The 224,587-nt window shown below is 40.6% G+C and overlaps 2 protein-coding genes across 6 annotated transcripts; both read right to left on the bottom strand.

The window, feature by feature from the left end:
• Positions 1-577: 577 nt before the first annotated feature.
• TRPM6 (transient receptor potential cation channel subfamily M member 6) lies at positions 578-203,472 on the bottom strand. 5 transcript variants are annotated; one of them, XM_058695681.1, is made up of 41 exons: positions 202,156-203,472; positions 197,834-197,978; positions 171,920-172,085; positions 122,538-122,617; positions 118,946-118,984; positions 112,643-112,820; positions 109,297-109,510; positions 105,858-105,982; positions 101,690-101,861; positions 95,903-96,071; positions 94,655-94,778; positions 91,971-92,043; positions 91,750-91,850; positions 88,137-88,271; positions 86,753-86,806; positions 83,296-83,448; positions 81,022-81,156; positions 79,251-79,531; positions 77,568-77,796; positions 72,589-72,741; positions 67,538-67,684; positions 64,457-64,585; positions 62,856-63,107; positions 61,069-61,243; positions 60,750-60,864; positions 56,707-56,900; positions 53,417-53,549; positions 35,979-37,114; positions 35,683-35,795; positions 30,893-31,016; positions 27,745-27,836; positions 26,191-26,249; positions 24,401-24,426; positions 20,547-20,597; positions 19,009-19,074; positions 16,784-17,070; positions 16,414-16,496; positions 15,446-15,651; positions 8,595-8,646; positions 4,042-4,148; positions 578-1,437 (listed from the first exon to the last, which is right to left on the bottom strand). In XM_058695681.1, the coding sequence occupies exons 3-41, from the start codon at positions 171,926-171,928 to the stop codon at positions 1,304-1,306; spliced, it is 6,105 nt and encodes a 2,034-aa protein (XP_058551664.1). In that variant the 5' UTR covers positions 171,929-172,085; positions 197,834-197,978; positions 202,156-203,472; the 3' UTR covers positions 578-1,303. The 5 variants fall into 5 exon arrangements, with proteins under 5 accessions (XP_058551664.1, XP_058551665.1, XP_058551661.1 ...); XM_058695682.1 differs by lacking the exons at positions 197,834-197,978; positions 202,156-203,472 and having other exon boundaries at positions 171,920-172,426; XM_058695678.1 differs by lacking the exons at positions 171,920-172,085; positions 197,834-197,978; positions 202,156-203,472 and adding an exon at positions 147,422-148,359.
• Positions 203,473-204,285: 813 nt separating this feature from the next.
• C12H9orf40 (chromosome 12 C9orf40 homolog) lies at positions 204,286-210,631 on the bottom strand. Its single transcript, XM_058695684.1, has 2 exons — positions 209,982-210,631; positions 204,286-204,870 (listed from the first exon to the last, which is right to left on the bottom strand). The coding sequence occupies exons 1-2, from the start codon at positions 210,402-210,404 to the stop codon at positions 204,712-204,714; spliced, it is 582 nt and encodes a 193-aa protein (XP_058551667.1). The 5' UTR covers positions 210,405-210,631; the 3' UTR covers positions 204,286-204,711.
• Between the last annotated feature and the right edge of the window lie 13,956 nt (positions 210,632-224,587).

Below are 224,587 nucleotides of genomic sequence, written 5' to 3'. Positions count from 1 at the left end.
ACTTTTCCCCTGAAGCATAACCTAGAAATGCAGGCATGTCACTTAAAAAGCAAACCAGCTAATGTAAGGGCTAGAGATAAAGAGGAGTTGACATTTTCCAAACTCTCCATTCCCTCCTTGTGTAAAAAGCTCATGCTAGTTCTGAGGTGGGGTGACCCCGATCAGTACAACAGAGTGATGGCTGATCCCCCAAAGGTTCTGTGCAGTGCAGTGCCCTGGCAGCCTTCCTTTGAGCCTCTGAAACTGATACCACGTTCTCGGGCCGTACTTGAAATGTACACTATGGCCCTCTATAAGCCACCAGCACTCTGCACTGGGACGAAGCAAACACTTTTGAAATGCGTTTTCAGTCAGAAACATCATCTTTCCCCCGAGGACCTGACAGAGTAACTTAGCCCGTAATATTATATACGAAGCTTTGGAAAAGGGAGTCATGTTTTAGAGGTTGGCTTAGCCAACTCTAACTGACGGTACTCCTGAGCTTAAGGGAAGGGAAAATATTTCTTGGCAATTTCTACTTCTACATATCCCTGTTCCCCTTTAAAAAAAAAAAAAAAATGAAGAAGGATGCAGGAGCATTTGTTTTAGATTTCCCTTTTCCTTTCTTTCAGAGGAAACTGAAGTGTCCAGGCATCGTGTGATTCACTGACAAAACCTCAGCCCCATCTAGATTTCACCAGGATCCTAACTTTTTTAACCGGTGAGACTGCGCGGGAGTGTGCTCCAGTCTATGCAAATACACCCATTCCACCGTTTTCCTTGTGGTTGCTCTTTAAAGCCCTACGCTTCAGGAAAGGAGAGAGGAGAAGTCAAATGCCTTTTTAACGTGCGTGTCCCTACAGAAACACAACGTGTGGGTGAGGTAATGAATCGCGGTGGGGGCTAGAGTCGGCATACACAGTGAAGCGAGGAAATAAATTAAATTCATCTCCCTGGTCCTTCAGTGCCCACCGTCCTGCTCCAAGGGTTCTAAGCAACCGGCTAAAGCAATGAGGTATGAAGGAGCAGCATCCCCAGGGGCTCGTCCGAGTGTCTTCCTTCCCAACTACAGGAGGATGAACACGTGCAAAGCACTGCACACACAGGGCAGCATCCGGGGGAGCCCAGCCATCTACACCAATGAGGTCTTGAGGCAGGACAACACTTGAGGCTCGGAAGGCACGTCTCAAGGAGGGCCGCGGGGTAAGGCCGTCCTGACAGAGGCTCCGGTGTCATGGATGTTACTCCGGTCGGTCTTTGTTCCCACAGAGTCCACCGAAGGGAGGGCAAGTACTGGTGTCCTCTTGCCTCTCCTTGCCCTTTTTCACAGTCGTGTGAGGTCTTCTGGAGAATTCCCACCCCCTTCCCTCGCCGGAGGCCCCTCGGCTGGTTCTATTTTGGTATCCAGTCCAAAAGTGGAATTTAGCCTTCCAGGGGAATAGTCATTTCTTTTTAAATCTGCAAGGAAAGCAATTAAGACAGTTATAGGGGGACCCTCGAGAAGGTAGTGTTCACACGGATGAATTGAACTTCAGGTCTGGCCACGTGCTCAGAAAGGACCCTGCCTCCTCAGGTCACAGATACGTGAAACTCACCCTCCACCATGTCCAAACCACCACCCCTGCCCCCCGCCGTGTCCACGTGTCAGTCTAACTCCCCAGTGCTGTCGTAGGTTTGTGTTCACTGGGGCAAGTGAAGAAAGATTTGGTTGCTGGATTCAATATGCAGCACCCTAGAAGGCACGGCCTGGATGGAGTTAAGCGAGGCCAACCTGGAAACAGGGCATTTTCGCTGCTGAATGGTGTGTAGGACCAGGGAGCTCAGCCAAAAAGGTAGACTCGAGATTTCAGTGCTCAGTGTTCTACGACAAAGCTGTCTGTAGGTTTGATGCTGCCTGGGAAGGCTTCATCCAGTTACTGGATCCTATGCTCCTTAGAGCCTCCTTCTTCCATTTGAAAAAGAAATTATTGGGGCGCCTGGGTGGCTCAGTCGGTAAAGCATCCGACTTCGGCTCAGGTCATGATCTCACGGTGTGTGTTTGAGCCCCGCGTCGAGCTCTGTGCTGACAGCTCGGAGGAGCCTGGAGCCTGCTTCCGATTCTGGGTCTCCCTCTCTCTCTGCCCCTCCCCCACTCGTGCTCTGTCTCAAAAATAAACATTAAAAAAAAAAAAAAAAGAAAAGGAAATTATCAAAAGAAAGCACTGATAGGAGTGTAATCTCTAGGGAGAAGCTTATGGAGGAGGGTGGGCTTTTGGTGTTTATGTAGCATTTACTGCTGTATTGATTAAGATTAACCTTAAATATGTACTCCTTACTTTCCTTTTTAATGTTATATGGGGATTATCTGGACATAAAATGAATACGTATTTTAGTTTATTGATAACCAGCACTTATGGAACATATGCGTATATTACTTCGATCCTCACATCAATTTTATGAGCTATGTGCTATTATACTCAGTTTGTGGATGAGAAAATCAAGGCCCAAGGTCACATAGTTAGTAAAAAGCATTACTGGGATATGAGCTCAACCTATCTGGCTCTGAATTCTATGCTCTTACATACTATCTTAAATTACTTTTCCTTTAAAAAAAAAAAAAAAGTAAATCATAATCAAGGCCAAAGAAAAATCCACCTGTAATTCTATTTTCCTAACTAAGACTTTTTTATACTCATATTACCAAATGTCTGAATACATGAGGGTACTCCTTATTTCCACTGAAATGTGTTAACTAAGGTTTTGAAAGAAAACAAATATTAAGCCTAGAATTGGAAGAATTACTGAATGACTCAAAACCCACCATGGTGGGTTTAAAAAAAAAACAATCTCAACCTTAATCTTGCAGAAGAGCTAACTGGACTCAAGGACAGAAGCAGTGAGTTATGTCTCTGGTCTCCTGTTCTCTTAGCCGATCAGATGCAGTCCCTGTGTCTGCCAGAGAGAGGAGGCCACTGGGGAGCGTGGCCACCATGCCGTGAACTGATCTCTTTGCTCAAGTCTGCCGTGTGGCCGTGAGACAGAATCCCGAGCAGCTACAAGATGAGAGTGAGAGCCCCCCTCTCTGCTGTTCCAGTCTGATCTCTCCCCCAACCCAACCATCCATCACCCCTGGCTGCCAGGCTATTTCCCACTGGAACTAGAAGCCTGATCCCAATCCCAGTCTTCTGCCATGCCATGCCATGCCTACACAAGCTTCTCAACCTCCTACCTCTATCTCCAAAGAGATTACAAGTTGCCCTTCTTTGTTGTAAACTGACACCTACTCCACCCTAAGCTACGACGGATGATGATGATCTTTTACCAATTTCCAATTCAGGGCATGCTCACTTATTCTAAGGCAGGAAGGACCACTCTGCTTAAAATATGTGAGATGCCAGTCTAAGGACAAGTTTGGTATGACCTAAGGAAAAGAGGGAACACGCTGAGACAGACATGAAGCATCCCTTCTGAGATCAAAGAAAAGAATTTGACAGAGTAGGACTGCCAGTCTGGAGGACACAGACCTCCTGCTGCTTGCTTTTCTGTTAAGAATATTTTTCTATGGAGACTATGTCAGTTTTGGACAAAGTGTGCCATATTATCAAATCAAATTTTTAAAAATACACATTGCAATATATGTTTAATGTGGCCGGTTTTTGTAGTGAAAAGCACTATTTTAATTGACAGCTGTTGTTTCCCTAGATACTCCACGGTCCCGAGCGTCCAATGGGTAAATAAGGATTGAAATCCTGTGGACACCACACGGGACTCAAAGAGGGAGGGGTCGGGGGAGACCTGCCTCAGTTCAATTTTACCCCAATTAAGTTGGTAAACCTTTCCCCTTGGAGAGACTGTGACAAGTATTGGGCCCAATGTTGTTTTATCACATTTTGGCAGAACCTGAAGTAAATCCCTGTCCTTTTAATCCCTTCAGAGACTTGAAAAATTTGCAGTCAGAAAGTCAGGACTCGACTGTGAATGAGATAAAAATGTGATTGAGATTTTCGACTCCATCCCAGGTTACAAAGGATGTTGTTCTAGGAGAGATTTACTAAGAGAGAAATAGAATTGTTCGGAGCGTACCCGGGAGTTTGAGCTTCCGGCAGCAGGAGTTGCAACGATGTTTTGCAATGAAGTTTCTAATTGCATCTTCCCCTAAATTGGCTGGTCCAAACACCATTCCTCTTGATCTAGAGGAAATATCAGAATATCAATGAGATCACAGTGAAGGAAAAGGGCTCAGCTAGGATTCTCTGAGATACCGAACAGTATCCCGTAGTAACCCAGTAAACTTGAAGGAGCCAACAAAGAATAGAGCACTTTGGGGAAAGCAACAATGTTAGGTTTGCGAATTTAAAATTCAAATGCACTTAAATCTTTGTACCCAACTCCAAGACCTACTGTGAAACTCATTTCAACGCTAATCTGATAGAAGAAGAGTGAATTTTCTATGTACCGCATTAAAACAAAATACAGTGAGACCCTTTTTTAATGCCTATGGGGTGAGAGTGAGTGACATTTGTGACCAAATGTTCTACTCAAATACTCGAAAGGTGAGGTACAAAGTAAAATAAACGTACTATGGGAACACACCTTCTGAAAAGATCCAAAGACATTGTTTCAAACCCAAATCCTTTTCTGAAAATAGTTGGTATCCTCAAAAATAAGTGCCTGACAAGACCCTACTTCCAGCACTCACGGCACTTCGGACAGATGGATTTTATCTTGCAAACTGCTATAGCTGGGCTCTTTGCGGGAAGACAAGACTACGGGCGGCATTGACTTTGTGGAAGTGAACTATGTACCCTAATTGTAGGTGACAAAATTACAGACAGAACCAGCGTAGATGAGGCACCTTCTGAGTACTCCATAAAGCAGATCCCTGGCAGATTCCAGCCTCAAAGTTTGTCCATGATAAGGTCACAGACAACGATTTCTTTAGGCGGATGCTCTGCACACCGTGAAACAGAGTACACCAGGAGCACATCCAAAGCAACTTTAGGGAAGCTGACACTTTAATGACATGCAGAGTGGAAACGGCACATTTTAAAATCTGAACTCAATTACCACTCTTAAATGCCACGTCTTAAGGAAAAAAGAAAAGCAAACTATCACAAAAGGAAACAATAAACTCCGCTTCTAAGGAATGTGGTTTTTCAAAAAGGGACGTGGTGTAAAAAAACTTTTTTTCCATCTGAGTATTGAAACATTTATCTCAATTTCCACTTCCTTTTGGCAGAACAACAGTAGCTGCTCTGAAGATGTGCCAAGCTCAGAATGAGGGTTGATGTCAGTTTGATCTCAGATTGCCTCGTTGCTCTGAGGCTGGGAGGTGGAGGAAATCTCTTGGGAAGACAACGTGAACAGACACCCAGGATTAACTTTCCTGGTCACTCGATCGCCCTCACAAAGTGCAGCTCTGGTGGTATTTACCCGGCTGCGTAAGCTACCTCTAGTTAACTATTCCTCTTTTTCAGTACATCTGGTGAAATCAAATGTGGGAGAAAAAAAAAAAGAAAAAGTAGAATCGCTCGATATTTTGTACCAAATCTCTTACGATGCCAATAGAGTGAAAAATGAAAGTGTTATTTCAGTCATTCCTCGTATATTCTGTCAAGCGGGACCCTGTTGGGAATACTTCATTCTTGGATTCCTTACTGCCATTCCTTTCCTCCCAGTAAAGCAGAACGCACCCCCGCCCACTTAGGGATGTCACATTGATTCTCAGATAAAAGCTTTAAGCTAAACAATTTCCCTCGATGAGCTTTGTGAAAGTTAATGCAAAAGAATCAAAGTTACTCTAAAATGCCTGTATGAGGGGTCTGGCCACTCCCTGTACAGAGGAGAGGGGAAGGGGGTCGTAGAAACATTCACATGCATCTATTGCATGTACGATCCTACCGCATGCCGACAGCCTTGAGGTCTTGGCAAAGTTTAAAAACAGCAACAACAACAACAACAACAAGCTGTGTTCCAGATCTTTCACAGCCCAGCAAAAGCAAGTGGTAGTTTGGTTCCACAAGTGAGAGAATGCCAATTAGCACCATGTACACACAGATTTAGTAAAGAACATCTAATGACCACCGTCATCATTTCGGACTTGCCAAATGCCCCAAGCCATCAAGGCAGTGAGTGGAAAACAATCCCTAACTGCCAATGACTGAGGCAGCCTCCAGAGAGGCTTGGTGACCCCCAGGAAGCACACCAAGTGGCCAGACAGGCTTCGGGGGAGAAGCCCCCTGACGGTGCCCTCACGTGCACAAGTCTGGCGAGAGAGCAGAGATGAGAGGCACTATAGATTAGAGTAGAAGCCGTACCACAAAAAATCTTCTCCTTTGGTAGAGGGTTTTTCCCTTTCATTGGCCCCTCATCCTCGTAGGCAAGTTAAGCGTCTTCACCAGGCTTTAGCTTTCTCATTTGGGAACGGGAAGGAGGACGCCTACTTCCAAGGTTGTTGTGAAGGGCAAAGCAAGCGTCACGTGAAGGCACTTGCTTCAACAGGCACTTCTCAAACTTCCAGTTACCCCAAATCGCCTGCAGATCTTGTCAAAGTTCAGACTCTGATTCAGTACCTCTAGGGAGGGTCGTGAGGGTTTGCATGTCTGACCACCTCCCAGGTGCTGCTGTCACTGGTCTGTGGCAGGTTGGTCACACAAGGCTCTCAAAAACGTGTGCCTCGTTGAACCAATTACACGCGACCTGCCACCACTGGGAGAAAATAGTTATCTTCACCAGAAAAACCCACTGTGCCCAGAATGAAGTAACCCCACCAAACCAGGCAGGCTACAGTGACACCATCCGATCAGTTTCCAAAGTTCCTACCTTCAAGTCATAAACAATAGAGTCTGCCGTAAGACAAGAGGTCCCTACCCTTGGTTGCCCAGCAGAATCACATAGGTGACTTCTCAAAAAATACAAACATCAGGACTCCATCCCCATAAATTTTGATTTGATACTCATTCTGAGAAGCTTTTTTTTTTTTTTTTTTTTTTTTTAGTTTCCTAGGTGACCTTAATAGAAACCGAGACCCCCTGGCCTACAGAATGCAATTAAATACTCAACTGTCAAGTGGGATAATATAAGCTTCTTAAATTCTAGAAGCTGGAAATATTCAGGTCACTTTAAATGACATACATATCAAGGTCAAAAATGTAATAGATGATGAAGTATACATAAACTTGGTTCATTCTTTATGCAAAAAGTTTTTCACTGCAAACTTATAAAGGAAGTACTATGTATAGTACAAGGTCCGTACTCTAAACCCTTGGGCACATGGTGCTATGGAAGAAATAATATCCTAAAATAATATCTGCTAAAATAAAAAATAATAAAGCCTTTATCTGTACCCTAAAGGTTACAATATGCATTCTATGCTCAAATATCATAGGAACTGTATGCATAGGAGCATTATGGATGACCTTTATCTTCTCTAACTCACCTAGTCCAAAGAAATAGCTAAAACACTTTTAGATGAACCTCTTGGCATAGATGCCTACACATGAGAATATATTTAGAGTAAATAGTTGAGGGGGAAAAAATAGCGCATTAAAGCAACGAATGTTTACAATATGAGTGTTATGGGAGAGAGGTAAAAATTTCAGGTGTTATTGTATGAAGACTGACCGCATAGATCATTTCATATCTATTTTCTACAACCCAGGGGCCAAGTACAGACACTTAGGACAACTGAGAGGTCAAGCTATCATATGCTAGCAGTTCTCAAAGTGTCGTCTCCAGGCCAGTAGCATCAGAACCGTCTGGAAACTTGTTACCTTATTTGACCTCACCCCAAACCCACTGAATCACAACCAGCTCTCCTGGTGATTGATTGTGAGGGAAGCTCATGTTTGGGAAGCACTGTTGTCGGCCATTTTGATCAGTCCTTAACCATTTTGATCAAAGTCCCTTTGATCACCTTTAACAGAAGAATAAAACCTCAGACCCTCCGCTGCCAAACTTTCCCCAAAGCCTACTTCCGGGATCAAATGCCCATGGGAATTCAAAGGACAGGCAGATGACTCATTCTTCTGTGGAATTTAAACTGCATCCCTGAATTTAGTCAGACAGTCTGATGCTTCATATTTAGGCCCTGTTTTCTTGGCCTCTTGTAGATTTGCTGTGACTGAATAGCACACTCGATGCCTTTCAATTTATAGGCATGTGATCGAAGACGTGAGATGCAGTGACTCCAATGAGAAGACAACAACGAAATCTTTGCTTCTCCTATGACACTAACTGTTTTCGTGTCAAAGCCTATAGAAGTTGAACCTACCCATATTTCTCTTTTGTTTGGGCCACCAGAAAACTCAGAGTTAAATTTGCATTGGTTACGGCATTGGTCTTTATATTTTCCATTTATGTGTATTAACTCCAAATTTCATCTTATTTCCATATGTTCTTTTTGTTCCCATTTCCTAAGTTCTGCATTAAAAACAAATCTTATGGTATTAGACAGAGGTAGATATAGATAGATATATATCCAATACAGATATCCAGCTTCTATGAAAACATAAGCTGCCTCAAAATCTTTCTAGGAGCTAGGCAAGAAATATAAATGTTTAAAAATTATTTTGATAAAACCATGTACAACGTGTTAAGTGCGATTTTCAAAATGAGAACATCATAAATTAACTTACTGTTTGTCTTCAGGTTTTATAACAGATGGATCAGTCAAATTTTCCCCAACACCTCCAAAGAAAAAAGAAAATGCATTTAGCAAATGGGGATTTCACTTCCTCAGAAACTCAAGAAAACAATAACCAGAATCTTAATTTCTTTCTTTAAACTTGCATTCACCCTGTAGTAAGTTCGACATTATGTGAATTAAATGTACCATAAAAACTGTCCAGGTGGGCTTGAAAATTTTAGTAAATTCACTGTCTCCCGCAACACCCTCTGTTATGCTATTATAAACTTTGAGGCCACAAATGAATGTCTCGGCGATGTATTCACAGTTACTGACGGTGGTATCCATCACTCATTTACCATTTGTCTATACTAGACATTCTAATTATATTTTCTCTAATTCTCAGCTACCATAAAGGGAAAGCATGAGCATCCTCACAGCCTCATTTTGCCAATAAATACATTGATGTTCGAAGACGATGAAGCAATTTGTCAGAGTCTGCACAGTTCACGAGTGATGATGACAGGATTCGAATTGAGCTAAAGCCTGTGTCCCTCACATGAGGCCACGGTCTCTGTAGGTGGAGTCCGTCAGTGCTCGGCAGGGCACCAGGTGCTGTGTGGTTCTGCAGATACAACCACTGCACCATCAAAGGCACCCATTAAATGCTATATACGCAGCATTTATATCCAGGAGAATATACATGCTCCCAAATTCTTGATCTGGATGCTGGTTACACATATGTCTCGGTTGTGAAAATTCCTTGAAAGATATGCTTATGTCGTGTGCACTTTTCTGAAATGGTTTTCTTCAGTAAAATTTACTTTTTAATTACTTTTTAAAAAATTGACACCAAAGCATAAAAGGATAGCGTAAGTGTAATTCCGTGCTAACACTGATCAAAATGGCAATTGACACTCAGAGTGACTCTGTTACAAAATGGGTGAGGGGGTGCCTGGGTGGCTCAGATGGTTAAGTGTCCAACTTCGGCTCAGGTCGTGATCTCGTGGTTCGTGGGTTCAAGCCCCATGTCGGGATCTGTGCTGACAGCCCGGAGCCTGGAACCTGCTTCAGATTCTGTGCCTCCCTCTCTCTCTACCCCTCCCCCGCTCACACTCTGTCTCTCTCTCTCTCTCTCTCTCTCAAAATAATAAACTTAAAAAAAAATTTTTTTAAGTGTGAGGGAGATGTTTCTGATGGTAGTAATATCTGCCATGCTGGGTATGTTTTACCATATGTTAAATCTTTCACAAGAAAATGTAACCCTTATAGTTTATAGCTCTTTCCTCCAAGAAACTGACTTCCTTAGGAAAATAACCTGTTTTTGGAGTTTCCAAGCATTTTTGTGTCAGGACCCTCTTTGCCAGACTGGGGAAACAAAACGGATCCCCTTCTCAGAATAACGTTTTAAAATGCATAATTTAAATACATAAGATTGCAGAGGAAACCAATGATACTGAAATAGTCATCAAAATATGTTTAAATTATACTGCAATACATGTGCTTCTTTATTAACACATTAAATAACAGAATCTAGTGCAAGTCTATAACTACCGTAACATCAAGTAATACATAGTATAACAGTGTTTTGAGATATCTGCCAACATCATAAAGTGCTATGTTAATATCGGTAATTGCGATTGCAAACAGTCATGGGTACTCCTAATACCACTGTGGTTTGTGGTCTCCATTATAATCAAAGGAAATGATGAATTTCAGTTGTAGGTTAGTGAAAATAATAGTGTAATTTGTTGTCTCATCAAAGTTCACAGACCCTCTGAATTTTCTTTAAGAGCCTCTGGCTTAGAATCTCTTTGTACACTGGTTTTGTACAGGGAAAGTAACAGTAAGGCTGAAACTCAGGCTCAAGGGGAAGTGTGTAAAATGTGATTTGCTCGGTCTTTGTTCTTTTTAAAGAAAAAGTCACAGGAAGCTCTTTATACCTTTTCTTATTATAGATACAAGAACGAACAGCCTAGAGAGGCCCTGCTTTTCTAATGATGTAGTACATCAACAGAACAACAGACAGAAAGTGCGAATACCATCAACAGAGACTAAAGGCTACAGATCCTTTTCATGTTTAAGCTCAGACCTAACTTTAAGCCGGAAACTTTCTAGCAATGACGAAAGCTTTAGGCTGATGGCTGAGGAAACTGTAAATTTAAGCTGGGAATATGCAGAGTACTTAAAGAGGTCATGTAGATGGGAGAAAAGGAGGTTTATAGGGGAGAAAACGTCTTATCAAAATCACATCAGGAGTCAAAGGGATTGGGTCCCACTCATGGGCTCTGTTGTCTTCTAGTTATGTGACCTGAACACCTTCTCTAATCTCTCTGAATCTCAATGTTCTCATCTGAAAGTGTGCGGAATAATGGGCCTCATCTTATACACTTACTGAGGATTCAGTAAACTATTGTATACAAGCTGCTTAGCAAAGTGACCCAGAGAAAGCTAAAACATGCCAACTGCTATTTTTATTATCTTTTTTCTATCAAGAGCTCTTGTGAGGTAAAACTGTATTTTCTTACCACTGGTAAAATCATGTTCTGATGATCTCATTTACCTAATGAGTAAATCCCACAAGGAGAATGAGAGTGGAATTTCCACAAACCTTTACATCCCTAAATCCAGTCTGATGATTCAAAGTGTAACTACTAAATACATACTTTGGGGCCTTCCAATGGCAGAAGGAACGTTCTAGTGAGTGAGAAAATATGGAAGAAAACTAGCCATTTCAACGTCCAAAAATCCCAATCGCACGTGTTTACCGAACTTCAATAGGGTAAATGCCCATGTGCACGTAGTACGCAGCATGGCCTTGTGAGAAACCCAGACACGTACATTCTGATCCCAACCACGTTGGGATACATTGGTGAGCTTCTACATCTTGGAAATAAGTTACCTTCTTTGTAACAGCAGGATTCACTATGACAGTGTTAATGCAAATGCTTACTCTGGAAAGTGCTTTGCTGAATATAAAAACCTATACTTCCAAAGTTCTTTGAAAAATATAATGAGTTTTTAAAAAAAGAATGCTCTAGACCACTGTAATTTGAAGTATCATTGTTTTTCATTGCTATTGCTGGGGATTAAATGTTGGATTTTACATCTAATGATGATGAGGCAGGCCTTCATATGTAGGATTTTTAAATGGAAAGAAACTGGAAAACTACAATATAATTGCAAGTGATCAGAAATTGGTCAAGCCTTGGGCCACCTGGGTGGCTCAGTCGGCTGGCCGTCTGACTTTGGCTCAGGACATGATCTCACGGTTCATGAGTTTGAGCTCCACATTGGGCTCACTGCTATCAAACCTATCGGCACAGAGCCAGCTTCAGATCCTCTGTCTCCCTCTCTCTTTACCTCCTCTGCTTGCACTCTCCCAAAAATAAATAAATATTAGAAAGAAAGAAAGAAAGAAAGAAAGAAAGAAAGAAAGAAAGAAAGAAAGAAAAAGAAATTGGTCAAGCCTTTCCTTAGAGTTCAGCATCCAAGCCCAGTGTGGCAACTCCTGGGTTAGTGATTGGCACTCCTTTGGAAGAAAGTAGAAAAGAGAAGAGAAAAAGAAAAAGAAAAACTGCCAGAGTGTTCCTCATTCCTTCTTTCTCCCAAAGCAATAGGGAGCCACAGCAAGCTGATGACAATTCACTTCCATTTAAAAAAATGTTTTTATGTTTATTTATTTTTGAAACAGAGAAACAGAGCATGAGTGGGGAAGGGGCAGAGAGAGAGGGAGACACAGAACCCGAAGCAGACTCCAGGCTCTGAGCTGTCAGCTCGAGCCCACCAATCATGAGATCATGACCTGAGCCGAAGTCAGACACTTAACCAGCTGAGCCACCCAGACGCCCTGATTCGCTTCCATTTTAAAAACCCAAACAGAGGTTTGGAGTGCCTGGGTAGCTCAGTCAGTTAAGCTTCTGAATCTTGATTTTCGGCTCAGGTCATGATCTCACGGCTGGTGAGTCACTGGGCTCCATGCTAACAGCATAGAGCCTGCTTGGGATTCTCTGTCTCTGCACACACACTCATGCATACACTCTCTATCAAAAAAAAAAAAAACCAAACAAAAAAAAAAAACACATAAGTAAGAAATAAATAAATAAATAAATAAATAAATAAATATAAAGAGTCACACAAAGATTACTACTAACAACAATAAATGACATTACTGAGGACTCACTATGTGTCAAGAACTTGCCTCATTTCAGCTCCTTAACATAAGGGGTTAACAATGAGTTAAGTGCATAATATCATCTCTCCCACTACAAATGAGGAAAGTGGGACTCAAGGTGGCTGCCCCCTGGTCACACAGCTAATTCATGGTGAAGCCAGGAGTCAGACCCTAACACTGTCGACCTAGGGCTCTTTCTCCAAACTGCTGCCAGTAGGTCTCTCAATCTCTGCCCACTCTGAACCCATCTGAACAAGGTACCATCGTCTCTCCAAAGACTACAATACTAACCAATCAAATACGAAACTGAACCAAAAACCATTAAGGTATTCTAAGAATACATATATTCTCCCCATTTCTCCTTTCCAACTTGGTGTGGATTAAATATCGTAATGCATGAAGTCTTCACCCAAGTGCCTGACGGAAAATAAATACTTGGTAGATGTCTGCTGCTGGTGGTAGTACTGTAACTGCTTATAGTTACTATTATAGGACTCATATTCTTCCATAAATTCAGGCCTCCCCAACTGACCAAAACTCTCCAATAAGTATCTCAATTTCTTCATGCTTGTTCTATGATGTCCACTCTCCTCTTCTTTGAAGGTCAGTGTTTTGACATCGTTTATTTGGAGTGGCCTAGTTCTGCAATTCACATAATTGCCCAGTAAAAGAATAAAGTTAATTCCATTTCCCCCCCAAGACTATCAACGCAGCATTTGTTCTGTTTAATGTCACTTTGGATTACTTAGAGACATAAAAATCCCCAAACATAAACATCATTAAAGAAAAACCTATTCAAGTGGAATACAAAACACACTAAAGAGTCATCATTAATTCCTTAAAGTTTTTCTTTGGTTGTTTTTTTTTTTTTGTTGTTTGTTTGTTTTTGTTTTTTCTTTTTAAACAACTCCACCCAAAACTCAAAGCAGAGACACTCAAATACAGATGAAAACAATCAACCTCTCTCCAACATGAGCTACAAAAGCAGATGCCTTGGGCACCAGCATGCTGAGTTTACATGGATCACGTACTTGCTGGTTTAAAAGCTGAATCATGTTGACTGTTTTAACTTTTGTTTATATTGCTTCCTAAAATATTGTGTTTGAGGGTTAGAAATATAACTCAACTCTGCAAACAGTACAGATCTGAAAAGACAGCAGGACTTATGTGTACTTTAAAAAGTCTATACACATCCTTGAGCACATGGTACAAATTTCAATCAAAATGTATTGGATGTTGCTCACGATGCCCCAGGATTATTTATCTTGACTGTGCCCAGCCTCCAAGCCTGGCTTCCGGTGCAGAATCCCAGGATTGGAGAGGTGGGGAAGTCAGAGAGCACAAGGGATAAGCCCAATCTGTTTAAATGAACCATAACATGGTTATGTCCTCTGAAACTCGTAAAGAAACAAAAGACAGTACCATGAGAAGAAAAGAACATAGATGGTCAAAACAGCTTCAGTCTGCATCCTGGCTCCCTCTTTAGGAGCTGTGCAACTTTGCGCAAGTTATTTAAACTTTTTGGGCCTATCAGGTCATGATCTCACGGTTCGTGAGTTCAAGCCCCACGTCAGGCTCTGCGATGGCAGCACAGAGCCTGCTTGGGATTCTCTCTCCCTCTCTCTGCCCTTCCCCACTCAGGCTGTCTCTAACTCTCTCAAAATAAATAAGTAAAAACTTAACATTTATAAACCTCCTGGGCCTAAATTCCCCATAATATCTACCTTGAGGTGCTGCTTCTAGGATTAAGTCCGATAACTTCTATGAAATTTCCTGGACTAAATCCCCTATTTAAAACCAAAGCCCCAGTGAGTGAGCCCAAGGACTAAACTTTGACCTTAATACATATTTTGTTCTGTGTCTGCAAGGAAAGCCTGCTGGAAACACTCAGTTTTGTGCTGCAGGATTTTAAGTCACACGGGAGGTTGACAGTGGAGAGACTCGCTGATCAGAGGCTTCCATTAAATATGAGTGTACTGTGTCGCCCCTCTCAGACTGAGTTTGCATGTTCATGAACTGTCATATCAAGGTACACAGCAAAGAGAGCAAGGGAAACTATAAACTACTAAAGCATTGAGCTCAAAATCATGAAAAATGCCCCCAGAAATGACTTTCCTGTGTGTATGAACACGTGTCTAAGTGCTGTTATGAATGTTAAGTCCCAGCCATAAAGCCATAAAACTAGAAAATTTGGTATAAAATTCATTCCCCGTTGAGATCAAAGTTTCAGGCGTACTTAAATTTTAGGCAGCTAATCATCAGCCTATATTTTTCTCTGGAGCTAAATGGGAAGCAACATAGTAGGGGCTCATGATCACCACTGTCCAAAGTCTCTGAAATAAATGGTCCTACCTCCCTTCAAAGCCAGGTAGGGCAACTCAATACATTGTCCATCCTGGTTCTTGCAAGATTTCTTGGGACACCCGCCTGTTTTCTCACCCTGTGCACAGTCTCACAAATAATAAATACACTCGGAAAATTGATATCATCTTTCAGTGTTCAAATCAAGGGGAAGAAAGCATACACTATCAGGGAATGTCTCCACTGAAAGACCTTAACTGTGGCTTTGAGCAAAGAAAGAGCCAGGGTCAAATGTAGCTGACAACGACATGCAGAAAGGATCCCTGGTCAGTGGTTCCTGAACTGTGCCTCATGCTTGTTTTATCAAGTCCTCGGCGATCAATCACCTTGCAGATCTAAAACCAGCAGCTCTCCCCGGGTATACTCATAGGTCCAGTGAGAGAAGGCCAACAACAGCTCCTCCAACGTGTTGCTGGGGGCAATTTCATCACCATTGTTATTGTTGTACTTCCGGAACTCTCCCGTCATATACTTCTCAATGGTCAACCACTGGTTAGCCGAATGGCAGTAGATTAAGAAAACTTCCAGAAACCTGTGAGGGTGAAAAGGAGGCCAGTGAGTCCCCACAAGGCAGCAAAGGTGAAACTCACGTTACCAGACAGTCAGCAGCAGGGAAGATTATCTAACTCTCGCTCGAGGCAGCCTCAATGAACATGCCCTTGCCTTTCTGTGGCAGGGACAGAATGCAAAGATTGAGAGATTTTCCCATGCCGACCGACCTCCCTTCTCTTTGAGGAAACCTTCCAAATCCCTTATGAGTACTGGACTCAACTTTGTTTCCTGCCATGCTCTATAGAGTTCCTTAAAAACGAAACAATAAAACTTGACCATAATCCCCAGCACCGAATTATGATCCATCTCACTAATGCAAGCATCTTGAGACACTCAAGCAAAAGTAACAAGAGTTCATTCTCAAAAAGTTCCCTAATTTCTCTAAGGTATTAGGGGAAGAAACTGCTTAAAATAGAAAGGTTTTTCTTCCATAATGTTCCCGGACCTTAGTAACGACATCTAGGGTCTCCCTGTCTCATGTAACTGAGAAGTTAGTCATGGTCTCTGCCTGAACTTCTCTCTTCCACTCACATAACTTCAGTGTTTAAGCCAAGATATTCCTGGGACACCTAACTTTCTTGTTACCAGTCTCTGGGACTGTGGAAGGAATAACCCAAAAAGAAGATTGTGGAGAACTACCCTGTGGGTCTGGCATTTCTCATGACTAACAGGGCTCAGAAGAAATTGAGAGAAGTTCCTATTCAAAATGAAGGACTGGGGTGCCCTTATTCCCTATACTCACCTTGGCGTGTAGGGAATGGTTTGTGGTTTCACTTGGTTGAAAGTATAGATAAGCTTTTGAGCAGCTCTTTGTTGTTGAATTTCCTACAAAATTGGGAGCATTGACAAAAGTATTAGTTGGCTATCATATGCATGCTGATCAATGATCACAGAAACACTCAAGGCCTCCCCAGTGTGATTTTTAGCCTCATTCAGCTCCGACCGCACTCTATTCCAAAAGGAAAAGCTCTACAAAACAAAAATAATGAAATGCCACCACTTCCAGAACAGAACAGGCTATCCTCTGGGTTGAGGATAATGGTCTCCAATCAGGATGTAGCCAGAACGCCACTCTTTGACCTATCCAGCTGGGCTCTGGCTCTCGGACTTACCCTGAGGCAAAGATGAAGCACAGTACTCTCCTGGAAGATTCTGTGCCATGACTGCACAACCTCAGGTAGAAAGGACTTCACGATGAAAACCTGCCCTGGCCGGAGAACATCATCCTCGGACCAGGTGCTGACGACCCTCATGGCTTTGCGGAGCCCGCCGCCCATCTCCTCTCGGGACAGCACCTGGATCATTGCGGCTCTCCCTCGCTGGGACCAAGAAGACATGCTTTTCCCAAGATTCAAAGGGGAACTCTCCTCCAGCCTGTAGACAGTTACCTCTTCTCCTGCTACAAAAAGAAGTACAGGTGAGAAGTTCAATGGTAGCTCATGTCTGACAGGGACGGCGTCCCAAATAACAGCTCAGAATTCATTCCGTTTCCCAATGAACAGAAGAGAATGGGAATTTCACCTCTGCAGGAACAAGTACAGAACAGAAGCATGGATTTTGGCCACATTATTGTCTCATAAAGGGCAGGGGTAGAGAGAGGGAGGGAGGAGGAAGGGACAAAGCATCAGCTGATATATAAGAATTAAATTGTTCTTATTATAAACTATAACCAGACAAAATGAAAATCAAAGTAGCAGAGCTATGCTTCTTTTGTTAAATACAAATACGTCCAAAGAGATAGTTTAATCCTGTGTTTTCATTACCATCCCCTTTAAAGCCTTATTAGATTTTTCCCTAATTCCCCCTTCCATGACATTTTAATACTAAAAATACACTGTGTGTATGTACATGCACTGATACATGCATGTACTGTACGTGTGTGTGTGTGTATAATGACATGTACATACAATATATACATAGAAATATACATACTTATATACAGACATATACAGATATATACAGATATAGAGATAGAGATACCTGTGCTTTATACATAAAAAGAAGTTTCTGCTCCCTTAGGGGTGATATTACCCCTACTGAGAACTCATGGTTTAAACACAGCTAGAGTTAGCACCAAGGTCATATCCCAGAGCCTCCCCCTCCTTCCTTTATGCCCTTAGACAAGTTCCTGAAAGCCTCACTTTCCTCAGCAGTAAAATGAAGGTGAAAATAATGCTCACCTCACTGGGTGGCTGTAAAAATTAAATATGTTAACTTCACTAACGTGAACTAGAACCTCAGATACCAACTCAAGCCCACTTAATAGATTTTAGACACAAAATGCTCTTTATAACTGCTAGATAACTTCCACTTTTAATGGAACCTAATACAGTGTTCCTGTATTAGGAGTCTTAGACTCCACCTAATACAGTGTTTAAAGCTTCATAACAGAAGGAACGTATTCTAGACACAGTTTCTGCCCAACCTGTGTTTGATTTTCTCCTTATACCTCTGCTTTAAATGCCCATTTTGTTTTGTTTTGTTTCTAACACGATACTGATTTACCAAGAAAGGAATCTATTTACTCACTCTTGCATTGAATTGCTTACCAAAAAAACGTGTCTAGGTAATTCTTATTCAATACTCAATAAATAATTCGAATACTTATTGTTGGTACCCAGATAAATGCCACTGACGGTCTCTTTAGACTTCTAAATACTTAAATACTTAGAGGATTTAGAGCAGAGCTCCTAAGTTGCAGAACTAGCCATGGAGTCATGAGGAAGGAGAAGGCTTTTGCGTCCCTGATCAGAAGCCACCTGATCTGTCCCCATATGAAGAGAACTAAGATCTAGGACAGAGTTGTTACATTGTCAGCTGGCTGGACAGCAAGACTCGTGGTAGTCTTGGCTTAATGCGAGCTTGTTTTTCCTTACTACTTCACCCTTTAAAAGTGGCATTTACTCTCTGAGCTAAGAGCAATTAGTTTACATGAAACAAAACAAACAAAAAAACAATACACAAAGCATTTCCCTTCAGATGCCTGTTAGTTTTTACCGTATTGACATTTATCTCTTTCTTCTGTGTTTATTACACATGGTTGGACGGTTCTTTTCTCTCCTACTTCCAGCCTTACATCAGTGAATGCCAGGTGCAACATTATTGCTTTTTTCCCAACTGCTGTTCATTATCGGTCCCATCCCTACAGCATTAGATTTTGACCCTAGATGCTGGCTAGGCAGTTAACAAGAATTTCCACTTTAGGAAATTCGTCTCACTAAACCGCAACCACTAGCAAAGCAAAATCTTCAGCTAAAACGATGCAAAGTGGTTTCTGCTTCTCAGATGTTATGCCTCTGCCCTGGCACGGCCTCAAGAAGGTAGAAATGGCACTCACCAAACAGTTGGATTGGTGTAAATGGTATAGTCTGAGAAAGCCTCATTAAATTATTCCTTTCAATGGCTGCAAACAAAAAGAGATTTACTATTTTAAGTATGCGTCAGTGGATTGAATGCACAGCAAGCCTCCCCCACATCAATCTACTCATACAACACAGAAAATGTTCATTTCAAAGACCCCTCACTTTTGCTTTCATCAAAAATATTATCCACAACCCAGTTTTAAAAAGAAACTATGCCTTCAACAGGAAGTATACCCCAGTCTTACGAACTATATGAGATTACATAACATCGTCCGAGGTAGGGCTGTCACTTCCACTCTCCCGAACATCACATCAGAGACTAATCCATACATATGTGGAACTTTCCTTTAGAGAGCATTCTGTGGTCTTCCTTCTCTGGTCGGTCTTTTCCAGAGCAAATCTAATGCACAGTGGACTGTGGGGACATCTACTGTTGACTTTGCACAGTTCACCTTCTTTTCCCAGAGAGAACCGAAGACCAGTTTTAATTAGAAGCAAGTGATCTGCATTTTCCTGTTAAGAGCCGTATCCTAACAGATCAGAGTCAATATGAGTTCCAGTATTCTTCACCAGACTTTCTAGAGTTGACAGCTGGAGTCAAAATATTGGATTATTACTGCTGAGCTGAAAGACCCAGTTATAAGAGCCTAGAATGTGGAGTCTGGAATCCACTGAAACACTATTCACTACGGAGGAGAATTTAGGAAAAGGCAGTCTATTAGTGGACCTTGAACACATGACCTTGATATGATAGTAACGGTAACTGTCACACCAATAAACTCTCACTCATGTGCTGAGCTGTGTAAAAAAGACCGTGTAAAAGGCTTGGCTGTGTATCATCTCATCCAATGCTGACAGCAATGACACGCAGAAGACCAATCAATGGCACAAGTCCAGTTGGTTGTTACATCGCTTTGCATTTCAAAGTGTTTCCCTCTTAATTCTTACTAGCCCTTTGGCAGATTGTTCCTCAGGAAGGGCAAGTACAATTACTCCCACTCTGAAAGAAAGACAACTGAAGCACTGTGAAGCAATGTTGCTTATGAGAGTCAAGACCCTTGACATCTTGTTTAATGACATCCTTGTAAGGTGTCTTTGTTGAACTTACTCAGTGGGGTTGGCATTCATTCGGTGGTTATGTTCACTTGAGAGCCAGGGAGGGTATAAAATCCTCCTTCAAAGAGCTAGTTTTAGGCCCCATCCAAAATATGGAGATCTCTGGCTTCGGACTTGTAAGGACTTTTTAAATCTCAAGGTCACCCTTCTCCTTCACCATTTGGAACTTGCAAATACAGACAAAAAATGCTTTTTAATTCCATATTCTCTTAAATCCTAACAATTTGTTTTCCCAAGTAAATGGCAAGATAAGAAATCTGAATGCTCTTCTCATGAGAGTGAATAACATCTTGTTGGGAGTCGTATCAATACTTCAAAATTCATCAATACTCCTGTTCACAAGTGCAGAATCACAGACTTTTAGCTCAGTTGACATGTCTAGGTGCATGTGTCCTACCTGAATAATGATGGTGAGGCTCTTGAGGGCTTTTTAAGGAGGCTGAGATTTCTGAAATTGTAGAGAAGATTGGCATTTTAATTACGTGGCTGGTGATAAATACATGCTTATGAATATATTGCCTTCAGAGTTATTATTGAACAGGTTAATCACAATGGCTTCTCAGTCTTTGAGAAAGATTGCCTAATATCCTTTAACCACGTTATTGGGCATGGTATCCTGACAGCTTCCAATCATCAATGTAATATCTCCAAACATGTTTATATAGGGAATTGGAGAAAGACAGGTAATATTAGCCTCAAAGATGTATTTCCTCTGAACCAATTACACCTCTGGGTTGTGGAAGACACTCGGCTGCCCATCACACTTCATGACATCCCCAGAGCACAATTCTCTGAGCTCCCACCAAGACGCAGTGCCCATATAAAGACATTATTAATACCAAGTTATTAGCAGTCCACTTCACTGACCTAAAATGACAACAAACTGATGAAAACAAATTAAGAGGCATACACCAGAAACAAAGAAGTGGGTGGGGAACATGATGCCAAGGGACTTCTTTGTTGGGAACACCTCCCGCAAGTTTAACTGGTTCCCTTCTACCTTCTCAAGTCCTAAATTACAAGGCTCTAGAGAAATCCTTTGCAACAGTTTTGCCATTTCATAAAATTAAAATTAAAGTGGAGAACTTTAGTCTCACGGTGGCAACTTCTTTATACCTAGTAGAGTAAGCAGCATAATGAGCCCAATTTCACAGATCTCTCTGGCTTCTTGTTGCTGGATAAGGAAAGGAACAAAAATCCCTTCCTCTGGGGGTGCTTGGTAAAAAGTAACATCAGCAAAGAAAAGACTTTCTTTCTTTCTCAGTTCACTCAATAATAAAAATTAAAAAGTGTTCAGCTGCCACTATAGGTCATGCTGGGCAAGACAGATGTGAATAAGTTATGGCTTCTGCCCTTGAAAAAAGAAACTGTGAAATACTGAGAGCAAAAGACATGTAAACTATGGTCACAGCACGGTTGGCTAAGTAATGTAATAGAGGTGTATACAGAGACTTATGGAACCTTCATAGACAAGCAATGTGATACTCTTTTTTTTTTTTTGAGAGAGAGAGAGAGAGAGAGAGAGAGGGAATGCAAGTGGGGGCGAGGGGCAGAGGGAGAGAGAGAGCAAATCACGCTCAGCACGGAGCCTGATACGGGCTTGACCCCACAACCCTGAGACCATGACCTGAGCCAAAATCAGAAGTCAGACACTCAAGCGACTGAGCCACCCAGGAGCTCCTCGACGTGATATTCTTTTTTTGATTTAATTTTTAAATTTATTTTGAGAGGGAGAGAGCACACATGAGTGAGAGAGGGACAGAGAGAGAGAGAGAGAGAGAGAGAGAGAGAGAGAGAATCCCAAGCAGGCTCCACACTATCAGCACGGGGCCCTTTGCAGGGCTCGAACTCACAAACCATAAGGCAATGACCTGGGCTGAAACAAAGTCAGACACTTAACCGACTGAGCCACCCTGGCATGCCAATGTGATATTCTTCAAGAGTATGGACATCTGAATCTGAGAAAGCTGAGTTTCAGTTCCGGCTCCACCATTTAAGGAACTGTGGGAAGGAACTGTTCACATTCATTCAAAACATATTTATTCCACACCTACCAGGTGCTTGAGAGAGGAGCAGTAAAAACAAAACAAAACAAACAAAAAAAAAACACAAAAGAAAAAGAAAAAACAGGTAAAATCTCTGGCTACATTCTAGTAAAAGGAAAATAAATAAACAAGTAAATACATAGTGCATACAGTATTACATATATTCAAGCTACAGGGTTAGAAAGTGTGGGAGACAGGGAGGCTATTATTTTAAGGGTGGCAAAGGCAAGGCCTCTGTGATAAGGTAAAATGTGAGCAGAGATGTGAAGGAAGAGAGGGATAGTCATATGGCAAAACGAAAAATATTCCAGGTAGAGGCGACAGCAAGTGCAAATGCCCAAAGGCAGGACCATAGAGAGTGTGGCCAGAGTGGACTGTGCCGAGAGGAAACGGGTTTGGAGAGTGGGAGGAGGGGCAGCAGATCAGTAGGGCCTTGTAGAGCCTGTTTGGACTTCGAGTTTACAGAGTGTGATGAGATGCCATTGGAGCAGAAGAGTGACTTGATTAGAATCTCAGTTTAAAAGGGTTACTCTGGCTACACTCTGGAAATTGACCGTCAGAGAGCAATAGTTTGGAGGCCATCCTGTAACCCAGGATCAAGATGAAGAGTGGTACATGGGGGTAGCAAAGTGGTCAGATTCTTGATATATTTTGAGGGATGGGTTGGAAGCGGGGATGTGGGAAAACAGGAGTGAAATATGATGGCGAGACTTTGACCTCAGCAACTGGAAGGATGGAGTTGTCATTTCCAGAGATGAGTGGGGAAGAAGAGGGTGCATTTTGCCTGAGATGTCTTCTAGGCACTCAAGTGGAGGGGTGCGTAGGAAGGTGGTCATATTCTATGTGGCAGAAATGTTGACCTAAAGAATGAACTTGAGCCTGGAAATTTGGATGAGGGCCAGGCTGTCGAAAGCACGGAGAAGAACTAAGGAATTTGCAGCCAATCCTGTAGGTAACGGGAAGCCCCTGGAAGCTTCGACATAAGTGACGGTTCATCTTTCAGAAGGTAATTCCAGGGTGAACGCGGGAAAGTGCAAAGGGAGAGAAACCACCAGAAATGCTAACATGAAACAAAGGGCAAAACTTTTTTACTTAGGAAAATAAATGTTGGAGGCTGTAAGGCAGAAGCAGTGGGGTAGGGCAAAACAGACACCTTGTAAGGATGGGGGGCGGGAGGTGGGGGTAGTACGGAGTTAGAAAACGAAGTTGATGGCTAAGAGGAGTGGGCTGGGAAAGGCAGTATACATGAGTAAGAGGCCCAGTTTGGGCAAAGGAAGAGTGAGTGATGGGAAACGCCAGGCAACAAAGTAATACAATTAATAGCCCAGGAAGAACAGCCTCCAAGAAACTTTGAAAATGGACAAAATGGTCAACAGCAGATGCTACAAGTTCCGTGAAGACTAAAAAAAAAAAAAAAAAAAAAAAGGTTGTGTGATTTGGCATGTAGAACGCAGCTTCAGTAGAGTGGTGGGGACAGGCACTATGCAGAGCAAATGCTAATGCTTTCTCATTAATTTCGAGGTGGATAGAAGTGGCAGTTTGGAAGCTCGGTAACATCGAGAAAACAGTTATTGCTTCTTTGGTACAGAAAATGACTTAAATATGTACGCAGTTGAAGGAGAAGGAAGCCATTGCAAGAGCTACTGAAAACCAGAGAAAGTGGGATGGAACAAGGCCGTGGAAGAGAAGGAACCCCATCTGCATCAAGAGGTCAAGAACATGGAAAGGAGCTTGTAGGCTGTGGTGAAGTTTGAGAACAGCCTTGAGAGTGGTTTTGCTAGGGAGTTGTCTCCCATGACCTAGCCCTACGCAGCCACTTGGGGCACAGAGGCCTACAGGAACCATACGGAAAGGGTATCCACATATAAGATGAATAGCTCTTAATGAACTATATGTAAAAGCTCATTAATTGACAGGAAGAGTGGTCGAACAGTTGAAATGAGCTCAGTGGAAACATTCTCACTCACAGAGGAAATTGGAAAATCACTGTCAAAAATAGGCAGTTCAAAAGAAAACTTTAAACCATACATCAATCCTGATTTATGTGGAGAAAGACAATCAACTTTCTACTTGTCTACTGAACTTTCTACTTCGTATAATAGGCAAAATCATAAATAGAACTTCAGGAACTACAAAAATCTCAGCAGGGCAGTGAACTTTACCATGAGTAAAATGAAAAATAACATGTTTAAATACAAAAACTTACTGTCAACTCCATTTGAACTTCTCAACCTGTTTGAAAAACGAAAATTGTTTAGATAATTCTTTAAATCTGTCAATGACCAGAAAAAGGAAAAGTATGTGCAATAGTAACAATACAGAGTCTATATGTCTATATTATATGTATGTGTGTGTGTGTGTGTGTATTTTCTTTGAAAGAAGTGTCGTTTGACACCTATCTCTATCAATAGAGAAATGGTTTGCAACCCTGCGATTATTTTCATACAAAAATGAATACCACATATGTGTGTGATTCATTTACTGCACACGCTCTAAGCTAACCAATATAAGACTTCACTGTGTTTGTGTTGTTCTGGATCAATTAAACTAAAGGTTCCTGAACTATGCAAAGCAGATGCCTACAAATGAGTCTGTGAATGTCTCCGGACAAGCCTACAAATCAGTTTCATTAGCCCACGTGGCCCCTAAATGTTCATGGACTGAAATTAACTCTCTGTAAATTGTTACTTGCCCTGCTCAAGTGCACAAGTGGCCACAGGCAAGTCTGAATAGACGCATTCAAAGAATATCTCCAGTATTGAAGGTCCTTAGGGAAGAAAGTACAATTACAATTATTGTTTAATTTCATGCTGCAATAACCCAGTACTCTGCATGAGCACAAACTACTGAACCTCTGGGAGGAGAAAGTCATGTGCACTTGGGAGTCTAGAGGCAGGCTTGCACACAGAGACCTTGATGGCAGTTCCAGAAAAAAAGGCCATCTCAAATAGCGCTGGCTGAAAACTGCAAGTCACATTCCAGTGCTTAGGATCAACTGGCCTTCACACGTTAGATGGTTTAGAATTCTGTTCCCCCAGCTGTACAGACAGTTTGATGATGTAACTAGAGAAGTCCAGAAAACACTACAAATGAAATACAATAATTTTGCTTGGCTGGTTTTCAAACTTTATTTCTCGGAATAAATAAAATTCCAGGAAAATACTCAAGCCTACACCCATGTGACTTCTCTATCTCCTCTCTCTCTCTCTCTCTCTCTCTCTCTCTCTCCCAACCCCTATCTTCCCTTTGCTACGTCTCCATCCTTCTCAAAGAGTTACTGCTTTGATAGACACTTAGGATGTTCATGAGAAACCAAAAATAAAAATGATAAACCTCATAAACTAAAATTAACGATCTGAAAAAAAATCTAAAGAGAAAACTACCAGGTTTTCAGTCTTTTTCTTTAGGCCAGACAGATTTGTCCTTACTCTTGAACGCAAATTTCACAATCTTATCTGTCAGAGAAGTTGGGATACTCATTATTCTGCATGTGCTTTTTTTGACACTGAAAAGGCAAATGTTTAATCTGCTGTGGTAATATGTGTTTCATTATATTCTTAAGAGGCACTGAGGTGAGATCTTAGTGCCAGAAATGGGAAAACTTGGAGAATAAGTGATTTTCCTTCTTGCTACCAAGAGAAAAATACTATCACTGCAAACACGTTTTTCCCCCTCTTTTCCTGACCCCATGAAACCTTTGTTCCCAATCATGTTAAAGAAAAAAGAAGCCAAAGATGCTTTAAAAACGTACATTTAGAAATACTCACAGGGAGGGGCGCCTGGGTGGCGCCGTCGGTTAAGCGTCCGACTTCAGCCAGGTCACGATCTCACGGTCCGTGAGTTCGAGCCCCGCGTCGGGCTCTGGGCTGACGGCTCGGAGCCTGGAGCCTGTTTCCGATTCTGTGTCTCCCTCTCTCTCTGCCCCTCCCCCGTTCGTGCTCTGTCTCTCTCTGTCCCAAAAATAAAAAAAAAAAAAAAAAAAAAAGAAATACTCACAGGGAGTTCCTCTTGAAGCTGGTGCTCCTGGAGCTCCACAAGGACTTTTTGCTCAGATCCTGAGTGGAAGGGAAAGGTCATTGCACATCCACCCAGCGTTCTCCTACCCCCAGCTTCTGGTAATACATTTGCAATACACATGCCTTGGAGGGCATAGTTCTTTACCCACCCCCCCATTCTCTAGCTCGATACTTCCCTTTTACTGGGTGCACTAAATTCAAGTTAGAAAGATGCATAACGTTAGCACAATATCTGAATAACTCAATGTGTTGACTGACTTAAGCAGAATGAAATTATTTTTGTGGGGACGTCGTAGAGAGAATGGAATGTATTAAAGGTTTGCACAGAAATGAGAGTGAATAGTCAATGACATGGAAGAAGGAACGAAGGTTGAAGTTGACAAGAAACGTCAATCATTACATCATTATGACTTCTATCAGGATATTATTGTTTCGGCTGATGATTATTTAGAATAACATTACCTTGAACTTATCATTCTATTTTCTACTTAGATTCATCTATTACTTCTTGAAACCTGGTACGCTCCAGGCATTACTCTAGGTGTTTCCACTGGTGTTATTTTTGTTATCCACTGCCAATAATCTCATAAGAATGGCATTAGCCCCATTTTAGAGACATAGCTAACAGAGCTCAGAGGTTAATTAATATACGTAGCTCTGAAACCCAGGAAGTAGCAAAGTAGGATTTGATATGGCAGACATGTTCTTGCCTCCAATCACCTACCTCCAAGCAGTCTTACATTTTATTTTCAAAACCTTCTACGAATTACATTCATGAGCTCATTAGCATACATTCCTACAGGTATTGTGGATACGGTTCCCAAGTTCATAGAAATAACATGCAAACCAAGAGCAAAATTAGATTTCTTGCATTAGTCTAACGAGATCACACTTCCCACATGGTGGATGGTAGTAAAACAGAAACATATCTGCAGATGTGAGAAACACAAGACCACAATCAGAGAACCTCAGTGTTGGAGAAAGACAAAGGGCCCTTTACCCCTCAACGCCCCGCCCCAACACATCTGCAAAAATGTTTGCTCAGCCTGGTTGACTAACCACACTCAGTAAGGAACTTACTGCTTCCAGAAATAAACCATTCCATCCTTAGAAAGCTCCAATTGCTAAAAATTCCCCCTCAGAGTGGGCTGAAATCTGCCTCCCGGTACCTTCTATATGTTGAATCTAGCTCCACCTTTTAAAGCGTATTGAAAATACCTTATTTTTCTTCCACGTGGCAACATTCATGTATTTCAAAACAATTACAAAAATTCCTGAATTATTTATCTTTCCTGTTAAAAACGCCCAGGATAAATTACTGGATGGACAGATATATTGAATGGAGAAGAAGGAAAGAATGGCAGGCGTTGGGGGCAGAGTGAACAACCTGAGCATATATTCAAAGCAAAGATTTAAATGTAATACCAATAAAAAGAGGAAGCCAATTATGGGGCATAAAGGTAAAACAGACACAGTCAAGGAGTTAGAGTGCGTGTGCACACATTTTTTTAAATATCAAATAAGATGTTTTTACCTCTTGAGACTGCTTTAGATAATCACTGACTTGTACAGCATGCCGTTCAATTTCTTTAGTTTTCATTTTCTGATATATAGGGGGTTCTAGACCTTGTTAAAAGGAAGGAAAAAAATAGAGAATACATCAAAATGTGTTACATTCAAATTACATCCCTAAATAGAAAGATCTGAACATAGTACGTTCATCTAAATTTGAACATGTTTTTTTTTTCTCTATTTAGCAAGTGTTACCAAGATTCTTTTGTCCCTTTTTTCTCAAATGGTTGAAAGCTATATATTCTACAGTATTTCTATTTGTCAGTAGTTTCTTTTACATTTATAATAATGTATGCTCTCTATCAAAGTCAAGAATTAAATGATCCATGACTTGTCCTCCTACAAAATAAAACCTTTAGCAATTTTTTTTAAAACTCACCTTCTCCTGTACCCTATTGTCCATGCTTTATTTAAAACACATGGAATTTTCATTCCAAATTGTTAGGAATCCTTCCTTAACAACTGCATCAAGCATCATAGTAGGCTACTTAAAAAAATAAAATAAAACAGAAACAAAAGATAGAAAAGAATGCCAGCAGACAGGTTTAATTATCATCTCTCTCTTAAAAACACATTACAAGGATCATTATTGTCATTATGTTTTACACTGATACCTGCAGAGTCACTGGCATATAGTAGGTATCCAATAATAATTTAATTATTGGATTGGATTAATTCTGAGAATAATGCTTGGGAGTCCCTCGCTAAATGTAGGAGAAAACAGTTGTAATTTTCTCCCCTAATGATTTTATGCTGAAAATACGCACACACACACACACACACACACACACACACACACAAAGTGCAAAAAACCCATTGGAAAAAAATCATAAAATGTCATACGTGATATTTTTGTAATAGCATAAAATTATGATCAATATGGTTTCAATGTATTAAAATACATTAAAATTAAAATACCTATAGGAAAAGTTAAAAATAGACTTTTCATTTTCATAACTAAATTCCTCAGAACTTTTCTTTTTGTATTTAACGAGAGCTTGTATTTAAAGAGAGCTGACAGGGTATCACCCAACCCTCAAATTTTTTTTTAATTCTTTTTCAATTAATGCTTAACACGGACACATTTCAAAAAAACAAAAAAAAAAAAAAAGAAAAGATTCTTAATTCAGATTAACCAAATCTCAGTAAATGTCAGATTAACTAGACACACGGACTCAGCCTATTTCCCTACATCTTGTCTTCCTCTCTGATCACTGGACTCGAGATTCTTTTCCAGAACCCTCCTGCTACCTGCATCTTTCTCTAGTTGAAATTCAATGGAAATAACTTAAATAACTTGGGGAGGGGAGTGAGTGGAATGGGTGGGGGCGGGGGGTGATCCCAAGGTTCAGACTTCCGGCTGTAATAAAAGTAAGCCCTGGGGAGGTAGTATGTAGTGTGGTGACTGTAGTTAACAACACTGTATTGTGTATTTGAAAGTTGCTGAGAGAAGAGATCTTAAAAAGTTCTCATTACAAGGAAAACAAGTGTAACTATGTCAAGTGATGAATGTTAATTCAACTTGTTGTAGTAAACATTTCACAGTATATATGTACGCCAAATCATTACATTGTACACATAAAACTAATACAATGTTACATGGGTCAATTACATCTCAATGAAAAAAGAACTTGAATAATTTAAGAAAGATATATAATAATTTAAATATCGGTTAGACTATTTATAAAAAGTATAATATAGGGGCGCCTGGGTGGCGCAGTCGGTTAAGCGTCCAACTTCAGCCAGGTCACGATCTCGCGGTCTGTGAGTTCGAGCCCCGCGTCAGGCTCTGGGCTGATGGCTCGGAGCCTGGAGCCTGTTTCCGATTCTGTGTCTCCCTCTCTCTCTGCCCCTCCCCCGTTCATGCTCTGTCTCTCTCTGTCCCAAAAATAAATAAAAAACGTTGAAAAAAAAAACTTAAAAAAAAAATAAATAAAAAGTATAATATATAATAAATATAAAATATTTTATTTTGCATACTACATATATAATATCAAATAAGATATATATATATAATATCAAATATATATATTTTTTGAGTCATATCTGTAGATGAAGGGAGTTCTGAATAATTTCTAATATCTCTTTCAGCTGGAGTCCACTTGATTCTCAGTGAGTTAGTAGACAATTGAGTATTTTAAAATATAAACCAAGCTTTCTCACCCACCAGTATTTGGGGCTGGATGATTCCTTGTCAGGAGCAGAGAGACTGTCCCATGCGTTGTAGGATTTTTAGCAGCATCCCTGGCCTCTACCCACCAGATGTCAAGAGTACCTGCACCTTCCTTACTGGTGACAACCAAAAATATCCTTAGACATTGTCAAATGGATGGCATTTCATCTTGCCATGGTAGCCATGGAGGTGCCCCACAGAGATCTTGGGAGCCCTGTGTTGAACATGACCGAGCTACAACATGGTGGAACCCGGGTCCCTGCATCCCTACACGGAGGGCTGCCTGTCAAACATTAGCACCGGGCTTTGCTTAGAAAAGAATAAAGCTCAAATGTGTGAAAGAATTAATAAGGGTCTCTTATTGTGTAATGCAGGACGTTCCAAGCTCTGATCATTGCTACCAATTCTGTTCATAATCTGCCCTCATTTTACCTGTCCAGCCTTATTTCACATTCTCTGCCTGCCTCATAGTTTTCATTTGTAGCCTGTTGATTCATCTTTTCTCCTCTGCAAACACCATTAAGAGACACTTGCCCATGGATTAAATGCTGTATGACAGCGGTAATAAGAAGTCATCCCACTGAGTTCTGTGCAAGGGTCCGTATCAACCTCTCATGAACCTGAAGAATTTATAACATTAGACAACCCCCCACTCCATACAGCAGACTGAAGTACAGTCTCTGAGCCAGGTTTAACAGCTCTGAGTATGAGACTATCTACTCCTTAATTTTTCTTTTCTGGATCGCAACAACTATTCCATTAAATGAATGGAAATTTTGTCCTTTTCATCAAAGTTAAAAATCGAAAAGAGATATTCTCCTCAATGGGTGTTGCCACCCTCTCATTCTCTCATCTCCACTTAGAAGAACATTAGGGACCACCATTGGTCTGCGGGTAGTGTGAGGAAACTCCTACTAGAGTCAAGACTGTTACATACTTATCTGACTATATTTGGACACCGTAAGCCAGTTCTTGCTGCACTCCTCTTCTTCTGAGATGTTACTTTCTCCTGGCTCGGAATTGAACTGGTCGTTTGGGGAGCAGGTATCAACCATTATGACCTGGAGGGAAAGACACTTGTTGGAACATAGTGACATTAATCTGAAAACATTTTGAGCCATTAATGTGACTCAGAGAGGTACTATGGTGAGCAGCAGTGGTTGTTAACATTGGCTTCACATTTTAGAATCACCTGGAAATCTTTGAAAACTCCTATCAGCCATGCAGGCAGGACATAAGCACCCATGTAATTACTATATGTGGCCATGACAGAGAATGGGGGGGGGGGGAGGGGAGGGAGGGGAGGGCAGCAGTTGTCAAACTTGAATGTAAATCAGAATCACTCAAGCCTATCTTGATCACTGGGTCCTACCTCCAAGATCTGTGACGCAGTAGGTCTAGAGGGAGAAAGAATTTGAATGTCTGATAAGTTTCCAGGTAACGCTAATACTGCTCATAGGAGACCACAATTTGAGAACCACTGGCACAGAGCAAAAAAATAATAAATAAAATAAAATAATAAAATAAAATAAGGCTTGGATCTAAAAAGAGCTTGTGTTGGAACACTAGATTTGTCACTTAGCAGTTTTGTGAACCTGAAGGGTGCCTGGCTGGCTAGTCAGTAGAGAGTCCATTACATGAACTTGGACAAATGTCTGTGAGTCCCATTCCCTTTGTCATTAAAATAACAGGTAGCCAAGAGGCGCCTGGGTGGCTCAGTCGGTTAAGCATCTGACTTCGGCTCAGGTCATGATCTGATGGTTCATGGTTTCGAGCCCCACATCAGGCTCTGTGCTGACAGCTCAGAACCTGGAGCCTGCTTCAGTTTCTATGTCTCCCTCTCTCTCTGCCCCTCCCCTGCTCATGCTCTGTCTCATTCTCTCTCTCCCTCTCCCTCTCTCTCTCTCTGTCAAAAATAAATAAAACATTTAAAATAAATTTAAAAAAAATAACAGGTAGCCAACAATAGTGGCTGCCTTATGTACTAACCAGAGACAGAGAAGAAATGAGGTATATTGACAAAATACAAAGAAATAAACAAATGCAAGTTATTAGTACCTAAGCCCAGTTGCAATTTCTAGTTAAATTCTGGTCATTTTAATCATTGTAAAAAATAAATCTACCAAATTCATATTTCATAAGATTCCAGCAACTCATAGCATTTTCCCTGAAAGAAGAGTCATCTTTACCAAGCTAAGTCTCTTCCTGCAAAAGGTAATTTTACATAATTGTCTTTATACTTATCTCTTTGCTTTAGCTTCTCATTCTAAATTTTTTTTTTTTTCAACGTTTATTTTATTTTTTGGGACAGAGAGAGACAGAGCATGAACGGGGGAGGGACAGAGAGAGAGGGAGACACAGAATCGGAAACAGGCTCCAGGCTCCGAGCCATCAGCCTAGAGCCTGACGCGGGGCTCGAACTCACGGACCGTGAGATCGTGACCTGGCTGAAGTCGGACGCTCAACCGACTGCGCCACCCAGGCGCCCCGCTTTAGCTTCTCATTCTAAAAAGAGCTGAGGTGCTTTTAAAAATGCATCCAGGTTATTATACGGAAAAATGAGGCAGAACATTAAGATCAGGAAAGGTGAAGTCCTATGGAATGCTAACTCAGAAGTAAGACTTCCTAATAATAAAAAGATTCACTAATAAAATGTGAAAATGTGAACATAACATATTGGAATTTGTGGGATATAGTTAAAACAATGGTTAAAGGGGATTTTATACCACTAAGTACCTGTATTAAAAGACAGTCTCAAATCAATGACCAAAGCTTCTTTCTTAACAAACTGGGGGGGGGGGGGGGGGAAGCAAATTACACCCAAAGTAAACAGAACAAAAAAAATAATAAAGAGCAGAAATCAATGGAATAGTAGTCAGAGACAATCAATGAAAACAAGAACTGGTTCTTTGAAAAGATCAATAAAGCAGATAAACCAGTAGCCAGACTGATCATGAAATGAAAAAACACAAATTTCAAATATGACAAATGAGAGAAGCGATGTCACTACGGACCTCCTAGACAATAAAGGGATAATAAAAGAATATTATAATACTATAACGCCAATAAATTCAACAACTTAGATGAAATGGACAAATTCCTTGAAAGAGACAAACAAATAAAGCAAACTCCAGATGAATCAGATAGCCTGAATAGCCCTCTATTACAGAAATTGAATTTGTAGCTAAAATCTTTCCCACAAAGATGGTTTCATTGGTTAATTCTACCAAATAATAAAAGTTGAAATAGTATCAACTCTATACAAACTCACCAAGAAAACTGAAGAGAGAATACTTCCCAACTCAGTCAGTAAGCCCAGCTTCACCCTGATACCAAAACCAAAGACATTACAAGAAAAGGGACCTAGAGACAAATATTCTTCAAGAATACAGATGCAAGAAAATCTTATTAAGATTTTAGCAAAATATAGCATACAAAAAAGATAATACATCATGATCAAGCAGGGTTCATCGCAGCCAGGTTGATTTAATATTCTAAATAGCAATTCTATGTTATAAAACTAATCAATATAATTAATTATATTAACATAATAAGAAGGAAAAACCATCTGTTTAAATAAATAGGTGCAGAAAAAGCACTTGACGAACGCTGAGATCTACTAACATAAAAATTCTCAGAAAACAAGGTGCAGAAGGGAATTCTTTAACTTGATAAAGGGCATCTACATAAAAAGCTACAGCTAACACTGTATGTACTAATAAAAGCCAAATGTTTTCCCCCTAAGAGCAGAGACAAGGAATGGACTCTGCTTTTACCACTTTTATTCAGTCTACCACTAGAGATTCTAGCCAGTGTAATAAGGCACGAAAAATAAATAAAACACATCCTGATTTGAAAGAAAAGTAAAACAATCTTCATTTGTACATAACGTGATCATTTATATAGAGAAGTCTGCAGAAGCAACAAATCTACTCAAATTAATAAGCTTAGCAAGACTGTAAGATAAAATAAATATTTTAAAAGTATATTTGTATATACCACCACCAAATAATCAGAAATTATTTTTTTATAATTTCATTAATAATAAAGTAAAAAATATTAAGTACTAATGGATACATTTTTTTTAAATATGTGGAAGAACTGTACACCCAAAACTACAAAATGCTGCTGAGAGAGATTAAGGAATATCTAAATAAATAGACATATCATGCTCATAGATCAGAAAAGTCATTACTGTTAAGATGCCAATTCTCCCCAAGATGATTCACAGAATTCTACTCTCCCCAACAAGTTTCTCTGTAAAAATTGTCAAGCTGATTCTAAGTATATGTGGAAATACAAAGAAACTAGAATAGCCAACAAACAAACAAACAAAACCTTTGAAAAGGAAGAAAAACTTCAGCAGACCTATACTATGTGATTTCAATATTTAATATAAAATTATAGTATTCAATATACTGTAATATTATCATAAAGATAGACATATAGGTAAATGGAACAGAATATATCCAGAAATAGATCTACACATATTATGAACACACATGGCCAATTAATTTTTGACAAAGGTGTCAAGGCAACCCAATAGGAAAAATATAATCTTTTTACCCGAAAATACTAGAAAAAATTGATATTCGTATTCAAGGAAGGAAGGGAAGAAAGAAGAGACAAAGAAAGAAAGGGGGGAGAAAAAAGAAAAAAGGGAGGAACCTCAATCCTAACATATCACCATATACAAAAATTAACTCAAAGTGGGCTAGAACTTAATATAAGAGGAAAAACTATGAAACTTCTAGAAGAAAACATGAGAGAAAATCTTAGTGACCTTGGGTTTTGCAAATTTTCTTAAACATGATGCAAAAAGTATAGACTGAAAAAAACAAGCAAGAGACTTCATTAAAATAAAAAATGTATGCACTTCAAAGTACATTTATGAAAAAGCAAAAGGCAAGCCACCAAGAGAAAATATTTATAAAACATATATCCAACAACGGGCTTATATCTAGAAAAAAACTCTGACAACTTAATAATAAGACAACCCAATTTTTTTTCAGTGAACTCTACGCCCAAGGTGGGGCTTGAACTCATGACCCCCCAACATCAAGAGTTGCATGCTCTGCTGACTGAGCCAGCCAGGTGCCCCTCAACAATCCAATTTTTTAAGTAGCATATTTAAACAGACAGGTGACCAAAAAAGACATATGGATGTCAAATAAGCATGTGGAAAGATACTTTGCGGCACTGGTCGCCACAGAAATGCAAATGAAATCACTGTGAGATACCATTACACAGCCACCACGACGGCTAAAACTAAAAAGACAGAGCATACTAAGGATTGGTGAGAATGTGCCCCACCGAAACACTCATAAACTACTCCTCAGAAACTGGTGGGAATGTAAAATGGCACAGCCACTTGGAAAAGCAGTTTGGAAGTTTCTTCTAAAATTAAACAAATACTCACCATATGACTCTGACATTCCACTCCTAAATATTTACCAAAGAGAAACTGAGACATATGTCCACACAAAGACTTGTGCACAAATGTTCATAACAGCTTTGTTTGGAATAGCCAAAAACTGAAAATAACACAAGTGTCCTTCAGCATGTGAGCTGATAAATGAGCTGTGGCATTTCCACTCTGATGACTCTTAAATCTTCACTCCTTCCAGTACAGTGCTATTTTCTCGCGTGCCTGGCACTTTACAATAAAGAGAAACCAAAAAAAGATAGGCTACTACCTCTACTGCCAATAACGTGAAAGACACTTACTGGCACCTGTAGCCCTTGTGTTTTCTTCTTTTTCTTTGACAACCTCCTATCCTTGATTAGCATTTTTGTCCTGATCCATGCTGACTGCCTGATCTCTGAGGATCTTGAAAGATCTGTAAAGGAAAGCATTTGCATGAAAAAGTTTACGAAGATTGTACAGGGAGCCATTTGGTTTTACAGACAGCTGAGAATGGGGAGAATGAGAATGTAGTTAAAGATCATCGACCTTTAAAACATAATAGCCATGCAGAGAATTTAATAGTTTATTTTTTAACAAAAATAAAATCACTTCTTACTTTTAATCCTACAGATCTTCAGTTTCTCCTCCTTGTGGAATCTCAAACTATGACTCCGAGTGAAGGGCCTATCTCTGCGGAAAGGATTGATCCAAAAGGATGTGTTTGGCAGCAGCCATGGTCCCACTTCTGAGCAATCGCTACTCTGGGCCAAGCTTGATGAGTTATCAGACAGGGATCTGGCCCGGATCTGCTTCTGGCACTGGTCATTCTCCTCACCGCTACAAGTGGAGGCCAAGCAGGTTTGCCATTTTTTCTTGATGCTAAACACACCAGTTTCATCACCTTCTGAAAATGCCCAGTTCACATATCCACCTCCAACTGGCACGCTCTCGGCTTGAGAAGGGAGGGAGGTCACTTGCGTGGGTGCTGGTGTGCAAATCAAAGTGGGTGGAACTTGCTCCCCCTTGTCTTCTCTGGCTGGTGTGTGAGCAATTGACTCGTACTGTTTCTTGGGTTCAGCCACTGAGCCCGGAGCTGAGATACCTGGGGTCTGCCAAGTCAGATGAACAGGGACCTCATTCTGGGCGACCTGTTCAGTTGCCATCACATCTATACCTGCTTCCATAGATGGTCTGAACAGGGGCAAGTCAATTTCCTCAGAAAAAGGAACTTGCTTTAGATAAGAGGGGACCAGAAGAAACTGGCCATGCTTTGGGTGTGTTTGTGTGTAAAGGGACACTCCAGAAGCAACTACACTAGTTTCTGTGTCTTGCTTTTCCTGCTCATCTCTTACATTTGAAGCCTTTCTCTGAATGTCTGTAATCTCAAGAAGGGGTCCCCTCTGTACTCTTAGGGTATGCTGACCTCTGGCCAGGCTCCGCAGCAAAGAAGGAGGCATGCTATAATACTGATATTTCTTCTCCCCAGAGATCTCCATGCTGCCTAGAACCCCTGCACAGATGACATTGCTCCAGCTGTGGGGAAGTTTTCTGCAAGTAGAATGCTTTCTGTTGGCCAGGAGAGCCTCATCCTCTTGTAAGGTGTCAACAGCAGAAAGGACTTTTAGGGTATCCACCGTTAGGGCAGAGAGGTCCTGCAGGTGCCCCACTTGGCTGTCCAAGGACAGTAAGGAGTCCTTTATAAAAGACACTTTTTCGTTCATTTCTTTCAGCTGGAAGTACATCTCTGTAACCCTGATGGTAAAGGGACGGAGAAAACCAATAAATGCATTAAGCTAAGAAGAACTTTCCTTGTTCTTCTCCCATCCTACTTCCAGCCTTAGGAGGCTCCTCAGCCTAAGCTGCTTCCCCAAGTTAGGTGAGTCTTCTGCCTTCTCATCCCAGGTGATCTCCCCCCCTCCTATAATTCCCACTATCTCCCCAATGAGGAAACACTACAAATCTGTATTTCTACCCTTATTTCTAACATTTCAGAACCACATTTCCAGCTAGTTATCCCTCCAATTGTTCTATCCATCAGCCCTATTGTATTCATTAATATATTCATTAATTTGCATGACAAACACCTGAATATCTCCTACTGACAAGCCCTATGTTACTTCGGATACAGAAAAAAGATCCTGAGGAAGAAGCCAGAATGAGAGGAACAGAATAATCAAGTATGTAATTAGAAAAAAAAAAATTATAGATCTTAAACAACAACAACAACGAAAATCCAAGTCTAGAGTTCAAATAGGCTTCCCAAGCTGCAAGCAAAACCCATTCTAAGAGACCTACATTCAGAGAAAGCCTCAGCCAAATTTTTAAAATTATTTTGAAAACGTTAACCCAACATTATGATGTCTAGCCGTGGATTCATGTAAAAGCAGCACAAGACATTTTCAGCTGGAAGAGTCAAAAGTAAATTGCAAATCGAATCTAATTAAATGTATTAATTGACTTAGAGACAGAACGAATGAAGGAAATGTTGGTTAATATTATCTGTATATTTATAAATACCTCCAAATGGGGATGGGTTTTACTCTGTGCCCCCAGAAAGAGATATGTTGATGTCCTAATGTCCCAGTAACTTGTAGGTTGGGACTTCATTTGGAAACATGGTCTTTACAGAGATAATCAAGTTGAATTGAGGTCATTACGGTAGGCCCTAAGCCACTATGGCTGGTATCCGTATAAAAGGGAAATCTGGACACAGTGAGAAGATGATGTGAATATACACAGGGAGAAAGCCACCCTAGGACTTCAGTGATGCATCTACAAGCCCAGGAACACCAAGGATTGACAGTAAACACCAGAAGCCAGAAGAGGCAAGGAAGGATTCTCCACTAGAGGCATCAGAGCAAGCATGGCCCTACCCCTACCAACTTCTTGATTTTGGACTTGTAACCTCCAGAATGGTGAGACAACAAATTTCTGCTGTTATAAGACACCCAATTTTTGGTACTTCATTATGGCAGCTTAGGAAACTACTTCCATCTTTCTAAGCTTAACAATTAATACAATAAATTACAAAATGTATCAGACTTGGTTACAAAAAATAAACTCCTCCACATAAAAATATAACACTTCAAAATAAATGGTAAGTTGGAGATTATTCTAACAAATATGATGAGGTGTTTGTACCCTTCGATAAATCAAAACTTTTATGAATTGTTATGGAGAAAAAATTAAGAAGAACCCAAAGGATGTGAACAGACAATTCACAAAAGACAAAATATAAAAGATAAGGAAATATGGTAAAATATTCACACTCATTAGGTATGCAGAGAAATGGAAATGAAAACAACGATGAGCTCATCTACACTGTAACAACATTTTTTTAGCCTTGCAAATGATTAAAATAACTCTATGGGGACAAGGATGCCACACTGGGCCGTTCAATTAGGCAATGTACATAAAGAGGCTATAATTTCACTATGCTAAATGTGATAGAGATATTCTCTACATTACGAGATAGAATATCATGCAGCCGTTAAAATCATGTTTACATTGTTAATAGTAATTTCCTTTGGCTATTTCTGATGGTAGGCATGGGGATAGGATGTTGTTATGTTCTGTTGTACACTTTTAAATTTGATATAAACACTTTGTAAGTCAAGCAAAAGTAAATGTAAAATTATGTTTATACATAACGTTTTTACTTATTGAAGAAACGTTTTGGATGTGTAAGGAGGGAAGGGAGTAAAATACAAACTTGTATGATTTTATTTTTTTATTTATTTACTTACTTATTTACTTATTTATTTTAAGTTTCTTTGTTTTTGAGAGACAGAGTGCAAGTGGGGGAGGGGCAGAGAGAGAGGGAGACCCAGAATCGGAAGCAGGCTCCGGGCTCCGAGCTGTCAGCACAGAGCCCGATGTGAGGCTCCCTCGAATTGCAAGATCATGACCTGAGCCGAAGTCGGTCACTTAACTGACTGAGCCACCCAGGTGCCCCCAAACTTGTATAATTTTAACTAAAAAAAAAAAAAAAAAAAAAGTACATATACACATACATACATACATACATATATGACAAAACGGAAAAAAGAACAACATTTTCAGAGTGGGCTCTGGCTTATGACATATTTTCTTTCTTTTCTTTCCCTGTTTTATTCTTTTATTTGGATAAGCGAATATTCTGAGCAAATTCTCTATAAGGAAAATCTTTGATAAACAGAAATAAAATAGTGGTGCCTGAGTGGCTCAGTTGGCTAAGTGTCTGACCCCTGATATTGGCTTAGGTCATGATCTCATGGTCATGAGATCGAGTCCCATGTCAGCCTCCATACTGGGCATGGAGCCTGCTTAAGATTCTCTCTCTCCCTCTGCCCTTCCCTGACTCACTCATAATCAATCTCTCTCTCTCTCAATCTCATTCAGTCAATAAAGTTAAAGAAAAAAAACCCAGCAAGGGAGGGAATCTTATCCAATTTCGTGGCTGACACGACCATATGCATGAATTAAAAATGATCCCCAGGAGGGACACCTGGGTGGCTCAGCCAGTTAAGCATCTGACTCTTGATCTCAGCTCAGGTCATGATCTCATGATTCATGAGATCAATCCCTGCACCTGCTATCAGCACAGAGCCTGCCTGGGATTCTGTCTCTCTCTCTCTCTTTCTCTCTCTCTCTCTCTCTCTCTCTCTCTCTCTCTCTCTCTCTCTCTCTCCCTGCATCTTTCTCTCTCTCCTTCTCAAAATAAATAAATAAACTTAAAAAAAAAAAATGATCCCCAGTCTTATGTGGGGACTGGAAGAAGCAGTGATTATACTATGGAGAATTTAGCATTCGGGTGCAACAAGCACTTGCCAAAATAGTGTGAGACTTTCCCTCTCTAGAATATACCTCAAGTCACATGGATCGAGACATCCTCCACTTCTTTCTGGGAGCTTAGCAGATAGGAATTAAACAATAAAGAGGGTGGTATTTTCTGTGTTTATTACATGTGGGTGGACCCCTCTCTTTCTTACTTCTGCTATAGAATTCAACTTCTGTAACTCAATAGAGGCTTAATAAATGCTTCCTGACCCTCTGGAGCCTGCAAAACTAGAATTGGCAGGGATGATGACGGAAAGAGCACAAAATATATGTATATCCCTTTCCAAATATGCTTAATTAGAGCCTCTCCATCTAGTGCACTGTTTCATCTAATTCAAAAACAGTACAGTCTGAACAGCAGTAATGGAGGCTCATTAAGTTCCATTAGCAGCAGTCCCATCGAATGGATACAATAGAAGCCAGCAACTATTCACAGCAACAGGTAACATGCTACAATAGAGACCTGTTAGACAAATAACCTGGTCACCCTCACGTCGGGTCCTCTTGCTTTTATGGGCACTGTTTATTTCAAAGCATTATGTCCTGCACAGCAAGACCCCCCCCCATTATCAAAATAGTATAATCAAAATATATTCCTCAGCCACCAACTGCATTAACTTAATCTAAACTTTCAGTCGTTCTTACATGTAACATAAATTCTTACAAGTTTAGTTTCCCCTGTGCAAGGTTTTTTTTTTAATATAAAATTCATTGCCAAACTTTTTCCCATACAACACCCAGTGCTCATCTCAACAGGTGCCCTCCTCAGTGCCCATCACCCACCCTCCCCTGCCTCCCACCCCCCATCAACCCTCAGTTTATTCTCAGTTTTCAAAAGTCTCTTATGGTTTGGCTCTCTCCCTCTCTAACTTTTTCTTTTTTTCCTTCCCCAAGGGAAGGCCGGTATGGTTACTGTTTAACTGTGGGTCTTTGAACAAGATGTTTTAATAAAATAAGGTTATAAGAAGTATAATTATAACCATCATGACAATCGTAATATTCACCGAGTGCTCACTATGTGCCAGGCACTTTACAAAGACTCTACATAATTATTTTATTTAATCTGCATAACAACCCTATAATGTAGGCATTACTTTTATCCTTTTCATAAAAGAGGTGGAACCGGTCAAATGGTTGGGGATAGAGGGAGGCTTCAAACCCAGACGGTCTGACTCCACATCCAGTGGCATTAACCCCTGCACTCTGGCACCTCTGGGCAACTCATCGGGGATCTAGACAAAGTTCTCACGGGGGCCTTTGAGGCCTAGGAAGGGTTAAACAAATTACACCAAAGTTTCCCACGCTGGGAGGTATTCACAAATGTTCCTCAGTAAGGTTTCACAGCACAGTACTGACAGGACCTGCTTAAGTGGTAACTCTGCTGAGTCGCCACGTGGCTTGTTTTAAAATGCAGCCCTTCCAGGTAAGATGGTGGCAACGTAGGAAGGACCCTGTGCTTGCCTTGTCCCTCAAATGCAGCTAGCTAAATATCAAACCATTCTGAACACCCAGGAAATCTATCTGAGGAACAAAAGAGGCCACACCATGGAAGGCAGGAGGTACAGAGACACGATTTGGGGGAGAGAAGAATTGCCAGCGCTGCAGAGGGAAGGGAGCTGCGGTCAGGGACAGGAGATAGAAAGAGAGAGAAAGAGACTAGGACACAGGGCATTGCACCAGAAAAACACGTCCCCGTAACCACTGACGGGGAAAGCAAGAGAGGCTGATTATCACAAGTTTTTACAAGGCAGTGGAGCTCAGTCTGAAGTTTGAGAAGTCTGTGGCATGGCCAGGGTGGAGCCTGGCAGGCACAGAGGTGCTCCTGTGGAGGAGGGCAGAGGCCCGAAGCAGACAGTGGTTTCTGAGTATCCCCTGGGTCACCCTGGGAGAGAAAGTCCCCCTTCGTCGAGTGCATTTGGGAGAGGCAGCACTGCCTCTCTGGGAACGAAGGAGCCAGAAGGCACCACCGAGCCGCCCTGCTCATCGGCATACGAGCAGAGATGCCTGCCTGACCCGGATGCCGCCTTTTTGCTGCACTTTACCACAGACCCCAAGCCCCTGCATGTTCAAAGAACTGCCCTTCTGGGACAAACCGGCACCTGCCAGGGCACAGCAAGACCCCCCCCCCCCCCCCATTATCAAGGTGGGTCCCTGCCGTGCCGGGTCTCTAACAGTTGGATTTCTGAAACCCAAGCAGCAAGCTTGAATTAAACACAGGAGCACTGTGCTGCCACATGGGCAGATGGGCTCGGACACAGACAGGGTGAAGGCAGGGATCTGACAGAAGCCTGGGATAAAAGAGGGGAGATGGTTAAGTCTTCTGGGAGGGATTCCTGAACAGCAGCAGGCACGAACTCCCCTCTGGGGTGAAAGCAGGCTGATGCCACTGTTCACTCCTCCCATCAGCGTGGACAGACTTCGGAGACGCAAAACCCACGGTGGAGGCTTGAGCCTTGCTTACGTGAAGCCCTGCCCCCTGCACTCTGCAGGTGCTTCCGAGCTAGGGCAAGTGTGCCCGAGAGGCAGAGCTGCAGCGGGCCCCTCCCCCAGAAGACCAGCACAAACCTCCCACATGCACCAAGTCTACTTGCCAGAAAGTGCTGCAAAGTTTCAGCAACAGGGGAAATAGGATCCAGCTTCTTTTAACAAGAACACCAAAACACACCTAGTTAAAACCTGGAGCACAATGGACAAGGTGGTAATACTTCCTACTGCAGACAAGAAGAAACTCTGCAGAAGACTGACCTGAGGGAAAGAGCAGCCAAAACACAACAGCAGAGTGCACACAGCATACGCCAAAAACACTTCCTAACGCCCCAGGCCCTGGGCAGTACATGACCTCTCCTTAATATAGCCATTATTTTCGGGAGCAGGAAACATAACAGGCTTTCCTAACACACAGAAGACAGAGGCCTAGACAAAAATGCCAAGATGGAGGAATTCATCCCAAAAGAAAGAACAAGAAGAGGTCATGGCCAGGGATCTAATCAAAACAGATGTAAGGAATATGCTTGAGCCAGAATTTAAAACAACAATCATAAGGATACTAGCCAGCCTTGAGAAAAGCATGGAGAACACCAGGGAGTCCCTTACCACAGAGATAAAAGACCTAAACACTAGTCAGACTGACTGGATGTACTGACCCTAAGAATGGAAGAAGCAGAGGAACGAATACATGATAGAGAAGATACAATTATGGAAAATAATGAAGCTGAAAAGAAGAGGGAAAAAACAATACTGAATCACAAATGTAGATCTAGGGAACTCAGTGACTCCATTAAGCATAACTGCATTTGTATCACAGCAGTCCCAGAAAAAGAGAGGGAAAAAAAAATCAGGGAGGGAAACAGACATCCAAATCTAGGAGGCAAAAAGAACTCCCATCAAAATCAACAAAAGCAGGTCAACACCAAGATATTTCATAGGAAAATTTGTAAAACACAGAGATAAGGAAAGAATCCTGAAAGCAGCAAAGGAAAAGAAGTCCCTAACCTACATGGGAAGACAAACCAGGCTTGTAACAGATCTCACCACAGAAACTTGGTAAGCTAGAACGCAGTGGCAAGATATATTCAATGTGCTGAATGGAAAAATATACAGCCAAGAATACTTTATCCAGCAAGGCTGTCATTCAGAATAGAAGGAGACATAAAAAGAGTTTCCCAGAAAAACAAAAAGTTTGTGACTACTAAACCAGCCCTGCAAGAAATAAAAGTGGGGGGTGGGGAGGGGATGCCAGGATGACTGTTGGTTAAACCTCCAACTCTTGATCTCGGCTCAGGTCATGATCTCACGATTCGTGAGATCGAGCCCCATGTCGGGCTCTACACTGACGGCATGGAGCCTGCGTGGGATTCCCTCTGTGTCTCTTTCCCTGCCCCTACCCTGCTCATGCCTTCTCTCTCTCTCTCTCTCTCTCTCTCTCTCAAAACAAAAAAATAAACTTCAAAGAAATATTAAAGAGGACTCTAAGTGGGAAAGAAAGACAAAAAACAACAAAGACTAGAAAGGAACAGAGAACATCTCCAGAAACGCCAACTTTACAGGTAATACAACGGCACCAAATTCATATCTATTAATAATCACTCTGAATGTAAATGCGCTAAGCGCTCCAATCAAAAGAGACAGAGTATCAGAATGGATTTTTAAAAAAGTGCCTACAAAAGACTCATTTTAGACCTAAAGGCGCCTGCAGATTAAAAGTGAGGGGATGGAGAACCAATTTATCACGCTAATCGACGTCAAAAGAAAACTAGAGTAGTGATACTTCTATCCGATGAACTAGATTTTAAACCAAAGACTGGACAAAAGATATGGAAGGACACTATATCATAATAAAGGGGTCTATCCAACAAGAAGATCTAACCATTGTAAATATTTATGCCCCAACTTGGAAGAACCCAAATACATAAATCAATTAGTAACAAACATAAAGAAACTCATTGATAATAATACAAGAAAATTTGTAAAATACAGAGATAAGGAAAGAATCCTGAGAGCAGCAAGGGAAAAGAAGTCCCTAACCTACAAGGGAAGACAAATCAGGCTTGCAGCAGATCTCACCACAGAAACTTGGTAGGAAAATTTGGGACTTAAGGGAAAATTAGGGACTTTAACACCCCACTTACAGCAATGGACAGATCATCTAGCAGAAAATCAGCTAGGAAACAATGGCTTTGAATGACACACTGGACCAGATGGACTTAACAGATATATTCAGAACATTTCATTCCAAGTGTCCATGGAACATTCTCCAGAATAGATCACATACTGACTCACAAATAAGGCTTCAACAAGTAGAAAAAGACTGAAATCATACCTTGCATATTTTCAGACCACAATGCTATGAAACTTAACATGAACCACAAGAAAAAATTTGGAAAGACCAAAAATACATAGAAGTTAAAGAACTTCCTACTAAAGAATGAATGGGTTAACCAGGAAAGTAAAGAAGAAAAAAAAAAAAAAAATACATGGAAGCAAACGAAAATGAAAGCACAACACTCCAAATCCTTTGGGATGCAGCAAAAATGGTCATAAGAGGGAATTATACAGCAATACAGGTCCTCCTCAAGAATAAAGAAAAGTCTTAAATTTTAATACTCAACATAACCTTACATGTAAAGGAGCCAGAAAAGGAATAGCAAATAAAGTCTAAAACCACCAGAAGAAGGAAAATATAAATATTTGAGCAGAAATAAATTATATAGAAACTTACAAACAAACAAAATAACCAGTAGAACAGATGGATAAAACTAGGAGCTGGTGGTTCTTTGAAGGAATTAATAAAATTGATAAACCCCTAGCAAGATTTATCACAAGAAAAGAGAAAGGACCCAAATAAACAAAATCACGAATGAAAGAGGAGAGATCACAACCAACACCACAGAAATACAAAGAGTTATAGGAGAATACTATGAACCAACAAATTGGGCAATCTAAATTCCTAGAAATATATAAACTATCAAAACTGAAACAGGAAAAAATAGAACATTTGAACAGACCCAAAACCAGCAAAGAAATTGAATCGACAATCAAAAATCTCCCAACAAACAAAAGTCCAAGGCCACATGGCTTCCCGGAGGAATTCTACCAAACATTTGAAGAAGAGTTAATACCTATTCTTCTCAAATTGTTCCAAAAAATAGAAATAGAAGCAAAACTTCCAAAATCATTCTATGAGGCCAGCATTACGTTGATTCCAAAACCAGACAAAGTTCCCACTAAAAAAGGAGAATTACAGAACAAAGAGGTGAAGATTCTCAACAAGACACTAGCAAATTGAATCCAACAGTACATTAAAAGAATTATTCACCACAATTAAGTGGCATTTATTCCTGGACCACAAGGGGTGGTTCAACATTCATAAGTCAGTCAACAGGATACACCACATTAATATTCTGTAAATAGATGCAGAAAATGCATTTGACAAAATACAGCATCCATTCTTGATAAAAACCCTCAGCAAAGTAGGGATAGAGGCAACATACCTCCGCATCATAAAGGGCATATACAAAGACCCACAGCTAATAATATCCTCAGTGGGGAAAAACCGAGATCTTTTCCTCTATGGTCAGGAACAAGACAGAGATGTCCACTCTCACCATTGTTATTTAACACAGTAGTGGAAGTCCTAACTTCAGCAATCAGACAACAAAAAGAAATAAAAGGCACCTAAATTGGCAAGGAAGAAGTCAAACTCTCACTCTTCACAGATGACATGATACTCTATGTAGACACCTGAAAGACTCCACCAAAAAAAACCTGCTAGAACTGATACATGAATTCAGCAGACACACAGGATATGAAATCAACATACGGAAGTCTGTTGCATTTCTATACACCAATAATGAAGCAACAGAAAGAAAAATCAAGGAATGGATCCCATTTACAATTACACCAAAAATCATAAGATACCTAGGAAGAAACCTAACCACAGAGGTAAAAGATCTGTACTCTGAAAACCATACAATACTTATGAAAGAAGCTGAAGAACACACAAACAACTGGAAAAATGTTCCATGCTCATAGGTTGGAAGAACAAACATAGCTAAAATGTCTATACTACCCAAAGCAATCTACACATTGAATACAATTCCTATCAAACATCACTGGCATTTCTCACAGAGCTAAAGCATACAATCCTAAAATTTGTATGGAACCACAAAAGACCCTGAATAGTCAAAGCAATCCTGAAAAAGAAAGCCAAGCTGGAGGCATCATAATTCCAGATTTCAAGCTACATTACAAAGCTGTAGTGATCAAGACAGGATGGCACTGGCACGACAACAGACACATAGATCAATGGAACAGAATAGAAAACCCAGAATGGACTCACAGCTACAAAGTCATCTAATCTTTGACAAAGCAGGAAAGACTATCCAATGGAAAAAAAGAGAGTCTCTTCAACGAATGGCACCGGGAAGACTGGGGCAACAAGCAGAAGAATGAAATTGGAACACTTTCTTACACCACACACAAAAATGAATTCAAAATGGATGAAAGATGTAAATATGAGACAGGAAACCATCAAAATCCTAGAGGAGAAAACAGACAGCAACCTCTTTGACATCAACCGTATCAACTTCGTATTAGACACATCTCCTGAGGTAACGGAAGCAAAAGCAAAAACAAACTGTTGGGACTTCAAGATAAAAGGCTTCTGCACAGCGAAGGAAACAATCAATAAAATTAAAAGGCAACCTACAGAATGGAGAAGATATTTGCAAATGATATGTCTGACAAAGGGTTAATATCCAAAAATCTACAAAGAACTTATCAAACTTAACACCCAAAAAACAAATAATCCAATTAAGAAATGGCCAGAAGACATGAATAGACATTTTTCTAAAGAAGACATCCAGATGGCTAACAGACACATGAAAAGATGCTCAACATCACTCATCATCAGGGAAATACAAGTCAAAACTACAATGAGCTACCACCTCACACCTGCCAGAATTGCTAAAGTTAACAACACAGGAAATAACAGACGTTGGCAAGGATGTGGAGAAAATGGAACCCTCTCACACTGTTGGTGGGAATGCAAACTGGTGCAGCCACTCTGAAAAATAGTATGAATGTACCTCAAAGAGTTAAAAATAGAACTACCCTATGACCCAGCAATTGCACTACTAGGTATTCACCCTAAGGATACAAAAATACTGATTTGAAGGGGCTGTGCCCCGATGTTTACAACAGCATTATCAACAATAGCCAAACTATGGAAGGAGCCCAAATGTGCATCAAACGATGATAGATAATGAAGACGTGGAATATATATACAATGAAATATTACTCAGCCATCAAAAAGAATGAAATTTTGCCATTTGCCATGATGTGGATGGCAAATAAATCAGAGAAAGATAAATACCATACGATTTCACTCATATGTGAAATTTAAGAATCAAAGCAAATGAACATAGAAAAAAAGGAAGGCACACCATAAGAGACTTTTAACTGTAGAGAACTACTGAGGGTTACTGGAAGGGAGGTGGGCAGGGGATGGGCTAAATGGGTGACAGGCATTAAAGGAGGGCACTTGTGATGAGCACTGGGTATTATACGTAAGTGATGAATCACTGATTTCTACTCCTGAAACCAATATTACCTTATATGTTAACTTTAAACAAAATCTAAACAAAAACTTAAAAAATAAATAAATAAATAAAATGTAGTATTTCCCAAATATAACATGCTTAATATGGAAAAATACCCAATTAACTAGTACCCCATAGAACAGAGAGACGGAAGTGCTGGTTTATAGCACTAGGGTCAAAAATAACCAGTTTTCCAGTAAAGGAAGACATAAAACAGCCCTTAATACTTCTCTTTTTCTAGTATCACAACTCACTGAATTCTGTAAGTAGATAGATAGGTGATCTCTTCTTTACGGGTAAGGGCCCATGCAAATCCCCTCCTAATCTCATTTCCCTCCCTCTTCAAACTATTGGCTCGGCTACCTTGGGAAAGTATTCTTCCCTCCCTCCCATACCTCTGTGGCAAGCTCCCCAGGGGCTACCGCAACAAGGCCAGCTGTGTAAACAAGGGCTGTTGAGGCAGCTCTGTCAACAGGGAAAATCGGTGGATGATGTTCTGAAAAACCGGGCCTCCATAATCGAATTCTAGAGCCCATGGAAGCCTCTGGAATAGTTTTCAGAAGCCACATACCCATCTAGCTTCTAATCCTTCTCTACGCAAATCTCAAGGGAAACAACCAAGAAGCATATAATGGTACATGATGACTAATGGTGTTAGGCTTACTTCCACCACCACCACCACCACCACCATCATTGAATTACTTGTTCATAAGTGTCCGCTTCTCAGGTTTTCACGCCATATTCATTTGGCTCACAACACTACCATTTCCTAGTTGTCCCTATTCTCCTCTGATAGATTCTGGCTCGTTTTCTCCATGAGCTCCTATTCCTTGGTCCATTATACAGCTGTCAGGGCCCCCCTCATGGAACCACCCTCACCCCCCTGAGTTTCCTTACTCTTCTTGCTTCCTGGGCATACTCACTTCCTAGGTCATCGTTTTATTTTCTCACAAGGGGCAAGTGACTCCCAAATCTCCCTGTCCAGTTCAATCTTTACCCCAGGACTTCCTACCCTCACATCTAAAACCTCCCAGAAATCTCTGGCTAAATGTGCCATAAGAATCCACAAAACTAAAACTTGACAAAGCTAAAGCTAAAACTCAACAAAGCTAAAACTCATCACTTGCCCCCCTCCCCGTGTCTTTTGCACATTTTTTTTTTTCAATCATGGTGGTGCCACCTTTCACCTAATTACCCCCACTACAGATCTGAGAGTCATCCTCGACTCCACCCTCTCCCTCGGCTGCATGTCCAATCCCTAACTCCCCTCATCAACTGCCCTTTCTAAACGTGTCTTCGTTCATCCCTTCTGCTACAGTCTGAATGTTTGTGTGTCCCTGAGATTCAGGTTGACATTCTAACCCCCCAAAGTGATGATATTAGTAGGTAGGGCCTTTGGGAGGTGATTAGGTCAGGAAGGTGGAACCCTCATGAATGGAATTCGTGGCTTTATAAAAGAGAACCCACAGAGCTCCCTCACCCCCGCCACCATGTGAGGATACAACATGGAGTCTACAACCCAGAAGGGGACTGTCACCCATACCGTGCTGGCACGCAGATCTTGGACAGCCTCCAGAACTGTAAGCAGTAACTTTCTGCTGCTTACAAGCCACCCAGCCTATAGAACTTCACTATACAGTCTGAACAGACTAAGACACCTCCTTTCAACCCCATCATGGCTACTTTGGCTAGCCCTTGGGGCTCATCCTCCTGCTGCATCAGTCTCTCAAATGGCCTCCATATTTCCAATTCTGACACCTTAAATCCACACTGTAACTGAGGGAATCTGCCTAGAAAGTAAATCTGCCCATATCCGACCACCTAAAAATCCTTCCTTAGTTTATAGTATAAAGTAAGGGACTCTCCATGACCTTGTCCTCATTCATAGCCTAGGGCAGTGAGGTCATCTTATCTATTTATTCCTTCCTTTGAAGGTTTAAAAGAAAAGATGTATTTTTTAATATGAAATTTATTGTCAGATTGGTTTCCATACAACACCCAGTGCTCATCCCAACAGGTGCCCTCCTCAATGCCCATCACCCACTTTTCCCTCCCACCTACGCCCCCATCGACCCTCAGTTTGTTCTCAGTTTTTAAGAGTCTCTTATGGTTTGGCTCCCTCCCTCTCTAACTTTTTTGTTCTTCCCCTCCCCCATGGTCTTCTGTTAAGATGTATTTTTTTTAATTTTTTTTTTTTTTTTACATTTATTTATTTTTGAGAAACAAAGTGAGACAAAGCATGAGCGGGGCAAGGGCGGAGAGAGAAGGAGACACAGAATCTGAAGCAGGCTCCAGGCTCTGAGCAAGAGGTCAGCACAGAGCCCGACGCAGGACTCAAACCCACAAACTGAGATCATGACCTGAGCCGAAGTCGGACGCTCAACTGACTGAGCCACCCAGGTGCCCCTGTTAAGATGTATTTAAAAGGAAATCACATTCATAGCTTTTTAGAGCCTTTCTAAAAATGTTTATTTATTTTTGAGATGGAGAGAGACAGAGTGTGAGCAGGGCAGGGGCAGAGAGAGAGGGAGACACAGAATCTGAAGCAGGCTCCAAGGCCCGAGCTGTCAGCATCGATGCTGACACGGGGCTTGAACCCACAAACTGTGAGATCATGACCTGAGCTGAAGTCAGATGCTTGACCAAACTGAGCCATCTGAGCACCCCAGAGCCTATTTTTACTTGCATCATATCCTTACTATTGACCAGCACTCTGCCACACAATCCATCTGTGTTACCTCATGTAATCCTCAACACCTCTAAGGGGTATATCTATTTTTGTGTACATCTTGCAAATAAGAAAACAAAGACCCAGAGTAAATTGGTCCAATTTACATAGAGCTAGCAAATGGCAGACGCAGGCCTTCATCCTGGCTCTATAAACTCCTATCTGGGTATGTGTCTTCTGGAAGACTGAGAGCCAGAATGGCCCATGGAATTCAGTGAGCATATCGATAACGGAGGCAGAATGTGAAGAAGAGGAACAAGGTAAGAGAAGGTCATCAAGCTCTGGCCTAAAGATATTATTTAAGGAAAATAAAATTTTGTGGGCTCAAAAACCAATTCTATTTGATATTTTGTTCTCAATATAAAATTTGGTCTGAAATTCAACCAGCCACCTAAGTACATATCTACATAATATGGTATCATTTGAAAAGTGCAGAAAAGGGCACCTGGGTGGCTCAGTTGATTGAGCATCTGACTTCAGCTCATGACATCAGGTCATGATCTCATGGTTTGTGAGTTCTAGCCCCACGCTGGGCTCTGTGCTGACAGCTTGGGGCCTGGGGCCTGCTTCATATTCTATGTCTCCCTCTCTCTGCCCCTCCCCAGCTCACTCTCTGTCTCTATCTCTCAAAAAATTAATAAACATTAAAAAAAAAAGTGCAGAAATACCCATAGTGAACCATTTACAGAGTTCTTTGTGTAATTCAATTAAGGATTCACTTTCTATCCATTTGGATATCAGAAAAAAATATATGCATTATTAGGTATAACACTTTATTTTGGGGCATCTGGGTGGCTCAGTTGGTTGAGCGTCTGACTTCAGTTCAGGTCATGATCTCTCGGTTCGTGAGTCTGAGCCCCACATCGGGCTCTGTGCTGACTGCTAACAGCCTGAAGCTTGCTTCGGATTCTGTGTCCCCCTCTCTCTGCCCCTTCACCGCTCATGTTCTGTCTCTCTCTGTCTCTCAATAAACATTAAAAAAATATTTTTCAAACATTTTATTTTTTAGCTGTTAATTTATTTTTTGAGAGAGGGAGAGAGAGAATGAGCAGGGAGGGGCAGACAGAGAGGGAGAGAGAATCCCAAGCAGGCTTCATGCTGTCAGCGCAGAGCTCAACACGGGGCTTAAACCCACAAACCGTGAGATCGTGACCTGGACCAAAATCAAAAGTCAGATGCTTAACTGACTGAGTCACCCAGGTGCCCCAGGTATAACATTTTATAGCCAGGTCTGTGTATATTTGAAAATGAAGGAACGCCTTTAACTTCTGTCAATTTGCTTTGGTTACAAAAACAATTCTGTGTTGTTGTTGTTTTTTTAAAAAAATGCATATAACAATGCAGTCTTCCATATTTTAACACAATGCCATGTATGCACAATTATCAGTACAGCCATGATGGCTTTGATCCCACAGTTTCTGAGTATGTTCACTTTCTCCAATACATTTTCTCTTTCCTCATTTCTCTCAGTGGCCTCCCTGCACGGACCCCCCCAAATCACACATACCCACAGGCACCATCAGATGGTCCCCTGGCCTCGACAGCTGTGTGCCCGCATCCTCCTGAACACTGGCCGTACTCTCTCCGGGCGCCCTGTTTGAGGGAGATGCCCAGGTTCCACAGTAAACCGTTCCTCGGGGACTGCACTTCAGCAAATCACCTCCTCCCTCCTGTTTCTGCAGCTTCTCCCTTGCTGGTGAATCATTTCCAGGACCACACGCGTTTATTTTGTTATCTCCATACGAAAGCAAAACAAGAGAACCTCACCTGTCCTCATCTCCCCAGTGCAACCAGGACGCAGCCCTCGACCTTCTCCAGTCCTACCTGCTGCTCATGGACGCACCTTGCTGCCTCAGGCACCTGCATTTGCTGTTCCTTCGATCAGGTGTGCCATCCCCCTGGGTGTCTCTGCCTGGCCCTCCCCTCTCAGGTCCCCCCTCTGCGACTCCGCAGTGACCTCCCTGCCCCAGACTACCCCAAGGAGTCCAACCCAACCCCCAACTCTGGCAGACCCCTCCCCAACATCATTTTCTATTCCCTTACGCAACTTTATTTTTCTTCATCTCTATTTAACTGTCTGACATCGAATTACATATTTGTATTTGTTTCTTATGTGTTCTTCACCCCCGCCCTCTTACTGGTCTGCCTGCACACACCAGAACACAAGTCCTACAAAGGCAGGGACTCTTGTCTCTTCTTCATCATTTATCACTGGTGGATGGAAGAGCGTCTGGAACACACATAGTAGGTCCTCAAGGAATACACATCAATTCCATAAATATTACACACTGACAAAAAAAAATGTTTAGAGAATCTAAACTTCTGGGTTTTAAAAATACATCTTTCTACTTCTTTGGACATTTTAGTAGAATCAGGTTTGGGGAGCTGGAAAAAACATGTATCTTTTACCTTTCTGAGGTGACTCGGATTCGTTCCTCACAGCTGTAATTCAGTCTTTCCATCTTCTCGTGGAAGTATATTTCCACACACTGTTCTTCAAAGTCATGAAGTCTCTTCAGATCCTCCTCACTCAGGTAGAGTTCTGTGTAAATAAGTATGGCACATTAAAAAAAAAAATCATAATTTGCCTTTAACAGGAAGCTGATACTGACTAGGTGGGGCTTTTCTTCCATTTGTGTTGAAAACTCTATGAACTGGAGCTCGCGTGATAAAACTTTGCTGCTCTATCACACCAAATTCTTAATATTAATGGAGAGGCAGTGTGTAGAAACAAATAGAAACACCAGATTGGATCTTGCCTATTTGTTGTATAAACAGGCATGGGAATTTGAACAGGACTCATGTGGAACAGACACTCTGTTCAATATGCTCCTAGGTTAGAATGTCTCTACCCATTTACAAAAATCTGCTACATTTATATGCATATGGGTAAAGAATCTGGTTGTCTCCCCCTCCTCTGCCAACTGTTTTGTCTATCAAAATGACAATAAGTAACCCGTAGGTTAAAATCAAGGTTAGATGAAGTCCAAGACTGTTAAATTAATCCAGCAAGTGTAAGAAAGTTTCATGTTGTTACACTGAGTTTGTACAACATGGTTTGAACTGCATAAGTTCACTTACACGTGGGTTTTTTTTTCTCAGTAAAGAGTAAATACTATTTTTTGGTAAATACTGTAAATGTTTCTCTCCCGTAAGATTTTCTTAATAACCTTTTCCTTTCTCCAGCTTGCTTTATTATAAGTCTCAGTATATAGCACATATAATATCCACGGTATGTGTTAATTAACTATGTTATAAGGCTTCTGGTCAACAAAAGGCTATCAGTAAAGTTTGGGGGGATTCAAAAGTTATATACTGATTTTTGACCATGCAGGGGGCTGACATCCCAACCCCAATGTTGTTCACGGGTAAATGGGACTAAGTTACTCTACTAGAAACAGAAACATTATTGCCAGTCAGTGGCTGAGGCTGTCCACCTTCCTTGACATAATTATAATTAACTCACAAAAAGACACATCACTTCATGATATTATGAAACAATTCTGTGTCAGACTTTGATGATCACTTTCCATCTACCACCTTGGCTCTCACTCTGATCTAACAGAAAAATACATTAGCTCTTGAGCAGGTTTCTAATACTTGGAAAATATATAAATGGTTTTGCAAAAAGGGTAAAAAATGGTTTTGCAAAAAAAATTTGCATTCTCTTCCTTCAGTGGTATCACTTAACTTAGGGAAAAAAATAGAGTTCCCTCAAACTTATTAGAAATGCAAACATTCCATTATTTTCCAATAAAATAGGCAAAAATATTGATTTTATGGCATGAAAGAATCTCTCAGAACTAAAAAAAAAAAAAAAAATACAGTATCCTCACTCACAAACTCTAAATGCCTGTCTGCATCAAAGAATCTCTTAAGAATGAGGAACTTTACAGCTGTTATGATTTAATCTTTCTGTGGATTCCTAAGAGCAAACAACCCAAGGACCAATCCCAGTGACAGGTGCAGCCTGCATGTGTGGAGCGTTCTTGTCACTCTCCGCCAGGTGGCACTGCAGCCCCAAATGCAAACGATCTTCAAAACAGGATGGGAAGAAGTTTCAGAAAAATTCAAGAATTTTCCGGAAGTCAGAATGAACACACCTCCATGCTTCGGCAAATTTACTTTCGTTATATACCGGAATCACCCTATAAGCCCAGATGAAGGCAAGCCCCAAATGTGGCCGAACCCCAGCCAATTCCAGGATCTCTCAGGTGGTCCACATTCTACTGTTAACTTGTAGCAGGTTCACGGACAGGCCTGGGACGGCTCTCTGTTAGAAGCCTAAAATTTAGAGTATCATTATAAACCTTTAAATTAACTTCATTTGTGCTTTGGCTTCCTTATAAAGGCTGAATCTCTTGGGGGGCAGCGGATGGAAAAGAAAAATAAATCTCCGAAGTGACTCAAGAGGAGAAAAAGACTTCACTGAGCCAATTACCAGCAAGAAGAAAAGCATATCATCCTATCAACCTTGTAATGACACCTGTCCCCCTAAAAGCCCATAGAAATGTATAAATAGTGTGCAATCCATTATCTGAAACTCCTGGAGCCAAGTGTGTTTTAGAATTCAGAATTTTCCTTTTCTCAATTTAGAAAGGTAATACAGTACATATACCATAAATGCAGTAAAATACCTAACTGAGGCTAGGGCAGTACCCGAAAATCCAACACATTATTTCTGCAGCAAAATCAATGAATATTCACACTACAAGGGATAAAGACAATAAATGGCTTCACATTAGTTCCATCAGCCTCTTTTATCCCAATGAGTCTCTAACGTAAGAAGGGGGAAAAAAAAGCTTTCCATTTTCAGGCATATTTTGGATTTAGGGATTGATATAAAGGATTGTGGATTTATGCCACCCATTTCCTTTATATTCAGGGACTATCTAAAAATGGGCATGGCACCAATTGTGAAATTGCTTGAAAGGAACTACCAAAAGATCTGCAAAACCACAAAAGAAATGTTCTATTATCACAGTTAGTGTGACAGTCATATCGTGCAGGTTAAGATACGAATCAGCAAAATTAACTAGGAGATTCTCAAAATATGTAGACTTAAGCACTGCAAAATAAATAAATACATAAATACATGAGAAAAGTAAAGAAAAATATAAAAATGAGAATCCACATTTCCGCATCCTGAATTGTTCTTGAAAAATGAAACATTCATACAGAATCACCTCCATTCTCAGTAGATTAGAGAACCAGAGAATCAGGACTCTGGTTAACAAGTGAAGCTGTCTTATCTCTTCCCCTTACTCCACAAGACCTTTTGTAATCCCTTTCCATGTCAATCCTGTCTTCCACAACAGGGAAATGAGTCTGGGTCACTGTGACTACTCCCTAGGAGTTATTCTAATGCCTTTCCAAGTAAGCAGAGAAAACAAGGTTTTCTAGGCGACAGAAAGCCTTTGCACACTTACGGGGAAATTTTGTCCCTACCCATTTCTTTCTTTCGAAGTATCGGTTAATCTTGGCAAACGTACTACAACCACATGATGGAATCAATGTATTTACTCAGATGCAGGTCCTCTATTTACTTAGACCCAAGTCCTTAGCAGACACTCGATCATCAGTGAAGTCCTAGAGCCTTGCATCCTGTGCCCCGAATTTAACTGACAATGTTCCAGCGTGTCTTCACGTTGGATCTCCACTCTTACTCTCATCCCAGTGCCCCACCGATGAAAACTTACTTAATCCAACATCACCCTCGTCTTGGTCGTTTGGAGCTCGATGATGGCAAAGACGGCGAAGGAGGAGTCCCACATGGCTCAGCAGGATGAAAGGTGGTGGCAGCCAAGGCTTCTTGTGATAAGTCATGATGTAGCGATAGCGATTGTACTTCCATAGTTTATTGGAAATGGATTTCATATCCACGTAAACGTTACTGCAAGTTGTAGTTAAGACAGGGATAACTTGTTAATATGGCATCCCGAAACATCACAGATCCTTTCTCTACTTTCCAACTTTTTGATTGGTTCACCTGACCTTCCCAGCCTTAGCCAATAAAAATCATATCCATTGCCTTTGTGATTCTTCTCCTACCCAAAAAGATACATTAATCACCTTCTACAGTAAAATATGCTAATCAGAATAAACAAAAAATAGGAATAACAATCAGAGAGAAAATGCTAATGTTTTAAATGCAATGAACAGAAACTGAAACTTTACACTATTCTTGGTACACCATCTCTTCTCACATAAGAAGTTCTTTTCAGTCCATAATTCACCATTCACAGTAACTACTGTTAATGTTTCTCTCTATTATCAGCCTTATGAAGAGATTCTCCTCATGTCAAACATGAGAACTGATAGAATAATCCTAGTTAAAACACACCCAGAGGAAAGAACGGTAATGAAGAAGCGACAGGGAAGAAAAATGAATTCACCCTAAAATAATCAATAAGGGCACCTTCTATGTAGAAACTAAACAAAATTACTTAGATTAACTTTACAATGAAGATAATCCCTTATCAATAGGCTACCTTAGATGATCCCTTTAATTACATTAGTTTTAATATGTAGATACTAGGGTAAACACTGATATTATGGAACTGTCCATGAAGTTGTGGTAGGTGGTACACTTACTCCAAAACACCATATCATCCCTAATTACTTAACTTTCAGTCTATAACACGATAGGTACGGGGAGAGGACACAATGGAATGTCTACCTTAACATTCCGCTCAGGCTAATATAAAGTTTGGCTTTTATAGAGAAAGATGGCAAAGTGGCACTTGAGTAGGACAGGAGAAATTAGCCAATAAAAAGACAGGCAGCCCTAAATGTGAGCGATCATAAAAAGAAGGAACCAGAACTATCCTGGAGAAAGCCAGCTCAGAATAAGAGGGAGGGGGAAGTTTCACAGAATCCATAAAGTAGATGATGGAAAGATAGAAAACTGGGTTTGGCAGAAGAGACTCATAAATATGGAGAACAAACTGAGGGTTGCTGGAGGGGCTGTGGGAGGGGGGATGGGCTAAATGGGTAAGGGGCATTAAGGAATCTACTCCTGAAATCATTGTTTCACTATATGCTAACTAAATTGGATGTAAATTTTTAAAAATAAAAAATAAAATTAAAAAAAGAAAGAAAGAAAGAAAACTGGGTTTGCTTTGGTTTTGTGAGAAGGGGGTGGGTACAGAGAGAATCCCAAGCAGACTCTGTTCTATCGGTGCGGAACCCGATGTGGGGCTCAATCTCACGACCATGAGATCATGGCCTGAACTGAAATCAAGAGTCGGACACTTAACTAATTGAGCCATCCAGGTGCCCCAAAAGATAGAAAACTGGGTTTTAACATAGTTCTCAAAGTGTGGTCTGAACCACAGCATTAGCATCACCTGAGGACATGTCAAAAATGTAAATTCATGGGCCCTAGCCCAGAACTACTGAATCAGAAACTCTAGCAGAGACGTAACATCAATCTGTGTCTCAGCAAGCCCTCCAGGTGATTCTCCTGCACCATCAGGTTTGAGAACCACCAGGATTAAATGCCAGTCACTCCAAGTGTAACTACAGCCTGTCCACCAGCAGGTGGGAATCTTCACAGTGTATTTCAGGGTGGTGGGGGGGGGGGGGGGGGAGGGGTTGTTTGTGTTTTTGTTTTTTTGTTTTTTGTTTTTGTTTTAGTTTTTTGTAATTCTTACTATGAAGAATTTAGAATGGGCACCTGGACAAGTAGTCATATCTGGAGTTTCTCAGCTCATTGGTCCTCAGGCTGTCCATCTCTAGAGAGAGATAACTGTCTATGTGAGGATTTCTCAACCTCTCTTTTGACACCTGCCATTTTTGAGAAGCAAAAATCTCATACCCACTCTAAATATTATTTGAAATGTCATAAATAATAGCTATACTAACTAAACACCAGGATATGTTAGACATTTATAAAATGGTGGGACTAAAAGAGATGACAGTTACATAAGCTTGTAACAAACAGAAAGGTACATCTTCCCATATATTTGCAACAATAGTCATTTTTTTAGTATTCTGATTTATTTTGCTCCCCTCCAGCCCTTTGCTTCCCTATTTTCTTTACTTATATTCCACTGCATTGGTTTCTCTTCTTTTATATTGCCCTCTTCAGTGGGGTAATCAATGAATAAAATACTAAGCACACTGCCTGGCATAAACGAGGCATTCAAAAAATACTAGTTTCCTCCCATCACTTCACTTGATTTCTTTTAACCATTGAACAAATATATTTATGCACTCTTTTTGGTACTTGGGAAAATTTTTTCAGCAAAAAAGACAATACGATATCTTGTCCTTGAGGCACTTATATTCCAGTAGACAAAAAAGACAAACAGGAAAAAAAAAACATATAAAATATAAAACTTGTATATACACAAGTGGGTACAAAGAAAGAAGAATAAGGGGAACCAGGTAAAGAGATGGCTGAAGGAAAGGGCGGTGTGCTTTCAAATGCCATCCTTAAGTTAGGTCTAATTAAAAAGGGAACATTTGAGGACAGGCTTGAAGGGGGTGAGGGAATGGGTCCCACTGATACCTGAAGAGCACTCCAGGCAGAGGGAACGGCAACTGCAAACACACTTGTGCTGGTTGAAAACCTATGGGTGTGTGTTGGGGGGGGGGGGGGGACAGTGTGGTTGGAGGGGAAAGGGTTAAGGGAAGAGTAGTGTGATGTGTGATTTTAAAAGCAGCAGGAAAACCAACTCACCAGGGCTCTCTAGGTCATGGTAGGAATTGTGAAATGGGGAACCATTGAGGGTTTGGAGCAGAGTGGTGACACCATCTGACATATGTCTTTAAAGAGTCATTAGGGACAACTCTTGATAAGAGTATATAGGAGCCAAAGACAGAAGCAGAGAAATAAGTAGGAGGCTCTCCGGTAGCAGTGGGGTGGTAAGAGGTGGTTGGATTGATGATCTATTTGAAGGCAGAGTCAACAGGAGTCCCTGGCAGTTTAGAGGTAGAGACATAAGTAGCATTAAGAATGACTCCAAGGCTTTTGATCTGAACAACTGGGGAAATGGAGATTTGATGGAAAACTTGTGGTCTTCTCCCTAGATTTGAGAAAGATGACAAGTAGAGTAAGTACATGCTGGCAAAGAGAGGAGATCAGGTGGACATTTAGAATTTTTAGAATTCTATTATACACCCAACCGGTAGCAGATAAGGGGGCAGTTGGAGCTGTAAGACTGCAGTTCAAGGGAGAGATTCGGGCTGGAAATACAAACTGGAGTTTGTCAGCATTACAGGAAGCTGACCAAGATCACCAAACGAAATGTAAATAAAAGATGAGCAAGGTCTGGGCTCAGGGAAGTTCCAAGGTTAAAAGGTTGAGGAGAAGGAGATGATCCAGAAAAGTAGACCGAGAAGAAATGAAAAGGGAAAAAGAGGAAGCAAAGAGGAAGACATACCGGAGCCAAGTAATGAAAAGTCATCAAGAAGCCCTCAGTCAGCTTTTAATCTCAGCAACAGTTACTCTTCCGCGATTCCAACTTAATACTTTGCTACAATGCATGATCTCCTTTCATTCTGCTTTTATTACTCTCTCCATTTATTGGGTTTTGTTTTTTTTTTCCTTTTCTTGTGCTCTCTTCCCTTCCTACCAGTAGTTTCATGCCCATGTTTTGAAACCATAATGAAAAGGGGGGGAAAATGGCACACACAAAAACCGAAGGTTACATACCCAAAATATGAGAATCTACTCAAAACAACTGCCCCCATTTTGATTTAAATAAAATAACCATATTTAACTAAAATAACCTACTTGAAAAAAGCAATCAACAGGTTCACCATGATGATATACTGCACGAAGAGGTAGACAGCTTGGAGGAACGGAGTAAGAAAAGAACCAGGAGGGCAAGACGGATGGCTTGCACAAACTACAAATAAAGAATTTAACAGAATGAGAGATAAGATGAATCACAGTCCTATGGTTCTACACAAATATTTATCACATTAACTTAGCAGAATACCATAAATTTTTGACATCTTTAAGATCCAGATGAATATTTTCCAGATTGTTTTTTTACTCTGAGTATCTACAAGGGCTTGATTTCTGAACGATGCCAAAATCCCCAACACACCATCTATATCTGAAGCATAGACTTCTCCATATATCATCCAGTATGGCTCAAATACAATATCTCGAGCAAGGCTCCAAGATGGCGGTTGCTTTGGTGAAAGAATGGCCTTGCGTGCCACTCCAAAGCTCAGCAGGACGATGGCCATCATGATCACAATGTAGAACATGTTTGCGGTCTGCAAAATAACACAGCACAACCAGAACTTTACCTCTGATTTTAAATTTAGAACAAATCAAACACCAGCAGCATTCACAATCACACCTCCCAGTATTAAGACTGTCTAGTCATTGACCAAAATGCCGTAGTCCATGACTAGCTGGGTTTCCTTTGGCTAAACCATTTCCTTCTCTCTGCCATAGCATGTTTCATGTCAATGTCTGTCTGAAAACATAGATGTGTTGAGGGTGAAGAATCTGTGCTTAAACAAAAAATAGGGAGTATTCAAATTGGTCAAAGGAGCCCTTATCCCTAAGGTTATCTTCGGGAATCGATTAGAGACTGAGAAATGGATCAGGTCATGTTCATTTCACTTACTAAATGTACATCAATTCAACCCTTTTGTTCACTTATTTCATGAGTATTCCATGAGCTCCTCTGAATTTCTTAGCCTCCCTTCCACAAAGCTGGTACCATATGACCTATTCTAACCGATAGCCTGTGGAGTGGCGGTGAGTTATTTTAATTCCTGCCCAGAACAGTTAAAAGCTGTTAAACTTTCTCCATCCCTCTCATTCCCCACCACAGGAGACCTTGGAATCCATGTTATGTTGACATGGCACCGTCACAAGATAAAAGGATTCTGGATCCCTGACTTATAGGGTAGAGCTCAGCCCCCATGAACACCCATTAAACTTTGCATTAGGGAGAAATAACTTGTGCTAAGTCACCGAGATGTATCAGTTACCTCAGCACAACCTATCTGATAAATACCAATGCCACCAAGACCAGAGAACATTTCTGGTTTAAAAATATAAAGAAAAAAAAAATTTAAATAAAAGTGTAAAGAAAGAAAAATCTGTCTTTGGAGTCCTAGAGGTTCTCCCTCTTCTGTTCTCCTTTGTTCAAGCACTACCCTTCTCTCTCCAGAACTTGCCCCTTCCCTGCCAGTGAGTATTCCAGAAGGAAAAGCCAAAGATGATCTGGAGAGTACTTCCTAGAGGGTGGGTCTCAGGTCCCTAAGCCAGCTGGAGAAGGCTAACCCAACTGCACAGCAGGCTCAGATGACAGAGCCGGATGGTCCAGCTTTGAAACCTGACTTCCCTACTTATGCCCTGGGGAAATTTACTTAACCTCCATTTCCGTGTATGAAAAATGTGGACAACAGTAAGAGTGCCTATCTTATAACGTTGTTTTGAAGATTAAATGAGTTAATAGGTACAAATACTTAGAACATAGTGTAGCCCATAACACGTACTGCTTAAGAGTTGGCTGGGGGTGAGGAGATAAAAAGATGCATTGAAAGTGTTAGCAGAAAATATTGCTGGTGGTAGCCTCACACAAATCTGACCTTCGAGAATCACTGTGCTCGGAGACACATTTGATTCAATCATATCTTCTGGCCGTAACCAAAAGGCTAATGAGTGGAGTCTCCTAAGCAACCACCCAATATACTCTGCAAGGACATTTGTTAAATAGGAGGTTGTGGTTATAAAGAAAGCAGAGACGACATGAGCTCGATGTCTGTGCTTCTATAAACAATTCTAAAGGTTAAACTACTGGATGTGAACCATGAAAGTAGGTAAAGTCATTAAAAAGGACCCCAGAACACACAAACAGATCGTACTCACCATTTTTGCAATCATGGTCACATATGGACCTACGTGTTGATTCACGGCAAAGAAGTCCAGGAGCCGTGAGAACCAGAATATGATGTCTATGCAGTAGATTAGTCTTCCCGCTGTGTGCAAAGGAGGGTCGCCCCACCGAAGGCCAAAACCAACTGAAAACAGGCCAATAGCCACAGTTTCTATTAGGTTCCAGTACTCACTAATCCATACCTTCACCTTTTGAGTAAACTTCCCAGGTTCGGAAATACAGACCTAAAAGAAGAAAGAAAGAGGGAAATTTAAAGAATGGAGTGTGACCCAAGGGGCTCATAATACTGTTCTTTGGTACATCAATTGCTGGCTTAGAGAATAATTTGAACCCCACCAAACCTTAGATCACAAGGGTATTTTAGAGCCTCCAGTTATCCTTGGCCAATGAATTATTAAAACGATTCTATAAATGTGTTTTAATGTCACCAGCTATTTGAAAAACAAACCAGAAAAAAACAAAAAAGAATACGTTTTCTTAGCTTTCATTAATCCTAAGCGAACACAGGGGGCCACCAAGACATTTAAAAACTCAGTATTACAGTGGATCTATTACAGCTACCTTTCTGTTTTCATGAGGGAGAGCCAGTACAGAGGAAACTGGTTTGAAACCAAGGAATCCTGTAATAGAGTCCTGCTACCACTACTTAGTGAGTCGTTGCCAAATCACTAAGAATGCCACATTAGAAGTCACTAGTGTAAGAAATGACCCCTGCAAAAGAATATCAGACAAATTCAAACGTAAAGTCATAAACTTATTTTTCCTGAAGCATAAAAAATGGTGGCATTCAGAGGTTTTTCTCCTGAATTGTTTTCTATAAACTCCACGGTACTGACTAGCAGGCAATACAGGTATAATTACTAAGAATACATTCACTTAGTATACAGTGTTCATCATATTAGCTCCAGGACAAAATGAATGTATGTGAATGCATATACATAGAGACACATATACACTGACATGTAAAACAAAGTTATAGCTGCATATGATTATAGTTAAAACTGCGTGAATGTTACCTCTGGGTTTTTTTTAAGCGACTCGCTTGCAAAACCAAAAGTGAAAGTTTTGTTTTGTCTTTTGGACTACTTGCCTCAGGGATTTTCAGTTTCAATTTTCAAAGGTGTTTAGGAAAATAACTCAAAAGCCATCAATGAATTCTTTCCTTATTGCACAACTCTGGCCACTTATTTGCCTACTGTAAAGTGAGGCTGACAAGGTACAGTAATGGTAGGCTATAAAAATCAATCTAATTAAAAAGAAAAAAACCTTCTGGGAAATCAAACAGTTGGAGGGTCTAACAACAATCAGATAGCCTCACTCTAAGACGGATAAACACACTTGGACGTCTTTAAAAATAACTGCTTTCAAAGAGCAGCAACCAGCAGAAAGTCTTTGGCAAGGATTAAGGGTTGAGATCAGAGATCTTCCCCTAAATACCCTTTCTATCCCAAGCAAATCAGGATCAGCATTGCCTGTCTCGCCCCCACCCTTGCTGTATCTGTCCGTTTTCATCACGAGCCCAAAACACCTCTTCCTAGAGGTGGAGAAGACAAAGGTAGAAGGGACGACTCACCTCCCTGACCTTCTCAATGGCATTGGTGAAGATATAAATGATAACAAGCCACTCTTGCACGCTGGGCTGGGGCTGCATCTCCACCAACACAGTGTAAGTGAACAGCATGAGGAATGCCAAATATGCCATCTATGAGGGGGACACACATTCCCTGGACATGAGTGAGAGTCGTAATGGAGAATGCCAAGTAGACACAAACCGAGCCAAGCAGAGACACAAAGGAACTTCAACATGATAACATGGAAATATAACTTCCGTTTACGCAGAACCTGATTTCAAGGAAAGTACAAGAATGTACAGTTTTCTATGCCAGAATTTAATGAAAGCAATGAAGACGGCTGTTCCCAAATGCATGGAAGGGGGCACTGTCTCATCTTGTTGGCTCCTGACCAGAATTTCTGGAACCCGGCCCATGCCGACATGGACACCGTCAGGCTAACGACAAACCAAGAGAGAATCATACACTTTCCCCTCCCTGTAAGCATAGAAAACACGTGCCCCAACTACACCAAGGAGCAGTATCAGTAGCTGTCCATTTTCGAATGCAATAAAATGTGACATTAGCTTCTGCTGGGAGTTTTATTTTATGTTGATAAAAACATCCTGGTTAGCGGGAAAGTATCGTCCAACTGTGAGTCCTTGTAGTGAAAGACTGTTCACATTTTTATCTTCAGCACTCAAACTAACACATGGTAGACATTCAAGAAATGCATGTTTCATTTTTAACTATATATATTAAACCTAGATTTCCAATATCTTCAAAAAATTAAGACACACTAAGCACACACATATATAGACACATAGGGATTAATAGCTTTGTAATCTTTTCCAACGTTCTTATTATCTTAAGATATATTCCCAGAAGTAGAATCACTGGGCATACACATTTAAACCCGTGACAATGCGGGGCGCCTGGGTGGCGCAGTCGGTTAAGCGTCCGACTTCAGCCAGGTCATGATCTCGCGGTCCGTGAGTTCGAGCCCCGCGTCAGGCTCTGGGCTGATGGCTCGGAGCCTGGAGCCTGTTTCCGGTTCTGTGTCTCCCTCTCTCTCTGCCCCTCCCCCGTTCATGCTATGTCTCTCTCTGTCCCAAAAATAAATAAAAAACGTTGAAAAAAAAATTAAAAAAAAAAAAAAAAAAAAAATAAACCCGTGACAATGCTACTAAATTGCCCATCAGAAAGGCATTAGCAGTTTCCATAATCACCAACAATGCATGAGACTGTGCAGTTCTTTTAATGGCTTCAGTGACAATATGTAGTGCTAGCTGATCGACAGATGTATTAAAGCCCCAGATCAATAGCGAGGGACGTGTGTGTGTGTGTGCGTGTGTGCGTGTGTGTGCGTGTGTGTGTGTGCGCTCATTTTCATTCTCAAGGAAGTGAATCATATTACTTTAACCTGAATCTCTATTTTCAGATCTTTCTGAGCTCTACCTAAGCTTGGTACATTACCCTCCCAGTAGAGTTCTATGCAGAGAATGGCCAAAACCCCTTCTAACTACACAGTAGTCATTGTATATACAATGGGTGGTATTTGGGGAAGGCACGGTGGGTACTGCTGCCTATGAGATAAAGAGTTTAGAAAAGCAAGCACATAAGAAAGTTAAGGTAAATTCTGTTAATTCTATATTTCTTGAAGTTTATTCCTCAAAGTCTAAGCATGTTTGACGACCACTTAGACACATAATTTAAATAAATTTGTTCTATCAAGTAATCTTTTTTTTCCTTTTTGTCATTGGCTTCATGATGACCAAACACTAAATCACCATAGATATTGGTAATATTGCCCCCTGATACTTTCTTTCTTTGCAACTCTTAAAAGATCCAAAAATGTTACATTTTTTTCTTCTTCATCATCACATTTATAACAAGACACTGCTTCAGTAAAACACGCACATCATAACCGAGCCATGTGACGTCAAGTCAAGAACGCCTGTGTTCACTTCTAACACTGTCCATTATGGGGGGGCAGACCCAGGTGGCTAATTTGTTCCATTTGTCTGTTAACTATGTGTTGTTGCTGTTCTGTTTGCTTAGCTTTACTCCTGTCCCTAAGAGTTCATCGGCTGGAGATTTCCAAGAACAGAAATATTGAATATTTTTTTCTCAATGATATGACTATGGCTAAAAGTCTCTCAAAGCGACTATCAGAGACTTTGGGATATTCTGTTACACCTTCACAAAAAATGGTGAAACCTCATCATTTGAAGGAAGATTTGATTTTTGAAAGCGGAACTATGTACATATTTAATAAGTATATGAAATACATGTTTGGATGGGCAAGTAAATATTTTGCAATGTAACACATTTAGATAAGTGTCCTTTTATAATCGCACTTCAAATGTTTCAGAAATACACAGTCTTGGCCAGGAGCAATTTAAAGTATAAGTAAGCATTAGAAAAATAAATGTTATTAAATAAATGTGAAAAGCACTCATTACATTTAAAGTGCAGTTAATGATTTCTCTGTATCACTACTATCAACATTAAATGTATTATTTATTTATAAAATTAACTTCTGCAATGTCATTGTCCTCCAAGGCGGAGGGGGGGTGTCAGAAGAGGAAAGTGAAATGAAATGAAATAAAATAAAATAAAGTTTTATTATTCTCTCTATATTTATAATCATACGTGATTGAAGACAAAAAGCAAACACTTTGCATTTTTTGTTCATATTACACATTACACCTACAAATAAAAAAATCAACTCAACTGCTTGATTGCTTTGCCCAAGATGAGAAAAGGATCCACAGCCATCACTTAATTCTACAACCACTACTGTTAATTGGCTGTTCCACAAAGTTTCACAAGCTCAGTCCCAGCAGAGCTAATAGGAAGCGCTCAGGAAAGAAGAAAATTCTTGTTCTTTTACTCCCATAGTAAGAGAGATTTGCTACAACCTGTCCTCACCTCCCTCCAATCTTCTCTCCTACCTCCTCTGTGATTCCCCTCATTTTTTTTTTTCTTATCGCACTTCTACATTGTATCACAAGTTGGCAAACCAGGCATATCATTATCAAAATCATCATTAACTATTGACCATCATGAAGCCTATTTTTAATTGCTGCAATGAGACCAACCGTATAAAACCAAAACTTGACAATTGGAGCATTGTAGAACTCATAGATTTTCCTGGTCCATGGGAGGCTTTGGGGACCACTCTTTAAATCAAGGTGCTGATTTTCATCTAGTTTCTCATCAGGGCCTCTCTCCAAATCACGGTCTTTCTGCAAAATAAATAATCATTTATTGTCAGAGCCTTAACTAAAATACTGATATTTGCAAACATCCAAAATATATAACTATTTATGAATATAATACATTAGAAATTAATTGGGCACCCACCTGCCAAATTATAATCTTAGTCTTGCGAGGAAAGAAAACTACATGTATTGCATAAATCTCTGACTTTTGGGGAAGGAGCCCAAGAGATCTCTGAAATGCAAGCCAAGTATCCAATAATGAAACCTAGTCAGACCAAGAGTAGTTCCAAGGGTTTAAAAGTGGTCGCTGCTCCTATTCTGCTTAACCTCCTTTGTCAGTATTTTGAAACCTAAAGATATCGTAACATTCCCCTGAAATCATTAACAGATAATACAACTATCTCCATAATAGAGGAAGACAAAATAGACACCCATCGATGATGTATTTCCCAAGTCCTAGGAAAGCTGGGCACAGCATGAGTTTTAGAATTTTGGCTTTGATAGCAGACATGTAGCCCTCATTGATGGCAGGGGTGCTGTGCCTAAAGTCCATGGACTCTCTGAGCTTCCAGGGTTCCTTGAATCCTCCTGCAACTATACGCCAGCATTTGTGTTGTACGTGCAAATATTTCCAAGGAAAGCATCAAATCTTTCACCAGTTTCTTACAACATATGTGTCAGTCCAAAGGGGTTAACCCCTGTAGGTGATAAGCAATAAGCATCTGTGTGGCAGACAAGGGGATGTATGACCGTGACTACACAGGTGTGCACACAGGATAAAAGCCTTGTAAAAAGCGGGGGGAAAGAACTGAAAAGAAAAGAAAGCATTACTTGTAGCCTGGTTGTTTTGGGGAAGAGGGAACTTAGGAATGGTAAAAGAGAAGCAAAGAGATGTCACCCTACTCTATAAAGGTCTGTGTGGTCCTAATTTTTAAACAGGAAATGCATTCCTTTTGTGACTTTAAAAAGTATTAAATGAAAAGAAAGCCATGTTCTCTGATGCTTCTTTGACAAGTACGTTTCTCATCCTATCCACCAAAGATCTCTCTCTAGTTGTCACACCTGCAAGACTGGTATGATTTTACAAGACAAGGAATAAATGAAGTGTTGCTTGAAATGTCCATAAAATTGAGAAAATGTAATTTTTGAGGCTTCTGGCTTCTAGACGGGTTATCTCAGTGTCTGATTGATGGCTGTCATTCACATCACTTTGGGCAATGAAATTGGGGTTGTGACTTAAACGTATAGGAAATGATCTGGTTCCTAACAGGTTCGGACCAGCCCAGAGTTAAAATAGCTTAGAACCAATAAGAAAAGTCATCATTTACTGTGATTTTAATGACATCAGTACCACTTTAAGAAGACCCCAGAAAGCAATTTAAGTAATGACTTTGTGAGTAAATAATCTCTCTTATTATTTTTTTCTAGGAATTTCTCATTAGGTCTTACTTACTCTTGACAATTTGGTATGCGTTATAAAGCCCCAATTGGGCCTCTCTCTAAGTTGAATTCAAAGACACCCAACTACCATGAGGAAGACAATGTGAGAATATAAATTCAGATTCAGGACTTTCCTTCCTGTACCCTTACAAGAAGGTAAACCTAAAAATGTTTCACTTAGCTAACTTTTTTTCTATTCAAATCTCAATATCATCAATCAAATGGTCTCTCTCTCCCCCTTCCTCTCCCCCTTTCCTCTCCCCTCTCCCCTGTCCTCTCTCCCTCCTCTTTCTCTTTCTCTCAAAGGAATCTGCTATCAGCAGGCACACAGGATAAAATTATAACTACAACAATCAACTCTACTAAAATTCATACCTATTTTCCATTGTACTACTATCATCTTCCCCACTTAATGATGGTCTGATCAAACTCATTATTGTTCAACTTTCGAAAACATTTTTTCATTGTAGTTTATCAACATGTCTAAGAACTAAACTCCTCTTTCTCCTTCCAAACCTGCTCCTTTTCCAAATATTCCCATATCCTTTCAAGATGCCCTCATTTTAACCATCAACTTCTTGGTCGTATTTGCTACCTCCCTTTCATTCATGCCCCATGTTCAAACTCTATTTGATTCTTCACTTAAGATTTCTCTTTTCCTCTCTATGCCCATTGCTACTAACTCTGGCCAAAGCCCGTAATCCTCCTCATCTGGACGGTTACACCAGGCTATGTTCTCCCTGTTTTCGCCCTATCTTCTTGCCACGTCATCCTCTACGCTGGAGGCAGAATAATTTTCCTAATGGTCAGAGCATCTTGCTACTGTATCACATACATCCACGGGGTCTCCATTACCTACAGAAAAAATACCACATTCCCTCATAGGATATACAAGGGTCTCCATGATCTAGCCTCAATCTACTTTCCCAGCCATACCCACAAATATTTCCTCCTTGTCCCATATCCACTATAACCTGGACTCTAGCCAAGCCAAGGAACATACGATGTTTGACATATGCCTTGCAATTCCCGCCTCTGGGCCCCTACCTACTATCTGTCCTTCCACAGAAATGCTATTTCCACATAAGTCCATCTTAACCACTACCTCATTCACGAAGCCGCCACCAATCTCCAATCCTCACTGACTGACACCAGGTGAGAAGAATCTTCTTCTTCCAGTTAAGGCATTCTGCCATCTTGCTATAATTTGTTCCTAAGAAAGCTCCTGTCATCAAAAGTCATGCTTTCAAAGGGCTAGCAGCTAGATAGATTAAACTTCTGATGGAAAGTTATTTTACCTGTAGAGACTTCAGTAAGGACTTTTACAAAACCTCATGAAGCAGTTGCAGTGGGTGAATCTACACAGCTTCAGAATGACGGCCTTCCTTTTCCTATTACCGGTGGTACTTTCGTTATATTCATCATCACCCACTATTACCACAAGGACAAACTACAAAGTCCTGCTAAAAGAGCAGCTACCTGTCTTCACTTTTCTCCCAAAATATAGAACACAAATTGTGTTCTTCCACTTATCAAGCATATTATAGTTAATCAGCAGTGTGAAATCTTACCGTCTCATCAAATGCTGACTCTCTGCCTAGCAAAATTCCAAACGCAAAGCAGGTAATCAAAAACTATTGCTCTAGTTAAATTCATAGACAAGAGAACATTGTTACTATGATTATAATCCATTCAGAACAGGGCAAACTTGAAGCATTTTTTAATAAATGCTTTAAATTGAATAATGCTGAGGTATCGCGGGTACTCTGCCTGATTATAAGCCCCATGGTGGCAGAAGCCACCATGCAGTGTCCCCAGAACATTGTATCTTATCTGGCACATGGTAGGTGGCCATTAAATATTAATTTAGTTGATAAATTGATATGGCCATGTCCAAAGCATCCAGGTGGGCAATTGTTATAAACAGAACCACTACAGTACAGCCAAAGTTTAATTTTTCAGGGAATTGTGAGAAGGTACCATATTTTTCAATGTTAAGAGCACAGTTAATTGCCACTTAAGGAAGGACTTCCTACTCTAAGAGTTCCCCTTTGAGAATGACTACTTAGTGGAATGCTCCAGCTATCTACAATGCCTTAAGTGTTTGTGGGAGCTTAGCTTTCCATGAAACCTGTAAAAGCCAAAAGTGAAGTTACATCCGCTTGCAAAGGACTATTTGCTACCAACTGCCAACATATTTATACACTTGTTTATAGATTAGTAGGTGGGTGAATGGATGGATGGATAGATAGATAGATAGATAGACAGGTAGGTAGATAAGCAGCTTTCTCCATTGTTCACTTCAGTAAACTAACTCAGTGTGAACATATAAATGAGCAAATTCAAACAAAATATCTCACATATGAAGACTTCATTCTATTTCTAAAGGTGTTAAGCCAACACTGCATTTCTTATCTTCCCTTAAAAAAACACTTGAAATGGTCTGTGCTTAGTAACCATATCATCTAGCCAGCACAGTCACAATTGCGACAACTTGATTAGCCCAGCTTGGCAAGATAATTGCTCACGCATTCCACAGAGGTTAGAATGCACCTGTCATCTTATACTCTGAGAACCCCAGATAAAACATCAGCCTTAGCAAAGTGAGGATGGAAGGAAGGGAGAGAGGGTAGAGGAGAGGAATACATATATACCCAAGCAGGCATGAGAGTCAAAATATTTAACAACTGATCTGATAGGGGCATTAACCAATCAGAATGGATGCTCACCCAATCAAAACAGACGTCAGCCATATCCACTAATGATAATTATTTTGAATTTAATACTTATTGAATACATTTTTAGATACTATAACAAATACTTCACAAGTACAAAAGCATATCCAAAAAAGACGCTAACTAAAGATGCCTCATTAAAATATTAAGTACAACAGAAGACGGTCACTGCACTCAGTAATAAGTTTATAAGTAATGATCCAAGCTGAGACAAAAAAGCAAAAAATACATGCACAGACAGAATACTGGGGACTTTCCAATGAAGACAGGTTGCAAGAGCAGTAGCTCAAGTCACTCAGGAAAGCATATACAGCTGGGAACTCAAGTAAAATTAGTGGGTCACTGGATATAACGAATGTAAAAAAAATTGTGCAGTGAAACAGTAAAGATAATGCAAATTCTAAACCTGCATCTTTACAAATAAAGATTTTTAAGGATATGAGGCATTCCTCATTGTAACTTTAGAGAAACAGTAACTCTATTCTACTTGTCACAAGGGAAAATGAAAAGTGAAGCAGCCATCAAGGCAGAATAAAGACTTTATTTCCCAAAGAAATGGGATATTTTGCTTAATCATATATGGGGGTTAATTAGACATATCATACATGCTATGCCTGATCATAGATAATATGACTAAGATTGTTAAATAAGTTGTTTCCTAAACAAATTTTGGGAATGTGTACATTTGTGCAGGTGTATGAAAATGTGTACGAACGCATATGAAAACTTAGTTCCTGGGGATATGGTACTAACCGTATAAGCACTTTCTTTGGCATTGCTGGCATTCTGGTCACCATAATACCACGCAAACTGGAAGTCCTGGGATTGGGGAACATGTGACATCTCTGCTTTGCTTTTAAATTCCAATGACAAAATGGTGGGTGGAAAAAGAATACTTATGATGATCTTGGAAAGAAAATAAAGCAAAATAAACAGTAAGAGTTACACAAGTCACAAGTATTAGCCAAGTAACAAAATGAAGATTTTCACGTACATAAAGTGTCAGACCTATCCCCCATTCAGTTGATAACCTGATTCGACATGTACTTGTTGACTCAATTCCAATTCTAGAAGTGTCTCTCTCAGAAATACTCATAAATACAAGTGCATGTGTATAGGGATGATTGTTGCAGGGTTATGTGTAATAGCAAAAAACCTATGTCAACCTGGGGTACCTGGGTGGCTCCGTCAGTTGAGCGTCCAACTCTTGATTTTGGCTCAGGTCATGATTTCACGATTCGTGGGATCGAGCCCCGTGTCGAGCTCTACACTGACAGTACAGTTTTCTTGGGATTCTCTCTCTCCCTACCTCGCTCTGCCCCCTCTCCCCTGTCAAGTAAATAAATAAACTTAAAAAAAAGTCTATGTCAACCTAAATATCCATCTCCAAAGGGATAGCTGGTGTAGGACAACCTAAGAGTGGAATATTATGCAATCATTAAAAAGATAAAGGCAATTTTTAATATAATGAAAAGATATCCAAGTTATATTGTTATGTGAATAAAAGCAAACTATATAATAACATATATAGTGTGCTCCCATTGCTGTGCAAAAAGAAAATTAAAAATTAAAGAAGATATGTACATACACATATATGCATTTAAAGGCTTAAAAATATGTATACTACACTGTAATTATTTATCCGTAGGAGCAGGCAGTAAGAAGTATTATTTTTCAGTAAGCATGAGCATATTGCTTTCATAACCTTTTAATGCCATTAAGTAGTTATCCCGTAAAACACATTAAAATGTATTCATATTATGAAATCAAGAATATAAAAACATGCCAAGTGCCACCTTCTGGTGGATTCACCTCACATCCTACACAAATATTTTCTTTGCCAGTAAATCCCAAGGAAGGTATACATCCAGATATCCATAGTTCCTTCATCATTATTGCTATTATTCATGTATTTATGGGCTATTCAAAAGATTTTTTTAATTCAAAAGATTATTTTACGTTCAATTTATATGGCTTTTAAGAATAAATAGTGTAGGAGATTTACTAAACGTTGTACAACTCAACTTCTTGAGCACTACTTTTCTTTCAAGCTAAAATCAGGCCTTAGTTCTCTGGGATTCGGTGAACAAAAATACAATTAACCCTGACTGCACACCATTCATGATTAAATAAACTGAAGTCATATCCTGGTCAACTTTCACTGCCTAAATGACTTTTTGTTGTATTTTAAAACCTGATCTCCTATAAGAAGTTTTTCAGGACTGTCCCAGTTTTGACAGGGTTTTGTTTGTGTGAACAGTATATGCTTTCTCTTCAGATGTGGAACCCAGAATACACACGGTCTTCTAGGTCTGGAAACATCATAGTTACCAGGCACAATGATGACATTACACTAATTAATTCCTAACCCACTTCCCGAAAAGACTCCACATTCTGTTGCCCTTGGCCCTTGCAGGACAACTGCCTCATGAAACACTACTCAAGGATAGCGATATCCCATTCCCAAGGGATCAGTTGGAGCCTATCACCCTATAAGTATTTAAATGAGTTTTCTCTTCCACCAGACCCTATAAGGTCTTCCTCCAGTCTTCATGCACTTGGAATTAGTCTAACCAGGACACCTTACAATCATTTGCAAATGTGTTCTCAAAACTCACAAGCCAAACACTGAGGAATCAGGATCTACACAGGGAGAGCGATTTCTTGCAGCTCAGAGATTTTAAGTAGCTAATTCAGACTTCTTTCTCGACTCACTGTGTTTTGGGGCAAAACATTCAGTCTTGTTTCACTTAGGTCTCTTTGTTGATACAAGGTATATGAGGAGCAAAATGTTATTAAGTTCTCAGTAAAAAGGATTTCTAGCAAACTAAACTATGTACAGGACACAGCCATGGGGAAAATTACTGCTCAAACTTGCAGCCAACTTACCCCATCTCATTCTCTACACATTTAAAAACAGTTATTGCCAGAGATTGCGTAGCTAGAGGTGGACCCATTCATGTCTCTGCTTCATCATTTCCAAAGTTGAAATCAAAACAGATCAAAGGAGAACTTCTAGAAACAGCTGTTATTTATCCAATATTTTTAAAAGAGGAATCTATGTGAAATAAGTTTTGATTCAATTTCTCTTATTTTTGCAATCTCATTGGTGGAATTGAAATGTGCAAGTTCTTTTATTTATTTTATATATTATGCCTTTTATTTCTTTGTGTTTTCTATAGTGTGTCCAACAAAAACATATTTTTAAGAAAGTCGTCCTATTTGGGACACCAATTTTTAAGAACTGCAGGAAAAATAAAATAATACACAGTCTTAATGTATCTCTTAATTCTCATGCTTTATTCCTTTTAATTCAGTTTTTATAAGCATAAGGACTTTATAAGCTTGACCATAACCAAAAGCTTTAGATTTGATGTCAAAAGTCTAATGTTTTTAGTAGTTAACTAAATTACTCTTGATAATTCAAGATGAGAGGTGAGGCCAAACTGTAATGGGTAGAAGAATCTGGAAATGGGTGAACAAATGTGTTTGAGGGCAGCTTTATAAAATAAGCATTTAAGGGACACCTGGGTGGCTCAGTCAGTTAAGTGTCCTACTCTTGAATCTCGGCTCAGGTCATGAACTCCCAGTTGGTGAGACAGAGCCCCACGTCAGGCTCTGCACTGACAGTGTGGAGCCTGCCTGGGTTCCCTCTGTCCCTCTCTCTCTGCTCCTCCCCCATTCATGCTCCTTCTCTCCGTCTCTCAAAATAAATAAACTTTAAAAAAAATAAAATAAAATAAGCATTATTCCCTAAAACATCACATTGGATGAAGAGAACAGAAATTGTTGATTTTATTTAGTTTATTGTTGGTTAATATTCTTAAGATGAAAACAATTTCACTAAAAAGGCTCATTTAGTTCTGTTATAATTATCAGAGGTAATGGAGTTTACTAAGAATGAAATCTTGTATGGGAATGCAAGCTGGTGCAGCCACTCTGGAAAAAAGTATGGAGGTTCCTCAAAAAACTAAAAATAGAACTACCCTACGACCCAGCAATTGCACTACTAGGCATTTATCCACGGGATACAGGTGTGGTGTTTCAAAGGGACACATGCACCCCCATGTTTGTAGCAGCACAATCAACAATAGCCAAAGTATGGAAAGAGCCCAAATGTCCATCGATGGATGAACGGATAAAGAAGATATGGTGTATATATATATATATATATATACGTATATATATATACACATATGTATATATATACATACGTATATTATATATAATATACGTATATTATATATATACGTGTATATATAATATACGTATATATATATACGATAAAGTATTACTCTGCGATCAAAAAGAATGAAATCTTGCCATTTGCAACTACATGGATGGAACTGGAGGGTATTATGCTAAGTGAAATTAGTCAGAGAAAGACAAAAATCATATGACTTCACTCATATGAGGACTTTAAGAGACAAACCAGATGAACATAAGGGAAGGGAAGCAAAAATAATATAAAAACAGGGAGGGGGGCAAAACAGAAGAGACTCATAAATCTGGAGAACAAACTGAGGGTTACTGGAGGGGTTGTGGGAGAGAGGATGGGCTAAATGGGTAAAGGGCGCTAAGGAATCTACTCCTGAAATCATTGTCGCACTATATGCTAACTAATTTGGATGTAAATTTTAAAAAAATAAAAAAATAAAAATAAAAAAAAAAAGGGAATGAAATCTTGTATATGTTTGTATATGCTTCCAACTTCTAACCACCTTCACAAGAGAATGCCTTTTGATGGACAGAGTTGGTACAATCATCCCCATTTTTATTTTTTTTTTATTTAAAAAAAAAAATTTTTTTTTAACGTTTATTTATTTTTGTGACAGAGAGAGACAGAGCATGAATGGGGGAGGGTCAGAGAGAGAGGGAGACACAGAATCTGAAACAGGCTCCAGGCTCTGAGCTGTCAGCACAGAGCCCGACGCGGGGCTCGAACTCACGGACCGCGAGATCATGACCTGAGCCGAAGTCGGACGCTTAACCGACTGAGCCACCCAGGCGCCCCTCATCCCCATTTTTAAAAAAAGAAACCGGGAGATAAAGTAGTGTCAGAGGCTCCCCTGGGAAGACCCCGGCTCATCTGTGAGAGCCAAAGATACTAACTGGCTTTCCTGAATATACTCTTCCACAACAAGGGAAAAATGAAGTCCAGAATACAGACCTTCAGAGTAAACCAATATTAAATTCTATACAGCAAGTAAATACATCTTTTTTTTTTTTAAGTATACTTATTTATTTGGTGAGAGAGAGAATGAATGAGCAGGGGAGGGGCAAGAAGAGAGGGAGAGAGAGAAACCCAAGCACTGACAGCGCAGAGCCCATCGTGGGGCTCCATCCCACGAACTATGAGACCATGACCTGAGCCAAAATCAAGAGTTGGATGCTTAACCAACTGGGCCACCCAGGCGCCCCAAATACACCTTTTTCTTTCAATTCAAGTACAGCTGACCCACAAGGTTACATTAGTTTCGGGTGTACAGAACAGAGACTTGAGACCTCCATGCTTGCACTGTGCTCCCCACAAGTGTAGCTACCGTCTGTCTCCACACAACACGACCACAGCACCACCGACCACCTTCCTTGCGCTGTGCCGTTCATCCCTGTGGCTTACTCATTCCATAACTAGAAGCCTGTGCCTGCCTCTCCCCTTCACCCATTTTGCCCATCCCCCCAGCCTCCTCCCCTTTGGCAACCACCAGTGCGTTCTCTGTGAGTCAATGTACCTTTAGCCAAGCATGTTTCCTCATTTTCAGACGCCCAGTCCACATGTCTGTCAGCAGCATCTGGGTGCAAGTATGTGAAACGAAGGGCCGCAACCTTCCAGACACGGCCAGTTTCAGACAGGTGGAATCGCTCCAGTTCTTGAGTTCGTAGGTCAGCAGTTTCATGGCCATTCTTTCATTCTGCTTGAATGCCTTCTCCAACACATCCAGGGCAAGCTGGCCAAACTGTCTGTAATGACACACAGTCAGTGGCAAAAAAAAAAAAAAAAAATGCAGGTGAGAGTCCCAGTAACATTCAAAACGATGAGAGAGGAGACTCAGGAAAGACCGATGCAAAAGAATGAACAGCAACAAAATAACCTCAGATTGCAGAAGCTATTTGAAAGTGATTGCTGCTCAGATGAACGGTTCTCCCTTTCCAGAATTTGGTTTACACCAGGCATGGCTGAGCTATCTATCCATGGGGAGAAGCCTGTCTACACTACAAACCAGGCTATATATAGCTTGGTTTGGGGCTCTCTGACAAGACCTAATAAAGAATTTTTCTTACAGAAAAGACTGTTCAATACTGAACTAGCGATTAAGGAAAATCATGGGGTCACCCTTTTTTTCCTTAACATTTTAGAAAATACATAGATGACTTGAGTAAGAAGCTAGACTTGGAGACATTTTTGGGGAGGTTGTTTACTCTAAAAAGCAGACCCTGCTATTCTCTCGGAATCTTTTTTTTTTTTTTTTTAAACTGTGTATATATTTTGAGAGAGAGAACAGGGAATGGGCGGAGAGAGAGGGAAAGAGAGAGAATCCCAAGCAGGCTCCGAGCTGTCAGAACAGAGCTTGACTCAGGGCTCAAATTGAGCCTTCTGGGTGCCCCTCTCTGGAACTTTTATTTTATTTTATTTTATTTTATTTTATTTTAAGTTTATTTATTTATCTTGAGAGAGAAAGAGAAAGAGCGAGCAGGAGAGGGGGCAGAAAGACAGGGAGAGAGAGAATCCCAAGCAGGCTCCATGCTGTCAGCACAGAGCCCAATGTGGGACTCAAACCCACAAACTGTGAGATCATGACCTGAGCCAAAATCAAAAGTCTGACACTTAATCGACTGAGCTATCCAGGCACTCCTCTCTGAAACTTAAAAGTCACAATTACACATTAGTTTCCATTAGCTCTAGCCCCTCTTCTTTCCTCACTATTATAATGCTTCAGTAGTAAAATAAAAAAAAAAATCAAAACTATTTCTAACTTTTCTGTCTTTTGCCATCATGCTCTGGTTCTTTGACACATAATACATTTATTTGTTTTCCTGCCTGAAAGGTACTACAGTAAACAACAAGTTTTCACTTAACTTAGTATCAAAGAGTTTGAGAGTTCAAAATCATTAACTGAACATTCTATGTGAGGAAACCAGAGTCCTGAAATCTGGCCAACTAATCACCCAATTAGTAAACAGCTGGACTAAGACCAAAACGCAGCTCTCCTAATTTGAGGACCAACCCTCGACTCTCTTCTGCTTGTTCCACAAAGCACCCTGAAATACCTAAAGACCCTTATTTACAGGAGAGCCCAGGAAATGCACGGCAACAAGTCCATGCGTCTTACAAGTTCTAAGGTGAGGGAGATAAAAGTGTCTAACCATTCTAAGAACTGTCGATGTTTAGTATGAAGTGAAGAGAGAACTCCTACTTTGAGTAATTTTCCAACTCTTCTGAGGCATCATCCACCATGTTGCTCTCCTTAGCTTCATGGGCCATGGCTCGGTAGAGTTTACAAGCAATCACTGCCTTGACCGTGGCCTCCTCTCCATGCTGCCAGAAGAACATGGCCATCTTCTGTCTTTTCATTAGCACAGCCCAAACCAATAGGTCATTGTAAGGGTAAATAAAGCCAGTAGACTCAGGGTCATCGGATATATTTTGCTCTTCTTTTGACTTCTTCCTTGATTTATGAAGGACTACAGACTTTTCCTGTTGGAAAATAAAATATAAATGGAGTCCCAAATACTCAGATGCATGATATTTGACCTAATGAAACATATCAGGTATCCTAAGAATATTTTTTAAATCATTGACAAGAGATGGAAATAACAATGGAACTTTATAAACCAGAAATCAAAATTTTGGTCTTTTAGGTGATCTATTTCTCATTGTGTCTGACAGATCCAGGGTCTAGAAGCTGAGATACCTTGTGTTTCTTTAGCACAACTTAAAACACTACGCCTTTGGGATAGACCCAATAACTATATGACAATTTTTAATTTCCCCAGGAAATAGGTCAAAATAACATACTGGATAAATGAGAACTATTCAATTACTCTAACCTTACTTTATAAATCAATTCATTATCTTTCCCTTAGAACAATGTCACTAGTATTGACAACATGTATCCAAACTGATCGGTTTTAAGTTTCCTTTCCTTTATTCTGATTATATTCCTCTAGTAATAGTAATATGTAATAATGAAATACTATTCTCTACCTGGTAAGCTAACACTTTACAGCCCATCAGAAATGCCACTCCTTAACTCCCCCATGGGCTTCTATATCACTATGTGCGTATTTCTATTTCAATATTTATCATGCTGCAATACTATATTACTTCGGGGAGAGTGGGATCATTTCTCAGTCATCTTTATATCTTCTCCACCCATCTGCATCCCAAATTCCACCAAGCACCCAACGTAATGCCTGCTAAATAACAAGATTCAATGATCATTCTTTTTGATAAAAGGGGATAAGAGAGAAAATTATAAGCTTCCTCTATTTCTATAAATAAAAGGAATTTGTATTCATTGATGGTGATCAAGGGTAATTTTATAAACTATCCATTCATCCTAGGAGCTATGGAAAGCAAACCTCTTTGAGCCAACATAGGAATCGTGTATACAGAAACTTGAGCAAAAGCATGTAGCCCCGAGGAAAGTGAACTAAGGGAATGCGAGGAGCGGTGGAATAGCAACTTTGCTCACAGCGCTCAGTTGTTGGAAGACGGCAGTGGCACCCACCTTCCTATGGTGCTTGCAGATGGTCTATTGGTGCCTCCCCGTCTCCAACTTTAAATGAAGAAATGGTCTAATCTGCAGGAACAATTTTATTTTCAAGTCTAAAAGTAAATAAGTAGTGGGGCACCTGGCTGATCTCAGGGTTGTGAGTTCAAACCTCACATTGGGCAGAGAGATTACTTTAAAAAAAAAGTTTCAGGGGCGTCTGGGTGGCTCAGTTGGTTGAGTGTCCAACTCTTGATCTCAGCTCAGGTCGTGATTCCAGGGTCATGGGATCCAGCCCCGTGTCAGGCTCTGTGCTGAGTGTGGAGTCTGCTTGGGATTCTTTCTTTCTTTTTCTCTTTCTTTCTCTTTCTCTTTCTCTTTCTCTTTCTCTTTCTCTTTCTCTCTCTCTCCCTCTCTCTCTAAAAAATAAGAAAAAAAATTTTTTTAATTTCTAAAACTAAATAAGTGGTACCTTGAATTTGTAAGGCTGGGCGGTTCTAATGAACTGGGAGTGCAGAGTGCTTTCTGCGGATTCCTTTCTATTTCCTGAGGGACGTCTTCGGTGCAGAGGGGGCTGGGAACGGCTTTCAGCAAAACTGGTCACTTGCTGGCATACGTTATTTTGTTTTTCAAACAAAACAAAAAGGGAAATGAATATTAGTATGGTGACAATTAACATCTCATTTCTAGACAGTAATGAAAACAAAACATTATATTGTATCAGGTATCCTACCAAGTATCCAATGGTTCTGTCTCTAGCCCATAATTAGAATTAATTACTCACCCCACAAAAGCCTCTCATGATCACCTCCTTATTAAGCACAGTTATTTCCTAACGTCTGAGAGAACATGTTCTTTTGTTCCCTATTATATATCTGCATTCCTTCTCTATGTGGAAATTCCATTAAAAATCAATGGATGTTCTATATCTGGAATGAGTTCAGAAGAGGCAATAAAGATTCACAGTTCTGATAAGAGAAAGTTGCCACTCACAAACAACTCCAAGGTTAAGTTAGAAAGTTATGGAACTTCTCCAGATATTATGAATCACCACTGCAATTCCAGTGATTAGACCCAATAACAACATAATTTGTTTCTTATCAGCATGAAGCTTTCATCAATGAGAAACCAAAAGAAGCATTCTTAAAAGGGCTGATACAAACTATGGCCTTTGAGCTACTTTATTTATTTATTTATTTATTTATCTATCTATCTATTTAAGTTTACATTCTACAGATATAAATTAGAGAAATGATGGGATCTGGACTTCTAAAAAAATACTCAAATTATTATCATTATCATTGTGATACAGAATTAATAGCATTGTCAGTAGTAATCATAATGACTATTATTATTCATACTCTATACCCTCCATATACTAGGAATATGTGCTTTCGGGTGTTACTTTATTTAATCCTTTTGATGAATTTATGAAAGAGATGTTCTATTGTTATTCCCATTTTATAGATAAGGAAAATGACACACAGAAAGGTTAAGTTTCTCATTCAAGATTTCACATTGAGCAAAACTAATCCTCTGTCCCAAATCTCTCTGACTCCAAACCATGTGTTTATAAGTGCTACAATCTAACTTACCATCAGAATTTACTAATAACTCTACTCCTTCACCAGAAAACAGTCAGAGAAATGGGTAGTAATTTCATACCATTTCAAAAGAAAAAACCACTAGGGGTACTCGCCTAGCGAGTTCCCTGCTGGGTGGGCTACAGCGAGGCCACAGTCAGTCCTCATACCTGTCCTAGGGAACCTCACAGCAAGGAATACTTAGTTCAAGTGAAGGAGCTCATATGTCAAGTGCATCCCTATGCCTTTGAAATATCAGGGAAGATTATTTTCTCTGTGAGATTTAAGTTTCTTTTTGTTTTGCTCTTTTATTTCTTACAGACAAGTTGGGCTTTCACTTTACCTGATTCTTTATAAATAAAGGTGGCCTCATATTCTGGACTCTTCCTGTGAGCCCACCCCAAACCTCCTTTCTAGTCTCATCCTGCACAACCTGTCAGCACGACACCAGCAGCAAAGGTCTCCTTGCCACTGCAGAAACATATCCTCATGTCCACAACACTGTGCCTGTCACTGCCCCAGAATGCCCTGAACCACCTTTTCTAACACTTCCGTTAACCTCTAAGAAGAAAGGCTCTCTTCTACCGGTTAATAACAGCGATTTTAAGAAACCAGCAATGTTTTCTCTGCTAATCAACCAGGCAGCAACTCTAACTTTGCATTCCCAGACTTCTGAAAACATGATGGAAAATAAAGTATGTACAGTGTGTGTTTTTACCTAGTACACTCTGCATGCATTTTCCAATATAACCCTTACACACCTGTGCCAAGATTGTGGTTTCCAGACTACGGACTATTAGGAGTTCACAGATGTAAGCCCAGTAAGCCTTTCCCCTCTATACTTTCAAAAGGAGAGAAAAGAACTGGTCATCCTCCCCTCAAATCTTTCTCAACACATTGCTTCTATGGCAGTACATCACCTATTGTATCCTGTTCCATATTATGGCTAGTTATTCATAAATCTGTTTCCTCTGAGAGTTTCTAAACTCCTGATCTTTATGTCCAACCTAGACCAGCACTGTCATTGACACGTAGCAGAGACTCAGTGAATGTCGATAAACACAGATGTCCGTTTTAGAAGCTATTCCCATCTGAACTTCCGAAGCCATTTTTCGAAACGCGTAACTCCTAGTTATCATCCCCAATTTTACTCAGGTACTTACCAATTGTGGCACCTTACGTTTTCTGTAGAGGTTGTTGTAGAGGGCTCTGAAACTTTTTCTAGTGTAGCTGCTGCGATAAGCTCCACCAATGAGGTATTCAATGACCAATCCAATGTCGATCAGTGTTATTCTGTAGCCTGAGAGAAGGGCATGCTGAAACAAAACCATGTAATGGACTGTAACTTTCAGTGCCTTTTTTTGGTCTGGTTTGCCATCTGTTAGAACATAACCCAGTCAACTGCAAAGAGGCAGACTCACGCTTTTCAATCATCTTTACACATTGATCGATTAATGTGACCAACTATTGATACAGTCTGCTTGTTCAGATGGAAAAACGAATTTGGCCTTAATGTGTTTTTAGTTTCACAGACATCAAATGTGTGCTTATATTTGCTCATTCAACTCTCTTTTTTTTTCTTTCTCTCATGCATACACATACTTTATAATAAAATACACTTAGATAAAGTATAAAAGATTGTTTTTAACGGGAAATTATGGATCTACTATAGCAGAAGTAAAATCGCTGGAGGATATCACCAAAATGTGCCATTTTGACATATTATTTTGAATAAAAGTTACTTAAGAGACAGCCTGTCCCAGAAAACACTCAGACTGACTCCGTCCCCTTGAAAGCAGAAAATAACTCTCCCTGTAAAAGGTACCCTCCCTGTACCACGAGATAAAGAGACATCCTTTTCACCAGAGATGAGAAATTGAGAGTGGAGAAGGCTGCATAAACAACCTTGTTACTTTTTACTAATTTACTCCCCCTGCCAAGTTCTGTTTAGAACTCCTTACTAACCGAAGCTCCCAAAGTTAACTTCTCTTTGTCCTGTCAATTCCTCACAGATGTATTGTCTCTTTGTCCGAAAAGTATAAAAACTGCCTGCCTTGGTCATTTCTTGAGGTCTCAATTTCATTATTGGGTCTCTGTGTGCACACAATAAAACTTTGGGTGTTTTTTTTCCTGCTAATCTGTCGCATGTAAAATGTAATTCTTAGTCCAGCTGGAAGAACCTTGGACTGAGGAAAATTTCTTCCTCCCCCTCAATATACTGAATGTAGGTGATCCAAAATCTTTCACCTCTCCATTGAAATGGACTATATCGCACACAACACGAGAATATGGAAGGAAGGAGAGCAAATAGAAATAAGGAACATGGAATGACAGAACAAAGTAAGATATCAAAACATGAAGCTACCAAAACACATGTAATGGTGAGCAGGAGGGCTAAGCAGCAGATTTCCATGTACATGGGTCTTGGTCTAAATGAAGATTACTTTGACCACTTAAAACCCACCTTACTACCTCTTCATAACTGTTACTCTCAACTACCATTCACAGTACATTTTTTAATTTTTTTTTTCAACGTTTTTTATTTATTTTTGGGACAGAGAGAGACAGAGTATGAACAGGGGAGGGGCAGAGAGAGAGGGAGACACAGAATCGGAAACAGGCTCCAGGCTCCGAGCCATCAGCCCAGAGCCCGACGCGGGGCTCGAACTCACGGACCGCGAGATCGTGACCTGGCTGAAGTCGGACGCTTAACCGACTGCGCCACCCAGGCGCCCCCACGGTACATTTTTTAAATTAAAGTATAATTGACAAACACTATCCTATTTGTTTCAGGTACATATCAAAGTGATTTCATATTTTTACACATTATGAAATGGTCCCCATGATAAGTCTAGTTATCACCTGTTGCCATAAAAAGTTAGTACCGTACCGTTGACTATATTCCCTATGCTGTACATTACATCCCCAGGACGTATTTATTGTATAATCTCCTTCACCTATTGAGCCCACCATCCAACTCTGGCCCTCTCCAGGAATCAACAATTTGATCTCTGAATCTGCGAGTCTGTTTCTGTTTGATTACTAGAGTCCACATCTAAGTGAAATCACACAGCATTTGTCTTTCTCTATCCAACTTATTTCAACATTTTTAAGGCACACACGGTGCTGAACAAGATCTTTGAAACAAACAGATTATGAACAACATTCACAAAGCTTTGAACAAGAAATAAGGCTTTATATACATATGTATATTTGCTTATTTATAAATAAATGCAATAAATAATATAAATATGTATTTACATATTTCACATATGAATAAATGTAAATAATTTCTTTTTCATATCCATAATTTACTTTTTGCAAGGAATACCAAAACTAATGCTCTTAGTTGCTCCCAGTTAAAAGCATATTTAACTTATTCCATTCCTTTTTCTTTCACTTACTGTAATAGAATCAAAGTTCAAGGAAATAATCTACGGAGAATTATTTTGATCTAGCAGAAATCACGCAAACTAAATTTATATCACCACGGACTCTTTTGCTTACGTCTAACTTTGCCAACTACACGTCTTCCTCCGCCAAGGCTCTCCCACCAAGTCAACATAGCCAGAAAGCCTGGACGCTCTCCATCAAGAAAACCAGACTTCAGAGAAATGAGGGAAGTACTTTTAAAGTGTGCCAGGGATGGATTTTAATCATGGGGACAAAAAAAAGTCTCTCCTAATTTTCTGCAGATGTGAATAAAAGTTCTTGGTGATTAAAAGAGAAGGAATTAAGGCATAAAAGTCTGTTAAAGTGGGAAGGTTTGGGGGCTCCTGGGTGGCTCAGTCAGTTAAGCATCCAACTTTGGCTCAGGTCATGATCTCGCGGTTCATGAGTTTGGCCCTGCCTGGGCTCTGTGCTGACAGCTCGGAGGCTGGAGTCTGCTTCGGATTCTGTGTCTCCCTCTCTCTCTGCCCCTCCCCTGCTTGTACTCTGTCTCTCTCTCTCTCTCTCTCTCTCTCTCTCTCTCTCTCTTCAAAAATAAATAAAACATTAAAAAACAAAAAAAGTTGGGAAGGTTTGGTAACTAATAGATGATTTTATTTGAAGTCTGACGTAAGTCAGAGTTCAGTGAGAACACTATAAGCAGAATATCAGCAAGGGTATAGAGCAGTGTGATTCCTCCTGGCTCCCTAGAACAATGTGTAGGCTTACAAAAGAAGATAGGGACCCCAAGCTATCGCTTATAGTCAAAACAATAACAAAACAATGCAAAGCACATATTAGTCCTCCGATAAAGACAACCGGACAAGGACAAAATTTCTTTATTTTCAGCAAATATTATCATCATTGGCAATACTGTTGTATCATGTTGAGCTAATGTTCTGATTGAAAGTTTTATATGTCTCCGGTTCATATTTTATCAGAGAAAATAATTATTAGTTAGTGCCACTTACTTGGTAGATCAAATCCTTAAAAACATAAAATAAATTATAAGGAAAAAAAACCTTCCTAGTATTGTTTGGTGATGAAATTATTCAGAGTCGGAGGCAAAGAGGGTAGGAAATTCACTGGAAAATCCAAATGTACATTTTACAGGGCAAAATCTGGCAATACCTCAATCACAAAGCTAAGGCAATACACAAAGAAATCTGTCCGCATTCGTAACTAGGTTACCTGCTTTACATCTCGGACAAGATGATGCAAGAGCATATTGGTGGGTCCTTGTTTCTGTCATAAAGAAGAAAAGAAAAAAATGATTCCTTTTAATCACCACGTGCAAGGGGAAAAAATATTTTATTTCAGAATGTACAAATAACCCAGAATACTGAAAATTTTCTTCAACCTCTTTAGTAATGAAGCTCACCCCAATTAATTATTAGAAGGGTACTCTCTAAGAGAAGACATAATTAGATTGAAATACTTTTCAAAGCAAGATGTATTTTTTTAAATGTTTTTAATGTTTGTTTATTTTGAGAGAGAGAGAGAGAGAAAGAGACAGAGACAGAGTGTGAGCAGGGAAGGGGCAGAGACAGAGGGAGACACAGAATCCGAAGCAGGTTGCAGGCTCTGGGCAGTCAGCACAGAGCCCGACGCGGGGCTCCAACCCACTAACCGTTGAGATCGTGACCTGAACTGAAGTCAGGGGCTTCACAGACTGGGCCACCCAGGTGCCCCCAAGATGTATTTTAAAAAGATATATACGTAGACAGTAAAAACGTAATTAACTTTATTTTTTTCAAGAGATAAAAATAAATTTTAAATAGTTTATAGCTATCCTTTATCATATATAAACTACACAATTACAAACCCCATCCATCACACAATTACATTCCATCAACAAATACTTATTGAATGCTTACCACACTCAGGCAAGTTTTGAGGGAGTCAGTGAAGAATAGAAGTACTTTCTTCATAGTGTTTACAGTCTAATTGAAGAGAGTAGGGACTTACATGAGAAAATAACCTAAACTATCAAGACTGTGTGTGTTCAAAAAGAGTTGCAAAAAATATGTACCATAAGATCAGATTTACTGTGAACTGGAATATTCAAAAAGGCAGGCCTTGAATAGGGCTTTGAAGAAAGGGTGAGATTCAAAGGCCAAGAAAGGACATTTCAAGAAGGGTGCTTGGCTTGAGCAAATGGTGTTTTTACAGTGAGTAAGCTGGTCTATATTCAATAAAGGGTTTGCATAGGAAAGTTGCAGGAACAGACTTTTAACGGTGGCCTTAGGTTGAGATGCCTCCAACAACTCAATAAAAGCAATTTGTCCTTATTCACATTATTGGCTTTAATTATGGTCTTACTGTGGTATTTTCTTAGATGAGTTTATATTTCTATTCTGTGTAATTAATTAAAATAAAAAACACAGAAATGACTATAGGATAAAATAGATTTGGTAAGAATGTTTGCCCTTTGGTTGAGAAATCTCTGATTTATCTTTGTACATGAATATTCAAGGAGACGAACATTTAATATTCATTTAGCTTAAGCTAAAGCTTAAGCTAATTAATAAATAAAGCCTAAGGGAGGTGGTTGATGGGATGTTCCGATACTCACTGTATTATAGAGCTCTTCCAGTCGGGGGATGGTAAGAAAGCGATGGAGGTTCACTCCATATTCTATTAGGAGCTTCACAAAATCCACTCGATCCATCACCAAAGCATCTAACATTGCTTGCTCCAGTGTGCCAGGCTTCGGAAGGTAGAAATACATAAGAGACATAGAGATAATTAAGAAAGCGGAAACTTGAAAAAGTAGAAATAACTAAAGAATTACATATATTTGATCTCAATACAGACACAACAATCATAAAATACAATCGTAGTAGAAATGTTCAGGACCTGAGTGAAGAAATAATAAAAAGTGAACTTGAAGGCACAAAAGACACCTTAAATAAATCTGTTCTGGTTCCAGAAGACTGATAATTGTAAACATCCCAAATTAATGTGTAGGTTTAATGCAATTCTAATAAAACAAAAATCAAGGTTATTTTTTTGTTGTTGTGTTCACTTGGCATGTTTTCATTTAAACTACACTGGTATCTGAATACAAATGGCAAATTAAAAACACTCATTTAATTTTATTCTGACCTAAAACTTTACTAAAATTATAGCAAAATAATTTTTTTTAAAGAAATGAATCCACAAGAACACAGAGGTCCAGAGAGTAACATTTTAGAAGTCGGAAAGGAGATGGTCAAGTGGTCATTGACTTAGTAGTCCCCAGAATCCCCCAAGGTAGAAGTCCCCAGAAATCGAAACTGGGAAAAGCCAAGAACCAAACAGATCTCTGCCACAAAATCCTGGCAGCTCCAGGATGACATCGATGTACAAATACTGAATTCCTAATGTCGAGACCTTCCCAATCCTCTTCCCCCGTCTGACTTCCATTAACACTAGCAACAAGGCTTTTACCTTATCCAGGCATGGGTCTGGAGGATTCTTTTCTGGTAAAGGAACTAAGAGAAAAGGCGGGAATATGCTGTCATCTCAGGTCCCCCAACAAACGGCGTCCAGATCACTCCACCGTGAAGCTCAAAACTACAGCTAAGCTTCACCTAGATGCTCAGAATTTCTAAAGAGCTTTCTCTCCTCCACTCTTAAATAAAAAGCCCAGAAAAGACACACCACAAAACATCAATCAGTAAGAATCAGACAATTCAGGAAGAAGAAAACCTCAAACAAAAACAAAAACAAAAACAAAAACAAAAAAAACCTATCAATATCCTCTGGGAAATAAGATACTACATTCAGGATGCTTTAAAAAAAAAAAAGGCAAAGAACAAATTTGCTCCTAGAAATTAATAGTATGCTACCAGAAACAAAAAGCTCCACATAAGGCATGAAAAGGAAAGTTGAGGAAATCTAGCAAAGGAAAGATACAGAAGATAAAAGGGAAAAGATAAGATTAGAGGAGCAGTCCATAGGTCCAACATTTTTTTTTCTTAATTTTTTTATTTATTTCTGAGACAGAGAGAGACAGAGCATGAACGGGGGAGGGTCAGAGAGAGAGGGAGACACAGAATCGGAAGCAGGCTCCAGGCTCCGAGCTGTCAGCACAGAGCCCGACGTGGGGCTCGAACTCACAGACCGTGAGATCATGACCTGAGCTGAAGTCGGCCGCTTAACTGACTGAGCCACCCAGGCGCCCCATATAGGTCCAACATTTAAATGCTATGAATTCCATGGGGGCGCCTGGGTGGCGCAGTCGGTTAAGCGTCCGACTTCAGCCAGGTCACGATCTCGCGGTCCGGTCCGTGAGTTCGAGCCCCGCGTCAGGCTCTGGGCTGATGGCTCGGAGCCTGGAGCCTGTTTCCGATTCTGTGTCTCCCTCTCTCTGCTGCCCACCCCCACCTTCTCTCTCTCTCTCTCTCAAAAATAAAAATAAACATTAAAAAAAAAAAAAATGCTATGAATTCCAGAAAGAGAACCCAGAATAAACAGGAAGCAAATTCCCCAGCATGGAAACATGTGATTGCTAAGTTGAAAGCATCTGCCCAGCATTATGGATACCCAGACTCACAGCAGCACGCATCATTGTGAAATCGGAAAACACTAGAAAGATATTTTTTTGAACTTCCAGAGAGGAAAAGAAATGGTGACAAAGGAGCAGAAAACAGAAAGATTTTTATTCTCAATAGCAATGTTGAATGCTGGAAGCTAAGCATTCAAAATGAGTTCTGGTCTTTAATTAAAATGTCTCCAAACATGTGAGTTCTCAAAATGCTTCTCTCCCATGTTCCCTTTCTCAGAAAGCTACTGAAGGATGCACCCCATTAAAATAAAGCAGCAAGCCCAACAAGAGGAAGGCACGGGATACAGAGAACAGGTGCTCCACTACAGGAGAGAGGCAAAGGGAATCTCCACTATGATGAAGGTAGATTCCAGCACGATAGCCCAGAACCGGGAACAGCAGGCAACCAGTCCAGATTGTAGCAGTGAGGACAGCACCACAGACAGAAATGTTGAGAGGTCTCTAAAATAGATGAATCAGAAAAGAGCAATATGATTTGTTATTTAGAAATATGGAGATTTTGAAATATCAGTACAATCAAAAAACGTCAAAAATACTTGGGTCTCCTGGTCAGCAGGCCAAAGAACTACTGTGTTTCTTGTTGTTGTTGTTGTTGTTGTTGTTGTGTGTTGTTGTTATTGTTTTAGTGCCTTTTAGTACCATTAGATGTTTTAAAAATGGGGCACCCGGGTGGCTCAGGTAGTTATGCGTCTGACTCTTGATTTTGGCTCAGGTCATGATCTCACTGTTGGCAGGATCAAGCCCCGCATTGGGCTTTGTGCCGACAGTGTAGAGCCTGCTTGGGGTTCTCTCTCTCTCCTTCTCTTTCTGACCCTCCCCTGCTCACGTGTGCACATTCTCCCTCCTCCCTCTCTCTCTCTCAAAAAAAAAAAAAGTTGTTTTTTTTTTAAATTTTTTTTTTTAACGTTTATTTATTTTTGAGACAGAGAGACAGAGCATGAACGGGGGAGGAGCAAAGAGAGAGGGAGACACAGAATCAGAAGCAGGCTCCAGGCTCTGAGCCATCAGCCCAGAGCCCGACGCAGGGCTCGAACTCACCAACCCCGAGATCGCGAGATCGTGACCTGAGCTGAAGTCGGACGCCCAACCGACTGAGCCACCCAGGCGCCCCCCCAAAAAAAAGTTTTAAATAATGTGCATGTATTAGTTTGACTGAAGGATAATATACCGGTGGTATGGTCACAACTGCAGTTCTTAAAAACGAAATGTTAATAGTGATTATCATTAGCACGATGGATAATCTTTCTTCTTTCACTTTTTCGCCGTTTTCACTTATTTCTATTGTGAGTACATTTTAATTCAAAAATAAGGAAAACTTCAAGTTTGAAATCACAATATAAATATCTGGCCATAGAAAAAATAAATAAAATATGCTTCCATTCTTTCTTTCTCCCAACTTTGTTTGCCAGTTTCAATCAGGCTGCAGAGCCTGAGGGGGAAAAAGACATGTTTTTAGGGAGACAAAGTTGATGAGAAAAATGTCTCCGGTATCCTGGGGACCCAGCTATTGCAATGCTACCTCCACACCCCTCCCAAACCAATCTATCTCTCCTCCATTTTCTTTTTTTTTTTTTTTTTTTTTGGCCCTCCCTTACAAGCCAAATATTTTTCCAAAGTAACTTCATTCTCACTATACCTTCCAATGTTGTCCATAAGTTAGGATATGTTTCTTGGCAATGTCCATTCTGTCCCAAGCCATTGCCAGATTTAATTGTTCTGATGCTGCTAAATTTGTGCCTAGGGTAAAGAAGGGAACAAGCATAGATCCTATTTTAAATATCCACATAAAAAACACTGAGTTCCACGGAACGAGAGAAGAGGAAACGAGGAAGACATGTAACCTCGTCAGACACTCACCTTTTAGCAGAGCCGTTAGGATTACTAAATCAAGGTCTGGTGACTCCTCAGAATCAGCATCAAATATGGTCATCTATAGCAGTTGAAACACAGAAAGCCATACATTTTGGGAGCTCATAAAGAAACGGTTTCAAAAAGTACCCACAAAATGCATTCTAGAGCTAATGAGTTAAGCAAAACATTAATGTAAAAAACCACATAGAGTTAATCTCCTTGATTTGTTACTTTCCCTTTTTACTCATAGAAAACTTTTTAAATAGGGTAATAGAGAATTGTGGAAGCTCAAGGGAAAAAAAAACGTAAAAATTCCATGTATCCTACAGGAAACACATGAAAAAACATGACTACACTAAATTTACTATGGATACACTATAATGAAAAGAAACTCAGTGTCAATTCCTTTTTAAAAAAATTTTTTTAAATATTTATTTATTTTTGAGAGAGAGAGAAAGACAGAGTGCAAGCAGGGGAGGGGCAGAGACAGAAGGAGAGACAGAATCTGAAGCAGAGTCCAGGCTCTGAGCCATCAACACAGAGCCCAATGTGGGGCTCAAACCCATGAACTGTGAGATCATGACCTGAGCCAAAGTCAGACACTTAACCAACCGAGCCACCCAGGAGCCCCTCGGTGTCAATTCCTAATGAGGGGAAAAAAAAAAAAAAAAATCATTCCTTTTGAAGCGATACCATATGACATCCTTCTGTTCACGTAGCCTGAGAAACTAAAATTTTTGCTTGTTTCATGAGAAGTGAATCCTCAAGGATTTTTCATAAAATAAGTGAGGCAATTACAATGCACCCAGTGAGTAACTACAATGGATGGGCACAGCCGGTCTTCACAATGTCAATGTCCAATGCATCCGGGCATGAGACTGATTTTTTTAAGCCAAATAAGGATTTTATTTATGATTATAAAAGGCTGGTTGCTGTTAAGGAATGTATCTCAAGCTTTCTAAATGCAAATATATTTTATATAGTAAAGGGAACTGTTTGGAAAAAAAAGAGCCAAGTCTGGCAAGCCCAGAAATGCCACCAACTAGTGAGTTTGAGGGAAATATCTACAGGCCACTGAACCTCAGGTTTCTCATCTACAAGGTGAGAGGAACCCACTAAATAATCTCTAAGGTCCTGTAAAGATAGAATAACAATGCTTCCACAATTCAGATGCTTCCACAATTCCCTCCAACTAACAGCCCCTTTATGTGCATGAATAAAATCAACTCTCAATTATGCAGGGGTCGAGGACCTAATTCCTAAGATGCGCAAACCCATCGCTGACTACTCTTGCCTCCTCTTTGATCGTTACACTGTTTGTTACTCTATTTGATGACAGGAAGACACACATAGAAGGGTGATCTCTTTAAGGTGTCCTTTCCTTACTGAGTACTGTGGGAGATATCAAATGTAGTAGGCCACACACAAAATTTCAACTCTGAGCCCCATGTCAGTTCTATCATTTTATAACTGCTGACTCTGGGCAAATCACCTAAATTCTCTAGGTTTTAGCTTTGGCATCTCTGAAATTGGAATAAACAGTCACTGCCATATTGCACTCACTCATGGTTGTTATGTTTGTGGTGATTAGGTCAACTGACACCTTTAAAAGTGTTTTTCACATATGTTTATCCATGCTTTGTCCAGCCTGAATTTGTTCAACTTGTTTGTCTGAGGCCAGGTGCTTAAATATTACTAAAATCTTGTATGATTTGGCCTAGCTTTTGAATTCTGGAAAGATCACTGTGAATCATGACATATTTGCATGTTTACTATACCTGTTGGCTTTATATCGTCTAAGTCATTGATAAAAATCTTGATCAAAGTACCCTAAAACACGAAAATCTTTTCACGAGTCTATATTGTGTTTACAGTCCATAGTTTGTGGTCTCCATTTTCTGGCCCAGAGTAAATTCCCACATTTCCCATTGTTCAGTACATCCCCAAAGATCTCCTACATGATTTACTAGGATGTTATGATGCAGTCACCTAAGCCAAGAGAGAACACATGGAGCTATGCTTTTACCCTCTGAAAATATTTATGTGTGATCATCACTAAATGTGCTCACTCTTCCGTAATACTGACATGTTGGTTTTTCTCCTAAGTGCAGTCTGAAATGTGAAGCATTGTAGGAAGGTGGGGAGGGAAGGGAATAAAAAGCCAAGTTGACTCAAATAAGGGTGAAGTTCTCCAGATCTATATACAATCAAAGTAGAATTAAAAACTCCTTATTTTGGGGGCACTTTGCTGGCTCAGTTGGAAGAGCATGTGACTCTTGATTTTGGGGCCATGAGTTTGAACCCCACACTAAGTGTAGAGATTACTTAAAAAAATAAATATTAAAATAAAATCTTAAAAAAAGAAAAAAACCCTTAGTTTTAAACGTTGCGGAGGGGTGCCTGGGTGGCTCGATCAGATGAGCATCCGACTTCAGCTCAGGTCATGAGCTCACGGTTTGTGGGATCGAGCCCCGAGTCAGGCTGTGCGCTGACAGCACGGAACCTGCTTCAAATTCTTTCTGCCTCTCTCTCTCTGCCCCTCCCCAACCTGCTCACTCACGTACACACATGCACGCTGTCTCAAAAATAAATAAACAATAAAAAAACATAAAAGTTTTGGAAACAAATATTACAAATGATGCAAATTATCAGTTTTAAAGTTGGTCAAGTTATCAACTCATCATACTCACAGAATCCCTGTGCACCATACACTCCATGAGAATTTGAAAAAGGTGCTTGGACTGCTTAAGACTAAAGTTGAAAGTGTTCTGAATCATGCAGATGATCTCCTCCTTCACCTGAGGACGTAGGGTCCTGAGAAGAGAGAGAAATGATAGTGCCTTGGCACAACACAGAGAAGAGGACGAGCCAAACACTTCAGTGCAGGAACCCTTGTCTGTCCCATCCGACTGAAAAGATTTCTGTAGATGCTTCTGCTGTGAGAGCAAATGAGGAGGAAGCAAAAGGAAGCAGGGCACCTGGAGAGGCTGAATTTGAAAGTGAGCGTGAACAGATCCGCCATGATCGTGGAAAGAATGTACTCCAGGACAAGGTTCTTGAGCTGACAGATTTCCAGGGGACTGTGCATCGCCAGAAACTGCAGGCATCATATCTCAAAGAATCCGACACTCCAGAAGGTTTAAGAAGCACACATTTAGGGTAACTTTAGGAAAGAGACACACGGGAAAGAATAAGAACAGGGTCAAAGCATAGAAGTAGAGGCTAGGGGCTGAGGGGAGAGAGGGAGTGTAAGGAAAGGGTCGTCAGAGCATTTATACCATAAGCAGTGAATACACATTTACTGTGTAAACAGGTGGGGCCAACATTTAGTTCATAGGCATTATATTTACTTACACAGAAGAAATATTATGCTTTTGAAATTGGAAAAATCACACTGGATATAGGCATGGCTAGAGAAAAACTACCTCTTTATTTGAAAAGGCTAAAGAGTTAAAGCCTCAAATAAATATAACATATGTTATATAAATGCCAGGATGCCGATTTCCCCCAATTCCTGCTATTTTTACTAATGGCAAACGAATCTGAAGGTGACGGGGGGGGGGGGTGGTGGGGCAGCACTGGTCTCCTCAGTCACCACAGGGTTTTCTCAGATATCAAGGCCAACTGCAGGAGCGTCTCCTCTTTCAACAACACCCCCCACCCCCACCCCCGCCGGGATGCTTTTTCCCTTGAAGCTCAGACAGGTTCAAGAGCCCCTGATAGAGGCAGGACCATTCTTCAGCTAAAAAAAGAGCAACTTGCATCAGGGGAGAGCATTTTGGCATTAATTAATACACATAAAAATCACTGGAAAGTTAATTCCAGTCTCAGCCTCTGCCCCCAAGGATATCTGGCCCACACAAAAGCAGAGCTTAAAGAACTAAAACGGAGGAATAAACAGTCACCGTGGCTTAAAAACTGAGGAGTCAGCAACTCACCCTTCGTCTGCTAAATGTTTGTGGGTGAAGGCCAGGAGGTCGGCCGCCCTGCCTGTGCCTTCACACACCACCACCGGGTCTTTGTCTTTCACAGTCTCCCACACGGCGAGGATGACATTGGGACCTCCTTCTACCACCAGCCCCACCACGGGCACGCCTTGTCTTGAACCTATTTCAGATGACAAGCAACACCAAACTGTTACAAAGAACTCCTATCTTGGCCAGGCATCCATTTCGCTTTCCCCAACACAAGTCTTTCAATTACCACATAAACCTTTTACTTACACTCACCCCTCTTTCTTCCTGGGCTCACCCAGGCTTGCTTAGTTCAAGACCAAGCCAGAAGCTTGGACTGTCAATAAAGTCACTTAAATGTGGTGAGAGCATCTTCAAGCTTTCCCCCGTTAAAAAGGTACCTAAAGGTTTTCACTAATTACAAAAAAAAAAAAAAAACCAACAAAAAACAAAAAACAACTTTTTAAGTTTTTTTTATTTTAAGAGACATAGAGAGCAAGGGAGGGGCAGAGAGAGAAAATCCCAATCAGGTTCCTCACTGTCGGCAACAAGCCCGATGCGGGGCTCGAGCTCACAAACCATGAGATCATGACCTGAACTGAAGTCAGACGCTTAACCAACTGAGCCACCCAGGCGCCCCTAATTTAAAAAATAATTTTTTTTAAGTAGTCTTCAAGAAATTTCAACTTCTCATTGTGGAAACTTCAAACATATCTTGAAAAAAAACCCAGAAATATAATGGATCCCAATGTATCTATCACTCACCTCCAAAAATGATCAAAATTTGCCAGGTCAATCAACTTCTAAGGATGATTATTTCTAAGTACAAGATGGGATGGGTAACTCTCAAAGACTTTTATATTTCAACATATTCTATTTTTTAAATGTATTCCACTGTTAAAATTTCTTATCACCAGGATATATTATTTTATGTTTTATTAAAGGAAGGAAGACCAAAAAAAAAAAAAAAAAAAAAAGAAACAAAGACGGTGGCGTCATTCTTTCTGAGAAGATATTAAGTGAAAAAGTTACAGAATGACGTATAGAGTACAATCCTTTTTATAGTTTTAAAACCACATACACGAATATATATTTTATATATGTTTGCATTATATATATGCTTGTATACTATGTGTCTAAGTATATATCCATATATCTCTACATATATATATGACCAGAAACTCTGGAAGGGTACACATCAAACTATTATTAATGAAGAAGGGAGGAGAGGATTTGGGGAAATGTTGAAAAAGAACCATTAATCATGGGGGCGCCTGGGTGGCTCAGTCCGTTGAGCGTCTGACTTTGGCTCAGGTCATGATCTCACAGTTCATGAGTTTGAGCCCCACGCCAGGCTCTGTGCTGACATCTCAGAGCCTGGAGCCTGCTTCAGAGTCTGTGTCTCCCTCTCTCTCTGCCTCTCCCCCACTCATACTCTCTCTCTCTCTCTCTCTCTCTCTCTCTCTCTCTCTCTCTCTCTCCCTCTCTCTCCAAAATAAATAAACATGAGTAAAATTAAAAAAATAAAGAACCATTAATCATGAATTATTGAAATCTATGGAAAAAACTTTTGTGAGAGCATCTCTTATATCCTATATAATGAAACACGATGCAGCCATTAAAGATGTGCTAAGCTATTCTAATTTCTTTTAATGTTTATTTTTGAGAGAGACAGAGAGACAGAGCACGAGCAGGGGAGGGGCAGAGAAAGAGGGTGACACAGAACCCGAAGCAGGGTCCAGGTTCCGAGCTGTCTGCACAGAGCCCAATGTGGAGCTCGAACTCACAGACAGTGAGATCATGACCTGAGCCGAAGTCAGATGCTTAACCAACTGAGCCACCCAGGTGCCCCTAAGCTATCCTTATTGATGTAGAAATGCATCCAAGTTGCAAAGCATGTATATTATATGAATCTAGTGTTTGTTTAAAAAATGTTGCTCTGGGTGTGTGTGTAGAATATTTCTAAAAGTATATATATGATAAAGTAGACAATGGCGAGGTTTTTATTGTGAGAATATGGAAAACCTTTCCTTTTCTCATGTGCTATCTTTGCTTTATCTGAATATGAGAATATATAGTACTTTTATCATCAGGAAAAAAAATCAACAAGGGGAAAGAGGGAATTCAATTTCTACTGGGTATATCTTTCTTGAAGCAATAACTATTTCCCACAAAAATAAAAATATTTATGATTGCTTCCTACCAAAAGGATCTCACTGATGCTAATTAAACTTGTTAAAAAAAGAAAAAAATTGTCATGTTCTTGCTGAGAAATCTCACTAGAGAGCTGCCTCTATTCTTGGATCCCAGAGTTAGGCAAGAATACAATAACATGCCTCCAAATTAAAAGCTCCTGGAATGGACATTCCAGGAAAGCATGCTATTCCATTGAGAGTTGGACTATGAAGAGACACAAAGGCATCTGATCCTATGCTTTCTATCCTCGGAGGCTTAGGAACTGACACTGGCCACGTTTCAAATGGCTGAATCCAGGAATTCCTAGAGCAACTTTATGATGTCAGGTTTTTTTGGTTTTTTGTTTTTTATTTTTTGGATTTTTTGTAAGTACTCTTGGCCAGGATCAAGGGTTTGCCGGGGACTCTAAGAAGTCCAGCTGAAAAGAAATGAAAGAAATCAACAAAATATGTAAGTACTATTCCATCCAAATAAATCTCTTTTTAAGCAATACAAATATGGTAGGAAGTAGTGAACATGATGGGTATGAAAATCAGCTTTGATACATAAGAATTTTGGGTCTGTTGGAGACTTTGATTTTTTGTCTTCCTCCCTCCCTCCCTCCCTTCCTTCATTAATCCTTTTTCTTCCCCTTCTTCTCTCTTCTTCCTTCCTTCTCTCCTTCCTTCCTTTCCTGTGAGTGTGTGTGTGTGTGTGTGTGTGCGCGCGCGTGTGTGTATGTGTGTGTGTGTGTAGGTGGCTTACTGTTTTTGCTCCTTCATATTGGTTTCCCTTAGAATAATAAATGTTACCAATCCACTGAAATGGACTCCACATTCTTTCTCTATACGCAGTGAAACTCTCCAAATAAATCCTAAGTTTCAAGACCTTTGAAAACAGAAATGTTCCTTGATCCCATATGTAAGCTTCAGGTTGTATGCATTCATCCACAAATGGATCAGAATAAGAAAGACAAGACTTTGCTCTCCTGGGGCACACATTATGATGCTGTAGGAACCCCCTGGGCAATTTCTATGGTGAGCATAGATCAAGAGAGGCAACAGGACATTTCAGGGAATTGATATTTGTGACCCCAAAAGGAACCCTCCCTGCAGGAACTCTTCTTCAGGGCCAGTCTCTGACCTGTCGTCTCCTCTATGGGTCTTCTTTCCCCCCACCCACATCTACTCTGCAGAGGACCTGACCCTCTCTCCCCACTTCCTGACTTAAATGAGCCTCCAAGTTTCATTCACACTAAGCACAAAGTGACTGGCAACAGTTCCCAGCGTCCCTCCCACACAGAACCCCACCCCAACAAGGAGATTACCTGTATCAAAGAGGAATAAAAGGAAAGGAAGAAACAGACATTTATTAAGGGCATACTATACAGCCAACACTATTCTAGGCACATCAAACATACATTATCTCAATTCTCACGACAAAAGGTAGAGGTAGACAGTTCCTTCCTTTTTATATTAAGAAAACAGTTTAGGGGCACCTGGGTGGCTCAAATGGCTAAGTATCCAACTCATGATTTCAGCTCCGGTCATGAGCTCAGGGTTGTGAGATTAAGCCCTGCGTCAGGTTCCGCAAGACAGCACGGAGCCTGCTTGGTATTCTCGCTCTCCCTCTCTCTGCCCCTCCCCTACTCATGCTCGCTCTCTCTTTCTCTCTCTCTCTAAATAAATTAACTAAAAAAAAAAAGAAAAGAAAACAGTTTAACAGCTGTAAACTCCATCAGCCAAGGTCACAGACAGTAGATGACAGAACTTTGGAAGGACATTTAGCGTTTCCAGCCAAAAGTCGAAGGTTGAAGAGGACTTGAGCCTCCCAAGGGCCTGGTCTTCTTCCTCAAGGGTGAGAGTATTTTGTGAAAGATTCAACTCATGGAAAGAGACAGAGGCTCACTTTCTGCTGCCTTTGATGAAAAGTCTCCATTTCTCCAGGCAGCACCTACCTTTCAACCTCTCCACCAAGGATGTTTGCTGATTCTGACCCTTTCCTTTCTTCTCCTTCCTATAGATACTATTAAAAAAGAGACAACAGGCCCAAAATGGAGTCCCTTGTGCTAAGCTCCAAATCAACAAATGAAGATTTAATACCTAATTGCAGTTGCAGCCTCTCCCAGGAATGTAACCTTTAACCAGTCATTCTGGAATTACATAGTTGGCACTAGGGAGGTAATTGGCCTGGTAGGACCCCCACGCCCACCCCACCTTCCCCCAAAAGGAAAGTGACCTTGCCCAGAACAAGTTGTTAGAATAACTCCCTTGCCACACCAACTTCTGCCTATAAAAGTCTTCCATTCTGTCCAGCTCCTTGGAATTCCTTTTTACCTGCTAGATGGGATTGCTGTCCAACCGATGAATCACTGAATAAGGCCAATAAGATCTTTAAATTTACTCAGTTGAATTTTGTTTTTAAACACTACCAAAATGGCCATCTCAAAGCATTCCTGGAAGCATGACACGACACTGATACCTTCAAAGGTCCCTATCGTTGTTTACTTGTTACACCCATTTTTAAAAATTTTATTTAAATCCAAGTTAGTTAACATATCGTATAATTATGGTTTCAGGAGTAGAACTCAGGGCTTCATAACTTCCATATATCGCCCAGTGTTCATCCCAACAAGTGCCCTCCTTAATCCCCATTTAGCCCAACCCCCCATCCAACACCCTACCACAACCCTCAGTTTGTTCTGTGTATTTAAGAATCTCTTTTGGCTTGCCTCCCTCTCTGTTTGTATCTTATTTTTCCTTCCCTTTCCCTATATTCATCTGTTTAGTTTCTTAAATTCCACATATGAGTGAAATCATATGGTATTTATTTATCTTTCTCTGACCGACTTGCTTCACTTAGCATAATACACTCTAGTTCCATCCACGTTGTCGTTGCAAATGGCAAGATTCCATGCTTTTGATCACTGAGTAATATCCCATTGTGTGTGTGTGTGTGTGTGTGTGTGTGTGTGTGTGTGTGTGTATACCACATCTTCTTTATCCATTCATCAGTCAATGGACATTTGGGATCTACTCAGTATTTATCCAAAGGATACAAAAATGCTGATTCGAAGGGGCACATGCACCCCCATGTTTATAGCAGCACTATCGACAATAGCCAAAGTATGCAAAGGTCCCTATTTCTAAAAGCTCTGTTTGCTTTTAACCCTTCCCCTGTCTAGGGGACATCACCACATATGAAATGCCATCCTCCCTGATGATCGAATTCATACCCCCACTCTTCGCAGTCCAGCCTAGTTACTGCTCTTCAGTCATTCCCATTCTGGTAACAATACTCCCACTATCCAACCATCCTCCACCTACCCAACCCTACAGTATGCTGGAGGCTCTGCTAAAGTCTCCACTGTTCCAGTCCTCTCCTGACTATGCTGTCTCCAAGACTTCTTCCCCTCTCCTGCCATCCACAAGTCCGCACCACCTCACATCCTGCTTTCTTCTGGCTGTGGGTTCACTCGTGTTAATTGAGGCGGAGACCAGCTTGGACCTCTCCGCTCCATATGGGTGACAAAGGAGTGCCTTTCTCCAGAGCAGCGCCCCAGCCAGGCTCTGGTGGTGGAGCCTCTGTGGTACTCACGGCTATGTATTTTCTGTAGAGAGAGGTACTTTTCCAGGTTCCTCCTGAGATTCATCTCATTTCCATACTTGCCCACCGTCCCGTCATCGGACAAGATGAAGTGGGAGTGCATGCTGTTGAGTGTGGTCAGCTTGCTGAGGGGGTTGCCCAGAGTCTGGTACAGGCACACCACCTGGAAGACAAGAGAGGGTTAGAGTCCGAGGTCCTTCCCCGGGCTCAACCGCTCCAAAGGGCTGCCCATGCACCATGGAGTTCCTGCCAAAGCTAATAAGTGCCACTTGCCACCTAGAGAGGTGTATCTCAGGCTATCCGCAGTGAAGAACCAACTTTTTTTTTAATCTCCCATTTTTTATGGATCACTATGCGGTCCTACTATGCGCAACCAGTATGCGGCTCATACTGCATGAGACTCAACGCAAGGACACAAGTTCAACAACCCTTGCACGCACTGTGCTCAGAAAGATAAGTCCACCGGCCATATACTTAGGTGTCACAGCACTACCACATTGCTAAAAATGGTTCTACATATTTATTTTTAATTTCTGTACTTACCTTGTCTCAGATTGTAATAAAAGAGTTCAAGGACATACAGTAATATACAGACTACACTGCTATCCAGAAAATATGCCTTTCAATAGATCTATTCCAAAATAATATTTTGACACTGCTTTTTTTTTTCTAGTATTGAAATGAAGAGTGACAGCCAACCAACCAAATGGAGATCCATCCACTCAATATAAAACATCCCGATCTTTATCAATATTTGTGGATTCTTCCTTAAGCCACTCCAATTCTCATTTGTTTTTAGAGACGAAAAGCACACTATTTGGAGTAAGAGGGCCCAGACTCCTCTACTTCCTAACTTTAACTCTGGGTAACTCCTGCCTCCTTTCTCAGGCTTACTTGCCTCACGTCTAAGGGAGAATGATAATTCTTACACCAGAGGGTTGCTGTGAGGCTTAAAAGAAATAATGAGGTAAAAAAACACTATAAATTTTACCAACATTAGTCTTTAAAAGTTACCTAAAGAACAATACACATTTTACCAACATTAGTCTTTAAAAGTTACCTTTATAATTCCTAACAGTGATACAGATGACAGAAATCAAGAAGAAAATAACTAATAGATTTAATACATCTAAAGTATCTTATCATAACATTAATATCATTTTTTATAAAAGCAAAAAAAATGGATAATAGAAGAATGGTTAAATTATAGTACTATTAAAGTACTACAGTACAGTAGAGCATTATTAGGCATGAAAAATCAGAATGCACCTTTTACCCCTAGAATGAAGTCTTTTACTATAATTTCCCACTAAAAGCAACCAGCCATTTCTCTAGGAGCAAAACAATATACACAATTAGCCTGGAACAGTTTTGTTTTGTTTTGTTTTGTTTTCAGAGTAAAACACAAGGAAGCAAGGAAAAACAACTAGAATTGTGTTAAAAGGACTCAAGAGATAACGTGAAAAGTTTCCACTGGCCAAAACGGGATGAGTTGAGCATAATTAAGAGTAATAACTAGATGGAATAATGACTTGAAACATATTTGATATGTTTCAAAAAAAAATCTCATTGTTCACCTTGGAGAATGGTAGATAACCAATTCATTGCTTTGAAAGCTGGAAAATAAAGAGAGAATCAAACACTGTGTCCTTTCCCATACAACACTACCACAAAGTAAACCAAATGGCTGATGAGAAAATGTTTCCTTTATAGAGTGTTTAAGCTAATAAATAAAGAACACAATAATTTCATATCAGTATTTGCAACTCTGTTGAGGTCATGAATCTAGTCAATGACATTATAAAAAGAAAAACAATCATGTTATGAGGGGGAAGGACAGACACATCTCTTATGGCATAAACTTGCACAAAAAGAACTTGTATCTAATCATACCTTTGGATCAAACTACCAACTGAAAGAAGAGACGAGACAGAGAAATAGGCTAAACCCTACTATAACAGGCTAAATTTGCAAAATCCAAACTATGGGCAACTCTTTAGGACAAATGACCTAGTTTCTTTTTTTATTTTTAAGTTTATATTTATTTTGAGAGACAGAGCATGCATGGGAGGGGCAGAGACAGAGAGAGACAGAGAGACAGAGAGAGAGAGAGAGAGAGAGAGAGAGAGAGAGAGAGAGAATCCCAAGCAGGCTCCACACTTTCAGCACAGGGCCCAACTCAGGGCCTGATTTCACGAACTGTGAGATCATAACCTAAGATGAAGCCAAGAGTCGGATGCTTACCCAACTGAGCCACCCAGGCGTCCCGTGACCCAGTTTCTTTAACAAACAAATTGCACCCCCCCCCCCCAAAAAAAAAGAGATGGAGGGAAAATCCATAGATTAAAAACGACTGAAAATAAGTGACTCAGGAGACATATCAACCCATCACATTGTAGGGAACTTTTCTGGATGATGAAATCAAACAACTAAAAAATATGACACAATCAGAATGTTGAACGTGGACTGGCTAGTTGTTGATATTCAGAAATTAACTATTAATTTTTTTAGGTATGAAAATGGTAATGTGGTTATATATATTTTTAATTGTCCATATATTTTAGAATGCCTACTTTTTGGTACTTAGAAATACCAAATTATTGGTAAATTAATTGGTTAATTAGAAATACTGGTAAAATATTTACCAATGATGTTATTTGATATCTGGAATTTGCTTTAAAATATTGGAGTGGGGAATGGATAAGGAATAGATGAAACAAAATTGGCTCTGGGCTCATAACTGTTGAAGCTGGGAGATAGGGACATAGGAGTTCATTATTTTCACAAGTCTACTCCTTAGTATGTTTGACATTTTCCAAAATGAAAGTTAAGATAAACCATATACATGTCTATATTAATTTACATGGAGAAGTAACTATGTTAAATAATTAAGTTAAATACCAGATTCATATCAGTGGGTTTCTGTTACTACTTATTTTCATACAAACTGTTTCTTATTATGCATATGTACACATACGTAGTAAACATTCTGGAATGATACACCCCAAAATGTTAATAGCGGTTATCTTTCCTTTTCATATCTTTTGTAATACCTGAGACTTTTATCAGAAATATACACTACTCATAAACAGACTTAGACAAGTTCCTTCCCTTTAGAAAAACAGATGGGATCAAAGAACCAATACATAGGATAAAGCAGAGAGTAGTACAAGATAAGGAAAGAGCAGGTTCACGTCATGAATGTTATCACACGCACGCCTGTGCAAGAAACTCGGCTATTACTCTGAACCAGATAGGAGTCACTGAAGTGTTTTTCACAGAGAAGTGGCACGATCTGATTTGTATTTTGGAAGCATCATCCTGGCTACTGTGTTGAGATTAGATTGCAGTGAGAGACAAGGATGAGAGAAGGGAAAGCTATTACTACAGTCATCCAGGAGACAGGAAAGGGGGCTGCTCGGTAACAGTGGAGGTAACAGAAGAGGTCAGATTCTGGATATATTTCTATATTTAACTAAAGCTAAAAAAGGGGGGTGGGTGCCTGGGTGGCTCATTCAGTTGAGTGTCTGACTTGATTTGAGCTCAGGTCATGATCCCAGGGTTCTGAGATCAAGCCCCGTTTCTGGCTCTGCGCTGAGCACAGAGCCTGCTTAAGATTCTCTCTGCCTTTCCCTCTGCCCCTCCCCTGCTCACATGCACAGGCACTCTCTCTCTCTTTCTGTAGAAAGAAAGAAAGAAAGAGAGAGAGAGAGAGAGAGAGAGAGAGAGAGAGAGAGAGAGAAAGAAAGGGAGAAAGAAAGGGAGAAAGAAAGGGAGAAAAAAAGAAAGAAAGAGAGAGAGAGAGAGAGAAAGAAAGAAAGAAAGAAAGAAAGAAAGAAAGAAAGAAAGAAAGAAAGAAAGAAAGGGAGAAAGAAAGGGAGAAATAAAGAAAGAAGGAAGGAAAAAGTGAAGCTGAGATAATTTACTGATGGATTAGGTTGAGTTGTGAGACAGAGATCATTCTAGGATTAGTCTAAGGCTTTTGGCTTGAACAAGTGTAAGGATGGGATCATTACTTTCTAAGATGGGGCAAGTAGGAAGACCAAAGTTGGTTTGAGGTATATTACATTTGAGATGGCTTTTAGATATCCAGGTGGTGATAAGTTGGCAATTGGATACACGTTCATCCGCTTCTGTTGTGAATGGGTTGTCTACTTACATCTTTTCCAATAAGATCTCTCTGGTTCTCAATGACACCCCAAGGAGGGATTCCAACTGTCCAGATTTTTCTCAAGGACCGGAAGGAATGGGCTTTCAGGGCATCCCCAACATGTTTGGACACACCTATGAACAATCAGTTTAAAAGTCAAACTTTTATGCACAAATCATGCAAAACACTGTGACTGCAAGAAAGAGACAAATGGCAGATATACGCAAAAGGACATTCGTAGGGAAAGTTGTGGCGCAGTGGAATTAATTTCTGATATCTTGGCTTCCTCTACTCTCTCTTAACACCTCTTTCTCCTATCACTGACCTCTTTACCTGAATAATTCTCCTCTCCCTTTGGGTAAGTTTTGCTTACAACCTCAGTTCTTCCCCTATTTTTGATTGACCAGAAAGTCTTATGAGACCATCATGAATGTTCTAAATGGTTTTTTTTTTTTTCTGTAACCTTCTCAACTGTCCCAGCAAAACATCCTGCAGATGTGTCCCTTGCTTCACTGAAGCAAATTAATTTAATAGCTTATATATATAAGTATGCCAGCACGAATGCATTCATACTTGCCCTTCTGGAATTAATAATAACAATAACTATAAGAGCCAACACTTACTGAACTCTTACAATGCACCAGGTACTTTTGAAGTGTTTTCCATGCATTCACACTTTAAGTAGAAACTTCAGTCTATTTCATAGGCAAGAATTGAATCATAAAGAAGTTAAATAATTTGCCCAAGGTTATAGAGCTGGTGATTTGTAGAGCTAGGATTCCCACCCAAAATATCGGACTTTTCTTTTTTAAACAGACTTTGTTTCTTAAAGCAGTTTTAGGTTCACAGCAAAATTGAGCCAGTGGTACAGATTTCCCATGTACCCCCCACCCCTACACACCCACAACCCCTGACCACTATCAACATTGCCCATCAGAGTGGTACATTTGTACCACTGATGAACCTACACTGACACGTGATTATCACTCAAAGACCACAGTTTACATCAGGGATTGGTGCTGTAGATTCCATAGGTTTGAACAAATACACAATGATAATATTTCCATCATTATAGTATCAGACAGAACAGCATCACTGCCCTAAAATCGTCTGCATTCCACTTATTCATTCCCCCCGCCATAACCCCTTGCAACCACCGATCTTTATACTGTCTGTAGTTTTGCCTTTTGCAGAATGTCTTAAAGTGAGAATCACGTGGTATGTAGCCTTTGACATTGACTTAACCTGCCTTTTAATTACAACGCTGTGCCACTTTTCCTATATATATAGTTTTGACCCTATCTGTGTCATTAGCACAGAAACAAACAAACAAACACTCTACATATGCACACATCTGATGCACAGTACCTAACCATTTCTCCCTCTCTCTCTCTCTGGCATCTTCCCCTCCAACCTCTTTTACTTCTCCCAGAGTCATTTTCTAGAATCCAGGTTCTAGATGTATATCACCATCAACTGTGCAGTCAACTCTGCAGTAGGGTTTTGGATCCCATAGGTTTGGCATGGGTTATCAGCATTGTGGTGCTGCTGGTTGTATTTCCACATCCCACAGGTGGTTCTAGTACAGATTGTCTATTGAGACTCTCTGTAAAAGCCAGACCCGACTATATTATTTCCTATTCATTCTCCTGTTCAAATTCCTTTGAGAGCCCTCTGCTCTCAGCCCATCAGCATGGCATCTAGTATGGCTCCAGTCTCCCTGGTTGTCCCTGTCCTCTGCCGCAAGGCATACCCAGCCTGTAGCCTTATCACCTCTTTCTGCATGTGCCTGAAACTCCAGCTGTGTGCCTGGCCCTGAACGGCCACCTCTGCCTGGGATGCTCCTTCCTACTCTTCCCTCAAGGTCAATACCAAGTGCTATATCCTTGTCTATGTCTTCTCAGGTGCCCTCAGTTGGAACTGGAATGCGTCTTCCTCTTCCCTGTACTCCCAGATACTTGCTTTGCATTTCAACCAAGACCCAGTCAGTGTCGATTTTTAGTTAGTTGCTTATGGTCTGTCATAGTCTGCCCTATCACTAACCCCCGGGCCCATATCTTACTCATCTTTCATCCACAGCATCTACCCAAATGCTTTATATGTAGGAGATTCTTGTAGCCTGTGGCCTTCAACTGAATGCCAAAATTCAATTAAATGTCAAATGTCAAAAATTCACGCCAGATAACGTTCGACTACAGTAGAAGCAGCTCGAGAATAGGCAGAAGTTGGAAGGAAACCTTCTCAAATTTGAATGTACGTAAGAATCATCTGAGGATATTGTCAAAATGGACAGTGGCAGTCCTGCGGGTCTGGGGAGGTATCTGAGATCTGCGTTCCCAACAAGCTCCCCGGTGGTCCTGATGCTGCTCGTTCATGGATCCTTCCCTGAGCAGTCAGGCCTTAAGGAGCTGTGGTTGAATTGGGGCCGACCCTGATTATTGCGTAAGAAAGCTCCAAGCGTGTCTCCTTTCTCAGCTCTTTTGTTCATCTGAACGAATTCAATAGTCTTCACATTATCATATTTGTGTTCCTTAACTGGCCCTAACCTGAAATGTTTTAAAAAAAACAAACCAAAAAAGCAGTAAGTAAAATAAAGCACATGTTGTTAAAAAGGGAAACCACAGGCCCAAAATGGAATCACTTAGGCCAAGTTATCACACTGGGGCTTAGTACCTAACTGTAGTGCCAACCTCTCCCACCCCCGAAATGTAGTCTTAACTACTCAGTAAGAAAGTTTCTGATCAGCACCAATGAGGTAATGTCACAAGGACTCTCCCCCTCCCCTTCCCCGCCAAAGGAAGATGAGGTAATCTGCATGAAAGGACCCCCTCCCTTGCCCCCTGAGGGAAGGGGACCTAGCTTGCCACAGTCCTTTCTTTACTTTTGTTAATAACTTCCTTGCCCCACCCTCCTTCCTATAAAAACCTTCCACTTCATACATAGTCTCTGAGCAACTCTTTACTTGTGAAATGGGATGCTGCCCAATTCGTGAGCTGCTTAAGAAACACAATTCGATCTTCAAATTTATGCAGTTGTATTTTTGTTGTCAAACTTGACCATGGGGAGTTTAGCTCTTGCCCATGGCCGCACACTACATACTTGCATGGATTCCGTGTCCTTTCAAACCTCACCATAGCCTCAAGTTCACGAAAAGACTATTTTGTTGAAGTTTACCCAAAGTTGTGGTAAAATGGCAGATGTTAACAATGGTGAAAACACATACTAGGAAAGGTCTATGATTCTTCTGGGGCTTTTTTTTGTTTTTGTTTTTGTTTTCCGGTCACCATGCTTTTTGTCTGACTCGTGCTACCATATCCGCTGGGAGCACTGCAGAGCACAGATTGGGTGCCATGCTGCCTGATTCAGTTAGAAAGAGGTATTTAAAAAAAAAAGAAGAAGAAGAAAGAAGAAGAAGAAGATGAAAAGAAAGAGAAACAGTGCACTTTACCAGTATTAATGCCTTCAGTTATTATCCATGCTCCCGTTGTCTCCGCAGCTTTGACCAAACCTTGGCTGAAGATCTCTTTAAGCTTAGACGGCATCCTGAAGTTCTGGACGCCCCCGTGGACAGAGATCACCAGTTTGGGCAGTTCCATCTTCCACTCTTTCAACATTAAATGTAACAGATGATCTGCCTTTGTATCATAAGATGTTCTAATATACTGGAAGATATGCATAGACACATGTACATAAAACAGTGAAAACTACATGCTGGGCAACAATAAGCACACAGCAGGGCGACTGGAATGGCCCAAACTTAAAAGGAAGTGTCTGGGATTTCTTTAAAAGTTCATCTTTGTGCAATGTAAACATTTACTTTGAAAGGATCCCACACCCCGCTTTAAGTTCCTTCTGGGAATTACAAGTCACGGTAGGAAGGCTTCCTCTGGTTTTCAGGGTTGACCCACCAATGTCCTCTAGAAGATCTGGGATGAGGCAGAAATACTTCAAACTGGCAAAAACCACTACTCCAGGAAACCCATTTAAAAAAAAAGCACTTACACAGAGGTGAAATGGGGTTTTTCATACATGGTATGGCCTTTGATTTACTTGACTATTTCATAAATTTGCATAATTTAAATTAAATTCTGGTCTGGGAGCATGTACATTTAATTTATTGTAAATTTTATATTCTAAACATTTCCTTTATATATAATTACCTCTCTGAAAATGCCTTTTTCCAAAATAAATACTTTTCACAAAAGAATCACATCTTTGACTAGTCAATGTAACCAAAAGAAGAGAGAATCTGAGTCAGCGGGTAGGACCAGAATCATTTTGTGCTTTGCCTGAGATCATAGTGTATAACTGGTTCTCTTTTTCCGGCAGATGCAGCCGCACACAGACTGTGAAAATCATATTGAGAGGAGTTTGCCATCCTCGAGCATAAGCCAGCCAACAGCAAGAATAAGATTCATAGGAACGAGGGCACTAAGAAACCATGAATTAGAAAACTACACCAAAAAGAACCACAGGTGGAGATCTTCATCCATATGAAATAGAATTCTCACATTATCTTCCAGGATGTGATAGTGACTTAAAACAACTGTCCATTCACCTTTGAAATTCTTAAAACATAATCTCTTTATTAAAATGTTAGAATTTCTGAACATCGAGTTGGTACAGCCCATCACAGAATGTAATAGAACCTAAGGATAATCAGGATTCAATTTACAGGTGAGGGAAATGAGTTGCCATGGCTTCTTACATATTCACATAGTAGGAAAAAATACAAGTTGACCTTTGTGAAAGGGTTTGTGTTGCTCCAAAACATGAATAAAGGCAGAGGAGGAGGCTCTAATGTGGTTCACCTTTTCTCTACCTCAACTCTCCTGGGTGCCTCTCTCTTTCATCTAGAAGTCCTTTTAGTCCTAGCAGATATTTCTCCTAGAGATTTCAGATAAACAACCTTGATTAACTAAATTATCAGCACTGGAGTCTTTTCTTCCAAAGGCCAACCGAAGATGATGCCAAAGGTTAATGACTTACTTCCCCCCCCCCCCTCCTTTATAACTAACTGGGCAGATTCTTACTGGCATAGATTCTTCTCAAATCCTCTGTGGAATGAGGTGGGCGGGATAAACTGGGAAGGGGAATGCAGTGGAGGGAGAAGAATAACCAGCTCTCACTGCTTTCCCGCCTCTCGCTGTAAACACGAAGTGCAGTTCTGGTATTAAATATGAAAGGTAGATTCTTCTCTTCTGAGAGATCACATAAAATGCATTCCAGGTACTTAGGATGTAATGAAGTCTAACGCTAAGCCTAAAATCTGTTAGTGATCAGGAGATCTGTTGAACCATATTTTCAGTTCTCCTAAATGTACCATACTCTCCCTTGGCCTTCCCACCAGCCCAGAGTGGTCTTACCCCTCTGCCTCACCAGACACCAAACACCTCACTCACCTTTCTGATATCAGCTTAGCTGTCCCTACTTCCAGATGGCTTCCTTCACACACACACACACACACACACACACACACACACACACACACAGAAAAACAAGAGTTACCCTTTTCATTCTCTAGAAGAACCCTGGTATTCCCATCCAGAGCATCCCTGCGCCACCCCCCTCCCATGGAACAGATGCTCCCTGGGGCTTAGCAAAGTGGGAGCACCAATGAATATCTCCCAAATGGATGGAAAAAAATGAGTAAATCAAGGTGATTTGATTATGAATGAACATAAAAGCAAAAGGAGGTAGATTAAACTTAAGGGGGCATTTATATACGGGGTTCTATAAGAGTCAGCTTCCAGAAAGGACTGTAGAGGGGGATGAGTGCAGTTTTCCTACCAACTAAAGAAAACTTCAACATACAACACCAAACACAAGAGGATTAATAACTGGAAAAGTAGATGACTGTAAAACTCTATTATGAAACTTGATTATGACTGCATCATTAAGAACTGTTGTTTCAAATTCATTCAACTGAAGGTCACACTCCAGGATACAGTTGATTCTAAGCTTTCCTGAGGTGGAAGCCCCTGCAGGTTCCCAAGGGAAATCTGCCTCTAATAAAACAGGTGATTACCAAGCACAAGGAAAAACACCTGAGAGATGCCTGACCTGTCAGAACTATGCAAATTACATGCAAACTCCATATTAGAACAGGAGGAAAACTGGCCCGGAAAGCCCAAGGACTATCATTCAGGGGGTACAGAGAAAAATTCCCCCACTTCCTCTCATGAGGACTTGGCAGGCATGAACAGCCCCAAGTTACTGGTAATTGCTATGGTCATGCTTTAGCTAAAGCCTGCTCTTTGGCAGTGACTTTTCTCCATTCCTTAAAAATGGGGCAGTCCTTTCTCAAGAGCAATAAGCCATTCTCCTATGGGGAAGGCATAACCACGCTGAAAGAGGTCAAATAAAGACCTGGCCATACCACACCCTGGAAAGGTATAATGCCCTCAGACGTAAAGGAAAGAGAAGAGTCAGGTCATTTTTGGGAAGAGGTCAATACCATGGAACACTTTTGCAATAAAACCTGGTCATCTGATCACCTACACTTGGAGATACAATTGGAAGAAACATTTGGTGGTTACTTTCTGTTAAAAACTAGCAAAACGGGGTGCCTGGTGGCTGAGTCAGTTGAGCGTCTGACTTTGATTTTGGCTCAGGTCATGATCCCAGGGTCATGGGATCGAGCCCTATGTCAGGCTTCAGGCTAACTGTGCAGCCTGCTTAAGATTCTCTATCCCTCTCCCTCTGCCCCTCTCTCCCCTATTGCACTCTCTCTCTCTTAAACAACAACAACAACAAAAAAAAAGCTAGCAAAATAATGTGAGCTATTAGCAAACCTTGGAGTGGTGGGTATGCTCTCCGTCTTGAAAATTAATAGTGCCAAACGTATCTGTAGGGCTTTTCCTTGTGTGCTTTTCAACAGACCATTGCTCATTTTCATTACCATTGGCAGCTGAGATGGTCCAGGAATAATCTATCCCATGATGGTCTCCAATTAATCGCCCACAGTAACACCTTAAATATGGGATAAAAACCAGTTTCAGAATAGAAAACTACACAATATCAAAATAGAAAATAGATGTAATGTTTCTACATTTTTCTAGGTAATATATAGATGATACAAATGAACAATTTTTGAAACTCCACATTAATATTTTATATTAGATTTATATCACTAGATTGTCTTCTGAGTTTAGAAATACCCTCAGTGGTTCTCTCCCTTGGCTGCACATTAAAATCATTTGGGGAATGTTTTAAAAAAACACCAAAAATCTTGTGCACACCCATGTTCATTTAAGTATTCCAAATCATTATTCATAATCGCCAAGTGCCCACTGACAGATGAATAGCCAAACCAATGTGGCATATACATACAATGGAATATTATCTAGCCTTAAAAAGGGAAGAATCCTGGATATGCTTCAATATGGTTAAAATTTGAGGATATTATGCTAAGTGAAATAAGCCAGTCATAACACAACTGCTGTATGACTCCACTTATACGAGGTATGCAGAGTAGTCAAATCCACAGTGACAGAAAATAGAATGAATGGTGGTTGCCAGGGGCTGGGAGGAGTGGCCAATGGGGAATTATTGTTTAGTGGACACAGAGTTTCAGTTTTACAAGATGAAAAAGTTCTGAAGATCTGTTGTACAACATAAATATAATTAACACTACTGAAATTGTTAGGATGGTAAAAAAAAATCATATTGTACACTTCAAATATGTGTGGTTTATGTTAATTATATCTCAACAAAGCTGTTAAGAAAAAAATGAGAGTGGAGGGGATAGCTAAATTGGCAAGGGGCATTAAGGAAGACACTTCTTGGGATGAGCACTGGGTGTCACAGGTAAGGGATGAAATCACTGGACTCTACTCCTGAAATCATTACTGCACTATATGCTAACTAACTTGGATGTAAATTAAAAAAAAAAAAACAACGCTATCCTAAAAATAAAAAAAAAGAAAGAAACGAGGGGTGCCAGGGTGGCTCAGTCGGTTAAGTATCTGACTTGATTTTGGCTCAGGTCATGATCTCAGGGTTGTGAGATCGAGTCCCATGCCGGGCTCCTTTCTGGGCGTGGAGCTTGCTTAAGACTCTCTCTTTCTCTCCTTCTGCCCTTCCCCCATTTGCGTACGTGTGCGCTCTCTCTCAAAAAAAAAAAAAAAAGAAAAAAACCCTAAAAATCTCTAATATGCAATACTTAAGGAGAGTCAGAAGATGTCTTCATGTAAAACATAATATGCATATTGAAAGGAATATTAATCAATGCAAAAAAAGATTCAACTTCAGAGAAACATGTAAACATAGAGCTGCCACAAGAAAAGAGCCATGAATGAGCCTTGACTATAAATATAAATAATAAATTAATACTTGTAATATAAGGAAGGAAAAGTCAATAAATGTTCTTGCCAATAATTAGAAGGTGTGAAAACTATTTCAGATACATAGCCATAATTTCTACAATGTAACAAAATAAGCAAATTAAAAGGTTAAATCTTTTTGAAACTAGAACTACATAAAAACTAACAAAATATAATAATAGTCATATTGGCGAAAGGATGATAACCTTCTTGTGTTTCCCGAATTAGAAAGCACCAGAAGGAAAATTTACAATTTGAGCACACAGAACCTTAAAACCTGAGGCAATGAAAAATCATATGTCTGCCGACCAAGAAAGTTATTTGCATCAAATATGTCAGATCATATACCCATTGTATACAAAGAGGTTACTCAACTTTATAAGTGATTCTGGCTTTTCATGTGTGTGTGTGAAAAGCAACATAAAAATGTGTACAAGTTATAGGTCTCTGCTAAGCAAGAAAACAGGATGATAAGGAGAAGTCAGAACAAGAAGTCAGAGGACCATTTTGGAGTTCTGCATGGAGGGGCTCTTGACTCAAAGGGTGGAGAAATAATCTCAAATGTATAAAATATACATAATAAGAATCTATCAAAGAGAAATGTATCACCTGGTCATCTTTTAGAACCAGGGTTAGTCTTCAAAATGAAAAAGGATTTTATTCATAAGCTGAATGATTCATTTCACTGTGGCTTTTTCAAACCGGACATGAGTGAAGGCAAACCATCATTCACACCTGGAAAGATAAATCACTAACTTTTCATAGGACTATTCTTCAGTTTGAACCCACTTTGCTCTAAGTATTTTTCTAGTCTAACCCATTTGATTGGGTCAATGTAGTTTTATTCTAGTTTTCACCAGGTCATTAAATTATGGCAAGATGTTCTCATAGAAGAAACCAATTACCCCCAAATTTAAAAAAAAAGCTTCCATAATCATCCTTTTAGTTAAAACTTTTAGAAGTCTTAAATTACATATCACTAACTAAAGACTCACCTTGAGAATCACCTTTGTAAAGGTGCTAAATGCCAGTTCCTTCCCAAATTGCTTTTATACATTCTATAAAATACCCATCAAAATACTAAAAGAATTTTTCAGGGAATTTGACAAAGCAATTCTAACATTCATACGGATATGTAAATTGTTTAAAAGAGTAAAATGACTTAAAAAAATAAAAAGAATAAAGCATAGCGGACTTGCCCTATCAGATATCAAGATATATTACAAAACTATAATAATGAAGCAGAGTGGCATTTACCAGGAACAGGAGAAGTAGGTCAATGACATTAAAAAAAATAAAATAAAATAAAATAAAATAAAATAAAATAAAATAAAATAAAATAAAATAAAATAAAATAAGATAAAATAGCTTAGAAACACAGCCATAGACATATGGGAATCTGTTATGTAACAGAGAAGATACCAGCAATGGCTAGGATAGACTGCTCAGTAACTGACATTGAGACATTTCATTCTCTTTATGAAAAAAATCAAACTAGGTCCTAGTTAGGTGCAAAAATTACAAGTTTCAACCATTTTTAATTTCTGGATAGTGTGAAATAGATGTTTTTCCAGTATCATCCACATTAGTTATCTCTAAAGATTGTGAGGTTGGGAAAATATTGCCAGGGAGAGGTTCTGGAGAATAAAGTAGGAAACAGAAGGAATAAATGAAGCCATCCACTTCTTTTCAATATAGTCTTGGGTTTTCCTTTCAGTGTCAGCAAATTTGAAATAATTACTAAAAAGTAAAAATAATTTGAGGAAAGATAAAAGAGGTTAGCCAAATGGAAACTCTTCATCAGTGTTATGAACTGAACTGTGTCCCCCAAAATTCAGAGGTTGAAGCCCTAATCCCCAATGTGACTGTATTTGGAGATAGGGCCTATAAGACAGTACTAGTTTAAATGATGCCATAAGATAAATGTGAGACAGAAAACTGTCAAAACCTAGAGGTGAAAACAGGTAACAATCTCTTTGACCTCAGCCACAGCAATTTCCTGCTCGACATGTCTCTAAAGGCAAGGGAAATAAAAGCAAAAATGAAGTACTGGGACCTCATCAAGATAAAAAAACTTCTACACTGTAAAGGAAAAAAAAAAAATCAACAAAACAGAAAGGCAACTGATGGAATGGGAGAAGATATCTGCAAATGACACATCGAATAAAGGGCCAGTATGCAAAATCTATAAAATACCTACCAAACTCAACACTTGAAAAACGAATAATCCAGTGAAGAAAAGGGCAGAAAACATGAATAGGCACTTTTCCAAAGAAGACATCCAGATGGCCAACAGACACATGAAAAGATGTTCAACATCACTCATCATCGGGGAAATACAAATCAAAACCACAATGAGATGCCACCCCACAACTGTCAGAATGGCTAACATTAACAACTCAGGAAACAACAGATGCTGGCATGGATGTGAAGAAACGGGAACCCTCTTGCACTGTTGGTGGGAATACAAACTGGTGCAGCTGCTTTGGAAAACAGTGTGGAGGTTCCTCAAAAAATTAAAAATAGAATTACCCTATGACCCAGCAATAGCATTACTAGATATTTATCCAAAGGATACAGGAGTGCTGTTTCGAGAGGGCACATGCACCTCAATGTTTATAGCAGCACTGTCAACAATAGCGAAATTATGGAAAGAGCCCAAATATCCATCAACTGATGAATGGATAAAGAAGATGAGGTTTATATATACAGTGAAATACTACTTGGCAACGAGAAAGAATGAAATCCTGACATTTGCAGCGACATGGATGGAACTGGAGGGTATTATGCTAAGTGACATAAGTCAGAGAAAGACAGATATCCTATGTTTTCACTCCTATGTGAAACTTGAGAAGCTTAACAGAAGACCATGGGGAAGAGAAGGAGGAAAAATAGTTTCAAACAGAGAGGGAGGCAAACCATAAGAGACGGTTGAATAGAACAAACTGAGAGTTGATGGCGGGGAGGGGAGTAGAGAGGGGGAAATGGGTGATGGGCATTGAGGAGGGCACTTGTTGGAATGAGCACTGGGGGTTGTATGCATGCGATGAACATGGGAATCTACCCCCAAACCAAGAGCACACTGTATACACTGTATGTTAGCTAACTTGACAATAAATTATATAAAGAATAAATAAATGAATGAATGAATGAATGAATGAATAAATAAATAAATAATTCAGCAGCAAAAAAATAAGTAAATAATAAGTGAGGTCATAAGAGTGGGACTCTAATCTGATAGGGATGGTGTCTTTGTAAGAAAACAAAGAGACACAAAAGCTCTCTTCTCTGTCAGCGCACAGAGGAAGGGCCATGTGAAGACACAGCGGGAAGGTAGCTGCCTGCAGAACAAGAAGAGACACCTCATCAGAAACCAGCTCTAATGGCACCTTGATCTTGGACTCGCATGGCTCTGAAATAATAGATTTTTATTGTTTAAACCACCCAATGTGTAGTACGCTGTTAGGGCAGCTTGAACAGACCAACACACCCAGCAAGCTTATACTTCCTCTCCTCCTACAGCCGTGGACTGTGTTTTCCTTTCCCCATAATTTGCTAAACTTGGGATTCTGGATTTTTTTCTTTGACAAAAATGAGTTTAACTCTGGGTCAATCCGTAATGTGAACTATGCTCAAAATTCAGGAAATTACATTTTCCTCCACTTACAAAGAGAAGGGTAACACCTGTTATTAACAGATAGTTTAAAATGCAAATCACTGTTAACATTTGTATTCTGCTGAAGAGTTCATTTTGCCCATAAGCTTGGGTAATATTGTGATTTATAATAAATATATATTTGGTCTTTGTTCCCATTTATGGCACAGAGTCCCTAAAACCCTTGAAATTCCCTATGTGATAAGAAAGATAAGGATGCTGATAAGAAAGATAAAGATAAGCCACCAATGGCCAATGATTCAACCAATCAAGCTTATGTAATAAAGCCTCTATAAAAACCGAAAAGGATGGCATTCAGAGAACTTCAGGTTGGTGATCATATGCAGGTGTTAGAAGACTGATTTGCTCAGAAAGAACATTGAAGCTCCGTGCCCCTTCCCAAATACCTGGCCCTATGCACCTCTTCTATCTAGCTGTTTATCCTTCCTAATATCCTTTATAATAAACTGGTAAACATAAGCCAATGTTTCTCTGAGTCTGGGAGCCTTGCTAGCAAATTAAATGACCCCGTGGAGATATCCTTGGGAATCTCTCATCTATAGCCTACCACTCAGAACCACAGGTGACAACTTGGACTTGGGGTTGGCACCCAAAGTGCGGGGAAGAAGAGCAGTCTTGTAGGACTGAGCTGTTCACCTACAGGATGTGACACTATCTCCAGAATTTAATTTCCTGGTGCTGTTGGAAAAAAACATACACATCAAAACCGGTGTCAGAATCAGAGCTTGGTCTGAGCACACATCACTTGAAAGTCATAGATCAAACACAGTGCACAAAGCATCTTCATTATCCAAGTAAAATATAACATAGTCAAATGAAAAGGTAATGCTTTACAAGTATTTCAACTGCTAGAAGCTCTTGCCGAACGCCCTTGCCATTTACATGTCTCAGTAATTCAAGTAATCTATTACAATCAAAAACTCGCTCTCCTTCAAAAACATCCCACATTTGTTTTTAAAACTTCCCTTGGAGAGGTAAACAGGATCCACCAATAAAGTCCTTTCATTGAGTCCATTCAAGATGTGAGAAAACTACCCCAATAAGTTTTACACAGAGTGCCTAAATATTAAAATAAATCTTATTTCTCTAAGTCTTACCTGATTAAATTCTGGCAGACCTGGCATCCTGCGGTGCATCTAAATTAAAAAAAAACAACACAACCTCTGTTAGTTTAGTGATACATTTTGAAAGCACACTTCATGCACATACCGTAAATATCTATTATTTTCCAAGGTCTAGCAAAATCAGCACGTGTTAGTACTCATGTATCATTTCCCAAATATTCCCATTTGTCATTTACCAAATATAATTAGACTGCAGCAACCATGACCTAATGAACAGAACGCTGAATTTGAAACCTAAATACCTGGATTTAAATCTCATTGATTCAATGATTCCTCCAAGCCCCAGTGTTCACATCTGAAAATAACATCTGCCCCATAAGGTTATTAAGAGGATGACCTGAGATAATATATGTAATGTGTCTTAGAGTGGTGGCATTGCAGTATATATAATAATGGTAGCTATTATTATTATTATTACACTATGAAGATAAGAGCATTCTTGAGAATTCTGAGAATTAAGAAAATGTATTTACATAGTATAAATATGTAAACATATATTTATAAATTATATATAATAATTATATATTACTTATATGCTGTATATTATATGATTTAGTAATATAATTATATATAAATTTATATATAAACAACTTTAAAACCATAAAACACTGTCAAATCAAAAGACGGTTGGTGTGATTATAAGTATTACCTTTATTAATCTTTCTTTTTATAATTCAAAAAAGAACCTTCTGATGTTGGGGGATCATGGTGATCATCACTGATCATATTTTAGGTATAAAGAAGTTTCAATTAGAAGAGAATATTAGTTAAAACAATGGAAGAAAATATAGTACTCATAGAATCAGGATCATTCTAAATTATTCGGAAACAAATATTTAGGCCCTGTCACTTCTTCCTGTCCTAGCCTTTTGGGACTGTCTTTTCTCAGAAGCTTCACTTCACCAGCAAATTAAAAATAAGAAGGAAAAAGACATTGTCATCAAGTCTATCAGATCTGTTTCTTATTAGGAATTACAAAAATAACAAACAAAAGATAAATTTTCATCTAAATTTAAAATCATGAACTATCACCTTTTTCTTGTTCACAGTCAGGAAGAAAACCTCATGAAAGATACAATTTTGAGATTCTTACTAGGATCTAAGAAAAAGGCTGGCAAACGAAGAACCATAATCATCCATTAATTTTTTTCATAATTACACAAAATAGAGACTGCTTGTGGTAGATCTTGGACCATTCCATAATATGGAGCTATGATCATTGCTATTCTTCTTGAATCTATGGGCTAATGGCCTATAGTTTATCACATTTCATTAACATGATGATTATGAAAATGATTTTCTATTTACAGAAGCAGAAGGAGTTGCCTGAGCTCAGTCTGCCTTCCATTGCGACCACCATCACATCACAAGATGTCATAAAAGATGAAGGGAAAAAACAAGGTTACCCTGGCATTCTGTAAAACATTTTATAAGCAGGTAAAATGAGAACTTCCAATCACAAGGCTTACAGACCACAGGTAATTCAATGAGGGTGGGGCTAGTAAATATTTAACAAAGGCAAGGATCACTGTTTTAGTTGTCCCCAAAGATCAAGAATTTCATGCTACCCTACATAAGCATACAACTGTGGTTTCTAAACTTTAAATGAACATAAGGCCAAATGCTAAAAAGGATCTAAAAATAGAGTGCCCCCCCAATTAAAATATGGCTCTTCTATTTTCCTTTTCCTTTTAATTTCTACTCCCCAAGGGCAATGCCATCCAATCTTAATTTCATGAACCCAATTACCCTGGGGAATTTTCCATAGCCCTTTATTCTCCTATCTTTCACTGGCCGCTGTTTTGAACTTTGTTCTAAAAGTAGAGCTTCCAAAGGGTTCTCAAGAGCTCAGCAAACTCAAGTCATTCCATTCTGCCATCCACTACCCGCTCAAACAAAAAGTATATGGGTAAAACAGGGAACTGTGCATAATCTGAACACGGCGTCTTGAAATATCCTAAACTGTCACGATTTTCCATAAATGCTTGAGATGGGGATAAGGAACATTCACAATATTTTCAATATTCAGTATTCAGAAGCTGTAAATTGTTCATCCAAACCAGGTAGAATGGACACAGCACCAGATATTTTCCTCATTTCTTTTTTTTAATTCAAGTTTTTAAATTATTTTTTTTTAATTTTTATTTATTTTGAGAGAGAGAGAGAGAGAGAGAGGCAGAAAACTAACAAGTGGGGAAGGGGCAGAGACAAAGGGGGACAGAGTATCCCAAGCAGGTTCCATGCAGACAGCAGAGAGCCTGATGTGGGGCTTGAACCCACGAACCGTGAGATCATGACCTGAGCCAAAGGCAGTCACTTAACCAACTGAGCCACCCCCTTAGGTTTTGAATTTTAATTTCAGTATAGTTAACATCCAGTATTCTGTTAGTTTCAGGTGTACAATAGAGTGATTCAACAATGCTCTACAGCACTCAGTGTTCATCCTAAATGCGCCCTTAATCCCCTTCACCATTTCACCCACCTCCTTCCAGTAACCTTCAGATTATCCTCTGCAGTAAAGAGTCTATTTCTCGGGGCACCTGGGTGGCGCAGTCGGTTAAGCGTCCGACTTCAGCCAGGTCACGATCTCGCGGTCCGTGAGTTCGAGCCCCGCGTCAGGCTCTGGGCTGATGGCTCGGAGCCTGGAGCCTGTTTCCGATTCTGTGTCTCCCTCTCTCTCTGCCCCTCCCCCGTTCATGCTATGTCTCTCTCTGTCCCAAAAATAAATAAATAAACATTAAAAAAAATTAAAAAAAAAAAAAAAAAAGAGTCTATTTCTCAGTTTGTCTCCCTCTCCTTTTTTGTCTTCCCCTTTGCTCATTTGTTTTGTTTCTTAAATTCCACAAATGAGTTAAATCATATGGTCTCTGTCTTTCCCTGACTTATTTTGCTTAGCATGATGATCTCTAGCGCCATCATGTTTGTTGCAGGGGTTCCCCTGATTGCCATTATTTCACTAAGAGAAATAGAAGCATCAAAGAAATGACAACCGCCACGATAGTAACAGTGGCTCCATCAGGGTGATGTCATTACGATAAACTTTTTCTTCTTTATACTTCCCTCGGTCATTAAACAGATGTTAATCAGGAGCGTACCAAGCAGCAGGCACGGTCAGAAGCAACTGGGGTTGGAGTAAAGTATGAAATCAACAAGGTCCCTGAGTTCCGCAGGTTGCCTACAATAATCGTGTATTATTTTTATAAAGACAACGAAACAGGGGCGCCTGGGTAGCTCAATCAGTTAAGCATCTGACTTCAGCTCAGGTCATGATCTCACAGTTCATGCCGACGGCTCAGAGCCTGGAACCTGTTTCAGATTCTGCGCCTCCCTTGCTCTCTCTGCCCCTCCCCCACTTGTGCTCTGTCTATCTCTCTCTCTCTCTCAAAAAGAAATAAACATTGAAATAAATAAATATATAAAAAGAAACATTGATTAAAAATAAAGAAACACTCACTTTACAGATATATATTATTGAATCCTCTAGACAAATCATATCTCTAAGTTTCCACAAACAGTCCTCAAAGTAGTGTTGCTTTAAAATGGAAAATAGAATTAAAAATTGTACCTGTGAGGGTCTTTTGAGCTAGGTATGATTTTGCTACATTCTCTCTTGTTGAACACTCCTTCAATCCAGGATTTCTGGGACTGAAGAGAAAGTGTCGTTATTTTTCATATTATAATTATGTAAGAAAGCAGTGTAAATACAGTAGTTCCGGTAGGCAAGATATATTTAAGTATCATGGAGACGAATCAAAATGTCAAGACCAACCCCAAACAGACTAAGCATTTACTGGCTTCTATCACACACAACACAGACACAAATAAACCAAATGTGAACACAAAAATAATCACAAATAGATCCATAATCTCATTTTCAGCAAAATGTCCATAAATGCACAAAACTCTAGGAAGAGAGTAATGTTATAAGTAAAGCATCATTTTAATTCTGTTACAAGTCACTTTTAAATCTTGTACCATAGTTCTATAGAGTGAATTTCAAGTTCTCAAACTTCAAAATTCTCACTCATAAAGTCCCACTTTGGTGAAGATTTCACAGGAAGCTGGAATCTCAGCAGGATTTTGTGAAAGGGCTTTAATCTCAAATGGGACTGGAGGATATGAATTGAGGAATCTCATGCACATGACCTCAGAAGAACAGAGCTTAAAAACTGAGACACTGACTCCCAGTAAATGCCTCACATACAGAAGACTGAGACTTATCTCCTGACCAATGAACATCTGCCAAGAATCTCTCCTCATCCTCAAGCCAATGAACTTAATGACTTGGAGTCTGGCTGGACTTCTTCCTGTTTGCACTCCTTGCCCATAAATACAGACCACCCCAAGCCTTCCATGGACTCAGGTATAGCTTGCTACAGCGTGCTTCCTGAACGGCAATTCTCTTGCTCCTCCTGAATCAACTCAATTTCTGGTCATTAGGGCTTGCCTCAGTTTACCTCTCTATTTAGGTAGACAATTTGATTCACATTCTATAAGCCTGGATTACCCCTGACTGTGCCGCTTCATGTTGCACAGCCTACAACCGTCCTTAAATCCTGATGGGACATAGGTACTCGCTCAACCTCGTAATAAAATCTCTCCCATTCTACAAAACTCAACTCACAGCCATGCTCTCCCATGGGCCATATTATAAATCCAGAAGCAGAGGACACTGGAGCCACAATAGACCCCAGCCAATTGATGAGCTTGGCCTTCTCTTATTTGAAAATATTTTAGCTCATATAAACATATAAGTACATTACATAAAAATATAAACACATGCATTACCGCAGTGACAAAAGGGCAGTGGACGGGAATCTGCAAGGGGGCTTTTCAAACTCCATGTTACTGCCGCCCCCACCTCACTCTGACATCTGTTCTCATCCTACAGTTGCAGGAAATGCACAGCACTAGACAACAGGTGACAAATCCAGCTGTGCAACCTCATTCTCTGGGACTTTGTCCTCACGACCCAGATGCTCAGGACATGGCCACCCTAAAACATGCTGCCTTGGTGTATAGGTTCTTTTGAGCTGTAGGCACTTGGAAAACGGCAAGTACAGTGAGAGGCTTTCGCTGAACTCTCCCTATCTGCCTAAAGATGGATCTTCCACAGGAACTCAATTGTCATAAAGCCCTGGGAGTTTCATCAACCAGGAAGGATTGACTCTTATCTCAAGACAAGGGAGTAGAAGTCAACATCACACCCAGACAAACCTGGTCACAAACTATCATATCTCCCATCTATTCTTCTAAGGGCCCATTCATCTTTTCTACAAATCATTAACTCTCTCCTAAATTGCCTACACCCCCAACCCTTCCCCTATTGGGACAGTATATCAATTCTCAAATATCACCCTTTTTGGGGCATTTACTTTCGTTTTCCTGTTATGTTCCCATGCACCTATCAAAAATTAATAAATGTGTCTATCTTTTCTTCTGTCAGTTTATTACAGAGCCAGCCATCAAACCTAAGAGAGCAGGGGAAAAGTTTTCCTTCCCCCACAATTACAAATGAGGCATTTATGGATTCCCCTGTATACTTCAATATTAAACTCATGGATTTTGTTCAATATGCACCAACCCTAAACACAACTGCTGACTACTGAATGGAACTGTATATAAGCAGAATCCAGATCTTGTTAAGCAAAAAGGAGGGGGGTGGGCATTGACTGACTGGTTCCTGCACATTTTAAACATATCTATAAACAAGGAAAACTTCCCAGATCAAGCCCAGGTCATCTTAAAATCATTCTACCCTCTTTTTTTAATTTTTAGACAGAGAGAGCATGAGGGCAGGGGAGAGGGACACAAGGAGAGACATAATCTTAAGCAGGCTGTACACTCAGTGCAGAGCCTGACACAGGACTCGATCCAACAACCCTGGATTCATAACCTGAGCCAAAATCAAGAGTCAGACACTCAAGTGACTGAGCCACCCAGGTGCCCCCAAAATCATTCTACCTTCTTATCCCTTTTGCATAGTCAGCAGCTTTTTAAAAGCCATCTGCTAAATTGGTAGAGCACTAAAAACATAGAAACTTGGAAAAATTCAGAGTCACAGACCATGGAGTGAACTCAACAAAGTAATCTCAAAATCTACTTACTATAACAAGAAATGACACAATCTTTTGGAATTGGTAAGTCCTATTTCCACTACAAAAACTAACATTTTCGTTTATTCATTCTGCAAGCATTTAAGTACCTAACTTTTGCAAAGTACTGAAAAGAGTGCTATAGGGAAGTCAGTATGTTCTCAAAGAGCTCTTCATTCCAAATTGATTCAACCAATATATCGGATAGGCCTCCAGGCCGCATGCTGTCAACTCTATGACAGGTAAGACAAGCTTTTTGCTCTGATGTAGCTTGGAATAAAAAGGAGGAAACATAATAAACTGGTATTGTTAAACTGCACGTTCACCAGTTAACTATTAAAAAGCGCTCCAAAAAGGGTCATCAATATAGGAAACTAGATATACAAATTAAGCAGGCTATGTTGTCATCTTTTTAAGAGACTAGATTAGGTATCTGACTGGTAGGCCTATCTGAGCAAATTAATTTCTTCATGCCTGTTTGGTCATATATTGAAAATGGAGATAATAATAATACCTCATAGCACTGTTGAAAGGAATAAATTAAAGCTTTAGAATTTTCCCTGGGACTTATTAAGGGTCTATTAAAGCTTAGCTATTATTATTGATATATAAAAAAAAAAATTAGCTTTTGGTTGGTAGCCAGGGAACTTAAATTTGATTTTTTTTTTTCTTCCATAGGAAAATACTTCCTGACCTCCAAATCTTCCTCCTGGGACATCTCATACTTAAAAGAAATGACTTCTCTGGGTCCACCTTCCCCACTAGACTCTTGCTCTCATAGGCCCCACTGACAGTCATTTCTGTTACCCCCGGGGCCCAACCCAGTGATTACTGGAATGAACAACACAACGAACACGCATAAGCTAGAACTTCAGGAATCCATGAACATAATTTTCCCTTCAAAGGTGTAAACAGGAGACCTGTGCCACACCAAGAACATGGAAACTTTGTTCCTGCAATTCTCACGTCTAATCTCAAAACTATGGGAAAAGAAAATCAGGCCTAATTTGCAAGAGTTTCAAGCAATTCCCAGTTTCAAACTTTACTTTATCTTGTAATGATAGCCTTTTTAATACACTATGCAGCGCATACAGAAGAGGCTCTCACATTCAGATCAACAGAGAGTGGTTAGAAACCAAATGTTTGTTCGTTCTAATTCAATAGCCCAGATCCATTGAGGACAAATGTCCAGCGTGGTGGCTTCTGCCACTTGGAGCAGCAAACTGTCGTGGGCAGTAGTTGGGGGTGGAGACTATGCCATTTCTGCAGCTATCATGGCAGCCTACAGAGCTGGGTGTTTTTCTGAGATGACAGATAGACAGACAGACAGGCAGACAGATAGATACTGAGGTGGGGGGCGGGGGTGTGTTTGTTGACTGACATTACTATCCAGAGGAGGGAAAGGCAGAGGACAAAAAAGGGAAACTGTTGGTCTCGGGTTCTGTGTTTGCCTCACTCTAAAACATAATCAGATTGTACATACAATGCCAGGCCTGAGGGGAGGGTGGCCAATAGCAAACAAAGGTCTAAAAACGAATCTCCCAACAGAAGCTATACAAACTAACTAATAATAAGCTTATCAATCAATAAGGTATATGAATTCATCCCTGTCCTCACTGAAACTATTTCTACACTGGGGCTTTTCAGGCTCCCAGAGAATAAACAGATCCTCTCTCAGGGGAATCTCTGAGAGGGCATCATTTTAAAGATTGTATTTTTAAAGTGATCTCTGCATCCAACATGGGGCTTAGACTCACAATTTTGAGATCAAAAGTTGTATGCTCCACCGACTGAGCCAGCCAGGCACCCCTGAGAAGGCACAGTTTTAGACACATTCCTTAATTAAAAAAAAAAAAACAAAACTCTGCAAATGATTGTTCTTTAAAATCCAGAGGGCTGTGCGATTGGGAGTGAAGGGGTACACAGATTACAGGTCATTTCTTTTCAAAAACTCGGTTGTACTTACAAAAAAATCTAATGTCTAACAAATGTTTCCCCAGGTGAAACTACAGGTTCCCGTTTTTATGCTTCCCACACTATCTTTTTGTTTTTCTAATTCAAGTTAGTTAACATATACTGTAGTATTGGTTTCAGGAGTTGAATTTAGTGATTCATCACTTACAGAGAACACCCAGTGCTCATCCCAAGTGTCCTCCTTAATGCCCATGACCCATTTAGTCTATCCCCCCACCCACCTCACCTCCAGCAACCCTCAGTTTGTTCTCTGTATTTAAGCATCTCTTATGGTTTGCCTCCCTCTGTTTTTATCTTATTTTTCCTTCCCTTTCCCTGTGTTCATCTGTCTAGTTTCTTAAATTCCACATGAGTGAAATCATGATATTTGTCTTTCTCCGGCTTATTTCCCTTAGCATAACACACTCTAGTTCCATCCATGTTGTTGCAAATGGAAAGATTTCACTCTTTTCGATCGCAGAGTAATATTGCATTACACACACACACACACACACACACACACACACACACACCACGTCTTCTTTATCTGTTCATCAATCAATTTTTGCCCACACTATCTTATACATCTCACAGCATGAACAATGCTTAATTAATTGCTCTTACTCGAGTCGTTTTTCTCTTAACATTATCGTAATCTACTTTAAGATAGAGTGTTAGCTTATTTATCTTGGAATCGACGACACACAGGAGGCACCAGAATGGACCAGAGAAATACTATTTTCAGACTCAAGATGGACATTTGATATTTCTTCTACATGGCCTCTCCTCTGGAGCAAGGGCCTCTTCAAGCCGAGGGACAGGCAGGTGGACTTCCACAGCACACAATCTGTTGGCCCAGAGAAACTGCTTCACTGCAAAGCAAACCCATTCACTCGGAAGAGTCAGCTCAGGGCCTTCCACAGGGTTCTGTCCTCGTTCTACAGGGATGCTTCACAGGACTCACTTGATTGAAGATTAACAATCTTAGGCAAAGGGTGTGCAAACCTAAAAGAACCAAAACCCAAGGAGCTGGTTCGTCTACACTGCCACAAGTTGATCTCACTGGTTTCCAAGTAAATAATCTGTCCAGCAGGCAGCATTTAGGCATACTTCGTAAAAGATAATCTTGCATGTTTTTTCTTTTGGGGTAGGAGAAAGTGAGTGCTACTTTTGTTGGTAATGATTTTTTTGGTTAACATCATTAAAAATGGAATGTCAACCGAATAACTCACAATTCCCTAGAATGCCAGTTCTCCTGTTTAGGTGAGAAATTTTGCCAACATTTTCATTTCCTGCCTTGTAGGGCAAAGGCATTTAGAACTTCAGAATGAACGTCTACATTATATAAACTCTTAAGTACATGAGTACAACATTTATGATTTCTCCACAGAGCCTAATGGGGCATTGGAAGAACTCAACAGTCACCGGCCAGGCAGAGCGTATCATAAATGTTCAAACTAAAATGATGTCTTACCCCAACCCTCTCCTTCCCAAATTGGTGAAAGTCCTCATTATGTCCTAAAACACAATTTCAAATAGCAGTGAGGAGACATCCTTTTCTCTGCTGTCACCCAGGCTTCAGCTTTATGCAGTCCCCTGGGGAATAAAACATGCTAAAAAAAAAAAAAAAGTTTGTAATCTCAGATCATGTTAAATCATTTTGATAAGAAAAGGGGGAAAGAAATGGGAAGTTCCTCTATGAGTATTCTTTACAACTGTCCCTGGATAGTAAAATACAGAATTTAACTGAATGCTGGGCCTATTTGTTATAAAACTACTCTAATCTGCTAAGATTTTCAAATTAAACAAAATCAGTCGTGGGGACCCTGGATGGCACAGTCGGTTAAGTGTCTGACTTCAGCTCAGATCATGATCTCATGGTTCGTGAGTTTGAGCCCCACGTCGGGCTCTGTATTGACAGCTCAGAGCCTGGAGCCTGCTTCAGATTCTGCGTCTCCCTCTCTCTCTCTGCCCTTCCCCTGCTTGTGCTCTGTCTCTGTCTCTCTCTCTCTCTGTCTCTCTGTCTCTCTCAAAAAGTAAATAAGCATTTCAAAAAATGTTTTTAAATAAATCAATAAATAAAATCAGTCTTCTCCAATTTCCAAGTAGAAAATATCCATAAATTTGTTATCTGTGTACATAGATGGTCTTTATTTATGCTCCAAATATCCTGTTAAATTATCCACAGCTTTACCAAAACTACAGCTGAGTGAACTACATAGTCTAAAAATCCTTTTCTTGGGGTGAAACTATACTTTTTTTCTTTTTTTTCTTTTTTACCACAAGTGTCATTATTAGTGAAGCTATCCTCTTAAATAATCGACTTTTAAGAAACCTACCATCCTCTGGAACAATAATGCTTTTATTTGGAATTCCAGGTTGGAGGCAATTTTATTGAGGTCATCCATAGAGAGGTTTATATATGTGCAGCACAGCAGGAAGAACACTGCAACAGGATTTTACTTCTTGAATATCAGGAGACAAATACCGCACGTTTAATTTGGAAAAAATTAAAATCTTCAGTGAAAGAATAAGAGAGAAAAGAAGAAAGACGAGAAGAAACAACAACAACAAAAAACTTAAGTGTGAGCGACTTCAATGCCATTCTACGTCCAGGAGTATACAAAGTTCAAGAGTGACAGTTCTCAGAACTTTGGGCCTTAGGACCCTTTCATAGTCATAGAAATTAACAAAAAGCTCTCATTTATATGAGTGTATCTACCAATACTTATGAACTTAGGAAATCAGAACTGGGACTTTTCGAGACATTTATTTAGTTCATCTTAAATACCAGTAGTAAACCTATCACACGTTAACATACTTTTTATGAAAAAAAAATGTAAGATTCATAAAGATTTTAAAGAGAAGAGAGTTGTCTTATATTTTTACAAATCTCTTTAATGTCTGACAAGACAGCTAGATCCTCACATCTGCCTCTATATTCAGTCTGTTGCAGTAAGTGGTTTGGGTTGAAGTATACAAAGAAAATTGGCCTCACGCTGACATGTAATCGGAAAAGGAAGTAGTATTTTAATTGCCTTTTTAAATTTTTTTTAATGTTTATTTATTTTTGTGAGAGACAGAGACAGAGTGTGAGTGGGGGGAGGGGCAGAGAGAGGGAGAGGGAGACACCGAATCCGAAGCAGGCTCCAGGCTCCGAGCTGTCAGCCCAGAGCCCGACACGGGGCTCGAACCCTTGAACTGCAAGATCATGACCTGAGCCTAAGTCAGACACTTAACCAACTGAGCCACCCAGGTGCCCCAACTGCCTTTTTAGGTACTGTGAATTGATCATATAACCTTAGGAAAACTCCTCTGGACACTCATAAGAGAATGAGCAAAAGAGGCAAATGTCTTAGTACCATTATTTGATTTTGAGGATCCTTTGAAAGGGTCTCAAAGACCCCCAGGAGTCCATGAACGACACACAGAAAACCATTGCCCCAAAGTGATCACATGTGGGCACGAACATGAGCCAGAGACAGGATCTACGGTTTCCTTATTGGTCTTAGGTCTCACATGCTGTCTTAGTGTGTGCATCTTACTCCAATTGCACTGTAGTATTTCAACATCCCCTATTTAATCTGTTGCTCAGCTGAAAAACCATTTCAACCTAGAGAAAAAAAGCAATTAGAGATCAACTCTTCACGTACGATACTTTATGAGCAATGTAGGGACTTTTGAAAGATAACTTTGACTGTATTCATTTCTAGCCTTAGGGATGTCTTTAGTGCCTACCAAATTCTCCATCCCAGAGATGTCACTGAAGCATGATAAATGGGGGATCATCAGCCCTTCAGAACCCATAGGTAGCATATCTTCTAACAGTTTATCCATTCTTCCTTTGAAATATCAATACCTCTAAGAATAAGAGCTTCATTCATTCAAAAATAATTTGGTTCATAAATAAATTTTAAAAGGGGGTGGGGAGGTTGCCTGGGTGGTTCAGTTGGTGAAGCATCTGACTCTTGATTTTGGCTCAGATCATGATCTCACAGTTCGTGGGACTGAGCTCCAAGTTGGGCTCTGAGCTGACAGCACAGAGCCTGCTTGGGATTGTCTCTCATTCCCTCTCTCTCTGCCCCTCCCCGGCTCATTCATTCTCTCTCTCTCTCTCTCTCTCTCTCTCTCTCTCTCTCAAAATAAATAAATAAATAAACATAAAAAAATACTTTGGTTGGCGTATATTATTCTTATAAAAATAAATAAAACTGTGTCCCAAAGACCGACACCAAAGGGGGAAAAAAAAAAACCACAAACCTATGTTTATAAATAGATAACAGGTATAGCACAAGACCAGACTATGGGACTCCTTGGAAAGAGAAACCCCTCTGCCTACGGATATTTGGGAAACCTTTAAGGAGGACATGAGACTTAGGAAAAGCCTTGAAAGATGACAAAGGTTTTGAGAAGTGGTGACGGAATTCCATGCTGGTTAGACATGCAGGGAATTCTGAGAATACTTACGGTAAAAGCCATGAGTTCCCTGGGGAGCAGAGAACAGAGATGAAAGAGCCAAGTACCTCTGGAAATAACTAAACATATGGTGCAGAGAGTTCAGGGAATAAGGAACAAAGAGTTACCAATGCGGATAGTGATATGATGCCTGAAGTAGAGAATGGAGAAAGTTTCTCTCTCTTCAGTAAAAAATCTGCATTATTACAAAAGCAGGACTATTCAAAGAAGAGCTAAGATGGGCTTAATCCTGACAAGAAAGTACGCAGAATGACGATTTTGTCCACGATCAGCGAACAGGTTGAGAGAGATGTAGGAACTAGGGTGCAAAGCAGGAGGCAGCTAGTGTAATACACGCTTGGGAGAAGAAACATTAGGAACAAGAGCCACTAAATGAACCCTATAAGGCAACAGCCATCATTAGTGTAGCCTTCCCTAGACGTCAAAGGCCACACTAAATGCTTTATGTGCCTTAGCTACCGTAATATCCACGTCTGTGTGACGGATACAATTATTGCCACCTTTTCATGGAGGAAGAGAGGGTTCTACCAAATACCAGAGCCAGAGATCTCTTGCAATATGTTTAACAGACAAAATTGAAAGAAGCTTATTTCATGAAAGCCTAGACCTTGTTTATAGATTAAAGAGAAGTCAATACAAAGAGAGAGAAGTTGTAAGAGAGAATGGAAATGACTTTAGAGACTGCGGGGGGGGGGGGGGAGAGGAAGGAGGTGAGGAACTGGTATGAACAGCTAAGAAGGAAGGCTCGGCCTTGAAGAAAATGCATCCTCTTCCGACAGAGGCAAGGAGAGGATGACAAACGTTTCCTTCTTGGTAATTCTGCCCAACACCCTATTACCTATATGCTACAGAAGTCAGCCCAATTCACTCTGAAGGCTGCGAATCTCAGCATTCTCCTTTGGCCCTCTTTCCACGGGAGAAAAAGGAAGGAAGGAGATACACATGTGCAATCATAGTGCCCTTTCTTATCACCAGCTATTATACAACAGCACAATACACTATATGTTCTATAGATCAAAAAGCATAGGAGATACTCTCTCAACAGAGGATTCACCAAACTTAAGCTAGATGGGGAAGATCAATTGGATCCCCCTGGATGCTCTACAGAGTAACGTGTCGCATGATATTCCAAGGATGTCCCCCAGTACACCAACCTAAAAATGTGTGCCTCAGAATATATGGGTCTACAGACATCTACACTAAGCAAGTAGGAATTTAGTGTAAAGGATAAGAGTAAATGTTAATTGGAGATCACTGGGCAGTCAGACTGGCAGGGCAAGGTATAATGACAGGAAAGGAAGCAGGGGGGAAAGGCAAGGTAAATGTCCTTTCTTTGCTAGCCTGTAAGATATCTCCATCAGTGAACTGGAGAAATCTTTATCTTCCTGGGTGATTGACCCCAGAGGTTGTTACAGCAACATCCAACTGTCCAGCTGTAAAAACGTTCATGAGCATTCCTTTAGCTGCACTTAGAAACAGGCACTCAACTTTCATTTAAAAAAATTTCACTGGGGGCGCCTGGATGGCGCAGTCGGTTAAGCGTCCGACTTCAGCCAGGTCACGATCTCGCGGTCCGTGAGTTCGAGCCCCGCGTCGGGCTCTGGGCTGATGGCTCGGAGCCTGGAGCCTGTTTCCGATTCTGTGTCTCCCTCTCTCTCTGCCCCTCCCCCGTTCATGCTCTGTCTCTCTCTGTCCCAAAAATAAATAAAAAACATTAAAAAAAATTAAAAAAAAAAAAAAATTTCACTGGAGCACCTGACTCTTGATTTCAGATCAGGTCATGATCCCAGGGTCGTGGGATCAAGTCTCGTGTCAAGCGCCAACCTAAGCGTGGAGGCTGCTTGGACTTCTCTCTGTCCCTCTCTCTCTCTACCCCTCCCCTGCTCACATGCTCGCTCTCTCTCTCTCTCTCTCTCTCTCAAAAATAAAATAGAATAAAATAAAATAACTTTTTTACATAAATAGAGCCATATAACACACACCGTTCTTCATCTTGCTTTTTCTTCACTTATTAATAACTTGGACATCCTTATGTACTTGTACACATACGGTTGCCTTCATTCTTTTGGGGGCTGACCAGTATTCCTTTGCATGGAAGTCCCATAATTTATTTAGCCAAAATACGCACCGCATAGCTTTCATGTGCATGTATATCTATCTGTCGGAAATGTCAACATTTCTTCAAAAAATGTTTTTAATATTTATTTATTTATTGGAAGAGCACAAGTGGGGTAGGGGCAGAGAGGGGGGGACAAAGATCTGAAGCGGGCTCTGAGCTGATAGGCTGACAGCAGCGAGGCTGATGTGGGGCTTGAACTCACAAACCATGAGATCAGGACCTGAGCCAAAGTCGGACACTTAAACCGACTGAGCCACCCAGGAGCCCCGCTAGTAAAACTTTCTAAGTGAATTCAAATATTGCCACGTTGCCCTCCATAGAGGTTGTGCCAATTTATAAACAAAAGGTATGAGTTACTAATAACTCTTAAATGTTGGCGAAAACACTGGGTATAATGCATTTTAATTGCTTTAGGGAACTACAGTATTTTTTATTATTAATACTCAACTTCCAAAAAATATTTGAAGTGACCAAATTGCTTCAATTTAAAAATAATCTAAAATAAAATAAAACACCAAAAAATGTACTTGTCTGAGGAACAAGAATCTCCTTAAGCGTCCAAAATGGCTTTAGTGTTCAGAAGTGATAAAGTGTCTTTGGCAGAACTTTGCCAACGTGTGATATTAAGTAGCAGCAAGACAAATGAAGACAAGAAGACTTCAACCAAAGAATCTCAATGAAAAGAGTACCAGTTTTCTAACCGTTACCTACGAAAGTCACATCTTCTTTGAGAAGTCATGGGTCATAGTAGAGAAGAAAAGAAGAAGCAAGTACAATACAGGGGTTGCCCATGGCAGTCTATTCATTGTATGTAACTCAGCCAACAGGGTAAATAAAACCCACCCTATTTACCTCACCAGGTTTAAAAGGTTAACAAAAAAACATCTGACTTCAAATTAATCTGTCTAAATCTGTACCCCTTGTGTCCCCCACCCAAGCCTATCCCTCACCCGTATTCCCAAAGGGCTCACCAGTTTACCCAGGTGTCCAAGTTTGAAACCAGAGCACCACGGTTAATTCTTCCCCATCCTTACTTCCCAGTCAGTCAACCACCAAGACCTATGGATTCTATTTCTTAAACATCTCTTGCATCATGTCTCTCCATCTATATTGCCACTATCCGGAAGTCACCATGAATTGTTGACTCGATTGCCTCCCAACGGTTTTTCTGCCTCCAGACTTCCCTTCTCTGGTCCATTCTCTGCAGTAAAGCCTATAATCTTAAAGTGAAAAAGTAAACTTGTCATTCTCACCTTAAAACTTTCAGGGGTTCCCCTGATGTCATCAGGATAGTTTAGAAGTCCATCACCAGGTGTACCGCCCACTGCCTACCACATCTGAGATGTTCCCTCTCTCATCTCATCCCTTACCTCTCTCTACTTCAATTTCTATATTCTAAATATACTGAACAACTTTGTATTCTCTGAATTCACCTCCTGTTCCCTCCATGCCCTTCTCTTCCTAGGATAGTCTCTACTCCCCTCCTTTCTGCACCAAGATAGACATCATGAAAACCTTCTTAGAAACTCTTTTTCTGAATCTCTGAATCAAGATCTCCTTCCATGTGCCTCTGATCCTTCTGTGCATACCCCCAGGCACTGTATAATCATGACCTGTTTAGACTGACTACACTCAGCTCTGGAACATAGAGAACTGCCTTGTTCATTGTAGTATCTCCAGGGGTTACCTGAGTTCTGGGTACACATTTGAGCATTCTACCAGAGTTCCTTAAGTATATCCTGGGGACCAAAGGTAGTATATGGGAGGAAAAGAAAATATTTTGTGGCTCTATAAATACATGCAAATAGTGTGATTCTCCAGAAAAGATAAATCCATTATTATCCATTATTCTCCTAAATTTATTTGACCAAGAATCATCTCTGAGGGAAATAGACACTCATTTGCACAGGGTAAAATTTTGGGAGATTCTTTTCCAAGAGATTTCTAACAGCTCTCAATTAAGAATGTTCCCTCCCCAAAATCATATATTTTAATGTAAGATTTTTGTCTTCATCTAAGATTTTCAACTTACTTTCTAAAAAACATCTTTAAAAATAAATAAATAAATAAATAAATAAATAAATAAATAAATAAATAAAACATCTTTGAGATGTTTAATTTAAAAGATACAAATCTTTAAGATTTTTTATCCAAATTGAAGCTAAATGATTTCAGGTAGGGTACAAATCAGCTTTAGTTTTTTCAGTTTTGGGTTTGTTGTTGTTGTTGTTTCAGAAGAAAAGAATTCACATCCAGAATAACCAATTCCACTAAAATTCCAAAAGGAAAAAGGTGTCTTAATAAAATGAGTGTGGTCCAGGAAGCCGAGAATCACAAGTCAGTGGGATACCAAGAATCCTGTGAGTAACAGAGGCTGGCAGATGAGAAATCTCATTTGCTAGAATCAAGTTTCCCGGCTTCTGTTTCTGGCTGTTACACTTGATTTTCAAAGTTCCAATGTTGTTTAGAAACTGACTGTTCTTTCAGTGCAATTCAGGAAGGAAAGGGGAACATAACTACCACACAATGCCTTTCTCTAGATCATTGAGAAGCCAAACTACAGAGGAGATTCCCATTTTACTGAGTTTTCGTTATTAGGATGTTTCTTCTATATTTAATTTCTTCTGCTATTAAGATGAAAAGAAATATATCCGTAAGGAAAAGACCCTGAAATGACTCAAAAAGGCAATTGTAAAAGAAGGATTAAACAAAAGAAAGGCAGCTTTTCTAAGAAATGTGTCACTCAAATGCTAACAGTATTTATATAATGCAATAGGTCGTATTATACAAAGAGGAACATTCCACTTTCACCACCTCATGTCTCAAACTGACCAAGACTCTCTCCTTGACCAAATTTGATTAAGGCTATTTTTGACTTGAGTCCTTTTTCTGACGAGGCCCCAACTTTGGGCTCTGTTCTTGACCCATCTAGTTCATTTTCGCAAGAACCTGCTGAGTCAGTTAGTGAAAATCCCCCACCCTTGATATCTGATCACCCGGCCTGCCTTCAGCAAGAATCCTGTTGAGGTGGTCTAGCAAGAATCCTTCTGGCTGTGATCTTTTCTCTTGTAATTTCTTTCCCTCCCCTGACCTGACCTCCACCCCTCTCCTAGGCTATAAATATATAAATCACACACACACACACACACACACACACACACACACACACACACACACATAATATAAATCTCCACTTGTTGTACTCAAAGTTGAGCCCCATCTCTCAGCCCTACTGCAAAACCCCCGTTGAATAGTCTTTCTTGCTGTCTTTAACAAGTGTTATGAAAAAATTTTCTTTAACAAAACCCAAGCCCCCTGCTCCCCCCCCTCCGCTCCCCCCCCCCCCCCACACACACACACAGGGCTGTCTGTAGATCAGAGAACAAAACTCATAAAACACTGGAATCCCAGTAACTCCCATGACTCTCTGGTACACTGGACCTTACTTACAGAGCTTTTTCCTTCAACTAAACTGGAAGATAGACTCTGACATCAAGAAGACCCTACAGCGTAGGGGCACCTGGGTGGCTCAGTCAGTTAAGTGATCCATTTCAGCTCAGGTCATGATCTCACGGTTTGTGAGTTCAAGCCCCACATTGGGCTCTGTCCTGACAGCTCAGAGCCTGGAGCCTGCTTCGGATTCTCTGTCTCCCTCTCTCTCTGCCCCTCCCCGGCTCATGCTCTGTGACTCTCAAAAATAAACATTACAATAGATAGATAAATAGATAGATAGATAGATAGATGATAGATAGATAGATAGATAGATAGATAGATAGATAGATAGATAGAAAGCTTAAATCTTAAGGCTTTGGACCCTCTTCTCTGTTTTAATACAACAATATCTACTTGCTTGAACTTCCTATCACAGAGCAAAACTGCCTGGCTGGAATCCTGAGTTCTTCTAGGCCAGGTAAGGACAAAGATTAGGAGGAGGGTGGGGTGGGGGAGGTGGTGCTTTGTTTTGTTTTTGTAAATTACTTTATAGGGGCGCCTGGGTGGTTCAGTCGGTTGAGCGTCTGACTTTGGCTCAGGTCATGATCTCGCAATTTGTGAGTTCGGGGCCGCGTCAGGCTCTGTGCTGACAGCTCGGAGCTTGCAGCCTGCTTTGCATCCTGTGTCTCCCTCTCTCTCTGCCCCTCCCCTGCTCATATTTTGCCTCTCTCTGTCTCTCATAAATAAATAAATGTTACAAAAAAATTTAAAAAATAAATAAATAAAAATAAAATAAAATAAAATCACTTTATAGCAGACACTGACAGTGGGGGACACAATTTGGAGAGGAGTAACTGATCCAGGCCAAGGATCTATAAAGTACCCTAAGGACTTAAAATTCTTCTGGGAGTAAAATTCTCTTTCCCAAGATTATAAGATTTAATTTATAAAACCTCTTGATTCTTTAAAATATCAATGGAGGACATCTATTTTCCCCAGAAGGAAGAAAGATATTTCCATATTCCAAGACCAACCTGCTCCACTATAAGATAATATGCCTGGTTCCTTTTGTGAGATAATATTTAAAAAACAGGTATCTTAGTCAGTTTGGGCTACCATAAACAGAACACCATACACTGGGTGGTTTATACAACAAATGTTGATTTTTCACAGTTCTAGAGAATGGAAGTCCAAGATCAGGGTGCCCACATGGCCGAGTTCTGGGTGAGAGCCATCTTCCTGGTTGACAGTGGTCACCTTCTCACTGTATTCTCACATGGCAGACAGAGATCATCTCTTTTATGTGTCTTCTTATAAGGGTACCAATCCCAGTCATGAAGGCTCCACCCTGAAGTTCTAATTACCTCCAGAAGGCTCCACCTCCAAATACTATCACATAGGAGGAGGTTAGGACACTAACATACCAATTTGGGGAGACACAAACACCCAGTCCACAGCATCAGCTGAATAACTTATTCAGCACTTTCTATGTGCCCACCTGCACAATAGGAAGCACTTTATGTTAACTTCCCAAGAAGATGTGGGAAGTAGGTCGGTTGTTATTTCCACTTTACAAATGAAAACACTGAGTCGGAGACACTGAATGATTGCCCCAAAACACAATGGCTCATAAAAGTGACACTAGGATCCAAACATGGGCAGTCTGACTCCAGCTCATGGCCTTAACAACTCCATCCACCTCACTATCACTTACCTATGGAGTTCGTAGACCTACAGCAACCCCTGAAGTTGGATAGTGATTTATGGTTCACAAATCACTTGCCTGAACATCTGATCCTCACGTGAATCCCACAAGGTCCCTAGTAGATAATATGAGTAAGAGCAAGCATATGAAATGCCCAGAAAAACCCCTGCTACATAGCATGTTTTCTATGGGTACCGTCAGATCCGTAGAGAAATATCAAGAGGGTCATGAACCCCTAGAAACTGTGCACAGCAGTGCTTCTTTGTCCATGGTTTCAGTTACCTGCAGTCAATCGCAGTCTAACAAATCATCAGAAGGTCAATAGGAGCCCAACACAATGTCACGAGGCCTGTATCATTCATTTCCCTTCATCTCATATCATCACAAGAAGGGTGAGTACAGTACAATAAGATATTTGGAGAGAGATCACATTCGCATAACTTTTATTAGAGTATATTGTTACAATTGTTTATTATTACCTGTTGAGAGTCATCTCTTACTAGACCTAGTTTATAAGTAAAACTTTATCATAGGTACGTACATGTAGGAAAAAACACTATGTACAGGATTTGATACTATCCAAAGTTTCAGGTGTTCACTGGGGGGTCTTGGAACATATCTCCTGCAGATAAGGGGGGGTCCACCTGTACCACCTTTTGTGTGGATGTGAATATGCGCATTTCCCAGGAGAAAATCTCAAGAGCTGGATCAAAAATAAGTGCCATACAAAGGATCTGAACAGACAGTTCTCCAAAGAAGACATACAAATGGCCAATAAACACATGAAAAGCCTCAGCATCATTAGTCATTAGGGAAACACAACTCTAAACCACGACAGATACCTCTTCACACCCACTAGGACGACTGTGATCAAGAAGACAAAGTGTTGGCGAGTTGAAACTATCATATGCATTGCTGGGGAGAATGTAAAATGGCATGGTCTCTTTGGAAGCCAGTCTGGCACCTCCTCAAAAGGCTAAACGTAGAATTACCAAGTCCACTTCTAGATGCCCACCCAAAAGAAATGAAAATACATGTCCACACGAAAACCTGTATACGAATGTTCACCGCACCATTGTTCATAATGGCCCAAAATCAAAAGCAACCCAACTGTCTACCAACTGTTGAATGGACAAATGTGCTATATCCATACAATGGAATATTATTCAGCAATACAGAAAAAAAAAAAAATGAAGTAGTGATACATGCTACATGGATTAACTTTGAAAACCTTACAATAAAGGAAAGAAACCAGACAAAAAGGAATACATACTGTATTCCTGCATTATATTCCTACATTATATAAAATGCCCAGAACAGGCAGATCTATAGTGGCAGAAAGTAGATCAGTGGTGGTCTAGGGCTGGTGGGGATAGAGGGACTGGGGGTTAACAGCTAAGGGGTGTGGGGTTTCTTTTAGGGATGATAAATATGTTCTAAAATTGACTGTGGTGATCAGATGTACATTTCTGTGAATATACTAAAAGCCGTTAAATTGTATACTTTGAATAGGTGAATTGGGGGTGCCTGCCTGGCTCGGTTGGTAGAGCGTGCAACTCCTGATCTCAGGGTTGTGAGTTCGAGCCCCACATTGGGCGTAGAGACTACTTATAAATACATAAATTAAATAAATAAAGTAATATGTGAATTACTCAAAAGTTTCTCAGTGGGGAACAGCACAGGCAGAAAGACTGACCCATCACAGAAAAGTACAATGGTCCCTCTTTATCCATGGAGGATCCTGGCCGCATGAAAGAGTGGATAGTATTGAGTACTAGGTATGCTACATTTTTTTCCTACACACACATACCTATGATAAAGTTTAATTTATAAATTAGGCACAACAATAATAATAAACAATTACAATAAATTATGTAAATGGGATCTCTCTCTGCCTCCGAACACCTTGTATTGTGCTCATCCTTATGACGATGACTTGAGATAATAAAATGCCTGTGTGAAGAGATGAAGGGAGATGAATGACGTAGGCCAGTGACATAGTGTGACGCTACATGACCTTGTGAGGAACTGTTGAAGGAGGATCATCTGCTTCCAGACTGTGGTTGAACGAAACCGTAGAAAACAGAACCATAGATTAAGAAGGGACTACTGTGTTCATATAAATAACAGCCCACAGGCAGAAAGCAAACCACAAATATGTGTCATTCAACCAATAAAATTTCTTCAAAAATCTTCACAAGCAACTACCAAAATGTAGAAATCAAGAGGTTTTACATTCAAGAAAGAATCTGGGGCACCTGGGTGGCTCGGTCAGTTGGACGTCCAACTCGATTTCGGCTGGGGTCATGATCTTGCCGTCAGGATCTCTCATCGGTGGAATCAGCTCCAAGTTGGGCTCTGCACTGACAGCGTGGAGGCTGCTTGGGATTCTCTCTCCCTCTCTCTCTCTGCCCTTTCCCCACTCAAGCACATGTGCGTGCACGTGGGCTCTCTTTCTCTCAAAATAAATATAAAAAAAAAAAAAAAGAAGAATCTGTGCATCTGTTCTTATATAACAAGGAGGGGGGCGGGGAGCAAAGCAGAATCTGGCAATACTAAGCTTGCATTGCAGCTTGGTGACAGGTGGGGCCAACGGTGGGCAGCCATTTTTAGTCAGGGCTCAGTAAACCTGAGTCCCCAGTAGGCCTGGTTTTGAGTTTGAGTTTTTGAGCTCCTGATCTATTGCTTTCATTGCATTTTCAGAGGAATTTCTGCCTCAAAGCACATTCATAGCTCTTAGAAGGAGGTGGCCAGTGAAGGGTAGCTATTTGCTTTATAGGTAAGGAAACTGAGGTAAGCTTGCCTAAGGCACAAGGGCATGCAGCCAGCAGTAAAACTACCTTTCCAACTATTCCTTTTATTACTCTTCTCACCTTCCTGCTGATACTTCTAGAGACTTAATTACCGCATTATGTTCCTTTTTTGATTACAACTAAGGAAAATCAGTGATCAAGAACATGCCAGACATTCCAAAATGGCGTTATCAGGCTCTGTGATCTAATCACAAGGAAAGCTTTGCCTGGCTCTAAGTATCTTTAGTTGATGTGGGCAATTTGAGGGGCCCCTCCTGGCCTATATCCCAACACACTCCAATACTAGGGAAGATAAAAAGTATGCTAATCTTGCAGAGAAATAAAATCCCAAGAAAGTATATATTCTCCAAGGTCACCGCACACACCTGTTACGGAAAGGCCAAGTTTCTGACGGACAGACCCTGGACCAGATGGTCTGCTCACATCAAAAATGACCATTGTAAGAAGCTTTGAATCCGCAATCTGCAAAGTGAGGAGAGAACCTTGGTTGCCCATACTCATTCATTCCAGTAGGCTTGGAGTTTGCCTGGAAGAAACTTCTGTATGATGGCCATACGTAGTTTAGAGAAAAGGAGAATAGAGCATGATCAAATCCGCCAGGCTGATCTCTCTAGTCAACATGTATAGCACCGTTGCAGTTCTGGAATACCTGACCTTTACCCATTCCTAGTGTTTCAAGAACCAGAGCCAGCATAGCACAGAATCACTCCACAGAGGGCTGCAAAGCAAACGCTGGCAGGAAAAACTCAGGGAAGGCACCTGCCTGTACTACCAAGGAAACTTCTTCGTTTCCAATCAAAATGCATCAGGAGGCCCTCAAGAGGCACATGCTTACAAACTCAGAAAAAGAACGCAACCTCCAAGCCAAACAAAACTACCACTTGTCACTACTCCCTATTGCGTAACTGGTCACGGCACTCTGAGATAGTCTCGAGAGTTTATCTGTACTATAAATAACTGACGACCTCTTCCTCAGAGATATGGAATCACCATGGAAAGAAAAGGAAAGCAGCATTAGGCCACCCCATCAAGGCGACCTGCCAAACATTCTAGTGCTAAGCGCATCAAAAGAAAGTCCCCAGGGCAATCCATGGCCACCCCCTCGCATGCCCTAGAAAGCCGGGGATCCCAGGCAGCAGCTGAACCCAACTACAACTAGGTTCAGTCACCCTAATCAAGTGATAGGATGAACTCCATTATGGGGTTTATGTGAAAATCTATTTTTTTTGTTTAATTGTGGTAAAATACGTATCATGTGGAATTTGCCATCTTAACTATTTTTAAGTGTGTGGTTTAGTATTATTAAATATAGTCACGTATTTGTGCAACCAATCTCCAGAACTTTTCATCCTGTAAAACTGAACCTTTACACCTGTTAAATAACTCATTTCCCTCTTCCCCTAGCCTCTAACAACCTCCAGTCCACTTTTCCTTTCTTTGAACTGGACTAGTTTATATACATTATGTAAGTGGAATCATATAATTTATAATTTGCCTTTGTCTTCTTATGACTGCCTATTTTAATTAGCATAACATCTTCAAGGTTCATCCATGTTTTAGCAGGTGTCAGATTTTTTTTTCCTTTTTAAGGCTAAATATTCCAGTGTGTGTGTGTGTGTGTGTGTGTGTGTGTGTGTGTGTGTGTAAACACACCACATTCTGTTTATCGATTCAGAAAATCTATCTCTATATCTCAGGAGTCTGATGATGTTGCTCTGGTGACACACAGGTTATGAAGTTCAATTTATAACTGTCATGATTTTGTATGCACAAGAGAGACAGGCAGAGACAGACACAGCCTTGACTATGCCATGTTCGTATTCCAGAAAAAGAACAACAAGCTAACCCAAGTGGCAGTGGAGCTAAATTCCAGCATCAAGAAACATCACACCATTCCTCTCCAGCTCAAAAATAAGTTTTGTTCACTGTATTTCCAGGTTCTGGAATGGGTCTTAGCACATGGTTGGCACTCATAAATTTATAAATATCTGTTGACTGAATGAATCCAGAAGAATGACTCAATGCTCCAAATCCAACAGTTGGAATGCCTCTGATTAGAGAGATGAGGTTGAAGGATGGAAAAAGAAACTTGTGTTTGAATTTCTTCTTTTTTAACATTTTTTTACTTTTGAGAGAGAGAAAGAGCGTGAGCAGGGAAAGGGCAGAGAGAGAGGGAGACACAGAATCCGAAGCAGGCTCCAGGCCCTGAGCTGTCAGCACAGAGCCCGATGCGGGGCTTGAATTCACGAACCGCGAGATCATGACTTGAGCCGAAGTCGGACACTTAACCGACTGAGCCACCCAGGCTCCCTGTTTGAATTTCTGTTGGTACTGTTTAAATTATTCACCACAAGAAATTATTTTTGCATGGTTAGTGGAATTTTTTTTGAGGGCAAAAAATCTGAAAGGATAATTTGTCATTAAAAATACATCAGTTCAGGGGCCGCCTGGGTGGCTCAGTTGGTTGAGCATCGAACTTCGGCTGAGGTCGTGATCTTACGGCTCATGAGTTCAAGCCCCACGTCAGGCTCTGTGCCGACAGCTTGGAGCTGAGCCTGGAGCCTGCTTCGGATTCTGTGCCTCCCTCTCTCTCTGCCCCAACCCACTCACATTCTGTCTCTGTCACCCTCAAAAATAAGTAAACATTAAAAAAATATTTTTTTTTTAAATACATCAGTTCAGTTCACTTTATGTGTACCCTTTCTCAGAGAGCTACTGGAATAAGTGCCCCAACAAAATGGTAGAAAAAATCAAGAAGACATGGGATAGAAGAAACAAGACCCATCATGACAGAGGCAAAGTCTTAGTGTTGTAAAGCACCGCCCTGGGTTGAAAGCTGTTTTCCTCCTTCATGCTGCTGAAGGCAGACCCCAAAGTAACAGCTGTGCACCCAACATCATGAGCAACCAGTCTGGGCTGGCAAATCAGGTCAGACAGCTGTACTCGAGATAAAATTGGTTGAAATAGGGGCTAAAATGGGATCATCTTAAGAGAAGATTTAAGTAACTGGCAAAGAACTTGTCAGTTAAATTATTGAAAACACCATAGAAAATTCTGGAAACACAGAAAGACAACTCTGGGGGGAAACAAAAGTCAGAAAGGAGGAGTGATCATATAGTACGTAATTCAGCTTTTAACAGTGTGTAAGAAGGCATAATACCATTGGCTGTACTAAATACTGACCTAACTAAAAATTACGGTGGAAAGAACAGGAAGGATGCATGTGAATGGTAGTTGCAGGAATGCAAAAGAAATTTAAATTCTCATACTCCACCTGGAAAGATAACGCATGAGGACTACACCCGAAATATCAAGAAAGAGCAACGTAGGTATTATTTAGGGCATGAGTAAGTACTAACAAGCTAAAAGCAATGAACATGAAATGCTCTTTCTGAAAAGCAGGAAATGATGGGGGGGGGGGGCTGCTATTTTTAATAACAAACCTTATGGAATTATTTGACTCCGAACTATGTGTATACACAACTTCAATAAAATTAAGAGGTAAAAAAGAAAAAAAAAACACAACTGGGACCCACACTGGAATATCTTACTTCACAATGATTTTTTTGAGATAGAGATAGAGAGAAAGATATAGAGTGGGAGTGGGGAGGGGGGTGCGGGCAGAGGGAGAGAGAGAGGGAGGGAGGGAGAGAGGGAGGGAGGGAGAGAGAGACAGAGAGAATCTTAAGAATCTTAAGCAGGCTCTATGCCCAGCAGGGAGCCCGATGTGGGACTTGATCTCACAACCTATGAGATCATGACCTAAGCTGAAATCAACAGTCAGTCGGATGCTTAAGTGACTGAGTCACCCAGGTGCCCCAATTTTTTTTAATAGGAAATAGTTGCCATGGTGGTTTCTAATGGGACACAAAGGAATAACTGAGTTACAGGTAGGATGGATGCTTTGAGTTCCAACACTGGACGGTTCTACAGAAGTGTAACGAAAGTCCCTCTAAGAGTGTTTGGGCTCCTCAGCCTGTACGGATTTACCCATGACCAAAAATCTATTGAGAAACAAAAGGAAGCAAGACATACTTCAGGTCCAATATTTACCAAACCTTGACAGTTCGGGCATGGATGTCCTGCCAAAAGCATGAGCCAAGATAGAAAATTGTAAATAGCCAAGATATGACCAAAATTTGTTCCAAATCACCAGTGTGCTGTATGGGTCTTTTCCCTCTCCTCCAGGGTACAATCGGTTCAAAGTCCTATTCATACCCTTGTCTATCGAGGCAAGTTTAATACTAGACTACTAGTCTGTAATTTTGGCCCCCAAAATGAGGCTGATGCTGAGTCCCATCTCAAATGATTTCCAATCCCTGGAAGGTTGGGGAGGGGGAAACGGGGGGGGGGGGGGGGGAGGGGAGGGGGTAAGAAATGGCCAGATTCTTACAAACTCAGATGTCAGTCTCATCAGAACACTTAACACTTTGTCAGTCGTGGAAGAATCCAAAGCAGATGAAAAATGAACATCAACATTTGTATACCAGGAGAAAGAAATTAAAGAACTTGGTTTCCACTCTGGCAGTGAGGGGTGACCCCACCTTCGCCCTAGAGCAAATGATCAAAATCTTTTGTGTAGACAGAATACTTATATTCTTAGTGTTGTAAAGCACCACCCTGGGTTTAAAGCTGTTTTCCTCCTTCATTTTTCTCACCTGTAAACCAGTGAGTTAGGGTGGGGTGGGGGGAGGGGTGACGATAAACCTCACAGGGTTACTGCCAAGATGAGGTGATTAACAATTGCAAAGTTTTGCAACCGGCTAAGTGCGTTGGGCGTTATTTTCTACGTGCATGGCATATGAAGCAGCTCATTGAATCTTCAAATTATAAACATTATTATCTCATTTTCCAGATGAGGAGGCAGAAGCACACAGATTGAGTAACTTGCTTAGGATCCTAGTTAGTGGCGGAGCTGATACGCTAATTCAGGTGATCTGGCTCCAAAGAGAGTGCTCCTAACAACCAGTCTGTGCCGAAAAGAATGAAACACGATGCGCCCAGTAGACGTTATGTGTATGTCTACACAGTGTGCGCCAGTCCGGACAAAGAAGGTAAGTGATAGCCACCTTGAGGTCTGGCTGCCTGACGAGACCAAGGTCTCCACTCCTCTCCCTAGGTCCCCAAGCGCACTTCTTTCCCAAGGGTCCCCAGCGGCTGCGGGCGCCCTCCCTCTCCAAGCACCCAGAATTCCAGCCCCGCTGCTGGCCAGGAGTGGAGAGGAGCCGGTCCGCAAGGCCCCAGACCGCGATCCCGGCGGCGCGAGGTCAGGGGCCCGAGTTTACCTTGACCTGCACTCTCATCGCTCCCGGACTCCCGCGCGGGGCCGCGCCGGGGCGCACACAGCACCTGGGCACTTCTTCCGCGGGCTCCGGGAACCGCGGCGCCCGGCTGGGCCGGATCGCCGCCGGCCAGACGTGCCCCCCGGCCGCTCCGAGCTGCGCCTTCTCTCCTCCCTGCGTCCGGCTCACGCCACGTCCGGTCTCCTCTGCCACCGGCCCCGAGCGGAACCAGAGAACGCGTCCCTACCGCCCTAAGCTGAACCCCGTGCCCCGTTAGGTTTCCCCTCTGACACCACCTCTGCGCTGGCCCCATCCCAGCTTCTGGACTGGCGACTGCGGGACCAGCCCTTTAGTGGGTGCCCTGCATTGGCCAAAACCTCAGAGATGATAATCAGCTTCTGGTGGAGACCCGAGGGCTAGGGAGAGCAGGTATTTCGTAAGTCCTAGCTATTCTAGATCCGAGTTAGATACTTTTGCGACTGGCCCCACCCACAGCCGCCCAGGGCCCTGGGTGCAGATCAAGTGAGTGGCCTAAGGCTCTTTTGCCCCACCAAGCCTGGGCTGCCCTGCCTACCTGTGAGCGCTCCACAGCCCGTCGGGCCTTCATCCTTGACTTGCAGGCCCCGCTAGCAAAGCCTCATCTGAGCTTCTGACTTGTGGAGTCAGATCTGGGCTCCACCTCCCCTCGCTGCCTTTTACAGCCCTGTAGATTTGTCATGATACTTTTTCCCCTCAGTTACCGCCTGTGTAGAAAAGATGTGTCGACCTTACCTAAATGAAAAGAGTATGGTGAGGGTCAAATGGAATGTTCAGCAACAGATTTGTGGTATTGCATTGTTCTTGTTGAGTCACTGTGGTGGGGGGAGGACACGAGACATTTACCCTTATAGCACTTTTACTATGGAGGAGTTAGTGGGTATGCCAAGGGGCCCCTTGGCACCTGAGTTTACTTATCTATGCCGTGGGAATGACAGCAAATAAACCCACCTTCCTCAGAGGTTGTACTGAACAAAAGAAATCCACAAAGGGCCAATACAAATGCTTTCCCGGTTTCGGTGTATTTTCAGTGCATTCTCCTTAGCTAGGAGTCTTGATTAAGGCTGGGTCTGTGACTATGAGTGGATCCCAGTATGCTGGCAGAAGTCATTCTCACTTGTAATTAATTACAAGTGTTGTAATTAACAATGCTAGCTATTCATCCCTGATTATTGACTTCAGATTAGGGGCGCCTACCATTTTAGTCCATTCTGAATTTCTGCCCAGGGAGCTCACATTTGCAGACATGGGTCCCCCCCCCCATTTCTCCGTGTGGTTTTAACAAACATTTCTTTATTAGAAAACTTGAACCTCTCATATGTGTAGTAACATTTTGTTTTCCTATTAACACATTCAATCTTTCCTCTCCTTGACCCATCTCCTTCAAACTGTTAATGATCTGTAAGCAGTTAACAGGTTCAGAAGCTCCCACCTAAGGCAGTTAAGCATGTCTTGATTGGTGTTCCTCCATGTATGTCCCCTGTTAGGTCTCTAGGGACTGGAGCTCTCAGAAATCTGCAGCACTAGGGACTGGAGCTCTCAGAAATCTGCAGACCTGCCAAGAAGACTGGACATTTGAGATCCAAGGTTCTTCGGAATCTTGGTGCACTGTGATCACTATCTTCTTGTTTAATCTTTGGTACATTTACGTGTTGGTATGGTTATATGTTCGTTTCAGATCAAGCTACAAGGCACAAAGTCTAAAATACCACAGCCATACCAGGATATACCAGGGCAATTCCGGGGCGTATGGCATCTGATGGGCTAGTTTACAAGCTGCCTTCGGTTCCCAAGCTGGATCTGAAACACCTGAGCCATCAGTGAAAACTGCAGATTCCCAGGGCCCCACCCACCCCTCCCAGACCACTTGTATTGGAATCTCTGGGGTGGGGCCGGGGAATCTGCATCTTTTACAAGCACCTTGATCAACTTAAAGGCTTATCTATAGAAGTCTTCTGGCCATAAATATACCTATGCCCAGAGACTAGCTATGGAATTTAAACTTTAGAATGTTCATCAGTAGTCTAGTGTGGCTTGTGATTCAGGCCAAAAAATATTTCCTGAACACAGACTGTTTGTCAGGTATCCTGCTGGGTGTTGGAAAAACAAAGATGAATAAGACATTGTCCAGTCTGCAAGGAGTTTGAGCTTGTAGGAGGAGGAACAATAAAAAATGAAACAGTACCTGGGGCACCATTGGTAACCCTCGTCAACAGAAACAGCATTGTATTTTCTCATTTGTTGCCCTCCCTTAGACTTTTCTTCTTTTGCCCATTCTTAACTCCTATGTCTTCGGCTTTGTCAGACCTCCCTTTTTTATCCTAGACCTTGTAAATGTTTGATTCCTGACCCAACATGGTTTTAAAGTCAATATGAGATTTCAGAATGGAAAGGAACAGCTGATTTTTCAGCAGAGAAAAATGGGTATGACAACATTTTTTTTTTTTTTTTTTTTAATGTGTGAAGATCTTAATGAGTCCCGGTAATTGGAAGCTGCTAAGGGGTAGCTTCTAAGATACGCGTTCTTCTCTTGGAGAGAATTGCTTCAAGCTTGGAATTGTTTTGGTTGGGTTTCCTTTATTTGGACAGGAGTGAGGGTTGTTGGGGTTTTTGCACAGGAATACTTCCCAGCCTCTCTGGACAGCCAACGGGGAGAAAATGAGGGGGGGGGGGGGGGAAAGCTCTGTGCCTTTACACCAAGAAGAGACAGCACCATGGGAAACCTCTTGCCCAATGCATCAGGGCATATGATCACCTCTAGTTTGTGGTCACCACTTTCCTTTCTGAAGCATAAAGGAAACAAAACAAATGCCATGGTATTCTGAAGGGGGTAGTGGAAACTATGATAAGCCTACTGTGTGGTGTTCCACAAGTGGGGAAAGTTTAAAGGAATGGGTTATGAATTGAAGAAGTCAGATGAAGGTGTATGGCCAGTAATGAAGGATGAAATTCAGCTCTCCTAGTCCATTCCTGTGTAACTGTCTCTGTTTTTAGACGTTCCTATTCAAAACCAAGGGTTTGAGTTTGAATTTCACGCATTTATTTTCCCAAACGGCTACAGATCAAATTTCCTATTTTTAAAGCGTTTATTTGCTTATTTCGATAGAGCATGCGCATGGGGGAGGAGCAGAGAGAGAAAGGGAGAAAGAGAATCCCAAGCAGGCTCCACACTGTCAGCACAGAGTCCAACAGGGGGCTCAACCTCACGACCGTTAGTTCATGACCTAAGCCGAAATTGACAGTCGGATGCTCAACTGACTGAGCCGCCCAGGTGCCCCAAATTTCCTTTTGAAAGGGAGCAATCTATTTTCTTCTGCTTACTGAATAAATTTCTCTCTTATTCAGTGCTTCTAAAGGGAATCTGCTCCCAATTTATTTCTCTATTTGCTATGAAAATGGATTATTTCTCCTATTACATAACCAAAGATTAAATTATTAATGGCTGGCAAGGTGAAACAGGAACTCTAAAATACTTTTTGTGAAAGTTTAAAACAATACCCTTAAAAAATTTTTTTTTTAAAATGTTCACCTATTTTTGAGAGAGATGGAGACAGAGCATGATCAGGGGAGGCGCAGAGAGAGAGACAGAGACACGGAATCCTAAGGCAGGCTCCAGGCTCTGAGCTGTCAGCACAGCGCCCAATGTGGGGCTTGGACCCACGAGCCGTGAGATCATGACCAAAATCGGATGCTTAACCGACTGAGCCACACAGGCGCCCCAAAATGATACCCTTTTTGAAGGCATTTTAGCATTCTGATTGAAGGCATGTCCTTTTCCATCACAGTGCCCATCTTAGGGCTTCATATTTCGGAAATACTCAAAGATGTGTATATAAGGATATATGTAGTAGCACTTTCTATAATGAATAAAGATTGCTAACAACTTACACAGCCGTCATGAACATTGAAATAAACTGTGGTGAGTCCATGCCATGAAACACCATGCAGCTTTCAAAAGAATGAGTTAGATCTAAATGTACAGATAATAGAAAGGGAAAACAGCAACTAGTCAAAGTAAGTATCATTCCACTTTTTAAGATTTCTATGTGTAGACTGGAATATGCACAGGAAAGTTCTAGAAGAATATAGCCAAACTGTTAACAAGGGAAGGCAAACTTACATTAAAAAATTATTCATTGCTTATCCGAAGTTCAAATTTAACTGGACATCCTATCACACAACGTTGTTGCACCAGCCCACTTTGGTAGCTTCAAGCAGCTGTGGGTGCTCTTTTAAAGTGTGTATTACCGGGGCACCTGGGTGGCTCAGTTGGTTAAACGTCCAACTTCGGCTCAGGTCATGATCTCGCAGTTTGTGAGTTAGAGGCCCTGGTCAGACTCTGTACTGACAGCTCAGAACCTGGAGCCTGCCTCGGATTCCGTGTCTGCTTCTCTCTCTGCCTCTCCCCTGCTCATGCTCTCTCTCTCTCTCTCTCTATCTCTCTCTCTCAAAAATAAATGAAACATTAAAAAAAAAAAAGAGTCTTTAAAAAAAATAAAAAACAAAGTGTGCATTATAGATGATGACGCCAAAACCTAAGCTCCACCAGAACTGTACCTTCACATTCAACTCTGAATGATTACTGGAGGGAGGATAAGAAGGGTCTTAAAACTGGTTGAGGGGCGCCTGGGTGGCTCAGTTGGTTAAGCGTCCGACTTCGGCTCAGGTCACGATCTCGCGGTGTGTGAGTTCGAGCCCCGCATCGGGCTCTGTGCTGACTGCTCAGAGCCTGGAGCCTGTTTCAGATTCTGTGTCTCCCTCTCTCTCTGACCCTCCCCCGTTCATGCTCTGTCTCTCTCTATCTCAAAGATAAATAAATGTTAAAAAAAAAAAAAAAAAAAAAAAAAATTTAAAAAAAAAAACTGGTTGAGCACCTGTAGCAAATTGCCGGGCCAGCTGAATCTGGTGGATGGCCGCAAACTCCTTCCATCCCAGCACACACCTCTTTGCGATGTGACTCTGCGACAGCCCCCACCCCTACCCCACCCCATGCAGTGGCTCCATTTCTTCTCCACAGCCCTCAATCCGAACTAAACTTGTGGCCAATAAAATATGGCCACAGTGACAGGGTTTAAATTCCTGAGTCTAGGCCCCAAGCAGCCCTGAAAGCTTCGGTCTTCACCCCCTGGGAACCTTACCCTAGCCCACCATCCTGGGAAGAAAGACCACGTGGAGAGACGAGCCAACCCTCAGAATTATGTGGCATTATCATCCGATGCTATTTTAAGCCACTAAATTTGGGGGTTATTCATTGTGAGGCAATGCGTAACTCAGTTTATTTTCTCATTCTTTTCCTTAATATTTTTCCACACAGAATCTCTGTGAAGATTCACTGAAGGTCAGAAATCTTCACTGTGAGTCTCACCAGTTTCTCAACTTGTAAGGTGTGAGGCCAATGAAAATTTGAACACAGGTCTATGCAGCTGTAAAGATCTACTGTTTTGTTTTGTTTTCTTTTCTTTTTTACATACACCTTGAACATAATGAGCGTTCATTAAAAATTTAGTTGGATAACGAACTGTATGAGTCAGAGATTGGTTTTTATTACTTGCATATATCAGAACCAAGAATATATTTATTTGACAGGAAATGTCTACCAGTACTAACATTTTAACCTTTAATCCTTTCCTCTTGATTAAGTTACTTGGAAGAAAAAACAAAAAAACCCAAACCCACTATTCAACCTGCTATGTTTTCCCTGAAAGGGGAGCCACAGCTGCTCATCCATGGAACAAGTATTCTGGTAGCTAAAGGAATTTCACTATTGCATTTTAGGTGAGAAAACTGAAAGACAGAAAATATGTGGCTTAAGTGGAAGAAACCAACTAACTGAACCCTCCACACCTGACTCATTTATACAGCACTGCCTTTTTTCTTTTTAACTTATTTCTAAGTGAATAGAACCTCACAGAAAGTTATAAAAATCCTATGTATGTAATCCCTTGAACTAAAACGAGAGCCTTTTAGGGGCGCCTGGGTGGCTCAGTCAGTTAAGTATCCGACTCTTGATTTTGGCTCAGGTCACAATCTCATGGACGTGGGATGGAGCTTTGGGTTGGGCATGGAGCCTGTTTAAGATTCTCTCTCCCCTGCCCCTCCCCTGCTCATGCCTGGGCACTCTCTCTCTCAAATAAATAAATAATGAGAGTCTTTTAAAAGCATTTTTTTTAATTTATTTTTTAATGTTTATTTTTGAAAGAGAGACAGAGCACAAGCAGGGGTGGGGCAGAGAGAGAGGGAGACACAGAATCCAAAGCAGTCTCAAGGCTCCGAGCTGTCAGCACAGAGCCCAACATGGGGCTCAAACTCACAAACCGTGAGATCATGACCTGAGCCGAAGTCAGCTGCTTAACCAACGGTGCCACCCAGGCGCCCCTAAAGGCATTTTGACTTAATATATTTTAAGTATTCCTTCTAAAATATTCTTTACATTATCAATGTGTGCCATGAATAAAGGAGGGAAGAAATGGCAACTTATTGGGCACTCACTGTGGGCTAAGTACTTTGTTATATACCTTATTTTTATTTAAGACATTATTAACCATCATTTTATACAGTAACTGAGCCAAAAAAGGTCAAAACTTTCCCAGAGTCACGGGCTGAGTAAAAAAACTGGAATTCCGGGGACAGTCTGTCTGATTCCGAGGCCCACGGTGTCTCCATCCTGCGGGAGGTCCTCTCCAGAATAATCTCAAATTCATTTACTACTGAGGTCTCATTTTGCTATTATTTATTTCGTTTTCATGTCCCTTCAGTGAAGTTATTTATAAATGCTGAGTGAAGCCCCATTTTTCTTCCAGCCAGCTTTCAGGGTAGTAGTAGGTCTACACAGCCAAAGCAACTGCAGGCTTCCAGTGCCGACGAGGCCTCTACATCCTTCTCTACACAAATTGCGTATGGTTTACTTAATGAGAAAGATGCCCGGGCATTTCTGTAATATCCTTGAAGGTATGATAACTCAAACTTTTCTGAGATAAGGTCATTATGTTTAGATATTAAATCTGGAATTGCTGTAATCCAAGCACAAAATTTATCCGGCCATTTTAAGTAAATAAATCCTGAGGGTTGGCTGTGTGCTTCTGAAGGTTGGCTGGTCTCTCTCTACATGGTCTTTCCTCCCAGGATGGTGGTTTGGGGAGCGTTACATGAGGGGGAGGGTCGAGGCTGCAAGGTCACTTGAGGCCTAGACTCAGGAACTTCACAGCTCTGGTGAAATGGAGACTGTGTTACTCGCCTAAGAGTAAAATGCTGTCATAGAAGGCTTTACAACCCTGGGACCCAGAAAGATCACATCTAGAACTCTTGCCCCAAAAAACACCTTATGTACGACGCTAATTCATATAACAAGATATTCGTATCAAAATTATATAGTACATTAGGAATTAGCTTAAAGGCTATTATTAGAGAAGTAATAAATTATTATATAGGTAATATGTACCTGTTGAAAAATACTAACAAAGAAGATTCCAAAGGAAAGCCGAGAAGGAAGTTAGCAGGGAGTATATACTGAGTACAACTATGTAAAAAAGTACGTAGACAAAAAATTAGAAATGACTCCTTTTTGTTTTTTCCAAGTATTCTGTAATGCGATCTTATTATTTTTGTAGTTTTTAAAATTCATTAAAAGTGAAAATCTCACATATCTTGGAATGACTTATGGGATTACCTGAAATTCCCATTTTGTACTCTTTCTCATCATTTATTGCCTCTGATGAATAAAATGTGAATCACTCATTTCCCAGACCCTTTGGGCCCAAAGTTCAGAACCAGTGCTATTATTTTTTTATATTCTATGATTTATCTATTACCCTCAATAGCCTGGTGCTTCTTAACCTCACAGGCTAGTATAATTTTGTTCAGGCTACAGCTGTTTAACTGAACACAAAACCCTGATGCCAACTTCTTCTTTGCCAAGGAAACTATTGCATCAATACTGACAGAGATCAAGATCAATAATGAAAGAGCAACAACATAAGAATGAAAACATTTCTATGTGAATTTCAGCAGGAATCCACATATTATCATGATGTATGAAGTTTCCCATTGGCCTTTGACAGTAAGGACACACAGGTACAGATTATACTTTGCAAGAACGTGAAGGTCTGAGATTTCTATACCTAAGCCTCTAATACCTAAGTCAAGCAAAGTGTATATTCCTTTCCCTGACTTTTCTTCCACATACTATTTTGCAAGTATAAGGGATAAATTCGATATGCTGTTTCTTGAACGTGCCCCAAAACTTTGGTCACTATAGACACTTTGAACTAACTCAAGGTAGTTCCTCCACAGAGCTCAGAATTCATCATATTTATTATTCTGTGAACCGTAAAATCCCTGTGGAGAAGGGGGAAGGAAAAAAAATAGCTTTCATTTCATAAGTAAAGAAAGTCAGGACTCATAGCAGAGAATTACCCGCTAAGGTGCTAAAATCTGGCCAGCCTATCCGTGGCTCCTCCCAGACAGGGCATCCCACAGCTCGGTAGGTGCTCTAGTCAACTGTCACTTGAAGATCCCTCTGTCACCAGTGTCCAATCTTTACTGCCCATCTGGAAAGAGGACTCTTAGAGCACAAATAATGCCCCCTAAAAAGTCCCCATTTCTCTACTGATCCTTCATTTTTTTAATTCTGTCTTATCCATCTTATTCAAACGTAATAGATGTGCCTCCTGATCATGATGTGTTCCAGGAGGACAGTGCCCACCAACTCTCCAGATGTTAACTTCTCTACTATTGTGGCACTCTTGCCAATTTCCTACCATCCCTCCTGTTATTAGTTGAAATTGTGGCCCTCATAAAAAGGTATGTTGGAATCCTAACCCCCAGCACCTCAGAATGTGACCTTTTTTGGAGACAGGATTTTTTCAGAGGTAACAATTTAAAATGAGGCCGTTAAGTTAGACTCTAATCGAATATGAGTGGTGTCCTTATGAAGAGGGGAGATGTGGGGGCGCCTGGGTGGCGCAGTCGGTTGAGTGTCCGACTTCAGCCAGGTCACGATCTCGCGGTCCGTGAGTTCGAGCCCCGCGTCAGGCTCTGGGCTGATGGCTCAGAGCCTGGAGCCTGTTTCCGCTTCTGTGTCTCCCTCTCTCTCTGCCCCTCCCCCGTTCATGCTCTGTCTCTCTCTGTCCCAAAAATAAATAAAAAAAAAAAAAAAAAAGAGGGGAGATGTGGACATGTGCAGAGTCACACATAAATGGGAGAAGATAACCCTCTACCAGCCAAGGACAGGGGCCTGGAATAGATCCTTCCCTCACAGCTCTCAGAAGACCCAACCCTGCCTCGATTTTCAACTTCTGACTTCCAGAACTATGAGACAATAAAATATCCATTGTTTAAGCCATCCGTTTATGGCAGCCACACAAACCAATATGCTTTCCTACCATTAAGATTCATGACAGGGGCACCTGGGTGGCTCAGTCGGTTGAGCGACTGCGGCTCAGGCCACGATCTCATGGTTTGTGGGTTCGAGCCCTGCGTCAGGCTTTATGCTGACAGCTCAGAGCCTGGAGTCTGCTTCGGATTCTGTGTCTCCCTCTCTCTCTGCCCCTTCCCCACTCATGCTCTGTCTCAGAAATAAATAAACATTAAAAAAAATTTTTTTAAAAAAAGATTCATGACAATTCTCCCTAAATCTGGCCTTTTAACGAGGGGCGTCATTACTCCCTGTTGCCCTAACATAGACCCAGATAGTACATCTAGCCCAGGCATAAATATGAATAGCACCCTTTTTTATTCTCAAAAGAGCCCATGTTTGTGCAATCATCCCAACTACACCACTCACAATACTTCCTATAACCCACTTCCCTTCAGCCATGACGTTCTTCGCAATCACTGTGGCCTCTGAATATTACAGACTTCCCTTCGTGCAACAACAAAGGATATTCATTTAATAGCCTTCATCAACTTTTGTTTTGTTTTGACTAGACTGTACACCTTGTAAAGATAGGAATTGCTTCTTCCCCGTTGCCTGACCTCGCATTTACATGGCCGAGCATGCAAGAAACGTTTATTCAACCCAATTAAATGGAAGTAAGAGCTTTATTATCTATACCTCTTTGGTAAGCATCATACTTGCTCCAAATTACCCTCTCTTACTTTAAAAGTTACCAAGAAACGGATGTAAACTGCTAAGTATATGCTATGGGGCTCAGGGATTCTCACTAAAAAAGTATGAAGAATAAGCAAGTTGAAACATTTTAGCTTTTAATGGCATTAGTATGCTTAGGCCAGCATGACTGTATCGACAGAGGAAAGCCGGACTTGTACAAGTATTAGTATCATATTTCCATAAAATATTTTGCGAAATTGTCATAGCGTAACGGAAATCAAAAACCACAAAAGGAGAAGATGATTGCTGCAAATAATGCATCTCCTCATTGAAATGAGCAGAGAATAGACGACACACACTTTCCTGTGGACTGTCAGCTAGATCTAAAGAGACAGGCACACTTATTTATAGACTTAAAAGTCCCAACTAGGACAGCATCGAGAAGACACAAGCCCGATTGCCGCTCCTTGAGGCTGTATGCAGAAATAGAAAAGGATCTGTAATCATGGTCATGGGACCCAGTCAGTATCAGGACCACCCAAGAAAACAAGAGTACTTCAGGAGGCTGTTACTCAGAGATGTCTGGACACTTGGCCTCTTTCTTCCCCGGTTAGAGTGAGCGCTTAGCGATAGCAGGTTTCGTTCTAAAGAACTAAAAGAGCAGGATGTCAGTCAACATTGCCTGAACGGAAGTGCAAGGTTCCCAGTGTAACTTCTTCCGGAAGGGTGGTGTAAACCCGGGGATTATAGGGCTTGTGGCCCGGAAGGGACCGGGCTCCTTTCTTGACTCTGTCCACAGGTGTCAAGGGCGGCTTCGTATTTCAGTAGGAAAACCAGAGGGTGGCCCCTGTCATTTCTCTGGGTAGACACCTCTTCTCCAAAGTTCTGAATCATGGAGGCACTTGGGTGTGCTGGGAGCTCCTCCCCGATGCTGCTGGAGCTAGAAACGGCCTTGCCTCTTTCTTTCGTAATGGTTTCAATTACACCAAATGCAATCTGTAATTCAAGTGTCGACCCACTGAACTGTCAGTTCCATACGTGATGACACAGGAAGTGCAAGACGGAGAGACGGAGAGCTGATGAGAACTAGGGACACCTGGGTGGCTCAGTCGGTTAAGCCTCCGACTCTCGGTTTAGGCTTCGGTCATGATCTCACGGTTTGTGAGTTCGAGCTCCACATCGGGTTCTGCACGGACAGTGCAGAGACTGCTTGGGATTCTCTCTCTTCCTCTCTCTCTGCCCCTCCCCCACTAGGGCTCACTCTCTCTCTCTCAAAATAAATGAATAAACATTTTTAAAAGGGGGGAGGGGCGTTCCCTTTAACGTCACCCACTGTACACAGTGGCAGAGTGTGGCTACAAAACGGAACCTGTTAAGAGAAGAATCCGTCTGATACAGCAGAGAATCCCTCTCCCTGACTCCCAGGGAGCACACAACCACCATGTGCAGCAATGACAGACACTTTTCCGAATAAGGACTGTTTCCATCCTGAGTGACACAGGTCAGGAGAGAGGCCAGGAACCCATCACCTCTGTACCTCGGTCTCCATGGGAAAATCGGTTCTGGGTTCCAGACCGCTTCTTTACAAACCAGCTCACACAACGGATGACTTCTAGGAGGGAGACTGCCTGCGTTTGGACCCCCGGGTAAGAGCACAGCAGGAAGTGCTCGGGGAGCATTTGTGAAGAGGAAGTGGCAAGCCAAGCCCGCTGGGGCGGGCAAGGTAAGGGGGGTGGTGAGTGTTCAAAGGGGCATGTGGCATACCGACCCACTGGAAGGAAAGAGAAAGAGGACATCTCTGCAAAGGAACTGCCCTGTGAGGTTTTGGTTCTTCCAGTTTTTCCTCATTCCTCTTGTCTTTTGAAATTCATTTATCAAAGCTCAGTTCCACAGGAGCATGCGCACAGAAAACTGGAAAGGATCTGTAGATTGTCCCAATGTGGATATGCCGGCTTTGATATTGTACGACAGACAGTTGTGTAAGCTGTTACCATTAGGGGAAGCTCGGCGAAGGGCGCACGAGGCCTCTCTGTGCTATTCTTGCTACTTCCCGTGAATCCATAATTATGTCAAAAGAAAGAGAAACGCTCAGCTCCAGAGCTTTCTGCAGCACAGCCTTGCCCAACAACCTGACTCACACACCTGCCGACTGCCTTGGCTTGCTGTCCCTTCACATAATTTCCAAACTGCATCTTGCCTGTTTTCTTAAATTTTTTTTTTCAACGTTTTTTATTTATTTTTGGGACAGAGAGAGACAGAGCATGAACGGGGGAGGGGCAGAGAGAGAGGGAGACACAGAATCAGAAACAGGCTCCAGGCTCTGAGCTGTCAGCACAGAGCCCAACGCGGGGCTCGAATTCACAGACCGTGAGATCATGACCTGAGCCGAAGTCGGACGCTTAACCGACTGAGCCACCCAGGCACCCCTTTTTAAATTTTTTTTAACGTTTATTCATCTTTGAGAGACAGAGACACAGCATGAGCGGGAAAGGGGCAAAGAGGGAGACACAGAATCCAAAGCAGGCTCCAGGCTCCCAGCTGTCAGCACAGTCCAATGCGGGGCTTGAACCCACAAACCGTGAGATCATAACCTGAGCTGAAGTGGGCCATTTAACCAACTGAGCCACGTAGGCGCCCCTTAAAATGACCTTTAATTAAGATTAGCCACAAATAATTAAGAGGTTTGATTTTATCATTTGCTCTACTGGAGGAAAATTTAAATTTGAGGACTTGGTATTCACACTTGAGATTGCAAGGACAATAAAAAAAGCCCAATCAGGGGATCATAACTAATTTCTAGTATTTTTCTATGGCCATGTGATTTACATCACCCAGGAGACTAGGCAAATCGAATACAATTTTATTTTGTTTTAGTGTTTATTTATTTTTTAATTTTTTTTTTCAACGTTTTTTATTTTTATTTTTTTTTGGGACAGAGAGAGACAGAGCATGAACGGGGGAGGGGCAGAGAGAGAGGGAGCCACAGAATCGGAAACAGGCTCCAGGCTCCGAGCCATCAGCCCAGAGCCTGACGCGGGGCTCGAACTCACGGACCGTGAGATCGTGACCTGGCTGAAGTCGGACGCTTAACCGACTGCGCCACCCAGGCGTCCCAGCATCTTGCCTGTTTTCTAACTGTTTGTGCCACACCACTTAGCATCCGCGTCTGTTTACGCTTGTATTACTTACGTTACTGTGTGCTTACACGCAATGAGACAAACACACACAGGGGGATGCAACACTATCCAGTTCGCTGTTTCTTACGTGTGTCTATCGTGAATCCCCAGCAAAACTGTAAGCTCTTTCACCTCCTTCCTTGGCACACCGTGGCACTGCCCACTGTTAACTGCAGGGCAGGTACTCGATAGATACTACGTAAGAGCGACTGAAAAGGCAAAAAATGTTAAAGAAAATAAAGAGAGAGTTAAAATACCTGACCAACTTTTTTGTTGTTGTTGTTGAAGAATACGATTTGATGCCCAGAAAACATTTACCAGACCAAGATTAGAGTTTAGAGGCACATCTGTCTCCTTTAATCCTAGTTATCGCCATGACCAGGCGGTTATCAACCGAGAAGCACAAAGGTTAATCACACGTGTGTTGTTTGGACCCTTGCCATAGAATACCCCTGAATTCATTGAGGGAAATGCTGAAGGAGCACTTTGCTAACTCCAGAATCCACCCTTCCCTTGGGGTTATCTTGTCTGAATCAAACAGTGAGCAGGTTGGTTTGTTTAAGCCGAAACCTTGAGTTTAAAAAAAGAAGAAAAGAAAGAAAGAAAGAAAGAAAGAAAGAAAGAAAGAAAGAAAGAAAGAAAGAAAGAAAGAAAGAAAGAAAGAAAGAAAGAAAGAAAGAAAGAAAGAAAGAAAGAAAGAAAGAAAGAAAGAAAGAAAAGGACAAGTAAATTTAAAGTTTTATGAAAAATGTGTGCCTTCAAAATCAATATGACCAGTATCTCCAAATTGGGGAAACTAGGAACACTTCTACTGACTTTATTTATTAGAGTATATTCTGAGAAAAGGTACCTGCTTATTTAAACTATTTACAGGTTAAAATATATTGGTTGCAGCCTAGAAAGAGGGACTGACGTTATCACTTTTATCTAATTTGGCCCTATGGGATAGGGACCAGTCTATAATAATACATTCAGTGAAATAAACAAAGATCAGAACATGTGCATGGCATTCTTCTTTTTTTTTTTTTAGAGAGAGAGAGAGAGTGAGTGTGAGTGAGAGAAAGGCACAGAGAGAGAGAGAGAAAGAGAGAGAGAATTTCAAGCGGGCTCCATGCTCAGCACAGAGCCTGACGTGGGGCTTGATCCCACGATCTTGGGATCACAATCTGTGCCAAAATCAAGAGTCGATGCTCAACTGACTGAGCCCCCCAGGCGCCCCGCATTTCTTTATAATTTAACAACCAAGAATGCATTCCTAGCTGCTATAGTCTTGCTCATTTTTTTTGTTTTCTTTTTTATGTTACCTTTCATATACATGTTCTTTCTCCATTCCTTTCTTTCCTTACACTTTTTCTATTGAACAACACAGGCCGTTTGGCCTACAGAGATTTCCCCTGGTCTGGATGGTGCTGACTGCACACTCCCGGAATAGTTCAACATGCTCCTCCTATCGCTTTCCCTGCAAACTGACAGTTGAATCCAGAGGCCTGAGCAGACTCAGGCTCAGTCCCTTTGGCAAGATGCAGGCCGTGGTGTGTTCTTTCCACATACGTCTGATGTTTGTTCTTCATTGTCAGCAGCGCTTCATGCCTGGTGCCTAAATTCGTTAATTTGTTGGGGGTTGTAACATGGTTCATATTCCAACCCTATCATTTCATTTCATCAGCTGGACTGTCCTCACTGTCTCTGTGCACACAGGGAAGTCATATTGTAAGCGGCCCCATGGAGAAGCCTACATGGTGAAGAACGTGAGCATCCTGCCAAGAGCCACGTGAGTAATTTCTGATGTGGATCTTCTCTGCCCAGATGCAAGCAAACATATCTGCAGTGCACAGCCCAACTGCAATCTCATTCGCGACTCTGAACAACTAGATAAGCCGCTCTTGGACTCCTGACTCTCAGAAACTATGATGTGACGGGTCTGGCTTCAAGCAAAACTTCGGGACAACTTGTTACACAGCACCAGATAACTAATTTGCAATCCGTTGCAATTCTTATCATTATTGAAACTCAATTTGTCCCATCTCTGGTCAGTGAGGGCCTCTTCAAATTATCTCTTGAGTTATTTGAGACCATTCTAATAGTCATTGATAGCTCCAAAATTAGAATCACCTATTTCTCTAAGAAGTCCTGGTTTATTTCACTGGGAACGGTCTTGAGGAAGACCACGGTCCGGGGTGCCACAGGAGCTTTTTGGTCATTATTTCTAGAACTTTTCAGTAGAGAAATAAAATATCTTATGAATTCATATTGAAATTATAATTCAAATTCAGGTGAAGCATGTTTTATTTAATTTCTTTATATTAAATCTGTATTCTTTTGAACTACACGAAGAATCCTGGTTCTCAAGGACAGAGGCAATAAAATTAAATATCCATTAATTTTTCATTGCTTTATCCCACATAAACACAGCAGTCTTAGGAAAACAATTCTTTTTTTTAATGTTTATTTATTTTTGAGATCGAGAGAGAGAGAGAGAGAGAGAGCATGAGTGGGAGAGGGGCAGAGAGAGAAGGAAACACAGAATCCAAAGCAGGCTCCTGGCTCTGAGCTGTCAGCACAGAGCCCAATGCAGGGCTCACACTCACAGACCATGAGATCATGACCTGAGCCACTTAACTGACTGAGCCACCCAGGCACCCCATCAGGGAAACAATTCTAATACTACAACCAATCATTATTATTTCTGAAAAAAAAATTTTGCACATGCTACTGTAATTCTTGCCCTTTTAAATAGTTGTACTATGTCTACATTCTCAGATCACGTAGCCATTACATACTATACTCTCTCTTTTTAACGCTCATTTATTGTTAGATCTACAGATAACCACACAGTACATTTAATGCCACCACCAGTACTCATGGTGATGTCTCACATCATTATGGTTAAGCTGCTCTTTAGTAGTACTCAGGTAAAGCTCATAAAGACAATATTCTCTAAGTCTTTGCATGTTGCTTCATACTTGAAGGCCAGTTTTATTGGATAGAAAAGCCTCAGCTCACAGGTGCTTTCACCGAGTATCTGAAAAAATGTTACTGCATTTTTTTCTGGCACAGATTATTGCTGTCAAAATGTCTGAAGATAGTATGATTTTCTTTCTCTTACACATCATATGGGTTGTTTTTTTTTTTTTCCTAGATGACCAAAGGTTTTTTGGGTTTTTGTTTTCCTTTTAAGTTCAGCAATTTTACCAGAATAACACTGGGACATAGTTATTCTTGATCAGTGTTCTCAGATACTCAATGTGCCCTTTCAATGCATACTTCAATTTTTTTTTTTTTTTTTTAGTTTCAGGAAATGTTTCAAAAATTATACTTTTTAATATTTGTTCTGTTCTCTTACTTAGGGTTTCTTCTTCAGGAACTCCTATGAACCATGTGGCAAGTCATCTCTGTCTATCCTCAATGTTTGCTTTTTTTAGCCCTCAGATTCTGTTTTCTCCCTTTTCCTTTTTCTATTTTTTCTCCTATTCTTCTATTTTCATTAAAACATTATTTGCTGTGTTTATATACTCTCTTATATCTTCTAGTTTAGTCATTACAAGTTTTTATTATTTTATTCTAATTCTTTTTTGAGTCCTGCCACCTCGTTTCTGAATTTTTCTATTTCTGATTTATATTGCTCTTTCATGCTTGTGTTATTTCCTTATTGTCTATTAGTCTGTTTTGAAATAGTTACAGTGTTTATGTTTTTTAAAATAGTTTATTTATGTATTTTGAGAGAGACAAAGTACTTGTGGGGAAGGGGAAGAGAAAGAGAGAGAATCCCAAGCAGGCTCCATGCTGTCAGCACAAAGCCCATGCAAGGCTCGAACTTATGAAACCCTGAGATCATGACCTGAGCCAAAATCAAGACACTTAACTGACTGAGCCACCCACTTCTTATCTATTTTTTTACTCATATTTTCTGATATGCTTTCATTGTCTAGGGATGTTATTCTGACCCTTATTCTCTTTATTTCTTATTGCAATTTTGTGTGACACCTGAACTCAATACTTTGCTGTTGTTCATTTTACGTAAGTTAATTTTCCTGAGATTTTAGAAGGAGGAGAAGGTGGGATAGTTTTTAAGTCTTCACAGAGCTCGCTCTCTTATGTGTCATGTGCAGAAATACAGTGAGTCCTTTCTGAGATTTCCTGGCTCTCCTCCCATCTTTGTTTTGTTTTGTTTTGTTTTGTTTTTCAAACCCTTGTGTCGAGGGCTGACTTTCAATAGATCGCAGCGAGGCTCTCCTCCCATCTTCCACTTTTATCTGGATCTTCCTCTTTTATCTTTTATCTTTCCTCTTCCTCTGGTTTCTCTGCTCAATTTTGATTTCACTCCCAATAGTTTTCCCCCCATTTGGACCCATCTGGAAAGAAACTGTAGAGGGTCCATTTCAAGAGTTCACAGGGGTAGACTATGCCAGACCTCACCACAAGGCCACTCACCGTCTCTCACTAGTGTAGGCCAAGTCCCTCTTGGTTTTAGTTGCTGTTCTCAGATTAACCCACCACACTTTTCAGTGAATATCTGTTGGCTCCTTTGGGCTTCACCTGTTCGTAGTCCACCTGCCACCCCATTGCCTCTGCTATCTCCCACATAGATACATAGATGATGATAATATACACAGTCTGTGGTTGTTGGCGATTCTCTCCACCTGGTTGTATTTGGGGTTTCCTAGTGCTAACTTGTATTCAATTTGGTATTTATTCTGCTTGGTGTTCTCTGAGTTCCTGAATCTGTGGTTTGGTATTTGTCATGAATTTGAGGAAATTCCCGGTCATTATTGCTTCAAATATTTCTGTGTCCTCCCCCCCCTTCCCTCCTCTCCTTCTGGTATTGCCATTACATGTATGTCACATGTTTTGTACCTGTCCCAGAGAACTGGATATCTGTTTCTTTTTCATTCTTTTTCTCTCTTTGCACTTCAGAAGTTTCTAGTGACATTTCTTCAAAGAATAGCTGTTAACTCTGTTCGGCTTTGTTCTTATTGTGGCATTGGGAGTGGCAACTTCTAATCCCCTTACATGCTGGAATAGAGACTGAAGTCTACTGAGTTTTGTTGCAAATGCTGTTCAAGGGTTTTTAGTTTTGCCACATATTTTATATGTGGGGATTTGGGAGGATCTAAAAACTAAACAGCCACTACTCTATCTTCTCAAAATCAGAAATAATGTTTAGTAATACTAAAGTAAGAGGTATTCAGCAAAGTGATTCAACGCTACAACATAAGTCAATTTTCTTGGTTGAAAAAAATGACTTAATAAGCACCCAATTGTAAATTAACAACAACAACCATAACGTCAAGAATTCCTTTAGAAATAAATGGAAAAATATTTACAAACAGGTAATTCATAGGGAAAAAACCCAAACAGAAGCATCAAGCAAAAATTTGAAACTCCTTCATAAAGTTACACTAACTAAAACAGCAATGAAATATCAATTTTTAATTGTTGGACTAGCAAAAATTAGAAAGCTGGGTAACACTAAGTATTAGTAGGGTTGTAGTTTATAGAAACATAGTACAATGCTTTATGGGGCAGGGAGGGAACGTGTGCATAAAACCATTCTGCAGTGGAACCTGGTACTCCTGAGTCAAATTAAATAGACGTATACCCTGTGATCCAGCAATGGCATTCCTGGAGATTTATCCCAAATAAATTCCCATACTAGGTATAGGAGGGAACAATGCAAGCATGTTCATCGTAACTTGTAGTGAGAGGGGTTTGGAGGTGGTGTTAGTTTCCATCACTGGAGGTGTAAATCGGTGAAATGTGCTAAATTTACTTCATGAAGCATTGTGTAGCAATCAGAAACAACACATCTATACCATAGCAATATGTAGAGATCTTAAACACCTTCATGCTTTGTAAAGAAGGTAAGATACAGGTTGAGATTCATAACAATCGCCTCCTATATAAATGTTTTCAATACATGCTAAAAAACGAAGAAAATACACATTTTTCAAAAACAGACACAAGAAGAGGACACACATTAACCACATTAGAACCACTACTGTGGTTGTGAAGGGGAATGGCCATGGGCAATGAGAATAATTAGGAATATATGCATAAGTAAATAAATAAGTGAATACATAAAAACAAGAGCAGTATCTCACACAGATCAGTGAGCAAGTGCCCTAAACTGAGACGTCAATGAACTCATTTCTCCACATCTGAATTTCTACTAATAAAATTTTTAAACGAACTCAAGTATTTTTCGCTCAAAACTTACACTTTTTGAGAACCCCTCTAATTACAAAGCACTAATTATTTTCCTATCCTATTGGCATCTCTTCCAATTATTTTCTCTTCTCTTTACTCTGTGTTCTGACTTCCCTTTTTGGCAACATTTCCAACCTCATAATTTTTATTCATCTCACTCATTCAGGTATTCAAGTGTCAACTCAAATATTATTATTGAGTTATGAATGTATTATTCTGGGTACTAAGAGGATATGAAGGAAACCTCTCATGCTCTGTCTTTCCGGGAACCCACATTCATTTTTTTTTTTTAATTTTTTAATGTTTATTTTGAGAAAGAGAGAGACAGAGTGTGAAAGCGGAAGGAGCAGAGAGAGAGACACACACACACCGAATCTGAAGCAGGCTCCAGGCTCCGAGCTGTCAGCACAGAGCCCGATGTGGGGCTTGAACCCATGAACCATGAGATCATGACCTGAGCTGAAGTCGGATGTTTAACCGACTGAGCCACCCAGATGCCCCGTCTGGGAACCCACATTCTAATGGACGCAAAGCACTAGCCCATGAAATGGCTTAAACCAGCCCAAGGCAGCACTGGTTTAGTGTCTGAAAAGTGAGAGATGGATGTGAATATGTGATGGAATCCAGAGATGAGACATCAATGAGGCTCAAGGTGGGGGGAAAAATCTGCCTGAAAGGTCATAGTTGTGCTGGATCTTATAGGATGAGTGGTATAGATTAGAGAGAAAGGAGAGGACATCCTGAGTGGGGAGCATATCTTTTTTACAAGGCATGGAGTTAAGACTGAATGAAGCCAAGTCAGCAAGCATCAAACTAGACACTGGGAACTGAGGTAAGAAAGTAAGGGTAATACAATCAGCAGAGAACAAGCTGTAGAGGACTTGAAGGACGTTCTTGCCAAGAAATCTTGATCTTATCCTGTGGACATCAGGAAGCTTCTGGAGATATCTGAGTCAGGCTTTGGATAGGGTTTTCCTTTTTATTTATTATATCCAGCCTCCTACCAAATCCTGCTGAGGCTCACAGTGCTATTTCTGTCCAGTCCCGGGGAGGCAGACCTTGTGGTAGGTCTCCACGGCAGGTCCACTGAACTCCTACAAACGTGCTTTCTTTGCTGCCCCCACCCCCCTCTCACTTCTCCCACTTCTTCAGCTTCCTAACCTGACCTCATCCTATCAGATATTGGGTTATGTGTGTTCTCCTGGCATCCCATGGTTGCTTCTACCATATTAACTGATTCCTTAGTTCATTCAACAGATGCTTACCGATCCCATCCTGCCTGCTGGGCACTCTGCTAGAAGCTGAGTGATAAGCTAAAACAGAACTAAAACCTGCTCTCATGTGGCCTAGAGGCAGAGAGAAAAGTTATCATATCTCAGTATCCTATTTTTCACTGTAGAATTTATTACCCTGTATGCCAACTGCCTCTTAGACTACGAGTTCATGGTATCTGGCACTTTGTAAATGCTCAATAAACGCTAACCGATTGAATGAATGGGTAGATGCTTGGAGAACCCTGCTCATACGGCAATAAGAATTATCAGTTCTGAATCGATAATGGCAATCTCACCCCTCCTCAGAACTGCTGATCACATACAAATGTAAACTCTAGATCACAGGTCAGCGGACTTCTCCTGTCAAGTGCTAGGTAGTAAATACATTAGGCTCTATAAGCCATATGGTATCTGTCACAACTGCTCAGCTCTGCTATCGGAGCACAAAAGCAGATGTAGACTCTACGTAAACAGTGAGTGTGGCTGCGTCCCAATAAGATGTTTATAAAGGCAGCTGTAGGCTGGATTTGGCCCATGGGCCCTAGTCTGCCAAACCATGGTACAGAAATGTCACCTCTGTTGATTTTTCAAAACTGCCTTCATGCCTGTTCCATATATTAATTTAGTTGTTACATCCAACATCTCAGCTTACTTTTTTTTTTTTTTACAGTTTACTTATTTTTTTTTTTTAACATTTTATTTATTTTTGAGACAGGGAGAGACAGAGCATGAACAGGGGAGGGTCAGAGAGAGGGAGACACAGAATCCGAAACAGGCTCCAGGCTCTGAGCGGTCAGCACAGAGCCCGACGCGGGGCTCGAACTCACAGACCATGAGATCATGACCTGAGCCGAAGTCGGCCGCTTAACCGACTGAGCCGCCCAGGCGCCCCACAGTTTACTTATTTTTGAGAGAGAAACAGAGAGTGCACAAGTGGGGTATGGACAGAGAGAGGGGGGAGAGAGAATCCCAAGCAGGCTCTGCACTGTCAGCACAAAGCCTGATGTGGGGCTCAAACTCACAAACCATGAGATCATGACCTGAGCCAAAACCAAGAGTCGGATGCTTAACCAACTGAGCCATCCAGGTGCCCCCTGAGTTTACCTTTAAACACACATCAGACATTTGCAATTGTAGTGTTATGAAAGAATGTGCAATTTGGAGCCAAACAGACCTATTTTACTCTATGGTTGGCCTTTTGGTAATTTTTATCTTTTTGAACCTCTGTTTCCTCACTATAAATATACTCTTTTAATCCTGACTATGAAGATTAAGTGAGAAATGTAGATTGAGAACTGATTGTGATGCCTAACACACGGTAGCCAGTTCACAAATCCCACCCCCCCCCCACCCCACCCTCTGTGCTCGGTCATGTTCTTTTTTCCTCCTGTAAATCCCATAATCAGATTAGCTATTGAGGATCTACTACATTCAAGGCACACTTTCAGGTACTTCTAAAACTCCTCTAAATCCTCCCTGATATCTCTCTTGATCACTGTTTCTCAAACTTGGCTATAACACAGTTCACTTGGGAGCCTAAAAGTACTGATGCCTGGGCCCTGACTGTAGACATAACTGTTATAAAGAGTGGCATGGGCATCAGAATCATCCCTGGATAATTTCAGTATGGAACCAATCTGAGAGTCATTGCTCTGCACGCAGATTCTGGCTTTAATCAATTCAGAGAGCTCCTCCCTCTATCTTTCCATGTGCCTCCCTTAAACAGTTAATAACTGCACATTTTTGCAGAGCTAGAGTTGACTGGTTCTTGCATCTGTTACTTACTCGTATTTGTATGTATTCATTTAGGGAGAGCAGAAAAGAAAAGAATGATATATAATCATCTTCCTTTGTCTTTGACCTTTGCTATTTAACTACCAGACAGCCAATCCCCTTTCCTATGGCGACAGCCTTGATTGTTATTTGGGGCTCCACTTCTCCCCCACCCTCAGTCCACCTGGTCTGCTTGAGGCTTTACCCTTAGCCCTGGAAACTCCTGAAGCTCATGAAAGCAGGACATGAACTCTCCCAGCTACGGTGAGTGTTGGTTGACTCTGACTGTCATGACTTAGTTTTCTAGGTAGGACTGCTGAAGCGAAGACATCTTTTCTGCTGGACTGGATCTGAAAGAATGTGTGCGTATAGATTTGGGTGGCTATTTTACAATCTCAAAGATAAAGTCTGAGAACAGAACAAGACAGAGACAGAGATGTCATTTTGAGCAAGAGTGTCTAACTAGTTCTAAGTGTCTAGCTAAGTCTCAGCCAGGGGCACTATTAAACTGCCACGGGAAGCCAACAAATTCCCTTTCTCTTCCACTCCTGCCAGTTTAGTCAGGTGGTGTATTATCGGCAGCCCAAAGAATCCCGAACAGATTGTCTCCTCCCATCTCCCTCAGAACAAGATCTAATCATCTGTTTATCTGCAGAGATTATGTGCCAGGATCAAGCCTGGTCATTCATTCAACAAACATGCACTGGCTGCCTATTGTATCCAATGCTTGGCTTCCAAGGAAGGGTTACAGTGGCCCTCCATCATTAAGAACTGCACACGTTTCTGGAAAGAATATCCAGCAACAAAACTATCCCCCTACTATCAGTGAGGCCCTGTGCTAAGTATTGAGGACAGAAAAGCTCATAAGACAGAGTCCGTATCTCCAGGGTTTATAATCAAATTGGAAAGATGGCACGTGCGTAAGAAGATAAGCAGCACTCTGGGATGTGAGGTGCACAGACTCCTGAGTGCAGACATCAAACCCAAAGTAAGAAATGTAAGCAGCAAATCTTAAGTGAGCACAGGGACCACAACATTTTCACTTTCCTTTGAACCAAAATTAGCTAGGAAAAGGAAGGAAAGTATTGCAAAAAGTAGGAAAGAAGAGTATCAGAGGCTTTGAATGTTGTTCTAAATCACTTTTTATACTTAAAAATTAAGGCATTTTGTGAATCTTATCTGCTTGTAAATTAACCATGTCAGTTTTAGATGATTTACGGGCACCTGGGTGGCTCAGTCGGTTAAGTGGCCGACTTTGGCTCAGGTCACAATCTCGAGGTTTGTGACCTGGAGCCCCATGTCAGGCTCCATGATGGGCTCTGTGCTGACAGCTCAGAGCCTGGAGCCTGCTTCAGATTCTGTGTCTCCCTCTCTCTCTGCCCCTCCCCTGCTCATGCTCTGTCTCTCTCTCTCTCTCAAAAATAAACATTAAATAATTTAAATATTATAGAAATCTCTTCATTCATTCATTCATTCATTCATTCAACACTATTTACTGCATGCCTATTATGTACCAGAAACAATTATATACACTAAGGTTTTAGGAGTAAATAAAACAATATCCCCACCACTTACCTTCTAATGACTACAGAGTAGAAAGAAAACTTTCGCATTCAGCTCCCCAAAAGTAGCCAGTGTAAACAGTTTGGTGAATATCACTACAGATTTGTAAATGTAGATACTGGCATTTATTTGGACACACAAAAAATGAAAATATCCTGTACTTACTATTTTTTAGAAACTTGCTTTTTTTTTGTATTAACTTAGCAATACGAATTGGACTGGTTTCATGTTAATAAATACAGATTTTTTTCATTCTTTTTCATGGGTTATGTCCTATTCCAGTGATTTCACCACTATCCTATTCATGAACACTTGGCTGCTCTCAGGTTTTCCCAATGATAAGCAATGCTATAAACATGTGTGTTATCCCAATAATTTTTGGAACACTCAGAAAAATGTTCATTAATGTTCTCAGAAACGGAACAGCTTGAATCATAGAGGCAAAGATGTGAATTAAATTATTTTTCAAGTACTAACCCTATCTTCTACTTCCTTTTTAATTCATCACTGATGTATCGTGTACATAAGATTTTATACAAGTGATTGGAAAATACCTTCTAAAATCCATTAACGTAAGTGCAGACAGAATAAAAAAAGCGGGTGGGGAGAAATCATCATTAGCTCTTTCCACAAAATCTTCTATGTGCCCAGGACTGTTCTGGGCCTTGAAGAAATCTATTTTTACTGAACAGTCCCACGAACATTCCATCAACGTAGAAAGACATTTCAGTAACAGTTCAATTAACCAAACAAGCTGTTTAATTAATAAAAATATTTTTTTTCAAGAAGCAACTGAAGCAATTTTGTTTGGCATGCATGCTTAATTGTGTGTTTTAATTTCTTGGTTTTGGCCCGTGATCACTTAAAAACAATCATCAAGCAAATCTGAATGGTTAACTGTAATTGGAAGAGTACGCCTTTTGCATTTTATGGTGTATAAAATCTAGCAAAGAAGAAAATAAACACAAGAGCAACAAAGAGGTTCATTCACTTACCCTCTTCATAACCACAGCCAGGGTAAACTTCACTCAGCCTTCGGCCATTGAATTTTATCCTGAAGTTTCCATCTACCGCACAATCAGATAAACTCCAGCTCGTGGGAGCAACTAATGGAAACAGTGCCGTAAAAGGAACGGCTGCACAAATTTCCATGTGCTTAACCTGGAAGGGAGAAATTGCGGTGTGAATGGAGTAAAAAGTGTTGAGCTGTTTTTAAACCAGAGGGGGTGATTTCACTTTTAGCAGGAACTTGTGACTAAGATTGCCGGTCGGGAAATGATTAACACTCCTGTCGTCATCTGCTTCAGCTCCCCAGCTGCAGGAAATCGACTGAGGCAACCTTATCAATCCTGGGCTTTTGTGGCCTGAATACATCGTCCTCCCGCGCGGGCAGTCCGTGCGCTGACTTCAACGTTAGCGTGAAGTTATATAACATGAAAACGCATTTAGAACCGCTGCCAACTTTGTGAGTGGTTATTTTCATGGAAGTGGAGAAAGGGTTGATTTTTATTTTTCATTTTGGTGCCCCACCTCCAAAGATGGATTATTATTTAGATCCTTTTTCTTAAAATTCCAAAGTTTTACAGGAAGCATTAGGAGGGTCTCTGAGTTCCCTCTGCCTTGTTTTCTTCCCCAACCATGCTTGAGTCTAAAAACTTCAGTGCCCCTTTTGAACTGCCATTTCTCACTTTTCTGGAAACCGGGGGCTTGGAAAAACGAGAAAGAACTAATCAATATGTGTGCCTATGTTGGAGGCACTAGAAAGGAATCAAAGGATTACTCTTTTTTAGATGGTTGTTATAAAGACCAACTAGTATGTGATCAGTCCTTCATAAATGCTTCTAGAAGAAGCAGGGGGAAAAAAATCTCACCCAGATATGAGAAAGAAATGGCAGAGATTTATTTAGGTAAACTGTGCCTTATCTTGTGAACAGGAGCCTGATATATCTGCAAACACGTTTCTTTTAGTGGAATTGCGCTCCACCAACCGGGCAAAGTAGATGAGGCATTTCCTGTCAAGGGGCTGAGGAAAGCCCAAACTGGGTCTTAAATACAGTGCTGAAGAGAGAGCTTGAGAGCTCGCTGTCCGTTGTGTTTATTATGCTATAAACTTCATTTTCCTCATAGCCCTTAGATTGCTGACCTAGAAGCAGATTGATGACTCAGAGTTCTTATCACCCTTCCGGAGGTATTTTCTACGAATTGCCAAGCTCTTTTTAGGAACTCAGTTGCATCACCACGCCACCCCATCCCACCCCCCGCCACCAAAGAAAGCAAGTGTGAACAGTTTCGATGCTGTAAAACCATTCCAAATAAATTCAAGGAGTTTCTCCCTCTGCATCCATGCATTGCTTTGTCTCTGAAATTTAGCAAGTGCTCTAAGTGAATTTCACATATTCTTTGCGTGCCTAAAATGATGAGCATTTTAAAGTCTTTATTATTACACCCTCATTTCCTTTTGTTGAGCTACAACAAACAGCTGAGAAGTTGGAGAAAAATGCCAAGCGTACACACACACACACACACACACACACACACACAGTCACAGGCACAAGCTTTAAGTCACCTTCCTTGTTTGTCATTGTTAACAGTGCCTGGCACATAGTAAGCACTGAATACTCATTTGCTGAAAAAGCAAAAAAAAAAACCCAAATTTTCCAGAACTGAGTTTCTTAACCTAGATTTTAAGGGAATCAAGAGCTCTCTGAACCCTAAATTGTATGTGAAATTTATGATTATGTGCATTTTTCTAGGGAAAAGGCTGGTAGGGTCCATGAGATCCTTAATGTGTCAATGACACACACAGAAAAGGGCAAGAACCACCACCCCAGAGAAGTATTAAAAATACAAAGTCTCAAAAAAAAAAAAAAGGAAAGAAATGTAGTCTCCAGGGGTGGGCTTGTGAAGTACACTCTATAGAGTTGGAGTGAGATTTTTCAGGAAAGGATTATACTATCTCCGTAATATGGCAGAAACCAATATGAACTGTTTTGAGGGACATACAATATCACTACCTCTTTTTTATTACAAATATTACAAGATTACTATTATTTTAGAGTAATAAACACAAATGGACAGACGACCATGGTGCAGGCTCAAGTGAGTCAGATCAGTTAATGACAGCCATATATATACATGGTGTTGAAGGTAATTAGACACAAATGATAAGAAAACCCAAGTGCCTGAAACCAATGTTACTTTTATGTGGTCAGAACAAATTTCTCTCTTTTCATTCTTTAATTTGTAACAGCTGCAATAACCCTAATACCAGCCATAAGCATCATGCATGCTTATGAGGGGAAGCTACCTGAGTCCGGCCTGAGATGATTTCATCCTTACCCAGACCCAGGAGTTGGTGCTGGGTTGCAGAGGGGTCCCAAGGAAATGAACTCTGCATATCTGGCATTGGGCAGAGAGAAGGAATCCCATCTAGGATCCAAAGAAATAGGGAAGGCAATGGGAACGCAAGCTGGTTCAGCCACTCTGAAAAACAGTATAGAGGTTCCTCAAAAAACTAAAGATAAAACTACCCTATGACCCAGCAATTGCACGACTAGGCATTTATCCACAGGATACAGGTGTGCTGTTTCAAAGGGGCACATGCACCCCCATGTTTATAGCAGCACTATCAACAATAGCCAAAGTATGGAAAGAGCCCAAATGTCCATTGATGGATGAATGGATAAAGAAGATGTGGTATATATATATATATATATATAAAATGGAGTATTACTCGGCATTCAAAAAGAATGAAATCTTGCCATTTGCAACTACGTGGATGGAACTGGAGGGTATTATGCTCAGTGAAATTAGTCAGTCAGAGAAAGACAAATATCATATGACTTCACTCATATGAGGACTTTAAGAGACAAAAGAGATGAACATGAGGGAAGGGAAACAAAAAATAATATAAAAACAGGGAGGGGGACAAAACATAAGAGACTCATAAATATGGAGAACAAACAGAGGGCTACTGGAAGGCATATGGGAGGGGGGGATGGGCTAAATGGGTAAGGGGCATTAAGGAATCTACTCCTGAAATCATCGTTGCACTACATGCTAACTAATTTGGATGTAAATTTAAAAAAAAATAAAATATAAATAAATAAATAACACTGAAAGAAAGAAAGAAAGAAAGAAAGAAAGAAAGAAAGAAAGAAAGAAAGAAAGAAAGAAAGAAAGAAAGAAAGAAAGAAAGAAAGAATAGGGAAGGCAAGATACCAGGTTAGGGAATGAAGGCCCAGGGCTGTCAACTGAACTCAGGCAGGGAATGTCTTACACCGGAAGAACACACATGGCCCCATATACCGCTGCAACAGCTGGGCAACCCACAGATCTCTGTGGTAACTGGGCATCTGGAGCGCAGGAACCATTCCTTCTCCCACAGCCTCCCTCCCTTTCTAGAAAGACTCCATAGATTTACCAACCTCCACCCTACCCCAAATTCCTTCCACTGGAAAGAAAGCAAATACAATCCCTCTCAAACAAATGCTTTGGAGGAATGAGCATGTGTGAGCAGCCTAACCACCATCATTTCGCAAGCACCTATTAAACACCATGTGTTTGCTCTGTATTCATTTTCTCCATTTATTTCTCACAACAACACTATAAGATAGACACTATAATTATTCACATTTAACAGACCAAATCTTCTTAAATGCAAAGTAGTGCAACTTGGAAAGAAGTATACTGGAGCTCTCTAATTTTCATTACAATATTTTTATCCTTAACTTCTGTTTATTCTCATTTAGTGTCAACCTTTCTTTCTTCATTTCTGAAGAAATACTACACTTGCTGCCTACCTGGTCTCTTATCCTCCAGAGTCCACACCTGACTCAACTGCATACACACACATTCCCTCAAGTGTAAGCATAAGGTGGGCCAGTCTAGACTCATCACCACTGCAAGAAGCTAGATAGACAACAATAAACAGTTTTCTGCTTCTTAGAAAAATGTGGAAGTTGTAAACACTTTAATATTCATGCTTTTTTTCATATTTTCAACCACATTTTCTTTTTTAAAGGAAGTTCTTTTTGAGAGGAAGATATATTTTGGCATATTTAGTCTTTGAGAAGCCAGTGAATAGAACACTGTCAAATGTTTACTTCGAGTAAATAAAATCTGTTATGACTATGATTCTGATAGAATGCATCACGTGAGTGATACATGAGCAATTTTTACTGCAAAGGCAGCTCTTGGAGCGTTCTTTTGACTTGGCATCACTGAGTGACATTTGGGCTGATGAGGCTAAAGTTCTTGGTCACCTGATGGTCATTTACACAGGGCTGATTGTTTCTGGAGCCAATAGTGCTCCATAACAAAGGAGTCACTCTTCATAAAGGAGCAAAGATGAGCTAAAACGAACAAGCAAACAAACAACAAACAACAACAGATCTTTTCCACTAAATGACCAGCAATTAAAACAATAAAATAAGAGCCATAGTAAAAGTGTGTGCTAGTTAGTAAAATGTGACCAAAAATTCTGATCAGGTTTTTCAAAAAGACCATACAGAAATATAACTTGTCTGAAGTTTGACTTTCACTTTGAGCTTTGCAAATCCTAGAACCATGCATATATCTATATAATATGTTGATGGGTTACAAAAAAAAAAAAAAAAAAAAAAGCTAGTATGAATCATGCATATTTAACTGTGCAGTTGTCAATAAGGGTGTGCTGTCAGATAATTACCTGTTGTGGTTATCTTGTCTGCCTTTCTGGTGGTTGGGGCATCTCTAAGGGTGAAGATCATGTCTCCTGACCACCCGCCCTCTCTCTAAGCCTCTGGCTTTCATTCCTGTAAAATCATTCTTTGAAATACACCAATAGTTCAATTTGACTTTTGCTAAGATCCATCTTCTTTCATTTCTCCTAACCTCCATGGGCCTGTGGCCAAATAGGAACTCTCTCCCCGCACTTGGTTTTAGAGATGTTACACTCTCTTCACCCTTCTGAGACTGCCCTTTTTCTGCTTCCTACCCTTTCTAAAAGGGGTGCTGGTTCTAGATATGTGGCCACAGTCTTCTTTCTGTCTTCTCCCCCCAAATCTCAATCACTCTCACTGCTTCAGTGGGCACCTCCAGGCAAATGACTCCAAAACTAGTATGTCAGCTCCAAGTTTTCCCCATCCAGACATTCCGGACAACCCACAGAACGTTTGCAGCCACCACCAAGTTCTGTCCACTAAGTTGAAACTTGCTTTGACCTCATCCTCACAATCCCTGTTCTCACTCTCTTTTTCTGGTAATGATCCAAGTATTCTCTTACCAAGGTGTGAAACTTCAGTGTCACATTTTACCTAACGCTCTGTCTCATGGTCCCTTCCCACTCACCAGTATATGTAATCGTTGCCTAAGTTTTATAGGCTTTTTCCTTCATTAAAAAACTCTTGTCTCCCATCCAAATTGGCCAGGAGGAAGTCAAACTTTCACTCTTCACAGATGACATGATACTCTATATGGAAAACTCAAAAGAGTCCACCAAAAAACTGCTAGAAATGATCCATGAATTCAGCAAAGTGGCAGGATATAAAATCAATGCACAGAAATCGGTTGCATTCCTATACACCAACAATGAAGCGACAGAAAGAGAAATCAAGGAATCGATCCCATTTACAGTTGCACCAAAAACCATAAAATACCTAGGAATAAATCTAACCAAAGAGGTGAAAAATCTATACACTGAAAACTATAGAAAGCTTACGAAAGAAATTGAAGAAGACACCAAAAAAACATGGAAAAATATTCCATGCTCTTGAATAGGAAGAACAAATATTGTTAAAATGCCAATACTATCCAAAGCAATCTACATATTCAATGCAATTCCTATCAAAATAACACCAGCATTCTTCACAGAGCTAGAACAAACAATCCTAAAATTTGTATGGAACCAGAAAAGACCCCAAATAGTCAAAGCAATCTTGAAAAAGAACACCAAAGCAGGAGGCATCACAATCCCGGACTTCAAGCTGTATTACAAAGCTGTAATCATCAAGACAGTATGGTACTGGCACAAGAACAGACACTCAGATCAATGGAACAGAATAGAGAACCCAGAAATGGACCCACAAACATATGGCCAACTAATCTTTGACAAAGCAGGAAAGAATATCTAATGGAATAAAGACAGTCTCTTCAGCAAGTGGTACTGGGAAAACTGAACAGCGACATGCAGAAAAATGAACCTCGACCACTTTCTTACACCAGACACAAAAATAAACTCAAAATGGATGAAAGGCCTAAACGTAAGACAGGAAGCCATCAAAATCCTCGAGGAGAAAGCAGGCAAAAAACTCTAGGACCTTGGCCGCAGCAGCATCTTACTCAACAGGTCTCTGGAGGCAAAGGAAACAAAAGCCAAAATGAACTATTAGGACTTCATCAAAATAAAATGTTTCTGCACAGCAAAGGAAACAATCAGCAAAACTAAAAGGCAACCAACAGAATGGGAGAAGATATTTGCAAATGACATCTCAGATAAAGGTATCTATAAATAGTGTCCAAAATCTATAAAGAACTTAACAAACTCAACACCCAAAAAACAAATAATCCAGTGAAGCAATGGGCAAAAGACATGAATAGACACTTCTGTAAAGGAGACATCCAAATGGCCAACCGACACATGAAAAAATGCTCAACACCACTCATCATCAGGGAAATACAAATCAAAACTACAATGAAATACCACCTCACAGCTGTCAGCATGGCTAACATTAACAACTCAGGCAAAAACAGATGTTGGCAAAGATGCAGAGAAAGAGGATCTCTATTGCACTGCTGGTGGGAATGCAAACTGGTGGGAATGCAAACTGGTGCAGCCACTCTAGAAAACAGTATGGAGGCTCCTCAAAAAACTAAAAATAGAACTCCTCTACGACCCAGCAATTGCACTACTAGGTATTTATCCAAGGGACACAGGTGTGCTGTTTTGAAGGGGCACGTGCACCCCCATGTTTATAGCAGCACTATCAACAATAGCCAAAGTATGGAAAGAGCCCAAATGTCCATGATGGATGAATGGATAAAGAAGATGTGGTGTGTATATATATATATATATATATATATATATACACACACACATATACGTACAATGGAGTATTACTTGGCAAACAAAAAGGATGAAACCTTGCCATTTGGAACTACATGGATGGAACTGGAAGGTATTATGCTAAGCGAAATCAGTCAGTCAGAAAAAGACCAAAATCATATGACTTCACTCATATGAGGACTTTAAGATACAAAACAGATGAACATAAGGGAAGGGAAGCAAAAATAATATAAAAACAGGGAGGGGGACAAAATGTAAGAGACTTAAATATGGAGAACAAACTGAGGGTTACTGGAGGGGTTCTGGGAGGGGTGATAGGCTAAATGGGTAAGGGGCATTAAGGAATCTACTCCCGAAATCATTGTTGAACTGTACGCTAACTAACTTGAATGTAAATTTTAAAAATAAATAAAAATCAAAAAAATAAAAATATAAAAAAAATAAAATTATAGGATTAAAAAAAAAAAACTCTTGCCTCCATTCCTTCTTAAAAATGAGTTTTCCTTCCTACTGTTATTGTCTTACTTCAGCCATTTGGCCTTAAACTTCTGGGTTATTGTAATTTCCTCCTGTTTGGTATCCCTCTCTCTTCTCTGTTTATTTGCTACCAAATAACAATTCCTTAGAACACCATTTCAATGATATTCTTTCCTGATCAATGAGTTTCAACAACAATATCTCTTAGAGTTTGAGACCAAGGCTTTTCAAGCTTTAATGTACAAGTGAATCACTTGAGGCTCCTCCTAAAATACCGATTCAGCTGGTCTGGGGAGGGGCCTGAGAGTCTGCATTTCTAGGTCCCAGGTGATGTTGATGCTGCTGGTCTGCTTGTGTTAAGAGTTTATGACCTGGGCGCCTGGGTGGCTCAGACAGTCAAGCGTCCGACTCTTGGTTTCAGCTCAAGTCATGGTCTCAGGGTTTCATGAATTCCAGCTCCATGTCAGGCTCTGTGCTATCAGCACAGAATGGGATTCTCTTTCTCCCTCTCTCTGCCCCTCCCCTGCTCACACTGTCTCTGTCTGTCTTAAAATAAATAAATGACCTTTAAAAAAAAAAAGCTCTTTAAAAAAAGACAGGGGCACCTGGTTGGCTCAGTCGGTTAAGCATCCGACTTAAGCTCAGGTCATGATCTCACAGTTCATTGTTTCGGGCCCCGCATGGGGCTCTGTGCTGACAGCTGGGAGCCTGGAACCTGCTTCAGATTCTGTGTCTCCTTTTCTCTCTAACCCTCCCCCACTGGTGCTCTGTCTCTGTCTCAAAAATAAATAATAAACATTAGTAAAAAACTTTTAAAAGATAAAAAAAAAAAAAGGGTTTATGATTTGGGTCAAGTTCAAGTCTCATTCTCCTCACCTGCCAAATGGGGAGACTAATTAGCTAATAACAGACCACCCTGCCTGTATTTCTGCTCCAATCAATAAAATAGAGTGATTTTGTTAATATGTAAGTCCAATCATGTCCCTCCTCTGATCAAAGACCTCAATGCCTTCTGTCTCAGAGGCAACAAGAAAGTCCTTATAGTTGCCTGCAAGATCAGACCCAGCCTTTGTCTCCACGACTGTATCTCCTTGCACTCTCCCTCTAGCCAGACTGCCTTCCTTGTTTTCAGAAGACCAAAAAGTTTCTTCTTGTAGGCTTTTACTCTTGCCTTTTCTTCTGCCTGGGTTACTCTTCCTCTTGCTCTCCCTTTAAACGTGGACTCAGAGGTCATTTCCTCAGCGGTATCTTCCTTTGCACACTATCTAAAATTGTGAACATCCCTGCTTCATCACCAGCTCCTTACATCCCCTTCCTTCTTTTATTTTTCTCAGCAACATTTATCCATTATCTAGTAAGCCACGTATTTTGCTTGTAAAACGTAAGCTCCAGGAGGGCATAGATTCTTGCCTGTTTTATTAAACCATTCATTGATACATGTCTGTTTCTTTTGACTGATCCCCCAACACCTAGAAAAGTGCCTGGTATATAATAGATAAAAATAAATATTTATTAATTGAGTGAGGAATGAATGAGTGAATGAATGACCTAACTCTAGGGTTATTACAAAGATAAATAAGATCACACACATAAAGCATTTAACACAGTGCTTGACTGATTTCATAAAAACAGAAAAGAATGGTGGTTGCCAGGGACTAGGGAGAGGGAAAGTCAAAGGGCACAAATTTTCAGTTATGAGAAGAAAAAGTTCTGAAGATCTGATTTGCAGCATGGTGGTGACTATAGTTAATAATACAATAATGTACACTTGAAAGGGGTGGAGGGTAGAGCGAAAAAAGAATTAACTGTGTCAGGTGATAAATATGTTAATTATCTTGATCTTGCAATCATTCTACTATACATATATATACCAAATCATCATGTTGTATAGTTTAAATACATATAATTACGCTTGTTAATTATTCCTTAAAAAGTTTACTGCAATTTATTCTATTAAATTCAAGAAAAACTGCTTGTAATGCCTTTCATGATGCAAGTTTATAAAACTACTTCTATCTTTCTTCTATACACTATGTTCCATTCATCTGTTCCCCTGTCCATCAAGAGGTGCTTAGATATGATTCTCAGTGTTACCAAACATTACTTCTGAGTGATAGTGATGACACTTTTCACATTCTACTTGGCATTTATTTGTATTGCTTAAATATTTATGACTATGCTTCTTTTTATTAAAGTCAAAGCAATTATATTTTTAAATATTGGGGAATTTTAAGCTCACAGAAAGGTCACAAAAGAGCATGTTAAAATGATTCGAGAGTAGACACTCAAGAGCTTGGAGGAGTTAAGATGGCAGAGAAGTAGGGGGACCTGGATTTTCCTGGTCCCTCAAACACAGCTGTATTGGGGTCAGAACACTTAGAAAACCCAAGAGATCAATCTGCAGGGAGGTAGAAGGATGTCCACAGTTGGAAGGAGACAGCTTGGAGGGATTTAGGTGCATGCACGTGAACTGGGGGAAATAAAAGAGCAGAGCTGTGGAGACGAGGGAACCCTTTGTGTGGAGAGACAAAAGGCAGAGAAAGACAGAGGGGTTGTGAAAGTGTGGCATAGGGTTAGCACAAGAGGAAAACCGCTCAGGACCATGGACTGGGGAAGCTGAAGTACTGAGCATCCCAGTGCATTTTTGCAAACAGCCTTTGGAGCCGAAACTCAGAGGTTTTGGAAGTGCGTGACTTTCTCCAGAGCGGAGCGTTGGTGCATATTCCTGGGCAGGAGAGAGCCAGCCCCCGAGAGCATGGTGTGGTGTCGTGGTCTCTGGGGTGCACTGGGAAAGAACAGTCCCCTTCCCAGAGTACTCTGGGAAGAAGACCCTCCAGGTGCTAGCCAAAGGCCTTTCCTCAGCAAAGGGGAGAGGCTCCAGTCTGGAGGAGGGGAATAGATCCACAAAGGGCTGGGTCCTTTAAGACATAGGGTTTTGAATCCCAGCTGAGAGCCAAGGGGAAGGCTCAGGAGACCTGTGGTGCAGGGCAAGCTGACCACCCTCACTATTCTGAGGGCTGCCTGAACAGCATGGGTTTAGAACCCCGACTGGGGAGGAGAAATTGGGGTGATGCCTTTTCCCCACACACACACCAACAGGGTGGAACTTCCAAGAGCAGCACAGTGGTCCCCAGTGAAGGTGGGACCACTTACACCTACCCCGCCCCTCGGTGCCTGGCAACTGCTAATCTAACGGAGCGAGACGGAGTCTGACCCAAGGCAGCCGGCCTCTCCTCCAGACCAGCACAGCCACCACCTCCAGGCACCAACAGACATTTTTTTTTATTTTTCTCTTTCTTTCCTCCCTCTTTTTATTTTTTTCTTTTGGAATCAGGCTCATTGTGTCTGACTTGTTTTTTGTCATTTTTTCTTATATATACATATATGTATTTTTTGGTCAGGCTTTTTTATTCTATTCTTTTTCCATCTTTTCTCTTTTCTTCTGCTTTTTTCTTCTTTCTTTTCCTCTCTCTTTCGTTGTAATGAGCCTTATAGTTTTTTTTTTTCAACGGTTTTTTTTTTTTTTTTTTTTTTTAATTTTTGGGACAGAGAGAGACAGAGCATGAACGGGGGAGGGGCAGAGAGAGAGGGAGACACAGAATCGGAAACAGGCTCCAGGCTCCGAGCCATCAGCCCAGAGCCTGACGCGGGGCTCGAACTCACGGACCGCGAGATCGTGACCTGGCTGAAGTCGGACGCTCAACCGACTGCGCCACCCAGGCGCCCCTAGCCTTATAGTTTTTTGATTCTCTGTTTGGTTTTCCTTTCTCACCTATCCTTTTTCTCTTTTTACGGGATCAGGCTTCCCCCACCCTCTTTTTTTTCCAGGGTTACTCCGACAAACAAGTCAAAGCACACCTAGTTCAAGGTCCAAACACTGCCCACTGCAAGCTAAGAGGAGCTCTGCAGAGGACTCACCAGTGGGACAGAGCAGCCAAAACACAACAACAGACCAAACACCAAACATACACCAAGAACACTTCCTGGAGTGCCCGGCCCTGGACAGCATATGACCCCTTTTTAATATAGTAGTACTTGAGAGTGCAGGTCACATAACAAGCTTTTAAAACACCCAAAAGATAGAAACTTAGCCGAAATGACAAGATGGAGGAATTCTCCCCAAGAGAAAGGCAAAGAAGAAATCACAGCCAGAGACTTGCTCAAAAGAACGAGAGATATAAATAATATATTTGAACAAGAATTTAGAACAACATTCATAAGACTAATAGCTTGGCTTGAAAAAAGCATATAAGACACCAGAGAAACCCTTGTTGCAGAGATCAAAGACCTAAGGACTAGTCGGGATGAATTTAAAAATGCTATATCTGAGATGCAAAATAAACTAGATACAGTGACAGTGAGGATTAAATAACCAGAGGAGAGGGTAGGTCAAATAGAAGATAAAATTATGGGAATAATGAAGCTGAAAAAGAGGGAAAGGATAGTACTAGATCATGAGGGGAGAATTAGAGAATTAAGTGATTCCATGAAACAAAACAATATCCATATCATAGTAGTCCCAGAAGAAAAGAGTGAGAAAAAGGGGCAGAAGGTTTCTTGGACAAATTATAGCTGAGACCTTCCCTAATCTGGGGAGGGAAATAGGCATCTAAGTCCAAGAGATACAGAGAACTGCCTTCAAAATCAACAATAATAGGTCAACACCGTGGCACCTGGGTGGCTCAGTCAGTTGAGTGTCTGACTCTTGATCTTGGTTCAGGTCATGATCTCATGGTTCATGAGTTTGAGCCTTGCATCAGGCTCTGTGCTGACAGCAAGGAGCGTGCTTAGGATTTTCTCTCTTCCCTGTCTCTCTGCCCCTACCCGACCTGTGCTCTCTCTCAAAATAAATAAACTTTAAAAATTAAAAAAAAAAAAAAAAAAAAGTCAACACCATGATATATCATAGTGAAACTTGTAAAATACAAAGATAAAGAGAGAATTCTGAAAGCAACTAGGGACAAATGGTCCTTAACCTACACACGTAGATACATAAGTTTAGTGGCACACCTGTCCACTGTAACGTGGCAGGCCATAAGGGGGTGGCAGGAAATATTCAATGTGCTCAATAGGAAGCAAGTGAGGTTGTCATTCAGAATAGGAGAAAGACTTTCCCAGACATATTAAAACTAAAAGAGTTTGTGACCATTAAACCAACCCTGCAAGAAATCCTAAGGGGACTCAGAATACAAAGCAGCAAAGACTACAAAGGACCAGAGGACATTATCACAAACATGAAATCTACAGATAACACAATGGTACTAAATTCATATCTTTCAATAATCACTCTGAATGTAAATGGACTAAATGCCCCAATCAAAAGACACAGGTTATCAGAATGGATAAAAAAAATAAGATCCATCTATATGCTGCCTACAAGAGACTCATTTTAGATCTGAAGACACCTGTAGATTGAAAGTGAGGGGATAGAGAGCCATCTATCATGCTACTGGACATCAAAAGAAAGCCAGAGTAGCCATACTTATATCAGACAAATTGATTTTAAAACAAAGATTGTAACAAGAGATGAAGAAGGGCATTACATCATATTTAAGAGGTCTATCCATCAAGAAGAGCTAACAATTGTAAATATTTATGCCCCCAATTTGATATACCCAAATATATAAATCACAAACATAAGCAAATTTATTGATAATAATACCATAATTATAGGAGACTTTAATACTCCACTTATGGGGCACCTGGGTGGCTCAGTCGGTTAAGCGTCCAACTTTGGCTCAGGTCATGATCTCACGGTACGTGAGTTCAAGCCCTGCATCAGGCTCTGTGCTAATGGCTCAGAGCCTGGAGCCTGTTTCAGACTCTGTGTCTTCCTCTCTCTCTGACCCTCCCCCGTTCATGCTCTGTCTCTCTCTGTCTCAAAAATAAATAAACGTTAAAAAATTAAAAAAAAAATACTCCAGTTACAACAAAGGACAGATAATCTAAGCACAAAATCAACAAGTAAACAACAGCTCTCAATGACACACTGGAACAGGTGGACTTAACAGATATATCCAGAACATTTCATCCTAAAGCAGCAGAATACACATTCTTCTCAAGTACACATGGAACATTCTCCAGAATAGATCACATATTGTATCACCAAATCAGCCCTCAACAGGTACAAAAATACTGAGATCATACCATGCATATTTTCAGATCACAACACTATGAAACTTGAAATTGACCATAAAAAAATTGGAAAGCCCTCAAATACATGGAGGTTAAAGAACAGCCCACTAAAGAATGAATGGGTTAACCAGGAAATTAAATTGGAAATTAAAAAATACCTGGAAGCAAATGAAAATTAAAACAAGACAGCTCAATCCCTTTGGGATGCAGCAAAGGTAGCCCTAAGAGAAAGATACATTGCAATTCAGGCCTATCTCAAAAATCAAGAAAGGTCCCAAATACACAACCTAACCTTACACCTAAAGAATCCAGAAAATGAGCAGCAAATAAAGCCCAAAGGCAGCAGAAGAGGGGAAATAATAAATATTAGAGCAGAAATGAATAATATAGAATCCAAAAAAAAAAAAACACAAACAAAAAACAGTAGAACAGATCAATGAAACTAAGAGCTGATTTCTTGAAAGAATAAACAAAATTGATAAATTCCTAGCTAGACTTCTCAAAAAGCAGACTCAAATAGATAAAATCACAAACAAAAGGGGAGAGATCACAACCAACAACACAGAAATACAGTTATAAGAGAATACTCTGAAAAATTATAGGTCAACAAACTGGACAATCTGGAAGAAATAGACAAATTCCTAGACACTCACACACTACCAAAATTCAAACAGGAAGAAATAGAAAATTTGAACAGGCCCATAACCAGCAAAGAAATAGAATCAGTTATTGGGGCGCCTGGGCGGCTCAGTCGGTTGAGCATCCGACTTCGGTTCAGGTCATGATCTCACAGTTTGTGGGTTTGAGCCCCGCATCGGGCTCTGTGCTGACAGCTCAGAGCCTGGAGCCTGCTTCAGATTCTGTGTCTCCCTCTTTCTCTGCCCCTCCCCTGCTCATGCTCTGTCTCTCTTTCTCTCTGTCAAAAATAAATAAACATTTAAAAAATTTTTAAAAAAAGAAAGAAATCGAATCAGTTATCAAAAATCTCCCAACAAATAAGAGTCCTGGGCCAGATGGCTTCCCAGGGGAATTCTATCAGACATTTAAAGAAGAGGTAATACCTATTCTCCTCAAAGTGTTCCCAAAAATGGCAATGGAAGGAAAACTTCCAAACTCATTCTATGAAGCCAGCATTACCTTGATTCTAAAACCCAACAAAGACCCCACTAAAAAGGGAGAATTACTGGTCAATATCCCTGATAAACCTGAATGCAAATTAAAAATATGCAAATAAAAAATAAAAACTATATATATATATATATATATATATATATATATATATATACACACACACACATATATATATATAGTCATATTCATGTATTACTTTGATTAATTAAAGAAATAATGATGAATTCAAATATATAACTATGGATCAAAAAACAAGCTAAAGTATTACCGTGGTTGTCTTTGGGAAAAGGATTTTAATTGTTTGTTTATATTTTTGTGCCTTCATGTACTTCCAAAACGGGAACATATTATTTATACAATCAGGAAAAGAATATACATTGTTTAATTTAAGGTTCTGGTTCAAGATGGTGACATGGGTAGATCCTGAATTCACTTACTCCCACAGAGCCTAAAGCTGCATATGGAAATATTTCCTCTTAGAAACCTTAAAGGCTGGTTGAGTAATAACTACACATCAGCCTAATTAGAAGAAAACCACCTCAGAGCAGGTAGGAGAGGCTGGAACACAGTCTTCAAGAAGACCCACAACCAGGAAGGAACTCAAAACCCAAGAGCTTCTCCCTGAGGAGCAAAGGGCTTAAACCCCCTATTAGACACTTCAACCTTTTTTTTTTTTTTAATATTTATTTACTTTTAAGTGGTGGGGGGGAGAGAGAGAGAGAGAGGTGGATGGAGGCGCAGAGAGAGAGGGGGGAACCAGAGGATCCAAAGTGGGCTCTGTGCTGACAGCAGCAAGCCCAATGTGGGGCTCAAACTCATGCACCGTGAGACCATGACCTGAGCCAAAGTCAGATGCTCAACCGACTAAGCCACCCAGGTGCCCGTAGACACTCTAACTTTTAAAACCTGCACCTAAGAGATGAGCCACCAAATATCTAACTTTGAAAATCAATGGGACTCATGCCCTGAGACTCACAAGACTGAAATGATCTGAGAAACACCTCTTAAAGGGCTTGTGTGCTCAGACTTGTGAGCACCTGCCCCAGGGCCCAGCTCAGAGCAGCAGACCATACCCAGACTCAAAGTGAAGAAGGGACACCTGCTTATGTTGAAGCATTGGTCTGAGGGGCATCTGACTGAACACACATACCTAGGAGCTTGCAGCACACTATCCAGGGATGGAGACTGGAAAGCACGATCTTCACGTTCTCCCTTTGCCATGCTCCAAAGCACCCGTATTTCATGCAAGGGAGCATGAAATCTGGTGCCCTGATTTGTGCAGCTGCTGCCCAGGGGATGCCTCTTGATCTCCTGGCTCTGGAGGCCAGGGGAGTTTGTGGTCCCATGGGACTGTATAATTGGTATCGCCCAGAAAGGAGCTCAAACCCCTGTCTGGCTCCCTAATTTTTGTGACTGCTTCTAGGGGACGCTCCTGTATCACCAGACTCTGGTGGCCACTGGGGCTTACACTCATGAATCCCACGGATGTAACCAACAGAAAAAGCGTTCTTAAACAGCTTCCATCTCCAGGACAGAGCAAGAGGCAAGAGACCCAGGAGCTCAGTCTTTCCATGTAGGAGACCTATTAAGGTAATAATGATCATGACTGTGGTCTGAGGTGCAGGGTTCTAATTAAACATGCATCTTGGGACTGACTGGAATCCTTTCCAGAGACCTCAGAGGGCAGGTACTATATTCGTGCTCACCTGCTGACATACTCTGGAACACCACTGTCTCCTGAAGGGCAGCTTTACACATACTTATCTGTTGCACTGGTTTTTGTTGCTGCCACTGAGGGGACACCCCTCGACCACCTAACTCTAGTGGCTTGCAGTCCGAGGTCCCGCTGAACTATGGAAAACAGAAAGATGGCTCTTGGCAAACTACTGCTCCCCATGGTACCACACAGATTGCAGGCTGAGGCACACCCCTCCCAGTCTTTCTGTGAGGGAGGCCCCTTTGCTTGTCCTGGAGCTTTGGCCTGAGGAGCACACTTCAGGTTTAGCCCACATTTAGTGGCCCATGGAGTTGCTCTCAAAGAACGTAGGCTGTGGATGCCACCTTAGTGCTCTCCCTTTGCCTCGTTCCAGCTTGTCAGTATCTCCCAGAAAAGAGCTTATACACTCACCTGAAGCCCTGACTTTTGTGCATGCTGCCCAATGGACACCTCTAGATCCCCTGGCCCTGGTGACAAATGGGGCTTATGTTTGTGGTCCCACAGGACTGCATATAGTTGCATAGTTGCAAAAGCTGATACCTGAGGATCTGGCTTTCAGTTGTCCTGAATCTAGGTGCTAAGATCTTTGGGACAATGACAGGTCTTGGCACATCCTGAACTAGTGGGAGCTATTAAAAATATAATAGGCTGCTTGGACAAGTACAAAGGTTTAAAAGACAACCAAGAGCTGATGCAGGGCTCAATAACAAGGTTCATCTCCTACATGAGGCCACTCCTTCAAGACTGGGAGAAGTGGTTGCTTCATCTGCTATAGAAACCAACACAGAGAGTAAAGCAAAATAAAGAAACAGAGAAATATGTTCCAAATGAAAAATCAAAATAAAACCTCAGGGGGAAAAAAAAAGCTTAAAGAAATAGAGATAAATAATTTACCCAATAAAGAGTTCAGAATAATGGTCATAAGGATACTCACTGAATTTGGGAGAAGAATGGAACACAGTGAGAACTTCAACAAAGAGATTAAAAAAATAATAAGAAAATACTAAATAGAAGTCACAGAGCAGAAGAATACAGTAACTGAAATGAAAAATACGACAGAGAGGTTCAACAACAAACAAGATGATGCAGAAGAAAAGATTAGTTAACTAGAAGGAAATCAGTCAGAGCAGTGAAATCAAAAAAGAATTTCAAAGTGAAGGTAGCTTAAGGGACTTCTAGGACAACATCAAGCAGACTAACATTCACATTATAGGAGTCCCAGAAAGAACAGAGAGAGAAAAGGGGGCAGAAATCTTATTTGAAGAAATAATGGCAGAAACCTTCTCTAACCTGGGTGAGGAACCAGGCATCCTGATCCAGGAAGCCCAGAAAATTCCAAATAAGAGGGGCACAAAGGAATCCACACCAAGACATATTTTAATTAAAGTGGCAAAAGTTAAAGACAAAGAGAGAATATTAAAAGAAGCAAGAAGGAAAAAACTTCTTACCTACAAGGGAACCCCCATAAGACTGTAAGTAGATTTTCAGCAACAACGTTGCAGGCCTGAAGGGAGTGGTATGACATATTCAAAGTGCTGAAGGAAAAAATTTCCAACCAAGAATACTATGCCCAGCACAGTTATCATTCAGAAGTGAAGGTGAGATAAGAAATTTTCCAGACAAGTAAAAACTAAAGGAGTTCATCACCACTACACTGGCCTCACAGGAACGGATAAAGAGACTTCTTTAAGCTAAAAAGAAAGGGGACCAATTTGTAACAAGAACACATATGAAAGAATGAAGTTCACTGGAAAGATAAATATATAGTAAAGGTAGTTGCTTAATCACTTACAAAGCTAACATGAAGGTTATAAAACAAAAGTACTAAAAACTATGATTATAATAATTTGGTAAGGGATACATAAGACATAAAGATGTAAAATGTAACATTAAAAATATAATACATAAAAAATATATATATAATACATGGTGGGGGGAATAATAATGTTGAGCTTTCCATTGGGATCAAACTCAAGTTGTTATCAGCTTCAAATAGACTGTTTCATTTATGTTTTATTTTTTAATGTTTATTTATTTTTGAGAGACACAGAGGTGTGAGCAGGGGTGGTGGGGTAGGGGGTGCAGAGAGAGAGGGAGACAGAATCTGAAGCAGGCTCCAGGCTCTTCACTGTCAGCACAGAGCTTGCCGTGAGGCTTGAACTCACAGGCTGTGAGATCATGACCTGAGCCAAAGTTGGATGCTTAACTGACTGAGCCACTCAGGCGCCCCTAAAATAGACTGTTTTAGTTTTAAGTTGCTATATATAAGTCTCATGGTAACCACAAAACAAAACCTATAGCAAACACACAAAAGAGAAAGAGAAAGGAATACAAGCATACCACTAAAGTAAGTCAACAAACCGCAAAGGAAGAGAACAAGAGAAGAAAAGACTAAAGAGGGACTACAAAAACAGCCAGAAAACAACTAACCAAATGATGAGTTTAGTCCATTTACATTTAAAGCCACCATTGATAGATAAAAGTACATACCTATCAATAATGACTTTAAATGTAAATGGACTAAATTCTACTATCAAAAGACATAAAGTGTGCTGAATAGATATAAAAACAGGACCCATCTCTATGCTGCCTAGAAGAAACTCACATTTATTTATTTATTTATTTACTTACTTACTTACTTACTTACTTACTTATATTTTGAGAGAGCATGAGTGGGGGAGGGACAGAGAGAGAGAGAAAGAGAGAATTCCAAGCAGGCTCTGTGCTATTAGCACAGAGCACAATTTGAGGCTTGATCTCACAATCATGAGATCATGACCCGAGCTAAAATCAGGAGTCAGACACTTAACTAATTATACCACCTAGGTGCCCCAAAACTCACTTTAGAATGTAAGAACACACACAGACTAAAAGTGAAGGGTTGGAGGGGCGCCTGGGTGGTTTAGTTGAGTGTCGGACTTCAGCTCAGGTCATGGTCTCAAGGTTTGTGAGTTTGAGCTCTGTGTTGGGCTCTGTGCTGACAGCTCAGCGCCTGGAGCCTGCTTCATATTCTGTGTCTCCCTCTATGTCTGCCCCTCCCCTCCTCACACTCTGTCTCTTTTTCTGTCAAAAATAAATATACATTAAACATTTTTTAAATAAAAGTGAAGGGATGAAAAAAGATATTCCATGCAAATGGAAACCAAAAGAAAGCTGGAGTACCTACACTTTTATCAGAAAAAAATAGACTTTAAAATAAAGACTGTAATTAGAGACAAAGAAAGGCATTACATAATGATAAAGAGTCAATCCAATAAGAAAATATAACATGTATAAATATTTACACACCCAACATAGGAAAACCTAAGTATATAAAATGAATCTTATGAGACTTAAGAGAAGTAGACAGCAATAAAATGATAGTAGGGAATTTAATACTCCACTTACATCAGTACATAGATCATTCAGACAGAAAACCAATAAGGAAACATTGGCCTTAAATGACACGCTAGACCAGATGGACTTAACAGATACTTATAGAACGTTCCATCCAAAAACAACAGAATACATATTCTTCTCAAGTGCATCTGGAACATTTTTCAAGATAGATCATATGTCAGGCCACAAAACAAGTATTTTTTTTAAGTATTTTTTTATTTTTATTTTTAATTATTTTTTTAATGTTTATTTATTTTTGCAAAAAAGAGCACAAGCAGGGGAGGAACAGAGAGAGGAGACAGAGGATCTGAAGCAGGCTCTGTGCTGACAGCAGACAGCCCGATGTGGGGCTCGAACTCACGAACTGTGAGACCATGGCCTAAGCCAAAGTCAGACACTTATCTGACTGAGCCACCTAGGAGCCCCAAAACAAGTCTTAATAAATTTAAGAGGATTGGAATCATATGAAGCATCTTTTCTGACCACAGTGGTATGAAACTAGAAATTAATTACATGAAGAAAAATTAAATATACACAAATATGTGGAGGTTAAACAACATGCTACTGAATAACCAACGGGTCATTGAGGAAATCAAAGGAGATATCAAAAACAACTTCAGACAGATGAAAATAGAAATCTAACATACTAAAATTTATGGGATATAGCAAGAGCAGTTCTAAGAGGGAAGTTGAAAGCAATAAATGCCCACCCTCAAGAAACAAAAAAAAAGCTCTCAAATAAACAACATAACTCTCTGCCTCAAGAAACTAGAGAAAAAAGAACAAATAAAGCTCAAAGTTAAGAGAAGGAAGGACATGACAAAGATTAGAGCAGAAATAAATGAAACAAAGACTAAAAAGACAACAGAAAAAGATCCAGGAAATTAAGAGCTAGTTCTTTGAAAGGATAAATCTTTGACAAATCATTAGCTAGACTCACCAAGAAAGAAGTGAGTCAGAAATGAAAGATGTTACAACTGACACTAGAGAAATACATAGAATCATAACAGACTGGTATGAACAATTATATGACAACAAATTGAATAACCTAGAAGAAATAGATAAATTTCTACATACAGTCTACCAACACTGAATACTGATGAAATAGAAAAATATGAACAGATCAATTATTATCAAGGAGACTGAATCAGTAATCACAAACCTCACAACAAATTCCAGGACCAGACAACTTCACAGGTGAATTCTACCAAATTTGCAAGGAAGAATTGAGACCAATCCTTGTCAAATCTTCCAAAAAATAGAATAGGAGGGAACTCTTCCTAACTCATTTTATGAGGCCAGTAGCACCCTGATACCAAAACCAGACAAGGATGCCAGAAGAAAAGAAAATTACAGGTCAATATCCCTGATGAACACAGATAGGAAAACCCTCAATCAAACATCAGCCAAGAGCATTCAAAAATACATTAAAAGAATCATGCACCATGATGAAGTAGGATTTATTCCAAGGATGCAAGGATGGTTCAACATCCACAAATTAGGCAGTGTCATACATCACGGCCAATTATATAGCCATCTGAATAGATGCAGAAAAAGCATTTGGCAAAATTCAACCAACATTTATAAAAAAAAAAACTCTCAACAAAGTTGGCATAAGAAGGAATGTACCTGAATATGATAAAGCTAACTCCATACTCAGTGACAAAAAGCTGAAAGCTTGTCCTTAAAGACCAGGAACAATGCAAGAAATTCCATTACTCACAGATGGAAATAATTAATATTGTTAAAATGTCCCTACTCTGCAAAGCAATATACAGATTCAATGCAATCCCTATCAAAATTCGAATGGCATTATTCACAGAAATAGAAATCATAAAAGACCCTGAACAGCCAAAGCAAACTTGAGAAAGAACAACAAAGCTGGAGACATCATGCATCCTGATCTCAAATTATATTACAAAGCTGTAATAATTAAAACAGTATGGTAATGGCACACAGAGATCAATAGAATAGAGAGCCCCCAAATAAACCCATGCATATATGGTTAATTAACTTACAAGAAAGGAGCCACAAATATTCAATGGGAAAAGAGAAGTGTCTTCAATAAATGGTACTGGGAAAACTGAACAGCCAAATGCAAAAGGATGAAGTTGAACCACTATCTTCTACTACACACAAGAATTAACTCACAGTGGATTAAAGACTAGAGGCACCTGGCTGGCTCAGTTGGTAGGGCACGCAACTATTGATTGTGGGGTTAATGGTTCAAGCCCCACACTGGCAATACCATTTGCTTTTAAAAAGTTGTAAAAAATGGATTAAAGACTTGAAAATAGACCTAAAACTATAAAAATCCTAGAATAAAACCTAAGTGGCAAAATCCTTGACATAGGTCTTGGCAATAATTTTTTGAATCTGACACGAAAAACAAAAGCAACAAAAGCGAAAATAAACAAGTGAGACTACATCAGACTAAAAAGCTTTTGACAGTAAAGAAAACCATCAACAAAATGAAAAGGCAACCTATCGTTGGAAGAAAATATTTACAAATCATATATCTGATAAGGGGCTTATAACTAAAATATATAAATAACACAAGCAACATAATGGCAAAAAAAAGTCCAATTAAAACTTGGGCAGATCTAAGGGAATGCAAGCTGGTGCAGTCACTCTGGAAAACAGTATGGAGGTTCCTCAACAACAACTACCCTACGACCCAGCAATTGCACTACCAGGCATTTATCCACAGGATACAGGTGTGCTGTTTCGAAGGGACACATGCACCCCTATGTTTACAGCAGCACTATCGACAATAGCCAAAGTATGGAAAGAGCCCAGATGTCCATCGATGGGTGAATGGATAAAGAAGATGTGGTGTGTGTGTGTGTGTGTGTGTGTGTGTGTGTGTGTGCGCGCGCACACACACACCATGGAGTGTTACTCGGCAATCAAAAAGAATGAAATCTTGCCATTTGCAACTACCTGGATGGAACTGGAGGGTATGATGCTAAGTGAAATTAGTCAGTCAGAGAAAGACAGAAATCATATGACTTCACTCATATGAGGACTTTAAGAGACAAAACAGATGAACAGAAGGGAAGGGAAGCAAAAATAATATAAAAACAGGGAGGGGGACAAAACAGAAGAGACTCATAAATATGGAGAATAAACTGAAGGTTACTGAAGGGGTTGTGGGAGGGGGGATGGGCTAAATGGGTCAGGGGCACCAAGGAATCTACTCCTGAAATCATTGTTGCACTATAGGCTAATTTGGATGTAAATTTTAAAAAATAAAAAATAAAATTTAAAAAAAATTGGGCAGATCTGAATAGACATTTTTCCAAAGAAGGCATATCTTGGCCAACAGGTGCATGAAAAGAGGCTCTATAACATTAATCACCAGAAATAACAAGTGTTGGCAAGGATGTGGAGAAAGGGAAACCCCTGTGCATTGCTGATGGGAATATAAATTGGTACAGATACTATGGAAAAAAGTATTAAATATTAATATTATATATTAAAATAGACCTACATATGATCCAGTTATTTCACTTCTGGGGGTTTATCCAAACAAGACAAAAACACTAACTCAAAAAGGTATATGCAACTCCATGTTCATTTCAGCATTCCTTATCAATAGCCAAGATATGGAAATATCTTTTTTTTAATTATTTTTTATGTTTATTTATTTATTTTGAGAAAGAAAGAGAGCCGGGGAGGGTCGGAGAGAGAGGGAGGGAGAGAATCCCAAGCAGACTCAGTGCTGTCAGCACAGAGCCCAGCGCGGGGCTCCATCTCCCGAACGGTGAGATCGTGACCTGAGCCGAAATCAAGAGTCGGCTGCTTGACCGACTGAGCCACCCAAGCACCCTGATATGGAAACAATCTAAATCTCCATCAATGACTGAATGAATAAAGAAGCCGGAATACTATCCAGTCACAAAATTTGTAACAACATGGATAGACCTTGTGAGAATTATGCTTAAGTGAACTAAGTCAAAGTCAGAAAAAGATAATTACTGTGTCATCTCTCTTACATTTGGAATCTATAAATTAAAGAAATAATAAATTAGCAAACCAAGCTCACAGATACAGCGAAGAGATTGGTGGTGGCCAGAGGTGGTGAGCGAGGGGTGGGAGAAATAGGGAAAAAAACTAATTGATGGATTTAGTCATGTACTGATACAGAGTCATATACTGCACTAATACCTTTGCCTGCAAGACTTCACAGGTGCTTGTTCAACAATGGAACACAGGAGTCAAATGACGCCTGTAAAGCTGAGGGCTGGAATGACATTAGACATTATTGGATACACCCACATTTTTGCACCTGCGGTTTTATAAGCTCAAGTCAGAAAACCTATCACATTAATAAAAATAAAAATATTGTCTTCAAATTTTAACAAGCCTAACAGAATTATGTGACAATTCCCTTTGTAATTATAATAATTACCACCTTTCTTCTAAAGGGTACGCTAACATATTTTAAAGAGGTGATTAAAAATATAGAGCCACTTTTATGGAGAGCAATACTCTTTAAAAAATTCCAAGTGTTCAAGAGACTCATTAAGCCTCGGAAAAACTCAAATAAAATATTCAACATCATTCTAACTTAGACTAAGCACCAAAACAAAACAAACAAAAATCATAATTAGCTTAATACAGGTACAAAAGAATAATGTTTATATCTATCCCACTTGTTTCAGCAGATCAGAAAGGAGTATGTATTTTTTTAAAATATATTATCCTTTTCTTTTTTTTTCAAGTTGTTATTTGAATTCCAGTTAGTTAACATACTGTGTAATGTCAGTTACAGGTGTACAAATAGTGTTTCAACACTTCCATACAATACCCGGAGCTCATCACAAGTGCCCTCCTCAGTCCCCATCACCTACCTAAACCATCCCCCCACCCACCTCCCTTCTGGTGACTGTCAGCTTGTTCTCTGCAGCTAAGAGTCTGTTTCTTGGTTTAGCATTCTCTCTCTCTGTCTCTCTTTTCCCTTTTGCTCGTTTGTTTCTTAAATTCCACATGTGAGTGAAATCATATGGTATTTGTCATTCTCTACTTATTTCACTTAGCATACATGATACTCTGTAGCTCCATCCATGTCATTGCATATGGCAGGACTTCATTCATTTCATTCATTTTTTTGTGTCTGTATTTGTATTCTTCTCTCCTAAAATTTTCACGTGTTTCTTATTGGTTATATTTTTCTTTTGAGAAATTCTAGGTTTTCATTCACTTCAGTTTCCTTACAGAGAAGTTTTGATAGGTGCTTTAAAATTTTGGGTAAGTCTAATATTTGGGTCACCTTGAAATTGACATCTCTTGATTGTCTTTGAAAACAGGTCACCTTTCACTGACTGTTTGCATGCTGACTATTGTGTTTCCTTTTAAAACTGGCCACACTTTTTTTATTCTTTGCATGTCAAGTATTTTGGATTGTGTCTTGAATAATTACCTTGTGAGACTATGGGTCTTGTCAAAATCTTCTAAAGAATGTTGATTTTTTTTTTTAAGTAGATATTCAACACAGTTAGGTTCAGACCGTAAGTACTGTCTCTTCTTCCATGGGCATGCGTTCTAAGGTCAGCTCAGTTTTCAAATCCTTGGCTATGCTGCTTTGGGCATGTCCCAAGTATGCAACACTCAGACATTTGTGAGGGATTTGAGCATAAGTTTATACTGTGATTTAGTTCTCAAAGTCTTTGCTATATGGCTCTCAATCTGTCCCTTGCATGTGTCCCTCAAGAATAAGCCCAGGACTGAGGCACCAGGGTGGCTCAGTTAGTTAAATATTTGACTTTGGCTCAGGTCATGATCTTGTGCTTCGTGAGTTCAAGACCCACGTCAGGCTCTGGGCTGACTGCCAAGAGCCTGGAGCCTGCTTTGGATTCTGTGTGTGTCTCTCTCTGCCCCTCCCCTGCTTGTTCTCTCTCTCTCTCTCTCTCTCTCTCTCTCTCTCTCTCTCAAAAATAAAGATTAAAAAAAAAATAAAACAAGTAAGAAGGAATAAGCCCAGGACTAGTGCCAGTTTATACACAGAATTAAGGGATCACTTACCCAGCTCTCTCATCCCCAGAATTCACTCTTGCTCAGAGCAGCTTCCTTTCCTGCTCTTCTGGCCAAAAAGGTAGGTTTCTTTCAGTGTTTGGGCTGCCCATGTTGACCGGTGGAGCTCTGCTGGGTGTTCACTCTTGGTTCAAAGCTGGGGGAGAAGGCAAAAAATAAAACCATAAAACTTTACTCTGTATGAGTCGATTTGCCAAGTTGGACTTCCATTCCATATTCGGTAATGCCTTCATTTAAGTTTTAGAGGCCAGAGGTGTATTTTAGTAGGGCTCTCAGTTGTAATTAGTGGAAGACAGAGTTTGATTAGCTGTCTGAAAGTCCTATTTTTTTTAAGCATTTTCCCATATCATTAAAACTCTTAGCAATACCAATTTATGATTTCATTCTATTATATCATGTATATTTTAATTATCCATCAATTTTCTTAAAAGTTATTTTTTTTTAATTTGTAATATTTTACTATTACAGTGATGTGTGAATTTGCATCTAGTTTTCTGATTATCCCTTTAGGATATATTTTCGGATACAGAATGAAAACTAGTTCAAAGATTATGATAAGGCTCTTAAAGCATATTGCCAAACTGCTTTTCAGACAGGCTTTACTAAAAATAAAACATGCTCTGCAACTTTTGCCAATTTATATAAATAGATTCTTACTTAAAATTTGAGATCACAATTAAACAAAAATGTTTATTTTTATTCTCATGTTTTTCTTTTGTAAACTAGTTTTTCTATGTCCATTACCCATTTATTAGAACCACAGTTTTCTAATAAATTTGTATGAGTTATAAATATATAAAGAAGAAATGATATGTGTATCTGCCCATTAGTGCAAGAAAACAAAAACAAAAACCATACACACACACACACACACACACACACACACACACACACACGAACAAGCCAGAAACTAATGAAATTGTTTATTTACAGAGGTAAAGGGAACAAAGTAGGGAAAACAGGGGAATGAATGGAGGAGAAGAGTTAGGGTGAATGACACTTCTCTGATTATACATTTTTGTGTAGTTCTGACTTGAAGAACTATGTCAATGTTTTACAAACTTTAAAACATTAGATGGGGAGTCAAAACTGATATATAAACAGAAATAAATGAATCCAACTGTATTGCAAGTAAATAACCAACCTAAGTAACTTTAGGGAACAATATATTAATTGAATAGCCAAAGGCTAAACACAAAAAGAAGTATGTACATTAGCAGGCATGTTGGTGCAGTAGTGTACTTGAGGATTGAGCAAACAAATAAACAGGGGATATGAGGTCTACTTTTCAAAGGAGTTAAAAATAAGGGATGTCTGGGTGGCTTACTCAGGTGTCTGACTCTTGGTTTCCACTCAGGTCATGATCTCACAGGTTGTGGGATCGAGCCCATTGGATTCTCTCTCCCTCTCTCTCTTCCCCTCCCCCTCCCCCTTTCACGCACATGTGTGCCCACAACTCTCTTCTCTCAAAATAAATAAATTTTAAGAAAATTTTTTAATGTTGATTTACTTTTGAGAGAGAGAGAGAGACAGAGTGCGAGTGGGGGAAGGGCAGAGAGAGGGGGAGACACAGCATCCGAAGCTGGCTCCAGACCCTGAGCTGTTAGCAGGGCCAGATGCCGGGCTCGAACCCACAAACCACAAGATCATGACCTGAGCCGAAGTCGGACGCTTAACCGACTGAGCCACCTAAGTGTCCCTCAAAATAAATAAACTTAAAAAAATAATAATAATAAGAGGGGAAGTTATAATGGACACCGTGGTGTTGGATTGGGATTGGAAGTGTCAGCACGAACTCTTTTTTTTTTTTTTTTAAGTATATATACAGATATAGACACAAGTATACTGACAGATGGAGAAATGCATATAGTTGTATACACATATATTTTGTAGTTTTGTCAGCTGAGAGGATCGAGAAGCAGTGATACTCCGCACCGGTGAGCAACGTTGCACCCACGTCTTCATTTCTAAGTACCATTCTCTAATAACAGAACCAGGACCGTTTGGAGAAATGATTCCCAGACTAGAGTGAAGACATCACAAGAGAAATGTTTGTGACGGGACATCTGCGTGAGAAGGGATGGAAATGCTAAACAGGATAGTCTCTGTTAGTTTTCTATTGCTGCGTAGCAAATTACCACGAATTTAGCATTTAAAAAAAGCAACGACAAAAACCTATCGATTAGTTCACAGTTCTGTAGGTCAGAAGTCCCAGTTGGCAGGGAAGGATGTCTGTTCAAGAGTGCCACAAAGCTGAAATCGAGGTGTCAGCCAGGCTTTGTTCCTCTCTGAAAACTCCGGGAAGGCACCCACTTCCATCTTCATTCAAGTTGTTGGCTCAACTCAGATCTTTGAGGTTGTAGGACTGAGGTCACGGTTTCCCTGCTGGCTGGCTGCCAGGACTCACTCTCCTCCCCTAGAGGCTACTCTTCGGTTCTTGTCAGACGGCTCCCTTCATCTTCAAAGCCAGGAGAATTGTTCTTATATTCAATCCCTCCCACATCTTTCGCTTGACTTCTGTCTCTGACCCCTTCACCCATATGTTTAAAGGGCTCACGTGATTAAGTCCCCTTCACCTGGATCATTTCACCTTATGATGAACTGGTTTGGGACTTTACTTACATTTGCAAAATTCCTCACAGTAGTACCTAAACTAGTGTTTGATCAAATGACTGGATGATACAGTCTGGGAATCTTTGGGCCCACTTTAGAATTCTCTCTACCACAGGGTGTATCAGAAGGACACAAGATAAAGCAATAAGTAAATATAAATTACTAGAACACTATTGTTTAGATTTGTGGACTCCAGACAATTGTTGAAATTCTTTACAAGTGACTTTAGTGTTAGCCTCAATTTCAGGTATTGTCAGAGATCACTAACAGACTTATCTGTCTACCTACCGAAAAAGATGGCAAAAATGTGCATTTCATGTCCTATGAGGAAGAGACATGTATATTTATTGCCCATTATGGGTTCTGCACAGCCACTGTGTCACTTCATCCCCATTCTGCTCCTCTAGGTGGGTATTCGTGTCCCCATTTTCTGAAGAGGATGTCAGGGCTCAGGCTGTTCAGTGAAAAACACAGTGGTGCACACGGGGCATAATTTCCATCCATTAACCTTGTAAATGCAGAAGTGCATTGCCAAGATTAACCAGTACTCACGCAATAAATAGTGTGTTAAAAAATGGGGAAGGGCACAAGAGCTAACTCAAAGGGCCCCCCAGTGGCCAAATCTGTTGGGATAATTTCTACAACAAAATAACACATTTATAACTCATAGAATAAAATATATGCCCATAAGTCTATCCTGAATGAAACATGAGGGTGAAAGGAAAGCTCTTGCTTTATAGAATTCCAATGGATAGATGTAGAAGGGATAATGGAAAGAGAAAGTTACCACTTGACATACACCAGACCAAAAATTTTTCATGTAAAGAATCATCAACAGATCTGATAATTTACAGGCAGAATGTGAAGATAAATGGGATATTTACATAGTCTCAAAGTATCTTCCCAGAAGATAACTATTATATAGAAGATATTAACTTTCTAACACAGAAACCTGGCAGACACCCCCTTTTCCAAGAAATCAAAGTTATAATCACCAATGACAAGACAAGGTGAAGGGCAGTGCCTTCCAGTGTGATGTGCTGAGGATACATCATTTCTCTGGAGTTCTTACCAAAGATGCCTGCCTATGAGACATACCAGACGAACCAAAATTGCGGGCTACCCTATGAAATAACTGCTCAGTACTCTGCACAAAGTGCTAAGGTCATGAAAGGCAAAGAAATTCCAAGGAATCTTTTTAAAGGAGTCTGAGGAGATACTACCACTAAATAGAACATGTGACCCTGGATTGAATCCTGGGCCAGAAAAAGGTTAGCGGGATGATGGTAAAAGTTGAACAGTCTATAAATTCTGTACATTTTTCACTTCTATCTTTTAAGAACTGTCGGAAGCCACTCTTTCCGCGTCCTCATAATAGCATTATAGAATTATATTAGCTTTAATTTCCTCATTTTCATAATTGTACTGTGGTAAGATGTTATACTAGGGAATCTGGGTGAAGTGTATATAACCTGAAAAAAAAAAACCTACCTTTAAATTTTCATCTTAATTTACCCACCATGCAATTTTGCCAAATTATCTGGAGTTAATAAAAATTTTTTTCTAAAAGGATGTAGTTATTTCAAATCTGTTCTCCCTATATATACGTATACATGTATGGGTATGTATGTATACATCTTTACATATAAATTCATATTTTACATATTAAACATGTTGAAATGCTTCAAGTATATATATACCTGTATAAAAATGTTCAGCCTTCGGGGCGCCTGGGTGGCTCAGTTCGTTGGGCGTCTGACTTTGGCTCAGGTCATGATCTCGCAGTTTGTGGGTTTGGGCCCGACGTCGGGCTTTGGGCTGACAGCTCAGAGCCTGGAACCGGCTTCAGATTTTGTGTCTCCCTCTCTCTCTGCCCCTCCCCAGCTTGGACCCTTTCTCTCTCTCTCTCTCTCAAAAATAAACACTAAAAAAAAAAAAAAAATTTTTTTTAAATGTTCAGCCTTCAACATATTGACAGCAAATATTTTCCCTGAATCTCTTTACATTAGTTTTGTATGTTGACACATAATGCTCAAAAAAGTTGTGTGAGCTACTCATTTTCTAAGTTTTACACCTATGGTAGGGCTTGAACCACAACCCTGGGATCAAGAGTCAACATAGCTCTACCAAAGGAGTCAGCCAGGACCCCGTCTGAGGTACACTTTCAATCTCCCATTCACAAACCTGCAATGTAATATCCTATGAAATTTCTCATTAAAGTTAATGACCACCTCCTGTAGTTCATCAGCTGGACTTGTCTCAGTTTTTATGTTTCCAGCGTTTTACTATTTGATCTCTGCAACACATCTTTTGTATGGACTTCTTCGGTAGAATGCCTAGCTTTGTAAGATAGGTTTCTAGAAAACTGCTGGCATTAACCTTCCTGTCAATAGGTAAGATCACTAATTCGCTTGTGCAATTTCTATGGACTATCTATTATGTGACACACACTGTTCTGGGCACCAGGAAGAGTAGTGAACGAAAATGGACACCTTCCTTACGCTCAGGCCAAACAGAAGGGGAAGAAAGTTTACCATTTTCCTTTTTCCCACAGTAATTTAACTGCTTCCCGCACTAGCTTGCCATGCTTGCTATCTCAATTCCAATTCTTACCGTGAAACTTCTGGTGGCAATTTAAAGTAGAATGAAGCATAACTACAAAAAGCACATTTATTCTAGTTACTGTTTTGTACCTACAATAAGGTTATTATGAGAATTAAACAAGATGTGGGTGAAGTACTTAGTCCATTGCTTGACAATACACATAGCCTCTTTTGAGGTAGATACTATTTATTGTTTCTCATTTTACAGTTAAGGAACCTAGGGCTTGGCGATGAAAAATAACTCGCTTAACGTTACATAGGTAGAAAGTGGCAACACAAGCCTTTGAACCAGGTCTGACTCCAAAGGCTTAACTTTTAACCACAATACATGTCTTTTGTTCTAGGATATTCTTACTAATGTCAACTCATACTTAAATCCTACAGTATCCACAAAACGTTCTCTCTGTCTCATTGGCATTTATCATCCTTTCTCAATTTGGGATCTACTGTCATTAACAACAAAAAAATACACAAGGACGGGTTACTCTATTACAAAGCCAACACTCTGGATGTAGCACAAAAGTTAATTAACAATCATTGATACTCAACTCAAACACAAACTGCTTACTTTATTTTTTTAACAATGAAATAGTAATAACAACACAATAACTTACTTGTAACAAATCCATCAGTAGAGTGAAATAAAAACAAAGCTAATTAAGAGGCGCTGTTTCACGTCAAATGTTATCTCCTTTAAACAGGAAAAACTACCATCAGTTTAGTGGTTCTCAAAGCTGTCGGCACATTAGGATTGGGGAAGAGGAGGAGGACTGGTGCCTAAAAAAATAGCTATACCCAAGGCCCGTCTCAGACAGTTAAATGGGCATCTCTTGAGTGCTACTCAGGCAAAGATTTCTGAAGTGTTGCCAGTGTTGAGAACTGTAAGTCTGAAGCAATAAGCAATAAAAACCGTGCCCTCAAAGCAACTCAAAGCCAAGAAATTAAGAAATACCACTAATTTCTTTCCTCTTAACCTGGGAAAAGGGGGAGGGAAGAACCTCTTCACTTCTCATTGTTCTCGATCCATTTTTGATTCCCCAGAGTAGAGTTAAACAAATATCAAATACTGGAAGCTATGCAAACACGCTCCCCAAATTGAAATTCTCACTACGTTACGCTTTACAAAGTTCTTTTAAAACTATACCACCTTTAAGAGTCCCCCGCACTTGAAGTTTGCATAGATGTTTAAGTCAGTTATTTGTTCAACTAAGAAGAGTCGATACGATGTACTAGAAAGCATTTTATTAAGAACAGTTAAAAAACAATATTCATTTCATGTACCACAAATTAACTTTTTGGTACAGACAAGAGGAACATTTGAGCATTTCCCACCTGTTTCTAAAACTGTCAGAATTCTTTTTTAGAAGACCAATATTTTCAAATTTAGAATCTAAACATAAATTTTTCTTTGAGAGTACGTATATAAAATACTTCCCCTCTAACTGCACTAGATCCTTGACAAATCCCTCTTGGGAGTTTCAGTAGTGACCACAGGCATTTATCTTTAAAACAACTCTTCCTCATTTTTCAGGTTTGGGAATGGTATCGCATCAAGTATGGAAAATAACTTTTCTCCTTAAGAATATGCAAATTCACTTAAGAGAGGTCGCCTCAAAGGCCACGGCCGAAAGACCTATTCTTCAGGTGCTTGTGTCAGGACTCCATGTCGACCTCAACCACTTCGTTCTTGCCCTGAAGCCTTGCTTCCCGCAGGCTGCCTTCGCCGATGTCTTCGAGGTCTGCCAGATCAATAGGCGGCAGGGGATTCCTCCAGTACTGGAAGGTGTTATACTGCCAGAATTCTTCATTGAGCTTTAGGGAAAAAAGAAAGAGATGAAAGGACAGCATCGGTGTATGAAAAAGTTACTTTTTCCCCCCCAGGAAGCAAATTTTGTTTTAAAAGCAAACTCACATGAAGATTTTGGGTCTTTTACTTCGCATCTTCAACAAATGTACATTTTTAATTCTGCCTAATCAAAGTACTTCATGGGCTCAGTCAACTCTGCATTTTCATACTCATGGATTTGTGAAAATATTTTGTTAGCAGTTTATCTTTAAAAGAATGTCTTCCAAGAGCATCTTCTTGATAACTGTCTTCCATTTTTCAACCAAAGAAAATGTTGGAAAATGTCATAATTTTTTTTCTTTCTCTTTTTTTTAAATCATTTAAAAACATTTTTTTTCATAAATTTATTTTTATCTTTCAGTGAGGAACACAGCTTGTTTTAAAAATACAAATATATGTCCATCAACTGATGAATGGATAAAGAAATTGTGGTTTATATACACAATGGAATACTACGTGGCAATGAGAAAAAATGAAATATGGCCTTTTGTAGCAACGTGGATGGAACTGGAGAGTGTGATGCTAAGTGAAATAAGCCATACAGAGAAAGACAGATACCATATGGTTTCACTCTTATGTGGATCCTGAGAAACGTAACAGAAACCCATGGGGGAGGGGAAGGAAAAAAAAAAAAGAAAAGAGGTTAGAGTGGGAGAGAGCCAAAGCATAAGAGACTGTTAAAAACTGAGAACAAACTGAGGGTTGATGGGGGGTGGGAGGGAGGGCAGGGTGGGTGATGGGTATTGAGGAGGGCACCTTTTGGGATGAGCACTGGGTGTTGTATGGAAACCAATTTGACAGTAAATTTCATATATTAAAAAAAAAAATTTTGGATATTTATGCTAATGTTACCACATTAATACATGTGTACCTGGAGACTTGAGAGGACCTATGTTGTATTCAAATGTGATTTAAAAACTGAGAACAAACTGAGGGTTGATGGGGGGTGGGAGGGAGGGGAGGGTGGATGATGGCTATTGAGGAGGGCACCTTTTGGGATGAGCACTGGGTGTTGTACGGAAACCAATTTGACAATAAATTTCATATATTAAAAAAATAAAATAAAATAAAATAAAATGAAAAAAAGAAAATAAAAAAAATAAATAAAGAATAAAAATACAAATATACCTTAAAACTTATTTTTTCGTCTTTCCCCTGAGGCTTGGTATTTTAAGCGACTGACTTTACATAGGCTAAAATATTTTGAAAACTTGCCAAGAAGTTTTAGAGTATAAACATGCTAAATAACAAGAAAATCTTAAACTGATTATTTTATCAAAGATACAAGATTTGGTGCAAGGCAGGACTTTTTAATTTTAATGTTATTTTATAAAGAGAGAGAGAGTGGGGGAGAGAGGCAAAGAGATAGAGACAGAGCATCTTAAGGAGGTTCCACACTCAGTCCAAAGCCTGATGCGGGGCTTGATCCCAAGACCCTGGCATGCTGACCTGAGCCAAAATCAAGAGTCAGATGTTCAATGGACTGAGCCACCCAGACGCCCCGAAGGCCTGACTTTTAAATCAATAAATCAACGCTGATAAATCCAAGTTGAGTGCTGGCTCCTTTAAAATTCAACACATTGAATGGCTATAAAATTGTTTCAAGTAACTATGAAGTGAAGCTGACATTCCAATGAAGTTCAAGATTGACACAAAATGTGAAAAGCATCCCCAAAATACTTTGTGCAAGGAAGCAGCACTGGAATTATATACAGGCTTCCATGGTGAACATTTTGAAGGTTAACACTGTGCCCAGATGAATATTTATATATCTATTCTATCAGGTTGTGTTTTTACTTTAGGCTCATGCTTGTTGTAACAGCACTATCCAACAGAAGTATGAGAGCCACATAAGTAATTTTAAAAAGTAAAAAAGAAGGTAAAATTCTCTTAACAATATTTTATTTGACCTTATATATCCAAAATATTATTATTTCAATGTGTAGTCAGTATTTTTAAAAATGAATGCAATATTTCACGTTCTTTTTGTCACACTAAGTTTTCACAATCTGGTGAGTATTTTATACTTACAGCACTATTCAGACTAGCCACATTTCAATGCTTCATAGCCACATGTGGCTAGTTACTTTACTGGACCACACGGGCCTAAAAGGAAATCGTAGACACTAAAACTTAGAGAATTAAGAGTGTCTTTGGAATTTCTTTACAGTGGGATTAAAAAAAAAAAAAAAATTGCAGTAATTCAAAGGATGCCCCCCCCCCAATTCATTTTGATACGTAAACAGGGTTAAAAAACAAGGGTTGTATCTTTGCCTTTTTGAAAAAATCTACCGTCCAAATTACCTACTTATAAACGTGGGCCCAAAAAAGATCTTTTAAGGACATCAGTGTAACCTACTAGCAGACAGCACAAACTTTGCCACCAGACAGACCTGGGTTTGCAAGATAACTCCACCATCCACCAACCCTGACTTTGATCGAAGTCTGTTTCCGCATCGGTGAGATGCAGGACTCATTTTCAAATTAAGGGCTAGTACTGTAATAGCTCAACATGGCTACATATTATATCCCAAGAAACCTATGAATCATTCATTATTGTCTTCCTAAGAATAGGAAGAAAACATTTCTGCTTACTTTCCATTAAAAGTAGCTACCAGTGAGGATCAGCAGACAGAGCAAATGAATCTGCACGAAGTGACACTATCATGAGAAAACACAAATATTTAATGAAGTAATATCTGGTTTTTACTTCTCTGGTTAAAAAAACGAAACTCAACAAAAACCACCTAGGAAAAAAGCCAACACAACAAAAAAACATGAGACAACTCAAAAAATACTGAGGTTCTAGGACAGAAAAAAAGGTGTCTTTATTCTGCCTAAATTAAATCTTCAATGTAGAAAGGACATATTTGAAAAAACTTTTCCTAAACAAGATCCCAAGGGTGAAGGTAAGGACTTACGCTCTACTCTGAGTGCTAGGAACCAGGGAGACATTTACTGCATGAATTGAAAAGCCTTTTTAACTTCTCCATGTTTCTGTTATACCGTGTATCTTGGTAATTAGCTGTAAATCCCTTAAAAGACAAAAAACAAAAAACAAAAAACCAACAAAAAACCTGCATCTTTAGAAGCAGGAAGAGAGGAACTGGAGAAAACATGTCCCTCTCTTAAATTTGCAGAAGACAAGAAGCTCATGGAACAGAACGAACAAAAGGAAGAAACATGAGGCTTTAGCCAAAAGAAAAGGGAACAGGGATTGTCTTGGTGAAGAAGGTACCCCATGGCCAAGCTTAGTCCTTGCCATGGGCCTGTAGTGACTGGGAAGCAAAGAGCTGTCAGATGTAGTCATCGCTGTAGAAGATACAGCTGTGTCTAAGAGATTCTAAGGTGAGTCAGCCTACTCAAAAATTTTCCTCTACCTATAATTTCCCTATTTCCTTCTTATCAATCTGTGGCATACTTCAGTGAGTATACTCTGGTAGGGAAGACAACCCTATATATGGGTGGGGTACCAAAATGGTCCGAAGAGTAAGTTTTCAAACTACACACTGCTTACCCTCAGATCAAATAGATCTGGATAATTATCATCCTGGGTTTGCTTTCTTAGATTTTGCCATTGGCAACACACACAATACAACTGGAAACTCTAATTATTCTGTTTTCAAAACATAAGTGCTATCAGTTTTAAGTAAGCGGATTTTGAACATCCAAAAGCAATCTAAAGAAAAAAGTCTAAAAAAAAAAAAACTCCTCAACCTCATGTTTTCTAAATTCCAAGAAAACTGGGGATGGGAATATTTACAATTTAGAATTTCAACCAGAAATGTCCATTATTATCTGCAGGATGATTTCTCACAACCAGAGAAAAAGTTCTTTCCCAACTATAAAATTCTCATTATTGTATTAGGTTTTTCCACCAAGAAGGCATGCCAAAGGAGCCTCAATTCACCTTTTTTTTTTTTTTTTTTTTTTCCCCCCAGCAAAGGCATTTGGTTAATTCTGCAAGAGATACTGAACACAATGGAAAAAGGTGAGGTGAATACTATGATGTAGTGCTTGAAAAGAGTTTGGTGAATTCTAAGCCCTACACTTGGTACTTCTATTCCCAAAGCTCCCGGTAAGTCAATCCAGAACTGCCAAAATGCAGCCCGAATTCCTAAGTATAAACCAAAGCAGTCTCATAAATATGTAATGCAGGCCACAAGCACAATTTAAATTTTTCTAGTGGCTGTATTAAAAAAGTGAAACAGGTAAATTTTAATACATTTTATCCACTCCAGTATCTTCAAGTCCTTTCAATGTGCAATCAATATAAAAATCTTTGAGATCTTCGAAATCTAGAGTGTTTTTTTACACTTACAGCACACATCAATTTGGATTAGTCACATTTCAAGGGTTCCGCTGTCTCACACGGTGAACTTCGAGACAAATCAAACCTCAGGCTCAGAGATGGGGCAGGCTCGTTTCCCAAAGAATAGGAACTGTTATATATGATCCTCATATACGTTTTACTTTAGGGCCCAAATTAATTTTCAACAATGATCCTTTTTTAAAAAAATCCGATTTAACACTGAGTTTTTAAATGCCTGTTCCCAAGGCAGGGAGGCCCTTCCTCTCTACCACAAGTGCTTTACCATGCCTACAGGCCATCCAACTGATGACTACCACATTGGTCACCCTCCTTAGAAATCTACCACGAATTCTAGAAGAAATCATCATTAAGCCAAGGAAAGCGCGCTACCCTTTCTCCATCTGTCGTTGAGCTGACCTATCGCGGTCCACGGTCAAGGTCTTCATCAGGCTCTAGTCCGTCGTGACCCACGCTCCTGCTTCCCTCTTCCACACCACAGGCACTAAAGGTGCAAGCCCACACGACTCTCCCAAAACGCTGCCAAGGGGCCAAGGGCTCTGAGGCCCTTGGGGGTAGTCTGGGAGTCCACGTCCTTCCTGCCCTAGGGTTCCCGGCTTTTCGCCTTCTGGGGCTTCTTGATGAACACGAGTCAAGAGGGGACCAATCTGTTTCTTCCCGGGGCGTGCCATGGCTGCGTCAAGGCTGAGCCCCTCTCTCCTCATCCCTCCCGCCCTCTGGAGCGCTCAGCCGGTCCCCAGCCCCTACCTGGCGCGGTGCGGCCCCCCAGTCTCCCCGTGGGGGCTCCGTGCGCCCCGCCCCGTCGTCGCCACCGCCCCTCGGGGGCCGGGCGCCCCGGGGCTCCTCCCCCGGCCCGCGGGGCCGCACGGGAGGCTGCAGCAACTGCGGCTCGCCCGTCTCCAGGCCTTGGCCCTCACGCTCCACGCCGCCCGGAACGCTGGTGTCCCCGCCGTCGCGGCGCTTGCTGGGCGAAGCTGAAGCCTCAGTCATAGCCCCCGCGTCGATTTTGCGCTTTCGGGGCGGCTCCGGGACGCCGACGGGCCGCCCGGGATGCGAGGCCCCCGGCGGCGGGATCCAGAGCGGCGGCGGCTCCTCGGGGAAGTCGCAGAGCAGGAGCCGCTTCCAAGGCACGTGGAACGTCAGCGGCTCGGCCGCACGCCGCTTGGCCATGGGCCCCGGAGCCTCGGGCGGAGCCCGCCAGGCGCGGGAGGCCGAGCGCGGAGAGCTCCGGGGGCGGAGGGCGAGGGCGGAGCGCGCGACGGGGGGCGAGGACCTGCTCCGGGCGAGCCGGCGGCGGGCAGGTGGGGCGTGCGGAGGGGGCGGGGCGGGGCGGCCGGGCCCAGCGCAGCCCGCGAGCTGCCCTCGCGGCCGCCGCGGTGCTGCCGGACGTTGGGGAGCAACCGCGAAGCGGCGGAGATTCGAACCTGCGCACAAATGTGCGCGCGCGTACTCGCGCCTGCCAGGCGGAGCCGCTGGTTGGTGGAGGCTCGCGGGGCGCGCTCCCGAACGCCCCCGCGGCCGGAAGTGCGCGCCCCGGGGGGAGGCGGGAAGGCGGCCGCGGCTTTATTAAAGGCCCAGCGGCGGTGTCCGCGGAGGGCGTGACCTTGGTTCCTCTTAGGTGGGGCGTGGTTCTGCAAATCCCGAACTCGGTAAAGCGGGGTAGGTTCAAGACCTTTAAGACGTATTTGTTGGTATTCCCTTCCTGGAGTCATGGCTTCGGGGACTCCTCCAGGAGGTTAAAAATACCTCCAGGAGGTACAGACTTTTAGCAAACTTGTGTTAGGAGGCTGGCGCCACGTTAAGTGATTTTTGGAGGCGGACGCCGCTTGACAGCGGTCGGGCGGAGGGAAGTGGCCCAAGCCAACGCGCAGAAACAAAGCAGAACAAAACCCAACGAAGTGTGTATTTTTCAGTGGCTGTCCTGGAAAGTGAAGTAAGGCACCGCATTCTTCGAAGCTGTTCTGATTAAAAATTCATTGATGAAGTTGTTGAGGAGATGTGCCGCTCACCTAAAATAGCTCACCCTAGAGCCCAAGCCTGGAGCACAGCTCTTTGCTTTTCCAACCAAAGCCTAAAATTATTTGGCTCTTAAAATGATGTGGGTAGCGCACAGTTCCCTTGTTACTCCGCGCGATGATCGGAAGTGAGATTCCAAGACCTTCCTCGCAGCAGAAGTTGTAACCAAGCAAAGTGAGGGAGCTGAGAGCAGCGCCTTTACTATGGCTTGTATTTTAGTGGTTGAGAAAGAGTAGAACAATGTGAGGAAGAAAACCGTGCATAAGTGTTTTGAGGGGAGAAGCTACATGATCTTTTAGAGAAAGTGCAAGGAAGATAATTGTACTCTAACTGGTAAGTGAGGAGGGATCATAAGGAGACCTGAGGGCCAAACACAAGCTAGCATAGGTCACACACATCTCCCCCCTCCCCCACCCAGGTGGGATACCAATGACGTTCCTCAGGCACTCCTGGCTGCCCAAGTACAAAGGAAAGGACAGAAAACAAACGTTTAAGCTGAGAGCGTCTCCAGAAGTTTACAAATATCTTAGTAAATTGCAAGAAAAAGGTAATGTTAGCAATAGCCTAATCTCCAGAAACTGCAGACTCGGTTTCCCAGAGCCCCAACATCACCCTCCCCTCCATGGTGATGTGGGGAAACAAAGGCGAGAAGGAAATGGCAAATAAAATGGAATTTCCTTATAACCTGTAGCCCATTGACAAATACTTGAGGCAGGCAGAGTTTTCTCCAGGAACTCTTAACGTGTTAATGTTAATGATTTGCTAGAGGCGAAAACAACCTTAGCTTGACAATAGTTAGGCCTCCAGTAATCTGTGAGTGTTTAGCATATGGAAATCTCTTGAAGAAACTTCTGTCTTAACTTTACCTCCCCAGCCCCATAGTATATAACTTTTCACAACCGCAGTGCAGCTCTTTCTGCCCATGGGTCCTGTCCCCATGCTTTAATAAAATCATCTTTTTGCACCAAAGACATCTCCAAGAATTTTTTCTTGGCTGTCAGCTCCCAACCTCACCATTCCCCTAAAGCCCCATCAGACAGTACTTAACCTATATATCATTTACCCCATGTCCCTAAGCCTCAAGGTTGTGACAAGATAAGCAACGACTCGCTTTTTTTTTTTTTTAATGTGTATTTATTTTTGGCAGAGAGAGAAGGGGACAGCGGATCGGAAGCAGAATCCCTGCTGACAGCAGAGAACCTGATGCAGGGCTCAAACCCACAGACTGAGATTATGAACTGAGCTGAAGTCGGATGCTTAACCTACTGAGCCACCTAGGTGCCCTGGCAACTGCTTAGTTAATATGTACAGAAATGTTAACAAGTTAGGGTGTTAAACAATAGCTTTTCAGTGTGATCTTTCCATTCCTTCTTTGAAATTGATAACCTATCTGTCTCAAAGATCAGATCACACCTATCTGATACGAAAGAGCTTAATTTTATTGAAAAGGTTTTGAGGGTGTCCTGCCCACAAAAGTGCAGTTTAGCTAATACAGGGTCTTTCCTTCGTGGTTCTCACCACAGGCTCTGTGTTCTTCCAAATTGTGGAATAGATCATCTATACAAAAGGTGGCGTAAAACACATGCAGTTAAAAGAATGATAATAAGCTGTCCAGCACCCAGTTTCATGGTACAGAATATTGCTTGGACCAGAACATGTCAAGGTCCCTACATGCCTGTCCCGCTGACACCTTTCTCCCTTTCCTCCCTCTATGCCAGGTAATTGCTGTTTTGAATTTTGAATTGACCATGTCTTTGCTTTACTTTGTAATTTTCCCATCTGTGTTTGTGTTCTTAAATAACATTTTTAATTTTTGCTGGCTTTTTAACGCTTAAGTGAGCCCTAATTGACATAAAATAAAATACATATATTTCAAATGTTTGCTGAGTTTTTGGGTGAAACCATAGCCACAGTTAAGATAACGCACATGTCCATCACCCCCAAAAGTTTCCATTGGCCCTTTCGTAATTCCTCCCTCCTCCCCGGGGAATGTAACCACTACTTTACTTTCTGTCATTGTAGATTAATTTGCATTTTCTAGAGTTTTACATAAATGGAATCATACGGTATGTGCTGTTTTTGTTTGGCTTCCTTCAGCACAATTATTCTGAGATTCCTTCATGTTATCAGATGTTCATTCCTTTTTTTTTTTTTTTTACCCAGTACTTTTCCATTATGTGGCTATAGCACAGTTTGTGTCTCCATTCACCTGGGGATGAACATGGGGCTGCTACCAGTTTGGGGCTATGCAGATAAAGCTGCTGAGAACATGTGTGTATTAGGCTTCGTATGCACGTAGGCATTCTCTTCTCTTTAAAAGAGTATATGAGAGTTCCAGTTCCTACCCATGCCCTCCAACAATTAGTATGGTCAGACTTTAATTTTAGTCTTTCTAAATAGGTATCTCGTGTATGTATCTCGTTGTAGTTTTAATTTACATTTCCCTAATGACTAATGATGTTGAGCGTCTTTGAAGTGGTTATTTGCTATCTGTATCTCTTCTTTGTAAAATATTCAGATCTTTTGCCCACTTAAAATATGGAGTTGTTTGCTTTCCTGTTTTCCTTATTTTGTATGTTTATGCATGTAATTGTATTTCATTCATTTATATTGAGTATGGTATTCCATCAGATGAATCCACTCTCCCCTCCCCCGACCCCAGACAGAAGGCATGCTCAAGTTGGGGAGGGGCCGAGGGAGGGAGAGAGAGAATTTTCAGCGGGGTCTACATCCAGTGTGGAGCCCAATGTGGGGGGCTCTATCTCACAAACTGAGATCATGACCTGAGCCAAAATCAAGAGTCGGGCACTGAACCAGACTGATGAGCCACCCAGGCACCAAGGATGAATCCACTCTATTGATAAACATTTTGAGTTTTTTTTATTTTTTGCAGTTAGAAATAGTGTGCCGTGAACATACTTGTTCATGATTTTTTTTTAATTAAAGTATAATTGACATACCATATCCTGTTTTCAGGTGTATATCCTAGCGATTTGATAGTTTTGTATATTGTGAAATGATCCCCGTGGTAAGTCTGGTTACTGTCACCATACAAAGTAATTACAAAATTATTGGCTGTATTCCCTGTGCTGTACCCTATATTCCCTGATTTCTTTTTTTGACCTATGGATTATTTGTGTTAACTTTCCAAGTCTTAGAGGTTTTCCAAGATATCTTTTTCTTATTGGTTTCTAGTTTTAATTCCTTTCTCATTTAATACATTATCTGTGTGTTTTTAATACGTTTAAATTTGTTGAGATATATTTTAGGACACAACATATAAATTATCATGGTGCATGTACATGTGCTCTTGAAAAAGAACATATATCGTGCAGGCATTGGGCATAGTGCTCTATAAATGTCATTTAGGTTAAGGTGTTTGATAGTGTTTCTCAGATATTATATGTCTGAACAGATTTGGGGTTTTTTTGTTTGTTTTGGGGGTGCCTTTTGATCTCAATGTTCTATTAATTGCTAAGAAATAGGTATTAAAATACCCAACTATCACAGTAGATTTTTATGTTTCTCCCTTTAGTTCTATCAGTTTTTGTCTATATATTTTGAAGCCCTGTTATTAGGCACACACATACTATGATTGTTTTGTCTCTGATGCATTAACCCTTTGTTCTTAATGAAATATCCCTATCTCTGGTAATGCTCTTCATGTTGAAGTCATCTTACTATGATTTTATAGCCATTGCAGCCCTCTTATGTGTACTATTTGCATAGTACATCTTTTCTTTCCATCCATTTACTTTCAGTTTATCTGCATCTTATCTCTTGGAGACAACATATGTAGTTAGATCTTGCTTTTCTGACATTCTGACAGTTTCTGTATTTTAATTGGAATGTTTAATGCTTTAACACTTGATATAAATTATTGCTATGACTGGATTTAGGTCCGGTCCCTTTCTTTTTTGACTGTGTACCTCCTTTCCAGACCTCTTTTGGATTAATTCAATATTGTTTTGAATTTGATTTTAATTTAATCTATCAACATTTCAGCTCTACCTCTTTGTATGAATTTTCTAAGATGATTTTTTTTTTTTTTTTTTTTTTTTTTTTAACAGGTTGACAGCTTCTGAGTTTTACCCCACAATTTTTGTTTGTTTGTTTGTTTTGCCACCTGAGAGGGTTTACCTTTGTCAGTCAGACTCATTTTGTTTTGTTTTTTTTTTTAATTTTTTTTTTTTTTTCAACGTTTTTTATTCATTTTTTGGGACAGAGAGAGACAGAGCATGAACGGGGGAGGGGCAGAGAGAGAGGGAGACACAGAATCGGAAACAGGCTCCAGGCTCCGAGCCATCAGCCCAGAGCCTGACGCGGGGCTCGAACTCACGGACCGCGAGATCGTGACCTGGCTGAAGTCGGACGCTTAACCGACTGCGCCACCCAGGCGCCCCATAAGATGATTTTTTTTAAGTTTATTTATTTCAAGAGACAGCATGCTCAAGACGAATGGGGGAGGGGCAGAGAGCGTGAGAGAATCCCAAGCAGGCTCCGCACGTCAGCGCAGAGCCCAACACGGGGGGGGGGGGGGGGGGGGGGGGGGGGGGGGGGGGGGGGGGGCTCAATGTCACGATGAACCATGCGATCATGACCTGAGCCAAAATCAAGAGTCAGACACTTGGGGTGCCTGGGTGGCTCAGTCGGTTAAGTGTCTGACTTTGGCTCAGGTCATGGTCTCACAGTTTGTGAGTTCGAGCCCCATGTCGGCCTCTGTGCTGATGGCTCAGAGCCTGGAACCTGCTTCAGATTCTGTGTCTCCCTCTCTCTCCCAACTGCTCACGCTCAGTCTCCCAATAATAAATAAACATTAAAAAAAAAAGCTAAAAAAAAGTCAGACACTTAACCGACAAAGCCACCCAGCACCCCTCTTTATATGAATTTTCCATGGTTGCTCTAAGGATTGCAGTATACATCTTTAACTTTTCACAATTTACTTAAAGCCAACACTGTACCACTTCATGTAAAGCAGAAATCTCGCAACCCTTCACTCCCTTCCTCACCCTGTCCAGGTGCACTTTCATAGTGACCCAATAGGATCTTCTTTCTCTCCTATTATATGAACAGCTCTCTGATTTCTTTCCCCAGCACTTCTTCTGGATAATGACTCAGAACTCATCACTATTAACAGCAAAGCAACGAAGAAGGAAACTTTTCTTAGTGTGTTCTTGGTAAAGTAGGGATGCACACTCACAAACTTACTCAGCTTATCTTAAAATTGGCCTGTTTCAGACTGATTAAAGCCTTACAGTGGTTTAGGGTGGGGAAGTGGTTTAAAATTTTTTAGCAGCTATGTATTTGCCAGACCTCCTAACAACATATCTCATTTAAAACTGTGGCAAATATTATTGCCAATTTAACAGATAAACCTCACTCCAGAGCATTAGACCCTTGGCCACTTCCCAATGACTCCAGCCCTGACCACCCTATTTGAAAGTGGAGCTGGCTCAGCACTGCCCGAGACTCTTGAGGTTCCCTTTGACTGATTTTTATTTTCCCATAGCACATATCACCTTTCAATCTATTACATAATTCACTTATTTACTATTCTTATTGTGTCCCTCTCTAGAAAGTAAGCTCCTTGAGGGTAGGCTTCTTTGGGGTTTTTTTTCACTTCTGATATACTCAAGTGCTTGGCACAGTGCCTGGCATGTATCAGGTGCTCAGTACTTCTTTGTTGAACAAATGACTATGCTTCGTTTTCACTTGGATGTTTCACAGGCATCTCCTAGTCCATCCTCGTGTGCCCTGTATCCCATCATTCATCCAACCAGGAACTCGTATCAGAAGTATAACTGTACCCCTTCACAAACTTATGCTCACTCATTAACTTATTCTTTGAAAACTAGCATCTGCTATAGCAGGGAAAATTCTAGAGTTACAACAGTAAACAAAACATCCCTGTCTTGTGACTCCCCCACTGACACTTGCATCGAGGGAGATAGGTGATAAGTGCATATGTCAAGTGCTGAGGAAAAGCAGCAGATTAAGAAGGATGGGGGAGGTTATAGTAGGTTGTCAAGGAGGGTGTCTCGGATAAGACTTCTGAGCAAGGACCTGAGGAAAATCGGGGTGAGCTGAGTATGTATGGCAACTGAGTGTAGGCAGAGGTAGTAACAAATGCAAATGTGCTAAAGCAAGAGCATGCCTGGCGTGAGCTTGGGACAGAAAAAAAAAAAAAAAAAAGAGCCAGCGTGGCCTTTTCTCCCTTAGTGTTTCATTCTAGTTTCCATTGCTATGATTTCGAGCTAACCTTTTCTCCTCTCATGCCTTTTCTGCTGTTAATCTCATACACTGTATTTTTCATTCCAATGCACTTAGCATCTCCAGAAGTTCAGTGTAAGTCTCACACACATCTCAGTAACTTTGAACACATGGAGCAGTTATACTGTTTTAATGTCCTCTGTTCATTCTAACATCTGTGTCGGTTCTGGGTTGGTCTCCATTGGTTGATCTTTTCTCTATGGGTGTTGTCTTGTTCTTTGTATATGTGGTGATTCTTTTTTTTTTTTTTTTTAATATTTTTATTTATTTTTGATGGAGCGCAAGCAGGGTAGGAGCAGAGAGAGAGAGACACACACAGAATGTGAAGCAGGCTCCAGGCTCTGAGCTGTCAGCACAGAGCCTGACGCGGGGCTCGAACTCACCAATGTGAGATCATGACCTGAGCCAAAGTCGGACGCTCAACCCACGGAGCCACCCAGGCGCCCCTGTATACATGGTAATTCTTAATTGGATACCAGGTATTACGAGTTTTACTTCCCTGGTGCTTCTTTCTCTGGCCTTGGGTAGTTATCTCACACACATGTACTGCTCAGTACTCTAGGGGACTGTGCTCAGATCTTCAGAGGTTCTCTGTGTGTGGTTTTCTCCTGTCAGGTACTCAGTCCCGCAAACTCTAGCCGTCTTGATTTCCCTGGACCGTCAACTGCATGCCCTCAGTTCAGGCACACTGCCAGGCTTGCTTCCTGTCTCTCAGAAATCACTGTCCTTTGTTGGCAGTTGTCTTATATGTTGTGTCCAGGTTTGGGGTTGTTTTAGGTGGGAGGATAAATGTAGTCCATTATTCCATCTTGCCCGGAAGCCGAAAATGCCTTACTGTAAGAGTTCACTTAGACTTTAAGGTCATATTGTGTGTGACTTTTGAGATATGCCTGTTTCCTCATTTGTTGTAGATTGTATTTATTAATTATATATTAGTATCTTATATATTAATGTGTATTAATACATAATTAACATATTTATAATGTATGTCATCAACCTTGTAATATGCAAACCACTGACTACGACATACCTGATTTTATTCAAGCAAGAACTCAACCAGTGTAAAGAAAATTGTATAAATTTTCTCAGAGACTAGAAAAATACCAGTTTCCCTCTTTGTATTAATTAGGGTATAAGAAAATGAAGATGATGGCAGGAACACTTGAAAAATGAAATGTGGATCCTTGATTGTATCTGTACGTTGTGTTTGAGAAGTTCTGGTTTTCCTTCAGGTCTCAGCTCAAATATCATTTCTTTAGGGAAGTCTTCTCTAAGTCAGCACGTCCCTACTGCTCAGTTCTTACAATTATGTAATTACTTGGGGTTTTAGTTTTGGTTTCGGTTTTGTAATTACTTGTTTGACATCTTTTTCTGTTATGGAAGCTCCGGTGGGAGAAACTATCTTTTGACCTCTGAATCCCCAGGATCAAGCCATTCCAGACACAATGCAGGTTCTCAATAAACGTGACGTGAATGAAAAACTTAAAGACCACACAGTAAATAGTGAGGCTGGGATACTGACCAGGTCTATCTATCTCCACTCTATTTCTTCCTTACCGGGCAGCCTGTGATAGTGAAGAGCAAAAACAGAAAAATCAAACGAGAAAGCAAAAAAACAAAAAGCTCACAAAAAAACATTGCATGTTTCAAAAGATTTTAATTTTTTTCCACGTTTTTTATTTATTTTTGGGACAGAGAGAGACAGAGCATGAACGGGGGAGGGGCAGAGAGAGAGGGAGACACAGAATCGGAAACAGGCTCCAGGCTCCGAGCCGTCAGCCCAGAGCCTGACGCGGGGCTCGAACTCACGGACCGCGAGATCGTGACCTGGCTGAAGTCGGACGCTTAACCGACTGTGCCACCCAGGCGCCCCTCAAAAGATTTTAATGCAGTTTTCAACATCAGGTTATTCATTTAAATGTTTAATAATAGGTTGTATTGGTGAAGATATTGAGAAGCAGATACGCTCCTTGTTTTCAAGTGTAACCTTTTAAGAGAGCCATCTGACATCTGTGAAAATTTAAAAATGCACTGCCACCTTCAGGAATTTACACCAGATGTATAAATGTGTACAGAGAATAGACACAAAGCCGGTATGTACTAGGCTATTCCTTGTAATATAGTGCTGAGTAGCAAAAAGTTAAAAACAACCTAAATGTTACTTGGTAGCATTGCATGTAAGTGTGTGTGTATGTATTATACATACAGACATGCAGATTTTATTAAATGGAGTAAATTTATACGTATAGATATAGAACTGGCAAAATGTATTAAGTCAAAAAATATATATGTATATGTATATAGGCCAAAACCAAGAAAACAGTAGAGGATGTACATATATGTGCACACATGTATATTTGCATTTTTTTGGTATTACACAAAATGTTCCTGGGACAAGATTGTTAATAGTCAGTTGGGTGGGATATTAGGAAACATGGGCAGAGGGCATATGAGACACATCTTTGGGCCACCTCAGATTATTTTAGTGTCAATGATACTTGTATGGGTTACAAGTTCCTTTATGCCAACAGTTAAAAGCTTGTGACTTCTGTAATCTTCTGTTGGGAGTCAATTTTCCATGTTTGTTTGTTTTTTCTTCCATTTCAGCATATTTCACAAGCAGAAGAACTGGCTAACTGTATTCCTGATTATCTTTTCTTGGATACGTGTACAGGGAACAGGCTTGGAAGAGAGAGACAGTGTCTCCTTCTAGAACAAAGGGCAGGTTTTGTTTACTGTCTAGCATAGTATCTTCTCCTAGGGCAAAAAGTCAGTCACACTTACTGCTAGCCCACCCTAAAAGAATAAGGTTTCTTAAGCTCAAAGTTCTCTGATGCAACCCAACGCTTGTGCAGGTGTCACCTAGAACTCTCTTGTGTCCCTCTATGTGATTTGGGTCTCAGGGTACTGTGCAAAATTAATACTCTGGCTAGTGCTATTGCTGTGAGTTATAAACTCTCCTTTGACTTTGATGTAGGAGTTTTGTGTCAAAAGTGGCTGCTTTATAAGCTGCTAAGAAATCTGCAAAAAGTTTTCATTCTTGGCGATTGTGGATTAGCCTCTCAGTTTGGAAGAATTGGGAGTCTCTTACACAAAGGATGTTTGTGCACATGAGATATTTTTTTTTTCATGGCCTTCCATTGGATTCTCCAGACAAAGACTTGGGGCAGGGCAGGAGGCTGGAAGGGACAGACATTGTTTCTTTGTGGGGAAGAGTAGAAGCAAACCCCCCGCCTCAGGGGAGGGATAGGAAGAAGTCTCTCATCCCTAGGACAAGAGCAAAGATCCTCGGAGGAAAAGTAGACGCAAAAATCAGGATATTCCTGCTTAAGACCAACCACAAACACACGGGAAGAGGATGGGAATGCTGAGGAAAAACCCACTGACGAGGCCTGGGTGACAGAGCCTGCCTAAGAATGAGGCAACACTACGGCAAGAATTCCTGTTTTCCCTACCATGAACTGAGCACAGACTCACAAGGACCAGTAGTCTACCCCTGGGGAAGAGGCTGGAGTATGTAGTGAAAATTCCTTTATGGCACAGGCATGCAGACACAGCTGAATGCTAGAGAGCATGTAAGAACACTGGGAAAACCCTCTGGTATCCTGTCCTCCACTCTAAACGCAAGGTAACAACAGGTAATCGCTAGCAGAGGTTGAAGCCTGTGATGCAGTGCAGACATAATGCAAACCCAACTCAACTTCTTGTGACACTGATTTGGCCTCCCACACCAGCCTACCAGGCATATAGTCATACCCACGCATAAATACTGTTTATCTTGGTTTGTCGTTTTCTACACAGCAAATGGAATTCAATACTATGACTCAGAAAGAAAGCAATAGGAGAAAATAAGCAAACAAAAACCTTGTCAAGAGATGAAGCAAGGCCAATTAACAGAACTCGACTCAGAGGTGACCAGGATATTGGGGTTATCGCTCTTTATTAGTCAAATTCTTATATTAAAGGATACAGTGGAAAAAGCAGACACCATGCGTTGAGCCACAGGGAATTTCAGCAGAGAGATGGAAATTAAAGATAAATGGAAATGCTTGAAATAAAAAAGCATAACTTGAAAATTCTTCACAGGCTTATTATTAGAATGGACATGGACGAAGGAAGTTTTAAGGAACTTGAAGTAGAAGAAATATTGTGTCTGAAATATGAAGAAAAAGATAGAGTAAAAACTAAATAAAAACAAGAAACCACCACAACAGCGGCTCCAGGAATTGCGGGACAATAACAAGCAACCCAATGTACCTGCAAAAGCGGTCCCAGGAAGAGAGAAGGGGGAAGGAGAAATATTTGAAGAGGTAAGAATTTTCCAGAAATAGTAACATCAACCACAGATATGACAAACAGGATAAATTCCAAAAACAAACCAGAAAAACCACACATGCTTAGACACATCATAGTCAAAGGACTGAAAATTGAAAAGGGAATATTGAAAGCCAGAGGAAAAAACACATTCAGAGAGACAAAAATAAGAATTCTAGCAGAGTACTCATCAAAACAATGGAATGACATTTTTTTTTTTTTTTGGAGTGACATCTTAAAAAATTTTTTTTTAATGTTTATTTTTGAGAGAGAGACAGAGCATGAGCAGGGGAGGGGCAGAGAGAGGGAGAGAGGATCCCAAGCAGGTTCCATGCTATCAGCACACAGCCCAGTGTGGGGCTTGAACTTGTGAACTGTGAGATCGTAACCTGAGCCGGTCAGACGCTCATCTGACTGAGCCACTCCGGTGGCCCAAGGAGTGACGTCTTTAAAGAATAAATGTCAATCCAGAATTCTGTATTCAGTAAATCTTTTAAAAAATGAAACTAAAATAAAGGACTTTTCAGAAAAAAATCTAAGAATTCAGTGCCAGCAGACCTGATATGAGAAATGTTAAAGGAAGTTCTTCAGGTTGCAGGTGGAAACTTGGTACACACTAAGAAATGAGCATTTTGTCACAAATTACCCCAAAACTCCGTGGCTCAAGCCAACAAACATTTTCTCGGTCGTGGGTCAGGAGTTCTAACATCAGCTTACCTGGGGAGTTTAGGGTTGCCGATCAGGGTTGCCCGTGTGGCTGCAGTCAAGATGTTGGCTGGGGCTGCAGTCGTTAGAAGGCCTGAGGAGCTGGATGAGCCACCACCAGTACATGTGACTGTTTCGAGAAGGCCTCAGTTACTCACCTCGTGGTATTCTCCACAGGGCTATTTGAATGTCCTCATGACCTGTCTTACCTCCCCTAATGCAAGTGATCAGAGAGAAAAACGGAAGCTACAATGTCTTTTATGACCTGCAAAATGTTTCACATTCTTGGCAGTTGTGGTTACCATCTCAGTTTGGAAGAGCTGGGAGTCTCAGACACAAGGGTTTTTTTCATGGCCTTCCACTGGGGGCTCAAAATAAAAACTTGGAGCAGGGGACTTATACCACACACACACACACACACACACACACACACACACGCAGCATAGCTGCTGCTGCTGAGGGGAGCTGACATAAATCTCACGTCTCTACCTCAGTCTGTTCATTAGAACTGTGTCACTACAGTCCACACTTGAAGAGGGAGAGGAATGAGGCTGCACCAAAGGGAGGAGTGTCAAAGAGTCTGTGGAGAGATTTTTAAAGCACCACCCATTAGAAGCTATAAAAATGAAGATAAACATAAAATATATTTGTTATTTTTATTGCTTTAAAAGAATTCAGTTAAAGCAAAAATAGTAACAATGTATTCTGGGGTTTATTATGCACATTAAAATGCATGACAATACCATGAATAATGGAAGAGAAGAATTGTAAGTATATTTTAAGAGTTGTAATTGTTACTAACAACTATACATCTAGTGGTGTAATACTTTGAAGGCAGACTGTAACAAGCTAGCAATATATATTGGAAGCCCTAAGAGAAACCACTGAAACTTTTTTTTGGTAAAGAGCTATAACTAATAAAAGCCAGTAGTGGAGATGAAATCAAGTAAATAGTCCAGAAATAGATGAGAAAAGAGGGGGAACAGGGAAGAAATGGAACAAGTAGAAAACTAGCAAAATGGTAGGTTTAAATTCACTCCTATCAATAATTAAGATGAGGGGCGCCCGGGTGGCTCAGTCGGTTAATCTGAGAAATGATTCTGCTGAAGCCCGCGACAAAGAGGCTCTGAATAGAGGCACTGGGCTACATAGGACTGTGGCTGTGAATAAAAGCCTGTGCCCTTGGGGCGCCTGGGGGGACTCAGTTGGTTAAGCGTCCGATGTCAGCTCAGGTCATGATCTCGCGGTTCGTGAGTTCGAGCCCCACATCGGAGCCCGGAGCCTGCTTCGGATTCTGTGTCTCCCCTTCTCTCTGCCCCTCCCCTGTTCTCGCCCTGTCTGTCTCTCAATAAATAAACGTTTAAAAAAATAAAAAATAAAATAAAAGCCCGTGTCCTTGACTGCAGGTCCCACTGGAGACTGCAGTGCGTTAGCTGTGCACCAAGTCTGGTAAGTGGAGGGCAGCTTTCTTCCGTGAGCCTGCCAGGTAATTACCTATGTTCAGGCCTGGAAAAAAAAAATCAGTTTTTTTTTTTTTTTTTTTTTTTTTTTACCTGGAGTCAGAGATCTCAAAAATAACCTCTCACTGAGGCGCTTTGGACCAATTCAATAACCGTATAATGGATCTGATGTATCCCATGCCTGCAGTAAGTGGCATGTTCAAGGACTACTGCATGGACTGTCCCCTCCTGGGTGGGTCCCACAGAAATAATAGTGAACTCCAAGACGGAAGCCACAGCTTCAAAGATCTAACGGCTGCCCAAATTCTCACAGGCCGTAGCCAGGCACTACAACAGGATTAAGTACCTGACCATCACCAGACATGCCTTGGTACAAAAGAAGGAAGCGATTAACCTGCTACTAAGCTTTTGGAACTGAACGCATGGCGTGTGGTGGCCCTAGGCCTCTTCGGTTTCACATTCTCATCTGCAGGTGGGTCAGTTCGGACTTGCTGACTAACAAGGTGAAAAATACCCAACGGGAATAACAAGGCAAATAAATAGCATATTCAAGAGTGCAGCTAGCCTGGCCCTAGCAGCTTTTTGGTG

Source organism: Neofelis nebulosa, chromosome 12 (genome assembly GCF_028018385.1).
Source record: "Neofelis nebulosa isolate mNeoNeb1 chromosome 12, mNeoNeb1.pri, whole genome shotgun sequence".
In the NCBI taxonomy this organism is placed as follows: domain Eukaryota; kingdom Metazoa; phylum Chordata; class Mammalia; order Carnivora; family Felidae; genus Neofelis; species Neofelis nebulosa.
Note: the sequence above shows the minus strand (reverse complement) of the source record. Positions and strands in the feature narration are given on the sequence as shown.

Excerpts from the sequence above, each read along its gene's own strand:
- TRPM6 (XM_058695678.1), bottom strand. The coding sequence starts at position 147,454 with ATGAAGGCCCGACGGGCTGTGGAGCGCTCACAG. Across the intron at positions 101,862-105,857 it reads GAGATCTTATTGGAAAAGAT|GTGGTGTGCCTGTACCAGAC; the intron begins GTAAGTAGACAA and ends CTTGTCTTCCAG. Across the intron at positions 24,427-26,190 it reads AGCTTCAAGAGGAACTCCCT|GTTGAGAAGTTCAAATGGAG; the intron begins GTGAGTATTTCT and ends TTTTTCAAACAG.
- C12H9orf40 (XM_058695684.1), bottom strand. The coding sequence starts at position 210,404 with ATGGCCAAGCGGCGTGCGGCCGAGCCGCTGACGTTCCACGTGCCTTGG. Across the intron at positions 204,871-209,981 it reads GGGGGGCCGCACCGCGCCAG|CTCAATGAAGAATTCTGGCA; the intron begins GTAGGGGCTGGG and ends TTTTCCCTAAAG.